Raw genomic sequence first — 288,358 nt, forward strand, 5'->3', positions numbered from 1 at the left:
AGGTAGCAGCTTTGATGACTTTTCATGTGCTGATCCACAATCTCACTATATTCAAAACTGTCAAAGATTCAAAAAATATTTTCAAAAGATGTGCAGAAATCCTTCAAATAAAGCTGTCACATAGGTTGTCTGCATAGAAAACAACCTCTGTACAGGGACTTCACGGGAAACAAGCAAATGTATTTCTGATCAGACATATTCACCATAAAATCGTATCTATTTTTAGATGTTTTGATTTCTGTGCAGCCTGTTGATAACCTACAATAAACACAAAGCCCTGGCGTACGTGGTGTTATCACCGCGTGGAGGTGAAGGCTGATGACTGACAGAGGAAAGGGACTCAAATACTCGACTCAAGGCAAAAAAAATCAGCTTCAAATATCAAAGTCTTCACTGAGGCACATTCAGTGCACAGGAGATCAGGCAAACAGGGAAACCATGTCAGAAAGAGAGAGAAGGGGTCCAAAAAAAAAAACGAGACAAAGTCAAAAGCACTGATGAGCTTTCACACAGGGCTCACAGCGGCTGGAACGTTGTCACAGGGAAGAAAGACGAACTGGCACAGGAGAGGAGGAGAGGAGCACACGGGGTAAACACACCAGGAGCGGGGAGATAATGGCACAGGTGCAACACATTAGGACGGAGGAGACGGTTCACAGCGATGGGAATCACACGAGGAGTCTGAAACTGGAGGGGACGTGCCACCAAAATGAAACTGGAAACTAGGAGTGAGAGAAATACAGAGGGTCGCTGGACAAGACAAATTCAATTAGAAAACAAAATGAGGGCCAAGAATTGGACACATCAACCGTCATATTACCCACATTACCCATAACCCCCAGAATTAAGAGATTTTCATAGTCAAAAAAGAAAATTTCAGCGGTTGACCAATCAGGATGTGTTAAATTCTCAGGCCAAGTATTGTCTTTTTATTGGAAACCCAAAACAGTATATGTCAACGTATAAACATTTTTTCTACATCATTGAGCCACGTTACCAATGACAGCTTTTTATCCAAGGTCGAGGTCGTCCTGCTTGTCCACACACGAGTTTGCACTTTTGCTTGGTCGAAGACTTCAAACCTTTTTCTTTGATAGCTCTGTTGTCTGTCTGTTAAGTGCACTGAACACTCCATTATGTTTTCTACTGTTGCCTGAATAGCTCATTCCTCCTCCAAGGCCAAACAGTCCTCTAATGAAACAACATTTAAATTCCTTGAACCGTGGTTTTTCTTAAGATCTGCACCAAATCTCACACACTTAAAAGTATCAGTCCCCAAAAAATGCCAGATTTATTTTATTCATCAAGATAAATTAATTATTCCACTAAATCCAACCCCTGATCCAGAGCCACATCAGAATTGAATGGGTTCTTTCTTCGTTCATACCCCACCCCTCCACAAAATGTCACGGAAATTGGTTTTGTAGTTTCTACGTTACCCTGCAAACAAACAAGCAAACAAATGCAGAGGAAAACATAACCTCCACGGCTGAGAGAATGTGCGTCTATGCTTATTGAAATATTGAGCTCAGTCGTGTAGATCTGCTCATCCCTACAAAATTAGGTGAGGTTCATGGTAAAGACAGAGGAAAGTAACATAAATGGTTAGAGTAGAGATGGAAATTGATAAGAGGATACTTGTGTCTTCATCATTTCGGTTTATCGGTCAGATTCTTTATTGATTCCCTTAATAATCCCTGATAAATTTTCAGTGTGAGGGGAAAAGTGCGTCGACCTTCCACAGGTTTTAACCATATATTCAAATCTGACTGTAAACTGTACAGAATTACCATTTAACATTCAAGTACCATTTAAATAATTTAATATTTTCAATAGAATAATTATGTTAGTCAATTTTAAAATTAACACAAATAAAATAATTGTAGAAAATACAAAATGAAACAGAAGTGAGCTCTGCCTGTGGTTAATCCGCACGTAAGTCTACTGGTGATTACTGCAGCTTTATTATTCATTTTGTCGGCTACATCAGGCCAATTTAAATGGCTTCCCCAGATTTCCATTTATAAATTCTCAAATATAAAAATAATATTTATAGTTCAGGTGAATACATGAGTTATTATTAGGTACTTAGAGATGTAATCCAATCAATATTTAAGAAATACTCAATTCAAACTAACTGCCTTCCATCTTGCATTAGTCCAGAGTCGGAACTAACCTGAGAGACTAGATCATCTTGTTTTAAAATAATGTGCTCTGGTAGCCGCAAAGGTTTCTGTTGGAAAGCATGTTTCATTCATGAACTGCAATTTATAAACCCTGTGTCCAATCGTCTTTTATCAAATCTAATCACCTACATTTTTGTAACAAAGGCACAAACAGCCTTGAAATGGGCTGACAAGCAAACAAGAAAGACCAAGAGACACACTGCTCAGCGAGGTTAATGAGACCGGGAGGGTGATGCACATTAACTTTACATTAGTGGTACCTGTTGACACCAAAGATGGAGAGATGATAAGACCAGTTGACTTTTAGCTCTCACCACAATTCACCGCATTGTGTTTCTGTCCGTATGATAATTCTACTTCATCCTCTCATCAAAGTTGTACACACAGACATGATGGGGAGGTGTGACTCTAGCAAATGTCCTAAGCCCTATGCAACTTGATTAGTGAGCATGTAGGGCTTCCCGGCTCTAAAAAGCATGCTGGCATCATTCTATAAGTCCGGCGGCACATGACAGAGGTGGTTTGGACAATTTGGATCAAGTTCTCAAGTGGAACCAGTTCTTGAACCCCATCCCCAGCCTTTATGAGGCAACATAAAACATGTCTAGAGGCCGTTGTGGAGTCACAGACCAGATCCAAGCAATCCAGCCGCCCAGTTATCATCCTACCTAAAGAAATAAACAGAAATCAAAATGCTTCTTGCTACAGCACGTTTGATTGTCTTGGCAAGAGCCACAATCACTATCAGCTGCTTCAGTCTCATAAACCCCAGGGAGGTATATATTTGCTTTCTCACTGTTTGCTGCTCTCTGGTCACTACATGTCCGGTCTGGAGGAGTCAGGAAACAAGGGCAAATGAGCCCCTCAGCTGATGACTCTCAAGGGGAGAGGACATCATGGCCAGATGAGACCCTCTCCCAGCGGAGAACATTCATTTTCTGGGCCCTCACGGAAATTTGTGCCCTCCAGTGTAACTTGACAGTTACTCCACACAGGCAGGAGCACAGTCAGATTATTATCTTGTCTTTTTTTGTCAGCCTGATGGTTTGTATGTTAATGGGAGACTCGAAGGGGCAGAGCTTTGAGGCCACGAGGATTTTGAGCACAGAGCATGCCCTAAGTGTGTTGGGAATCCTCCTCGCAAATCACACCGGCTTTGTGCTGGAGCTCGGCAGACCGGTGTCCCGTAGATTTTTTGTTATAATATAATATCCACGGGTACTGAGACTCACGGTGGAGTAGAGGAATGGTCTGGAGGAAGGACTCACTTCATATGCGTAGAGGTCAAAAGGAACAACACAAAAGGTATAGGGCTCAAACAGTGTGTTACTTTGTTATCTTCGTGACTCAGCAGCTCCCCACATCCAGTCCTGTCTCCAACTTGAAGTCATGCATTTACCATTTTCTGCAGAGTTCAATGACTGGAGCGAGGCACAAACACTGATAGGGTGAGAAATAATACTTCTACAAATATGATACCTTTTTATGCCGCTGGGAGTTTTTTATGCTATAATGGGTATCTGGTGACTTTGGGTGGTTTCCAAGAGCCACAGTTTGAAGGAAGCAGCGATACTCAGTTATGTAGTGGTTTCTCAGGTTAAGCAGATATTTAGTAACATGGCCAACAGAAAGGCAAGGAGATGCCTATTTACACCTACATACATAAAAAATGTCGTAGAATTGTAATATAAAAGAATATAGTGCAATAATTCCTCAGTTTTTATCTCTGTTTATGGTCTGCACCAACTCCTGAGGTAAATATTTGTCTCATTAGCTGCTAAATTCTCCACTGTGTTCATTACCTGGTGGCTAATGGTGTCTGTCTGCTGTTTAGTGTTGGGCAGGTGGTGTAGCCTACAGGTGAATGAGAGAGAATCCCAGCAGTAACACTGGGAGCCATCAAACCAAAACATTGAGTAAAAACATGCTCCAATGCTCTGCAGAGCCGAACCTATTTTTCAATCCCACTTAATACATAGTCATCTAAGGCATTGCTATACGCATATAATGAGCAGCTTTAAAGGTTCAGTGTGTAGAATTTAGTGAGGCCTAGTGGTGAAGTTTCATGTTGCAGCTCACCTCACCTCACCCTTCCCTTCCAAATGTTAAAAGAAAGAGGTGTTTAGTTTCTCCAGTTTGGACTTAAGTAAAAAAAACATGGCGGCCTCCGTAGAGGTTTAAATATAAAGGGCCCATTGTATGGTAAAGACAACAACAATTCATTAAATTTAGTGAAAATAAAATTATTTTATGTTCAATTTCTGCCAATTGATCCCTTTTACCTAAATCGTACATACTGAACCCTGAAGCAAAAGTAGAAATAACAATGTTAAAGGTCGTGCTTTCAAAATCGTACGTAAAAGTATGAAATTCTTATCGATTTAATGCATTTCAAGTGTAAGTTACTTACTCAACAGAATGGCCCCTCTCAGTGTTGTATTCTAAGAATCTGAATCTGATTCATCATAGCATGTGGTATGTATGGGCAAACAAAGAATTTGACTCCCTGTGGATCACAGTGTGGTTCCAAAAAGAAATGAACAGAGAGATATAAATACAGGAGATGCATAGCTGAAACAAGAATGGCACGCTAAACAGAATGACATTAGAAGACGGCTGCATACAACTGAACAAATAAACCTAAAGAAAGCCTGGTGCAGAACTGAAGCAGCAATCTGTGTTGCGACCTTAAATATTGGATCATTGTTGCTACTGCTAATGCAGAAATGTGTATGAGAAGCACTTTAATCTGATATGTAATTCTGTCAAAACTAATTTGAGCTTCTTCATATACTGTTCAGTAAATTAATGCAAATCGTTCAACCTGACCCAATGTACATCAACATTCAATTCAGTGCAAAGTGTTGTAATTTTTTTTTACGTCATCAGTAATGTTAGCATTAACAGTGTGTCCTGACCAATTCAATAGAAACAATGCAAGCTCATCATCAAAAATATCCAGGTCCTGTAGTTTTAGCGCTTGATCATTCGTCAGTCTCAGCTGTCAATCATGATGTGTCATTTTCCAGCATTAGATAAGAAGTGAACTAAGACTCAATGGGAAATTAAACACATTGATATGCATCAGCGTCACCAAAGAAACAACCCCAAATGACAGATACCATCGTTGAGAAAAATGTATTTGACTTATACTAAGTAGTTTGGTTCATGTCCCATCCATTAACATGATTGGATGTATGACCTGTCCTGTATCCAGCCACCAGGGGTTGATCAATACTTTGGCTTCACTTTTTTGGGGGGGGTTGTCATGTCGTCCTTCTTTGTATACAGTCTAAAATGTAAATACTCCAGGAGAATGAAAACACAACAGTTGCTAGGTTTAAGTGAATGTACATTGAAGAAAACATAATAATGATTATCATTTTCAATTTCTGCCAAAATTCATTATTTTAATTTATAAGCTGTTACATTATTAGAGATAAAACAACTGTAAATTAAATAAAGCAGGTGATGCAGCTCACTTTCTACCGCAGCATGCAGTGGATCATATACTGTGTGTGTCAGTGAAGTAAGGATTCATGCATTAGCCTTTGACATGACATTAAGTTGACTTCGTGAAACTCAGCCTGAACGTGTGAGCTGAATCTGACCAGTGTGCGGTGACAGTGGAGACAGTGCTGGTCCTGTGCTCTCGCCCTCGCTCCTGCCACAGACTGGAGGGGGAGAGTGAGTCCTGTTGCTAGGATACGGAGCATGGCTCTTTCAAGGGAGCAAGAAGAAAACAGTGAAGCGAATGATTCTCCCCACAAACAAACCTGGCTATTCGGGCATTGCCAATATGTCACTGATCAATAACACCAGCCGCCTGAGAGCGTGTGTCATCGGTGCTGCTGCTGCCGACGGCATTACATGGTTCATATTGGGCAAGAGGAGCAAATGGTCCATAGAAATCAAGGAATTCATTTATAATTCAAAAGGCATCAGTGATGTTGACACATCGGTCCTATCAGGGGCTCCATCATTATTTCTCCATTTTGTATTCTTTCACTGAATGCATTAAAAAAGCGTTAAAGCCTTGTCTCGGTGCATCAGGCGACACCTCTCCGTGCTGCAGCCAGGTGGTTGAAGTTCACAGCACTTTGTTAAAGTGACTTTTTCTTGCCATCAATCAACAGCACAACTGACCCTAACACCCCACGCCGTAATTGCCTTCAGGATTAAAATGGATTGGAGGCTCCGCTGAAATCCTGCATGCATTTTCCATTAGCAGAAAGCGGGAAGTTTGCAGATGCCGGCTGAAAAGCAGGGACGCAAGAAAAAAATCTGGGATTAGCTTTTCCTTCTTTTCATCTCTATGAATATTCAAAATACTTGTCAGGGAGTATAAATAAAGCACATGCTCGTGTGAGCTGTTTACCGTGGAGAGGTTATTCTCTAATATTATTGCTAAGGTTAAAAAAAAGTCTATCAAACCCCCTGCTGGATTTTCACACGAGTTCGATATTTTATTTTTGGCCTCTGCTAAGCGATATGATCACTATAGGCTTAGCGTTGTCTAGGGTAAGAAATGGATGTAATTATATCAAACATTAGATTACGTAGCCTAATATTCGATTACAGCTGGGTCCCCACCATGAATACAGAGAAGGTCAAATGACTCACTACACCGCCTGTAACATGATTATAGTTGAGTCAATGGAGGATAAGCATCCATGAAAGAAAAATTACGTTATCAAATGGATGTCATGGAGGCTGCGAGTTGTTGTTCTCTGTGTACGCAGCAAAAGCCAATTTAGAGGATGCACTGTAAAAACAAGCAGAATCAAAAGACAGCCGCTCATTTGCATATTTATGTTACAAAGAACCATACGAATATTGTTTCGCACATTAATTGGGGCTGAGCTTTCACGGCCATAAATAGAAACGCACAAATTACAGGCAGTAACTAAATATGTTCCACCCTTATATTAATGAATGTTTACTCCCTCATACCGTCAAGTGCATGGTTTTTATTTACCCCCCGCCTCTCTTCCTCTCTCTCTTTGTCTCTCTCGCTTTGTCTATCTCTCTTTCACACACACACACACACACACACACACACACACACACACACACACACACACACACACACACACACACACACAAACACACACACACACACACACACACATACACACACACACACACAATGTACAGCAAACCCTCGTGCAGCACTAGGGAGGCGATGTAACATGCTCCCATTAGGAGACAATGATGTGCTGAGCTGTGTTCTCCTCCAGTAAATGCTGCTGTTATCCTTGTGTGTGTGTGTGTGTGTGTGTGTGTGTGTGTGTGTGTGTGTGTTCAGCTTCTCGCAGATGTCCTCCATCTATGGTTTACTGTGTGCATGGAGCTGCACTTGAAGACAGCAGGAACACCTCTCTCTCTCTTTCTCTCTTCCCCCTCTGTCCATCCGTTCCTCTCATCCATCTTCTCACTTTGACTATCACCATCTCTTTGATTTGTCCATCCCCCGCTTTTCTCGACGTCTCCATCAGCCGCACACAATCTGTAGATGTATGGGACCAGAAGGCGCTGCATGTTTTACTGAGACAACAGAAAAGTGTGAGCTTCCCAGCCGATTCAGCCATGTTTTCATGCCCTTCTCTGCAATTCTACTAAGTCTGCATTCATTTCAAGATCAGATTCATTGGTTTTATTATGTTACACACACACACACACAAGGAATTTGGACATACAGACAAATCATTAACAGATAATACACAAGATATACTGATACAGACTCTATAAACGACAACAAATACATTTACACAACAGCAGTGTGCATAATGTATGGGGGATTAAATTGTGATGTATTTGTTCAAAACAGAATTTATAGATGTGAAGCAGGTCTGAAGAAGCTGTGTTTGTCTGATATTGGTCAGCTGGAGTTCAGAACATGGAAACTGCTCCTGGTTCTGGTGGTTTTGTTCGACACAGCTCTGAGGCAGCTCCTCGATGGGGGGGAATTGAAAAAGCTTGATATCCTGGTTTTTGAAGAGTACTAATGTCCTAGAGGTTTTTTTTTTCTGTCGTCTCTACTGATGCAGTCATTTCCTTTCCTGTTTTCTTGCTCCTTTTAAAGTGACCAAGATGGAAGAGCAAAAAACTGATTTGATGAAAACTGTCTCAGCAGCTCCAGGAGCCGACCAGAGCAACATCAACATCCTGTCCATATGCTAACTTGTCGCCCTCTTGGATGATTCATGTCCATAGTTAAAAGTTCAGGAGTTTAGTAGATGTGTCCTTCAAGGTGCATTCATTGGAATTCAGGGGAGAACAGCAATGGGGATTGGACACAACCTTGGGGGAACCAGTGCTGTAAACTAGAGGTGGTCTCACTTGCCGGTGGTTGTGGTTAATCCAGATCGATTCCAGACTGATAAGATCCAATCAGAAAGCTAACGTGGGCGACTGTGTCATTGTTCCAAACTAAAACTTTGTCAGCAACATCTCCAAAAGTTTCTGGTCTTAAACTCATCAGGAATCCGAAGCTTAAAACAACCAAATTATGCTTTTTTGGAACTTGAATAGCACTCGATAGAACACATTTTCCACCTCGGCCTAACAGTTCCCTTATATTCAATCCAGCAGCACCAAATAAGACACAGTCCCCTGAACATGCTGGATTCTCTTCCACAGTCCTTGAGTAATTGGTGAAAATAACCCCAAAATCCTGGATCTGCTGCATTGTTCGGATCCACCTCAAATTGAGTGTGTTCTTTCTTAGCCAGTACACCATCCTTCCAGCAAGTTTCATGGATTTCTATTTGGTAATTTTTGCATAATCCTGCCGACAAACAAACTAACAAGCGTACAGGGTGAAAACACAACCTCCATGGTGGAGGTAACTAAAGGGAATTAGAGTGGTTGTCTCGCAGGCGTCTCCTCACTGACGCTGGCTGAAAACCTGTTTTCAGCTTGTCAGAGCAGCTTCTTTTAGCCACTGTGATCTCCTTCGTCAGTCACATGCACAGAGCTCTACCTCCACTCCTGCAGGTCTCCTCCTCAGCCTGACAAAGTTGTCTTAGTGTGGCAGTGAACCATGGCTTGTTATTGTTGTATTCGCAGAAGGTCTGCGTCGGCACACGTGCTCAGGTCCTTCAGATTGTCAGTAAACCGAATTGATGTTTCCTTATTTCACACAGAGAGTGTAGCAGACTATCATACCTTCAAACATGGATATCTGGATTTCAGTGCTTTATCAGTACAGTTTTGAATGTATCCTTTTATATTCTTCTTCATAAATAATGGTTATTTGTCGTTTTTTGCTTCACAGGAAAGTAAAGTGAAGAGAAGATGTTTAATGTTGTTGTTGTGTCCAGGCTTCCTCTCTGGGCCACTGAAGTCACATTTGTAAAAGCTGCTTGATAAATACTGCTGATGTAAAGTCTGTCTCCCAGGCTCCTGACATCTTGGTTTAGTGACCCGAGCTTACATCATCCCACAGTCATGTTCTGCTTGTTATCACGCAGCTCGGTCTGATTGCACAGTAGCATTGTAAAGCTGTTGCTCTTCCACGGTGGATGGGTAGATTAAGGTGAAAGGAGCGAACTGAAAGAAAGCAATTTGATCCCTCCATAGGTTAGCGTTGTGCATATTGCTCCCATGGGAAACAGTAACGGTGACGTGGTAACGCCTTCATTTCTTTGCTGGTCTGACGCTGAAGTGTGTGTGTGTGGCAGCTCGACAACAGGTGGCTGATGTAGGTGTTTCTAATCCATAAAGGGAGTGAACTAAATGATTTTGTATGACGTGCATAAGTCTTCTCCTCAACATCTGAATCAGAATCAGAAGTATTTTATTGCCAAGTACGTTTACACATACAAGGAATTTGCTCTGGTTATTGGTGCATACAATGAACATAGAAACATAAAAACGCAATAAATACAAAATACATAGGAGAGCAATAAAAAATAGGAAACCAGTATATATTTACTCACTTTTTATTTCTTATTTACTCACTTTTTACCAATATTTATACAAAGTAACATTTATTTTGACATAAACATTTCTGAATAAAAATATATATAAAAGATAAAAGATATAAAAAGTGAAGTAAAAAGTGAAATGCTGAATGCAAAACAGTGAACAGTGTCAGATTGCAATATGCAATGTAATGCAGTATAATATAATATGATATGATATAATGTGTTGGGGGGGAATAAAAGTCAGAGTCAGGTGGGGTCCCGGGCCTTGTTGATAAAGACATTTACATTTACCTTTACTTGACACTGACTGGTTTGTAGATGGCGTCTGATGTCAGGTTGTTGTCACTTTGCCTTTTTATTCTCTAACTTTTCTGAACCAATCCATGTTTTGTTTTTTATCTGGACTGAGACGACCTCTTTTTGTCAGCACCTTTCACTCCTCTGTTGTTTATTCTGTTGCCACTATTTTCATCAATGTATTACTACTAGCAGCTAAATTAATGTTCAATATCGCAGGCAAAGAATATATAAATATATATATTAGTTGTTCAGGGATAACTCAACAACAACACAATAGATTTCAATGAAATATGTTGCAAAATATTGATGAATCCTAACAATTCTGGTGATTGTTTGACTCTAGTCCCACCCATCAAATTTTACATTTACCAAACGTATCAGTGTTGAAATCCAAAAGATTTCCATCAGCTATATTGGAATCAGCTTTATTGTATCACAAGATTATGTATTTGGTTTAACTGGACAAATCTGCAGTGACTGATGAAGATTACGAAATGTACTCACTGCAACCGGTAGAAACACAAACACACTGAGGCTGAAAGTGCATCATTCACCTTGAGACCAGTAATTGTCTGGTCACTTTTAATGGAACGGCAGATGCTCAGCTTTTAGCTGTTGAGAGCACTTTAAAGACCTCTTGTCCATGAAGGTTAAATTGACCTTTAAATTCATTATTGAACTCAGAAACACAACATGGTTTGAAGTTCCACAGAAGAAAAACATTATACATTTCTTTCTACCATGTACCACTCAGTGAATTGGAACAGGTTTGGAAGTGAAAGTTCCCGATCTGCACGTTCCTCCATGTTTGTGTCTCAGCAAAATTCCCTCTCAGGCTCTTGCCAAAAGCATTTTGCCAAAGTAAAGCAAAGGGGGTTTTCTGTCACACTCTGTACAAATGACAACTGAAACAATGGCTGTGCTCGCACCTCCACCAGTCAATATATCATACACTGACACACAGGCCTACTGTACAGGACAATGCTCCTATTAGCGTGTGCCTAATGTGTCTAATCTATCACGGTAGACATTCAATCATTTCTTCTGCTGCTGTAGATAAAGCATCACCTCGGCCTATTGTTCTATTTTTCTTCCTCCACCAGCGACAGTGCATTTCTCCTACAGTCGTATTTGATGACATTGAAGTGATTGTGGCAGGAGCCTTTTTCGGATTTTCCTAGAAAGTAGAGATGCAGGCAGCCGGGCTGGCCGCAGCGGTTTAATTGGAATAATGTATGAAATGAGTCAGAGTCGCAGGCAGAGAGTGTTCACTCTCAGCTGTGCCAGTTTCGACAGAGATCAATGCATCTAACCTCAATTCAAGAAAACATTCTTTAATGGATTCCCCCGGGATCTGAGCAGAGCCTCTTCCCTTCTCCTCAATTATTTATTTATCTTTATCTTTTTTCCTTCCCTTTCTGACTGTGGCAGACACTTTTTAATTATCCACCTGAGGATAAGCAGACCGGTGGGAGAAGATGATTTCTTATCCTGTCACACCAAACAATGCTGGTTTTACAACGTTTCTTCCGCGCAGGACTTCTCTTTTGTTTTGTAACTATATTCACCTGATGACATGTTATAGTCCCACTTTGATCTTATGCTGCCTTTACCTTCACATCAGGTTTGTGCCGAGAGCAGCTCAGATTAGCTGACACGCCATTTCCCCAAGAGGAAAGGTTCAAGTAATTCAGTGTGTGAAATAAAGTGTTATGGGGATTCCCTGCTAAACTGAAACCAGATCTAATAAAAAATTCACTGTACTGTATTTTATTGTTTAAGTGTGTCCATTAGCACCAGGATGAAACACAGCAGCCCCGTGGTATGGTTACAGGGTTTTGGCCTTGGTGTGTGTGTTGTTTGATAAATGCAAAACGCTGGGTGGTGTTTTAAACGTGTGCTCATTAAATGTCAAATCTCTCACAGAAAGGCTTCAGGGAGTCAGGTCAGGTCAGATAAAGAGCAACACAGTCTCAATAGGAAAGCGGTGGTTTGAACGTGTTGAGTGTTTGACTCAGGAGACCAAGCTTTAACTCCTGTGTGAAACAACAGGTTGAAATTGACCTGACTCAGGCTACATCTGTATTACTACGTTTCTGGTTGAAAACCCATCAACTCTGCTTCGGATACTTCTGGCTTCCACACTTCTCCGGCCTTAGAGAAACTAAAAGTGAGAAGTTTGTTGATGAGTGACCGAGTACATGTTTTCAGGCTTGTTAGTATGGACAGCGATTCAGAGAATGTTTTAGTTTGAAAATCCAAACAAAAACGTAATAGATTGAATGTCGCCTTAATTGATTTGTTCACTTAAAGTCAAATGGCAGTTTCTGCACCAAAACTATCTGGTTTAGAAGTTGAGAAAAAGATTAAACCCTTCCCTGTGTTACTTCACACATCAGAAAGCCCGGATTCAAATTGCATCAGCAGACATTTTTTTTCCACAGTCAAAATTTGCGTCACCTCTCTTTAGAAAGGGAAAAAGCTGTTATCATAGGGCTGATGTTGGTTTAGGGTTTTTTATCACACACTGATCTTGAAGCTGTTTTGGTCTCTTGGTGTCTCCAGCTTTTTGAATGTGTAAGAAAAAAGAAAGAACAGAAATCCACAAGAATTGAGTGACAAAATATTTGCAGTTGTGACCCAGTGGGCTTTGCTTCTGGCTCACAGAGAAACAAACATGAGCCTGGAACTGTCTCATAGGTTACACATCTACTTTCTGTCCTCTCCCGGGTTTTTAATTATTCATTAGAGTGAATTATGTCCCAGTCGAGGGAAAAGATCTCAAACTCTGCCTGGATCTAACAAAGCTCCACTACGCTCACATTGCATCAGGGCTTTTTTTTTTTTCTGTGACCACCAACACATTTCCAGTGAAAAGCCACGAGAGGCTGCTGGATTCCAAATGTCTCCTGTGTGAATGTTTCATTACCAAAAACTTCACATTGATTTTAAAAGGGGAAAGCAATTACAGCACTTTTGACATTTGCAACAATAAGGTTCCTGTAGCTGCCACGGATCTAATGGAACTATTTAATAGTCTGACATTAAGTTCTTCACAGAAAAGCACACATTATGTTGTTGAGTCTCATTCGCCCCGGTTTGCAATATTAGATTGTAAAATATTATATAATATAATCTGAGCTGAATATTTATGATATATCTTTTTATATGAAAGTATCATTGGTGCAACACAACATAGCTCCTTTTAGGAAATAGTCACACAAGTGTGTAATTCAAAAAAATTGATTTCTTTGTTTCTTATCTTACAAATACAACACAACACTTGCACAATCACAAATGAAGAAACTCCTGTTTTTTCTCTACAGCTGCTCAGTGTTTCAATGAGAGCTGCACGCCTGTGGAAAATTTTCTCACAAATACTTGTTTCTCTTACAAATGTTTCCAGCACAAACACAAGTCAACAACTACAACAGCTGGAATCTACAAAACACGAAAGTTTTTTCATTCACAATTAACAAGGTGTGTGCCTTGTTGTGAAGTGTGGACTAACAGTGCCTTGATGAGCTTTGTTCAGAGATACAACAAGTTCTTTGTCTTTACGTTTTAGATGTTTTCACACCAACCTTGTTTGGACTGGACCTTCACAGTAACAGGTGAGTAAGGTTCCTCGGACAACGGTCCAGACCAACATCAGACGCCTTTCTACAAACCCATGTATGTGGTATAGTTAGATGAATCCCACGCAGGTGATGATGACAGGACGAACATACGGAAGCAATTATTCCACTTTTTGAATTGCTACATGAAACCAAAACTAGCCTCAACAAATGACAAAATACATTTATCTTGGTCCGGACTTTCATTTGTGAAAATGCCCTTAGGGGTTGTAGGTGCAGGTGCAGGTGCTCACCTGTTTTATAATAAAACCTTCATATTTCACTGGATGTTGGATGTTTTCTTTAATTTATTCATATGTTGACTGTTTTTTCTTCCTCATAAAAGCAGTTTTTTGCAGAAGTTCGAAAACTCTGTAAAAGCCGATCACAGAGCATGAATATTAAATACTTCATGATCAGACTAACATTGTGTTCTACATGCTTATACTTGGCACCTTTACCGTCATTATGTGGTTAATATATAAATATATAAATAAATCAGCACCTGAGCTGATGTTTCCTATGTATTCATGCACCAGTGTGCAGCCAGTGTGCGTCCTCACAGGACGGCTGTGAGGAACAGATGTGACAAAGCCTTTCCTCGCTGCCGCCGTATGCACAGATCTCTCGCTGTCACTCTGGTCCCACATCATCCGCTGGTCACAACATGCCACTGGGAGATGCGCTGATCAGAAGCCAGAGCTGTCATCATAACCTGAGACTCTCATTCCTGCTCCCTCCTCTCATTGCGCCTGCTGCAAAACAAGCCAACCCTCCGATCAGTCCCTCCTACTGCTCCGTCTCTCTAATATTATCGTATAATTCACACATTTCTTAAGTAGATTATATTTAAACCCTCTGCCTTATACGTTTAAGTCTGAATGAAACCAACCTGCAATGTATGTGTTCTGCATTAGCTCTAACTTAATATGTACCGCAATACCTATAATTCTATTCAGGTAGCATTTCTTCACTACAGTACTACCCCCCCCCCCTTTGGTACTAGACATAAATGACGGCTTTGTCCAAGAAAATTGAGGAGCTGAACTTTTTTACATCGACTGTTACACGTGGCTGACTCCATTGTGGCTCCATTGTGGTTTTGTGAATACCCTGATTGCACCAGTCTTTCCAGCAGAGCTACAGTATCTGCCCTAATACAGGACTTTCATCATAGAGTGACAGCACCTCAGCCTCACCTTCTCTTCTCCCTTCTCAAGCTTCACACTGTAAGCATGGTAGGGGGGGGAGAATGAACATGACATCATCGTTTGCCAGCAGAGAATAATAATCTAATTTGAGTCATTTATGGTAAAAAATATTAATCTCTGCCGAGATACATACATACATCCCATCACAGTACAGCCCTGTATCCTTATGAATTTTGTGCATTTTGGATGAATTCCCATTCTCTCAGTTCATGTCCAATGCCCACGTGCATGAAGTAATGTGCCCTTTATGTAGCAGGGGGGGGGGGGTGTTAGGGTGGATGAGCATGATGTTAGGGTGGATAAAACCATTCAAGTGTGTTAGTTGACCAACCTTAATCATATAAAGTTTATTAGTATTAATCACAGCACACTTGCATATGCAGATATGGTTGAGAAAAAGGATAGAAAAAAAATAATGAAGATTCATTTGAGAATAGATTTTCTATAATTAATTTTAGCCACACATTCCCATATGTTTCTATCTAGGTTCTTTGTTTTTATTTTTTTATTATGTTTACAATGTGTGTTACTTGTCTGTGCATGCACTTGCATTAGAAACATGTTTTATTTAATTGCTGCCCATCTTGACCAGGACTCCCTGGCAGAAGACTGGATCCCAATGGTGCATTTCTAGTTAAATAAAGATCATGTAGAACAAAAAGTATATCAGATAACTTACATTTCTGTTCAATATAATGTTGGGTTTTGCCAAATCGTCTTTATACATGTTTTATTATAATTTTTAAGTAATTAGAACTTGGATATATGTTATTTTACCATAAAAGATTAATTACGTGGTAACATTTTTGTGTGATGTATCGTCATCACACTTTCACACAGAATCACGACTGACCTCCAAGCTTACTGAAGCCAGTCATTTTTCAGTAGTTAAGATAAGGAGCGAATGAGACGTGTTACATTTTCAGACCTGAACTCTTTCTCTCTTTGTCTTTTACATATGAACAAAGCTGCGGGAGGTCGTCTGGGTCAGACACATTCACATCTATAAAGAAATATCCCTGACATTCAAGGTAGGTGGTGCAAATATGGTCTAGAAAAATTCAGGAAAAACTCAGGACTCTAGTGGATGTCGAAAAGCAGCTAAACTCTCACACTTCAGTCTAACCAGGAAAATCATAAGGACTGCAGAAAATCTTTATTTCAGTCTTTATTTTGAAAAATGTTACGTCAAACTGGCGACAGCTCTAACTGTGAAAATGAAGCTACTGGAACTACTAGAGGCATATTGAAGTAAACAAAAGCTTCAAGCATAAGACTCAATATGTGACAACACCTCGACTGAGCTTCTCTTTCTTCCTCTCACATCTAAAACCACACAACTCTTTTCTCAACTTTTGCACATTGATTTTCCTCTGTCGTTGTTCGTAGCGAGAGCGACTCCTGAGGCTGCGGTCATCTCCTGGACGACTGCAGCTTGTGCTCGTTTAACCAGAACGGCCACAATGCACTGACAGACAGACATGAAGCTCAGAACCTGTAATGGATGAATTCAAGCGATGCTGTCACATATGGTTTAGCATAGCTGATTGTCTCTGCTCCCGGTTAGCCCTCTTCACTTCAACACACATTCTGACACTTTACATCTGTTCCAGTCTTTGTCCAGTGCGGCTGTAACTTACCTGCGACACCACAACACCTGCTTACAAGCATAGTGCAGTGTGAACACATCCTTTAAACCAGTTTTCCAGCAGATGCACTGTGTCTGCGTTGATATAATAAACTGTGAACGAACGCACAATTCATCCTTTCAGCATTGTGTGCATTGATACACTTCTGTCAAACATCTATTGTACCACACAGCTCAATCATTAGGCTGCGTTGCCTTTGGTTTTCCCACTGATGTCTGCATCCGCAGCGCAAACCATTATGTATAACTCCTCCTGATTATTTACTGTGTGAGGCCACACAAAGACGCAGGAAGCTTAAGAAGCGCCGCGGGCCAGCAGATCACTTGTAGCCGCTGCTTCTGCTCTAATTGAAAAGCAATGAGCAGCGTGAGTGGTATACACCCAGGACTCTCAGGTACCTGCTGGAATAAGCAACTCACTTTGTTTCATATTAACAAGTTTAAATATGGTTTGCATTCTGCAAGCGAGCACGGGGAGGTGTTGTGAATATTTTCATAGCAGCGCAGGAGATAAGTGAGACGGACGATGCTACCGCGAGAGTCGGCCCTAAATTGAGATTGAGATGTTTATTGTAGAGCGAGAGAGGTGAATTCATGTGGGAGGTCGCGTTTGGTGACGCGCCCGACAAATGCCCCGGCATAAAAAAATCAAGTAAAAGCACAGATCTACGAGAGCGTGCTGACTTTTTTCCAGAAGCCTTGAGAGTGAAACATTCGGTTCGTTAGCAGACGTACTCGCTTTGATCCCTCCCACGGAAACATCTGGGAAACTCGTCTAGACGGTGACACAGGACGATGAGGCAGGATACCAGACGGTCTTTGCACTGTTATTGTTTTCAATCACACCTACAAACATTACCAGCCGTCCTCTGTGTTTAACACCGGCCGGAGCTAAACCAATTATTATGGCCCAGCTATGAATTATGCTGTGAGTCAGCAGCTCTGTGCCGGGTCAGCCGGTCCCGGGGTTAAAAAACTGAAGAGGAGAGCGAATGAAAAGAGAGTGTCGGGCTGCGATTAACTGCTTATTATGTTAAGGCGCTGTGGAGGGGCCGAGGTGAGGCCAAGAGGTCATTGTTGATTTTACACACCGGCCCTGAAATCATTAACAAGCCACTGACTCCACAGACTGAAACATAACAAACAGGAAACTAACACGGAGCATGAAAGGAGGAGAGAAACAGCAGCGGGACGGATGGTAACTGTCCGTTTAATTGTCCGGCTATCAGAGGATTCATTATGTCTTTATAAACCTCAAACACAGCTTCTAGTTCCACATGTTAATTCTTCCATTTACAGGAACCTTGTTAGTCTCTAAAGTAGTTTCCTATAAATGTTCCTATCAGAGTGAAATGATTAGTTAATATCTGGCATCTGAGACACAAACTTCTCAGTGTGAAGGAGACGTGATTCATTTCTTTCTTTCCTTTGGTTTCACACAGCAAGATCCTCAATGACAGAAACAGAAATGCTTTCGCCCACAATTCACTGCTTCTCCTTCATCATCCAACTGTTGCTAACCAGTCGTGTATTGTGCAGTAACTCAACGTTAACAAGAATATGTTGTGTAGTTATCAACAAGTTTTTTGAATTCTTATATAGTTAAATGTATTTGTTTATTTATTTATATTTATTACTTGGGTATTACAAGTATTCAACATCGATGCTCGTTTGAATAAAAACTGATCTCTGAGGGACAAAGACATTGTGGACAAATATTTTTAATTTATTTGGGAAACTAAACTATCTGATTATTCATCAGAAGCCATGTCACCATATATATCATTACCACCAATTTTTGTTTAAAACAAGAACATAATTTTAAATGTATTAATATTTCAAATTGATTAAAAAAACAATACTGTGCAACCAAAGAAGAGAACTACTAGTGCACAGATGTGTCAACCCTCAGAATTTCATTGTCACTGTTTAAATTGTCTGATTTCCAATCAGGTAAAATCCTCTAATCTGGACGTTTGATATCACACATCAGTGCAAATCAGGAACAGGCTTTGTGGGACATGAAGCCGCCTGCTATGCATTATAATTTACTCATATTATAATATATATGAGGAGTCTTTAGCAGAATCCAAGGAATGGATAAGTGAAGTTTTAAAGAGGTGCTGCCTGCAGCTGGAGAGTAGATATATAAACTATGTTAAAACTTTAGAATATATTTTCTTTTTTCAATAATTTTAGTTGTTTTTCTTGTTAAAATGTTTCTCATTTGAAAACTGAGCTGTCAGTTTGACAGCTGCTTAAACCAAGTGCACCATCCATCACTCATCTCTGCACCGTTTAATACTTTCATCCAGTAACTCTGTGTAAAGTCTACTCTTCTTTTTTTATTATCCTGCTCCTCGTCTATTCTACATTTTCTCTTGCTAGCTTTTTCTTCTATGTTGTCTTATTGTTTTTTTTCTTCTCTCTGTTATTATTTAAAATTACTTTTGCCTGTGGTCCTACTCTCAGAGTCGCATCCTAATAATTTCCCAAATGACCAATTAAGTTGAGTTTGAAATTAAGTCCCAAAAACAAACCATTACTTTATTGTTGATATGTAATCGAGATACCAATATAAAAATGCATTGCTCAATGAAAAATAATTAAACAAATGATGTCAGATGTTTGTTAGGTTAACAGTTACCTTTATTGAAATACACCTGAAAAACACAACACAAGTCATTTTCAGCATTTCTCTGACAGCAGATGAGTTTGAAGTAGAGCCGGCGGTAATGGAACAAGAAGCAGCCGACACGGGAGCTGTGTGAGATGAAGAGCTGCAGGCGACAGGCTGCACACGTCCGACAACTCAGTGAGGAAACCAACTCCTTCTACTGGGCCCGGCTGTTTGGGTGGTACAGCACGAAACAAGCTCATGTTTCCTCACAGAATGAAAAAGTTAAATAACAACCTCTCTTTTTTCTTTAAATGACAACAGTATATTTGTCTAATTCTACAGTTCTAGGATCTATAGTGTTGAGCTTTGTCCACTTTCACCACCAGGAACGTCAGGTGTCACCAAATCAAACAGGACTGAGATCTTTAGAGTTTTGATTGCCTGTGAACATAACACAAATCTTGTAAATATTTTTAAAAACGGCATTATGTGCTGATGGTGGGAAGTAGTAATAATAACTTTGTCTTTAAATAATCACGAGTTCAAAACGATGATTACCACCAGTCACAGCTCCGGAGGATCATTTCTCCCTTTCAAACGTTGCTGTGTGACTTAGTTTAAGTTTATTTCCCTTTTAATTGTTGTTAAATGTAACCGGCTGAGAGTAATTAAACTTGTAACTGAGCTTTTTCCTCATGAACTCCAATAAATGGTCATAATCTGCAGTTTCACTCATAATCATGAGTTGTTTAATCACTTTTCATTTTTCATTATATAACATCACATGACATATCACCTGACGAAGTACCTTTGTGTCGTTTTGGTCTCCTGACATTATACTGTACCTTTAATTTCACGCCGACCTAGCCCTGTGTGTGCGTGTGTGTGTGTGTCTGTGTGTGTGTGTGTGTGTGTGTGTGTGTGTGTGTGTGTGTGTGTGTGTGTGTGTGTGTGTATGTGGGTGTGTGTGTACACCAGGCATGACTAACAAAGTCGTTTTAATTTGATCACAGCGGCGGAACCACTCCTCACTCAGACACTTTGGCATTTTACACTTTGTCATTTTCCCCCGTGGGACTCCTCGGGGAGCATTTGTCAAGACAGCCAATTTATCAGATAATAAAATAATGATAATGGTAATTAGATTAATTCTCCTGATCATGACCCGTGCACTTTGAATGCCGATTATCGTGTAAACACAATCTCGGTGTGATTCTCCAGCCTGATAGCTGTGTGCCCCGAATCCGAGCGCGACACGTGGATCCCAAGGTCTAATGAAATAATAACTTCAGCTGCTCGAGCATAGTGGAGTTTTACTTTTCCTTTTCGTGCTGCTGCACCGCTGACAACAACCCTCCTGCCTGCTCCGAAACATTAGCCATCAATTATGTTGTAATTAAGAAATATCTCAGCTTTGGCACCTACGACCACATTACAAATTCTCCACAGCTGACTGAGTCCAGAGTATTGAAAAACAAACGCAAATAGGATTTCAATTTGTACAGGGGAAGTAGGCTAATTGAGTTGACCTTAAAATTGTCTTATGTTTAAAATTAAGGCCAGACTCTGAAGCAGTGACTGTTTTGTTAAATATGTAGCTTTACTTCACTTCAGCACTGACTCAATACACTCACAACATTTTTTTTTCCCTTTCCATGGCAAATAAACCACGAGTCGAACACAACTGACATAATATTTGTTCCTCTGTCAGTTTGTGTTTGTGCTTTTCCTAATGGCTGGAAAATATCAACCTGAACCATTTCTCTATGCAAATGCACATTTGTGCAACACAGATTTCAAGCGGAGTACGTGTTATAGAAGTCGACAGCAGGTTCTTGAATGTGTAGCCTGCTCTGGCTGCGGAGACATCACACCCTTATTGCCAGAGAGAGCTCTTCATCTGAGGCGAGCAGGTGCGTGCATGCATGGCCTCACACCGAGTTAAACCCTGGTTCGCATTAGCTCAGCTGTTTAGGCGTTTAATGCCACAGCCACACGTGCGGCACGCCATGAATCAACGGGAGGACTATTCGGTCGGTGTAAATCATTTATATGTCGTCAGGCTTTCAAGCGGACGCAGTCATTCATCCTCAGTTCAAGGAGACGCGGGGGGCTTAAGACACTTGTCAATGACGTGTTTGGAGAAGAGCTCATAACGGGTTGTCAAGCAGAGACGAGCGGCACCGAGACGCCGTTAAAACCAACATCCTCGTGCTTATCTGCGCCATAAAAGGTTACACACACAGATTTAATAGGTGGAAATTGTGCCAGCACTCTGTCCTCCGCCCTGCGGCCGCCATTTTAAATTATCACCTGTCATATCTGTGACATTTCAGCAAAGAGCCTTGATATGGTGATGCTGGAGATATGAACTTTGGGTAAAGGGGGGGGGTGTTCTGAGGGAGTTTTGCAGGCGCTCACATACGATAACAAGCGCCGTTATCAGTCCATCTTAAGACGATAGATCAAAACATGAAAACACTGGCAGTTTGTTGCCTAAGCAGAGATCAGACCGAGGATAGGTTCGTCTTTAATTCACCAGAGCTAATCTCCACCAGGTGAAAACAGCTCTCAGTGTTGATCGAGCAAGCACAACGGATACAGGGCCATATGTGCTGGTGGGAAGTTAATGCACAAGCAAATCCACGCAGATTTCGCATGAATGTAATTAACTGATTCCGTGTCTTTAAACACATGCGAGTGTCAAGAGAGAAGAGCTTCGCTTCACACGCCCAATAAGGAGAAACACCTGCTATGACTTGGAAATGTCAAGTTCTGAGACAAAGCCAGCGAGCAGATGTGTCGGATCATATAGAGTGTGGTGTCTGCACGGTGAGTCATTTCATATCACGGGTTGCTTCTCTAATCGCCTTGTTTTTCTGTCTCCTGAGGGAGAAGCGGACAACTTCTGAGAGGGAGACGACAGAGGGGGAGGACGCACTGTTCCCGCTTGTGGTTGTTCTGTCTCTGTAACGGCAGCATCAGCCCACCAGCTCCACACGTTTCCACAGGATCAAATGCTGCCTGCAAAATACCAGAGGCAGTGATCTGAGGGACAGATTCTGCCGTAACAGAGAGAGACACAACACACAGAAACAATACTGACCTCGATTTTTAAGACGACGACTAACAAAACACCAATTCATTTTTGACATTGCCCTGAAACTTTGGTTTATCTTTACATTGTCTTTGCAACAAGTCGACATTAAAAGCAATAATCAACATGTCACCACTTCTTTCAGGTGAAGATGAAGCTACAGCCAACAGGGCGGTTTAGTGACAATCAACACATTGATTGTCACTAGGGTTGCAAAGGGAAACTTTCCATGGTAAGTTAAGCTCGGGAATTTTGGGAATTAAAAAAAAACAAAAAACTATGCAAATTAAACGCTTAGCAATAAAAACATCATTCAAAACTCTATTTTAAAGATGTATGGAATGCAGCACACACTGCACGTTGAATTTCAACCCTCCACTGGGCATTCTTCCATCACATGCACAGATAACTCCCAGCATCCTTCACTCTACAGCAGGGCTATTGAGGCCTGCTGTAGTGTGCAGGACGAGTCAGGTAAGTATCGATGATATAACTGGGAAAAATATATTAGCATGCTGATTGAGGATTGTTCATCTGTTCATCTAGCCTATTTCCATTCATTTATCCATCAATTGTAAAATATGTTTACAGATGATTCCAATTGCTTGGCTAACTATTTATATATATATTTTTTACAAACTTTCTCTCTTTCTTCTTACTCTACAGAACAATGCCACGTGCACTATCTCATGTGTGGAGACATTTCACCCCATCCAAGGAAAGGCTGTGTACATTTGCAAATACTGTGCAAAGACCTATGTTAAGAATGACACAACGATGCAGAAGCGTATAGTCAAGTGCCCAAAGTTTCCTCAGGGCTCAAATCAGCCTATAACAAAACAAAATGTTTATATTTATGTCTGTATATGACAAGGTAAATACATTAGTATAAATTACCCACAACATTTCCAGTTAATTCCCGTATATTCTCGTTAATTCCCATGGAAAGTTTCCAACTTTATATTCCCAGAATTTTGCAACCCTAATTGTCATTAAGGGTAAAAATCAGTTTGAAGTTGTTTATCAACTATTTGTCCATTTGTCATTTATTTCATTGGTGTCTTGACGTCCATCATCACAGGCCGCCTCGGTTTGGATGAACCAGTTTTACTTCCTAGTGTCGACTCAGGTCAAATCTTCAGCAGAGCAGCAACATTATCACATTCCCTTCCAGTACTTTCACTCTCTGACCACTGCACCTTGACCTGGTTTGATGCCTTTTGTCTGGTGGTCAGGTAACGTGCCACATGCACACCACTAAGTGGTGCAGCTAAAGAGAGGCTTTAATAAAGTAACATGAGAATAAAACATCAATTCCATTGTTCTTTTGTTCTGTTGCAGAATAATAGCGTCTAAAAATTTAAACCAAAATTGACTTACAAGGGAGATTTAAAAAACAAATTTACCGTGAGCAGCACTGAGAAGAAAACAAATGTTTGTTTCTCAAACCTTTTTACATCTCCATTTTTTTCCCCTCGGCTTTGTTTTGCCACTTTGAGCTATTATTTCCCCTTTAATAGCACACCATTCATTTGGGTGCCATTTTCTTGTATAAAGTGGTGCCGAGTTAACAAAGGGAGAAAAAAAAGCCATTAAAATGGATGGTTTTCTCATCAACAGGAAGATACAAAGGCACAAGTTGTTCTCTGAAACCCTCTTAATCATCCAACAAACACCATTATCACTATTGTTTCCCTGTGAGACGAGCTCGGGCCACGCTTTAAATCACTAGTCAGTGTTTGCTGCTAAATTTCATGAATTTGTTTAAAGTAGGAAACTAAAAGATGAATCGAAACCAGAAAGTTTCATGATGTGGAACAGCTCAGTTTTCACCAGTGAAGAGATTTGCCTTTGTCCGCCTGAAATACAGTCCTCTGTTGTTTTCTTTTTCTTTCCCACTTTGCATTTATGAAAGCAGGAAGAAATAATGACAGGGAAACTTGTGTTATCTCAGCAGGGCATCGTGAAGCGAGTTCCCTCTTTGTCATGTTGGTTCCCAGACCACTGTGCTCAGTGGTTTCCATTTAGTCCATCTTCATTTAGGAATCTGAACGCCTGCTGAGGACATAGTAAAACTAAACCAGTGAGGGTGGTCTGTGTGGGTTTTCTCTGGGCACTTTGGCTCCATTCCACAATGCAAACACAAGTAGTTTATGACGGAGAGTCTGAGTCCGAATGGTTGTTTGTCTCAATATGTTGGCTTTACTCCATCGACTCCCCCCAACGTGGGATGTTAATGGATGACTGGAGTCAGTGGTGCAGGTTTTCACTATTATTTTAAGAGTGCATTATCATGATGGTAATATGTGTCAGTAGATACGTTGCCTTGGGAGAAAAGTGTTCGTTCTTACTACCTGACAAATCGGCCCACATATTAACAATCCACCAATGTGCATGCACATCTGGCTTCGAAAGGGAACTAGTACAGTGTGTGTTCTAAACCTGCCTGTGTGCAATGGGCTGTTTGCTCGACCTGTGGTGATGCTGGTTTTAGTTTTCTGTGGAGCTGCAGCAAGAAAAGGATCGACTGCAGGACTCAGTGTTCACGTGATCATTCAAAGTACAGTGACCTCGACGCAGAACCTTGACCTGGAGACTCAATAATCATTGCCGCTGCTACAGAGCGCTGGTCATCTGTTTATTCAAAGTTTATTGATATTGTTTTGCTTGTAATCATGACACTGCACTCCTCTGGGCTCTCAACAACACACATGCCAAGTGTGAGAGTGATAAGATGAACAGTTCTTGATATATGCGATCCATGTGCTCCACACACACACACACACACATACAGACAGACATTTCTGTAGTTGTTGAATAGATAGATGAGATCCAGTCTTATTGGTTTATTACATGTTTCACCCAAAAACACACCTAGGATTCGTACTATAGATTTGAAACCGTCTGTATTTGGCTCAGCATCTTTTGATTTCCCAGTGTTAAACCACCTGGTGTATTTGGAGACGCCCTTAATGCCACATGCGCTGTAGATCAAGCACACAGGCTGTTACAGTAAAGCCCTGCTTGTTTATGAGAGATTATACATCAAACCAAACAACTGCAGCAGCATCTCACTGGAGGCTGGTGGGAATTCTTTCCATTTTTCTAGACAAACTGTAGGTGGAGGAGAATATAGGTGCACAACAGACTTATAAGCTTATATATTCATCCCCTTTGAGATTATACAGAACCTCCTGCAGGGTCCTTTGTTCTCCAAATGATATTACACACGGGATGGGAACAGTGTGTGCACGTCGTGCCAGGATCCGTCCGCTGACATGCGACAGTGTGGACAGTATGTGAAGCTGCTCAGTGTAGTGCTGCCAGGAGCTGCTCAGGACCAACACAGGACCTGATTAGCGATGCCGCTGCGGGGAAGCTACAGCTGAGCAGAGCCGACGCACTGACAGCGAGGCGTTCAACACATCCCAGCAGCTGAGGCAAAAACAAGAGAGTTAAGAGAGAGACAGGTATAACAAGCAGAGCAGCCCGACCGCACTCGGGCGCAAGCAACAATCCTCTGACAGCTGTATTAGTGCTAATGACAGGCTGGGCTTCAGTGTGGTACCTGGACTACAGGACAGAGGAACTGGACAAATTTGAAAACATTTCACACACTTTACTTTAAGACTTTAACGCTAAATGGTCTGTGTCTGTATAAAGCTTCTCTAGTCTTGATCCCCACTTCAAGCGCTTTGCAGTAAACTCTTTCATTCACACACACACACACACGCACACACACACACACACACACACACACACACACACACACACACACACACGCACACACACACACACACACACACACACACACACACACACACACACACACACACACACACACACACACACACACACACACACACACACACATTGCACAGCCTTCAGGGGCAATTAGGAGTTCAGTATCTTGGCCAAAGGCACTTGCACAGGCATCACCTTTTATTAAGTGGAAACAACAGACTATTAAATAGTATTTACTATTCCAGTAGTTAAAAAGCAGCTTTATCGTTCATTTGGATTAGTTTTTCTGGTGATCTTAGAAATGTAAACACAATATCCACTGACTTTTAGATCGGTGTTTTGTCTCTACCACGTCCTGAGGAAATCAGAATCAGAATCAGAATCAGAATGTATTTATTGCCAAGTAGGTTTACACCTACCTGGAATAATATCTATATATAAAACAAAACAAAAATATATACAAGATATAAAAAGTTAAATAAAAAGTCAAATGCAAAATGCAAAACAGGACAGAAATGTAAATGTTCATGAACACTGTGCATGGCACTATTATGTGTGTTAATGTAACACAGAGATGAGGCGTGGGGGTCCCGGGCCTTGTTGATAAGGCCGACTGCAGCCGGGAAGAAGCTGGTCTTGTGGCGTGAGGTTTTGATCCTGATGGACCGCAGCCTCCTGCGGGAGGGAAGCACCTGGAAATGTGTATATCAATGTGAGCGACCTTTCAAACTATAATATTATTTAACACTGATTATAACCATTTTCAATCATAATTTTCTGCTGCTGCTTCCTATTGCAGAGATTCAACTAGCAACATATCTGTTTGTTGCAAAACAGTCACAGAAACATACGGTCACTGATGTGAGTGATGATCGTGACTGTGCATCAGTAACATGTCCACAAAACAAGTTTGTTTTCTGAAAGTGAATCAGTTTCAACATGTTTGTTCGGTTGTGCCCGACAAACACACACTTGCACAGTTGATCTGGTATTTCGGACCAAACAGCTGCTCAGCGGATGTGTTTAGTGCACCTGCTGAAAACAGCAATAAACATATTTTTTGCCAAATCCACCAGGGCCTAAATTTTGAGGATTATAACTTTATAACAATTTCGCATGTATAAATGAAAATAAAAATATCTAAAACTCCATCTGCTGATGAAGATAATAAATTATGAAAAGCTCCATAGCAGCTGCTTGACCTCGTGGTGAGAAAATGTAATAATCTGTTGTTTCTTGGGACGATCCATTGTGCTGTCAAATAAAGGATAAAAATGCCTGAACATTTTTTTTTTTTTAATGAAATGCGTTATCTCCACTGTAGATGATGCTATTTCCAATTATTTCCAATGTTCATTCTGGCTGCTGCACTTGTGACAAACATTTGATGCTAAAATAAAATGTGACTTTAATATTTTTTTAGAATCTTGATATCTCCTGGAAATAAATGTGATTAAACCTTAAATGTCACCAACCAAAGAAACGGTCTAAATGTAACTTTTGATAATTGAAATTCAGGCTCCAGTCCCCTGATGGATTCATAAAAGACTTTTGCACTTCAGTACGGAGTCTGCGTCATGTGGAGGATTGAAGCTGTTAAATGGGTCCCTACAATATGTGCAATTATAAGAAATGACACTTTATGGCCAGTTGAGTGAAAAGCATTGTGGTTGAAGGCGCAGGTTACAGAGCAGCCATATCTTTACTGTTCTCTCACAGTATGTTGTTAACAATGGAGAAAGAGCACAAAAGAAATCTAATGTCATTCGAAAGGATGTGGACTCACATGTTGCCGGTTCCAAAGCACTGCTGGTGTGTAATAACTGCACCAATTTACATTGCTCTTTATTACTTTGGGTTTTCTGCGGTGGTGCTCAGGCCCCACCGACAAGAGACATTGGCAAAAAATGAAAACATTTCTATGAATAAAACAATTTATTCCATAAACGATGAAATATGGTGCATCCGAGTTTGGAGCCATCAGAAGGAAGCTTCAGGGAGAAATTTTATGAGGAGGCATTATCAGGCTTGTCATCGCGGCCTGTCTAAAATAAATACCATTTGCATCTTTCTTCTATTTATCATCTGTTGCATTATGCCTGCTGTCCTCTCTCGCTGCTGATTAAATTTCCATTAGCCATGCTTACTAGTCGTGCTGGGGAGGGCGCTCCTGAAAAATGCTCTTTGAATGTGACGGCTCTGAGAGTCAAGGCCGGGTAATGACACAGTGGCGTGATTCCTTTTGGAGGGGGGGGAGGTATAAACCGTGTGACAGCGTGTCTTTTTCCAGTGCATTTCTGGCTCCTGTCTCTGAATCTGGCAGCGGGAGAAAGGAAATGCGAAGAAGGAGACTCCGGGAAATTGAAGAGGTGGAATTGAGGGGATGACGGACGTTTCAATCCAAATGAAGACATCTTTTTGCGTGCATGTAATAAGATGAGAACCACAGCAGGGGGGGGTTGCTCAACGAGGAAAAAACAACAACCTCTCATAGAGTGGGTTACTGTTAACGCTAAGCTCTGCAAACATTGACATTAAAATCACCTGATATATAATAATTCACAACATTTTCATTTAAATACCTGATTTTGATTTTTCTGAATCTTTATTTATTTCTCTCAGCCCAAATCATATACTCGTCAAAGTGTGCTTCATAATCTGCCCAGCACATGACTTCCAGCTAATGCTCAGGCTGACCAGAGGAGAACTGGGTTTTATGTCTTTGGCTCCATCAATGGTTTGTATCGGAATTAAAAAAGACAAGGAAGTAAAAAATAAATTTTACCTGCAGATGAAAGCATTTCTGCCAGAAACTCTAAATGACTACCAACAGGAAATCTAAAACTGGTCGGTCAGGCGGTCAGTGAGATGTGACGTAGAGAAAACATAAAACCAGGAACAATCTCAAGCTACAGAAGAGCATTTCCAGGGATCACACATGGTTTATGGAGGCATGAAGCTGCAGCTCTCTAACTAGCTGCAGTTCTCCTCGGTTTCCTTATTGGCGAGCTGGATTGATTAGAGCGAGGAGGATGGGCGGCCGCACCGCCTGCTGCCTCATTACTCTCAGTTTGCAGGTGTTCTGGATGCTTCGGTGCCCCGGCTGCCTTGGCACAGAGAAGACGGAGGACAGAGACCAGACCCACCTCGTTCATCTTGCTCGCTGTGATGGAGGTCATGCAGGAAAGCTCTCTTGCTCAGAATAAGTCGCTGGGAGTGACAGATGGAGTCGCAGAATGGGGTGGTGGGGGGGAATCGGCTCAGCCTCAAAGTGTTTCATTTGTTTTTCATCTCAGGAAGGTGGCTGCAGGCACACTTTTGATGACAGCACTCGCCCAGGCTTACTTTATGGTTATGTGAGGCGCCCCTGACTGTGTGTGTTTGAAAATTACCACGTCTTGATGAAACTGCGAATGCGAGCACTGATTGCGTGGCTCTCGGTGGGACGGAGCAGCGCAATACGTCTGCACCTCGCTGTGTTTACTTAGCTGGGGCGCCGCGACAGAGTAGCTGTGGTCCACACATAATGAGCATGAAAATAATGCACTCAAGTCATTTTATCAAGACATATTGCATCATAGAGGAATGTAACATATAGTCCTGAACACATACATGCGGCAGTGTTGGAATAAGAGTCGAAATTGCAGGAGGATGAGGATTTGACTATTTAAGGGAAAAAAATTTGCCTAAACTCTCATAGGACAATATGCTGGGAAACTTAATGGCTGCCTAGTATATGTTCACTACATTAAGAATACCTGCTCCACACAGAGCAGACACTTGACACCGGTAAGAAGGATTTGAATCCTGAGTCAGTGTTGGGTTCGGGTAAGGGAAACTCAACTCATTAGAATTACTGTCTTGTGGTTGTGTGCCTCCGGGCTAGCTGGTGCAATGACCTTTGACCTTTAAAAACTGAATTCTATTCAGTTCATCTTTGAGTCCAAGTGACAACTGGCCTGAATTTGAAGAAATTCCCTGAAGGCAGACTTGAGGTTTCATGATCAAGAGGCCAAAATCTTGTTTGTTAGGCAAACGTGTCCTTGAACTTTGACCTTTTTCCAACTAAATCTAAGCAGTTAATCAGTGAATATGAGTAAATATTTTGTGGCAAATTAGAAAGATTATCTCATGTTTTTCTTAAAATAGGTTAACAGGGTAAAAAAAAAAGGGTTTGTGACCTCTGACCATCAAAATGGAATCAGGTCCTTTCAAGTGAATAAATAAAATTTCTATGTTGATTTCTTCTTCTCGAGACTGAAAGTTTGTATTGCAAGACCACAGTGACATTTGACTAGGGTTGCAAAATTCCGGGAATATTCAAAGTTGGAAACTTGCCATGGGAATAAACGGGAATATACGGGAATTAACGGGAATAAACGGGAATATACGGGAATTAACGGCAATAAACTGGAAATGTTGTGGGTAATTTATACTAACTGTATTTACCTTGTCATATAAAGACATGAATATAAACATTTTGTTTTGTCATAGGCTGATTTGAGACCTGAGGAAACTTTGGGCACTTGACTATATGCTTCTGCATCTTTGTGTCATTCTTAACATAGGTCTTTGCACAGTATTTGCAAATGTACACAGCCTTTCCTTCTACATTGGATGGTGTGAAATGTCTCCACACATGAGAGAGTGCATGTGGCATTGTTCTGTAGAATAAGATGAGAAAAAAGTTTGTAAAAAAACACTAATGCAATGCCAGAGATATAAATAGTTAGCCAAACAATTGGAATCGTCTGTAAACATATTTTACAATTGATGGATAAATGAATGGAAATAGGCTAGATGAACAGATGAACAATCCTCAATCAGCATGCTAATATGTTTTCCCCAGTAATATCATCAAAACTTACCTGACTAGTCCTGCACACTACAGCAGGCCTCAATAGCCCTGCTGTAGAGTGAAGGATGCTGGGAGTTATCTGTGCATGTGATGGAAGAATGCACAGTGGAGGGTTGAAATTCAACGTGCAACGTGTGCTGCATTCCATCCATCTTTAAAATAGAGTTTTGAATGATGTTTTTATTGCTCAGCGTTTAATTTGCGTATTATTGTTTTTTTCAAAATTCCCAAAATTCCCGAGCTAAACTTCCCATGGAAAGTTTCCGGAAATTTACCGGAAACTTTCCGCCCCTTTGCAACCCTACCTTTGACCCTTGAGCACCAAATTCTTATCACTTCATCCTTGAGTCCAAGTGAAAGTTTGTCCCAAATGTGAAAGGATTCACTGGAGGAGTTTGAGACGCTGTGTTTGTTATAATGGGACAAACTTGCAGACGGAGTAATGTAAAATAAAACATAACGCTGTCGGCGGCGTGGAGACATAAAAACTCAATCAGAGTGTTCTCCACAGAAGAAGTAATAAAACATGCTAATATATACATTTTGCATAAAATGGATAAGATGATTTCTTGGGGTCTAGCAGGACAGATGTCCTTGTGTGAGAGATGACTGGAGACCATCTGTCTGTTTTCATTTGGGAGCTTTCCTTCATGTTTTCTTTAAAACCGCACAGAGAATACTTGTTTGTGTTTTCAAACCAGTAAATACGACGAACTTTTCACAGTTCTTTTTTTAACATGTTAACTTTGTTACCATGAGGACCATGAGCTGGTTCTCCTGCTGGCATGATGCAGCACGTCAGTGTTTGAAATGGTTTTGAAATTGTTTCAGCATTTGCCTTCAGAGTCACAGCACGTGAAGAAGAGTTTTGCAATGGCTGACATGTTCATTAGCGACGTCCTCTGATTGTGTGATGAGCCAAACTAATCAGGACAGCGTTATGTTTTAATCGTGACATATTTCTGTGGCTGATTAGTTTAGTATATATGTGTCATTTCTCAGAGAAAGGGTTGTTGAAGTCCCTATTTGAATGCCATCAGCAGCCCATTTGAAACAGATAAACACAACACAGATTTGTTCTCTCTCATCTGAGACCAAGTGGTCGTCCAGCTTGTCTCCCTCGTCTCACTTGTCCTAATTGCCGCGTTAGAGTCGGGATCCAGCTGAGACACAGGTTCCATTATTGTCATTTCACAAATATTTTGCAAATTCTTTCTTCCCCAACTTCAACCGCTGTCACTTACTGTTCTATCTCTGAGCCGAGGAGTTCTGGATCATAACCTCTATCTCCTCACATTTGCATATTCTTTCATTCTGCCTCAGCTGTGTCGTCAGGTGAGAGGATGGACCATCGGGAAAAAAGAGAAAAGAGTGTTTCCGGCGATTGCAAGGACACCACAACGCACCGATGTGACCAGACCTGTTGTTTACGTCTGTTGAAGTTATGCAGCTTATCGTCGAGCAGTGCATTATCCAGAGAATCTTTGCGGGCTCTAATTACTGGAACCCTTACAGAGTGTTGCAGAGTTCATCAGTGTCTGTAACACTCGACACAGGGCTGCCAAGAGAAGGAACGAGGAGGTGGGCGGGGGGGGCAATTAGAGTGTGGAGCAGCTTCCACTCAACTCGGTCCCACAGGGATTCTGTCCTCACATTTTGGTTCCAGTCAATAATTCAGCCACTGGATTTAACCATTTTTCATCTTATCAAACTCCCCATTACCAGTGCGACTGGCTTTAAGAGAGGCTGGGGGAAAAGGGCTGTCAGTTAAGAGTGGTCCGTAACTACAGCAAAAAATATATATCACTGCATGAATTTTGTTTTTTATGTCATGCATTAAACATTTCGATTATTGTATTTGCATGAAAGGGTATTCAATGCTCTTAAAAAGGTCTTAAGGCCACATTATGTGCAGTAAATATTTCACCTTGAAATGGCATCTTTAAACTCATTCTGATGATACACAGACTTGTATTAGAGAGAACTGTGCTGCTATCGTTGTGCTATTTAATTTCAGAGAGTGGGCACGATCTCCTCTGTGGACTGAACGATCGAAACCGCCAGAAAAAGGCCCAGCAAGTTCAAGAGTAATGTCAAAATGTACATCAGCTAAAAGAAGAACAAGCGTTTAGCTTAGATATTCAGTGAAGAAAATTTAAAAGTTGAACCATTTGTTTCCGGCTTCGGCCCTTCTGGTTTCCAGGGATCATAAGGACATATCCTCTGGTCAAGCAACTGATATAAACTGGGATTTCTGTGCATGAGAACAGATCAATTTCTCTGAGCTGGAGCGAAACAGAATGAATCAGCACGTGTGGCTGCAGAGGCCAATGCTGCTCGTTAAAAGTTAAACTGAGTTGTTTTAAATATGATTTGGAAAAGTGTGAAAATACTCTGAGTAACTTTGGGCTAACTGCTAACATTCTCGTTGACTTCCTGATGTTCAACTTTAAGTCGATCTTGAATCCGGTTCCCTTGTGACTCTGCTAATTTATATGTAGCGATGCTAACAAGCATCACTCAGGGGAAGGAAATGTCGGTCATCCATTTCCGTCCAGACTGAAATACTTCAACAACTATTGGATAGTGTGTTGCAAACTCCTTTTCAGACATTCATGGTTCCCAGAGGACGAATCCTATTAACTTTACTATTGATCCTCAGCCTTCTCCTCTTGTGAGAACAGGAGAACTCTGTGCTTTTGAATAAAATGTCTCAACAACTACTTTTTTTGAACTTTCCGACCCATGGTAATTTCTCATGAGGAGAGAAAGTTTATCCAATATTGACCCGATCGCTCGAAAACTCTTTCCTTCTTCATTTGACCTATGGATTGTTTTGTTGAGCGTCTCTATTTAATGTGCTGTATTTCTGTATTTTAATGTGAGACTGAAATTATCAACAGAATGTGAAGAGATGGCTGTTGCTGCCTCAAATCCAAGACGTTTATGTTTTGTGTTGCGGCAATCTCCTGAAGTTAGCATGCTTACCAGTTAGCCCAGGGCCATCCTATCATGTAATACCACTGTGGTACCTGAAGAGGTGACAGAGAGTCAGGTTTGTGACCAGTCTGCACTGAGTCCAACCTGAGAGGATGAAAAAGCTCTTGGTGAGTAAAAGAATGAAGATTGATGCTGAAGTAACATCGTTTCCTCTGGATTCGAACAGTTGATAATGTGAACACTGACTTTGTAGCGAGTGCATATATTTACATTTAGCACCTTTAAAGTTCGGAGAAGTTAATGAAGAAGAAAACAATGTTGACTGTTCTAAAGAAACAGGAATAAAAGCTGTCTCCTGGTTGTGTGGAGCTTAATGTTCTAATTCACTTCAGTTAAAGTTAAACAAAGGTTGTTTTAGAAATCTGGACTAACAACAATTCATTTATTTTATGTTGATGACAGACGAACATAGAACAATAATATAAAATAATACACATTTAACTTATGACTAAAGCTCATGCACAATAACATGTGAATGTAAGGGACTCGTGCAAAGAACATAACTCCGCCATAATAACACATTATAATTGAAAATCTGTTGACATAAAAGCCTGTGTTAAAAAGTGGCAAATGGAATGTGTTGTGTGTGTGTGATGTTCTCTTGCTGTGACTTATGAACCCCTCACAGAAAATCACAATGTATCTGCTCATTAAATTGACGACTTGGATATTTTCAGTCTGTAACATGTGATGAATGAATCATTTATGGTCCAGTGCGGCTGCAGAGTGAAGTAAAGTGTGTTTCTCTGTGGAACAATCGTCACAGTGTTCAGAGCACAGAGCTTCCTTTGTTAGGATCGAATCAGATGAACACAAACATTCTATAACTACGTCTTCAAACCACTGAAGATAAAATTACATCTGACGCATTGCACCGGACGTATATAAGTGCTGTACACAGTGTAAGCATCAAATAATTGAATCTTAAGTTTATATATATGCCATTTTGTAGAGATATCAATGCCACTTAAAGCCATATATATCATTAAAGTGATCCATCTATAGTTATTATTATTATTCCTATAGAGTCTATAAATATACAGCTATATCCCTGTGGGATCCAACTTTTACTGTCCAGACTTCTCAGCACATTATTTCTCAATATGAAGATTTGAATATCAAATTAAAACAAACCAGATAAAAAGAGAAATTAAATTTCATACGTGAAACTTCAATATCGTCCTTTCAGTTTTTATGTCTATTAAATTTTTTGCAAAAAGAAAACAAAAAGGCCAGAGAAAACCTAATGCATTTACAGAAACAAACAGAAGAAATGATGCACCTCTGCTCCAGGTAAACACGTACGGTACATTGCGATGAACTGATGCTGCAAGTGACTGATTCGCGGTGTCATCCCTTGTTTATAGAACAATGTGGAATCTGCCTTTTGAGGCCTGACAACAGAGGAAATGGAAAAACATTTACAGTCGGTGAAACGCTGACATTTTTCTCGATTGCAACGTGTTCAATCTTTCATGAAAACTCACAATTGCTTGAGAGCCTCACGTGAAAACTCCTTTGCAGTTTGTGATTCAGTTAGTGGCGTCGTGGAGAGAGCCGGCTCCGATAGCTTGCTCTAAAACCCGGGTATTATCTCAGGCGCTGCATCATTGACTGGCAACTTATTTTCCAGTTCAGTGGAAATAATGAGAGACAGGTTGACAAATACTTGATGCAACCTGTTCTTTTTTTTAAGTAGCATGTCGTCCTCTCGACATTGGCAGCTGCCACATTATCAGATTTCAGAAAAAATGGAGAGACACACACACTAGTCAGAGAGTACTCACTGTTTTGTACCAATTCAAATGTTTTAGAGAAAAGGAAAGAGGCTGTTTTTAAAAAGACTCACTATTTTTTTTTTTTTTCTTATTCCATTTCGATCTGAATCAAACTCGCCCAGAGACTGGTTCTACACAGAGAGGAGTGTTTTCTCTCTTTGACAGGAGGGATTGCTTTAGCCTGCTGTGCAACAAACATATCTGCAAGACTGAATGCTAACACTCAAGAAACTGAGTTTTGTTTGATACTGACAACTCAGTATGCTGCTCAGGGGAGAGGGCCGGCGACTCAGGAGCGAGGCAGCAGCTACAGAGAGAAGAACGACACCATCTCCCAGTTCAGAACTGTCAAAGGCCCGGGAAGGGTTTCATTAACTGCAGGGTCCGAGGGAATCCCGCTCTCACATGTCCTCCAGTCTCTTCTCTGTTCAGGCAGGAGCCAGACGCCTTCGGGAGGAGACACCACATGAGTCGTCTCCATAGCCCACAGTATACGATGCAGGGTCACGTTGGTTTGCTGAAAGAAACACTGCAATCATACGCTGATGATAATATATTCCACATCTTCAAAATAATGAATTTCTGTGTCATGTTCACCTTTTATAATTTCCACTGTAAATGCCACTTGCATTATGTTTCCTCACCTCGCTACACTGGCACCTCAGTCTGGGCTCTGCAGCGTCTGACGTCCAGAGTCACAAAACATTTACAGCAACGTAATTCCTGCTATTTGCTCAAAATCGTGTTTTTCTTTTCTTACTTCTGTACCGCGGCAGGAAAATTGTAGCCGGTGCCAGATAGAGTGTCTCAGCCACAGAAAAATTTTGATGAACGTTTATTCCAGATACATGGCTGTATTTTATGCCGTTCATGGGTTACATGTGTCAGAATAGCTGTGAAGCTAAATTGTTTCATGACCCTCACACATGTGTAATTATGTGATATCAATGTGTTTGTTTCTGGGCTGATTCATTAAATATTTTACTGTTTTAAATATCCAATATAAGCTGCTTTCAACAGCTTTAGTTTGAGTTGGGAAATATCCTCGAAATATCCGCTTTTATAGATGAAATACTTTGATCGTAGAAAAACATCCAACCTTGTGCTTAAAGCTTTCAAATAGAGCAGTGCACTCTGAGACTTTGGGCTGAGAGAGTGAGTGAGACAGTGCTTTGAAACGGCCATTTAAAAAATCCAGGGTGGGGATTGTGAGGCTGCAGTAATTCACAGTAGAGCTACGCACCATGAATATTCAGAATCTTCTTATCTGAAATTTAAAAGTCGAGAGGGATTTTTTTTTTTTCTGCTTCGGTGTCAGCAGGAAGTGCGAGGTGAGGCAGTGATCTCTGCAGGTGCTGTGTGGCCTCCTTCCAGCTTGTACATCAACATTAGCTTTTATGAGGTCGGTCACACACACGCGCACGCACGCACACACACACACACACACACACACACACACACACACACACACACACACACACACACACACACACACACACACACAGCCGTCAATGTTTTAGTCAAGATTGTATTGAGGCCAAAGGATACTCAAAAGCCCCATGCTGCTGGGGTAAAGTGTATAATCTACCCCCGATGCATCATGGGACGGAAAGAGCAGTGGTTTGTAAGTATCTCCAGATCAAGTGAAGTGAGCGACACACTCCAGTCAATGATGACGATGCAGAGCAAACGGTGATTAATCCTATGTCCTGTGGCATCTGGCCATCTGTGCTGCGGGGGATTTACAGTGTTTGAGGGCAGAGGGGAGGGGATCAAATATTCATGATACGGCACAATTAAGACGACTCAATAACTCAAGCTAGACTGTACAAACACACCAGTATGTCGGTCACGTCCCACAACCTGCAGGAGAATCCCAGCAGTGTTTAGACGGGAGGTGAATGAGCACGGTGGTTCTTCTTAAGGAAGGCTGCGCACCTGCTGACTCAGACATGAGAGACATATGTGAGAAGTGATACTGCAAATTATTTTAGACGTGAAGGTTTTGATGATTACAGTTTAAATTGAGGTTTTAACTGAACCTTGATACATATTTTTATCAGGTCTATTTTAACTTCTAAGAACTAAATAATTAGTATTTTGGCTTCAGATCAAATGATCAGTTGAGAATTCAAACATTTTACCGGATGTTGCCTTTTAGATTGATTATTAATATGAAATACCTCTGGATTTCTACTTAGACTTGACGACTGCATGTGTTGTTAAACGCAGAATAATAATACAAAACCGGATTTAAAACGTTGCTCAAATGTTAATTATTGGAACAAATTGTAAAATCTGGAAAAAGACAGAAACCTTACTGAGCACAACAGACTTCCATATCCCTGTTGTTCTTATTATTGATGTCATTACTACAATATATATATATATATATATATTCTTAGCATCACTATAATTGGTGTCATCATAACATCCGATCTGACTGAGGTTAAATACATTTTACACATCAGCTCTCTCTCCTCTCTTTTCTCTGATCTAACGGTGGAGACAGGATATGGACGCCCACGCTGAGCTGTTGGGCTAATTCTCTACAACACTAAAAGGTCATGAGTTTAATACAAATACTTATAAATATAAAGGCGGCTGTGGCTGAGGGGTAGAGTGGTCGTCCTCCAACCTGAAGGTCGGCGGTTTCGATCCCCAGTCTGAACCATCTGCATGCTTGCCGAAGTGTCCTTGGGCAAGATGCTGACCCTGAATGCCCCCCCCATAGAATAACAGAGTGCTGCGAATAGATGAGAATAGATTTGAGTGGTCATAAAAGACTAGAAAAGCGCTATATAAATACAAAACCATTTACCATTTACCATAGGAACTTACCATCCGTTAGCTTCTGTGACCTCGGCCATTTCTGATAGTGACGACGATCACGTCACACTTGGTGAATTTATATTCCTCTCATGAGAAAACAGTGAACACGACTCCATTTGAAGGCAGCAATCATCCTTCAGTCCTTCCTCAATGTTACCGATTGTGACTGACGTAGGCTAAAGTTAACATTTGTAATGCTAGCTTATGTTTCTATTAGCATTTTACTGTCGCTTTTTTATCACTCCCTAATGTTACAATTATGCTAAAACTGCCGTTATTACTACTATGGTAGCTGTTGTAACATTGGCTAACATAGCTATTGTAACCCTACGATATGGTTACTGACATAATCTTACTATTGTAACTATTAGCTAAGGTTCCAAAGATCCTGACTTATGTGATTAAAACATGAATGTGTGATCTAGCATATGTTATATAACATGCTGGATTTAGTTGATTGTAAACAGTATTAGTGTTTTAGCTTTTATACCGTAAATGTTACAAATGCACAGATAAGCTGCGGCTCAGGCCTGATGGACCAAAGATCCCTCGCTCAAGGAGATTAAGATTGTTTTTTGAGCTACAACTGATTCAGAATATTATTTACCGTCCTTTAGCTTCAGCTGATTGTAAATAGTAAACAGATACAGACGATATTGCAAAAATTCCTAACTGAAGATAAATCGATTCATGTAACAAAGGGAATGCTACGGTTCAAACGAATGACAGAAATTACAGCTCTTAATTTTGAAAGATTGTGTTGTGTGTGATAACAATATTAATGCTTTATGTCCTTAACGGTGTAACTGAGGGATTCTGCATGGTGCTGAATCTTGTTTTGAGAAGCCAGTTATCATAAGATGTTTGTTGACCAACAGATAATCTAAGTAGTAGAGATGATGTTTTCTTCTCCAACAAACCACCTTTGGCCGAAAGTACAGTCACCAGCTTTATGATACTTATATTACACTGTAGTTAACAGCAAACATTCTTGGTCAAGCTAACTCATGAAAAATAAAATCGTCAAGTCTAAAAATGAGAAACCTGTTGGGAGCATTTTAGTTCTTGAAGAGGACTTTGATGTCTCGGGGGCTCAAACCCTCCCGCAGTGATGATGACAAACCCCTTTGAAAGTTTATTAACTCAGATATGAGTTTATATTGTAACATGAAGACTTTTATTACAAATAACAGTGATTCGATAAAAGGGACTCGTTAAAACCATTATTCAAAATAATCAACATCCAATACATTTCATATGGAATACCAGCAGGGTCTTAACCGCTTAGACAAGCAACCAATATAACTCCAGACTGTCACCAATGTGCCACAATAATCATCATCACTCTGAATAGTAGTTTTAGTTAATCACCAAAGTTGTTCCAAATAAATCACAAACATGGCCTGGTGATCTGTAAGAGGTATGTAGTTTGAGACCAGAACCCCAAAGAAAGAAGCCTTTTGGAAAAAAAACTGGTTCCATTCAAAAGGAAATCTATGAACCTCTGTAAAATGGCCACCTCAAAAACACAGGTTAACTTTGACATGCAGCACAATCATACTCTCTGCACATCGTCAAACACGCGAGTGTGTGAAAACTATGACTACACACTGGCTCTAAAGATCAAAAGGTATCCTATTTTCTCCAAATATACACACATTGATTCTGTTCTATAATACTGTTATATTGTTCACACCCTCTCTCTTTCAAAAAGTAGGTAATTTGATTGCAAACATTGTTCTTTTTAATGTACTCCGACAAAAAAATCAACAGCAGTTATGGCATCTAAATGAACCCGACGACATTATAAACTATGCCATACTGAGCCTCATTCAAATAAATGTCACATATTCAGTTTTACATGTTTCAAATGTGTCTTTTATACATTGATTTCATAAAGGAAGAGAATAAATATATTTCTGACCCATTTTCATTATACCTTAACATTTAAACAAGATCATATGGTGCAGTATTTTTATAAGTTTTTAAAACAAGCGGATAACAATTTCAGTACAAACAATGAAAGAAAACAAAAATGTTTAGCAGACCTCAAAACAAAGCACCACAAAACATAAAAGTAATAACAGTGTTTGTGCTTTAAGTCTTTTCACTGCGATGGCTATTTCTCTATAGGTTTGCAGTTACATACTGTTAGTCCCTTGATCGGGGGGCAAAATATTACACAATCCAAACAAGACTTGCAAACGTGTTAACCTGTTGGACAAATACTGCATTTTTATTAGATGCAACTGGCTTATTAAAAATACCTGCGAGAGCCATAGGTTGAGAGATTAGTGTCAGTGGATATAATACCTAATTTGAATGGCAAATGAACATTCAATCATCAGGAGTGTATCAAACAAGCGAGTCGTATTTCATCGAGCGCATATGGAGGTGTCCTTCTGAATGAGGTTCATTTCATGTCTATGGTTCTATTAAGGCATTACAGTACAGTGTCTCTTCACACCGTGGATTGAAGATACTTGAAGATGACCACTGACGCTGTCGTCAGAAAGTAAACTCTCGCAATAACACTGTTTTTTCGATTAGATTTAACACGAGTGAACACATCGCCACAGTTTCTTCTATTAAACGACCTCATGGTTTAATTTATTCTGAGCTCCTGTGGACGCTCACTGGCTCTGGGACCACTCGTCTGTTGGCGTTGAAGTCATTTTGGAGCAGGTGTTAGCACCTTAGGCCATGTTAGTAGTGATGAGCATGGTCATGATCTTTATTTGCGTCCTGCTGCCCATAATTAACCAGGAAGGACTTGGATAGGCATCAGAGTGGGTTTCACTTTTGTGTAGATCATGTTTTTAATTACATATCTTACTTTACTTGGAATGCGGGCTTTGGCTCTCTGGAGTTGTTATTTGATGAATGGTAAAATGAAGGATATATATTCACCGTACCACAGATTGTAATATATTTAAGTAGTGAATTATCTGCAAAGTATGAGAGAGGAATAAAATACTGTGCGGCGGAATGCTACTTTCAGTTATCTAAGTATCATGCCAAAAGTTGAAGCCAAAAACCTAAAGCGACGCACAATGTGTAACTGTGGGTTTTCAGCTGGAGGACGACCAGTAGGCACACAGCGAACCGATGCCAACCGGACGTGGCTCGTTTCAGAGAATTACGTCTTTGAGAAAATAAAAAGGTTGAATTCGGTGAACTCAGGCTCTACTTTTTCTTCTCAACTGCAACGGTTAGTTCTGACAATCACGAATGTGGACTCACTGGAACATAAGTATGGAGAATATACTGCAGTATTTATATTTTCAAGAATAAATGTAAACATAGGGCAGCGATGTTCCTCCCTTTACACTGTACAAACTCGTGAAACCATGTTACCGTTCTTGGTCGAATGAGAAAAGCTGGTCCCACTTTAAAACAAAAGCCTACACTATATTAAAATATAAAGATACAATACAGGATACTTTGCTACTTGAACAGCTGCCTGATCGATCGTTAGGCAGGCATAGTAACTGAAGGACCCATTTCAGAATACAACAAAGCACACCTTCAACACTGTTCATCCATCTATTGAGTAATCATGACAATACAGGTCCTGACAAAGCGCTGCCTTTTTTCTTTTTTTTTTTCTGTATTTTTAAGCACACTCCATAATCAGAATTTTTATTGTGAGGAATCTAAATGTCTTTCCTTTATTCAACAACCCATAATACATTCAATACAACATTGGTATGGTAATTCTGCGAACTGGCACAATTGCTTCTTTTTAGCAATGTACAAAACACGGAAATGTCAAATTTTTGCGCCATCGCCTCCTAGAGAAAGAGGCATGAAAGTATCTCATGTGGGAGGTTTGGGGGATTTTTTTGATATGATTGGAGGTGGAGTGGGGGTTGGAGAGGGTGGGGTGGGGGGGGGGCATGGAGGGTGGGGGTGAGCACTGATTCACAAGGTGGTCGATCAATCAGAAAAGAAAATAAGAAACAGGAGAGAAAATGATAATAATAATAATAATAAAAAAAACATCATAGTATTTACATAACAGAAATGTCACCCCCCCAAAAAAATCCCCACACAAAGAAACTCTGATTATTTCCCCCTCACTGCTTTTCAAGAAACTGTACCAGATTGGATTCCAGCCATCAGCAATGTCAGAAAGGATTGATAAATGCTGTGGACAGTCATTGTGTCCGCGCTGGCCTAGTACACGCTGATGAAGGAGGAGAGCGCCAGCACCAGGTATCGGCAGGCCAGCAGGATGTGTGCACTTCCTGTCCCGTAGGGCGCGGTGTTGGGCGCTGTGGGCAGGAAACAAAAGAAGCTCTGATTAGTTGTGATTGCATTTTCACTGCGACACGTTTGCAAACCTGCATGAAGCTTCTGAGCCAGACGGTAAAAACTGCAATTACTGCACAACTGTGGCTGATTTGAGCCGCTCCCACAGCTGTAACACTCTTGACACTTGATACTTCACAACACTGTAATGTATAATCTAAACTGAGGCGGAAAAAGTACACAGTGCCTCACTTTAAATAAACGTAACAATACAATCATGTTAAGAGTCCCACATTTAAAATCCTACATGTACAAATATTAAATAAAATAAAAAGTTGATGTATCAATATATATAAATGCAAGTACGAGTCTGATGAAAGTGACACTTATATATGACATTTAAAAACTTTTAATACTGTTGCATCAATGCAAACGTAGCCTAAAAATGTATTGTTGCAGCCAGTTGAGGTAGATCATTATAACTACTCAATATACAGTGAGGTTCTTGAGGTCAGTAGCTCCCAACCTACAGTTCTGTCCCCATGAAATGAGTCAGAAGATAAATCACGAGACCGAATTTTGGAAAATATTATAATTTAGACTTAGATGAAGAATAAATACATTTGATTGAGATTAACACATTAAAACAATGTAGAAACAATGTATTTGCTTTCTTTAAAAGGTGCTGGGAGATTTTTATTCAAGCTATGATAACAAAAGGCTTGTTAGTTAGTTATAGCGAGAAGGCACACAAGTGGTGCCAACTCCTCTACAAGAAAACTAATAAGATAGATTTATTTTGAAATAAACTTTTCCTATAATGTGGCAGGTCTGCTACATAAACCTGCATTCTCCTTTTTTTCGAGATGATCTCTATTCTTTGTAGTTTTAGTGATATATTCACCTCTTGGGGCTGAAATAATAATTATAGCAACCAAGAGCAAAGTTTAAAGAGGAATTGTTCGATAGTTAAAACTGCTGACAACTCAAAGTCAGGGCTTTATTGAAAAGGGTCATGAGTCAAGAAGGTCATGAACCACCAGTTTAATCTTTATAATGAAGTGTCTTTTATGAGCTTATCATAATGTTCTTTTAATGTAGAATTTTAAAGACTACTGACACAGGTTTTGGCTTCAGTTTCTCCATCAGATCTTTTCTCAGAATTGATTTGAAAAGTGTAAAATGCAGACTTGAGTGACGGGCGCTCTCACTCTCCTGTTAGTGTTGGCGCACGTTCATGCAGAACCATTTACCATTTAATTATTTTTCCATTATTATTCTTTTTGTTCCATAGATTTGCAACATTGTGTAATTTGAACCGTATCTCCACTGGGACTCTAATTCTAATCAGGTTGAGGACTAGGAAACACCTGAGTGGGTGTGCAGGACGTTTATTGTGAAAAATAACCACGGTAAGAAACTACAACTGCGCATAAAGCAGAATAAAATGTACAATTATTTATAATTTTATGAAATAGAAATAATATTGACTTTTACTCCATCTTATCTTTTTCTACTTTGATATCAAAAATACTCAGATACACGAGGGGCTTTGGTCACATGGTTTATGGAGGGTGGCTGTGTTCTGTGCTGCTTGTGTTTCTCTGACCAGCCACAGCCACAGCAATATAAGCAAGGCTCTCTGGAGATCAGCGTTGGGCGAGGGGGGGGCAGCCTTTCGGCGGGGGGTCACTTTCACTCCTCAAAACGGACCCTCTTTTTAGCTTGTAGCTCAATAAAGCAAAGCAAACATGCTCTCCATCAACACACACACACATACCTTTGTACAGGTCACATGCATGCCTACACACACACACACACACACGCAGCACAGCAAGCAAACAGGCTCTGCTCCACCAGGGGAAATCATGTGGTGCACAGCCCATATCAGCAGGGTGCCTCTATTTACACGGCCATGTAATTAGTTCACAATGTAACTCCTCTGATGTGGACCTCACGTTGCAGAAACATGCCGAGCAAAGCAACAATATAGCTGCACAGCCGTTCTGCACTCACACAAACATCGTGAACATTCTTCGTGTATATTTCAGGTTGGAAACGATTTGCAGATTTTAGAGAGGAGGATCCGATCTGTGCCATCGTTATTGTGGGCCGTGTATTTATTCAATAAGAGCCCTTCGCTGGTTATCATTAGAGGGGCACGTGGCTGTCGCTGTGTTAAAATAAATACAATGATGCACAGACTGATCCTTTTTTCCTTTTTTTTGCCAGCATGATAGCTTGTTGGGGACAATTTTCACAGGAGATGCCCGAGAGAGAGCGGAAAAAACAGACATCTCCCATTATCACCTGACACAACACAGCTTTCACCTGATATTTCCAGGCATTATTTGTCAGGATTGAAGTTGTTTACCTATTAGAGTGAAAACTATAGCTCTGCCGACGGAATAAAAAGCAAGGGGGGAAAAAAGGAAAGGTGGGGAATAGAGGAGCACAAATGGGTGCAAATTTTGATGATGTGTGTGTTAGATGCCTGGTTGGCCTGTGTGAACTGCAGCCCCCTCCCCTTATTTCTCCTTGCCTTTCTATCTTTGTCTCCCCTTTCTGCCTCATTCTCTCTCTCTTTGTGTCCCCCGCTCTCTCTCTCTCGCTCTCTCTCTCTCTTCTCCAATCCAAAGTACAGGATAATGACACAGTTTTCCTGGGCTGTGAGAGCCGAGCCGAGAATTGTAACCATGGAAACAGCTCCTGTCCTGCTCCGCCGGCCCCACTGTTGCCGAAGCCTGAGTGAGCTGCATTGTGCTAACCACGCTAGCAAAATCATTTGGGGTTTGTGTGCGTATGTGTGTGTGTGTTTGTGTGATGTGGTGGCAGATGGGGAATAGGCAGATGTTTCTATTTCCAAATCTTCAGTTTCTCATCTGGTCATTGTTATTGTAGATTCTGGGTCAGTAAATGCTGTAATAATCATATAAATATCTTGCACACAACTGCATTCCATTCAGCAGTTAAGTGAGATCCCAAGGTAATCTCTGGATCTCTGATATGAATAACCTGAATACCTCAGTACTGCAGGAGAGGGCAGCAGGATTCTGAAAAAAATGAGAATCTGGAACTGCTTCGAAATTGGATCACGATTCTCTTTCATATTTACTTTTTCAATATATATGTTTATTGAATTCAATGACCTGAAAAAGGAAACATGACGAAATAATGATTGTGTCTGATCTGGTATTGAAAACACAAACGTTTCTCAGCATTTCTCTCACCCACTGTTTTCTGCAACTCTGCCTCACTTTGGGTATCGCTGGGCTGCCATTGGTTGAGGGAGAAAGTAGGAGGGCTTGTTCTGATGTAGCAGAATCTTTAACAATTAGAAATTAGATTTGCAAATTGGTAGGAGTCGAGATCATAATTTAAATACAACTAGTGCAGTGCTTTAGCCTGGGTGCCAGACAAACTTAGCCCCGCCCACAACATTTTCGGTCGGGAAGTTCGGTCTGGAGTCGGCTCCGTTGGGGAGAAATTATCTCCGAACAGAAGCTGTTTGGACCAAACAAATTGTCAGGGCGGGCTTTATACGATGATGGACAGATGATCAACAGTTACGTAATAAACTACGTCATCAAAGAGCACTTGGGTTGACTTTGTTTTCAACAAACATGCCTGCCGCTGGAGAGCTGAGATGTGTAGATGCTGTTGCCATTGAGTCTGTTTTAGGAGACATCGACAGCGCATTAATTTTGAAAGAGGAACAGAGAAACTCGATCAAGGCATTTGTGGATCGAAAAGATGTTTTTGCCGTCCTTCCTACGGGATTCATATGTCACATACTACGTTGCTCTCATTGGTTGTAGGTCTATCCAATTGAGCGAAGAGGCATTTTTTTTCCATGTTTAGTTGAAACACGCCCCATAATCACAGCCCAATGGAGCGGTGTCAGACTCATATTCTGACTAGAATTATGAGTATGACAACGTCAGGCTAGCAGTGCGTAATGTTGGAGCTAAACTTAAGGAAGGGAAGTGTGAAGACAAGTTTGGGAGCAGTCAGTGTTACTGGGTTCCTGCCTCCCAGAATCTGGACTCGTTTAATATCTCCCCTCGCAACAGCAGAAAACAGGGGTCTCCATTGTTTTGACTGCGTGGGTTGTAACTTTGCCATTTTAATTAACTCCCCAAACAGGAACAGCCCGCAACACCATTATTCTGCTTATTAACATGAAGGGAGTAGAATGGGGAAAGAGACAGAGACGGAGAGAACGCCAGCACAAAAAGAAAGATACAGGGGAGAAGAGGGGCTAATCAAAGGAAAAGAGATGGGGGAAAAAAGACAGTGATTGAAAGGGGAGCGAGTGTGAGGCTGCAGCAGCCGTGGACAGGAGAGAGAGGAAGAGGTGGTGGTGGTGGGGGTTGGGGGGTGGGGGGGTTAACTGAGCTCTTCCTCTTTGGGGTTTGAATTTAATTGCGATGCACATCAGCGGCGAGCTACAATGAAGTAACGGAAACCCAGACAATATATCATAGACAAACCAACAGTGTCAAGACGCGGAAACGGTGGGAAGACAAGCAGCGCTTCAAAGGGAGACGAGCAGAGGAGATAAGTGGAGATGAAAGCGATACACTTCAATTACTGTTTTACAACTGGATTGAAATGAAAAAAAGTGAAAACCTCCCCAGCACTCGTCGGAGTTATATGAAAATAACAATCCGTGCTTTTCTCTCCTGATTCTGGATTGGAGCCATCAGCTTTAAATAGTGTGCTGGGAGTACGAGCCAATCTCTCCCTTTCACTCCTGCTTCCTCCCTCCTCCTTTATCCCTCCCAAATCTCCATCGACAGCACTTTTGTCATCCACATATCATATGCACAACAAATGCTAAGGCCCTGAACCTCAGTCACTGTTGACACAGATAATGAATCATTCTGAAATATGCAGCAGAGGCACTCGATGCAGGGTTTCTGTTGAGCAGACTCCAGAGTATTTTGCATTGCTCTGTAATTCACTGGAAAATCATCATTCATCAAGGAATGGCATGAGTTTCTCTCCTCGTCGTCTTTCATCGATTTAAGCATCGCACACATTGAGGTTTGTGAAAACATCTATTCAGAAGTGCTGCTCGCTTGCCTTCTGTTTCGTACATGTTCTGAAATACACATGTGAAAATGCCAGAGGAGTAGAAAAATAAAAAAAGTCTTATAGTTATTACATCTCCTATTCATTCATTTGTCGTTTATTGGATGATTCATTCCCCAAAATGGTCGTTTCCTCCGCGCAGGTTGTCACAAGTGGAGCAGAGACGGCAACTAGCCAGGCAGCATCCAAATCCTCCTGAGGACACGGCTTCAGAGATGGGCTCCTCTGAGCACCGAGGTGGGGGGAGGGGTTCAGTGTCCTTGACCATCAATCAGTGGCCTCTGGTCCTCGCCCCACCAGCTCCCCCGAGAGAGTCCACATGAGACACTCCAGAGCCAAACTGATCCCGCACACACCACGCTGTAAGTCGAGCTAAATCCCCTCTACATGCAAGGTTCACAGAAGCCACCGGGGGTGTCTTTAACACAGTGAAGCGAAAACGAAATGCAGGGTTTGCTGTTGTTCGGTAAAGAGTATAAATGGAATATCATTCGACGCTCATAACATCTGATGAGCGGTCGCTGAGCCTTCGCAGAAAGAGCTGTGCTTCATCATCTGCTAAAGTGCTTACATACTGGGAGTGGGCAAGCACTTTGTGGAAGGTAATCGAGACATTTTCCATGCTTTACCTCTCTTCAGTCCACTGACAATGAAATACATCCGTCCCCTCCAACATTCATCTTGCACCCTCTTGCCTGTGGCGGCCACGCCATATTGAGTTGGTGCACAATTGACTCGTCATCCCATCTGCTCATTCATCCATTTCTCTCTTCATCTCTCCTGCTCTTGTACAAGTGAAATGTTCATCACGACCAGATATGATGTTCAAAAGCTCATCACCTTTTGTTTCCCGCTGTGATCATCACACATCGCTGCTCCTCTGAGCCCACGTTCACGTGAACCTTCGAGCTCATTAGCTCCACCAATCATTTGCATTAGTGCTACTAATGAAAAGGCTCCATTAATAGGATGGCCTTCAGAGATCGTTTACCCTCCTCCGCCTCCCAGTACTGCCGTATCCTCGCTCCTTTTCCACTTCACTCATTCCCTCCCTCTCTCCACATCCTGGTACCTGCCGGTTATCAACACCCAGCAGAATGCTCTTTAGGGCTGCAGCCCGGGCCCTAATAGTGCCTCTCAGCATCAGTATCTGACTGGAGACTGAATGAGCGAGGGAGATGGGCTACCTGATAGCTTACTGAGTGAGCTGGGGGCTCTTGATTTCAGGCAGGCTTTTGCCTTCAGCTTGACTTAATCAACGCCTCGGTGGGGTATCTGGCCACATAAGAGAGCCCTCAGCACAGTGTGAGCAGGAAATAAGGAATCCAGACGGACGAGACATTTCCGGCATTTTTCATTGAGATACATATCCTCTTCATTATGGATCGACTTCCCTCCCTGAGAGCCTAACTTTTTCTCTCACTCTTAAATAGAAAGTATATGTGTACGCCTTTTATTATAGACCTGAAAAGTCAAGTTATGGGTCTGGCATTTAAAGGAATCCAAAATTCAGAGTGACCTACAGGAATGTTTATTGAACCTCTCAATTCAAGGGCGTGCTTTACACAGGAAGGCAGTGAGCATGGAAATGATGTAGTCTATATGCAAGCATGATGGATAAATCTCCATTCCCCCCAAAAAGTTTTATGAATTTTGCCTTGTAGGATTATTTTCCCCCAAAATTCCAGAGGGTAAATCCACATCAGCATGTTCTGGGACCCCAAAAATATTTGGATTGATACTTTAAGCCGGTATTTTTAATCACAGGCCTAATTACTCCATGACTTTGGCTGCTCCTGTTCAATCTGTTTAATGATAGAGGCTTAATAAAAATGCACAGGGACACAAACCAATGGCGTCAGCATGTTGCAAGTTCATGCAGCCTCCCTTTCCCTTTCTCTCCCTCTCGCTTCCTTTCACTGCGTCTATAATAATCTCCTTTTCATATTTGGGTCCCTCACACCCACATATTTGGGTCTCTGGCTTTAATAATCAGCCGCCTCCCCCCTTGTCTCCCCCTCACTTTTTAATGCTTATCAGCGTGTTATTTCTGTGCAAGTCCTCCTCCAGGCCCAGAATTCACTGAGTCAGCCACTGGTTAGCTCCGCGCCCTGTGATGACAGTGACAATTCGGCCAGTTATGAGGAATGTCGCACGACAAAATGACGCCTCTTGCATCTGCTGGAGCTGCTCCATCAATACAACCAGATAACATCGGATCTTCTACCAAGAGGCAACCTTCTCTTACTGCCCTCTACATTCCTCCCTCATTCTTTGCCTGGAGCATCCTAAAATAGCAATATCCCACTGTTATGTATTTGGGATTATGATAAGACAGCTCTCTCTTTTATCAATTTCCATTATAGTGCAGATAACAGAGCAGGGCTGAATGTTGAGGGTTAAGTGCATTTTCTTCTTGATGGATATAAGATAACTTTATCACTGCAGACTGCCTGGTTATCACAGTTCACCTGGGGCTTGTCGAACCTGACTGGAATTTGCTTGCACCTCGCATCCCTGAACAAGCAAGCAGAGTGCCGTCAGAATTTGCTCAGATGGTCATACTGTATGCAGACCGATCCATATTTTCCGTTCATATTTACCTACCCTGAGCTGTTAATTGATTTCTCTCAGATCAATTCAGGGGTTTACAGAAATTGTTGGACCAAAAAGGGCCAAATCGATTGCCAAGTGATTAGCATGTGCAGTGGATTATTTCGAGCCGGGGTGCAGTAAAGACTCAAGACTGCATGGAGGAGAGGCCCAATTCAATTGAGGCACACGTCATATGTTTACGTTAATTATTGCTAGCTTAAAGTCTGCTTTAGATAGTGTACGCCCATAGGCTGTGAGTGTCACACATGAAATATTTCTTTATTATGCCAAGACAGAACCCGAGGCAGTGAATGCTCTCTAGTCTCTACTCCCCACCTTGTTGCCGACTGCCTGCGGGAGGTTCAGATAAAAGCTATAGTTTCCTGAAGTCAGCACCATTGATTCAGAAGGGTATTTTATACAGCACTTTGAGGCAGTGCAGACACACAATGCCAAACTCAGTCTGGTCTTTGTGCGAGTGTGTGTGGGAATGTGGGACTGTGCGAATACCTACCTTTCTAATTCACACACTTGGGATTCTGTTAGGCGGCTTTAACAGTTCAAGGTCTCAGAGCTGGATATACACATGCACACCCTCCCAACATCTCCCACCATATTGTCTATTCTAGCTTCGTTGACAATGAAACAAACAAGGTAGTAAGCTGATGCTACTTATAAAACCCTCCTGACACATGTAGAAATGAAAGGATTCCCTTCTGTAATAAAATTGCCTTGCCTTGCCCTGCCTTTTATACTGAAACTTGAAAACTAATTGTGTAATGAACTCTTTCTTAATCATCTGTTGTCTTTGAGATTGGCAACACTAGAATTCTAAAAATAAAATCACATGCAGATAATCTGGGGAGTGTCTTTAAGGATGAAATATATTTGATGTGTGTTACATTAATACTTTTTGTATGATGAGTCTGTGGGTTTGCTGCAGACAGGAAGCTCAGAACATGAAGAATACAGCTTACGTACGTTCTGAGGTACAGATGAGCAGGCCTTCTGTTAACAGTCTACATTCAACACAGATAGTTACAATTTATAGTGTGTATGATAAGGAAGAGGTTCTGTATGTTAACATTGTTCGATAACATGAAAAGCAATAATTTCTTTTATTTCTCTTTTTCTTGTTCTTCTTATTCTTAACTTGAATCAGATAACAGTTGCGATACCACAATGTAAAACTCTGTCTTCATATAGAGCGGCTTGGGCTGCAGTTTTCTGTCCGTACCCATTCAAGCTTGGGAGAAATTGAATCAAGCCCGACAGCTTGACTGTTCTTTGTGTCCGAGCCCGACTCGAACCCACTGCTGTTAAACTAAGCTGCAGTGGCTTTGTGTTACCCTGTCACTGACACACATGGTTATTGCTAATCTACCCCATTTACAGAGTTTTTGGACCAAACCCATCCCACTCTTATATTGGGTTGGGAATTCACACTCTATATTAGAAGTTTAAGTCCTGAATTAAAAATATTTCTAAATTAAAAGTAGGCAACTTCAGAAACAATATCTTAAAAGTCTCAACAGAGTCTTATGCAGCGTATATATTATTGGAATAAAATTGATTATCAATGATGTATAAACATGTGTTTTGGAGTGGATCTGATTTCAACCAGGCTTCTTACTGTTGCAGTCATTTATTTTACAACAATATATTTTGTAGAATAAATGATCATATGGTTTGTATTTAAACAAAGTTCCATAATATCAATAATGACTATACAAAACACAGCGCAGCTCTTTGGTTAACATTATTCTCAATGTGGCTAATTTTAGCTGAATTGGTCTGGCTGCTTTTGAAATGCTACAGAAAATCAAAATAGTTTACAAGTAGACGTGTCAGGTCAGTTTGATGCACTGAAAAAAACCCAGAAAAAAAACAAACCTGTCAAATAAAAACAGTGGGTGCATTTCAAAGTTAAGTGTGACGAACACCCAATTTGCTGCGAGCGCCTTCCAGGCTTTCTACGACTGTTAGGAAGTGCTGAGCTGTTTGCTCTCTATGCAAGGATAATAACTGTGGAACACTCCTGGATGTGTAGGTTGTATGAATAAAAGACAAACAATAACACCTCACGCCGAAACATGTCAGATCCTAAAAAAAGCCCTTAACTCATTTCTGCTCCTCCACATACACCCCCCCTTTAGTCCAAATCCACTTCAGCCTCTCCTCCGCAGGTTTATCCTCTCTGCAACACTGAAACTATCACTGTGCAACTCATGGTTGCATAAATACCAGGACACACACATGGTGACACATGCTTTTCCCCTTTTGATGTTTGACTGTGCTCGGTGACTGCAGCTATACCAGTCTGTGAGAACTGCTGTCTCTGCTTATGTGTTCTTGTTTTTTTGACATGAGGTCAAACTTGATTGGACTGGAATAGCTGAAGGGAATCAGTCTGCATTTACCGACAAATTTGGGCCGGAGGATTGACCCTTGAGCAGCAAATATGGTTAAAACACACACAAACAGCAACTGCCTGTCCACATTTACATACTGTTTCATCGTGATGTTGACTCACTGCTCCTGTGACAGACAATGCGCGTACCGAAAATGTCACTTTAATTATATTGCATTGATACCATTAAAGACATTATGGCGGAATGTAAAGGGTCACACAGCAGCCGTATAAAAGACAAACTGCCATCTGTCTAGAAAATAATGATAAGGAGTTGCTCCAGAAATTTCATAAAGGCTGTTTTATTGGTTAATAAGACCTAGACTCCAAAGACTGAGCTCCTCTATCAATATTTATTTGCCCTATATAATGTGTGAGGACAAGAATGAAACCAGACTAACCAATATTTACTTTCTCACGATTTCCAAGGAAGAATGTTATTCTATCCAGGCAACAAACAAACAGAGAGCTACTAAAATATACCTTCTGAATCCAAAGCACACATGTGGTGTTGAAACAACAACACATTCAACCTCAGTAAGAACTTTTAATTGCAGAACTCTTGAGCCCACAATGAGTTTCATTTGTGTCGTGTAACAAATTACCATCAATTCTAAGCAGTCTCTCTGATTCATGACAACTGTCTAGCTTCAGTCCAACAGCGCTCGGCTACATGTACACAGTAATTGAATAATTTTTCACCCTGAAAACAGAATTAGTCAATCTGGAGATGTGTGGAGCACCACACAGAGCGTCATCAGAGGTTTGTGGATCTCAGTTCTCTGTTGATCTGAATAAAACATCCAGACATCAAAGACGCCAGTGATATTCTATATTATCGTTATTGATAAAACCATGAAAAGACCAAAGCAATTTTGTGTAAGTCTTACCCTAAATACTTTCTAATTTCCACAGCCCTAAATCCATTCATTCACACTGAAAAAACAAACAAATAAATAAATGTAGTGATCCTTTATTGTATTTTACTATAGATATATATGTATTTATATATATTATGTTTTTATTTCACTCCATTCAAAATTATGGTATACAACCAAATAAAAGAGTAATATATCAGTAACTGTAAAACCATAGTAATCTGTGGCTTTCTAATGAAGCTTTATATTTCTTTACTTTTCTGACTGTTTTTCAGCTCTGACTGCTGCTGTACTAATGACATGTATTCCAGATCACTGACGACCCGCCCTGCTGCTGCAGAGCCAAGCAGATGATTTCTTTATTCAGAGTATGTGAATACTAAATGTGTTCTGTGTCCACATTGCACCAAATTATGAACCAACTGCCCTTCCTTTGGGTCCCCAGCAATACACCCACCAAGTTTATATCTACTAAGTTCATAGGATGAACAGTCACTCACATTGTTGCAGATAGATGAATTCACTTTTACACACAATGCTTTGCTGTAAAACATTGCTGCACAATGGACAAAACACAGTAGAAACCAATAAAGGAAGGATCAGAGTTTGATAAACTTGAAAATATGCACAGATCAACCCCAATACCACTGCTTAAGGCCAATTTATGCTTGAGCGTATTTTGTAAAACGGATAGATAAGACCGCCCTATCCGTCGTGAAACGCCCTCTCCGAGCGCTTCGGACAGCTTTTCGTAAACCTCTGATTTTTCTAACTTCTCCGTGTTGTGTCGTAGACCCGACGGACAGCTCTTGGCTGTGATTGGTCCGCGAACGACATCATTTCCATATGACGTCATTTCCGTACGACGTCATTTCTGTTCGATGTCATTTCCGGACCTCTAACTTCCTGATTCATAATAAACACAGCTATGATTCTACGATTAACGTGACGTGTGTGTTAAGCCAGCGGAGTTGTCTGGCTGACGGTGGCTCGTTCGAGCACTGACGACATGTGTGCACGGTCACAGACGGTTAGAACGAGCTTTCAAAACGGCGCTAGCATGCTAGGCTAGCGGGCTAGCCACCATGCTATCTGCGGTGGTAACAGTGCATAACCCCGCCGTCACGACTTTAATTCCACTTCTATCATGACACTGTTTCTATAATACCGCTAGGTTAGAAGCAAACACTGGGTAGTAGTTAGTGTCAGACTCGGGAGTCCCTGCTGACTGTGTGTGGAAGCTGGGGGAAGCTAGCTGGGAGGCTCCGGCTAGCTTCAAGCTTCAAGCTGTGGAATCAGCAACACAGTTCGGAAAAAAGACCGGGGAACCGCTGCGCTAAGAAACGATAACATCAGCATCTTGACCCGCTGGGTGACACTTTATTTAGTTCTGTTAGTTGCCATGGTTCAGTGTGTGGGAGGCAGGCTGACAGAGAAATATAAACACAAGTGGACTTCTTCTTCCGATAATTGGGGTAGGCTTCTCTGAGCTCGTCTTCCGTTGCGCCACCTATGGGTTTGGCGGTGAATTGTATTCGACGTACGTAGTCGGACAAGTAAAAATCAAAAAGACTCTTCGTCTCCCGCTGAGCCCTCTCCGAGAAACGGATACGTACAAGTATATAAGAGCCTTTAGGCTCCTCATCTCCTCTCCACCATGTTTCAGACCACCTTAACGTTCAGTGTGATTTGGAGCAAAGAGGAGCCTGAGCAGACATCTCAAAATCCACATCAATCTGCCAAATATCAACACACAAAGCAAAAGACACCCTAGCGGCAGACATGCCATGAAAATGAACAGTCGCGGAAGAAGGGAATACCCAGTGATTCTGATCTGAACTAGGACGGCTCGCTGTTCTGGTGAGAGACACACAGGGCTCTTTCCACTCAGTTCTGCTGTTTAATGTTGAGATGCAGATCTGTGGCTGAGGGACCCACCGGGAGCCACCCACCATCACTCGGATCTCCACATGCTAGATGGCATTAGGAATAACAAATGTAGAGCAAAGGGGTCTAATCCCCTCTTTTCAAACGTGCTCAGACAAAAGCGCCTGGGATTCTTCGGTGCTAATTAACAGTGTCGATGGTGACAGAACTCTGGCTTGTGAGTAGCTCAGCACATTGATTGTTTCAAACACATTACAGTAATTCAGCAGGAGGGGGGGGGGGCACATAAAGGGCCATTTATCACTTCCGAGGCCAATGCAGCCTTGGTGTATTGAGTCCCGAGATTATTTTGCCAAAGGCGTCTCTCAGAGTGTTCACTGACCTTTCTCCATCATTAGAGAATGTAAATAGGGTGGATCCTTGTCAAAAACCTTGAACAACTCATCAGCTGCCCGGCCAGGGGAATAGTAAAGGGTTAATGGTTTCTGTTTGGTGCCTTCGAGGTTTTACCCTTAAGCGTTTGCATTTCAATTCATCCGCTGCATGAGAGGAACTGAGGAGGGAGGCAAAGAACTGAGATAGCAGAGAGCGGTGCAGGATGCATAAAAGTGTTTTTGTGTGTGAAGGGGGTTTGTTTCTCTCTCACTCTCTATGCAAGTGTGTGTGTGTGTGTACATGACAAAGTGTATCATTAACTGTCAGCAACAACCCCCCAGCCAAATACCACTAATGCACCCATCCATACACACACACCACCACCACCCCCAAATGGGAGCGTACTCAGCACGTAAGTGCTTATACAATATGCAGATTTGCATGTGTCTGTGTGCGAGTCTCTTTTGCACTCTTTATCAGCCTCTAGAGAAGTGTATCACACATGGTGACACCACTCCACCTTACACTGAGAGCCTGTAGTATTCAGAGAGCCGGCCACTCTTTAGCGCTCTTCAGGATGCCAAACAGCTCAGAAATTGAGTCGATAGAACTAACCTTATTTAATGGCAAGACATCCAAGCAATTTCCCCAAAGAGAATGCCATTTCTGAATGTCATGACCTTTTCTAAATGCGTTTAAAAACCTCCAAGGTCTTCAAGGTGTGGTTTGTCAATAAAAAGATTTGGAAGACTCGCAGTAAACAGAGAGAAAGGCGGTGCATATGCTCAGCTACCAGAGGGGGGTTTATTGCAGATACTCTCGTCTGTTTTTGGGCGGATTGTGAGTGTTTTCCTGAGGCTTGTGACAGTGATTGAATTTGTGTGTGTCTGAGTGTGTGTGTGCACAGCTTTAGTAGTATGCATACGAGAGAAATTAAAAGAGAGGAATGCTTAAAGGGTGCCTACATATCAGTGTGTGTTTGTGTATAGACAAGAGTGTGCGCCATTTAGTGGGCGGGGGGCAGCACTGACTGACCTATGGTAGGGTGGGGGTTGTTTTGAACAGCAGCTCCCTCTGTCCATGCCTCTCTGAGATAATTGTCTGCCAGAGTAAAACAACACTGTGCTGCAGCACTGCCCCAACAAGCAGAGTTCACCCTGAGAGGGCGAAGGGGCGACACCGAAGACATCAAACTTGACAAAGGAAGCAAAGATGGAATTAAAGAAAAAGATGAGGGGAAGGAGTCTGGGGTGTGATTTGAGGTGATGGCGGACCAAACTCTTTGCTGTGAAATAAGGACAACACACAAGGATTCACATGATCGATAACACAATGTTTTTGAAGGTGAAACAAGTGGAGGAAGTCAACAGGATTTGTTTAGAAATCTCTCTCTGTGGACGATTGGAAGATTGGAAAACCCTGAATAGCAGTAGTGAGCCCTCCCTACTGCATTTCCTCCAGTATGATCTTGCATACAAAGTGGAGATCAAATGCAGTCAGACTGGTGTTGTTCCTCTCTAGGCTGCTGTGATTAGGAGGTGGAAATCTGTTTCAGCCGAAGCAAAGGGTGAAATGCAAATCAGCGGGTGATACACACATCTTTGATGACTGACAGTTATTTTTAAAGCAGGTAGTGCATGTAGGAGTTAAAGTTTAATTGACGTAGCAAAGAACAGAGCAACTGAAGTCAGGTGAGCCTCAAACAAACCTGTGACACCCACAAGCATTGGTAATGTAAAGTGAACTCTGCTCCAATACATGTGAATAGATCGTCAAGCTGACTCAACTCTTTAAGATACAATCCATTATTAAATGTATGCATATGTATCGCTCTCTATAAAGATAATAAATAATCCCAACTGCATTTGGTTTTATGATTACGATGATTGTTATGATTATGATTTTATAGGTCCCTGTTTTTTATTCATAAGAAGTATACGACACTACTTCTAAAGCAGTTAAACGACATGTGTTTATTAATATACAGTGTTTGACAACAATTACAGCATAGTCCATAATAACATTTTATATGTTATTACAAGTGGTTAACTATAATGTGATCCATCATAGGTTTATACAGCATTGAGTATGTGTTTGCTCCGAGCACAAACAACCTAAATACATTAATAAACCCTGACATCTTCTACAGCTACATTATAGTGAGCAGTACACTATTTATTAGATATCTATGCACTGCTTTTCAATGCTAAACAGAGGGCATTAATTTAGAGTTGGTGCTGTATGGTTTAACGGTGAAATCTAATCTAATATTAAGACCAGATGGCCAGTATGGGTACGGTAATCTATCAATGTATCTTAAAATTAATTTCTAAAGGGTAAAAAAATGTATAAATAGCGGTGTCTGGCTAAAAATCCAGATATCAAATAATGTCAAATGTTTAAATAAAACATTTTCAATTCCAGACATATCATAAGGAACGTGATCACAGTTTAAACAGTAGAACAAAATGTCTATCCTATCCATTCAAATGTTCTCTCATCTAAATGTCCTGTTACCCACATTTCATTTATAGCCCAAAAAAAGTATCATTTTTAAAGATATTATTAATTTACTGTATATGTGAATACTATGGATCTTCACTGTACAACCGGAAAATAGCTCAAACTAATTTCTGAAGTGTAACTAATGTGGTTGCAAAGTTAAGAAAGGAAGAAAATGAGTCAGCAACAGACTAAGACAATAAAACAGCAGCTTGAATGAATCTCCATATCATTACGTCTGCAGGTTTGATTTATACAAGGGAAACCGATCCTAGAATAGATCCTGGAACGTGATGCACATTTGGGAGGGAAGGGTTTAGATGCTTTTGGGGCCAGTGGGAACAGTATCTTTACTCCTCAGGCGTCTTCCACTGCCAGTGTCAGTCAGGGTTTGTTGAGAATGGGCAAACTAATTACTGTGTAATTCCCAACACTTATCATGGAGGGACATATAGGCACCCCTTCCCTCTGAGATTCAAATTCATGGGGAGAAGACATGCCATGGGTGGGTAGAATTCCTGAGGTTTACGCATTATCAGTACAGTTGGCAACATTGACTCAATCCCCACTGGCACTATCACATGAAAGACCAGTAATCTGCTGGCAGCCAGCCGTCATATATGAATTTATATGAAACCTCACAACAAACTTCCCGCTATGAAACTCAAGTGACGAGTGCGGGATTGAGTTGAAAATGTGAGTTTGCCTGAAATAGCATGAAATAAATGCTGTGTGTCAAAGTATAATAATGTGGTGTAAATTTCATTGGTGAAAACCATGATGAAAAAATTTCAATGAAAAACTTAAAACAAGACAAATGAAATGAAAAGCAACAAACCTTTTAACTAACAAATAAATCTTCAAGATTAATTTGAACTAACTGCTGTTCTCATTCAAAATCTTGTTCAATGACCTCAGTCCATCTGCAGAATACCACACTGGACTTGCTGATTGGTCAAACAATACAGGGATTTGCACAATGACATGAAGAAACCAGCCAGCGAGGAAAATGTAGCCAGCTCGGAGGGTCCAGGGACGTTATCCGAGAGAAAAAGGTTGGCCGATGAAAGCCTAAATTTGGCACCTCTGGCACAATCTAATGCCACAGTTCCATAATATATACTGATCTTAATTATTGTGTTTTACAATGAGTCTGCCTACCTGATTGTGAAACAGCCTAGTTAAATTTTATAAAGGAGCATCTTGCTCATCACAATTTAGCCCACAAAGTTTGTAAATAGCTATTAATATTTAAAACCTGTTCCTGACTTATCGGAGCTTTTGTAATTAAGAACCATTAGACCTTATTAATTATGTTTCTTTATCTAACTATTGACACCTTCGCGGTAACAAGACATAATATATTGTTTTAACAGCCTGACATTTTTCATCTTTAAGAAACCTGTCAGAGTCTGTTGATTTCCACTACACAGGAGCCATCTTTCCTCTCACTTTTCATCTGAAGCAATATTCTCAACAACTATTGACCATAGGCAACTATGACTACACTTACTTTGGTCACACATAGAAGGAAAATGTAAACCATGGTTAAAATGTATGTTATGAAAACATAAACGTTAATGCAGTGAAGTTACATTACATCCTATTTTAGATACTGTCAATTGAATGTGAGGCTGAGGTGTATCCTAATTTTCAAAATAAGACAGAGGCCTGATGACTTCTAGTGGTTTAGTGTGTTTGCAATGTGTATTGGGAGGAAGCCCTGCTGTTAAAAGCACATGTCTATAAAGTTAATTTGATTCATTCATTAAGCTCATTAATGTTTGTGTGGTGTATAAAGAATGCAGCACAGTCACTGGACGTTTTGATCATTACTGTGTTGTCAAGTTGCTGCCACCAGTGTTTTCTGAAGGAGCCTTACTAATGAGAAAGTCTACTGTAAGTGCAACCAATGGAATAATGTGTTTTGTCACCACTTTTTTTTTTTTTTGCAAAGATTTGTAAACACTGTAGGTGAGGGGGCGTGGCCATCAGCTCTTCAACACTAGGAGCTGCTGCAGTGGATAAGGAGCAGTTCTTCCACCAAGACCCTGTTGGATCATAGTTCACCTCGAGCTTCAACATCTCTGTGTTGTTTGAAGATTCCCTATCTCGTCTGTACACCTGAATATTAAACTGTTATTTCCTCCCTCTTTATCAGCACCTTCCCCGAAACCGAATCTGGTGACTCTGACAACTTGACTGATTTGAAACACTCACCTATTGAACTCTGAGATAATTTACCCTGCGGATTCCTTCAGTGTCACAACCCTCTCTGCCTGCTTTGCCTACACTCCTGTGTTCTGCCATTAGAGCCGAATACTCACAGACTCTGTGCCCTCTATGCTCACACCTTTATTCTTATAGACCGTGAGTAGACAGAATTGATCCTGACAGAGTGGCACATTGCACGTCGTCATGCTCGCACCGTTCTGAAGCAGAGGCATAACTATTCTATTCAAATCCTAAATGTATAAAATCAAGTACCTGGCTGGACTTAACTGAGTAGTCAGCTCTTTGGCCGGCAGCTTGCACTTATTGAAAACTCTGCAGTAAAGCTTTCAAGGACTAAATTAATCTTAAGCAGTTTGGACAAACTACAAAAACATGCAGACCAGCATTCTGAGTATGAATCATTAGTCTGTCATTTATTTCTGTTATGCTTCTACGTTTTGAGGCGGGTAGGATTGTTGAGTTGCAGCCAATGTTCTTTGCTATCACAAAGCAGAGAACTGAAATATATCTTTGAGCTAAGCTCGGGCCAACTTGTGAACAGCTCCGGTAGAGGATCAACTATAAGAAAAAAATATCAACTGTATTTACTAAGGAGAGAAAATATGTATGTCAACCATCTCAGCCTGGTTTAAACAAGTAATCAACACCTATGCTGCAAAATGAGCAGAACACATAGCCATGACAACTGCACACATTAAATATCACAATAGCTGTAACTGAACTAAAACAGCTTTAGTTATTTTTTTATAAAACAACAATAAGCCAACAATAAATTAATGACAGCCACGTTTTGGTAAAAGAAACTCAAACTGTTATGCTGCTAATTTGGATACAGCAGGACTACGCATCTTGAGTCTGCAGCTGTGTGGATATGCAGAGTCCATCTGATGTCTCAATTTAAGCTCAGCTCCTTGTCAGTCATGAGCTGCATACAAAAGCTGAGTGCGATGCCAAGCAGAGGTTACTTGCATCTGAGCGAGGCCCAAAGAGGACACTCGCTGTATTTCCAAGGGCAATGGTCGGTCCAAAGCCCTCCCTCCATTACTACTACTAAGTGTTCTCTCTTTTACCTCAAAATTACACCCATTTAACTCTGCTGAGGAGTGCTCTCACCAGAGATGAGAGAGAGAGAGAGGGAGGACCTAAAGCACTGAACAGTGTGAACTCACTGCAATCTACAAATTGGCCAAAAAGCCATCTTTTCTGATTTACCGCGGCCTCTACTGTAAGTGTGTGGCTAACTTCAATCATCCTCCTTAATGCACTAACCATTAGAGTCTGTCCTGAAAGAAAATATACCCTGGTGTCTCAATTATAGACCAAGACTGAATCTCTACAGCAGCCTTTCCTGGCCATAAAAGGAAATGACTATCCATTTTCTGCTCCAGCTCTCACACAGCAGCAGCACCGCGCTGTCTGCTGTTGGGACCACCAAAACTCATCTTTCCAACCGAATTGTCTTATTAATCAACCTGACTGCTGTGGCAAGAGCGGCCAATTAAAGTTGGGATAAGATTTGAATTGACAAAAAAAAACATTTTCCCTATCCCTTTAACAAAGACTTCCCTTTCTCGGTTCTTTCTTCTAATTTGCAGAACTTCTGATTCAAGCATAAGGGAGCAGGTTTTGAAAAACAGTTGTAAGTACAACATCAAAAACGGGGAAGGATGTCGGAGACCTGAAGGATCTACAATACATAATGTGCTTTGATCGTCTTGGTGCAGCGGCAGATGTGTGAGATTTGGTGATCTGCAAACTCTGAATATTTGGGCCTGAGAAAAAAGGCGGAAGTGACAGCGACAGGGATAAAAGCGCTGCCTGCAACAAAAGCAAAAATAAGAGGTGTGAATAAACACAAAAAAGAAAGAAGATTCTTTGCCACAATTTTAAGAACTGAGAAAGCTTTGAGAGGTCTCAGTTTTAATACCCACTGCCAATATTATCCTCCCAAATACCGAGAAACATCCATGAAAGAGGAAAAGAGAAAAAAAGTCGGTGAAGAGACTTTCTTGTTCTTCTGAGGGCAGTTATTACGGTTTTGTGGCGCATTGCTGTGTTTCTTCTGTGCGCGCGTGGGACTGACAGCACGGCCAGGTTTGAATTTAATGGCTCGCGCACCTGAGGCGGTGCGAACAGAGCGAGAGATAATCAGAGGTAGAGAGGAGAACGGTGCATGTGGGAACGAGGGAGGCAGAGACAGAGAGACTCGGTTAGAGAGATGTGGAGTCAGGAGAATAATCTGCTGATAGGTGGAAGGGGACATTTATATCAAAGACTGACAAACAGGTGAAAGGCAGCCCCGAAAATGAGGAGAAAAAATGTGAAGGCCCATGGAATATGGACAATAATCTGTTTATGTAGCTGAGTTTGGAGGGAGGAGAGGTGAGAAGCCCTTATTGAAAGTTCAAAATGTCTGAGAACATGAGAGGCAGACACTAGAGAAATGTCAGGATATATTGAATTACTGCTGTACAACCCCAAGTGCATGATTCTAATGTAAATATGACATGACGTTTTTTAATAATCCGCACACACCTTAAAATCTTTGATTCCTGCAATTTCTTCATGGTTCCTCTTTAGTTAATTTGGTTTAATGAGTAAGTCCATTTGTGCCTTTGTTTACCCCTAGTGATCAGTTTGGGTACTGCACTAAACACAGAGCTAAAACAGGAAGTCAGCTGGTTAATTGCCAACTATGCTATGTGGAGTAGCACACTCCAGAAGACATCACCTGTAAGTACATCTAATGGTTTATAGTGGAGTCTTCATTATTTATTATTCTAATAGTAATCTGTTACCGTGGCTTTATTATTGTGACTAGGTCGTACAGATCTTTCTACAGAGATAATAGAAAAACATGGAGCTTGGGTTAGCACTGCCGTGACTCCAGTGTCTCCCTGAGTGGGAATAGATGCAGGATGACTGTACATTGTGCATACCAAGATCAGGATTTTAGTGGATATGTTCTCAAGTATGTTTGACGTTAAGCCACTACAACTCTTAGTCAAGGTTAGGTAAAGATGGTAACCAGAAATACAAAGGAAAATAGTAATTGCTGGTCTCTGCATGAATTCTGATCTCCAGCATCCTATACAAATTTACCAACCTGACCTCCACATCCGTGCAATCTGCTTAGCAACATACAGGGCACACAATTTCCTGCACTAGCACTGAACATTGCCATTAGCTGTAAAGTGGGAGGTATAAATTCCACCATCTTGTTATTCGTTTGCAGCAACATCTGCACAATCAATATTTCTGTGTTTTCCTTTGCTTCTAAGAAGCTTTTTTTTTCTTTCTAAACAAAGAACACGTAAGTGTTTCATTATTAATTAAGCAAGCAAATAAGGGAAAAAAAGAGACATTACTTTGAGTCACTTTGAGAGCACTCTTCCCAGCACAATAAAACACAAAATCAAATTCATTGTAGGTAACTCCCGCATTTAACTAATCAGTATTAGCGCTCAAAATGTGTTTTAGGGCACTGTAATAAAACCCCCGGCAGACAGAGCACAAGAGAACCAAACACGTAATGACTAATATGACACAAACAACTGCGTACCAATCAGCCAAATAGCAAAAATAACACTTCCCTTGATTAATACTCATTAAAAGGAATTGCAGAGAGAAAAAACAGAAGATGGGACAGTAATCACATTGCATGCTTTTATAATATCAAAGTAATGGCTTTCATTTCCTGAAAATATATGCAGTTACGCTATAGTAATGAAAATGTTGTTAGAAGGCGTGGAATCTGTTGATCAATTAAATGAACTGTGGAAACACTGGCACACTTGGATATTTCAGACGATCGTGCCGTAATGCTCAAGAGCCTAATAAAATGAGAAAATTAGAGGCCCTACTGAATGCTGAATATAATGTGCATTGTATAATGTGGGCATTCATAAATGAAGCCACTTGAGGCTTTTGTTCTTCGTTTTACATTTTCAAGATATATGTTCATGTTTTAAATATATATAAATATAACAGTCATCAAGGGAGGGAACGCATGTTTGATTTCCTAAACACCATTTATGTGTCTTTAAACCTGTTTACTGTAAAAAATTTTCACAGGGGAAGCTCACAGGCCCCAAGTTCCACAAAACCGTCTATTTATGTTGTCCAGGGATCTAGGGGTCAAGTAAGATAGATGACAGGCCATCTGCTTATCAGGACCTTGCAGAGATGATTGGGTGAGTTAACACTCAGTAAAAATGAAGGTCAGCATATCACCTCAAAACAAGCCTTATGGGACGGGAGCGGCGGTGAGGGTGCAAAAGGGGTTCACGCAGCTCTTGATCTTGCCACCGGATAACTGATAAGGCTGGTGGGAAGTGCACTGCCAAAAAGGATTATCTGTGGGTAGCTCAGTGTGTCTGACACCAAGCGTGGTGGGTGAAAGAAAGGCAGGGCTGTTTACTGTAGAGGCTCCTCGAGCACTTTAACACCCTAGTTTCAACGAGACCAGTCCTCGAGGACTTACAGCACAAGACAACGCAGACAAGAACCAAACGCAAGAGAATCAGCGGGAGGAAGGTATTCCAACCTACTGAATTTTTCATAAGTGCAGTGTATTTATACTGCCATTACCTGTGGGTGACTCACAAACTGTATTCAGTAGTTAGACTGGTGGCGATATAGTAATTGCCACCTGATGCAGTTGAGCTTCAGCACTTCTGTCTCTTGGCTACAGAGGTGTAGAAGAACAGTGTTTGTAAGCACTGTTAACTCTTGGTATTTTTTAACTGTGGTTTGGTGAACACAACTTCTCACAGTTTTTATACAAACCTTTTTACATCAGACCTACTGCAAAAAACACACACAGCTTTTTGGTATGTTTTCAGTTCATTGCAGGTGCAGGAACTGGTTGATTTTTAGGATCTTGAGCTTTGCAGGGGAAGAGAGATGTCAAAGTTTGCGCTCTGTGTGAACTTAGAGCCAGGGGGTGGAAATATCTCCTTTTAAAATCTGGTACCTGGCCTTGACACGTCTTTGTCAGATTTTCTTGTCTGCTAAGATACAATGTCTGAAAAGACAACAGATCGTCTGTGAACGACAAGAACTACAGATACATTTTTCTCAAATCAGTGATGTGTGGACTGATTGACGGAGATCAGGGGGATTGATTGTGTCAGCGGTTAAACAAAGGACAGGCAGATCTATCCAGCTCATTCAACAACATCAAAATAATCCAATATCTATTTTCAAGTATCAGTGTTCTCCTGTACAATGTAATAAATAATCCTGGAATAAATTAAGGACAGACCGTTGCAGCAATAATGCATCATTGTGTCCTAGAGCAGAGGCTACCCACAATATTCTTGTAGGTCTGTTAATTTAGCATGGCCCAGTATTTAGGTTGTCATTACAATCAGTATCGGCCCATATGGACGCTGGCATATGTTGTTTCAAAAAATGTTGGAAGGACTAAGGCTTATTTATGCTAACTTTACCTATGAAATGAGATATGTCAGTTTCCAACAGTATCACCATTACTTCCATTAGTTGGTATGTATGTTAATTGATACATCAACTGATACATAGACGAGAGCACAGCACAGAGTCGAGAATTCATGACGACAACAAACATGGCTGTGTGGGCATTGAATACACTGGGACACATATTTCGTGCCACATTTCCCTCCACGACCTGAAGTGGTACTGCTCCATTTGGTCTGTTTTGTCCACAGCTGAGAGCTGTGATAAACCATGTACAAATACAGACAAAATGAGCGCAGGGTATGGACAGAGGGCTCCGACTGTTTCCATATATCTAACACTGAGAATTAATGAGCCTTTAGTGCTGCAGGCCCACAAAGCAGGATCACTATCCACTGTTTGTATTTTCTGGACAAAAGTGTCATATCTTCATGCTTAGCTGTACTTTGTTCAACATGTAAAATAATTGTCAGTGAGTTACTGAATATGAGAGGCAGTTTTTCCATTTCGCCAGCTCTGATGTTGTGGCATTCATGTTGAAACACAACTAGAAATAGAGGTTTTTGTTTCATGTGACACCACATTGACAACAGCCCTGCAGACAAAGTAAAGAAGCTGTTTCAAACCATAAATGGTGAATCTCGTGGACATGCTGCCTTCATAACAAGCTACAATCTGATAAATTGAAACTGAGAGGTTATGCCTCATATACAGAGGACTTTTACTCTTTTACTCTTCTTACCCCTATTTACTCCCACTGAGACCCAACATGAGAAAAAAACATGGTAACAAATCCAAAAGATTTTAAACTTTAATGAATTCAGCTAAAATGCATTATGCATAAGGGCTAAAGTTAGAAAATGTAGCAACATTATTTTGAAAAACAGCTGCAGATTTAATCAACAAAGTAACGCCTTACATGGTTTCAAAGCCAGGCTAAATGTGCGTATGAGCCTTTCCCCGTAGTAGTTAGTCTAATATTTATAAAGTGATGGCCAAGAGAGAATATTAATCTAGAACTTAAGAGGAAATTGCCAAGTTGTGTATTTATTGAGAAGATCTTGCACAGTGTAATAACAGCAACATGTGCCTTAGGGTTCAACTGGTCCCAACATCAGATAACAGAATAGAGAATTGAAAGAGGAAAAACATGACCTTACCTTTTTTTAAATCATGTTCCAAAAATGATCCCAATTTAATACTTAATTCGGCCAGCTCTGCTTTGATTAAGGCTTTATATGCTTACTAAAATAATTTGATTAACACTGCTCCATGAGCCTTGGGGAGCTGAGTGGATGACTTTTTAATTCTGGAGGACTTTGAACGAATTCTTAATAAGGTAGATCATCTCTTTGATGTTGTTATCTGGACCTTGAATAAAGAAAGGTATCTGACCTATGCGAATGATTCATAAAATGGTCCTCATTAAGCTGGTGAGACTTTCAATTCTAAACATCTATATAAAATAATGATTTAACTGTTTTGTAGAATGCATACAGAAAATGTGGAGCATTATTCTGGATTAAAAGTTAACAATTCTTAAAGGTCGCCCCTTTGTGAATCCCCTCAATACAGAGCAGGGCTGTGTTTTATGGCCTACTCCACGGTATTAACAAGAAACATAAACCTTCATGGGCTCATTAATCTCTCCTTCCTCTCTCCTACTGGGTCAAGGGGAGGGTCAAGTAAATGCTTCACATGACAAGCCTCCAAGATACATGACAGGTTTAAGAGTAACGTCCTCTGTAATTAGTTCAGATTATAAGATATATCAGTGAAATAAGAATCATACAGTATGAAAAATGAGGGCTAAGCATTGGATTAACAGGGTGAGAGGGAAACAGGATGTGGATCATCTTCACTTAGCTCCACTCAGGCTGTCTGAATTGTGTTTGTTTGGGATTTAACATGGCACATGGGAATCAAACACAGTCACACATTATGTTTAATGCAAGAGATATTCCTTGAACCAGTAGCACTGTATTCTGTGACAATAAATTTGAGTCTGTACAGTGTAAGGAACATTGTTTTTCTGTCAAGTGATTTGCAGAAATAAACAGAAGTGAAAAACGGTGGGAGCATATGCTTATCACAGATCTGCATTTCATCGGGATGACAGGGTGGCACTGAGCCACCTGCTTCAAAGTATTGGAGCAGTGCTTTATGTTTAGGTAAATACATACAAATCCATAAGTCAAACATAAGAAAACAAGCTGAAGAGCTTCACTGTCAATAAAAAGTAGAATTTTACAGTTTTCCACAGAGAAGCTTTCACGTGTGGTTGATCTCAGAGACTCCTACAAACATGAATATTTACTAGGAGTAGATATTATTGATCTACAGGGCGAAATGCAAGTGTCACAATAAAATAGTAATGGAAAAATATAATGAATAAATTAAATCCTACTAACATCATCTTAAAATATTAGCTTTATATTTTTGGAAACATAAATTCAATTTCCTGCTGACTCACAGCAGCTGAGAACATCAATACCACACAACTCTCACAACTGCACTGTTGGTATGGAGCTACAGCCAGAATGAGATTAGCTTAGCTTAGCATGAAGGTTGGAAACAGCAGGCTTAAGCCTGGTATTTACTCATGCATGGAATCACTGCAGAAAAGTCTTAACCTGCGAGCATTGACACTTTTGCACTGTTGACTCCGTGTTGCTCTCTAATTTCATTGCCAATGCCAGTGGGTGGTAGGGTCATGTTGGAGTTGGAACTAATACATGTTGAAAAAGAAGTATCTTTACTCCACTGCAGGAAAGAGTGAGATGAGTACAGCCATTGAACAGAATGAGACCGGAGGAGGATGGGACCACTCAACGTTGTCATGGTCTACGTGTAGTTACACTCTTCAGGAGCAGCTGCACGACAAGCTAAGGCGTGGGGTTCGTACCTATGCTGTGACTAGGCCACACCTTTAGCGTCAATTCAATGCGGCAATATAAATTTGCCTGTAGACTTTGGTCACAGTTGCGTCTTAGAGAGTCAGGCGCAAGCGTTAGCCTGAAGAGCGCTGGCTTGCTCTTTGCTGGGATGAATTGGTGCTGAATGCACTCTCCATCTGCCACAGTTCGTCAAAGGATGAGTGGGAGGGGTTATACAGGACACTGTTCATCATGTCAGCCGCCTCCTCTTTGGTGCTGCCCCCCTCACCCTGGTTGATAAACAGAGTCTTTAGTTCGTGGTAAGTGACCACTTTACAGAAATTACTTACTATAATACATTAGTTCTGCAGAGTACTCAGGATAACTCTTAATTTGTATAGGCTATGAATTCTAAGTTTAGATTTATCTAAAGAGCCTCATTACAATTCAGATGCACAAATCATGTACTGATTATCCAAGAAATCGATACTGTACTGTCTTCACTGTGTGTACAATAAAGCCAGTTGTGGTCTACTTTGACTCGGTTAGGTCCCAAATAGGCTAAGATACTTTCTGTTTAAAAAACATTAAGTATGTTTTATTAAGTATTAATTTAATTGCAATATTGCACTTATCTTATTCAGTTTAATTAACATACACTTTTTGTTTAACTGCTGTTTTCCAGGTGGTTTTTCTTACTGTTGTACCACCTGTCAAGCATCCACTGATCTCATTCTTTCAGGATAATTCCAGAGACCACAAGCTTGCTCAGAATACCAGTCTTGCTGGGCTGTAATTCAGTTGCAAGTTGCAGTTGAAAACAACAGCAGTTGTTGTCTTTGAAATATAAGAGTATAGAAGCTCTGAATAGAAACAATCTAATATCCAACATGCAAGTAGGATCCAATTAACCTGCTCATCAACATCTTGGCCCATCTGACTTTTTATTAGAGTAGTACTGGCACAGCAATTTTAGAAATAAAAGCACAATGACTGATGTTGGTTATTAACTTTGTTTTCTCTCTGTAATTTGATTTCTTTTGTCATTTTCTCTGGATCAATGGACTGAAACATGCACTGCAAGTGCTGTGGGTGAGCAATTTTTCTATTTCAGATCTCTTGAATTGCTTACCTAACAGACTAGAATTTCATTCCTTATTTTGGGAGTTCATCTTCCCGAACTCATTCACTGGGGAAATAAAAGCAGATAATAACCTGTTCAAATTAATTATTAAACTTGATTAAACAATGGTTGGCACAAACAGTCATTTTGCAGGGATCTAAAATAATTCCCTTCGCCAAGCCACTTAGGGGGAGCATCAAAAAATTAACTTCAAATACAACTTGGAACCGAACAAGAACACTGGGTCTGTGAGTTGGTTTATCTACACGATTGAAACCACTGGTGTTCCTTTGGACCATGAAATTGTAATTTGTTCTGCAAGCATTACATCAAATCACAGTTCAGGGCCATGCCAGGACTGTTCATTGCCGCTTAGCTTATTTTAACTTGTTATCTGATAATTATATTTGGCTCAGATAGACAGGTAGAGAATACACATAGAACAACACGTGCTAATCCAGGGCTGTGCCAGGTGGAACCCGATGGCGTCGAGCCACAGATTATGATGAAAAAATCACCCTCAGCAGATCCAACAAGCAATATGAATCCTTACATGTGATTATGATTTGCACTGTTAGTGCAGATGCATTTGAGCATGTTTGAATATTTCATCATGTTTTCATCCCGGTGTCTATTGTGTATGTCTGTGGCAGTGAAAGCTTTTTAATGCCAGTGCTTGTCTGCATGTTTCTGTGCGCATGAACAGTATTAAGCAAAAATAATGTAACCAGCATAATAGATTACATTCTTCGACTTGCATAAAACCATTAGAGAGGAAGAAAAGACGACCAAGCAGAGGGGATTACTCTGGGCTGAAATGTGGAAGCGGCAGAATACAGCGAGGGGGGAAACAAGGGCGACATTGACAGTGTAGCACCGACAACAGCACTAGCGAGAGATCAGGTTAAAGAGTCTGGCAGAGCTCCAACTGATTGTTCTAGGAAGAGGAAAGAACAGAGAGAGAAAGGAGAGAGAGGGATATAGGAAGATTAAGACACTGGAAGAGAAAAAGAGAGGGAGGCAGAAGGGAAATGATAAAACTACAAAGGCAGCAGAGATTCCATCTCACAAACAACAAACCAAGGGCCTTTGCCACCAACAGCTTCCTGCCTTTGATGTATACTGCATTTATCTAGCACTGAGGAGTAGGAAAGTGGTGGTGTTGGTGGTGAGGAAGGCAAGAAGAGAAGAAGAAGAAGAAAAGAAGAAGAAGCCATCAGCATTATGAGAAGCATCAGACCCAGAGGCATACTGTATGGAACAGCCACTTTTGATGACTACTATTCTTTGCTCCACGTGGAGGAGGCGGCGGCAGAAGTGGGGTTTAATGAAGGGGGGGTGGGGGGGGGGCAGGGTGTTGCGATGATACTTGTCTGCAATAACTATGTGTAGCCAGGATATAGAAACCAAAAAGGAAATGCAAATAAAAGAAAAACGGACATACAATGAAGCCCTACGCCCAGAGGTCATTCCAGCCAGCCAATTGAAATAAATCAAGATGGAGGAGGGGACTTCGGCTCAGGTTAGTATGAGGCAGCGGACCTCTTTGCTGATTTGGTGTACAGCATGGTGACATATACTGACCTGGGCTTGAGACAGCACTAGTGGCGGTGGGTTCAATAATTGCTACAGGGAAGGAGAGGAGGGGGAAGAGGGAGGGGGAGGGAAAGAGGACATTCATGTATTATTAACAGAATGGAGACGTAAAAAATAAAAAATAAAAAATGCATGCAAGGACAAAAGGACAGGGAATGGAGGCAAATCCTCTCTATGCATTAAGGGCGGGTGTTTTCTGTGGCAAGATGCGAGCTCTGAATGCTCATAAACTACACGTCCCACTTGCCTCAGATTTGCATGGGTTACTTCTCAGACTAAAATGGAGGGGAACCTGGGAACAGGGGCTGGTCCAGAGCCCTGAAGGGGCTTTGTGATCTGATAACAACTTTCATCATAGTTGTGGTATGCTAAACAACTTGCAGTGTCTCACTTTGATGGTGGAAGATCACATCCCGCTCGTATAGCACCCATAATTTCATCTACACCTTCCGGGAAGTCCTTAAATCACATCAGTTTAATTTTATTTCCCCTCTCCACAGTCTTTTACACATTGCATCCTCCTTTCAGTTTTCATGAACCATAGGCTGAATAAAGCTAAAACAGCCCAGATACTGAAGCCACCATCTTGCGTGTTATATGTAATTTGGAACCAGAGACTAGAACCTGCAACCCCTGAGCTATAAAAACCTTTTTTTGGTTACTCCAAAATGTAATCTATAACATCAAGAAACTGATGAGGTGATGTCTTTTTTTGTCCCATATTGTGGCAAAAGAAGTTCTACTTTTGATGAGGTTATTGATTCCAAGTACCAAACACTTCTGACTCACAGCTGAAACCATATACTGCAGTGCGACATTAATTATTTAATGCTAGTTTGGAATGAAGTTATTCCTGTAATGTAAACATTCGACCTGATTTAAATAAAAAATAACAGAGCTTTCTGTTTGGTAAACAAGCACTAAGTTTTAGATGAGCTGTTAGCAGCCTTGTGCAGTGACTCAGCGGAGCAGCGGAGTGTGTGTGCCGTTTCCTTTCCCTCAAGTTCCGGGAGTATCATACAGAAGCTACGCAATTCTTTTAATCATCCGCTTATAGTAATGAATTTGGTTCGGGACAAACAGGATCACAATAAGTGGTTTCCACTGTACTAGAATTCTGTTGGAAGGTGGAGGCGGCACGAAATTTGACGGAGGCGGTTGCTTCGCGATTCTCTATACAGGAAGAACCCTGCACAAGAGCTCTACTCATAGCGATGCAGTGCTCGGGTTCATAGGGTGGTTTTGAGCTTTGTGATTTTGACACAAAAATACAGGAACTTATACTTGCAGCTCAAAAAATCTATTTATGCTCCCCACAAAGGTATAAACCACCTTCTCCAGAAGGCTTCATGGCGGTGTAGTAGCTAATCTCTCACAAGGGAAACCATGGCAGCCATGATTACACCTCGCACGTAACCGCACACAAAAATAATACGACTTTATGTTGTTGCAGTGAGCTGCTGTATCTAGGCCACGCGGTAGCGCAGGGGCCTACTTTTCTCTCCGTTTTAATCCATTTACATGGGAACTCAATATGGCCATTTGAATTGTGGTACAAATGGGGCTGTGCCATCGTCGACACCAGGCTCTCAGTCTGTGATCTCTGTGTCGCTTCTCTGAAGTGTGATCTGCGTAAATGACTGTGTTGCTGTTACGCCATCAACAACAAAACATTTGCTTTCAATTGATTTCATCATCATTCAATTTGAAAGGGGGAATTGTGTGGGAATCAGTATTCATACGTGGAGTGATATGGCTTTTCCATTTGTATATTGGTGGAGAAATGGTCGAATTAATCTTTTCTTCCACGATGTTTCCACTTTAGGTACTCCTGAGGGAGTCGATACGTGAAGACATTTTCTTTTTAGTTCTTTCTTCAAACAGCCGGCTTGGTGCTATCTGATTAATACTTGAGCATGAATTCACCAGTGAATCATTTCATGAGCTCTCAGACACTCCTCCATTACTGTGGAACATATCTTTTGACATGCAATCTCTCCCTCACAGCTCCAATCTGACTTGGACTCCTTTTCTCCTTCAGTAGAGCAATGCATCGTTTCACGTGCTGTATATGGCAGTCGACCTATAGCACAGTCTGCTCACTTGCGAGATAAAATACATTAGTTTTCACAGCTATTTCATTTCATGGAATGATATTCTCTTTGTTCACTGTAGACAGGATATTGTAAGAGATTTATGAGACATGGAATCACCGTTCATGTTGGGCCTGGCTCAGGGTTTTGCTCATCACAAGCTTAATTTTAAGTTAATACTTAGGTTGCTCACATCATATACCGTTTATGGACTCTTGTCAGCCTTTACACAAAAATGAGGTATGTTTAAAGCTACATTTCACAATAACATAGACGAGATAGCAAAGCAAAATAATAATCAAACTAATAAAACATGTAGCCCAGTAAAAAACTTAGTAAGCATCCATTAAAGTAGTAGTTTTGGAGGATAAATAATCCACTGCTCCATTTGAGAAAATTATCCAGTTATTACCATGCAGCAACACATTGTTTGTTTGAACTGTTCAGCTATTCTTAAACATTTATCCCTGCAGGATAATAAAATGGTGGACGTTAAAGGAATACGTAAAAGGGTCTACTCTGTATTTCTGTAGCTGAGCCGGGCATGTGTTCATGTTAGTCTTGTAGTGCATGCAAGTCCCTCTCTGTGAATCCATTACCCCCTATCACATTTATAAGCCCCTATGGCTCCACTTGTGATTTGCAGAGATAAAAACATCATAACCCAGTGGACACGTGCATCTTTGCCCCCTTCATCTGCACACCGCAGTTCTGCTGATCCAGAAACACAGCGGCTGCACCTTATCTTTACACAGTCTGTGGGCCACACACCACACGGCATGGCTGCGCTAACAATGCTAGTCACGCTAACTAGTTGCATCCCTGCTGACTGGAACGCCTCACACAGAGGCTCAGACACTGACAGGAGCACCAACCTGCGGATAAGACATGATGGATCCATACCACCGGTCTGCGTGGCCCATAGCTAAAACAGTTTTTTGTTGTTTCTCTTGTTTTGTACAAAGAGAAACTTAATTCAGTTGTGCTTCTGCTTGTGTGTTTAGGGGTCACTTTCACAGGACGCAAGCAAAACCTTGTTGAGAAAATGTAGGGAGTGGGAGGCTTGGTTATCTGGTCTTAGTCCAAGATGCTAGTGCTAATGTGACATCGATATGCAGTGAATATCGTATATATAACCTTTAAAGACTGTGAGTCATCTAATTGGTTAGTCAGCCAATGTCATTTTTAATGCTGCCCAGAGAGTGTATCATCCTGTGGGCGTCCACCGGGCTCAGTCATCCAGGGACAAATGGCCCTAGCAGTGCATCTGGCCTCCTATCGGTGTCGATGAAGGTGGGTGGGTGGGTGTGGGTGGGTAAAATGTCCATGGCCCGCTGGGCTACGGGATGAACAGTGCTACAGCACAAAACATTTCCTCATCGCAGTGTGACTGGAAAATGTTAATGTCTTCTCTGATTGCCTAAATATGGAAATGCAGGCTTTCAAATGATAGGTAAATAGGGCAACACTGTAAGGGTGCTTTTGGGGATAATGAAGGACACTGCAAACTCACTGTTCACTTTATCCAGCTTATTTTGACATGCAAGTATTTTAAGATTACATACAAAATACTGCCAGCACACAATATGTCTTATGAGACACGCAGACAAATAAATAGAAGTTATATAAATTATAAATTAAACACAAAGATGAATTCATCTCCCTAGAATGTGATACACTGCCTCCCCATCCCCAAATGGATTCAACACCATTCCCCTGCATTTTGAGCTGTTATCATGCACCTACATTTCAGGTTGCACCTTTTATCTCCCATTTTCCTGCAACCCTGCTCCACGAGTCAGGTACAATCACACGGTGTGGAGACAAACAACATCATCAACAACAGTGGCAGATGAGGAGACATGTCGAAATGACACCTACACATGAGGTGATTGATAAGCGTGACAAACAAACACGACGTTCATTAACCAACTAGCCAGCAGTGTCTCTCCTGCCTGGGGGAGGCTGAGCACTGACGGAAAGAGAGAAACTCTTTTTCTCCCCCATCAGTCTCTTCTGATTACTGCTCAGAGGGGGGAGGAAGAGAGGGGGGGGCAGGAAATGAAGTCAGGGATATAGCTGGAGAAAATCTCCTCCAGGGCTAAGCCGAGGTGGGCCGGGGGATAAGAGCTTGACCAATTAAGCTGGAGGACTCCTCAGAAAATAGGAGTGAGCAGCCTCAGTCTTTTCATTGGAGTTCACTTTAATCCAGCACATGAAATTGGAAGTTGAAATAGGGATTGCCCGTGATTGTTACTACCTCGCTAAAATCATAAGTTGTGTGTGTGCGAGTCTGGTGTGCATGTAGTGTATATGTGGACGTGCAACAAGAAACTGTGGGAGATATAACCTGCGGTGAATGCTTAGGTACATTTAAAAATTATTCTTATGTCAATTCTTATTTTCCTCCTGTATTTTCTTGTTTATCAGGAACACTGCAGAAACTTCTTTTAAAGCGTAACTGTTTGATCTTCTTAATATTATTCATTGGGTGACATGAGTCTACAGATGACCCCAGTTTGTGCCTTATGAAATAACATTACATGCAACGTTTCAGAGCTAAAAATAAAATAAGCAGTAATTAAAAACAATCGAAAGCAAATTACATATGCTGTTGCTTTCTTTGTAAACAACAGGTAAAGCATTAACACTTTATTGTGAGTGTGATTATAAAATAGCAAAATGTTTGGATTGCATATGAATAAATCTGATAATAATTCATTTATTTTCAGTTATAAATCGCTTAGAATTATTTTTCTTATCCTGATGGTTTGAAGAATCAAATCAGAGGATTCTGAAAATGCCTTCAGAACAACAGTAATATAACCTTGACGTGTGTTACACTCAAGTGGTAACAAATGGGTGAAACATTCTGTAGTTGTCTCACGAGTAATACCCAATATGTGTCTGAATGAGAGGTAAAGCAGGTTGCTCCTTCCTGCAGCTATACATCCAGCTCTGCTCCCAGTAGACCACATGCACATTAGACTGTATGACTCACTCAGGGTTTCAACTAATTCAACTGTGCAATAATAACAGTTAAATCAATATGACATATGTGCAATACTGTTACAGTTTAACTTTACAAAGGTTTTCATTTATTATTGTATATTGCGTTTATACTACGAGTGTATTTCAATATCTTCTCTTCTCTTATCTTGTGTTTACATGGTGAACATAGAAATATAAGACAAATGTTAACATTATCATCAACTAAATATTATTGGCAGATGATAAAACAGAATGTAACACTGATATTTGTGTTGTGTCTCTGCTTAGCAACAATAGGCTATATTCGTTAATGACTAGATTGTCAAACATTATCACTACACTTAGTCACATTGTCTTAAATATAAATATGTTACTTCACCTGTCTCCAAGCGTTTGGGCTGGGAAAACAGCAAGTTTTCTTTTATTTCAATTTGACGTTCAATTCCTTATTCCTTTTTTTGGTGTCAGATTTGCGAGTTGTTATATGTTATCACAGATACTAATTTTTTACTATAGTCATCTGTTTTCACAAGCAAATCCAGCTGATGTGCTCATGTTGAGTCTTCTACAGTAATTACCCTACAAACATTTGCTAAGCCAGCACTAATGGTTTATTAACTAAACTATATTATACATGACGACAAACATGCTGACTGCATCATCTGTCCACAAAAGCTATTTGGATAGTTCTAATTTATGGTTATGAATATACATTGTGCAGGTCAAATAAAGTCCAGGTGAATGAACAAATACTCAGCACCTGCTGTAGTTGACAACTTCTGTTTTTGTATGAATCTGGCATCTTTCTTAGTTTAAATACAAATGAGTGAATCTAGTCTCACACAGCAGGCTTTCTATTCCAGTCCGACAACTTTCATTTGGACAATTTCTAATACAAACTGACGATAACAAAACAAAAAATCCAACATTAACGCTATAATTTTCTCAGAAAGCCGATACCTCATTAATGGAGACTGCTTTTCTATTGTACACACTTTGTGGTTCGATTTGATCCTGAGAGTGGAGGAAAATACAATTGAAGTTACTGAGATGCAGAAATTAATCACAGCATGAACTGCACCTGTACAAGCGCTGTTCACTTGTATTCAATTAAAGACAAATTTTCCATCTGTAAACATAGAAACAAAACTAATTCTCCAAAGTTATTTCCAAGCTATCATCCAAGCCTGTTATCTTGTACAAATCATTACACCTTCGTAACTTAACAATTGCTCAGAAGCACAGACAATTATGCCAAGTGCTTTTCCATCGTATTATTCGTTCATTCGCTGATGACACTGGGTATTGTGTTATTCAAAATGCGATCAGGTATAAAAAGCTCTATGCACACACAAGCACACACAGAGTACTCCAACAAGTGGTGGCAAAGAGGTTGAACGCTTTCTCTCTGCTCTGACGAACCCAGCTTGTGTTTTACCACAGCTTTTAACACGTTGCTTAAAGTGGTACTTATCTTAACAAGATCACAATTCCTGACTGGTGGTTTACCAGCACAAAAACCCACATGGTCTATCCTAGCTGACAGTTATGAATTCCAACCACCCAAGATAGTGAGGACATGGACATTCAGCTCATCCCAGGTAGCCATGAAGTGGTCAGAATCCACCACATCAATGTACATGAGGCCATAATACAATTAGTTATTCCCCGCAATTGACTCTCTTGATGATTTATTTTCTCTCCTCAGGAACAGAAGGTTAGATCAACTTAATACTTTCATCAAAGTTGGAGCTACACTTTGACAACCACTTCAACACAAGGGAGGCGGGTGTAGGGTTAAGTCTTCCCCGCCTCTGCAAAAACTAATCGGATCATCATGAATCACAAGATTAACCTAGTTTGTATACAAGTATAAAAAAGCATGCATTATCCAAATTTGATAAAGAAGCGAAGAAAACTAGAAGACGAGAAATGTCTGTACACCAGTTGATGCTCCCATGCAGACACCTTTTGGCACTGGACCTTCTTTGGACCTAGATGATCTTTGACACCAGCAAGGCAGGTTTAGGGTTAAATACGATTACTTTTTTCAAGATGTAAGGGAGACACTTCAAAAAGTAATCTCATCTACACAAATCACAAACACTTCTATTTTACATCCCATATGGGTAATGTTTTGAGCAAAGACCTTTCTTCAGACCAAGATGAAGACAGGCCTGTGCCCAAAATGCTACCTACCCGAATGGTAAATCTTCTAGTTTGGATCCAAAACAGACAATTTCCCCAGAAGGTGACAAGTTTGCATCCCTGTGACTTTCCCTGAGAGAACGCTGTCAAGAGCGTGATCATGGCCAACCTTTCACTGGACTAATTTAAAGTGACTCTCTTACTTTAAAGACAAAAAGGATTTACACAGCTCAAGGATGAGGACCTTTCAACTTCTGAATCGTGACAACAGACTCATGAAGGTGAGCCCTGAATGCTTAGTATTTTGGTTTATAGTTAATCTCCAGTGGCTGCATTACACAGATTTTTCAATGGCAATGACCGTTACTTGACCTAATCAATTCATTTGCATCTACTGAACCTTTTACTGTAATGGAAACAACGAAGGGAAACTACTGTATCTACACATACATACTCAATTTCTTCCCCGCAAACCACCCTCATTCTGTTGCCACTTATAATTCACCTCAATGAATGATGTTCTATCAAATATGCATGCCCCGCTCCCCCCCCACCCACCTTGCTCATCAATAGCTATCGACTGATTCTAAAATAGCAATCCAAAGTCACCCGTGGTGAAATCTAATCTCTGGGTTTTGTTATTTGCGTCAGCGCACCCGTGAGAGTGCGCGCTGCAGCGATCGCTTGCCATTTCTCATTAGGAGCGACAGCAGAATTGGCCTTCCCTCCATTAGTGGAGATCATGAGAGAGAAAGGGAAGGAAAAAGAAAGGCTGTGTCTGCAAGAGGAAGAGAATGACAGAGAGAGAGAAAAAGAAGAGAGACAAGGGTGGGAGTCAGCAAGAGAGGACGAAAGAGCGAGGGAGCAAGAGAGTGAGATAAGAGAATCAGATAAACAAAGCCATGATAGCAAGACAGACAAAGAGATAAAGAGAGGGAAGAGAGAGACGTTGGAGGTGGCAGCACAGGAAGCTGCCTCCTCTGTCTATTCTGAGGGTTTCTTTGCCGCTCTGCCTTTGAGGCCTCGCTTGTGTCACATTAAGATCATCCATTTGAGGATCTGAGACAAGGCTTTGATGTTCTTTGTGCATACACAAACAGGAGAGTGGAGTGCTCCTTTGACAATTGCCAACTCTACAGAAATATCTTTTTGTATTCCGAGTCTCTGGCCTGCTAGGGACAATGTTATCATCAGAGGGTGCAGCGCATACCGGTGAATAATTTAATTCACCTGTTCATATTTCATCACTGAATACATTAAACTGATTTTTTTCCATTCATACTCACTCTAAAACATTGAGGGAAATCTGCTCCCTAGCCCCTCGCTGTCGTTGCTTTTGTTGCTGCTTGGCAGGTACAGCGGGCAGACAAAATAACAGTGTAGAAACATGAAATACCTTCCACAAAGTAAAGTACAAGACTGTGAATAAGTGGAGAGCTCCTGAAGTTTGAGAATGTATGTAGACGTCTTTGAGTCTTAAAGATGTCTGTATTCAGAGAGAAGAGCGACTGTGGACTGGAACTTGTTTAAAAGGATTTCCGCAGGATTTCCTTTTTTGAAATATAAGAAAATTAAAGAGGTGACCCTTTCTGTGCATCATCCGTCACTGATGCCGATGATTTTTTTACAAAGCATGTCAGGATCTTTACATTTTTTACATGAATATCATGCCAGTTAAATGGCAAAGACTGGAAAAATAATCCCTCTGCTACACATAATTTCTGAGCCTTTTGTAAGCAGTAAATATTTCTTAATGTCTGATTATGCTGTGGAGAATTCATTTAAAAATTACATTTAAGATTAATCTCCATGGCCCTCAGAGGATAAGCGCTCGAGCTAATGAATGACTGAATGAATTTAAAATTATTTGCTCTTTATTTGTATACATTGCTTTGGGCTTCCAGTCCGTTAAGACACAGTGTTGATGATTATAATCACACTCTTCTTTATCACCGAAATATATGTAAGTTTGCTTCCAGAAATATATTAAATAACTCTGCAGTATTTCACTGATGCACCAGCAGCTTGGCCTCTAATTATTTGGCTCTTCTCACATTCAGATAAACACCTTATGGCGCTTTCGAATCCATGAAAGGGCTGGCTCTCAGACCTCTGTAAATTCTGAATCCTACTCCTACTTGATTTCCGACGTAACATTAATGACCTGTGTGGATGCCTTTGTAATTGCAAAGCTCTCACCTCAAAGCAACATTTATTTTTCAGTTGGTGTGTTTTCTTTTCCAGTACACATGCACTGGTGGATTCTGAAAGCAGACATAAACCAACACACCCACACACACATACATACAGACTTAGCAACTACTTTAGACAGCCAACATTCACAACACTGATGACTAGGAAATGGGAAACCACTTCTGCTGATGATATGTGGACACTCAGCTGCAGCACTGGGTTTAACTTTAAAACTTCTAAGGGCATAAACCTTTCAGCCCTCTGACTCTTCACAACTCCAGACAGTCATAAGCAGGTAGAAAGGCAACTTACGAATGAGAGGCACACTGGCGTTAGCCGTCCCTAGCTTGTTGGTGGCGACACATGTGTAGTTCCCGTAACGATCCTCTGTCATGTTGGTCACTGTGAGGACTGATCTGGAGCTGGGGCTCTTGATGTCGATGCCTTGACCTTTGATAATCCTGAAAAACAGAACCCAATCAATACAAATGAAGCTTGTGTTTCACACACATGGACACACACAGTTTCAGGGGGAGACAGCGTTGAAAGAGAGTACAAATGTTAGTCCTCTTTAAGTGCTTCCTCAGAATGTACAGTGCTTCATCGCCCTCTTCAACAAATCTGTTTATCCCGTGGTCCTTCACTTGGTCCTTGGAGAGTTGCTCTGGGGGGAAACCGCTGGGTGCCACTTGACATCTTGCTTATTATTTTGATGCAGGTGCATGAGGATTACTATGAATCCTATTCCAGTTGGGACTGGCATCTTAGCATCGTAGAATTAACAAATGTTCAATTGTTCACTTTGATATCCGTGATGATCTTTAACAGCCTGTAGTGATTCAAAATCACTCTGTAACGGAAAACACCACAAATCCTGATTGTGGGATTATTGTGGATATAAATTTGATTTGTGTTGCAACAGTTTCACATTATAAATCATAACAACCTCCAAACAGGGAAGCATGTTTCTCTCCTAGCTCTACTTTGGCCCATGACCTCCAGCCTGGCTCAAGTTGCTGTGGCTCGAGTTGTGACCTTATGTCCAGCAAATATCTGCAAATCTGTTGTTCCCTCAGCGACAACAACTTCAAATGTTAGCTGAGCATTCTCTGATAATATTGGTGGGTTTCTCGCGTCTTCACCATGAAACTAGTCACTCTGTCAGAGTGAAAGAGGCATCCCAACACACACAAACACACACACACACAAACACACATCAACACTCACCAACACTCACCAACTTCCATTCAAGAATGGGAACAGTGAAAAACCAAGGGAGAGATTTGCTTGTCAAATCTGCGAAAGAACCTCCAATAGACACAAACTGGCAGCAGCCATGATGGAATAACTGCATCAATACGTAGCCAAAATGAGAGGTGGCCCTCACTTCACATGCACATCCAATTGGTAATAAAACAGTTACAGCCAGTGCTAATGTTGTACAGAAATTACACATGTTCTGTGCTAGTCCGCGACAACGATTAAATTAAGAAATCACCATTTAGCCATGTAAGAAGTCACAGAAAGAACAAGTCCTTGAATTAAGTAAAGAAGAAACATGCCAACTTGCCTTCTTAGCAATTTGAATAAATTGAATCCACCCCATAATTACAATTAGCACAGTGTGAGTTGATGATTGAAATTGTGCTCACCAGGAGTGAGTAAATGATGGGTAATGGGGGTAATTTGGTTTTTAAATTCAAGAACTGACACTTGAATCACAGCTGATTGATGTATGTGCCGTGAATGATTTAAGCCAGTTGCCAGCAAAGATTTTATTAAGATGCAAGGTGAGGACAAGGCCCAAATTACGTTTGTTGGGACATTTCTGTGAACTCTCCCCAGAGACTGGTCGAGTAGAAGAACAAACAAAAGCCCTGTCTGAGAAAACATTTTTCAACCAAAACACCTTTTCTAGCACTTGCTTGTTCACAATTATGCCACCATAATGGCTTAAAGTCAGCATGAAAGAGGAAAGTTTAGACTTCAACTTGAAACACATTGAGTCCATAGACTTTCTTGTGGAGTTTGGTTGAAACTGTATTTCGCTTTTCAAGAACTATTTAGTTAAGTGAATAGCACTTATTAGCTTGTCTGTTGTTTTAAGATATATCCACCAACAGTATCCATTCCTATTCACATTAATGGACCAAACCCCAATTCTCACTGGAAGTGGCTGAGTTGTGTTCAGATTTGATAGTGACTGGCAGAGAAGACCTATCTGATGTGATGATGTCTACTGAACATCTGACTAGCGGGTTAACATACAGCTTTAAGGCATGGTAACACATTCATGAATCAGGCAATTGATAATCTGCCAAGGTGGATTACGTATCTTCACTTGCAGAATGTGGGCAGTTCAGGATGTGACGTAGTGTGGTCTGTCCATAATTTGAGATTTAGTTTACAAAAAAATGACTACTGTGTTTTGTTTAGGCATCATAGATGTTAAAATGTAGAAAGGTAGAAAATCACACTGGTTATTAAATAGGTAAAAAAGAGCAAGAAAGTACCTGCTATCAATGTCATAAGTTAGGTACAAACATGTTTTCAATATGGCTGTAAAATACAAAATATTCGAAGCAAACTTTAAACAATACTTAATATCTGGCACTTGTTTCAAGATGCCTGGAATAAAGCCAATGGCTGCTGGCAAGATGAGGGATCTGTGACACAAAAAAGAGGCATCCAGTGGATCTGGGTGATGCTGCTGATATCGAAATAGCTCATACAATAAAGCTGGGCTCACCTTTTCTCACCCTTGTACCACTCAAATGTTGGAGAAGGCACAGCAGCCGCCTCGCACCTGAGCAGAGCTGTGCGTCCCAGACCAACTCCATGGCTTTTCATCTCATGGATAGATGGGGCAACTGGAGAAAAAACAGTGAAACAAAATGTGTCAGCAGAGAAAGTGTAAAGATAAATCTGTTATCACAGGCATAAAGGCAATCTTAAGGGAAAAGGTTTAAGTGCCAGTCGGACACAGAGCAATGGAGGAATGAGAGCTGTTGAACTTGAAAGTGACAGCCACAGACTTTGTGGTCAGTGCACACATTACATAGTGTAAACTCAAAACTCAGAATCTACAGAGGTGCAGTTGGGGAGGGGAGAGGGCAGCCATCCCCACCGTTAGGAAAAGGAAATGAATTGCACCGCATGGTGATAAATGGCTTAATGGAAGTTCAAAGACTCAATGGCGGAGGCAGGTTCTGTGAATGCAGAATGAGGATCCTTTCATGTGCTGAAATGTGCTGTAAATCTCTTTGCCAGTGTCATGAAGCCAGCTTTACATACGGACAGACTCTTAAGCAGCCAAGTCCCTTTGTACTTCAAATATTTACCCTGCTTATAGTAACAAAGCCATGAAAGAAACAAAATTAATAAATTGAAGTTGTATAGAATTGCAACAATTGGAAGAACCAGCCAGACAAAAGGATTTTAAAACACTTGTACCTTTCCCTTAGTTAAAAAATGACAATACAAATGTTTCACTTGTTACATGGGTAATTACTGGCCATTATCAGAGAAATACTGAATTCATAACATGTGGAGGGTAAGTGATTGAGGACAAGGAGTGTTGGCTCTAAGCAGCACTGCTCCTCACAGAACTAGTGGATAATACCCACTGGTATTATCATGACTGTTTCCCCTGATTCTCCATTAATCAACGCTGGAGAACGAATCATTATAAGGTGTAGGGTTCAATCTGGCAGTGGGTATTGTGTAAACTCGGCTTGACTCCGAAAAGCTTGACAAATGATAAACAGCCAATCTGAGTAAACAATCACATTCACGGCCAGCTGACATACAATACAAGCAAAATTACTTTGTGTCGGTCGCATAGATTCTGATTAAAAGCATGGTACATTATAATACATGGGAAAAAGCTGGCACTCGATAGGGTCATCTCTGAATGAAACAGTAAATTGCCCAGGCATGTCTGAAAGTAAGATGCGTTTTGTGGACTATTTATATTACTGCCTTCAAGTACGACTTGTCAGTCAGGACTCAGGTCTGTATCCAATGGAATGGCCTGCAAACCTTTACTTACGGTTGCATTTTGAAATGTTGAAAAGATTGACCATGGTGAAGACTGCTGCAGCTTCCCTGGAATGAACAACCCAGAGATACTACCTGGTGTCCAACTCCAAAAACTGCAAACCAGAATCTGAAGGTGCAGTTCCCACAAAACAGGCTAGCTCTGGCGTTATTCCATTTGTGTTACAGTAAGGAAAGGATTCATTATAGAACATATATGTGCTTCTGTGAGACAGGGATCTTGCAAACATCTGAGCCTTGGTTCAATGGAGAGAATCTAGAATAGATTAGTCTCTCATCCAACTTGTATGACTCCGTGTAGATTGATGAGGTGGGATGCAACAGATCTGTGTGAGGTGGAAAAGATACATGTGAGCATTGCATGTGCTGTATGATCATGTGTGAGAGGCACAGAGAAGTGACAGTGTGCTCTGTGATGATGGATGCCCTTTCCCCAACCTTCTTCTGCATCATAATGAGCACATTCATATGACGAGAGTAAGTTGATTTCCAGTCCTTGCATATGTGTGCCAATTATGCAGTAATTCCCTCTTCCGTGCCTGAGGTGAATAATCCGAAGGACTTGATACCGTGAATCAAGTGCTACGTTATGCTACAGCTTCTCCTGTTCATTTATAAGCGAATGAAAAGTTGAATGCCATGCTGCGGGGTATTGTTAGACCTTGACTGGGCGTGCTTGCTGTGCCTGCGTGCATTTGTACGTACAACCTGTGTGTGTGACTAACCTTGGATGGATGCAATATCTAAAGAACACTTTTCTTCAGAGTTCAGATCTCCATCTTTTTTAATCACCCACAAGCCTGACAGGTCGCAAAAAACATCCTACAACCCAGCCGGGAAACCACAGGAGAGCCATAACTTACAGAAAAGAACAGGAGGGCTTGTAATAAATCTGAGTGTTAAGTATTCGACAATGTACAACAGAAATACTTAAAAAAGAAGCGGGAACAAGTAGATAAAACTGCACAGCACATAAATATAAATCAACAAAAACAAGTATGACAAAATCAATGCATTACACTGCATGACAGAGGCTCACTGAATCCTCATAATCCTCCAATGGTGTCATTGTGCAGTGCCATTGATTATCTGAAGCCTCTGAAAGCGCCAGGGTGACCTGGCTGTCAAGCTGTACAGTTACTAGGACAGTGGACACGCTGGCCCAGGCAGGGGTGTCAATACTTGAAACCTCACACACAAAGTCAATGTTGTTTATGGGTCTATCAAGAATACAAACCCACTGGCAAAATATCCGCCTATTTGCTTTAAGAGGGAGCCTTTCTGATGTGTTCCTTTTTATAAAGAACTAAATGGATAAGCTATTTGCCAAAAGGAACACTGTGTTTTCTTCATTAGACTCAAAGTCGGAACTTGGATGGCTGCCCTTTCAGATGGTTGGTTAAAAAAAACAACTAAGTAATAGCGGAAATCTCGCTGGTCAACATAAAGTATGAGCACCACAGGCTATCCCTCCTGGGGGTTTAAATATACAATACAAACTATGATCCAGTGTCAATCCGGACACAGTGTATAATCCATCACTGTCTATTTAATCAAGGGTACTGCTCTTAAAGGTTTACCACACTAAGGTTTCTTTTGAGAAAACCTCAAAAGTAGTCAAATTGTCCTTTTGATCACTCAAGTCATACCACAGTTGCAATGTGCTGGGATAAAGAAAATTATCCTCCACAGATTCATTTGTGGTCAAAAATGATCAAATGTTATATGCATATCAATAATATGAAGTCTTTTCAATATGGGACTTGGCAAGGGGCTCTGTTAAGACAGATCACAGTCATAAAATCCAGCCCAATCCAATAATTCCAATTTCAACTTGCTGGCATGTCCTTAATCGTCATATATTGTGCAATGCACCATCAAGATTTGGAGAGTAATGCAAAGAACTGCACTAAAAATCATGAAGGCCCAATAATCCAGGTAATTTAGTGTCTGGAGACCGCTGTTGTGGTGCTGTAAATCATGCCTGGAGTCGTGGTGACTCCACCAGATGGGGGTGAGGGGTTGGGTCCAGGAATAGCACAGGCAAGGTGGAGAAATGGGCGCTGTAAGGCCCTGCCGGGTTGACAAATGGCCTGTTGTTGGTCGATCACAAGCCGACTTCCTTTACATTTACATTCTGTAAAGGGTGTCGTCAAAATAAAGACGCTGTTTCCAATTGTTTGAATCTACAAAGCACATGAATACAAGCATGTTTAAGATGAATGAAATGTTTTTCCTCACTAATATGAATAGGCAGAGTTTATTGGGAAAGCACCACACCTTAATGTACAGGGCTTCACCGAGTTGTCTGCCTTAAGTTTTCCTCATGTGACTATTAATGATTAATTGGTGTACTTCAAGATTGAATATGATTTATTTAGCTACAAACTATTGTTTGCCAAGAGAACCCACAGAACGCAAGGCTTTTTAATTAAAAGATCAATTAATAACTCTACCTCTTCAGCCAGATTTGAAAATGAGTTTTCATTGCAATTACGAAATGGACTCATCAGTGCATGACTTATCAGCTTACACACAGAGACATTGTTCCCCACTGCCATCTGTGGGCTTCGTTGTCCTGTTTTTTGTCAGTCAGGAATGGTTCTGCTGCCAAGATTTATTAATTCATTAAGATTTCTATTCAGAACAGCTAGAGAACATTGTGTTCCTTCTTTTCACACAATGCAAAGCGTATAAATAACCAGCTTAGCGTACAAAACGTGTGTGGGTCGTCAGCGGTAGGGATTCAATCTCCTTGTCTAAATTAAACACTTAATGGTTCAAGGTACCCAAATTCCTACCTATACACCGAATACAGAATGTTAGGGAGTTCTTATGAGGACCACTCTACAATCAACATATATATATAAATACCCTAATGCATTAAGAAAGTTCAGTTGGATGGCTCCACTTTGGCAACAATACTACATGATTTTGATTAGTCACAAGCAAACGGAAGAAGTCGCAGTGTCAAACTGTCCTGAAGTGGTTCTATCAAGAACATTTATTCTGCAGAAGATCAAGATTCCACTCATTTATTCAAGCCCCACATGCAGCTAGGAATCCAAATAGCAATCAAGACGAGAGCTTTGCAGGGATGTAGAGAGATGGATTTACATCCAAACAGCTCGAGGGTACTGGCTTTAACTCTACTTAGGACTAGATCAGAATCCAATTCTAGGAAGCCTTCTCCTTTGAATTGTAAGCCACAGTATTTCAATGGACACAGCAAACTGTCGACAAATGCTCAGCTGAGACCTTGAGTCTGATCTTCAAAAGACAACAACAGTCGAATGATCATTCGTTTTACCTATGATCCATCTGCCTTATCAAACCACTGCAGAGAGGCAGGGCTGCGCGCCAGAACACACACACACGCATACATTTATTTTCTGGAAACCTAGTGTAACCTAAACTACAACTTGCTAAACCTTAACGTAAATCTTAGAATTAAATGATTTGCATTATGTGGACATAAGTTCTCACACCGAGACAGTGTAAAGACCACAAAGACCACAGGACACACACACACACACACACACACACACACACACACACACACACACACACACACACACACACACACACACACACACAGAGCATGTATTTTATCAAATGTAAATGCTGTGAACACCACTGCAAATGTCACAGTGAATAATTGTTCTACATGAATAAAAAATGACACCGTGCAAACATGCCAACACTCCACTAACTTGTTTACTTTGGTGTCTTTACTTGACATTGTAATTTTGGTCGGTCATGAAGATGTGTCTCCTGACCACAAGTAAACAACTTTTACCTCTAATTTATCCAAGATGGTCATGACTCCCCCGAACAACTCTGTCAGGGGAGTCAGAGGAGCATGTTGTGGGTGTATCTACCAGGGCAGGGCCTGAATTCCAAACAGGCCCCGATGGCTGGGGCCTTACAGGGGAAGGCAGGTCAGAGCAAACAAAAGACAAGGTGATGTAAAGAATTCAAAGTATCCCAAGTACGTCACCGCATTTCAATTACGCTCAGGGAATCTAGAACTGGCTGTAATTGCTCACAGCAGTTCTAAGGTTGATGCTCATAATTAATTAAAAAATGATCACAGTTTTGCTAGCCAATTACTGTAAGCAGCAAAGAAAGAGCGAGGTGCTCTTTTTTGGAAGAGCACAGCCATGGTGAGTGTGTGAGCAGAATTCACAGCTGCAGGGCACTGGAGGAGGAAGGAGGCGTACAAATGGCTGGCAAAGTCAGAGGCACAGAGGGCACAGCTTCACTCTGCGAAACAAGTGAAACCTTGGCTTGAAAGAAAACAAGTGGTGTTGAAGAGAGAGATAGTTCAAACCAGAGCCAAACATCTAGATAGGAAGGGACGGGATCACACAGAAGAAAAGAAGAAAAGTTACATGGGCTGTGTCAGAGGAACCCAATTATACCTCCACATGTGTCCAGCTGGGGCAGGGCTTGCAGGAGGATCTAGGAGTCTGAGTATTCTGCTCTATAACTTTCTCAGCAGCGTGACACTCACCCATAACCAGTATCTTGCATCAACATAATTCAAAGCGAGAAAATAAAAAACAAATAAAGACAGGGCCTTCCTACTCCACATCCATAATTCAGACAACTGTGCTACTAAGAAAACATCAACTGATTTGTCTTTGTGGGGAAATTTATTTCCTGAAAATTGACTTGTGTCTGCTTTGTGATCATCACATGGACGGAGAGAGACGATGGGAACATCTGGCGCGCTATCAAGACCACATCAGTTAAAGCAAATGAAGCAGCGAGGAGCAAATCACAACGCAGCAGAGCAAGAGAGTTCGTCTTGTGTTCTTTCCACGTGTGACTAAAGTTTGTGCAAACTGTCAGATCCCATCTTTCAATATAGCCGTGTTCAGACTCTGCAGCGTCACTCACTCAAGAGCAAGTGGGAGCCGACAGCTACCTCCGGAGGGGGAGAGATTTCCGAACAGCAAGGGTAAGGTCAGAATTCTTTAATTCCTCAGCTTGAAAAAAAGTCATTCATGTGTATGTATTTAGTATTGGAAGCTTTTATTCTGAAAGAAGGCGGATTCGTGAAATAATCAATCACTGGCTTTTGATCTCAGGTGGAGGTTTTCAAAGGTGGTTCCCTTCTCATTCTTCCCTCCAGCTCAGCCACCTAGATGTGATATTCACGCCTTTGAGTCACACTGTGCGGTGAGAGATTCAGCCAATAGCTGCAGCCCCCCGCAGGGAAGATGAATATGTAAATTTTAAAAGTAGGTCAGAGATCAAATTTCATCAGGTAGAAAAAAGAAATCACTGAAATTTCCCTTCACCGAGTGGGGCTTTTGAGCCGATCTGAGGCGAGCGTGACCTCCTGCGCGACTGCCATCATTCAGGTCCGGCTGATGAAAGCATCCAGTCACCATTCATTCATCAGCAGACGTGTGGAAACAAGAGGCACAGGCCAATCATTTAATTAGTGCTGTGTGATTAAGGCGGTCTTTTGAGCCTTAGAGGCATTCAAGCAGAGGTTAAATGTACCGGACTTAACACTTGGAAAACACTGCACGGTGACAATGCCTCCTCATATCATAGAAAGCCAAATGGCAGGCTTAGTGTTATGGAAGGCCTTGTGTTATTAAAACTCCAAACATGCTAGAGCTTAATTTTGTTTTCATTACTCTGGTTTGCTTATTTTAATTAGTGCCCTTAATCTGCAATTAGCCCAGAGGTCAACTATACTCTCTGCTTATAAAGGAATTGTTATGAAAGCAGAGAGAAATTGTTTGGACATGTAGTTAATTAGACTGTTAACCCATCAAACGTCAGTGTCACTCACTGAATGCCGCCTCATTAGAACGATAGGAGAGAAACAGTGCAGACATGACTGATTGGTGTTTGTGACTTAATTGAATTGAACTGCTATTAAAGAGAAGGATACTCAACGAACCAAGACAAAGCACAAGATGATGGCCTCTTAAATAATTAAACAAGGAAATTCATTGAATCCTGTTTGTTAAAAAAAAAGACTCACAGAATAGAAAGGTAGTGTCATTATGTGATATCGATAAAAAGGTTAATTTAAAGGTAGCGTCATTATGTTACTTTAATATGTCAAAAAATAACTAGACCTAAGTTACATATGTAGTTTATTTGTGAACATTTAACCTGGAACCTGTATAACGTGAATACAACTTTTTTTTTAATCTCAGCTGTGAACATTATTTGCACCTGAGGCAAATCCGGTAGATTTTCATTATTTTCATCTTTCAATGTCAACAAACTAGGTCTAATGTTATTGTTTGGATCGATCTAATGTAATTATACATTTGAAAGTATCCGTGGGAAAGCTCTTGTAAGACTGACCCCTGCAGAATTTGCAAACAAGCCTTTGAAAAGTTGAGATGGTGATTTTATAAACCAAGATAAACAGCTGCACAAGCATTCTTCCACAAATTTTAATAAATTACTCTTCTTTCTTCTTACTATGCAGGTATCCTTTCTTGTTTGAGTTTCAATGTCAGCTAACGTCTTTATCTTAATTCAGAATTTGGCACACCGAAAAAACTCATCAATACCCCCCACGCTCCGAGGCGTCTGGCGGATGAGGCCTGATGTGTGACAGTAGGGCATGAATGATGCAGGAGATTGGGATGTGTGGTGCAAATGCTTCTTTTTTCCCCTCGCCGGGCAAGTGCCAGGGTGGTGAGGAGGCAGTGAAGAGTGGCCACCAGCTGGCTCCAGTTTTGCCTGCTGTGGCCATATCAGTCGCTCCAGTGGACAACTGTAACTCATTTATTCAACCCCCTTATCTTTGCAAATGAGCATGTGTCACCAGTCACTGTGGTGGGGTATGAGAGGGCAACTTGCATGAAACAGATACATATATGGCTTTGGAGCTGATACACTGATTTGGGTTGCACTGGTTTAAATATATAATTTTTACAGGATTTAACAGTTTTTATTATCAGTATTAATGGCCATTAAAAGAATGGAAACGAAAGGATTTTTCTTTTTTAGCTGAAGATGTTAGTTTGCGTGTTAGCAGCTTTGGTGGAAGTACACACATGCTTTACTTCAGTAAAATTACTAATACCACAGTACAATTACTAATACCAAGCTGTAAAAGTTACTCCGTTACAAGTAAAAATCCTGTACTGAATATTTTTTTGCAAATGTAAGAAGAAGAGTAAAGTGACTTGTTTATATACAGTATATACTCTAATAAATGTTTTAAAAAATGTGTTGGTTGATGTGAAGCTCTTTTAAAATATTCTGTATCCAACTGTAAATAATAATTTCTATCATGTTTTAATCTGTAGATTACTTTGTGCATTAATTAATGTATCGATTGTTTACTTTGTGAACACAACATAAAGACTCAATTGTGTCTGCATATGCCGGTCCTGCGGATATATCACCACCTTCTTGATTGATTGGATTCAATGACATATTCCACAGTTAGACATTGGAACTGTGGTGAAAGATCATTTTTACTCTCTGTTTTGCCATGAATCATTTCGGCACGTGGGGGAAACCGTGGCCTGGGCGTTACACTGAATATTTAAAGCTCCATTTCATGAGGTAGTGACTCTTTTTAAGCAACCACATTGCTGCTATTTGAAGGTGTTGAAAACAAAAGATTACTTAAAGTTTGTAACATATGTTGTTTATCCAAGTCCCATGGTTGCAGAGCACTTTGAATACTAAACAGATGCAACAAAATACAGGGCCTTTCATATGTGAGGTGCTGGTGAGGCCAGAGAAGTCCGACTCTGTGGAGTTCGCTCAAACAGGAAGTCAACAACTAATGGAGGAGATCTCAAAGTTTAGTGTTTACGCAGGCTGCCCCATCAACTCGGCTAAACTAATGACTGGAGGCCTGTGAGTCACACGTCCGCTGCAAGAGGTTTCCTGTCCACCGGTGCTCCCTAACAACACTGACTGACTAAACCAGGTAAAAACAAACTTACAAAAAAACAGCCTGCTACTTTAAGGTTGCCAAATATTTCTCCCAACTCCAAGGTGAATCATATTGAAACACATTAATTACTTAGAAATTGTGTCTTTCATCTTGCAGGTGGTGTTCCTTGAAATACATATTTTGGAGCTTTTGGCATGAACATCGAAAGACTTCTTTTGAATTATACACTTGGCATCCTCCTGCTTCTTTTGATAATAGTGTCCAACACATTGTTTATGTTTTCTGTATTATAATCCGTAGCCTTTCCTAGAAAAGGCTTGTGATATGCAGCAATTAGGCTGGCTGCAAAGCAGTACCTAAGTTTTTCAGTCCAGAAGGCAGTGTTTAAAGTCCGTACAGTTTATTCCTTTGTATTAAGAGATATTTCCATAGATCTGTAGTTAAAAATAAGGTCATGCTCTAACTGGAGGATTATGTAAAATATCATGATAAACACTTTTCGGAAACCAATTTAAAAATCATATATCGTGATTCTCTTCATATAAGACACAGATCAAAAATAATGTATAAGTAACTCTCGCTGCTTCAGATAAGTGTGGGCAGCAGGCAAATACCAGCTCAACACTTGACCAACTACGGCGTTCTCCCACTCGCTCCACATCGCTCCAGTGCTCAGGCTGCGGCGGTGACTTTTCCTGACAGCAAAGGAAAGACCTCCCGATCAATTAATTCAAACTAAACCCACCTAGTCCTGCTGTCTGGCTTCAAAATGTGGGCATCTGCCTGTGACATACCTTATCAATAATTGTGGGGATGTCCTTTTGTGTAAGACCCTGGCGGTTGTCAAAGCACTTTTCATCCTTGGACCTGTGTCTCAGCGGAGCTATAAATAACTGGCCTCTAAAACTTCACTCAGGCCTGGCTCATTAGAGGCAGACATTACACAGAAATAATGGCCACAAGACTGGGGTATTATAATGAAGCCAGAATGAGAGCTGCCTTAACACAGAGAGGTAGAAGTAAGCACACACATTAATGGACACAAAGTTATTTCAAAAGAAGAACTAAATTGTCAAAACTGTGTATGAAATAAAATATTCCATTTCTTAAAAAGTTGAATTGGAAAACTTACATGATTAGCTTTCAGGATATGACTCAGTAACTGGGCCAGAAGGAGCACCCCCCCCTCCCGTCTCTGTAGCCGAGTGCCTGATGAGCTTTGCCAAAAGTGAGATTTAGCACAGGGCATCTATGCACATCCTCCATGAATAACAGAAGGATTGCTTTTTAAAACGAGAGGGAACAGCAATCACTGTCCAGAGCCTGTTCCTGCTCATACATATGAGTGGTGATTTCCATGTGACCACGCCAGCTTAAGCCCAGTATCGCTCATTAATGCCCTGGCTCCTCATTACTGTCTCCTCAGACTTTTGAAAGACTCATTACCTGCATAATGGAATAGTGCTTGGAACAGTCAGACCTTTCCTTGGTGTGAATTAATCACCTATACGCACAGACAAAAAGGGAATTCTCACATTAAATATTAAGAAACTTCCACTTTTTCGAACTTCTAAGAGGAACACTTTCTTGAGGAGCACAGCCGAGGACACAGCCGTGGTATCATCGAAGGCTGCCCTTATGTCTTTCATGTGTCAGCGGGGCCACTGTGGGAAAAAAAAGAAAAGCAAGGAAGAAGACAGAGATATACTTACAGTTGACTGTGACTTTTACTGTTTTGGTGTCAGGAGAGGCGATGTCATTTAGAGCGCTGCATTCGTAGTCTCCAGCCTGGTCCCTTGTGATGCTAGTGATGTTAAGATATTCGCCACTGTCATACTTCTTGGCTGGAAATAGAAAAATGGAGACAGAGTACTTACACTGTGTCGACAAAGAATACAAACACAGCACACATACACATTTACACACACTCAGTATATATATACCATTGTTTTATTTTTTTCCCTGAGTGGAGAGCCCTCACTTGTTGTAAATAGCTTTCAAATTTAAGTCTGATTCGAATATAAAATGCGATTAGGTATTAAACTGAACCCCCGATAACCCCCCGAAACAATCCACTCAGACTGATATGATGGCAGTTAACACAATGGGGGTGTATTTCCAGTCATCCGCTCATCATTTGCTCAACACCACACCTCGCTCTCAGAGCTGCTTCCTGGAAGACAGACACATTTGAAGGCTCAATGCACATGTCAGTGCTTTACAGTTAGCTGGTGGTGCCAAAAACGCAGGAGCAGCACAGCAACATGACTGGCATATTGGCAAGGGTGGAGAACCACCTCAAAAGTTGGAGGGAGCACAAACCCACACAAACTGTGTCCACTCAAATGGAGAAAAACGTTTGAAACACTCAGTTAGTGGTAACAGATGAGCATTCACGCTTAATTTATGCCATGGGTTTATTTTAGAAACTGGATAAAATAAATGGGAAGAACCAATAGTAAAATATAATATAAGGTCCAGCATAATTCAGCCAGAATAATCAGGAATATGTATAATACGAAGGGCAACTGATTGCAAGTGGAATATATCGCCTTATATCTGATTAATGTAAATGTGCTGGTTCCAGGTTGTGTCAGCAATTGACAAAAACAAAAAAAAAGACACAATTTCAATTCAGTCATTTATAAAATACTCCCTGGTCCTACCACCTCAGTAAGGCACTGAATTGGTTCCCTTTTAACGATACAAGTGCTTGATCTAATGTGAATGGTGCAAGTGCATTTGGGGCAAGTCCAAATCCACTTTAGTTAGTTTAACAGTAGAACAATGTTATCCTTGAGGGATGCTATTAGAATGGATCTGCCAGGTAGTAAGCGGGAACGCCTGGCTGCAGAGGAAACGTTCTACTTTGCACACAAGCAAACCATCTGTCTGTAAGTAACAAGGAGTGTGCATCACCTATGAAGTCGCAAATCACCATCTTGATAACGTCCCCTTGATAAAACGCTGATTCTGTACCACAGTTTTGTTTGTCTTAAGAACAAATGGCTTCCACTGCCTCCTCTTAGAAACACACCAACAATGCATCTGACCGCACATTTTTTTAAGACCAACACGTTCAGATGAACAGCTGTGGATGCTAGATGGGAAAATAACGACTGCGTCAGTCTGACATGTCACCTGGCACCGCTTCGCATCAGTTGTCAGATTATGTAAGAATAACAAGCCTTTTTCATGTAGATTAAAGGAAACATGATTAATCAATATTGAAAAAATATCAGTTAAAGCATCTTTTTTACATATTTACAGAGAATAAAGCCCTGAGTGGCATTTGGTTATGTACCTGAGTAAAGTAACGACCTACAAGGCATCTGTATTTATCATTGACAAGTTGATACGGTTTTGTAACAAATGGTTATAGGATCTCAGCAGGCAGCAGCGTGTACTTAAACAACGGCACACTCTCCCTCTGCCAGACTCGAATTATTTCCAGCCCAGCGGTGCTCAGCGGGGAATCTATTTATATACAACTTTTCAGGGTGGTAATGGCGGTTTGGGATAGAAGATATGTGGATAGATTTTGAAGAGACGGGGAACAAACAGAGTGAACAATCAAGCAAAGCTGAACTCAACATACTGTTCAGAAAACCATAGAGATCCGACACTGACGAAGCAATATATCACATCACAGGAGCCGGAATAAAAACAACCAATGCTTCAGGAGTGGAAATGCTGCCGCTCTGCGCTGCCAGTCTCCTCTGAAAGTGAACTGGATTCTTATATAATGTCACTTTCTTATTCTGCCACATGGCACCTTTGTATCTGGTAACTACGATGTTATAAAAACTTGAAACTCAAGGCTCTGTGGATAATGAGCTTTCCTTTCTCTTCTCACTCTGTTGTGGTGGCAACAATGGAGTCCAAGAGTCTTGGCAAAGATATTAGTGGCTTCACAAACAACAGCATAGAAAAATAACATGTTTGAAAAAGAAAATGACGGATCCATAAACAAGCACTGGATCCGTCTCAAAAGCAGACAATTTAAAATGCCAAGAGTGCACAGAGATGGAGACATAAGACAAAGGGGTCTAGTTCTGCGCAAGACACATGGGGTCTTGTTCTGCGCAAGACACATGGCCGGGGATTGAACCAGTGAAAAAGCTGTTTTATTTGGTGCACAGTTTATTTTTAAACTTGATACCACTGGTGTTAAAGAGGATGTGCAGTACAGAGTATATCAGCTGTGATCACATGGTGTAGTGCAAGTTAGATGCCAAAAATAATAAGCTATATAAGCAGTTTTGATCTAAAAAAGAAAGTACAACACATTTAATTTGAATGCAACTTAAACAGTGGTAATTGGCGTTGATATTACTTTAATCCAAGAGGTGTAAGTTATGACAGATGCAGAGAGATCACATCGGCTTTCTGAATAAGTCTGTCTCCTGCTCAAAAAAGCTTCCAAACCAGTACCTCTTCTTCTTTCAAAATACATTACATCTTCCTTAAAAATGTTAAAATGGAGTTTGCTTAAATTAGTTTTTTGAAGATGGCAGAGAAATTGTTTTTCATACCAGCCTCCTGTTTGTCTCAACAAAGACAGCTATACTGCAGCGAGAGATAAAACCGTTCAGAAATAGAGTAATCTCATTGGACCTCATTCACCTACTGTTCTTAAGAAGAAAATTCTTCTTAAAACCCACTTATGAGATTCTGACATTAACCAATGTTTACTTATCTGGGATTTGTTCTTATGTAAAAATGCAATGTACTGAAATTGTTTCAATTCTACAGTTGTATAATACAATTTAAATTATTATAATATTGTATGCTTTATTTTCCTTAAAAAAGACACACAAGTTTAACTGCACATTTTAATTTTGTTGTAAACCATAGAGGAGAACACACACACAATATTTGGTCTATACTATAAAAGAGAACACTTTTTGAACAAGTTGAAGAGGAGAATATTCAGTGGCAAATGTAGTCACCCATCTGTAGGTTTTACACACTGGTGTTTATATATGAAATGTTTCACATGTTCCACTGTTTTACTTATGCAGCTTCTAGTTAAAACGTTACGTCCACAGGTAGCTTATTAATTCTGAAAACCAAGTTTATTTCTGTTCTGAGACGAGAGTTGGCTCAGGAGACGCAGTTGCACCACAGCGGGACCTGAACCGGAATATCATTGAAAACATTTTGTGTGAAGCTAGCCCAGCATGTCCGGTCCAGATAGGTCCTGTCAGGCTCAGGCCGAGTATCCACAGATGCTCAGCTGAGGATTAAACTGCAGTGCTGAGTTTCCAAGGATGCGCTGCTCCAGCTCAGTTAACTCTGTGCACCTTCCTTTTCTGTGTTTGAAAATGTATTTTTCAAATGAGAGATCAAACAATTGTATTATATAAGTTATTCACCTTCTCCAGATAAAGCTTTCCCTGAATGGGTAACCGTATCCCATGTACTGTTTTTTGTGGTATTTGATATCCACTTCTGACTACAAATTATAGAACTTTTTTTTACGGTTTGAATCCGGGGCTGCGCCGTCTTTAAATATCAATCAATCAATTCTGTCTTCTTAAATGCTATTTTCAGTTACTGTGAGTTCTGTGTGTGCACAAGGCTCTGCAGTCTCATGCCCTTATATGGTGAGTATGAATATGCCTCTTTTCACAATTTTTTCTATCTGCTTAAAAAGGACAATCAAGTCTGCAGGACATATCAAAATAATATGTTACTATTTTGTTTGTTTATTGTATTACACATGTTGTGATTGTGAACAAGCTCTACATCAGGGTAAAACTGTAAGTTACTATATGTGCCATGGTGACATAGATGTTTTACAAAAAAGGCTCTAGGAGATTTGGACTCTCTTCGTCGCAGACTTTGTCAATTACTAGAATATTTCATGCACGAAAAAGGTACAAAACATAATCTGGACACTTTTAAATGAAGTAGTTATATTAACCGGTTTATTAGGCCTAATTTAAGCATCAGGTGCTGCTATTTCTTTTGACTGTAAGGTTACTGATAATGACTAAATAAGGGATGTTTTGTTTGCAGTTGGTCAAACTGTACCCCCCTCATGACAGATTCAGTTTTGACACATTAGATGATAACTGTGTAATAACTGTGCTTTCCCCTTTTAAACACAGAATCCTAACTTCACATAAGAACCCTTGCAATGTACCTGACTGTGTGTTTCTTATTGCATAACTGCTTCACAGAAAAGAACAGGATGTTTACAAATGTGTCCATCGTGTCCATTGTACATGAAAGAGCTAAAATCAGTTATATTGATTTTAATGAATGTCGACAACACAGTTTTTACGGAGTTTTAAACCATTAGTGATTGAACTACTGTGCTTGTTTATGGCAGACGCTGATCAACGCTAGAAATCACCGCCCATACACATCAAGGCTATGTCTGCTCTTTTTGCCTTCTCTTGTGAAGTACTTTTTATGTCTGTGCTTGAAAAGTGCTTTACAAACACATTTTGTTCATTTATAGATTTCTAAAGGGAAAGAAACCCCTGCAGACCATCACAGCACTGGCCGTGGTGCCCTGTGTTGACAGGGTTGACCTTTGCACTGCCTTTAATGCACAGCTCCATTGTAATTCATTGTAATAGGGAATAATGATACCCAGTATGCGGATATCCACTGTGTGCACTTAAGTCTTTTACTAGGGCAAGGAAATCAAAAGCACTGAACCATGAGGCCAAGTATGCTTGATGATTCCAATTCCATTCACCAAATGGCAGGATCAGAAGCTGTGGTTTCCACAGAAAGGCACGGTGACCTTTTCACCTCTTGGGAGATGACCGGTCCCTTACTTGCCACTGGGGGAGTAAAAACTGCTGACAACGGGAAAAAACCTCAGAGAGAGCCACATGAGAGGTATCCCTCTCCCAGGATGGACAGAAGTGCAATATATGCTGCATGTAGCTGCATAAATAAGAACATGTCTTATAGAAATGGAGGGAGCAGTAATGAAAATTGAAATGAAAGAGTTATTGCAGGTCAAGGTAGAATATGTGAGCAGGCATAGTGTATATCAAGCAGTCTTGTTGTAATCGTAGTCCATGATCAGCGATCACTATCCACCTCCACGATCCACTATTAGGGTCCACGGTCAGCTGCCTCCATGATCCACTATCACGATCTCTGATTCACAATGCATCGCCATGGTCAAAGATCCACCATCACAATCCACGGGGTGGTTGTGTAAGAATCACAGGATGAGAATGGAGGCTTTCCACATTACTTCTCTGCCTCTATTTTTGTACTCAGTTGGACCTTGGGGTGATGTCTCCACCTGCTCAGATGACCCCTATTGGGAAATGTAAGAGCAAAGGATAATTTTCTTGGCTTAAGTCTGCGGTGCGCACGCAGAACTCTTTTCAAGTGGAAAGTAGCTCATCAGATTTTGAGCTCTGTTTGATACAGTCCAATTATCTAAATCAGTTAATGCATAATTAACTGGATTAAAGCACTCTTTATTATTTTGTGTATTAAGATTGATAGAGCATTCATCTTTTATACGGGCTATAAAAACATACAATACACAAGGTTTCTTACTTTCATCTATACTTATTTTTAAGATGAATAACATCCTTTCCTTGTAGTTGAATGAACACTTGTTAGTATTAAATACTTGATGCTGATACTATTGATTTAATTTCTCACAGACACTGGGATCTATTGAGACTCACATCTGCACTAAATCTAGACCTTGTTTTATCAAGGCAGCTGGTCTGGTGCCCCCCCCCCGCCCCAAAGCTTTCATGATAAGATAGCAGGTACAAAATCAGTCACCTCTGCTTGGTTGACCACATTGACACAAAAAGCAACGGACTGATTTTTTGTTGCCTCTGGCTAAGTGGTGTGAAAATGAGGACCCTGCATTTGATTCGATAATGACTCCAAACTGTCATCGTGATCTCTTTATCACTGAACAATGAGGCACAGATAAAACAAGCAGCGAAGAACCAGGATAAGGGCACAAATGTGGATCATTCACAGCAGGAATGATGTCTCATGTCAGTGAAGGGCTATTCACCATCTTGTTCCATGTTCTACAATTAAGTGTAATCCAGTTAAAAGACTAGTACAATGAAGCTGCCTCTGTCTTAATAGTGGGAAACAGCAGTTAGTAAGACATACAACAAGTTAAGATACACCTTCCTTTTTTCACGTTTCCCCAAAGCAGATATAAGACAGCTTCTTTATTTAATGCCTCCAGTAAGTCCGGCCAATAAGCCTGCATGTTCCATCAGAATAAGAACTGGAATTTCTAAAAAGATCACAGCCAACGTTATCTGAATATTTTTCCACTGCTGTTAAATGTTCACATGTCTCCTATGGAAAGAAAAGCCCCGGTTTCTTGCAAATTTCCAATAAATCTAAATGTAAGTTACAATTGTGACAAACCTGTGTGAGTATTAATGACTCCCACATTCAACAGTACCCTATAGTGATATCCACAGGTGGCATGGAGGCTTCTAATTAAACTGATGGAGCAAAATGTTGTACTCTGCAGGAGCACACAAATGTACACGTAAATTGTAGACCGCTGTGCTCATGATAAAAATCAACTTTCGAATGGTATTTCTCTGATACGCAAAAATCAAGCCACATAGAGTTGTCAAAATGCAATAGGATGAGGTTGAAACGTCCTTCAGAAGACGAGAAATGTCTGTACACCAACTTTAGGTAACCCTGACCGCACACACCCTTCGTCAGACTGGGCTCGAATCACAACTTACCTGGGAGACCTTTCTCGTCTCAGGGTTTCCGTCACTTCTATCCAGCACCTAGTGTTAATCAAGTTTGGATGTGTGTGTTTTTGTATTCAGTTTTTTCCCCTGACTGCTGCTGGCCTCATCAACAAGGCCTGGGACCCTATCACTGGACTGCACTGAGGTCCCTGCCTGGGACTGTGACACTTTGACACTTCCTGTGGCAAATAACGGACTAACTGTACTTTGCACCATCCAGGCTCTAGTGTTTCCCCACAACGTATTGCACAATCCCTACCAAGGTGCTAATAGTATAATCTATATATTACATTTTGTTTCTTATTTTTATATTTGTACTTGCACAAATACACCACAGCAAATTCCTTGTATGTGTAAACCTGTTTGGCAATAAAACCTGATTCTGATTTCCAGATAAAACATTGAATATATCATTTTTGCAAAGCCATGATGATGACACCAACACATTGTGCTCCTACGTTCCACATCCCTGTTTCTGACAATCGTCTTTTGTTTGTTTTTGAGGCAGTGCAGAAGCATCTTCCTGCCCCCTGAAGGTTGTAACTTTACTAATAACCACAAAATCAACACATTTGTTAATGGAACATGACTGAACCTGTTTAAACAGTAATTGTCCCTCTGAACTGCTGCAAATAACTAATAATAACACATTTCTTCAAGGATGATGGAAGAGACAATCTGTGCAGTCAGTTTAAGGTGGTTAATTATTAACCATTGCAATGTGTGACTGTTTAGCAGAACATTATGAGCCAAAATATACTTCTGCAACAAACATGTCTTGCATCGATGTCGAGTTCAAGTCAGTGAAGCAGAGCGCATTATACAACGAGGGCCTGACCTCCCGCTGAGCCATTTTGATTTTGAATGGAGGGAAAATTGCTGATATGCCTTACTCTCAAATTTTTGTGTCTGTGCTGCCAAATCAATTTTCACACAGACGCCAAATTCTGCTGCTAAGCTGAAATGGAGACGCCAAAGATGGTCCCAATTGGACAAAGCGATGATTAGATAAACTGTGTGAGGATGCGATGCAAAAAATTTAGCAAAACCAAGAACTGCAGCCAAATACATAGAAAATACCACAGCGTTGAGGCAAAGGGGCCACAGGGGAAACAAAGTTTACTGGCCAGTGAAAAGTTCAGAGTTTAGGCTAAATGTCGGCTTAAATTTGGATCAATATGGTGGCAGAGGGAATATTGTTTTGACCCCCGAATGTGTTTCTAGAAATGTGTATTTTATTGATTCCTTCCTGCCATTTTAGAGGAAGTTTAGTTGGTGACTAGGCCAGCACTGTAATACAAATACTGACTCACAACGGATTTCATTTGTGATTTTATTCTTATCAGCAGGGATAATACTGTTTTGTTCATATATTCTTCTAAATGCACTAAATGTGGGAGGGGTTTCAAAGCAGTCTCCAATTTTAACAAATAGCTACAACCCCTCTGAGACTAATGGGGGAATTTCCATTAAAAAAATTAAATTAGTCTGCAGTCTTTCTTGATAAATGAAAGACAATATATTTTGTTCATGCAGGATCTAGTTGCATCATCCCGCCCAGACGGCAAATGGTATTCCTATCGATTGCAGCCGGAAGGGGGCTTTGCAAAGGTCAGAGAGGCCATTAAACAAGAATTGCATCCTTGATTTATACTTTGAAGAACATTATATATCGAGTGCTAAACCTTGACATTACAGTCAACAGAAACTGACATCGCACTAGGTATCCTGAATATGAACAATAAAGGGATGGGTGTCTTTGGGGAGAGAATAACCTGAGCATTGTTGTAAGCAATGTGAAAACACCGGGGGACCTCACACAAGTGCGTGCTGAGATATATTTATGAAAGTGACGGAGGATCATCTCACCTGAGGGAGATGTCACTCCAAGCAAATTAAAGAAATCATAGCAAGGTTAATTTCACATTCAGTGCCAACGCCGGCTAAGTGCCGTCGCAGTACGCAATTTCCCACATTGTGTAGGGGAGCAGTGAGTACACTTCCTCCAGGGCTGCAACACACAGATAGGGCAGGCATCGCAGAAGAATCCATTATATCATAGAGAAGCATTTTCTACATCAATTTATTCTTTTAACTCTTGAAAATGGAGAACAACCCACGCGGCCACATTGTGCGCCGCTGCCTCCTGGCCCCAACTCAAGGTGTGGGCCAGAGCTAGGGGTAGAATCACACTGTGTGCAGGGATGATCTCAAAAATAGGGTGTTAGTCTGCCTTGATACATAACACCTGCTCTGCTCCCGCAATGTCAATCTGAGGCAGCGAAAAAATCCAGTGAGTGGAACTGGGCCAAAGGAGCCTGAAGTCATTGTCTGATGCATGTACTGCCACCTCTGTGACGCACGGTATTACCTCACTGTTACTTTCTGTTCTGAAAATCAGGAGGGAGCAGGGTTAATAGATTTATGTTACTGTGATTTAAAAAAATTGCTGCAGCAGAGTAATTAGCTAAGCTTGGCTAAGGGAAATGTGTGATCAGCACCTTTTGATTTGTTTTGGGAATCAGGATTGATGCATAAAGCCATTTGTTGTTTCCAGTGAAAAACCATAAGCCAATATTTGTGAGAGATGTATTTTCCAAAGAAGTTGAAGATGAGGACCGAGGTTGATGAGATTCACATTACGCAGGTAGTGGGAGAGGAATTTCTCCATCCCAGAGGATTTAAGTTAAAATAAAATGAAATACTTCTTCACTTTTTACCATTCAATGAGAGCATACTGTGTTCACCAACTGAACAAAGAGTTGACTCTATACCACAGCTCAGCTCAGTTGTGATAAATGTTTAATTAACTGACTTGGCCACCAGAGTGTGGGGAATTGAATCAATCTGCCGAGCTTGGCCAATGCATGAATGCTTGAATACATGAAAGACACTGCAGTAAGTATGCGAATATAGGAACAGACAAAAATAGAGTCTTTAACCATTTTTCATTTACTTTGTGTGTTCAGAATGATTGGCTTTGACACGATTTGATGAAATGAAATGTGAATGGAAGAAAAACACACATGGGTAAATCTCATAGCTACAAGGTGTGAAGAAAGCGGCGAGAACAAAAATCGGACTTCAATGTTGTACTTTTAAAAGCATGCAGGACCAACTTCAGCCAGAATAACACTGTATAAATAAAAAGCTAGTTGCAATCCTTGGATATTTTAGGTCCAAGTTCATTATTTGACTTTTGAAGAACCTCCTTGAGAACAAGGATGAATGTTAAAGTGTTTTATAAAGTCGCCGCCTGGAGAGAAATCGTCTACGGCTGCCAATTGCCATTACATTTGTGTAATGTGGCAGTAACTCAATATCACATTTGAGTTAAAAAAGGTCCACTATCCATCATGCTACAGACACTCCAATAAAGCATGTGCCCATCGAGCACCTCTTTAGTAAGCAATTCTCAACTCAATAGCTGAATGGGGCCGTGTTCGACACGACTCCTGCGGTTGATATCTAAAATTTGAAATCTGAAATGAGCCAAACTCCTTATCTTTCAGCTCCCATCGTGTGTAAAGCGTACTTGTGTGTCGGGTTTACAGAAAACTGGGAGAAAAGGAACCCCGGCACCGAATGAGAGATTCCAGCTGAAGAGAATGCCAATAAACTTGCTTAGCATCTCTTAAAGAGCTTCCAAAATGCAGTGCGACATGGCACAAACAACTCAAGGTTTGTACCAGTGACATAAAGTCGGGCTTGAATTATTCATTGCACTGCTCACATAGGAACTGACTGAGCTACTGTATTCATGCAGTAGCTGTTTTCACTTTAAGACCATGCAAGTTCTGTTGGATCCAGCTTTGAAAAAGCTCCAGTACAATGTACATATTGTAGTGAGATGTTGCTGGAGAGGATGCTGCTGCCTGTTTCCTCGGGGTGTGTTTTAGGGAAGATATGCACTCAAATGAAAAGGCAAAAAGAAAACTTACAGTGTGTCGTTGATAAATGTACAGTGGCTGCTTGTAAAGAGAGAGAAGAATGTGTCCCAGCTGAGTCCCATCACCGGAAACAATCAAATATCTGCTCTCGGATTCTAGTCAGCCTTTTCAAAGGTCACACTTCTATCGCATGGATTCAAATCTCAACGGAAAAAAGCTTATCAAAGCAATTTTGCCTAGCCATTCAGCCATCCAGCCGTCCAGTCAACCAAACCAAACTGGAACACACTATGTTAAAGGATATTTCACCCCCCCTCCCCTCCTCTCTCTCTATCTGTGACCTACAAAAGAGTGGTGAGGAAAGAGTCCTATGTGGGCAGTAACGTCAAAGGCAGACGTGTCACCAGAGCTATCTTAATCCTTAGGAGTAAAGTCACTAGGCATGTCAAGAGTTGAGTTAATAACGACAGAGTGGGTTCTGGGAGTGTAACCATCCCACTCCGTCTAATGGCTTTCTTCGATTCAATTCAGCTTTTATTTAAACTAGTTAATTCTGAACATTTTTATTGACATCAAAAGCCTGGCTGAGAAGCTGCAGGGTCAGAATGATTGCACTACAATGTTTCCCATTAGTTGTTTTCAACTGGTGACTCAGCTGCAGGACTGGAACAGTCGGGGGTAAAATCCTGGCTCAAGGGCACATTGACAGTGGTTGATAAGGGGAAGGAGAGCATGAAACATTCACTTTGCATATACAGATCTCACCAGCTGATAAGGGGAGTATGGTTTTATTGTCTTAAGAGCTGATATTGTGCAGCTATCCCCCCCAAAACTTTTGAAAACTTTATGGCTAACCAGATTTTTTTTTATAGAACTAAACAAAACAAAATATTCTTTAAACCCATTAAGCCACAGACATACTTTGGCCCTATTCCTTCTCTTAGTAGCCTGTCAACAAAGAGGATCCGTCTGTTACAAGCATTTGCTTCACTTTACATAGCTCTCTAATTGGAGAATATGCATTGACTTTACATGCATACACGCTAAGCCAAATTATAGCCTCGATAAACAGCTTATGGCCACACTTCACTGGATGCACAAATTGTATTATTAGCTGGCAGTTTGCTGGTTGGCAGGATGGAGAGAGGAGGAAAAATGCAAACACAAAACATTCAGAGTGGGAATAGGAACTTGACAGTCATTCAGGGCAATTTATCATTCTGTCAAACTTCACTTGACTGCCGCAGCAGAACTATCTACAGTGTGAAAAAAACCCACCCCCAAAATGGCTGAGTGTTGACAAGAGTAAGGCAAGTAAATGAAAGTTGCCATGTAGCCAGCTTTGTCACTTCACAGCCATTTCACCTGCTTGGCCTCCTGTCAATGAAAGTGATTACGCCAACCAAATACAGAAAGACGAAATCCCACTGCCTGAAGAGTTTAACAGATCATGATTAATTTCTGTTTAAGAACTGGGGTTCACGGTTTAATTAATTTAAGATTCTGTACAATTTTAAAAGTATATTATCATGCAAAATGAAAGATGCAACTTAATTAACCTATTTGTCTGATAAATTGCCTACAAATTGCCATATCCTTTTAATAAATCATTAACAAAGTCACTGATACTTGTATATTGAGCAGTGGCCAATGGCCAGCAGAGCTCACTAGAGTGATATTTAAGAAAATACATGCAAGTTAAGGGGAAAAAAGGGAAAAATTCTCCACAGCACCTAGCAGCATCTCCTAGCAGCATCTCAAATAAAATTGAGACAAACAGATACACACCAGCACATTTTCCAATTTCACAAGAAGCAATAAAAATAATGTTTGATAGTTTCCTTTGGAGATTTAATTTGTGCTCAACTTGCAAAATTGCATTTCTTAATGGCAGTTATGTATTTTCAAATTGCACAAATTGTCAGTTCCAGTTTATGTCTATTTCTTCACACATTTTTTGAAGAAACATTTACTGACTGCCAAGTAAAAACCAAACTAATCTTGGTTGAAATAACAATCTCCAGGCATTTTAGTTGGCAGGAAACACAGGCAAAACAAATCACTACACACAGATAATATATTTGTCTACAACAACAGTTCTTTTTAAAAGTTACCTAAAAAGATCATCGTTATAATGATTTGAATGACCTGTTGGTGTTTTTAGACCCTGTAATTTGCTATTGGTTGTTAATGGTAATCCAGGTACTACACCTCATAAAATTTGCCATAATTTGGGTCATTTATTAATAGAATTCACTTTTGGGGTTAGGTTTTTCTTTTCTTCTTTTCTTTTATTGGTCAAATCGGTCTGACTGGCTGTATTTCTACCTGAGATAAATACTTCCATGTGCTGTGATTGCATGTTCATGTATGACTGTTCTGCATATCCAACACATTTAATGGAATTCCGTCAATAGGTAATTAGCCTATTACAACCTTTCGGTTGTACCCCGTCCTTTGGACAAATCACCACACACTACAAAAGCCAACTCAAAAGATCCCAATTTCAAATGGCTTCTTTTCTGATGTACTGGGAGACAGTCTGTGATTACATTTAGTCCCGGGCCCTTTCATTTGACCAGCATATCATTTCTTCCCTGGCACACTTCAAAGTGTGGACACTTCAAAGTAGAATGAGTGACTGCCATTTGGACTCTGCGGATGGCCCTTTTGATCATCTTCTGAAAACTCCCCCAATGCAATCAGGGCAAGCTCGCCAGAGAGGAGGATTTGACAGCCATAAGATAAATGCAGTCACCCTCACAGCTATCAGATAAGCACAGCAGGCTCTAATCCATTAATATGAAAATGAGGGAGGACTAGAAGTGGCTGGGTGGGTGTTGTGCAGCAACAGTTAAATGCTTTGGAATGACTTTTCAAAGGAAGGAATCAGGAATTAAAGCACCTAATGGTGTATGTGTGCCCAAACTAACCAAACAGCTAAATAAATCATAATGATAACAGTCAAGGTATTCTTCGATAATCAAATTAATTAACTACAAACTGCCAAAGCAAATTGAAGAGCTCCCTGTAGGGATGATAGCCACAATTTTTGTTCTATAACTGGTCAATACTCGTCAACACATCTGATTTAGTGGCAGACAGATGACAGGCTTTTTAATGTGGGATTGAGCAGCCTATGTATAAACCTGAACTGTGGGTTACGTATATTAATGTGCTCGATAGATTTAGAAAGTAGCTGTTTATTAAAAACTAACAATATGATACAGCCACATTTCATGCAATTACTTCATTGTAAACCTTGCTCCAGTTATACCTTAAGGCTCTGGCTAAGGTTTACTGGAAGGACATGTGATATACAGGCGAGTAAACAGGTTTTTCCCTTATCTCACCACTGTATCTCTGCTTCTATTTTTGCAGCGGAGGAGAGACTGGTGGTCGTATTCATAACTGATAATACAGAGAAAAAATAAATCAGCTTCTGCTACAGCCTTTAAATACATGGAGGTAAACAGCCATGCCACTGCAAGACCCCACTGGCAATTTACTCAGGTCTTACCCCCTCCATATTCCTCTATGTTCACTTGAATACATTATTACGCCAACCCCCCACAGCCCTGGATATATCCAACCACATCCATCTCTCGCTGCCTCCCTTCCCCCCGTCCATCCCTTCATCTCCAACATAACTAACAGTACACTCTCCTTCTCATTCTAATACCTATTGATCCCCTCCGTGGCTCCTCACTTCCTCTCTCAATTCATCCATCCATCCATCCGTCTGTCAGTCTATTTATTCATCCACCCATTCATTAGCATAAGTATAAGGAAGGTGAAGTGAACTCACCTAATGGGGTTATATGTCTCCAGGAAAGGGTTGGTTCAGGTTTCCCACTGGCTGTGCAGATGAGCGACACGTTGCTGCCCTCGTTTACCGTGATGTCGGACGAAATGTCGTATATTTTGGGAGGAACTAGAAGGGAAGAGAAAAATAATACAGAAACAGGATTAACATATTTGCAACATCCTGTTCTTTTATCGGTATCATCTGTATGTAATATTACATAAGTGGAAAGGAAGGTAAAATGGATGTCTGACAATGAGAAAACATATTGAACCAGCACGTTAGTAAAAATATTCATACTTAGGTTGCTGTGTGTATAACCAGAAAAGGGATTATTTTTAACAGTCCGACAGTAAAATACTGGTTAGGCTAACAAGCCAACTAGTGAACAAACTTACCAGCACTCCCTGCTCCAACCCTGTGTCGAATACGTGTTTCATTCATACCAATTCATCACATGGAAAATATATTTAACAACAGATATGTCCAATAATATGAGGAAAAATTAAATCAATTCAACAAAACCAGAGCGATATATATTCCTGACACTATGGCTAATGTGGCTTCCTGGTAGATATTACTAAGTTAGTCATCCGCATACAAGTGAAGCATTTATCAGGCACATAACTTCTTCAACAACTCTCGACACAAACAACTTCATCGTGTCCAAGGCTCTACAAATAAAATCACCCATGCAGAAAATCTCATCAGAATTGAAGGACATTTCACTCAAAAGAGTTGCTCTTAAATCTCCATTAAATGAGCAATAAAACATGAAATGAACTTCATCTTCTATCTCCCCGAAATCGCATTGCAAACAAAGCGAGTTCTCCTCAGGGAGACCTGCAGTAAACTTGTCTGTCGCTACAACTTATCGTGATATATACAAACGTTATTGTGCACACGCAGATCTTTGGCATTTGGTTCAATTGAGCTTTACACTACAGTGGTTTTTCATTGCCCAATATGCTTCTCATTTAGGTTTGTACCACATATCCACAAATCACCCTTCCTCGCACATAAAGAACAATTTGCACTGAGCTTAATGAATACTACACTGTAATCTGTTTTCGCTCAAGTAAAGATTTCACTTAACGAACAGAGGGGTGTCTTTGCAAGATGCCCCAATTAAAGATTGTTCAAGTGAGCTACTCTATAATGAAATGTGCAACACATCACCTGATAATGAAAGCCCTGAATACCAAAATCATAAAGTAAAACACGATACACACAAGACCATACAGTTCTTAATAAAACCCTAATATTGAAGGTAAAATCTATCACGAGCAGTGATCACGCTGTTGACCACAGCTATGTTTAATACTTCCCGACAGACCTTGGTACTGTGAGTCAGTCTCGCCCACAAACGCCTCAATTGACCCAGTTATTCAACAAACATTGATTTATAAGAACAAAACCAGACCTTTACAAATCACTCAACAAGAACTGAGATGTGGGCTGTGACTCATAGGGATGGAGCCCGGCAACACTTCAGGTGGATTGGAAGCTGGGTCTCGCAAATACAAAGCAATTCCTTTATTTTTGCAAAAGAAAAGTAAAGTTATTTTTTCGATGAGGGCATTTCATCAACAGTCCCTGCTGGACATCACTTACAATCATAATTTGCAAGTTTCTGGCCACTTAAATCCTCTTGGAGCTTTGATGTTAAAAGCTGCGGTACTTAGGCTGCTGAAAACCCACAGACACACAAGCAGCCACCCACAAAGGCAGTTAAACACATTTAAATAAGTGCACGTCCAGTCATATAAGCGCACACGGACACACGGACACACACACACACACATACACTTAAACACAGGATACACACACAGGCTTATGAGACACTATATTAATCGGTAAGATTTGAATCTCTGAGGGAGCTATTCTGCAGTGGACTGTGTTATACAGTAATGGCTTCTCAGTCGTCGGGGGCTTCCAACTTTTCCCCCTTTGATCCCTCCTGATGCCGGGTGAAAAAACGAACAAAAGAAAAGTTGATTCAACAATTTCCAGAGTTCCACTTTGGATCCACTCAAACACTTTCTGGAGTCACGTGGCCTCTTTTGTCTTTGAGCTCTGTCCAGTTCAGCTGCAGCCACTCTCACTTGCTTTGACCAACAACACAGATGATGTATGGTGAAGGGTCAGCATAAATACTGAAAACATCTACCATATGTTTAGCACTGATTAATTACCTCCGGTTTGTTTGTCTGTTACTTAACAGCAATAAATAAAAACTGCAAAACAGATTACCACAGAACTTAGTGGACGGATGTTGAATCGGCAAGGGCCAGTTCACACTTAAAATGAACTACTTCACGTTCATAGCTCATTTTTTATTGGGATGATTTAGGTGAGAGACTTACGATCATGTGTTCAGTTAATAATCGATGGTGTCGGATCATGTCTGCCTGTCATTCCGGTCACGTTGAACACTGAGTCCTGCTGTGAGCCTCACGTCTCGTGTTGTACTGAGCACAACACGTTGACAAGTTATTTTTCATTCTGTTTAAATGCAGCCTCTTAAACTCTGGAGCGAATCAATCAAACACTAAGTTACCTCATGCTGTACAGTTACAAATAGGGTTAGAAACCTGTAAATACCACCAATGTGAAGCCTATTATATTATTGGGCCTGGGTGGAGGTATGCACTCTAATATCGTATAACATATAATCACTGTTATGTATTAAGTGAATTCTCTGGCTCTAATTTTATAGTAAGAGCAAACAGCCTATAGGCAAATACAGGGTAATGCAACATTGAAAGCATCCACACTCACATAACTGGAACCCTCAAACAATTCAAGTAAAAAACGTCTATGATTCAGTTATGGCACCGTTCCAGTATATAGTCACCCGGCGTTACACTGGCCCAGTATGATGGCAGGGAGTGGCCCGAAAAGCCTCTCAGCACTGGAACTTTCTGTTTTCCGGGGGCATAGCCATTCTTTCCGATAAACAGATCTGGATCTAAATGAGATGAAAGTGGTGGACCCTCACTGGCAGAGGACCGGGGGTGATGTTGAATCTAGGTTATTGCTTGTCAGACTCTGTGTTTACTTGCTGTAGGACCCCACTGTTGACACATCTCCTCGGTGTCTGATAGCAAAAAATTGAAAATGTTGGGGTTGTCTGCTGATCCTATCTCTCCTTGGCAGGGACTGAGAGGTTTTCAAAGGTTCACATGAAGAGTCTTCAGTTTTTTTCAGCACAAGGCTACTGTGACTCAGTTACTTCACTGCATAACACTGCTCCGTCTGAGAATAACTTGCGCGTCCGGCAAACAGAATCAAAGATCAATGCGTCCAATACAGTCAAACTTTTATCATCAGAGGAAATGGGATGTCTGTGAAGAACAGCAGTGTATTCACGAGACAATGACCCAGGCTTTTGTTATATGACTTTAAAAACTATATTCAATATGTGCATGACAACATTTTGCACTTATTAGAATCCAGTTTCATAAATATCCCGTAATCTAGACAGAGTATCTGGCCCCTTTCCTGCACTGTTCAGCTGCCATCTGCCTTGCTTTACTTTAACTTTGCCTCAAATAAATGCAGGTTGTCTCATATTCAAAGACCAGACCATGAGCTGTTAATTCATCACAACATATATTATTTTGGAATGGATTATTTAATTGGGGTTATTTGTTACTGTGTAGCCTGTTTTGCTCGGCTACTGAGAGTTGTTTTAGATCATCAGCAGGGTTTTTGAAGGCTGGTTTAACATCCTCGGCTGCCACAGAGGACAAAATTGTGAAAATGAGATCTTAGCGTCTTGCATGGCAGCCCGCTCTCATGCACACCCGAACTACAGGTGCTCAGAAAGGGCCGGTACAGAGACTGACAGGGCCGGCAAAAAAATAGAAAATGTAATGGTTCACTGATCCGCGGATGCAAGGGATTCACCATGATTTGTCCCGATCGAAGTCCCACCGGTGAGTCTGACTATGAGCAAGGTACGAAATGTGTTAAACAGCCAAGCATTACAGCAGATAATGAGCTCAATAATATAGTTGGAAAACCTTTCAAGAAAAATATATATGAGAGTGTACAAAGGTCCAAATCACTACAGTAACTGTTGAGTAGTATAAATACTGTCATGACAATGTTCCAGAATTGTGTGAAAATGCACAGCTTGAAAAAATATGATTCTGCCATCTGTTGCTCCCAATTAAAAAACTAAAATAAAATAAATAAAGCATCCTAAACAAGTTGAGGTGTTAGTAATGTTGCTAGGTTACAGTGCAGATACATTGCAAGCTGCTGAGGGGCCATAGGATGGACACTTGATATCGAGGCCAGAGGAGGATTCACATTGAGCAAACTCAAAGCCATTTGAAATATCAGAACATCGCATTACAAAAGATACAAAAGTTCAAGTGTTAAGTTTATATCTACTTATATATCTCTTGATGTTAAAACCTCTTACCATTAATTTCTGTGTGAATTATAATTGTTCACAGCATAAATATGTATTTAATGTGTATGTGTCAGTGATGGTGTGAAGAGCATTGGGTTATTTAGTGAACAAGGACACAATCTTCTGGCACAAACATAACTAAATGTATTAACACTATTTCACACAAATATGCAAACAAAATTGCATACCTAAATACAGCATTCAACCTTTAGTCACACTGGCTCTGCTGATATTTTTTTATTTCTTGAATGTTATATTTAACTGAATTAGAAAAAAAATCACCAGGTTTTATTAGCACTCAAATTCTACTACGCATGTTTGAGGCAGTATATTTGAGTGTCAGTAGCAGAATAAGCCTGTTGTCAGTCTTCAACTGCCCCAAGTGCCATTTAAAAATTTTTTTTTTTACTTTACTGGAATTGTAATTTGACGACATACTTTCAGACTGACACACAGAAAAACAATGTTACACAGACCCAAATATAAAGAGGCTATTTGTTCCACAGCTTGGTCAAAGAATCTCATGGTGTCTGGGTATTGATGTGTCCAATGAGATTCAGAAGAATTCCTCTTACTTCTTTACCCCGTTTTCAGACAGGAACAGAAGTCTGGACATTTTTCAGAAATGTTCCTGAGGGGATGTCGGGAAAATGTGAGCCCATGTGAGACTACAGCATAAAAACGTCTGGAAAATTCACAGGGCATGTTGATGACGTCTCTAACATGCGGCAGGCGTGAAAAGGAAGTGCCACTCAGAACTTGGAAAGACAAGTGAAAAGGGCAGACTCTAGTGTTGATGTGCTGTGAACAAAGACACACTGCTTTCCCTCTATGTGCCACGTCCTGCCTCCTACATAATCTACCTAGGCGTCACCTGTCACCTTCCCATTGTTGTGAATGTCTGACACAGAGAATCTCCTGCTGCGTTCTTCCAATGTGAAAAACAAAACACATTGCCCCAATTTTCTGGCGTTCATGTATGAAAACAGCTTATGTAAGGTTGAGTATTATGCTAAACAGAACCACCCGCACACACACTGCTTGTTGTTTTCTTTACGTGCTAATTCATTAAGGATGCCGTGATTGTCATGTTGGCCCATTCCTCTCTAATTTCCCATTCTCCAGCCCCGCGGGCGGTGCTGAGACTGAGCTGCCTCAGCTGATACGGGCGGCGTCATCTCCCTCCTGTCGGACACCTCGGGTGAATAACTAAGCCACTAATGACGCCACCTTGAATTACGGAAAAGCTTACAGCTGTGCTATGTAAATGCAAGGGGAGTTTCTACAGGAGCTGCGAGGAGGGAAGCACGCAATTCCATGAATTCTGACAGGCCTCTGCAGGATGACTTGTGCTACCAAATTGCAGAACCTTGTTACTGGCTAAACCTGCTTCTATCTAGTTTCCAATTAGAGTGCAGAGGGGTAGCCTGGGCCACTGGTAATGGACGCCAGCTTAGGGAGGTAGAGAAGTCAGGGAGAGCTGAGGGGGAAGGGAGGGAGGGAGAGAGAGAAAAAAAGAATCAACCCATCTCATCTTTTGTAATTCCAATCCTTCATTTGTCCATCATCAAAATCCTCCAGTCCAAACACAACACACTGTTGTGGTCTTGTTAAACCCCAGATGCGTACTGATCTGAGGAAAGATTGTCTTTAATCAACGACGTGTAGCAGTTGGAAATTGGATCAGGGCAGATTTGATGGAAACGGTGGATAAATCCTGAAGAGATCTTTGAATAACCACTTGCATTTCTAAAATCACTCCAAAGCGTTTCCAAACTGCAGGTTGTTAAGAGATGATATTGGTACAGATGGATTATAATATTCCTGTGAAATACACCTGTGTGTGTAGGGCCCGAAAATAATTTTAATGAGACAATGGCCACACAGCAATTCCAAAATGTGTTCTATCCCCTTTCCTCACTGCAGGCAGCAAAGAAGAACCAACTTCCAGTCAGTTAATTAGGTGTCAGACACGGAAGCAAAACCTAAACAGTGACAGGTTATGTTACTCAAAGGGATTACCTCCACTTGTGGTGTCATAAAGCAGGCAGAGGTAATTTGTAGTGCTTAGCTGTGGAAAAAAAGTTCATCCAAGTAGAGAAATGTGACATAATTGGAAACTCCTTTTCTTGGTTGTTACAAAAACACATATCTTTAGCGGCTGGAGAAATCTTGGCCGTCCAATTCGGCGATGTGAGTTTCCTTCAGTGAAGATGGGTGACTTTCTCTGTCACACAACCGTTTCATGGCCCTCAGGCTAAACAAGTTGACTTAATAGAGTCCTGTACAAAAATCTTCAAAAACACATGCAATAGAAGGGAAAAAGGATGACCTTTCGGATATAAAATGTGTTCCAGCGACGCCGACAGCGCTGTGTGTGTTGGTGTCTACGTGTGTGCTCACGAGTTTCACCTCCAATATCAACCGCTGCTCTCATATAACATTATTAAACATATCAATCCCAATCATTTCAAACAGAAGAACACACACAGCCATGCGCCAATAATAAAAAGCAATAAAAATGTTCAGAGAAAAAGATGTGTTTTCTTTTCCTTTCCATATATTTGAGCCCAGGAGCAATAGAGGAGATGGACTAAGTGCTGGAATGACACGGCCAAGACATAAAACCTCATCAGCCCTTATTGCTTGTCTGTTTTTGGCATCTCCTCATATTCTTGAAATCTCCTTGTGGCTAAGATGTTGGGTGGGTTTAAAAAATGAACTGAGATGTGAACAGTTGGAGCAGACGCCGACCTGCTAAAGACACAAATAGATTCCCAGCAAGTGCACATTAGCTGATGAACATTATTCCATAATGGTATCATTACATATGATGAATCCTGTGATTTAGCTTATTAATGCAGTGCAGGAACTCGCCTCGGGGTACAATGGTTGTGTGGGCACAGTACAGTATAATGTTTTTGAGATAAAATGTGCAGTAAAACAAGTGCAAATTGTTTCCTTTAACATGGGATTCCTCTGGAGTACCTCTTTTCTGTAGGTGTGACCTAGTTGTTATTTTGGCTGCGTGTCTCAATGAGCACCTACACCTCACTGTATCACTGTAAATGCACCTGGCATACACTTTAACTGTACAATCTATTCCCATTACTTCAGCTGTAACCCTGCAGCGACGCTCCTCTCTCAGTTCAGTTCAGTGGCCCAATTTCTTGCTTCAAGGCAGCATTCCTGTGTCTGATGGAAACAGAAATGACCCCAATACTGTGGTAACAATAATAATTTGCTGGCGAGGTGATGATAGCTTTGGACAAAAGAGAAAACATTGGACAATTTTGCCTAGAGCCTTTAAAATGTCCGGGCAATGTACAGTTTTTGCTGCAGTCACATTGGGAAATAGTTTTCATTGTGTCCAAGTGCTTGAGTATTTGCTGTAACATCTTATATTGTCAAGAAATACAGCATGAAAACCTGAAAGTATGTATGTTCAGACTTAATTTAGTGCAGTATGTCCACTGAATGAATCTGTAGAACTCATTTTCTATATATAATTACACTAGGTGAGTTCAGTAGACTGATAAACAATAAAAAATAATAAAATATTTCACTGGTAGAAATGCTGGAAACAACCTTTGCTTCTGGCAGAAATCAAATGGAAACGATGAGCACAGTTTTTGTTCAACTTGTAATTAGGCGCTGGTTTATGATGATATTCCTGTCATGACCTAATGGTGCAAAAATAACATGCTTTAGCAAATGTCACAACTGATACATATGATGAGTAACTGCCAATGAGGGTAACGACGCAGAAAGCGCGATTATGGAGAGCTTGTTACCAATTTCATGCACTTGTGGGGAATTTGTGAATTAAGGGAAATCAATTGATTAAAATGAACTTTTCGAAATACCTTGTGAGAGGCAATTAATCTTCAATGAGAGCGCAGCACTGGGCATGCAATTCAAAGATAAGCTATCACCCACTTATTGAAATAGTTTCTAATTTATTCATGCTAATCAGTGTCTTTCAGCCTCGGCATCTTGCTTATGATACAACACAATTCCTCAGCACGGGCCACTCTGCTTTCAGTCTCAAGGAGGATCGCCGCTTTTTCAATTAGCTGCGTTGCTACAGAGTCTCTTTGATAAGAGAGGCCTGGAGCATGGAGCTCATTTCAAATAGTTTATTGTCCAAATGAAACACTGAAACTGTCAGAGGGCAAGCTGCTTTCTAACAACGAAAATATCGGCCGGTGACCAGACGACGGTTGCTATGGGAGATCCTCAGTGCATCTCAGCTCATGTCAGGAAAGAGAGTGTCTCTCTCTCTTTCCCATTCCCTGTGTGTTTGTGTGTATGTTTGTGTGTTTGTGTGTGTGTGTATGTGTGTGTGTGTGTGTGTGTGTGTGTGTGTGTGTGTGTGTGTGTGTGTGTGTGTGTGTGTGTGTGAAATGGATGATCTGATGTGAGGACACAAAGCTCTGTCTCCATCTGTCGTTGGTCCTTGATGCAGTGTTAAAAGGTCAAAGTTCAAACTTTAGAGCCCGGATCGTGATTAATGGGGAGAGAGCATTTGGCAGCGAGCACACACTCACTACACACAGTCAAAGGACAGAAGCTCAGCGTGGATCTGCCCTATACTGAATGCTCACGCATTAGTTTGCAGTGATATTTATGTATGTGTGGGAGTTCAAACAGGCTCAAGTCTTTTAATGTCAGGTTCAAGTGTTATTAATCAAAATTCAAGGTCAAAACATAAAATCCCAAACTCCCTTGATGAATTTAATCATAGTCCAACTCAGTCGAAAAAAGCCTTTAGCAGAGTCAATCTCATACATTACATCTCTAAAATGATAATCCATATAAATATTAACCCGCCTCTGCATTTTCATAAATGCAATTTTATTGAAAATCCACAGTTGCTGTTGGGAAATCAAATCTGTGTGGAAATGTGGAAAGGCTTTTCGGGAACAGAAACTGTCAATGATCATACTTGTCAAATTGCCCTTGATAGTTACGATGAGTTTCTTTGAAAATATTCTGGAGGACGAATTATCATCTGAGCAATGTGAAATCCCCTCTTTGTTCGTCCACATGACTTTGGAATATTGACATTTATCTCTGATCCGGTCATCTGGTAGAAAAGCAGATGGATTTTCAGGGAGCGGCGATCTGTCTGGAAACAAAGACGTTTAACGTAACGAGGGTCTCAACACATTCAGGATTTTTTCTGCCACACTCTCTCTTCCTCCGTCTCTTTCTGTACAGATTTTTTTTCTCTCCCAGTGGTGAGTCATATAAGTCCATTTTAACTAGCTCTGGCTGACAAACAATTCAAGGTTCAAGTGCTGAAGAGGATTAATGATAACTCCCACAGTGTGTGTTTGCATGTGAAAGTGAATGTGTGTGGTATTTGCCTCTCTGTGCGCACACAAAAACCCTGGAGGTGTGCGCAAGCAGCAGGGGCTGTTGTCCATGTGTGACAGCTGCCACATTCATTCTGTGACGGTGGCCACTATTGACTGGTTTGCTTCACGATCCGCCCCGTGGGCTGCTGGGAGAGGTTTGGGACCAAACAACACGTTGGTGATGCGGGGCGACTCGTGGCCTCAGAGGGCTTCGGAAAGGCCAAAGTCATGAATATTCAATAAATTGCTCATTATTGAAAACCCTGAACTTGTACTTTGCAGAATACAGATGTCAATTGCTGCTGTTTTGTTTACACCAGAGTTGTTTAAATAACGACGCTCATGAAAAACACCAGTGACTCTGATTCTAGTTAATAAGACAGTCTTCCTACTCCAATTTGCCTTTTTAAGTTTTTGATAATACATCCCCTGGACGCCTCTTTAAGTCTGTTAATAATGATGACCGCTGGATTCCCTGGTACGGCTAAGAGTCCAGGAAGCAGACTCTTTAATTGAACTTTGGGCACCAGATGAATTTGCAGGGATCAGACAGGCGGGCGGCACCCCACTGCTTGTGGTCAGTCTGCATTCAGGGTGATGTATGCAACAGTGCTGTAGGGCCGGGGAGCGCAGCCTGTGATATTTATCTGCCCAATTAAGGCCAGTGTATCTCTGAGAAGTCTGGCAATGCCTCACCCCCCAGCAAATCTGTTTCACAGCCATCCCGCTGTTGATGAAGGTTGTATTGTATGATAAATATTGCCTAGAGAACCGGCCGTGCTTGGATCCACACAGAAGTGAGAGAGCCAATGTCTCTATTGTGATTTACACCTCTGACAACCAACTGTTTAACACCACCAAAAGCCATGGGCTAACACCAGTGGTTGATGAGTATTCAGAATTTAGATCGTTCACACACTCAGCTTGTCTGTCTCATCCTTCAGGAGCTTGCCAGAGTCGCCTACGTGTTCGGAATTCAACTGAAATCATTTTACAGAGTAAACACAGCTTATTCGGTTTTCTTTTACATCAGCCTTTTGAGAGAAAGCTGGTGTTCAGCTGACCTGAACGTTACCAAAAGTACCACAGAGACAATTTTATTAATATAGTTAAAAACTGTGAGAGGTTGTAGATGATTGATACTTACAGGTATAAATTAAGGGTGGACCTCATTTTGAATCTGTCATGACATTGAATCTAGATGACTATCACTTTTACTTTTAATAATCAACAATTATTTTCATTATTCATTAATAATCTCCTTGATGATCAATATCCATCACAGTTTCCTTTTGTGTCATAGACAGTCCTGGCAGTAATAACAAAGAAAAAACGTTCAGAAGCACTATGTTCAGATTTCCTGTAAAAAATAGATTTTTCTTGATTCAAGTACTGGTTGTAGACTAGATATTTCGGTTGAAGAAGGAAGAGCAAGCGCAGTGAATATTCCATTAGTCTGGCTTCAAACCTCTGGATTGTCGGACAAACCAGCTTTGATTTAATCAGTTCAAATACACCCACTGTTTGGCTCAATAACAGCAATTTTCCTGCTGGGAAAAACAACGACCTGGCCATTTGAAGCTTCGTAACTAGAGACAAGAACATGCTTGCTCCAGAGAAATAGTGATTTAAGACCCAGTTGTACACCAAAAAAAAAAAGTAGAAAGATAACACGGCTTGAATTGGCACGTTTCTGCAATCATCTGAAAACAGCTAACATGTGCAATATGTGACTGGAAAATGAAAGCGAAATCAAAACTGCAATTCAGTTTGATCAGGTTGATGTTCGTAATTATACAAATAACACAAATAACAGAGATTTACATTCTGCTGATCTCACCAAGACAGAAGGTGTACATGAAGGAAATGGGGAATTTGAAATAAAGGTGATCAGCTTCAAAAGCAAATTAATACAGGCAAAGGGGGGAATTGATGCAATACCTGGTTCTCTCTTCATATAAGGCTAATACAGAGAAAATACATATGTGTCAATATTAAGGTTTTACAGCATTAAGATTTATTTAGTTATCCAAATTGTTAGTAGAAAGCAGTGCATGCTGACACCTTAAGATGCATAAATATTAAAGACTGTTATTCACAGTCTTTAATAATAAATAATCACTATTATCTAGATTTTGATTTTCTGAGTGTGTCATTCTTGAACAACTTACGATGTTTCACTAAATAATGTGGCAACTTTGAGCAGCATCAGAGGTTAATTTGTTCAGTCCCTTATTCTAGAGCTTTTCACAAATACAGACGTGTAGAAAATATTTTGGAAAAGGATAATTAAAGTGGTATAGCATCCAAGAAAAATCTCATTGAGTAAGTCAACATTTTCTGCTTTGGAAGACACACATTACCATAATCTGAGGCTGGTTTTGATATACAATTGTAAACATGCATTTCAAAACACAAAGAATAGAAAACATGAAGTTTGTTATTCACTGCGAATGAAGTAGGTCCAGAATCATCAAGCTGAGAGAAATCAAGCTTTCCATGAGATTAGGAGAAAAACTTTTGACAATTTTGGGTGTGCTGGTTAAAGCAAGTGAGGCAGAATAAATGGGGAAAGTAAGAATATGAATTCAACCTTTATGTTGAGCTTTTCTTTCAACCAATGAAGAACATCTAGTGTCTAGATATAAAATGCCTAAGTTACTCTCCACCTATGTTGTAGCTATTCCCTCTCCAGAGAAGAGACGTGAGAGCTGATTGTCTGACCTTTGTCCTTACTCATTTTAATTAACCATAGCTAATATCAGCTATTTCTGTGATGAGGAGTCACATTACTGCACACACAACCACCTTCGCACACCGGTGTGTGCGTAAGAGGACTCACATATATTAGGCTGGATATGCATACATAATGGAGTGCAGAAAAAAATGTAAGATTCACAAACTCACAGCCACACACACGCAAACACATGCACACTCACTCACACGCACACACACACACACACACACACACACACACACACACACACACACACACACACACACACACACACACGTGACAATGATTAGTTGCTAACTAAATGTCAGGGGCCATAATGGCAAATCTGTTCCTTTAGACACACTCATATTCTCTCACACCCTCTTCCTTCAATATCAATGGATAATTTGTGTGAATTCATTGTTATTCCAACAGTAGCAGCTTCACTGGTGCAGTCACAGCTTCTTTACTTTACTAACTTCAGTTATATCACACAACAATTATAAAGCTTACTGTGCTATTTTTATCTCCCCTTATGAATATTCATATTTAGGCTGAAAACGAACAAATTAAACAATATTACAATAAAATTTCACTCAAAAAAGTATTTGGTTTCTTACTTCAGGATAGTTTAAGATAGTAATCTTGTACAATATGTACAGTGACTGCAATCACAAAGTGACACTGAGAGTTTATTTACATAAGAAAAAAACTGCAAGGTGTTTTCATTGCTTTAAACCAAGCCACAGATGGGATTGTGGATGCGAACCCTGCTCTCAGTGTGACATTCATGTGCTTTGTATGCCCACTGTGCACCCACACTACCTCCTGCTGCCGAAATGTAGTGCTTTCTATTTATTAAACATAATCCAGACATAAATTATGTTTCCTGCAAAACATATTGTTTCAGCTTAGTTGTGTATCAATCTAATTACTGGGAGACAAAAAATGATGAGATCCTTTTTCCGTTGAGCATTTCAGTCTTTAGTAACACTTCTATTCAATTACATTTTTGAGTGAAAAGGCTGTATTTTCTAATTACTTTCCAAACAAATCATTAAATCAGTTTACACTCCCAGATGCAGTGCTACTTATTAAACATATGCAACAGTATATATAGTGTTTAGAATAAGCTCCACGTCAACCAGCTATAACATTAGAATACTGCTAATGTGTTTGCAGCAATATTACAATAATATGTAATCATTCAACAATCTGAAAGGCGTACTTCTACATTTAGTACTTTAATTACACATGGCTGATAATACATTTACTTCAGTGATCTTGTGAATGTGGTACTTTTGCTGAGTGCTATTGCTGATGGTGTTTGAGTGAAAGAGTTTATTGCTTCTTCCAACGCTCCTTACATGTGAATCAAAATCAACCAGGATGGTCGGCCAGTCACTGCAAGAGCACTTAGAATGCATGAACTGCAGATGTGTTACATAAGAATAGAAGAAAGTGCTGCGTAAAACTCAGATAAAAAGCTACGTCTGTGTAAATAAATAAAGTCGTCTGTGAGCGTGTGGCCTCATATTGCTTAAATGTCTGCGCAGTAACAATGATTTCAATTGTTCATTTATATAACACTAATAGGCTATTATAGAAAACTGCCAGGCTAATAAGAGTACACATTTTCCTCGCAAGGTGATTTACTACAGCTACTGACAAAATGTCCTCAATGTAATAAAGTGAACCAGACATTTAACTGTTCAATCCACTTGATGCCGATTTACATGGGAAATTGTTTGACCAATATGTCCACACAGTGAAATCTATTTTTAACCCAATAAAGAGCTAAGTAGAGCAAGACTGCAATTATGCTTGAATGTTATACTATTGAAACAGCGAATCCTCCTGAGGAATCCACACCAGTAAACGAGAGTCATGGAGAAGGTGTTGATTGACTTGTTAAAGCGTATTTGATAGGACTGTATTTTCACACTGAAATATATTTTAAAGGCACCCGGCAATTAATGAGGGCGAGGGAATAACTGCATATTAAGAATAAACTGCATTTTGCTGGGCTTTTTGTTCCATACCCTGTAATTATACTCTATCTCTGTCCTGACATCAAAGAGAAGAGCGACAACCTAGAGGTTTAAACCTTCATTTCACTTTCAACACTCTTCCTCAGACTGACTCACTCACATGGGCGTGGGCGATGAGTTCTCACTGTGAATCCGCCGCTCAGATCCATATTAATGTCCGAAGCTGTTTCATCACATGCAGGATTATGCCTCATATTTTGGAAAACGTTCCCCCTGTGAAGTAGTGCATCGCTCTGTGGCATGTGGTGGTGCTTTGATGGAAGAAAGCAGGAAAACTGATTCAGACTACAATATATCAGTTAAATTTCCTCCTAATGAATTTTTGATTTCTACATCTTGGTATACAGTTTTTGGTTTTCAGTGATGATGGCTCGAAAACACATTAGCAAAGCGCATATGAGCAGATACTGGTGAAGGGAAGTTTGCCTCTTCCCCCCCCCCCCCTCATCTCTCTGACAAGATATTCTTAGATGAGAGGTGCTGTGCATATTTAATACATTATCACATCTACCATCTTAATTAACAGAGAGGGAGGAAAAGAGTGGCGACTGAGGGGGAGGGTAGTCATGTGATGTGGTAAAAAGGGCGGTTTGGTCCTGATACCAATCTCTCATTCCTCTGAATGCTACATCAGATAACGGACAGGGTAGACTGAAAATAGGTCAGCGCATGGACGGTGGGGATGAGGATGTGCAGACGGGGTCCAGCCGTACAGTGTAACCACAGCAGCTAATGGTCAGGGTTCAGGTTGTCACTGATGTCACTGGTATTCTGCTTTACTCCATAATCAGTGTTCAGCCACAGGGCAGAGCCAGTTCAGTTTAATCTTGTTAAGTCGAGTGTTTAAAGGACGGGTTTAACTGCTCAGCAGATACCTGTGCCAAATGTACCTGCAGGAAAACATGCACCCTTTTAGTAATTCAGCAAATCCAGATGACCCCGACGATTAGTACTTTTGGCAGAGATTATGTGAGAGACCCATTTGGGCACTGGTAGATTTTTGTGCTTGTGTGTTGTGATAAACACTTTTACTGGTGTGATGCTGCAGCAACACTTAGCTTTAGCCATTTCTCAAACATAACTTGAACTCCATTTTGTCAATACTGCAGAGAAAATACACAAGTTATTTTTCACCATCAGCATTTGGAACAAGAACAGAAAGCAAAAATAAAGGCTGTGCCCTTTACTTCATTTGACTTTTTAGCCGTAATACTGGTGCAATAGTGCCGTGTTTTAAATTCCACCATTTCTCTTACTTCTCATGGGCTCTGTTTAAAGGCAATGACGCAATGAGGATAGAGGCACATATGCAGAGGTCTAATTTGTTAAGGTGACACAAGGTCTCTGTGGAGACACAAGGTCTCTGTGGGAGGATAAATGTCACACAGATGATTTTGAGAGATGAGGGAGCAGTAACAGCCACATCTCACCCCCGTCTCACCACAGCATGTGATTCATGTGTGTTTCTATGAAAAACGCTATAAAATGGATGGGTATCTCAGATTGCCAGGTAAGAGTTTAATAAAAGAGATTGCTCATTAATGAGTTTTAGGAATTTATGTACAAAAGTTAAAGAAATAATGGCATTACCGAAAATACATCCAACCAGATTTTTGGAGAGCAGTGCCGATACTAATATTGGGAAGTAAAAATGTCCACTACCTATATATCGACCCATATAAAAAATGTGTGAATAATGGATGTTATCGAACCCTTACGACAAAATACTTTAATTGAGGCTTGATATTTTACAGTTTAACCATGACCTCAATTATTAATTAAATTATGAATAAAAATGAATAGAATCACATACATTGAAATAAAGAAAAAGAAAAATCTATAGTTACAATTTGAAGATAAATGCTTATTCTGTAAAATAAAAGATTTCATATCAGTGCATTTCGGCAAACACAAAAGCTGATACCACCATGTCTGTGAAAAGCTCACTTCGGCCAATTTTAAATGGATCTCTGATAAATTGTCAGGCTCCAGTAAAAAAGAAAAATACTTGTATTTCAGCTCTTGTATTTTTGGCATTCTTTTATTCTGCTCACACCCCAAAACTGTAATGACGTGACCAAATACAAGAAAATCACCCAGCATTGCAGGAAGAGACATGCATCTCAGATAAACATAATTGTTTGGTGGATAAGCCGGTCAAGGACCCTTCAATGCACCTGTAATGAGTTGAGACCGTTGCATATTTTCATACAAACACAGTAATACCCTCTTCCCCAGATTTTCCGTTACTCCTCATGGTGTACCCAGTCTTGCAAAGCAAAACTGCCAAAAAACCCAGTGCCATGAAATCCTTTTACTTCAACTGTAACATTCCTGTTGCAGCATTAATAAATGTTGTATGCTTGGACTGAAAAGCCCAGATTAAAGAGTTGTTTTTTTATGAGCAAGTCTTCCCTTCTCCTCTCTGCAGATGAAAAAACAGCATGCTCCCAGAAGCCTCAGCAACATGACAGAGCTGCTTCCCTGCTACATTTCATCTGTAAAGAAATCCCTGTTCTCCATGAGTGGGCTTAAGCATGTGTACACAACTACGGCACAGTGACAGGTAATGATTCATAACGCACAGAGTTTTAAAAAGCAAATCAACAAACGTACAAGATGGTGTAAAGTTATATGGATTCGCCATGGCAGCACACGAATGTTGCAGTCCAACATTAAAAGAAATGCAATGATAGCGTCTGGCAATTTAATGAAGCAAAATTTTGAACTACCTTGAATGCCCTGTGAGGAACATGACCGTGGGCATTCATCAGCCTGAGTGAGTCATCTGCTTTTCAACATGCTTCCTGCCTGCAGTTCACACTCGGATACACAGCTCTGGTTAAACGGCTGGAGACCCAATTGCCTGATGACTCAGCAGTAGCGGATTTAGATCACATATCAAATTTTACCAAGCAACTGATCCAAAAGTAAAAGTAACAAGTACAGGGCACATTTAAAAAAAACGTTTTCTCCGTCAGACGGTTTTTCAGTTTCGTCCAATCGGCATCTCAACTGAACAGATGCTGACCATGTCTCTGTCTGTTGACACTTCTTGTATCACTGTCCAGTTGTTCCTTGGTTTCATGGTTGTAAATGTGTTATGTAATTGAAGATACTAAATGAACTGCTATCTTCTATAACCTATATTTTACCCTATTATTGTCGTATGACATTTATGACAACAATAATGCCACTCAGACATTCTTAAATTCAAATCAAGCTGCACCACACACTCTCACATGTCAGTCCCCGAAATATGACTTAACAACAAAATGTAAAGGACCCTTTCTTGGTCCACGTCTCATCCCTCCACCAAGTTTTGTGGAAATCTGTTCTGGAGTGTTTGTGTTTCTCTGCTAACAAACAAAGCAACCAACAAGAAACTAAATGGACAGGGGTTAAAACATAACCTACTTGGCGGAGATAACTAACAGCATCTTCCATTTGATAACTGTAAAATAACAATTGGTAAGTGGGGGTCAAAATGTTGCCAAACCTCAGCCACTAGGTCACATCCATCAGGAATTCTGGGCAGTGCAAAGCGTATTATACGGATGACAGCTGGCACATTAGCCTTGGTTTGATTGTGGCCATATGGCCAGTGGTGAGGAGCTGCCATGACCCGATAAACCCCTGGTAAGATTCCCATTACAGAATGTTCTTCAGAAAGCCAACATCTACAAAACACGATAGTCCTGCAGTGACTATTAATGGCTGGCAAGCAGCTGACTATGGTTGATCACAGGTATATTTAGAGGCATTGTGCACCTGTGATATGTCGCTGAGGTAGAGGCAAAGTGACTGTTCAAGCCGGAGCAGGTCTGCCTGCTGTCAGAGTGACTGTCATGTGTAACTCAACTACTCCACAGTTAACTCACTTCCAGTACGCCAAGTGCAACAGGATAGAGTTCCAGTGTTTTAATGGACATACAAGTGAACATTTTGACAGTTGGAGCAAAGTGGATATGGCCGGTCCTGTTGAATGAGACATAGAAGGGTTTTTTTTGTTATATCACCTGGATTCACAGGTACATCTAAATTTCACCATTTAGGCTTTTCAGGATTTTATTTAACTCAATGGAATCAATCTGACTTCTTTCTCGCCTTATATCTAAACTCATGGTATCAGCCATTACAACACATTGATTCCGATATGAGAAATCTTTTTGATCAAATCTAAAATCTGTTTTACACTTACTCGCTGCAAAGAAGCTGAAATCCCAGTTGCAAAATGTTTCATGTAATATTTAATGCAAGTCCTTGTTCTTAACCGTATCCTTTTGCATTCGATGTTTGAAATTGACTTTCTGACAAAAAGTTAGGGAATGAGTGTTTTGTGGACTTCCCCCATACTATATCAGCAAGTGCTGATAGAGCATTGCATTTAGTGCATTGTGTTTATTATGTGTATCAACAGCAACAAATGTATCAACAATATCAGTCAGGTGATTTTCATTGTATGGTCAAGTCAATGCAGAGTGCAGAATTATGCATTTTTGTTTATAATTTACCTTAAAAAATGTTATGTTCTTAATTCAAATTATATATATACAAGCCTCGACTTCGACTAGGGTAATCATCATTTAGTAATCACAGACATTTTTCAAAAGTATCGTTTAAGATTTTTTTTTTTTACTCCCCAATCTCTCTATTGGCATCCGACCCCAGAAATCCATATTTGGTCAAGCTACTATAATTCAATGTCATAATCTGGCACACCTCCAAATACAGCACCTTATTATTCATTGACTCTCTCATAATGAAACAGGCTTGTTACACGTTGGGGCCATTTTCAAAGAGAGTGAAGTGAGTTACACTGTTATCAGCACTATAACAGACAACCACGTAAACAGACACAACCGTTTGAAAGGCACAGCAGCGCCATACACCCACTCACTCGTATAACTACGGAGCAGGAAGATTGATGTTGACATGTGATAGCCAGCAGCTTTGAAAATGTCAAATAACGAAATGAGCTGAGGGCGCACTGCTTTCTGGGTTATTGCTCATGTTGTGCTATTTGATAGTGTTTTCTTAACAGGTACAAACACACGAGACGGTTTGTTTTGACTATTGTGTTCATCCCAAGTGAAATCTGCACCCTCAAAGGATGACAGTTTACAAAAACACTGTCCACACTGTTTGTGAATTGTTGTGACTATTTTTTTTTTTTTTTTTTAAATAAGCTCTAGTGAAGTTGCACCAAGACAATTTATATGAGTAAAAAAAACTGCAGGTATACTTAGACAACAAAAACATTCATTTTTTTCTAAGCTCTCTCCATATGTCATTGTAAGCAACGCCAGCTGGAGAGCTGTTTTTACTTGCACATTTCATATATCACAGCTAACACCTCTACAGCTGAGTGCTTCTGACCCTTAGCTCTTCTATTAATACGACACTGTGTATATTCCAACATTATGTTCCATTGAAAATTAATCATAACCTTAGTTTGGCTTGAAAACAATTCATCTCTTTCCTGCTTCAGGCAACATCAGTGAGAACAGTGGACAATGAATGAAGGCAATTGTGTAATAAATACTGATATTAAAAGCAGAAGCTTAGTAACAGTCATTTCTATCGACAGCTTGTCTGATAACATTCACGTTAATAGTCCCGCCTGAACATATTCAGAGTGGACCATACACTCAACAGCCTATTTAAGAAATATAACATGGCATTTAGAAGATGGGTTTTGACTCAGACGGATTTCCTGTTTGGCTGCTGACCTACAGTCTGAGACATCAGCATACAAACAGCCAACACCTCAATTATGCTCAACGTTAGCTAAGGATACATATTGAGCCTTCTGGCCACTGTTTACAAAGTGACCACTTTTGCCTCTTTCTTGTGAGGTACATTATCACAACCTCTTCCTCTTCTGCTAAGTTTGTTGTAGTCAGAAACACTCGACTATACTCTGTCCTTCAGTACATATATTGTTTATAAACCATGCCAACATAAAGGCCACATCATAAATGTTGGCTGTGTCAATTACTTTGATTGAAATGGATGCATCTTTTTCATATGTAAAAGCAGCATAAATGAGCCTTGAGGATACTCCTGTCAATTAGCTCTGTGTGACCTTGTCAGATACTCAAAATGTGTCCTTAACTGGACCACGCCTCGAGAACCGTACTTTCATTACAGGTTATGGGCAGAAATTCAAAGTCTTAACACCGGTTAACTAGAGCAGTAGTAGCACTGTGCATATATCATGTCAATGAGACAAGAAATTCAGCTTACAGTTCTGAGCATCACATCTTATTTTGTAAACTGCTTTGACCAAACCCAGGGAGGCTTGATTAAAGCTGCATAGTCTGCCTGCAGTCTTGCAAACCAGCAGTCGTCTGCTTTATGTTTCATAGCCTGCAGGCACAAAAAAGTACCCTACGATGTCACTTAACCTCCAGTGAAGGCGTTTCTTTGCTGAAGAGACTTTACCTTATTTTTTCACAAGGTAAAATGTCTCAAGCTTTTGTTGTTATTCACAATAAAGGAGAGCGCAGACTTTTCTACAGCACAGATGGTGCCAGAAACACCTGTGACCATGAGGTACACGGGCCACACAAGAATACTGTCGCATTTGTTATGGACATTTTGTTGCGCTAAATGATCCTTGTAATGACTAACAAACAAGATGTTATAAATAAAAGCAGGGGAGGGCAAAAGACACGCAAAAATATGCAGTAATTATTCTTTTAATATTCAACCGATGAATCATATGCAGGCACAAGTGGAAGCCATAAAACGCTAATGGAAAGGGAGTAAGTCCTGACTGTTAATATTTTATACTTGAACATAAGGACTAACACGTGCATGTACGGAAGAGCAAGGATTAGCAACACTCACCTTTTACAATGAGGTTGAGGAGCTTTGGCCGTGGGTTGCGCTCACTCTGAATAGAGCATGTGTACTGGCCGTCGTCAGTTACATCCACTCTCTGTATTTGAAGGCTGTACTCATGTTTGTCGCCCACACTGGACACGATGGACACTCGTGGGTCCACAGACCACTTGTCATTCCCTGCAAATATGATGCTTGAGCGGTTCAGCCAGGCTCCTTTAGAGATTCCATCCAACAGGTAGCACCTAGAATGGCAGGAGAGACCTTGGTTAGATATGGAGAAAGGCTGTATATAATACTTCATGTGGAGTCTAAAAATGTTTGTATCTGGATCTAAGGCAACTGTGATGTGGCTATCAGGTGTATGTGTGTCTCCTTTGGGTTGTATTACAAAGTTTAAGAACGTACAGTGGAGTTAGTGGAGTTTCAAGTTAAATATGCTCTGAAAAAACATTGGATACATCAAACCAAATTTGCAAATAGAAAAACACAGCATAGGTACCTCCAGACTTAATGAAAAAACATGGTAAAACAGTTTTTATTTTCTTTGTACCTCACATTTACCCATTTGTATCTACAAAAAGCTTTTCCATGTGATCACGAACGGTCAATAAATTGTGTATGATGAGGCTATGGTCCCCAGTTGTTCGGCTCATCATTCCAGCAGTGTTCGGATTAAAAAAATCATGTCATATTCTGTGACAAATACTGTAATAATGAGCAGGAAAAGAGGCAATCAAGTTGGCTCTGAAACTGTGGCCGACATGCCATGCAGACAGCCAGCACCAGAAGTAGAGCCACCGAGGAAATCAGTTTGGCACTAACCACAAAGCTCTTTACCCTCAATGCCAAGAAAGTGTCTGTCAGGAAAGCTGGTTGAGGACAATGGACCAGTCCAGGCCGGTCTCCCTGGGAGAATGTACTGCCATTGAGGAATTATGACAAATAAGTGGCAAACACTGTCTTGGTGCTTTGGAAAGTCCACATAGAGCTGTCAGTTAGTTAGCTCATTGATGACCTGAGCCACAGCATTCCTGGTTACTTGTCTTTATTTCTAAACATTGGTAAATCTAGAGTATTAAAGGGCAGATTTAGCTCCCGGTATTTTGAAACTGCACGACTATAAGCTACAGTATGTAAAACACTGGCTTGGAAAAATAAGTACATTTTGAATACATTTTTCTGCCTTTGAGTTTGAGCTTTAAAATGTTACAGCTACCTGCCTTCACAGGCCTTCAGCGACTAATGATTTAGCACTTCTGTGGAAACGCTGAGTGGGCCAGTTTGAGGCCTTAACATTAATGCAACCAAGTGCCCCACACAATCACTGATGTGAACAACTTGTCCACAACTTGCTGAATTTGTTTTCATTATAGCCTTGCAAAGCAATGTAACCATACACACATGTTTAGCATTGCAGTTGCTATTGATTTCTCTGTTTTGTCACCAAAACTGGTCCTTTCAGGATCAAACATTTGACCCACGTAGGATTAAAAGAGTCTGTTAAATTTATCCTTCAGATTACATTGAGTCTGAATACACAGCACTTACAATGTACTTCAGTTGTGATAGGGTTCCAGAAAGTCTCAAACAAACATGTAGCATCTCTGCAGTCTGTTGATTATTAGTTTATTCAACTGCTCATACTGCTGTTATCTGTGAAGAAGGAAGCTACAAACTTTTAGAAGCAACCTTCCAAGGGTAAATATGGGCTGAAGTAGCACTTTAGCAAAGCACCAGAAGTATGGCTGTAAGGACACTTTGGCCTGCCTGGATCTTTACTCAGACTCTTGACATTTTCCTTCATCTTGATCTTGAACCGGTGCATGATGTTCTTTCACTGTTTTTGCAGTTTGCTTATCACCGCTGAGTGTCTTTGCAATCTCGCTCCTGAGATGATTATTGTTATCTCACTGTCTTTGTAATCTCACACCATGGAGCCATACAGATGCCTTTATTTATAAACCTCCTCACAGAGCCATGTGTCACAACAGGCCGACTTTACATTGGCACACTCTCTCAGGTGTTGTTTGCTTTCTTTGCTGCTCTCGAATAAGAAGTGCATGGGTACTGATCATCACAAGTCTGGCGAGTGTCTGAAATGGGTTTATGCAGCTGTGAGACCAAGTCACTGAAAGTTAATATTATACAATTTAATGGAGAGCAGACTCAGTATTGTATAGTAAACAGTATTGAGATGAAATTGAAGTGATTGTTAGTTGCCTAAATCTTCCTGAGAGTACATCCACAATAGATTTAACTAATCTCTTGATACACTTTGGTGTCAAGTCTGGTTTCGAGTTTTCAAACTGATCCAAGCACTCCATCTATGAGTCAGGTAAACCAAAATCTCTTTTATAATAAATTCTTAAGCTGATTGTCTTTACCAGGCAGAGGTGTGTATTAAATTAAAACAAAAGCAAAGTGGAGTTGCCTGCCAGATCATACTGTCTGCTGCCACATTTCTATTGTTCGTTCCCACACTCATAACAGCACTAAACATCTAGAATGGCCTTTGCTTTAATCAGGTCCCTTCTCTCCAGTATCCCACCAGGATAAAAACTGTTCATACAAAGCTCAGGTAATTGCTCCACACTCTTAGAGACCTTAAACAGGTTCTAATTGATACTTTTATTTATCCCTGCTTCTGACAAGTGGCTGTGAGGTACCAGATTCATTACAAGCTTTTTTTTGTTTTAAGATTTTGGCTCACAAATAACAAGAGTTCATTCAAACCCCAGTGATTACGCACAATTTTCAAAAAAAGGAAGTGATAAGCTGGTGTTTCGAGCACCTCACATGAATGGAGAATGATGACAAACCATTAATTGCAGTGTGGCAGCTGGTAAGAAAAGCAGATTGCAATCCATTTAGTCAAACCCATTCAAGCTCTTTGATCAGATGCCATAATTAACACTGGGCATCATTCTGACCCAGATTAGCTTTATCACTGCTTTCTGGGTTCCGCAACTGCAAATATTCTTCCTGGCACCAACTCAACACATCTTCTCTGATCTAATTATTTCAGTGTCTCACAGTCGAGCAGGTCACAACATTCAGCCCTTTGTTCTCTACATTTGGCAGGGAAAAAAATGTATATACTTAGAGATATGTTGTTATGTTACAGTTATATAACAACCGCACATGATGTTTAAACCTTAAGCCGTTCAGACCCCATGTAAGCTGACTTCTATCTGTTGTTTGTCCTAACTCTATAAAAAAGAAACAGGTCAACGTCATGCATCACAACCTACATATTTTCTCCAAAGCAAACAGCAGATCAGATGTCCTCTTTTTGGTCCGTTTTTATAAAAAGCTATTTGTTGAATAAGACCCTCCCTTTTTCATCTCTACATTTAAACAAATGATTATTAATTACATATAACCTTGAGGTGTAAACAGCCGAAAACTGATTAATAGTTAAGTCTTTAAAATATCAATTAAAAAGTTCATCAAATTACACTTGACTATCAAGTGGCATCACTGTAATCAATTGTGTTTTGTTCTGTTAAAACTCTCAAATATTTAATTTACTGTAATAATAGATTTTAAAATATTGAGTAAGGAAATCAGTGAAACATTTGCTAATTTGTTTTGTCTTGATCAAAGACTCAATTAATCTACTAATGCCATTATTTCTGTTGAAATTGCTTACAAACAAATATATATATATATACGTACTATTTATAACTAAAATTGCAAAGGCGGGATCTTTCTCAGTTCAACCTATTCCAGGATTTCGATTCCGTGCAAGTGACAAAGCTAATGAGCAAGTTATTCGAGTTACTGGGCTGCAGTGAGTGCTCAAAGTAGCTAACAATGACGGTAAGGGATGCCTTCCGTTTCTACAGTCCTCTGAAGGATGTGGCATCGAAATTGCCAAAGAGAAAGAATACCACAAGGTGCCTCTTATTGTTGTAACAAGAAAGGTAAAAGAGAAATCTGATTTCAATCACATCTTGTCTCAAACGTATGATCACTTTGGACCATTCAAAATGACAAACACTCAACAACACAAATCTATCAAAACTGTCAAGTATGCATCACTACAGACAGTTTGAATGACACTTAATCACTGAAGTGCAAATGAAACTTTGAACAATGAGGAGACCACCTGGCATATTTCACTCATCAGTCCGTGTTAAACTGAAGCCAGTCACAATATCAGTGGTGCACTGCATCACTGTAGTGGAACATCTGCTTTTAAAGACAATGCTTTTGTGTTTCTGCTAATAGCGGCAGCCACTTAACCCGCTTGAATAAAAGAAGTGTTTTCAAGAGCATAATGAGAGCGTGTGATACAGCCATAAAAATGCATGAGCAGAACCCTTAAATTATGAAGTCAGGGACAGTTTAATTCCATTTTATCCGCTTCACATGTGAAAGAGAGAGATGCCGTGAGGACTGTACCTGCAGTGTATGTATTACAACCTTTACAACTCACGGTCTTCAACAGAGCTCAGCTGTGAACGAATCTTTAAATGAGAAAATGCATTTCACACTAACAGACTGGATGTTGATGCACAGACATGGTGTGAGGGTTCTTTCTGCTGTGAAGTCAAATAGTTCACAATCAAGACTGCAAACGTTATGCTTACGTTACTTCTTAATTGTGAGGAGTTGCTGCTTTTAAGTTTTTATTTATAACCAAACTGAATATATACTCTATTTAGGATTCTTAACAAATGGTAAATTATGTACATTTTCTATTCATATAATAACAACATGCACATTATTAATATTTATAATTTGAGGATACAGTTTTCCACACATGCCCAATCAATCCATTATATTTTCTCTTTGTAGTGGAGTCTTTTTCTGTGAGCGTAGGTGTGGGTTTATTGCTGCAGGTTGGGTATTTCAGGGGTGTGGTGCTGAGTTGTTGCAGCGATTGAGGGAGAATGAGGACACACTGTTGTGATGTGCAACCAAGGTACAGAGCACAAGGCTCTTAATCCCTAAAATAATCCTGTCAACTGTGGCCAGTGGGACACATCTGAAGCCTGCTAACTATAATCCACACAGACCCAATGCTGAAACCAACACCTAACAACACAGACACAGAACGGTATAAAAACCCTCTCAAAGCCATTAGAAAATTCTAAATCTCTCTTCAAGTGAGGAGACTTTGAGGTTTATCTACTGTGATTTTTTTCATTGCAGTATTTTATCGGAATTGACAGTGAGATGGAGTCTTCGAGTGAGGAAGCAGCAAAGATTGTCAGACCTCTGACTCCAAATAAAATCAATGCCAACCATCTCTTGTTACCACAGTACTTACGACAACAAACCCTGTACAGCATCACCTTGTCCCCTCCAGCTTTGGGTCCCCTTAAGGTGCACTTTCCCTCCACCCTGCCTGTGCAAACAAATGTTACTGGGCACACACGGCTCTGGTTGAATGGTTTTGACTTGTTTCACATGCGGGAAGCAGCGGAGTCAGAGCAGTCCAACATATGTAACTAGGACCAAGTTATGGCTCATGTGTGAGCAGTGGACCGGCTATGTTTGCTCTTTAGATTCTCTTTTCTGTCCCTCACATATGCACAATTTCAAAAGCTGCTTATTTGACGTCATCACTAATCTTCTCACTGGAACAAATGCATGACATTGACTGAGTGAATTCAACTTCAACCAAATAAAATTGAATGCAACTAAGAAGTTAGTGGTTGAATGAAGGTTAAGTGCTAAAATTCTGAGTCGAGAGAGTAGCAATTACTGAAGTATAATGGGCGAGGTCTTACTACTTCCGACAATTCCTCCTGATAAACATGTGAACGTGCTGTTGGTGTTACTCTCACATCAAGAGTCGACTACACACCCAGATACTGTTAAATGTCACATCCAGAAAAAGGTAGGAGAAGCATGATCACACACATTTAAGCAGTCTACTGAGCCATTATCTCTTAAACAAATAGGGTATTGACTGGGAAGCTATTTCCTAAGGCATACTCTACAGTTCTTCAATATGACTGTCAGATAGCACTTAACTGAACACAACAATGGAGCAGAAATTTAGCCCCATTGAGTAAAAATCACTTTGTTAAGAAAGCTACAGTCCATGGTGGACTCTCACACCTAAACGCCACACTTCCTTAAAGGAATTAAAACAAACCAATTCTTCTGTTGGAGGATTTGTTTATTTTGCTTCTTTTTTTTAAATTTTCCATTACAACTTAACTCAGCCTTTATTGTTCATTCTGAGAACATTTGTTAGATATATTTTTACGGCTTCTCTATTATGAAACATAAACTACTATAAGCACCTGCCAGGATGAGAGACTAAGCGCTGCTTTTTAACAATCAAAGTGCATGGCCATTAGTTCATGAAGGAGACGTATTTTAGGGATGTCCAAAGCCACTTTTGCAAGTTTTGTGCAACAGGCGCATGGTTCAAAGGGGTTGTACTTATTTATCTTAATTAATAATTTGTGTAGTTTGGCTGTAGCATGCAACTAACCAATCAGAGTTCCATCGCCAACTAAACCGGGTGTGCTTACAAGCTCCTTGATGGATTTTTTATTGAAAAGGTGGATTTGTATTAAGAAAGGACACCTCTCTGCATGAAAAAAAATGATCTCTCCATGCATGAAGTGAACGTGCACAAACAGACCATCTGTGTGTGTAACAAGCTGAGAGTACAGGCATAATACACATGGCTCTGCAGGCACCTACAAGTAATCTTAATAAAACAGTGAAACATTGAGTATCTGACTTTCCACCAGGCTTTTTGTACTAGTTTTATGTTGTTTCAGACAGATTTTATATTATAACTAAGCTGGATGAAGTAGTCAAGAGCAGCGGGTGAAGCTCATGATTGGTTTCTTTCTAGCAGCAATTTGATTAATGAGCCAGAACGGCACGTACCCAACATACTAACTAAATGCCAGGGCATGGTGAATTCACAGCTAATTACCCAAACAACTAGTGCATTACGTGGCATGGGATCAGAAGCAAGAAAGTAAATACAGCAAAAGGGCACCTAATTCATCCTAGCTAGTAGTACAAATTAAACCTTGGCCCATTCTCCAGCTAGTTGCTATGACTACTTCTATGTAAGCTGCTGAAGTTAACTTACTCTGACGCAGTCCAACTGTCCGAAGGAAAATGCTTAACTCAAACTTACATAGTACACAAGGTAGATGGGTGGGATCAAGGTGAAATCACACTCCCACCACAAACCAACAACTTAGTTCATTCTAGAACACTAGAGTTAATTTAGGGCTGGACTGATACCAGTTTTGTTTATTCCTATTCCAAAAATCGCGCCAAGATGGAAAAAGAAATAGTCCCAACTGAACCACTTCTACATTAAGGTAGTTCAAAAAAGATCCAAACTAAAGACAGGAGCACCCCCCCAAACAGATTTATTGGTCAAGAGTTCTCATTTCAACTTCCAGCAGCATTGATTCAGAGTGATAAACACTCAGGAGATGAATGGGTCTGTATTTCTTTCATGAAACTGAAGCAAGCTGCAGGCCAAAGACACATTTCAAGTCACGTCAGCTCTTTTAGTTTTCTCCTGGTGAAAAGCAGGCACAGTTTGCCTTCGTGAGCAGCACAATACACTTCATCAAACGTTTAAAAAGTAATCTGACCCACAGTAATTCTGCTTCCAGGTGAGGGTGAGCAAGGCGATGTGATCCATTATATGTACTCAATATCCAAGCAGATGAGCAAGGAATGAGTATTGATGGCCTTCAACAATGTTCTATAAGATCATCCATCTTTCAGTGATGTTAGACTTCTCTTTTGCAGAGGCTGACAATCCTTAAATGCAGAGGAGAGCTGTTGAAATAAAAAAATACCCATGCTCTAACTGTACTTTAACCTTGTGTTTTTTCAAAGCTTTGCAATTATACTGGGCAGAATTCTCAAAAACCGTGTTATTACTCATACAAAAGTTATTCCTTTCAACGATCACTTATCACCCAGTAGAAGTGGAAGGCGGTGTGTTTACCTGCCAAGACCCAGGTCTTTGTCTGTATTTTCTCTTGTTCTGCTAGGGTCAGGTAGGGGTTAAAATGCAGCGCTCTGAATGTGTGTTACAAGGTCACGGGCACGGAGGGACTGTTTGTGTTAAAGTAACTAAAGAAGTTCCTCATTAAAACCATAATTGATTGGTTAGAATCCCATTTGTCCCATTAGTTGAGGTAGAACTTTTGGGCAGTGATTATGTAGTCTGCAGCCATTAGAGGGTTGTGTTCTACAAAAAGTCACTGAACAGCTTAAAATGTACCAGATTACATCAATGTCTCCCTCTCCGTCTTCCTCTCCCTCTCCCTGTCCCTGTCCCTCTCCGTCTTCCTCTCCCTGTACCTGTGCCTGTCCCTCTCCCTCTCCCTCTCCCTCTCCCTCTCCCAACGCTAGCAAACGACAAATCCTGCCTGGTTATGCCTTTAAAGACTCCAGACAGAGAGCTTGAGAATTTGGTCAGTATATCACTAATATGATCGAAGGCTACAGACAAACTAAATAAAATGCACTGCTTTGTCCATTAAGGTACCTGCTAGGTGATTGTAATTGCTTGTGGATGCAGATATCACCGACAATGAATCTCCCAAATCAAATTACCCTGTCCTTCAAAACCGATAACTCAACACCGCACACTGCCTCCTCCCTGTGGCTCCAGCACAAAGAGGGACTGACAATTTTGCAACTACTTTGCAAGTAAGTTGTTAAAAAAAAAATGGGCACTTTGGCGTCATCCTTGAAACGTTGCTGCTGTTCACATAAACAATGAGAGGCATTTACAGCTGCACGTTTTTGCAATGTCTAATAAATGCACCAATTGTGAGCTTCTAATGAATGACTGGCATTTGACATTCACTGTGAATACATGTCTGTGTAATTCCTCTCCTATGGAAAGCAGGGAGCTGGGATTACATGCAAGATGGGAAGGAGAGGAGAATACAAATATGGGAAATAATGGCATTTCTGCTGTGTATTAAAGACCCAGACATTAAACTGATGCAAACAGTGGCTGATGGACAAACCCCCACAAGTACAGAGTTCAGGGTGCTGTAACAATGCCTGGGCCTTGGGAACCTTTTAATTATGCTTCAGTTCATTTTATGTGTTATAATGTGTGGTAAAAAAACAGTATACAAGAAAACCAATTACTCCATCATGGATGGGGCCATTCATCGAGGCTTCTTCTGAAATCGGAAGCATTTTTTTTTACAGTTATTTGTTAGATGATCTTTGTGTAGAAAATTATCATAAATAACAAATAGATACAATTTTGGTAACATTTTAATGATATATAATTTTTCTATTTTCTGCTTTTATGTATGGTCATGTAAAACACCATAATGCAAGAATGTCTATAGTGTAATCCTGACAAATATTAACATTTAGCCACTGCATCCGCTCTGTTTTTGTGATTGTTTGTTGCAGTTTTCATGTATTTCTTGCAGTTTTTCTGCACTGGTTCTGGTGACATTTGCTAGCATGGAACGCATCTTTTAGCATCTGCTTTCCCGAATCTAGCCACCCGTTCTGCGGTAGCCTATTTGCTCTGCGTACTTGTGTTACCGTTTCGGAGCTGGCAGTGACTGTGCTGAACAGCCTAGCAGGGACATCTGCCTCCCACAGCCATCTGTGTCCAGGTCATCCTAATCCCCCGTTCTCTCCCTCAACCTTTCCCTCTCGCTCCTGTTTCTCAGTCGTCACTCTCTAGCTTGCACATTTATCACTTAGAAGACACACATGGGAACATATAGTAACGGTGTACAGACCCATTATTGTCCTCAATTCATGATGACAGCTGAAGACATTTCCATCAATTACAGATGACAACTGTAGCTTTTGGCATAAAAAGTGGGTCAACATGCAGCTGCTTTTAAGGGTATTATGATTTATTAAGGTGACAACGAGATGACTACTACGACAAGTAACAGCGGAGACTTCAAAGAAAAAATAAGAGAAAAAACTAAAAATCTCCAGTTTCTCCCACAGAATTTGATTCTATCTGAGATTTGATGAATGTTTCGAAGATTCAGGAATTCTCAAATAAAGCAATGGCAAAAAACATAAAATTAAAGTGTTTTTTTTTATTAAGAAAAGTTTAAAAAGAAAAACTGTGGTGGGACAAATTAGACGATGGTGGGCTGCCACAATCTAGGTAATTAATGGGAAACACTGATCTCTAATGTCTCATTGTTTTTTCTAGACGGAACGATACTTATTCCGGTGCCCTCTTCTACCTTGTTTGTTTGTGCTTTGAAGTGTGTGTGTGAGGTGATTCCTTTTATCCTTGTGTGCGTCTGGTTTGGCTATTCTGCTTCCGAACAGTTTACCCATACCACCGCCAAAGTGACAGGTCAGGCTTGGCAGTGTGCCTGGGAGACAAAGGGAAGTGGAGTCAGAGGGATAGGTCAAAACTGAATGTGGGGTAGAGTCCCTCACCGCCTGCCGGCCTGGGATCATGAGGGTTTACAGATGAGTTTACTGTGCTCGATATCAGAGCTTAAACGCCAAGTTAAATCTGACCAACTTTAAACAATCATGTTCATATAATGTCTAGAGCCTGAGGACTCTTTAGGTGTCGAGGGAAAACTTTTGTTTAATTTACATGTCAATACAATTAATTATCTCACCGTTTTCACTCAAAAATGTTCAATAAACATATTATTTAATTCTCAACAGTTAATAAGGGTATCTCTATACAAGCAAACTCTATGTATGGATCATTTGTACAAGCACATCTTCCTCACTTACACTATTTTCCCTTATCTGCTTCTCACTCCACAAAAGTAATCAAAAGCTGAATTGTTCAACCTTGTCCTGAAAGCATCTTTCTTACAGTCAAGGCAGGACAGCTGGAACAAATTATGGATTGATCTATTTTATCCCTTCATCCACAGGTGTCTGTAAGTAATTCCACTGACATGCTGTCTGGAAATCTTTACATTTTTTACACTAATCCAAAAAGCTCAAATCAACACACAGTTTTCACCTGATCTCCAATTTGAAGATGTGCATAGACCGCAGAATAATTTTTGGATAACAGTGACGTCAAATATAGCCAGACATTTCTTTTAAATTCCTGCTAAATTAAAAAATAAGTGACAATGCCAATATGATGTACTGTCAGTGCTGCCCCCTTCTGTGGCTACACTTCACAGTTGGTGAAAGTTGTTTGATGAATCTGGCACCAAATGGAGGGAAAGACCTATCAGAGTAAAGTTGATGTGACTACTGAATAGTGTGTCAATGTACATCATAGTGGATCATGGTGGGTGAGCAGTTTTCCAGAAATCACTACGTCCACTGGTGAAGCCATCAAGCCAGCTCTGGCATCTTAACAAGTCTTTTTAAAACACACACAAACGCCAACATTTGTCGTCATTTGAATGCCAAATAAGATAATACTGGCAAAAAAATCTATTTATACTGTTCATATGACTTCAGGAAAGGAAGGAAATATTTAACAGTCTGAAAACTTCCAGTTAAATCCGAGTTTTTGGAAAAAAATTCTATATTAGATGCTTTGATGCTATGTTTCGTCAGAACAATTACAAAACAATCTGCCTTAGCTTCTAAAATGCTTTTGATTACAACACTGAGGTTTTAAATTCATATATGTATCAGTTATTTGCTACACAACCTGTTTACATAACTCACAATAACTAAATGTTGATGATAAAACATGCGTGTGCTTATCAGTTCTTATGTTAGGTGGTGTTATTCTCATCTTCAATTTATGCACATGACATGGAAAATGCCATGCTTCCGAGTGTCTGTCATAAACAATGACAGTAACAAGGGGGTGTTGGTTATTGCTTTCCTGCAGGGCTTTATCCTCCCTCTTTTGATGTGTTCTGTCCATGGCACAAATGGACAATCCTTCATTGTCACAGGACATTGGAACCCCTGCACAGTCCGATAGGTGAAACCCCATTCATCATTCTGACAAAGGGAAATAAGCAATTGCCACAGCACTTAACTGGTTTCAGACATCTGCAAATATTGGAATAAATACATCGAGTAGAGGAGAGGCCCCTTTGGGCATAGTCACATTCTGCATGGCCTATTTGTGCTTACGTCCTTACTTTAGGGACAGTCCCTTTTCTATCTGCCTCGCAGTGTTTCACACATGCAGTACACGCACCATTCCCCCCTCTGAATTTAGAGATTGGGAGAAAGAACTGGGTTGAACAGCAAGAACAGTTTCAACATCCACCTTTTACCAGAAAATAGCAGGAAATGTTCATCCAGAATCCCTACTAATATCACAACTGTGTAGAATAGAGAAGGTGTTTGAGGGAATGCCCGAAGCCTGTAGCGAAAGTCTGCTAATTATCATAACAGAATTCAGCAGATTTCTTAAAGCCAGGCCAGGGTACTGCATTGTGTTGAACTTTTCAATATATTATTCAAAAGAAGTGTTGTGAATCCTGAAATGTGTCAAGAAAGTGGCAATCATATTTTTCTTTGTGTGTACATATGCATGCATGGAAGCCTGTGTATGGGAGGAGGCGACAGAAGGCTGGATGAATACGGAAATTCAATGAATGCTCCTCTGCTTAAAATGCAGAGCCTGTGTGTTGGCAGGGACCAAAAAGTCCTTAGTTAATCTAATCGCCAGTTCATTTGGCAAGGATTACACTCAGCTTAAGGTCCGTCCCCCGAACAGGCCCTCTGATTCATAACAGTGATTTGAGTAAGTCATTTTATTATTAGAGCAAATACTCTATCCACTCTGAGATTGCTATAATCACTGTGAGGTATCCATAAGAAGTCATCAGTAAGAGTAAAATACGATGATAGCAATTAAAGATATCAATATACCTCCAGAGTGTGTGTGTGTGTGTGTGTGTGTGTGTGTGTGTGTGTGTGTGTGTGTGTGTGTGTGTGTGTGTGTGTGTGTGTGTGTGTGTGTGTGTGTGGACACGGTGAAAGGAGTAAGTCAGAAAAGAGTCAGCAAACCAAGGGTCGAAACATTACTTCCTGATGACAGCCAACAGGGGGCACAACATGGGTTGGAGAGGCACTTATTTACCTCTCTCTACCTCGACTCCGAGCCTGCTGCACTTAACTCAGAGGAGTAGTGGTCAGCAGGGTGAAAAACAATCCAATTCCTCCAGGAGTGTCAACACTGGTATACAGTTTAAGGGAGGCAGCTAAACAATCCAAAGCTCTAGCCGGTACGTGCCAGGGAGCTGGACCAAACAATTTGAGATAAATGATGAATAGAGTTACAGAATTACACTTTTTAAGTTCCTCTCTTTTTCTCCAGGTTTACTTTAAATTAACTTTGAAAAGCAGAGGTGGGTAACTGTGCTCCATGTACACCAAGAATCTGAAACTTTCCATCAAAATCCAACAATTGTTCAGATTTGTTCCTCCTCTTCATCAATTATACCAGTGGGGCCTCAAGTGGGGTGGTGGTGGGGCTGAAGCAACTGGCAGAAATACTTACGCAGCAGTGGGGCAAGCAAGGAGAATGATTGGAATTTCTCTCTGCTTAAACAGACCACCTGACAAGGTGCGTGTGTATTAAACATGATTGTGGCGAGTGAGGTATGTCAAATGATGTATGTCACATGACTGGAACAGAGCAGCTCGAGTTGACTGCCTGAGCAAGCTCCCAGGCGTCGCTCTCCATTTAGGTTATTTTTCTTGATTTGACAAGACGACACAAATACAATTTGAGTTGCCTTTTCTGTCTCAGGGAGGCTATTCACCATTTTCTAACATATAACAACCCTGGTGGAAGAATGTTGACAGTATAGTAGTAGTGCTGTGGCGGTATGGATTATTTTGCGACGCGGTGATAACGCACCATATTACCTCGGTTTGGTGTTTTCGCAGAAGCGATAATTAACAGATTATTAACATGAGTGATCATTAATGGATTGTCCCGTGGCTGCAGTTTACAACACTAGCACAAGCAACACAGCCTTCTATAGTTTTATAGCAGCATAATACATTACACCGCTTTCCATGCATACACTTAATCAAATTAACCAATTATCCAAAATCTGACTAAACATCCTGGTTTGTTCTGAATCCTTACACACAAACCAAATGAAGCTGCAGGTTAATGCAATAACAGTCAAAAAGGATGTGTTGGTTTATTTTAAATTATCCACTAAATCTTTCTGCATCCATTGTAAAGAAAAGTTCACTTTAAAAATAAGGTAAGGGCTTTAAGTCTGGTGTTCGAGAGACAGTGATAGTGGCAATTGCTTGACAGGAAGTTTCATCAGTCTTAATCGCATAATTGCATTTTGCATGAGGGCATGTCCATTACCCAAAACCTCCATTGTCGTTTTTGTAATAGTTGCCTGTTATGAAATGGCCTTGTTAAGCATAATTAGTTGGAGCTAAATGAGGGTACTGTTGTGCTGAACACGAAATTGTTCTTATTGTCTGGAAACGTTCTGGGAACCAGTACAACTGTCTGGACTGAGAAAAAAAACATAATTGGCAATGAGTAAGAAACCAAATTAAAGAATAAGTTTTGCATTATTGACAATAATCTTCCAACTTATAACACAAAAAAGCAACAGAGCAGCACACATATCAAAATTTGTGTTAATTCAATAACCTTCCAGAGTCCTAATCAGTTGTTATTCTTCCCCTTAATCCCCTTAATGACAAAACCAATCAAAAATCCTGGAGAAATGTCTCCTCTTGCTCTCCATATCCAATCAACTGCAATATGTAACTGAAATATGTTCAGGGGCAATGGCCCAGCTCCAAAAGCAGAACCAGATTTGCAGAAAAACATATTAATCACCACAATGTTGTTATTTAAAGCCTATTAAATGACGGATTTGAGCCTGATTATTCTCGCAAGTTTGCCAGTAGTACTGGGAAATAGCAAGAGAATGCATGTCTAAGCGAACAGGTTCATTAATTCCATGTAAATTGCTGCAGCATCCGGGACTTTGGCATCTTGGAAACCAGAATAATAATGGTAGAAAGAGAAACACCCAGCAGAGAATCCATCTCATCCCTTGCTTGGGTATTATTATGCCTCACCAGCTCTGGCTGCTCATTACTGACAAAGCACACATTCAAATGAGCCAATGGCAAATGAACATGCACACAAACACACACCACTTGCACTCTGCATGGTTTGAAGGGATGGACTGATGATTGTGCAAAAGACATAACAAACTCACCTCATCAAACACTGACAGTGTAACACTAAACTGATTTTGTGATTCAGGCTTATTGCTGTTCATCATGCATATGACTGGGATCACAGCACTGAAGTGGGTTTTATACACCAAATCTAGCCCTCCCAAGTTTACAGATTAATTTCAGCTGAGGGTAAAATGGCTGATAAGAAGTAAAGTAAGCTAAGCTCCTAAATTGGATGGTTATAGAAGTGCGGGAATCTAAATAAGACGTATGGGCTGCAGCCTGTAATCTGTGTGATTTTTCCTTATCAGTTTATGAAACATGCAATTAGTTGAAGATGGCCGCAAGGTTTACTGAATAACTCCATTAAAGGGAAGCGTGTTAAATTGGAAAGTGCCTGAGGGCAAATGTAATGGGTTTTTCCATTGACATGTTTTCTATTTTATGGGAGAGCATGCTTTGCTGTTCTTAATTCGAGCCTTGGACACCTTGAGATGGATGGGAGGCATTTATTCCATAATTTATAAATATAATTCTCACAACATAAATGCTAAATCATGATCCAACTACTGTGCATGATTCATTCTACTATAAATATCAGGGAGAGAGTGTGTCTTCATAGCCTGAAGGCCATCCAGCTAGTGTCCTTCATTGGAGAAAATATTTAGCAGTAGTTCTTGCAAGCACTCGCCCTGTACATTTGGAGGCAAATCATATCAACAGCGTGAAAATCGGGGCTTAATGGAATCTATTTTTAAACACAGCTTAGCATAGCATGGCTGAGCAGTGCTCTCTTTCCTTTTTTGCTTCCATCATCCGGGGGTTTGATTACGTTGTGAATGAGCCAAGTACTTAACAGCACAGATGTCTTTCCGGTGACAGTGTCTAGAGGTGCAAAGACCATGGACACTGTTGGTACGGAGCAGGACATATATGATAACAGATCTGTATGATGTCTGGCCAACACACAGTGTTTTTATTCTTCATTTCTCATTTTTACAAAGCAGCTCATCCCACACCAATATGTACTTTCCAAAAATAGCCTGCTCATCTTTAAAACATCCACGTATTGATTGCAGAATCGTAGGTTTCTGACCCAGCTCACTAAGCACACACAATAAACACTTTACGGCAGAACTACAGCATATAATATGCACTGTGAGGTTGAGTTCATTTAAACTTTTAAATTACATTTTTAAGAACAATCAGGCAACATCACTGGTAGCAAATATTTTCGTAGAATGTGATTAATTGGAGCTGCAGTTACAGTGAGTTGTGGTAAACATAAACCAATCGGCCAGTGTTTCTCAATTACAGCTTTGTAGTTAACTAAACATTCACTGTGTTTTAATGAGAGCTCAATATGGTACAGCCTGTCAGCTTGCAGCCAATTTTCTCCAGTGGCCAACCATGGTAGTACACATACAAATCTAAACATTTCTCTCAAAAGAGTCGCTGTTAAATCAAATACAAATATGTTCAATCATCACTCCTTTTTTTATCCATCCATCCATCCATTATCCACAATGTATATCCTTTAAAGGCTGTGATGTGGGGGGCTGGAGCCAATCCCAGCTGACATAGGCCGAGAGGTGGGGTAGACCCCGGCAGCGTTTCACAGGCCGACATACAGAAACAAAAATTCACACTGACATTCACATCTATAATCAATTTAGAGTCTCTAAACTCAACCTGAATGTCTTCAGAAAAGGAAGTACCTTGAGAAAACACACAGACATGCTTCTCCACACAGAAAGACCCCGAACAGAGTCTCAAACTGTGAAGCTGTGAAGCAGCAGTGCTGCCCCCTGCTTGTTGTACATTTTTTAAATATTATTATAAAACTTTCCATGAGAGATGCATCTTTTACACTTGTGATATATCCCACAGTAAGTATCCCAGAAATGAGAAAGATAACCCTAAGGCAAACCAGTAAGCAATAAAACATTATTGGCTCATAATACTGCACCATGTGTATCAATACAGTTTAGAGTTAGCATAGGTTATAGCCAGGATGCCTGATGAGGTGAGAGCATGGCGGAAATTATCTTAAGATCTGTATTTCATATAAACATGTATTTTTCTTGCAATGTAAATTCAAGCCAGTGATGAAACACTCCAACTCATTAAGATTGCTGTGGGCACATCTGCCCTGGTTGGGCCATCACTTGTAGGGGAGCCTGACAGTGAAAACAATAGAAAGTGCTGAATTATGGGCAGTAATCCTACTGGCCCATGAGATTGAAAGTAGCTGTTGCAGCTCCTCCAGAAAGCAATCAACCAAAATTGCAATCAGCAGGTTATCTGAGAATATTCTAATTTAGCAGAATTGTGCAAAAAAAAAAATACACATGAGCCTGGTCTGTGAGAAGCCCACAGCGGCATTAAAAAAGCAGAGTAAGGCAGAAAAAAGATAGAAAATAATTTTATCCTCTCACACACGGTTGATAACTGCTAATATGTTTGTGTTTGTTGAATCAAAAATAAATCACAGACAGATTTGATCATATAAAAACTGTCCAAGTTTAGAGGGAAAAAAGCATAATTTTCTATTTTTCCAGACTTTGGTCTCACAACTAACTGATCTGATTTTTCACTTCAAGCTATGGTATATGCTAATTTCCGGTGAAGGCTATTTTAGTAATAGAGCCAATCTGTTATCAGCTCCCTGTGGACTAATAACAGGGAATAAATTCTACTCACAATCAAGCTGTAACCAATCCAATCGTTTGACTGGCACACGCCTTTCTTTTGAAACTGCACCTGGACAAACAGGGCTGCATTTATTCTGAATAATGAAACCACAGATACTTCTTCGGGATGTTCATCACTTATCGATTAACTGACCATACAAATTTCAACCGATTATTACTATTGGTTAATCTATTACAATAATTCTGCACCATAAATTGAGGTATTCTCTTCTAACAGACAGCGCACAAGACTGACCCCACAGTGAGGATGTCACGAGAAACGATACTTCGGTACCAAGTCCATGCCAAAATTCTATAAACGTCAAAGTAGTCTTTTTTTTTTTAAGTACCAGATGTACCAAACAATACAGACTCGCCAGTTTTACAGTTAGAAAAACATTTGAAATGTACACCCTTAAATCCTATATGGTATAAATGTTAAAGTCATTTTCCCCCTCCTGAGGACAGATTTTCCTCATTCGGTGGCTTCCTCATGTGCGTATTTCAAGTCTGTGCTCATTCTGTTTCTGACATTTGATATGATGGATGTTCTATAAAATATAGGGTGTGTTTCAGTAAGCTCACCATGTGGCCACTCTTTATAAGCCTAGTAACCATTGACCTTGACAGCAACATAGGACAGCCCCCATCCCGAAGACGGGAATCTGATAACCATGTCATCCATCACAATGGCACTGAACCAAACACACAGGTCAGAAACCTTAAGTTGGTAGTGAATCTTCACCTATAGACAGTGTGTATAGTGGACTCAAAAATACACACACACACACACACACACACACACACACACACACACACACAAAGAGACACCGACACATATAAGCTCAAATTCGGGTTGAGCCGACAGTATGGTCTTTTAGCCCTTAAAGGATACAGCAGAATGTTCATTTTTGTCAGCGATTAATGATGTATGGAGCTCCACAGTGTTGTGGGAGATAGGGCTGTCAGTCAACTCCTTCCCCCTTCCTCTCTTTCTCACACACACACACACACACATACAAGTGCTGGTACACGCACACACAAACAGGCAATTACACATCCACACACACACACACTTACGCACAAACACACTATCATCATACAGGTGCACAGACACACACGAGCTGAACACGGTTTTGGCCCCATCTCAGCTTGCTCTCTCTATCTCGCTCTCTTACTTTTTACTTCTCCTTCTCCTTGGGCTTTGCTGAGATAGTCTGCAGCGTCAACGTATTACCTCCTGACAGGAAAGACCTCAATTCCCCACCAGTACACACTAACAAGGGAGCAAGAATCCTCCTTACAGCGTGTAGGTCAGCCCTTCCTTTCATGACTGACGCTTTAAAGAAGTGGTTATTACGAATAGATCCAAGCTCGGCTCCCCTACTGATGCTTTTTGTCTAAAACAGCACGAGTCTCCCACCTGAGTGTGGCAGTTTATCGAGAACATGTGCCGCTATGAAGTTATGCTCTCTGAACAAAGTCACAGAAGCTGAACTCTGACATCACGAGCATAAAAAAAAACCTGGCTCCGTCTCTGTGACATCATGGTGTCATAGAAATGTATTTTCCAGACACGAGCGACATCTCCACTGGTGCCATATCATTTTATACCCCTGCCAGTGAGAGTGGTAGAGTCATCACAGATGTCATGTGGACATTAACATCAAGATAATGTTGTCGAGGGTCATTTGTGAGTGATGAAATATTGCTCCAGTGGAGGGACAAAAACTTAATTACACAATTCAGCTAATGTTGATGACAGTTTTATTAAGGGTGGATGTCAGACAGTTGGACACTAGGCCACAGGCCACGGACGTGCCTGCAAACCTGGACTTGATATTCTAGTCCACAAGGACCCATTTGAGCTTGCAGATATTTTGAAAGGTTGAATTAAACCATAACTGCAGACACATTATCCTCCGACTTAATTTTCTCTATCACTGCTGCTGCCTCTCTGCTCTATGTGAGGGCAGTTTTTGTTATTTCCTGTTGTATATTACTGTCACCTCCCTAGGGAGAGATTTCCTCAAAGCATTTTGCACATGGACATTTTCTGCTACAGCGTGGAGGGCATAAAATGAACATCATCATGCCAGGACTATAACCATTATATTAATTTGAAAGTATGGAGCTTTTAGAAGTTGCACACATGATAAAAAGCCTCAAACATAGTATTCAGAGGAAGATTTTCTACGCTTTCATCTGCTGGTACTGACACTGTCAAGACAGCGACAAAGCAGTGAGAAGACTCCCTAAATGAGAGGCATTTCATATGATGATGAAGTGTCATTATCATTATACCCTCCTTACAGAGCTAAGTACCCATTTTTGGAAACATTACAAGTCTCTGAGCGAGTGTCACACAATGTGTCAGTGTTAAAGCAGAGGAAGAATTGTTGGTTTATATCCAGATGACACAAGAGGGAAGGGATGCAGCGTAAACATTTGACAGGTTGAATGTAAAATAATTGCCGGCACACGATTGCAGTGTTTGGTGACGGCGGCGACCAGACATACAAAGCACAATTTGTGACATTTCATTGTCTCTCATAAAATTCCTTTTCAAGTCCAGTTGCACAGGTCATTTTTTCTAAATAAGTTTATTTTATTTTTTCATGTTGAGTATGTTTATGTAGAGTTAATCTTGTTAAGAGAGCAAAACTGTCAATAATTTCTGACTTCCCCAGCAGTGCGATTGTAAAAAAAAAAAGAACTGCACTTGGTCACATATGGGACCAAGCAATTCTATAGTCTTTCTATTCAAGTCCTGAGAATAGACTGTGTATTTAGAAGAAGAAGATGAGTAACATGACAACTCCCAAAAAGGAAGCCAAATGTCTTGATTGCCCGCTGGTGTCTGGGGGCAGTGCAGGTCATAAACCCAGATCCCTCCATGTTAGTTGTTTGGACACGATCCAAACTGAAACATATTGGTGGTGATGAAACATCATGATTGACAGCTGAGACTAGTGCATCCACACACGGCATATATTAGCTTCATTTCTGTAAGGAAGGAAATGGAGATGGTCCACCAAATGTTCTGAAGTCAAGTCCCAAAACCTAATGTTGAGCTCACAGCAAATATACCATTTAAACAATATAATAATTTCAATGTATTTCTAATAATTTTAAGGGTTGGACATTTGGTTGGCTGTATGCGTCACTTTTGGACCGGGGTTATTGTGATACTATTTCTCACTATTTTGGGGTTTTTAAAAATCAAACAATCAACTGATAATGGAGAAAAAAATCCCCAGATCAATCCAAAGAGAAGTTACAGTCCTATATATGTGTGTGTGTGTCTGTGTGTGTACACAGATACAAATATAATTTTTTTAGGAGCAACAGTTACAGTGGGTTACTGCTGGCCAACCATCAATAACATAGCAAGCTAACATTAGACATTTCTGATTTTTTATTGATTTTAGGAGAAAAGATTATAACTACCAACTGCCTAACCAGCCATGTATCAATCACTGGGGGGGGCCCGGCCTCAGGCTCAGCCACAAAACACATCAACTTGATTGCATACACGGCAATCCGATGAAAATTATTCATTTTCTATGAAGGGAGAAACGTGAACGCTGCATTACACTGTTGTTGCTGCTACAGCTTCAGCAGATTGCAGTGCGAGGCTATATCATTTATCAGCCACTTTTTCATCATGTTTCAGGTGAACATCAAAGCACGAGACAAAACTACATTCATATTTAATGAACCTCTGGGAAATATTACAATAAAATCTGATAAAAACGGATCAGAAGAGAAATAAATCAGCTTTTCTGGTCGCCCAGGCTTCAGCCGTCTGTTTCAGCGTGCTCTGTTGACATTCCTGGAAACGGCGAGCCACTGTCACTCTCTCTGCTCTCCTTCTTTCCCCTTCTGCCAAATAGGGAAAAGGGTTGGAACAAGCCTGGAGCTGGAGTGATGATTGATGACACGCCTCCTCTGGTGCACACTTGCCTCCTGACACACTCTCACACTGCTACACTTTTCAGCACTAATTGGGCAACCCTGAAAACTCCCCCTTTCTGTGTATGTGGGGTCCCGATGTTAGCAAACCACCCACTAAGAAAAGCTATACTGTTCTGATTAAGCACAGCCCACAAGCCCCCCAGCATGTCAGCAGTGCACCATGGTCCTGTTTACTGTGTAGTGCACATTGCACAATTTCCAGGCACTGAGGTGAGCACCAATAGCCCTTTTATTGACTTAGATTTAGAACCTTTGACTACCCCTTTGGAACACTGGAATTATTTATATCCAACTGTAAAATATGGCATCTATGCACAAACAGAATTCATTATGACAGTGACTCCAAACAACGACATAGCAATGCAGTCCAGACAACAGCCACTCGATATTCCCCGGGACTGTGTTGCAGGCCAAGGTGCCATGGGGGGGGCTCACAGTGTTTGTTTCCCCTGACTCCATTGGGGGTGACTTACATAACGCATGCTATGTGTGTAATGCATTTATGAAGATGGATATTAACTGACACAATTTAGATTAAAAGCCTCGCTCAAGGACACATCAGCTGTATCCTCATCGCCTGCATTTGAACTGACAACCTCGGGATCATTAATCCATTTAGGGCCCAGAGGGGTTAGAGCGGCGTAAACAGAAGGCTGGTGTCCTTTAGAACAGTTTACTCAACAGAACGCCACGCTCAGATCATGAATTTATCCGCAATGTTCAGGCAATTACTAAGCTTGCAAACCATATGGTTAGAAGGACACCTAATAGCAGTCTGCTGAATGTTCGCGGGGTTACAATGAAGGATAAAGGTTCAGCTTACGAGGCTGAGGAATTGTTGCTGTGCAGTGACGCATGACTGATCTATGCAATTGGTGAGAGCAAAGAGTATTGTGTAAAAAAAACCCTGCTGAATATACACCGTGTGCCTTTAAATCTGATTAGTATATCGAGACAAGTCGGAAGAACGATTACTGCCATTTTCTCCCTCCGACTATTATCTCTGACGTAAAAAATCCTGCAAACTTTCTTTTCTTTCTTAAATCCTATTTCTCTTTTCTTTTTTTCTCTTCTCATTATTACACTTATTTTATCTTCTGCTTTTAACTGTATACGTAATTGGTCATGTTTAAGTGTCTCTCGGCACCTAAACAGTATAATTAGGGCCTGTCGCTTCCTCAGTGGCAAATTAAACCATGAGAGGCTTCAGTGTGCCACGTCCAAGAGAAAATCATATTAAGTTAAATGAAAGAGGAGGTGGATATGATTTGGACAGCAGTATTTGAATTTATTCCCTTGCCGGCTCTCATGCGAGGCTTAAGAAGCTCCTTCTGAGGACGAACTCAGAACTTTAGGTAGCCGCCGTGCCTTGGACTGGCCAGCTAGCTGATTAGCTGTTCCTGAAACTATTTATGTAAGCTTACACCGTAAATTATTCTTATTCCAATTTTTTTAATCTCTACAAAGGAATGCCTGTATGAATTATTCATGAAGCTGTATACAGTATTTCCCCTATTATAAACTGTGAGATAAAAATATATCTGTGGAATAATTTAGTCGGCCAAGCAGCCGCTGAGCTGACACACAAGAAGTGCACACTAGGGCTGATCGCAGAAAATAAAAATCACTTTGGAGAAAGAGGTAAGTATGAAGTGCTCTGAAGATTTATTCACAGAAACTGTTTCCTCACTGTCAGATATACTATGTAATGTCTCCTTCAACGACGTCAATCAATACCAACACAGTGAAATGTACTATAGCTTTATATTTAGATATAGCTATGTCAAAAGCACCCACCTGTATATAGTGTAGGGACTGCCATTTCATTGCTCACACATATACCCCTGAAAGACTGATGACGAATGTGTGAGTCACTCAAGTGTGTTTTAAAAGGTGGCCCAATACTTGTGGTATTTTTAGAAAAGCTTTCACTTTATTTGTCCATTTCCATGGTAGCTGGAAAACAGAATGTGACACAGCATGTAAATAAATGGATCTTGTAGCCAGAAAACCCAATTCTGTCAATGTCAAGTGTCAGGGCTTATGGGGAAATTAAACCTCTTGGATTGCAGGAGACTTGTTGAAAGTTACTTTGCTCCAAACTTGTCAGTCCTTACATTGGCAAGAAAGTGGTATATATGTATCTGACAGTTTTCTTCGCAGTTGTCTTTGCAAATTTCCATTATATAAGCAGTTCTCCTCTCCTGGAGTCCTTTCTTCTAGTGATTTTCTTTGATATGGGTCTAACCACAATGCAGAGATTGCTCCTGTGTTTAATATCATGACCACGTATCAGTCTGTCATCGTCCTCTCACATCTCAACTTTGGTCTTTCTTAGACTATAATACAAGTAATTTCTTAGAAATGTTGTTATGTTAGAAAAGTGTAATTTGAAGAAATCTGTCAACACAATATTTCTGAGTGGAAACTCAATCCTTTTCTCTACAAGCACAAATTCATATTTCTAACTCTTTCTACATTTTTTATTTATTTTAGTCCACATCTGAGTTTTGAATAATATATCTGGAAAAATGTCCTGCTGCGTGTCGCGGTTGTCTGCTGTTCACACAGGCAGTGGCCAAATGAAAACCAAGCCAATCCGTGGTGCAACCACAGCCAGTGTGGCCCAGGTCCACTGATCAAAGGGGACTAGCTGTGGAGCTAGCACACCTGCAGCTGGTGAGTTCAAGGACGTCAGGAGGACAGGAAGTTGTGTACAGACAACACTGCAATCAAACACAATACTGACGACTATTTAATGAAACACGTGTAATTAATTTAAAGTATGTTAAAAAAAAACTGTTCAAACCCTGTTTTGCTTTAGTAAATGGGCAAACTGTAAACACCGGCAGACTTCAGCACATGAAGGCAGCTCCAGAAGCGTTTGAAAAGAGACTCAAAGCGGGACTCAACTCTTTGAAAAGTTATTTATAGTCCATCTTTGAGTTTCTTTAAATTATTTTAAAATCACAAAGATATGCTCTTCATCAGAAAAATTATTCCAACTTTAACAGTTCAGCATATTTCCAATGCAGACCTCTTCAGAGAACTATGAGGGTAATGTTTAAAAAATAGTTCAGTAATTGTAATCAAGGTAATTATCGTGATATTGACTTGAAGTCATATCGCCCAGCCCTGCAAGGAGGTTATACAGTATCTTGTTGAACAACAGGGCAAGAATTGTTAACTTAGGGTCACCCTTCACTGCTATTTAAATACTTTGACACAAGGCCTTAGCTAATTGAAAAGAAAGAAAAATATATGCTCTGAGTTTTTTACTACATTTTGCTGTTATTTTATAGCTGTGGTGGCTTCTCTGTTCACTGTGCTTTGACTGAACCGGAAAGAGTAATAGGGTCAGTAAGACCAGGGATTTATTGGCTTTTACCTATGATGAGGTGGAAGTGTTCCACAAAGTAAGGTTTAATAACAGTCGACACAAATGAGGCCCAATCAGGAAGCAAATGTCGGTTTTGGCGTTATCATTTCCAAAAGTCTACATTTTAAGAGGGTACTAAACCAGAAATCTGGAGTTTCAAAATTATAACTTTACAAAGGCTCCGGTGTAGATTGGATGCAAGAAGTCGCCTGAGATGACCCTAAGACCCACCCACCCCCTTCTCTCTCTCTTTCTCTAACAGTAGAGTACCTGCAGGCTGTAAATCCCAGCTACAGCAGAGGGAGGAGAACAGGAGGGACTGATACTGACTCATGTCTTTATTCGTCATTCTTTCAAAACGTCACTCAGGATTTTGAAATCAGCAATTTTTATAATTATCTTTTTATATTTATAATATAACACAATCTAAGATGGCCATTATTTCAAGCTCCCAAACTACAACATTTCCCCTGGAACCAAGAGAACCTCACTGAACAAATAGGGAAATCTGTGTTCACATTTCAAATATGTTACAATACCACAGTGGACTGTGAGAAGCACTCAGGTCACATAATTGATCAAATCTGAGTGGGGATAGATGATAAGAAAATACTTTTGTGCCATGTGTAAAATGTCTGCCTCATCTGAGTGTTGAGTCACTTAACATCACTTAATCAGGGTGACAATCTCCTTGGATAGTTTTCTAATCAATAACCAAGTTCCACCTTCATTCATGTCTCATCCAATCACAACCTCACTGTCATTTCAGTAGCGCCCATCCTGTCGCGGAGTGTCCTCAGATCACATGATTCCTCTCATAAAGACCTTGAGCTCTGCTCCTCCTCATCACCATCAGTGTCGAGGCCCCAAGGAGTTTTCTACATATTACTTTTTTTTTTTCCTGTTCACAATGAATTAAGAAATTAATATGACTTAAATTTTTTATTTTGTCATATTTCTTCTAGTCTATCCTGATTGGAATAATATTGTTTTGGGAATCCCTGCAGTCCTAATTATCTCATATTTGATTCTTAAGTTCTTGCTCATTTAACTTGTGACAGCACACATATTCAAATATGAATAACCACATAAGTGTCAATATCACCTTGTCTCTGATGATTGCATTTATGTGTAAGACACCACTCTTTTAATGTACTGACATAAAGAGAAACCTTGGTTGTGCTTTGCTGTAAACACTTGTGATTATAGAGCTTCTTTCTCATAACGATATGCACTACACTACCTGAAAATATTTCCTCATCACAGAAATGCATATATAATTTCCTTCTCCCGCAGTCTTACAATCTAATCAACCACTGCTGCTTCCTCAAGGTGAATCATATTGTACCCAGGAAAGTAATACCCAGCAAATACTGTCGGGTGGAAATCAGAAAAATCATTGGCATCCTCAGAGAACGTAAACTTCATCATCTCTGAATGGCCACATTGGTCTGTCACAGAGGATATGGCTGTTTTGCAGGTGGTTGTTTTACATGTCAACACATTTGATGAGAAAATCAGAAAACAAGCCAAAATTCATAGTGAAAGCAGTAATTTCCAGGAGTGCCACTGTTTCAAGAACCACCCTCACCCCCACATTTTTGTATTGTGGAACACTAGCATCAGCATAAACACTACATAATAAAGCATCTGGCTCAGGTATCCCCTTAAGTGAGCAGTACATGCCACTGAAGTCATTCAGCTCAGCACCTGCTCCCACATGTAGCTCTGCCTGTGATGGCAGATACGGAAAAAAAACACAGAAAACTAACCTCACAAAAACTGCATTGCAGACTTTTTTCTCTTTTGAACTTGTAGAATGGCCCTGAGGTGGCCATGAAAACAAAGATGACAGGTTATCCTCTCCAGGCTTTGAAAAGATTACCCATTAGCAATGGCAGTAGCAAAAGGAGGGTGAATATTCTGACATGAAAGCAACATCCACAATGCACAGAGAGGATGGCAGCAGGGGCATTGTGTTGGAATCAAAGACGGTGCCCGGATGGAGGTTTACGGCAGAAAGCAATGGCCCACACACTTCCACTTAAAACAGCTGAGGTTTTACGAGATTGTAGAAAGTACTGTAGGCGCTGGAAACTGATTGCATGTCTCAGGGATGTGCTACTGTGGAATCCTGACTGTGTCGAACAATACAGTACAGACTGCGTGTTTATTAAATCCCACAATCAGCATGCACATTTGAACATGACAGAGGTAGGGTAGCTTCATACAATGTATTATCTAGACACATATTTTGTATAGTTCCCAGGGCTGGATGCTAATTAGCTTGGAGCTGTAATCCCCCCTTTCAAAATGCTCACTGTGTATTAGGAGGAGAACAGAACAAACACGACTACAGAGAACCTATCTGAGGTACTGTAAAGCTGGCATTATGGATGCTCATAATCAAAGCTTTAACCATTAAGGACAATCTGAATTTTGACCAATTCATATTGTGAAACAGTTAATTAACTGTATTAAAGAATGGTAATGGTATTGATATTTCAAAATACATGGCCATTGCTATGCGTGCCAATCCAAAAACTTAATTATATCAATTTCTCTTGAAACATATAGCATAACTATGGTTTCTCCCTAGTATTTTCATAGTGCCAGCCATCTTGTTTCCACACAAAGCCAGGGCATCCATTGTCAAGCAGTTGGTAACTTCTGTATGTGTATGTAGACAAGCTAAGATGTTAGCATGTCTACATAATGCGATTAAAGTTGAAAAACACATGTCTCAATTTATTGCAAATTTTAAGTATATTAAGGTATTTAGAAAATAGAAAATAGTATTTACATTCAGTGTTTTATTCAGATGATTATTATTATTATTATTGTGTCATGTATCGACTAAAAATAAAACAGGTGAGGTCGACTGAATGTGACCAAAAAAGTTGATTAAATGAGCACTAGGTGTAGAAAAAGTTGTGTTTGTATATGTGTGTCTCTTTTATGACGGTGATGCGTGATGAGGTTGTCTAAAATATTCCTGTCGCTGTCTCAAATGGAAAAAATTATAATTTGATGAATGACACGGATAGGGGCTGCAGTTTGTTCTTTTCATTATCCAGTGCCTGGTTTGTTTCAATGCCTTTGCTTAAGTGTGTGAGTTGACAGCTGCATATGACACAGAACAGAATATCCAGTAGCTAACAAACGGACAAAATACAAACAGAATGGCCACAACTACATTTGCCTTTGACTGCTTACCTTTACATGCAATTAAAGGTGAAGTAAGCCATTCTGAAGAAAGACGGTTGATATTTTAACTCAATGAAAAAAACAAATACACCCCTACACTCAGTGGACCTCTAGAAGCTTCATCTGCAAATTCCTGATGGATTCCTAACCCAATAAAATATAAAATACAATAACACAAATACAGTAGAATGGTTCAATTTAGAGCATCTTATCAAAGTCAAAGGATGTGCTGCTACCTACTTCCCATGGAGCACTCCACAGTATGAGTGTTGTTAGATCTCAGTGCTGCCTTTTGTCACAATAGACCACCATATTGTTTCCGAGTGCCTAGAGCACTGGGTTGAATCTCAGGCACGGCACTCAAATGGTTTGTGTCCTTTAAAGAAAGTTTATTTTTCTGTTTTTAAGACATGTTTCCCCAAAGCCATACAGTGAAAAAAGTGTCCTATCGGTGTAATGCTGACGACAAACAGTTGTACATCACTGTAAGACCTGGCACACCTGCTTCGCCAGATTGCCTGTTCTGCTGCCTAAATGGCATCAAGGACTGAATGGCTGGTTGTAAATGTGGTGGTGAGAGAGAGAGTCGATGAGTATGACAATGGGTAAAGACTGCTGCACTTTAAGATGTAGCAACAGCACAAAACACAAAGTTCCACATATTTGACATTATTATGAAAGGATCCTTCTGAAATTGGTGTGGGACGAGGTTGTTAATGAGGAATAGTATCTTTAATATAAGTCAAATACATGCTTATGCTGGAACAAAATGCAGCTAAATGGCTGCTAACTAAATCAGAAAAAGTCTGCCCATGTTATTCAGCTATCACTCACACCAGAGACGAACTGGCCATCGGGACTACTGGAATAAATCTTGTTGGGCTTTAGAGTGGCCCCATCCATTCACCCTATCAGATGCCATAAATGCCATTTCAGGAGCTCCCTTCCATTCAAATGCCTTAATGTCACCACTGGTCTCATCTGCAGTGAAATTAATTCCATCAAATACACACAATCTGGTGGCAATGGAAGGGTAAACTACTCGCTGATCTTCCCATTCAATCCTTAAATTAACACTATCTATTAGCTGGTGCCAGATTGACCATCTCTCCCTATGATTGCCCCATTTTCCCTCATCTCCCATCTTCCCCTCTTCTTTCTTTTGACCTGTGCACAAGCTTGAACGCTCCCTGTTGCTTCAATAGTCTTGTATGTTGCAGTCCAAGCCACTTTGTTTATTTCACATTCATAGAGCCTGGGCTCTGTAGGAACAAAGAACGGACTGATGGGGGACTGTGAGGAGATTCAATGAATTTCACAAAAACTGTCCTGGATTAGAATCGCTTACACGACCTTTAAGGAACAGAGAGTTGCCGAGAGAAAGGGCGAAATAGGTGGCAACGAGATAAAACTGAAAGAGAGAGTCAGACGGAGGAAGAGATCGGTGGAGAAATCAAACTCCCATTATGAAAAGCAAGTCTCAGTCTAAAATAAGAATCCTATTGAGTGGCAGTCTCACAGATCATTTGATGAATATGCTGTTTAACATGGGCACAGATTGAGTCACTGTCCCTGCCCTGGTGTGGTCAGGACAAAGTGTGACAGCCTATTAATGTCAACATTTTTCTTCTACGATTAGATTAAACCATCAATCTTTTGTGTGTTCTGTTGTGGCAAAAATTACAATAATATTACCTGATAAACTAACAACACAATCCTTTCAAAGCGGCTAAACATGGTCCTGAATAAACATTAGTGCTAAACATACTATACAACAATGGAGGTCGCAGGCATTTTCAATATCACTGTTCTAACCTTTGTGACTGATTATAGTGTGCTGTGTTCCCATAATAAGTCAAGTGCTTAGGGGACTGTTTTAAATTCCACTTGAGCAACACCGGATTTTGTTCCGTTTAATTGGATTATTCTACAGTAACAAACCATTTGTGCCATCTGTGCAAAAAAAGCAAAGAGTTAATACACTGTCATGAAACTACAACTAATCAGTAGGTCTCAAATAGGGGCATTTTTCATGGCTGCCTTTCATCAACCACAAAATTGAATATAAAGGCATTCAGTGAAATAAGCTCCAGTTTTTTATCCACACTGCAACCCCATGCACTATGGACATTTACAGTGCATAAAATATGAATTAATTAGTCTCATAAATAAGCTTTTATTCATCTCTGTGCAGCATGACACTTCTCTCACCTTAACTCCTGACCACACTCGAAAAAAAGCATGGCAATATTCTCAGTGATATTGATTTGCTTCACTGCTTCTTTCTCCATTGACTAATAATTACCAATGCAGACTCTCCAATTACTCGGCTACAACTAACATTTACAGCAGTCGGAAATCCACACACTCATTATGCAGATGACAGAGAGAGTAACAGAGAAAACAAAAAAACCCTGCTCAGAGCGACTCCAATTAAAATTTTTTAGCTATGCCAACACAGAACCAAAAGACTTATGACAATGCATACATCCTTTGGCCGATGGAGTTTCTAATCAATTGTGAAGAACCTGCCATCGTGAATACATGAGTGAGTCACATAATAAAATAGATATTACAGTTAATCATTTGCACATTTGGAGAATTCCCCTGATTGATTTCTCAGTCTATCTGGCACAGTGGGGAAATACATTTAATGTCTAATGAGATGCTGCAATCAGAGGACTTATGCATCTGGTAAAGTCATGGACAGGATCTCAAATTTGAAGATGATGTGAGGTCATATATCACATTCAACAATATGTGTACAGTAATGTAGGTCTACTGGTTTTACTGTTTCTAACTCAGAAAAGATGGTTCCCTGGAAGGAAATCCGTCCACTAGAAAGCTCTCCATGTGTAAACCAAAGATAAGACACTTGGATTTCATTCAAGTAACAAAGAGCCATCTAGTGAGCTGAAATCCCTATAGATTGTTTTAATTCACCAAAGGGCATCGCTAAGATAACCATGTGTCAACACTTGTGATTTGTTATTCCCTCAGGGTCAACTAATGTTTACCTGTGGCCCCCCGAACCTCAGCTCATGCTCACACATAAAGATCTTTTATTGAAGATAATGTAATCAACCGCTCGACCCTGAGAGGCTATCTCACAGAAGATCATTCAATCCCCCACTTATGCAACTAAGCCCCACAGGGACAAATCTTAAAACATTCAAAAATGATTAATATTATATCAGTGTCAATTGATCAATCAATCAATCAAACCATTGGCGGCATGACAGCTGCAGCTTCTCACTTGGACTCAGCAGGGCTGAATTCAGAGATTTATGACTTTACTTACCGGGTAGGGAGATATAAAGTACATGCAGGAAATTTCATGTTTCCCAGAAGCTTTCTAAAGGTTGGGGTGATTTCCATGCTCAGCATACCAAGCAAAGCGTACCACCCCTGTGACTGCACTCGTTCTTTCAAAGCTTTACCAACGCTCAGGCTCCAAACTCTGATGTCAGCAGGTTTTGTCTATAACCTGCTGACATGAGAAGCATACCAAGACAGTTTTTTTTTTTACTTAGCTTAACTAAGGAGGCACGTACGAGAATACGACATGTTATCAGAGAAGACTAATTATCATGAAACACAAGGAGATGCTAACTGATTGATTAAGAGGTTTAATTGAAGGGGCTCTGAGGATTCATTTCATCTCTCTGTGATGAAAGACAGCAAATGTTGACGAATGATTTGGAACAGAAAAGGCTGTACACTGTTTAACAAAAGAGCCTGTAAAAACAAATCGCTCACAGGAATATTTGTCAGAGAGATGAGCTTCATCTTGTTCATAAAAAGACGATATATACTCTATAGATTATATACTATTCTATAACAAAGCAGACTATGCTATACCATAGAAACAGGTTTATTTTGGCTCCAGCTTGTAGAAAATGTATGTGTCAACGATCTGCTTTATCAGTACTCAGTAAAAACGTCCAATTTCAGTATTCACACCTGTGTAACAAATACACTTGTAAATAGGGGACAAATCAAAGCTTTTCGTTCAATTTAAATCGTAAACTGTTTCCAAGCCCAGCAGTCAGTGATGTGAAAAAGAGAAAAGACTCCCAGTAGACATGTTCCTGAAAAATTCAGTTTCAAGTAACTTCACTTTAAAATTGCCCGAAAGATAACCTGTTATTGCCTCTCCAGTCACTGTCTGTCAAGTTTAATTTTGAGGCTTATAGCTTTCTCACAAAACAAAAAACACTCCTCTGTGATTTTGCCGTGGAATTATTGCAATTATGTGGATGCTCACGACTCAGAATGGGAAAAAGCTCAATTTTCCACACCAAATCATTTTCCATATCCCTTATAATTGTAGTTATTAGAGAGATGCTTTAAAAGCTAGCATAGCATCTATTTCCCTCGAAGGATTTACCTTGAAAAAAAGCATTTCCATTTAGGGCTTTAATTTATCAGGACTCTAAATCACTTTAGTGGTAATTGAAATGTATTAGAAATAGAAATGCAGGGTTTTTAGAGAGTACAATGGATTGACTTACCTGGCAAATGATGGCCATGAAGGTAATCCATTTTGAAATGATTTTCAGTGTGCAAATCTGGCTTGCATGCAGGTTGTTATTTACAAGTTTGGATCTCTGTAAACCTGCTATGATTGCAGTTTAACACATGCATCTTACTCGTGAACCAAGCCTGAACTGTGACAATGCTACAATGACACTTGGATTTGTCTTATGAGTAATATCATTCTGCATTTAGTGGATATGTTTAAACTCGACACAACAAACCAAAAGACCAACATATATCACATATTTTCTCATTGCTGGCTGATGAATAAGTCTGACTTTCAAAAGATTGTTTATTAGAACAAGCCTTGATATTAAAATTGCCGACACCGTTCTTCGGATGACACTTCCTTTCATAAATATCTTTGCAGCTTTGTAAGTATTCATCTAAAAGACCTGAGGCTGCTTTCAGCAACACACTGGATGACTATTTAAAACAAGCCACGATGGTCTTTGAGTTTCAATTGAATGCTGTGGAGGAGGATAACTAGAGGTTTAATGGCAGCGGCTACACAGAAAGGCTTTCTAGCCCTTGCTCTGGCATGTCAACTTGTCCAACGTCCATCTGTACTAAAGCTCATCTATTAAGAATGGATGCCAGAGTAATGAATCTGATGAATACTTTAGTATAGCCGGCTTCCCTTGGGCAACAAGAGATAGGCCTTGATATGAGCAATATGCCTGCTTTCTACTGTTAGAAAGGAAAGGTCGGATTATTTGGACGTAGGACCGTATAATTTTCTCAGCACAAGTAATTTCTCTACATGCATATCCAGCGGAGAGCCCCTCTCTCCGCAACAACAACCCCACTTCATCGAATGACAGTGTCTATTCACTAACCAAAAATTAGGTCAGTCAGTTGACGTGCCCAACACCTGATCCTGCGATGTGGAGCGACTGTGAAAGACAACAATGTTGTGCTGACAGCAAAACGGATCACATTAAACATGTGATGTGACAAACAGGCAGGAGGATTTGGGCGTTTAATTAGCGGTGACAGACTCAGGTGTGCCCACATACATGTCTAAAGAGGTAAACCAGGTTTTCCCATGAATAACGGATGTATTCAGAGCCCAGCTTATCTGCTACATCACCAATCAAGCTGCTGGAGAGATGAAGCAAGCTTGCTTATACTTTTTAAACAGAAGTGGCTGTGGCCTAATTAAAAAAAGTGCTGAAATGCAAAAAGTGGAAAGGGTGCTTATCAGCTATGTTTATAGTCTGTGTTAAGGAGGCAGTCAACAATTCCTCCTTTAACTTGTGTCCCGTGGAGTTTGAACAGCTACTTAATATTCCTCGATTCTGTCTTAGCAGCATCTGTGCTAGGGCGGGGGCACCAGGCCATTTAAACTAGATGTTGTCTCTGGCACAAGTGCTTATAGTAAATGTCAGGACCTTTCAGAGCCATAATAATGACACAGTTGAGGAAAATGATACATGGTGGCGTTTCTGTCCTGGATGAGGCTGGAAAACTCAGCTCCAGTACAATCATGTACAGCCAGAAGAGATTTTCATCAACTGGTCTGTTGACGTGAGGCAATGATTTTAGATTTATACGAATACCAGACTTTCAAACTAGTGACAGGTCAATTTTGCACCATTACAGAGACTAAGGCCTTTGGTGCAGACCTTATTTTGTCGCTGAGGCCCAACTGTCAAACTGAATTACAAAAATAACCTTGGATCGCTGCCTAGCACTTGCTGTGTACTGCCCATCCCCGTATTTATTTGCATTGTTTCTATTTTCTCCCGAGGTAGAATGTAAAATCTCAAGTGCGCCTTTAGTCTAGTTTTCATCATATTGTACATGTTTCATCGGTATAATAGGAACACAGCCTTTCATGTACTGAGCCCAGAGCATCTATATAAAAAGGTAAAACTAACTTTTAAAATAGTACTGCAAATTGTAATCGTGGTTCAGATTTCAGTCTCCTCGGATTAAATTTACAGTGAATAGCTCTTTGCTGTTTATTACAGCTGCTTATCCATGTGGAAGAGGCTGCCACTGTTACCATGTGTTTCCAGACAGCATGGGGAACTGTCTTTTCATCCTGCTGTTCCCTTTAAATGCATAGCCAGATGAGTCATTTACAGGGTAGAGTCAAGGTGTATTCATCTGAATCCAAATGATATGAAACCTGTGTAACAGGGCGGGGAAGAAAAGGGATGTGCAACTCCTCTGAACAATGTGCTCCCTATGGAAGCTCACAGATTTGCAGCTATGTAAAAAGAGGCAGCATATGTGCACAACTTGAATGTAACCATGTAAGAGGCTTTGAAGAGGCAGGACGAATCATTTCAAATACAAGGGCATTTTGTTAGAGGCGGAATTGGCTTTGCTTTTAAGTAACCAAACGAGATTAAAAGGTTGATGATACACGTGCAGCGTGAGGAGCAGAAATCGTTTAATAGATGTGGACCAACTGCCTGACATGAATCAGAGCAGCAGTAATGCAGCACGGAGAACTGAAGAGGGAAATGAACATATGACAGCGGACGTGCCTCTCGGGAGCTACTCCATAATCCACAGGCAGTGACTAATTGCATGCTTCTGGGTTTTGTCAGTTTTTCACAATGGTCACATTTTTTAGCCAGCAATCATCTCCGGGGCACGGCAAAATTGTCTTCTAATAGTCCGGGGTCACGACCAAAGAGAATCTCAACAAACAGCCAGTGTTTTCTGCACCGAGTCCCTCTGAGTTGGCTCTCAAGGCAGATGAAAAAAAACAAAAGAGGAAAAAAAGAGAGCCACGGTTGATTGTGGTCCGAGAAGATGACTCTGCCAAGACAGGCAAGGCCTTTGTCATTACTTGGGCGATGCCAGTGTTTTGCAATTAGATGCACACAGAGGAACAAGTGGAGCTGTTTTACAGGCTTAAAATCTGTATCAGGTCAGCAGGTGCAAGCGCACTGATAACATCACATTGGCAGCATTCACATGAGTGAAGAAATACCCAGTCAATTCTGAATAAACCATTAATTAGCTGTGAGAGAGAGGCACTGAAAGCTTCTTCAGAGTGTTTACCCTAACCATTTCCTAGATTTTCTACACAGCATTTACGGAGGCAATGACCCGCCTGTGGAGTGTGTTGCCTTATTCAGGGGGTGGGAGGCATCGTGTTTATTGAGCTGATTCATAGTAGAGGGATAATCTCTGGCCCAATAAACCATCAGGATTCAGGCAAAGCTTCTGCCGCTGATCACAGCCAGCCCAGATTGACACCAGGGAATTAGACGCCCCCACTAAAGAGACAGTCGGAGTTGGAAGTCTATTTGATGGGACGGCCCTTGGGCATAGAGGGAACATGTTAAAAATAGTGAGTCCCCCTCAGCTGTTGCCAAGGTAATTCTGCTATGAGCACCGACGTATCGTCATAATGAGACGCCTCCGTGCCGCCACAGACGATGATGACCTTACGTCACAGACACAACTCCCGTCTTTAACGATCAAGCAGGAGGCGACAGCGACTAAAAGGCCACACTGAGTGGGACTTTAGACAGTTGGCTGCTCTGTATTCAGGTCCACGTCCAGAACCTCTCAGAGTCAACATCCACAGAATTCATATTGAAATTGGGTGAGCCTGCCCCGCTCGGCCTGTCCTCACAGCCATCACAGCGGATATTTGATATGGGAGAGAACAAGATATTATCAGAGTCCGTCTGAAGAGTTTGCTTCTTTTTGTGTGTGTACTTTGTGTACACACACAAAAAGAGTTTCAGTGTTTTCACGAAACACTGGGATGGATCACGCTGATTAATGTCGCTGTCTAAAAGATAACTTGAAGTGTGCAGTCAATCATATTTTTTGAAAAGTACAATGTTGTCTAAGCGTCAGGGGAACGTTTTGGTGATAAATGTTATTTTTGCATTTCTAAGCTCTGTAGTGTATGAGTCCAAACCACGCCTGTGACACTTAATGTACCTGAGCAGCTGGCATCGTTTGATGGAGGGAGGATGGGGTGAGGATGGAGGAAGGATGGAGGGAGAGGGAGGAGGGAGGAGGAGGAGGAGGAGGTGGAGGAGGATGGAGGGAGGAGGAGGAGGAGGATGGGGGAGACACTGCCATAACTCGGCTGCTGATGTACAGCGACCACACACTCTCCAGCTTCGTTTTTGAAACTGCGACATCACAGTGTGCATCCGAACTGAGCCCCCACACACACACAGACACACAGAGACACACACACACACACACACACACACACACACACACAGTAGAAACCAGCAGGATGCCACACATCCACACGAACATATGTGGTCCCTGTTTAGCACTTGTGTGACGGACATATTGTGATGAAATTACATAAGCGCTGGTGTGTGTATGTGTGTATGGGGGGGGGGGGGGTGAAGTCTGTCCCAGTTAGAGCAGCTTCGGAAACCCAGTCCAGGCACTGGTGAGTCCCTGCTGGCGGACGAGCACGATGGGAAAGCGTCTCGGAAAACTTTGCCGCTAGCATCCGAGCTAAGGTGCACTTGTCCCCGGAGCAGCATCCCGCTCGGCGGCCGTTCCACCGAGCGGCTCCTCTCCCAGCCCCCCTCCGCTAGCTCCCTCCCTCCCGTCCTCCTCCTGTCAGGCGACACAAACAAGTACTGGGTGGGGGGGGTGGAGGGAAACGACCCATTGTGTGTTCCCCGCGGGCTCCGAGTGACAAACCCCGCAAAGTACTTCACACAAAACCGCGTTAGCCAAGAGAGCGGTGCTCGGGTTCAGCTCCCGCGGAGGAGCGAGTGAGGGAGAGCGGGAGAAAGTTGTGTTGCGTGGTAGCTCGTCCGGTGTGTGTGTGTGTGTGTGTGTCTCTCTCTGTGTGTTGTTTGTGTTGTTGTTGTTGTACCTGAGCAGAGCCGTGTCCCCTTGCCTGCTGACCACATTCTCCACCGAGGAGTAGTCCACAGTTTGTCCGGCGGGCAGGCAGGAGGGCAGGAAGCAGCCCAGGCTGAGGAGCATCGCGGCGAGCCACTGGCCGGACACACACGCGTCCTGCACCGCAGACATTATGTCCATCGCTGCCCTGGAAGGGGGGGGGGGGTTGTTGTCACTCTTCCCAAGTAAGAAAAAAACTAAACAAACCCCGAGTGGAGGATGAGGAGCAGGTGGAGGAGGCGAAGGAAGGGGGGGTCGCTTTTAGAAAAGAAAAAAAAACAAAACCCTCGACGAGAACCGGCGCTTGTTATTCCCTCACTTGTGCTCCTCTGCAGCCGGTGGAAGAGCTCGATCCTCCGCGCAGGTTCCCTGGTTCAGATCGGTGTGGATGCTGCGGAGCCGCCACCACTCTCTCTCTCTCCAGTGGCTCGCTCACCATCGAGTGAGGAGGAGACCTAGAAGCAGACAACCCCCCGGCTCTGATCCTGTTGCCATGCGGCCGTTTCCCGGGCAACCCCTCTCCCAGTGGCTTCGTGATGGAGAGGCAACACCGACCGGGAGGTATCGATACGACCCGGGAGCAATTAAAGATATCGATCGGAGAACCACCCCCACTATTTGTTCGCCCCCCCCCCTTTAAGGAAATGAGCTCTGCGGTGACGGTGACGCAGGAGTGGAATGCTCAGGGAAACTCTGGGAAAGATTTCAGTTCTCTTGACAAAAACAAAAGAGAGAAATCACAGGCAGCTCGTCAGCAAATGAGAACCAGTTATTAACCATAAACATGTGTTCGTCTGCTCCACAAAATGCAATCAAGATGTCGTTTCCAGTTCCTTTTTATTATTCACTATTAAGGGGAACTGCAGAACGCATGTGGGACCTTTCTCTCTCTCCCTCTCTCACACACACACACACACACACAAACACACAGACCCACACAGACACTGGGGAGTTTTAAAGTTTGTTCTGGAGCAGTAGCCCCCCCACCCCCCCTATATTATGCCGCTTTAAGCCTTTTGACTTAGCCCACATAAATCTCCACAGACTGTACAGCCGTAGCCATGGAAAAGACACACATTTCACTGAGGTGACATGTTGGCATGGTGCCTTTGAATCATTGCAGTTGACACATGGCTTTTCATCACTATAACAAAAATATCCTTGTGGACTTTAAACCAACAGTAGACCAAGCAGTCGGGCTTTGTGAGTGTTGCAGAAAATGTGCTATAGAGTGCATAAGATTTTGGTAAAGATTTCCAGTAGGACGACTTGAAAATATTAAAGTAACAGATGTTAAGCCATGGTGTGAGTAATCCCTATTGTTATGATTCATCCATGCAGCCATTATTGTTCTATTGTTTTCATTGGTGTTATTGCCTTAGCCATGGAGGTTATGTTTTTGCACATGTCCAGTTGGTTGATTTGTTTGTCTGTCAGCAGGATTATGCAAAAACTACTTAACAGATTTCCACAAACTAGGTAAAAGGATGGGACATGGGCCAAGAGGGAACCTATTAAATTGTCATAAACTGATATGACTTCACTTGCCAGTGGCTTTTCCGAGGTTAAATTAACAAATCAAATAGACGTGAAGAGAGATTTAGCTAAATATGAGGGTTGCAACTCGTTTTAATTACCTTTGCCAAAGAGGTTATGTTTTAATAATAACTAATAATAATCACTTTATCTGGATAGCACTTATCTAAACTGAGGTTACAAAGTGCTTCAAACAAAAGTCCAGGGCAAAATGAAGAATCCATTCTAATAAAAGATATTCTGTTCGATCCAATTTAAGAGCCAAAGCATGACATGATACAGTGTTTGATGATACTGCTTTCAACCCTGTGCGGGTGATTGGTTGGTTGGTTTGTCAGAAAGATTACACAAAAACTACCACAAAAAGGATTTCCATGAAAGTTTGTGAAAGAATGGGACATGGGCCAGGAAAGAGCTCATTCAATGTTGGCATGGATCAGGTAAATGAAAGGGATCCAGGAATTTTGTTATCGCTTTCTTTTTGACATTTTCATAGACTTCCTTGGAAAACCAAGCATTGATAATGTGCTATTTTGTGTGGATCTAAATACAAATCTGGATTTAAAGGACCAGTGTGTAAGATTTAGGTGAAAGGGATCTATTGACTCAAATTGAATATAAAGTAATCCTAGTGATTTTTTCACTAGTGTGTAACCCCCAATTTGTTGTTTTCTTTAACCTAGAATGAGCCCTTTTATTTATGGTAGCCCAGACTGGACAAACAAAACCCCCTTCGAGTTTTTATGACAACTGGTCGTCCCAGGTTCTCATTCATGTTTGGAAGGGGAGGGTGAGGTGAGGGGTATTCAGCTGCAATAGGCAACTTCACCACTAGATGTCACTTAATATACACACTGAACCTTTAAATTTAGTTTTATTTGTGGGATGCACTTTCCAGTAATAACGTTTTAAATTACGTTTTTTAACATTTCCCACCCTTGGCAGAGGTGTGTGCTGGACAGAGTACCATTCTAGTTGCTGATGTTATTTTTCCAGTTTGCGGTTGGTATCCTATATATAAACTTTCCTATTCTTTTCCTCCTAATCTAATATAACACTTGCTTTTGCTGAACTGTTATACTTTCCTTTATTAAATTCCCCAAGGGGATCAATACTGTTTGATGATATTTTATCTTAAAATCTTATCTCACAGACCACAGAGCCAAGATCGTAGACAGTGATATTATCAAGATGCACCGTCTTGAGCTGCTCGAAATTAAATGGAGTGAGTGACTATGAACTTCTGAAGGGATTGTTTCGGTTTCACACTGAAACAGGCTTCATTCTCTTTCCTTGCCATTTGTTACAAACCAGGAGAGAAAGAACCTTGCTCTTCCATAAAGTCATTCTGGGTTTTGCAAGTGTGTCCCTTTTTTTCATCTATGGTTATTATCTTACCTGAGGAGATAAATTGTTTATCGCAGTGAGAGAGAGGGAGCTGGGGCACATCTCTGTTTGCAGGCCCTGGCTGTGACAGAGAGCCAGGAAACTGGTTTCCAGAGGTTACAAGGGACATTTCACCGTGTTGGAAATGAGTCAACAGTCAATGTTCCATGACAAGCAGCATTAAAGAGGGGGAGTGAAAAGTTCATCTTGTCATAAACACAAGTCTAATTTGCATAACTGAAGCTCCCTCTACTGTTAATAGCTGTGTTAAGGCCATCAATACAAATTCTTACTCTATGTCGGACGTGTCTCGGACGTGGCTGAGACACTCACATATTTAGCTTCCAAATCGTTTCAGTCACAACGTCGATTTTTTATTTTCTCTGAGCCCTTCAAATCACCTCAGAAAATGTACCTTCCCATGCATGAAAGCTATAATTACAATGACTCAATTTAGCGTTAGTGCACTGTGCAGAGGGGGGAAGAAGACTGGCAGCCTCTAATATTCAACTCATAATAACCTCAGGAATTAAAAACGCGATGAAAGAAATCAGGCATCGGCCGATCACCATGTCTGAACTGTTTTGAGTAATGGATACCTTGGATGTTGCTTCGTAGCTTTCATAACCAGCTGTTGTTCTGAGACCGGGGCGAAATCAATGCAAGCAATTTATTTTATCGGAGAGAGAATAAAGTGACATGAAAAAATGGACATTTTTTTCTCAGGACAACGCGTTTCCCCTGATAGTTTGAACACAGTATTATCAGCATCTTCACAAGTGAACCATAAACCCACGAAGAATGGACTCATTTGTGTCTGTGCGAGAGGTTAGGAAGTCCATCAGCAGAGTTTAAATTATGGGTTTTGTCTTAATTGTATGCAACAATGTGGCAAAAAGCACTGAAGCTTATGCTGCCTTATGAGCCTGAACCAAAAAGCTTCAACAAAGAACCTTTATTGCTTTTACCCATGTTGTCTGTTGTATATTTGCCTTAACGCACCAAACCGACCTTTGTTACGATCCCAAATTAACGTGAGTAATGCAGCATGCTGAAGAGCATGGCTTTCTGAAGTAGTAAAGTGAACCTTCATTTTTCTGTAATAGTGATTTGGTTGTCTATTATGATAATGGATGACATCCAGCAGCGAAGTGTGCCAATCGATCTCATCCGACTTCGAAATATGAATGCTGAGCAATTCTGTTATATGCATCCCTGCAGCCTGGGTTTATGGGACATGAGAAAGATCCATGTAAAGATAACTGATCTCGCTTTCTAAGGATCCATGTTTGAATCCCCAAATTCCTCGACAGAGGCTGCATGTAAATCAGTTTAACAACTATGATTCTTGATGTGGAACAACCTCTCAGTCATCATTTTGTCTTATTTTTTTCACATAAAAAACTGACATAACTGGCTTGTGTAATTTTTAAACAAGATGATGTAATACATTAATATACGGCATGTAGTCTCAGTTAATTCACAAACCAAATGAATTATTCATTCGCATTTAATTTTAATTCCTCTGGTTTAAGACATAATCAGCATGTTTTGGAAGCAAGCTTCTGTATTTCTTGACCTAAACTAAACATACATACAACATCGCTTCACGGATGTCAAACAGAGGGCATGAAACCCTTCCACAGCCTCTGATCATCAACTACTGATGGTCCTGACCTTAGACTGTAAATAAAGATGGAAGACATGGCTCCACCTTCTCCATTAAGCTGAAATACCAGGATACAAATGCCGGCATCTTGTGTACTTGGAGCCAGAGTTTGTGTAGTAGCAGTCAGAGGCTGGAGCCGCATCAATGAGGTTCCATCCACAAAATACGCTTGACCAATCTGGATTCTGTTTAAGTTGTCAATCATGCAATCAGCAAACAGTGGCGATCAGAACGCTTTCCTTTTGCTTTCTGGGAGACGTCATATTGTCTAATTTTGCAGTCTATGGTCTTGAACTTGCACTGCAGTGCGTCTCCTCCTGCACTGATGCCTCTGAAAAAAGATGCAGAAGGCTCCAGTGGGGCCACAATAATTAATACAGTATAAGTGTGTCAAAGTGTGTATTCCCCTGCAACACGAAGATGGTTTGAAGAACAGAATAGTGATACATTTCTCTTTGAAAGCGTGTGATGTTAACAGAAGAGCAGAGATTCATAGTTCAAAGTAGACTGGATGTGTGGACCTGAAAATTCCAAAAACTGCACCAGTTTTGACATTCAGCATTTAAAAAAAGTCTGACCCGAATCTCTAGGAAATACAAAACAAGGAAAACGGCTGCTCATACTTTTGCCCAGAATTTTCACTTTACAAATTCCATTATGGTATAGTTCAACAGCTGCCACTTGAATGTGCACAGAGTAATGCATTACATTTCTCAAACTGTTCCTTACTGTCAAAGTCCAAATGGACATTTATAACTCAGCGGTAGCGAACAAAACACACTTTGAGAAAACTATGGAATTTGATATTTATAGCCCTGAAGCGGTGAATTATTTTGAGCAGTTCCTTTTCTTTGCCTTTGCTGCACTTCACATGTGGGATAAGAAACTACAGCACTCATGAGTCATAACTGATTTTTACTTTCAGACTGCACCTACCACATATCATACATGGTGAATAGTTCAGAAAAATCTCCTGAGTCATTAAAATATAGCGAGAAACAGATCTTGTAGCCCCATGAGTGGCGTTTACACTGAACTTTCTGCAGGCTGTGCAGCACAGCCAGACAAGTTTAAAAGAGTGAAAAGTTCATCTTGTCACAGAATATGTTTAGAGTCGGCAACAATGAAACATGACTGACATCTTTATAGGACAGAGTGTAGTTTCTTGTTAATTCGCATCACTTAAATGTGGAGCAGCTGTCTAGAACAGTTGAATGCCCGGTTGGCAGGGTGCAGATTGGTCTGGCGTGTACCAAGTATGCTTTAGGCTACATAATAATGAGACTCAGGGAACCAACAATGGATGAAGCCACACATGAAACCTTCCGTACGCTAAACTGATAATTTACTGATCACAAACAGTCAGATGTATAATTTCTAAGATTTAAAATCCAGCAACTTGTAGTCACTCATTTTGAATAAACAAGAGTTACTTTCTGACATACAACAAATCTGAGTGTGAGTTTATTCGTGGTCATGGCAGCTGGAAACAAGGTTGATGAAAGTGGACTTGGGGTTCAGTAAACCCTAGGTAATCATCCACGATAGATGAATAAACGAAAGCTCCTGCAGAGCTGCAGGACGCTGCACAATCGAGTGGTAATCCAATGAGGGTTCCTCACTGCAAGCAACCCCTTTAACATTACTTATATTGATTAGATACATTGCTGTTATGAAAAATATTGACTGATATAATGGGGCATATTACTCTAACATGATGACTGGGAGGCCTTGATAAGTCTTTTATAAAATAACTTTATTATATGAATAAATGTATGTTTACAAGAATCAAATTTTCAATATAATTTTTGTCAGATTTACTCTTTGATAGACAGGTTTTTTTTGTTGTATGTATTCCATCTACCTGACTTCATTTATTGTAATGAATGAGTTCTTTATTTGTATCTCATTCTGTGGGAAATAAAGTAACGCTGTCTTCCGACTCCCTAGGTTTTCTTCTTTATGCTCCAACAGCAGCCACGGGCAAAGCAGCAGCTCCTGTTTGTTTTCTTTGATTGTGAGAGCTAGAATGGCAAAGCCCCCCTCTCTGTATCTACCGAAACATTTTGATGCACCATGTAAATGCTGCATGTCGGTGATAAACTAGTTTGAACTGCTGCTTCTTTGAAGAAACCTTTTTCAAGACATAATAAAATCATTTGCATTGTTTCTTGAGTGAAAGACTTTATAACAATGTGTACTCTTAAACTGATCTGATCTGAAACTAGTGGTTTTTCAACAACTCAAACAGATCTAGGGAAAGATTTGGCAAAACAACAGTATGGGTATGCTTTCCTCCCTTTCTGTTGGTTGCCTGGTCAGCAGGATTACACAAAAAATAAGAAGATTTCCACAAAACATGGTGGAAGGACGGGACATTGGCAATGACTTAAACTACATTAATTAGGGAACTGATATCCATGAGAGGGTGCAATCTGGTGTGGATAAAAAAAACTAAAATCTGTTACTACCACCAATACACAGTTGATGTAGGGAATCAACCATCTATAAAGATGTCTTCAAGAGCTTTATGTCTAAATTAACAAGACACTATATGAGCTATATCTCCTTTTTACTTTAGCCTGCTCTTAGATTCCTGCCCCAGCTATCTACCTATCACTCCTACAGTATGCTTTCCACTTAGAGGCCACCAGAGACCTGTATGTGTTGCCACAAATCTTTGTTAGCTTAAGGAAGGTTGATTCAAAATCATAAATTACTAAAAGCGACTTTGAAGTGGCTACAGTGTTGTGTACCTGGCCCGCTGGGCGGTGAAAAAAAACAACAACAAAACTGTCAGGTATCTAAAAAGCTGCTTCAAGCCGAATAACTGGAGGGAAGAGATACCAGCACAGAAAGAAGCTTCAACTGAGCAATCACCTAGAAAGTGCTCTTCAGAGAGTGCTGCTGTGTTAGTTGCCGAGCTACAATATCACTCGGTTGACGTGGAGGAGAGCTCTTGCTGGGTGTCACCACATGAAACAAGTCAGACCTTGACTATCAGCACCCAATGGTACAACGTACATGGGCCACAAAAAAGCAGGGGCTCCAGCTCAAACCTAATTTAATTCCAGGCATTATCCTTGTAATGGCTTTTTTGGATGTATTTTTCCTTAAAAGCGCAGCTGAGAAAGATTCAGCTTATGTGCAGTGGCGATCTGTGGCAGGGGATGTATATTGAAGCTTTTTTTGAAACCTCACAGATTTTAATCTCGCTTTTTCATTATCACCTCTATTTTGAGTACATCCCTGACCTTGTCTGTGGCCAAAACAGCAGCATAACATCACAATCATTTCATTGTTGCTGTCGGCTGCAGCAGAGCTCCCTTTGACGAGAGCGTGCTGAGCCTGGAGGGAGTATTAATATTGCAACTCTTAGCTCCACCAGCAGTGGATTCTTTTTATGGAAAAAGTTTGAATCAAAACAGTTTCCCTCTCTTCATTGCTACCTGGATCGCTCTACTTTACTCTTTTTTTAAGCTTATCTCAAACTCCTCTGTGCACTTGGTGAAGAATATGATTAAGTCTATGAGATCACTTGAGGAAATAACCACTATACTTTTACTGAGGATGAAATTGCTGTCGTTGTAACAAGTGGATGGGAGTCTTCCTCCTGAGAGAGTAAATTTATTTTGTAAGAAATTTGTAGCTGAAGAAAGAGAAAACATTTTGAGGAGTTTTGTTCAGAGTTTCTTTGGGTTTTTTATGCCCAAGCGCCGGCTGACAGACAGTCGTATTATGTTTTCATGTTGTGCATCTGTCTTGTTCTTGTAGACACAATCTTCTAAGAACGTCAACAAGGAATTTATTTAATGGTACAAATTTACACTTGTACTCACAGATGAACGGATTAGAACTTGGTGGTTGAAGATCAACTGTCATGGCCACATTCACCTCATGTTCTTGTGAACACGATATCTCTAGAACGCTTTGAGGGAAATTGTTCGAATTTGATACAAACGTTCAAAGATGAACTGATCACATTTTAGAAGTCAAAGGTCGAACATGAACATGATATATCAGGAACCACCCCACAGGGAATTTCGTTACATTTGGCACAAACATTCATTTGGACTGCAGGATGATGTGATTTGAGTTTGGAAGTCAAGGCTTAAGGACATTATCTTGACAATGCCTTGAGAGAAATCTGAAACAAATGTTCACTTAGACTGACGGGTCAACTGATTCAATTTGAATGGTGAAAGGTAAAAGGTCAAGGTCATGGTTGGCAGAGGCATATGGCGGCAGTGTGATATTTTCATAATAAGATACATGCATAGTAAAATAAATGTCGACATCATGAAATTATTACAGAGACTCACTAAAATAAACTTGTGTGCAAATCACAGCAGATAAGTAAATGCCATAAATCAAAAGCAGTGCCATTCTGTTATCTTCTTTTCTTCAAAAAAAACAGGTTGTAAATGAATGTATTTTTCTTATAACATCTTGTGCAATAAAATCGTTTTAAATGCCACCAACCAATTTAATTAGTTGGAAATAATTTTTAGCACCTGGATAGATGTGACCTTTTAAGGTATTCCAAACAAACACCAAGGTCATTAAAGATAATCACTTAATACTGAGCCCCATTTTTTAAGGAGGTACTGGTTTAAGGTGGATCACAGGCGAAAACAAACTCTAAATAATATTTTAACATAGAGTATTACAATGGAAGGAACCAAATCTATACTTTCAAAACCATCAGAATACATTAATGGCAATAATGTCAATGGCCTTCTGTGATTGTTTCAGTGAAAAATGACAATGATAAGAGGAGCTAAGGTTAAGTACAGCGTGTGCAATGAGTGAAAAGAGAAAGAGTAAATGTTATTACCAAAGGGATATTTCTCTCATTCAATACCAGACCACAAAAGATATCTCCTGCTTAATAGAGCTCTGGGTGAAACTGGTTATGTGGCATGGCATTCATATTTTTTAAAACAGATGTCATTTTATTTTGAATTGAAAAGATGACCAAAACCATAATTTAGCTTGAACTCCATCTAATAGTTAATGATTGTGTCATACAAATGTTCACTTATTCAAAAGAAGGTGCCCCTTGACTGGTTTCACTATTCATACAGCCTTTTGGCTTCAATCTAAAAAAAGACAAAAACGCATTGGTTAGAGGGACAGAGCATTGACAGGCTGTTCTTTTTGCTACAAAAGCATGACTCCCCCACCACAGAAGACAGGAAGTAAAATTTACATCTCAGTGAGAGTTCAGTTTTCGAGCTGTGCAGCACCTCTGCAGACAGCTGTCACAGAAAACTGGGATCTTTATAGCAGAGTTTAATCTGTCTGACCTTCTGGCACAGAGGAATAGATTACCTTCCACACCTCCAGAGCCTCCGCTCTAACTACCTGCATTGCCTTATGCATACCAAAAAGGACATCTGACTGGCTCCTCATTAGAAGCTACATGTACATCATTAGAGGTAGTTTGTATGTAATCAATATGAGAAGCAATACGGCCCATCTCTGTTCTTCAAAAAACAAGTCCATTTGATTATTGGATGAGCTTGTGTGTATCTCAACAATTGCTAATCATGTCTAAATAAGAACTTCCCTGTGTTTATGTGGAAAGCAGCTGTGTCTACACATGGTGCAAAGTTGTTTAGTGCGTGGGTTCATCTGCTTTTTTTGTTGTTGCATATTTCATCAATGAAATAGAAGACAGAGTTTTCCTCTCAAAAATTAAGAGGACATTTATGAATAAAATGTACACTTACAGGCGCAAAATAATATTTAGGTGAATTATCACAAACAGCTTCTGCAAACAGATGTGAATAAACAAACGAATATGCCATTTTATGTGGGAGGTAAAAAAGCTGATATAATTGAAGGAAAATATATAAATCACCTCATGCACCCAAAATGACAAAGGACAATGAGTTTCTTTTTTCATTAACAAATGAATGAATGTTTTGCGGAATAAAGAAATAATAGATGCTGTAGATGAATAGCTCAGCAAACAACACGTAATGCCTAAATGCTCTTTCTTTTCTTTCTTGCCAAGTCAACCTCACAAATTCAACCTCAGGATAACACAGGATGTGTCGTATTTTACCTTGAATCGACTAGATTGGAAGATTCAGCAAGAAATAATGAGAAGTAATATGCCAAAGCCTTGCCGGAGATGAAAAGCCTGAGGGTATCATGAATGCTCTAAAAAGTGCAGAGCACCCTCCAGATTGGATGAGCCTTATATTCATGGCAAGCATATAAAATCCAATTTATCTGACTGCTCCTTGTCCCCATGTGTACTATATTGGAAGGATGACCCTGACTTGAACAAAGACAAACAAAGCTACAGTATATTGTTCACCTCTTGCATCTAAATACAAAGGGGAATAAAACAAGCCATTACAGTTTTATTCCTCCTATACCGCAAATCGTGTCTTTTTACCTCTGTGTTTACCCTTTAGTTGAGGCTGTTATTATTCCTCAAGCTATTTTACTTCGAAACTGCTTGGGACATAGAACAGAAAAACCACTACACAACTAACTTTCGCGCACTGGAGAGATGGAAGCGATTTTGTTAGCAGCTCTGCTCCGTAGCCACAAATGCAGTTTTCACGTTGTCTGACTCGGGCGAAAGCTTGAGTTCCTCCTTCATTTCCCCACGGCTCACAACCCCCGCAACCCTCGGTGGGATGGTGGGGATAGAGGTGAACATGTCAGTGTGAAATTAAATGCTCTCTACCTCCTCGGGGAGGTCCCTGCTCTATGTGGCCCACCACTCAAGGATAAATAACATTGCAATGTACGCGGATTTGTCAGGCTACTTAGGCAAAAACATGTACATTTGACTGTGAAGTAAAATCACATCAGTGCACTGAGAAAAGATGGGTAAAACCCAGTTCAAGAGTAGTTTGCTAATCGTTTCCATCTGCTTTTGTGTGTGATTGCACACTAGATTAGATTGCTAATCCTCGAACCACTGATCGTAGATGAGGCCCTAATCCTTGAAGAACCTGAGTGAGTGAGGCATCCTGTGTGAACATATTTGCAGGCTACAAAGCTTAGTGTGCTGCAAAAACTGAATATCAAATGTCACCAGAGGAGACAGTGAGATTTAATAGAGTTGCGACAGAAATCATTGCTCCCGGGTAAAAAAAAACCCTAACAGCTTTATTTTTAATCAGATATACCAAAGGTCTCCGCCTTATTCCTGACATATTCAAGTTCCCAGCCTCAAGATATTTTGTACTCACTGCGACAAAGATGCTTTGAAAACAGGCCTGTCATATGTAACAGGACACTTTTTAGCTGTATTAAGCTAGCTGTTTAGGCTAACGTTGGGTTTGTGAGTTTGTAGAAAAATTGTCTGGAGTGTAGATTTGCTCAAATCCAAGAAAGAGCAGCTAACGTTACTCAAAACATTCATCTGGTTGTTGCATATATTTCCCACGTGCTTCCCTTTAGCACCTAAGCATTGCACTGACAGCTAGCATGGCATTGTTTGGTTGTTGATTGCTGTTATTAATGCTATCGTGCAAGCACCAAGTGTCAGGTACAGAAGCAACACATACGCGTGCCCGCTCGTAACTCCAGTTTAGTCCGTTGAAAACTACTGCCACCAGCTGACATAACAAAGGAAGAGCTTGACTTGAGACGAACAACTTGAGCAAGAAATCAAGACGGAGAGATGGATTACGTGCTAGGAAGCCGGTTTCTAGGTTTGTAGCACGTTCTGTACTGATCTCACACCCGGCTTCTCTGGAATCTGTTGAAGATTTCTCATGAAGTTTACACAGAGGCTTAATTGCAGTGCAAGAGTCTGTTTATTCAAACAGATACTACAGCTTTTATACCCTTTGACTAACAAAATTGGTGCTGGTGCTGGTGCTGACGTGTGCACGTGAATGTTCCATTTCCAGTAACTTCTCACTAAAAGTGTATGTGAGGGCCTCTCTTGTCGTCGAGCCAATTGTGTGTCTGTTAACACGTGTTTTGGCCAGATAAGCCTGGATGTTCCCATCCTGTAGCCAAGTTCTGCTCTGTTTGGTCTCAAAAGAGCCAGCATCTCAAAACAAGTCGGGTAGCACAGTGTATTTAGAGGTCTCGCTATCCCCCATAAACTGATGGAGAATTCACAAGTTAACAGACTTTTATCAATTTAAAATGCTTTGAAGTTGTGTTATCAAGAAGTCCTCAGGAGAAGATATCAAACATCTCATTTTAGAACACACATTAACTCCACACTTCTTTGTAGCCTAGGAACAGTCAAGAGCTTCAATTTTCTTCCCGCACTGGAAAGTTAGTTTCTCAGTTTGACAACACACATTATTGCTAAAATGAGGAGCCTCCTTATCTGAATGCACGCTGCTCCTTGATACCATTATTTCAAGTCTTCCTCTCCTTAATGTCAGCCTTTTTTGTTGCCTAAGGCAATTATATCTTTAATTGAACCTGTTCAGTGTTTAATTGCACACCGTTTCCCCATCATATAACATTATTCGTAATTTAATAGATATTTTTGAACTCTTTCAGGAACATAAAGGCACCCTCAAAACTACCTGTCCACCAGCCGGAAACTGTCGCAAGAACATAATCAAACTTTTCAGATGGACAAAAAATTAAATAATAAAAAAAAACTGTTTTATGGAAGTATCTGTTGTTGCCAGTTTAATGAGGACAAATTGTAAGGTTAATACTTTTCTTTTCCGTTAAATGGAACCAGGACTGTCTGCGAGAAAAAGCACTTACAATAACGTTTAAAGGTAAGACAAGTTTTAGCCCTAATTGAAGCAGTAGAATCTAAAAATCCAGTCACTCTCGCCAAACGACTGCTCCATTCAGTCATTTATTGTAAAGTTAATGAAGAAATATCACATTGAAAAATGGGGTCCGTCAATAGAGAAAACGGGATTGTAACTATTGAATTTTCCACTCGTTCCAGCTCACAGATAGTTCAGAGGTCATCTGAGTTACAGAGCAGCACCTCTGGAGCTGGGAGAGATTCAGCAGCATTTACTACACCAAACTACTGCTCCAAGGCTAGTGTCATTAACTACTGAAATCATGACTTTAAATATCACGCTGACCTTTGTCAAGTATCCCATCTCTTTTTTCCTCCTTCCTCTGCCACTTTCCGCTGCATCCCTCCTATAAATGATGTAAACACCATCTTTCATTTCAAAATGTCCTCTGTAGCTGGAATGGAAGATGGATTAATGCGTTGGCTTTTATTACGATTAATGAAAAGAGAGCAAACAAGCGGGCCTTGTGATAGCACAGGTAAATCATTTTATTTTCATCCCTACAGAAATGTTAAAGGGTTTGAATCTCGAGAGACCTCATTGTAAAACTAATTATCGATTCTCAGAGCTACTATTATCAAATGATTTAGAGACATGTATTGTAAATATTTCTTTTTTTTCAAAGCAACAAAACCAATTACAATTGATGGATATTTTAAATAAAACTAAGGCTGTGTTAACACAACATAACCATAATTTCAAGCAACTCAACCAAGTCCAGTTGACCTGTTTTACCACTTGAATATAACATGACTCAAAACTGACAAAAAAAACTCTACATGTCGACTCTCCTACTGAAGTATGGGCTGACAGAAGATTTAGTCCTAATCTGAACTAAACCTGCATTTACAACACAATAAAAATTGAAGTGGTGCTTGTTTCCGGAGGAGCTGCAGTAAATTCTACTCCAGAAAACAAAGTCACAACATGCAATGAATATCTTACAGGAAACAAACACAGATGTGCAGTTGTTTGCTTTACAAGCGGCTTGGTGGATGCATTTTGTACATGAGCAGTGGATCGACCTCTCCATATTCTGAGCATGCAAATTCAAAACCGGCTGAGATCTGGGCTTCTTTGTCTTCTCTTGTCTTTGTATTTTTTTAAAGATGAATTGTAAATGTGAGGGAGGAGGAGTGGGTTAGACCTCCTCATACGGCCCCTTTTCAAATTTACCCTCTGATGACAAAATTTACATCACACTGTCCTCAGCAGACTCCACCTGGTTCACCGGGGTCTCCACTGACGCCTTGGTGTGTTTACGTTCGAAGCTAAGCCCCGCCCTCAGTCAGAAGAGGAGAGGGAGAAGCTGCCGTGACCATGAACGGAGCAAATCCTTGTAGAGAACTCGTCGCTTTTCATTTGGTTGAGGCTCCATTAAAAAAACACAGTTAATGAATGAATGATTCAAGCGAAACAGAGAGTGGTGGCTTTATTTTAAGAAAAATAAATTGAATGTGAAAATATCAATAAATACATTAAAATAAAATTAAAATAATACATATTGAAAAATAGTACGGCAGAACTACAATTCACAGTTTCATAAACAGTGTCTTCTTCTGGTCAACCTATAAGATGTTGCATTTTGATCCAAGCTGAAAATATATAAACTGCATATAATCTATATGTTTTTTCTCTATATCTCTACAAGTCAACTATGCATGGGTGCCTTAATGAATTATTCAAAGACGGCATCATCAAGATGGAGTTATGATTCAGTGTGATTGTTTCTAAAGGAAAAGCTTCCTCTGGGCCATGTTTGTCAGAGTGAGGTAAGCGCGTGGACCCAGAATGCAAAGTTCAGGTAACAAAAACAAAAAGTGTAATTTAGGTAAGGTAAGTGTACATGTCGTCCAAGAAAAGTTCCCCAAACAGAAAATACCGGAAATTATAAACACTGTGAAACAAGATGACACTGGAAACAAGACAGAGAACTGACAAAGGGAAGCACCAATGGAAGCACAGAGACTTCCATACACAAGGACGCAGATCTGACTGAACACAAGGGAAACACATCAGGAACAGTCACTGCGGTTACATGTGTCCGATTTAAACCCGATATCTGGCGTTGTCGGGTTGCAATCGAAGATCCATGTCATGTAACTCCACAAATCTAGATTTCTTGTGTCCGACTGAAGTCGGATAACCACCCCCAGATAAGTAGATCGGATTTGGCTGTATATCGGACAACGCGCGCATGTAACTCTGGAAGCTAGACAACAACTGGAGATGACATCTTTGCGCATGCTTGAGATCCTGCCCCCCCCTCCCCCCTCCCTCCCTCCCTGGCCGTGACCCGGAAGTCGACAGTTAGATAAAATGTCGCTGCCCGGTGCCGGCCGGCACAAACAAACAAACAAACCATTCTAATCAAATGCGGCGTTCGCATTCGCAGTACTCCTAGAGTAAACATGCACAACATCATGTAGAGGGACGTAGCTTCACCTTGCTCTCCGTTCGTCATCTTTCTCGCATGCTGAGTTGAAGGCTGTTGTTGTTAGTGGTGACGAGGTCAAGCGGAAATGGCTGTATCACCACTAGCTGTAAGAAAACAGCGCCACCTATCGTATCGGGGTATGAAATGCTTTCGGACAAGAGTCGGATTTCTCAGTGCCATGTACCCTGAGATAGAGCAGTTAACCCCCCATGGATAGAGAAACCGGGCTTCAGCCGAAATCGGGTTTATGCCATCATGTAAACGTAGTGACAGGGGCGGGAAACAGGACAAAGACAGGAAGTTAAGCTACAGACACACAAGGAGCATCATTTCAAGATAAAACAGGAAGCAGAGAGCTGAGGGGGAAACCACTGAACACAAACTTTTAACACAGGTAAAAGTCCATAAATCATGGAGTCCATAACATAGAACCAAAACAATATTTCAGTCTTCGGGGTCAGGGCAGAATCATGACTGTTTGGGCCTTGCAATTTTGTGAATTCAATTTTCTACTGTTTCTAATGTATAACATTCTCTAAAATACACTTGAAATATATTGTATTTTGATCCCAACAGTGTGAAACCAGAGGTTGACATTGCAGCATGCCACTTATATCAGCTGTAAGGATATTAATTATTAAATGATGAAGAACTATTTGCACCTTATCTTAAAATATTCATAACTTGAAAGTCCTCATTTGTCTTTTCTATTCAGCAGATAGCTAAGAATAAACATAATATACCAGAGGATAAGATTCCACTGTATATGCTTGTACAAAAAGCCCATTTGTACATAAAGGCTGCAGCTCTGACATCAAATGATCTCCACTCATCAGAGCTACTTATTGTTTAGTCTCTGCAAAAAGCAATTTGAAACAAACATGCATCTAATAAATAACTGCATAGTGGACTGAGCTGAGGCTTTATCCCAATAATATGAAGGCAATTTGTAGTAGGGCGATTCAAGACAACATGAGGCCACAGAAAATCAATAAAAAGGCAGAGCACCATGATGGAGCTCCTCAAATCGCCCACATTACACCACTGTCTCTCCTGACTCTGTGAGACCCTGACACATGATATGAAAAGCTCCATCTGTATCCTGCACGGATACATTGTAATACATTGAGTGTCCTTTCACCTTTCCCAAAGAAGTGTGGCCCGTACAAGATGAATGTCGTATGCTTGTAACATACTTATTTTAGGTCTCCCTGAAAATGACAAATTGCAGGTTTTCTCTGTGTGTATGAGTGTGTGTGTGTGTGTGTGTGTGTGTGTGTGTGTGTGTGTGTGTATGTGTGTATATCCATGGTTTCATCTGGGTTATGTATCCAGGGCAGCTCTGACCGATGTTCTCGTGTAAACCTGGAAGGAGGTGCAATTTGTCCCCCCTGTATGATCCACACAATTGCTATTTTTCTACTGGCAGTAGTGGGAACTTGCCATGTTGAGACAGATATGGAACCAGAACAGGTTTATATACGCACATAGAGGTTCCTCTCTTAAACCTGTTACAAAGCGGTGGACCCAAATGTCCAGTTTCAGAGAAATGCAGTTGTCGTTTTCTGTTCCAACACCCGGGGGCACCCAGGGAGAAGAAGTTAAATAGAAAATAGCACCCATGGGTGTGTTGACCTTAAAATGAGGCGTGGTCGGGTGTATTGTTGGTGTTTTGCTATTTTGAGGCAGCAGAGATTGATTGACCAACAAAAACCTGCTCTGGAGTCATTGGTGCAGTATTCCATGGTTATTTTAAGAGTGGAACATGAAGATATAATATGTTTCTACACAGGCAGGTGCACAAAATGTGTATACTCTGTTTGTTACATACACAGCTGCATCCTTCCATTCCAGTTTCCCCCTCAGGGAGCTTCGGTGGAATCCATGCTATCGCTGTAGATGGTGTGCACCTTGTTCCCCTTGCAGATGCCCCTCGTCTGTCTAGACATTTTCTCTCTTTCTACCTGACATAATAACATTCTACCACAGTCAAAGTTCACCTTACTTTTAAAGGGAATTGTGAATAGTTCATTTCATTTTATTCCCAAAACATGATCTGATGATTGACTCAAACATCACTCAGTAGTGAACATTCCTCCGCCAAGGCCCAACCGGCTCGTTATGAAACCACATTTGCACATCATACTTTATTGTCAATTCTGCCTTATGTACAGGACACAGACGGGACTGAAAAGCTGTTTTTCTCTGATCCTCTGATGTTAAAGAAAGTGAAAAAAGTCCCGGATCTTTCCCTTATCCTGAAGTTTGGATGTAATTCCTGCCATAGTCTTTGCAAAATCCTGCAAAATGACAAACAAACGTGTGAAAACATAACCTCCTTCGTGGAGGTAGTTAAGAAATGAAATACAAAACTTTTCAATCACGTGCCTGGTGCTGCAACTTTTGTTCTTCTATACTAGCAAAAGTGGATTTGGACATGCTGTTACTGTATTAGCTGCATGTGATTAGGCCATGTAATTAGATTGCCAAAACTAAGACTATATGTCTATTTATATATAAACACTCATTATGTAATGTGACACATGTCAACTATGTTCTCTAAATTATCACTAAAAAGTCTGTCACACAGTTTTGAAGGCATCTTTTATAAGACTTTTTCATTAAATTAATGGACAGATTTAATAAAATCAATAACATTTAAATGTCAAGTCGAATCAAGATAATTTTATTTATGTCGTTGAAAAACACGAATGTACCTCAAGGGGCCTGTTTTCAATAAACTGTACGACAAACAACAGACTTCATGACTGGAATGAGACCATATTCAAACATATTTCAACTCAGCATTCATACAATGATGGGTAAAAAGTAGGGATGACCGATAATATCGGTCGGCCGATGATATCGGCCGATATTAGCCTATTTTTTTAATATCTGTTCATATCGTTATCGGATTTTCCACCGATAATGAAAACCGATTATAATGCCTGGGTTGTGCTGCCGCTGCTGCTTGTTGGGTCCTGACATTTACCGGCGCGCAATTGATGACATCAACAAACCGCACCAGGAACCAAAACAACAACAGAAGAGTGTGGTTAGTGTGGCTAACAGGTTGCCCGCTAGTTGCTTCACAAAATGTCTGCGGTCTGGAATGTTTTTAACGTTTCACCTGCGGATAGCAGATTTGCGGTTTGTAAAGATTGTGAGGCGCATGTCATGCGAGGGGGGAGCAAGGCTTCGTCATTCAACACTTCGAATTTAATCTGTCACATTAAGAAGAACCACCCCGAGGCACACGAAGCGTTTTTGCAGCAAAGTAAGGCAAAACAACAACGAGGGAGGAAAGGACTCCCTGCAGAAAACAACGCAACTGTCGCTCAAACAGTCAGCTTCCCTGCTCTTGCCCGTGTAGCACGCAAGTACCTCACTGCACCCTGCACCAGTGTAGACAGCGAACGGCTGTTCAGTGCTGTCTCGCATGTCATCGACGAGAAGAGGAATCGTATACATTGCGACAATGCTGAGATGCTTATTTTCATTCAGAAAAATCTCCCTCTTAAACAGTAGTACGAGGATGAGAATTAGAGCACTTTAAGTCGTTGCACTCTAATTTATGTTTGCTTCTTTCAACTGAAGCTGTTTTTAGTTTTGTGCCTTTTTTATTTGCACATTTTTTGTTATTCATTATGAAAGAGAGGGCAGAAAGAAACGGTTTATATTTGTAATGATTGTTTTAGCCAAGTTATGGACAGTTACATATGGCCCATCAATCTTTCAGCATCATTTTCTGGACAAAAGGAGAACTTTGTTTACTACTCTGGAAGGTTTGAACTGAACTGTGTGCCTTTCTTGTTTTTATTGCACACCACATTAATATTACAGGTTGTGTTTTTGCTCATGTTTAGCAGGGCTGATTGAGCCCAGTTTATATTTTAAATTGACAAATACTGTATTAGTCCAAGTAATGGGCTAAGGACTGAGTCTGTCTCTAGGCTATATCTTTGCACTTTTATTTCCTTTGTGTGCACTTTACCTCATTCCAAAAGTGTTGTTTGTTGTACCTCATAGAAATTTGTTTTCAGTAGGCTGTCCTACACTACACATGTTTACTTTAAATGCTGTATGAAGTTGTACAGGACAACAATGTTGTTGTTTTGTTTTTTTACAATTTGTGAAGAAATCAGATTTGTCCTAGTTGTAATGGGCATTGTCAGGATGATCTCAGGAAAAGTATGATGATCCAATCTGTTGACAAAATGTTAATAAATATGGAACTTTTCCATAAGTTGAAGTAGTTTCCTTATTTTTTTATATACAATGTATGGCAGAAAATAATGTGATGGGACCTAAAATTAGTCTGGGGGAAAAAACGCCTGCATATGTATATCGGTATACCATATCGGTTGAAATCGGTATCGGAAATTAAGAATTTGGAGAATATCGGCTATCGGATATCGGAAAAAAGTCAATATCGGACATCCCTAGTAAAAAGACAATTATATCAGAGCTGTGTGACATTTGCAAGCAACAATTTTATTAATAATATAATAAAAAAAACAATACAATAACAGGAAGTGCATTTTCAGATTGCCTCCTCCTTTTTCGCCACATCCTCAAATCTCCAGTAGTACAACTATGTGTGTTGTGTGTCACCTGATGAGGTGTGCTCATATGGCAGTGTGCGCCACCCCCTCGCCCCCCCTGAGCAGTGTTATCCACGCATGCAGCTACAGCCACGGGAGGAGAAGATGGAGTACGGCTCCTCCCTCTCTGTCTCAGGGTGACAAGGCTTCTCCTCCACACCTTCACATTCGTCTAATGAGGTGATAAAGTGAATGAATGAGGCATGAAAGGAGACATGCTGCTGGGGCCAGTGTGTTCCCAAGATGCCACTCCCCAACCAGCAACCTTTTGCTTCCCTGCATTTTGCTGTGGAGGACAGTGGGAGAAAAAGCTCACAGGGGAATGAGGCAATTTGTGCAATGTGTCTGCAATGCATTTATCAGTCCTCGGCGGCATGCATAGAGCCTAGATGTGATAGGGGCTTGTTACGAGTGGGCTGCAGAACAGGAGTGAGGATCATTATGGAGTAAAGATCGGTGAAATCATTACAGCAGTCCAATGCTTCCCACATTGTGGTAGTTAAGCCAGTTTCTTTAAATCATTATAAAAGACCATGCTCGTGCTTTACAGCCCTGTGAAAGAAAAAGTAGATCTCAGCCAACTTAACTCAGCATTTTCTCATACAATAAAGAAAATCAAATCCTCCTTTCTTTGATGCCAAGAAACAAAAGCGTTTCTATCACGTGGACTGTTCAGTCATGTCAATGTTTAAGAGTTGGCCAATTCTTTGTCATGCAGAGGAAGACACTCAAAGCCTTTATTTTCCAGAGGAGCGTGTGCAATCATTCTGAGAGATACCAGTGGAGTATATGCCAAGACGATTTATTAGGTGGAATTTAATTCAGACGAGTTATTTAAGGAAACACGCTGAGCCAAAATGACTTTTAACAAAAGCCAAAACACAAAGGAGAAGGAAACTGTATGTTTCAAAAGTTTGGATATTTTTCTTTTCCTGGTTTGCGGTACAACACTGTAGGTAATTGTTAACTTTCCAACAGCTTATGTTGCTGAGACAAAGGGAATTTCAAAGTGAGTGCATTTGTAATGTTGTCACATCCAGGATATTAAAAAAATGGCTTCATTTTTTTTAATTAGCAGCGTTGGATTCTAACAAGCTCAGCAAGTCTTTTGAAGAAGAGGAATTGTGATGTGGTCTGATGATGAGTTGTTAAAGCATAAAAAAATCAAATGGAGCCCCATCAGCCATCTCCAAAAACCAGGAGGTATTAATCACTAATAGAGTCACCTTCGTCATGCTGTCATATGGGATCCAAATATTAGCATAATTCCCAGCACATCTGTTGGTTCCATTGGGAATGTGAATGGTGAAACTGTATCTCGTGGCTGGAGGGTGAGTGCAGGTCTGCGTTTTTGGACAGCTCCTGCAGATTAGTGTGCTTTCTGGAAATAATGACTTTCTGCTAACAATCTAATCTGTCAGCCCAAACACGGGGGGGAAAGCTCTGTGTTTCACATCCCACTGAACAGATTGGTGGATTGTCTGTAGTCAAGACAGACAGTAGATCATATCCTTCTGTTGCCACCAGGGAGCTACAGTGGGGCTCAGGCGCATTAACCAAATCCTCATATTAACGCAAACTAACTGGGAATCGTCAGGCACAAGAAGATCTCAAACACAAGAATCCGTTTTTTGGATTGTTCCCCCTCCGAGTTGCAAATATAAGGCTCTGACAAAAGACGCCTACAGTGTGTGCACAGTGTCTGCTTAAGTGGCAGCCGCTGAACCTCAACTTGGAGATAACGCTCTACCCAGGGAGGAGAAGCGTAAGTCCTTACCCCAGGAGGCAGGCCTGGGAGTGCGGGACGACAGGAGAAGCTCAATTGGTATTCCTGCTTGAGTTGCATCCCAGAAGGCCGGCCCTTATAAATAATATGATAATACTGTGTTTCCAGCGCTGCTAAGATTAGCTGTACGGCAGAGAGGGTACAAAGCACAGCGCTGTGAGACTGACCCGAGGTGAGTGGCAGGGATCGGCAGCCACGGGGGGCATCCCGGGGGCGATTAGGTCCACCGCCAGCCCGGAAGCTGCTGAGATGTGGTGTGTTGACAAGTGCAATCAAACTGTGTCTGGCTTGACAAGTGCGAGATTGGGACTGTAAAACATGTGACAGGATGCCCATGTTTATGCAGAGAGCACAGAGCTGCCGGTAGAGATCATTTACCCGGGGGTCTGGGATCTGTCTGGGAAGCGCTTATAGGCGCCGTGTTTCAGCGAGAGGAGATCTTAAAGCTTATCCTGTCTTGACCCAATCTTTGGGAAGAAACCCTGCTCCTGCCAGACGAGGTTTAAAAGCGGAAACATTGAATTTAACACCGCCACGGGCTGCGGAGATGGGAAAATACAGGTTCAGTTGCTTTTTGCAGCTGCAGCATAAAGAGGTGACTGCACCCTGAAATTAACAGACACAGGCTTTTGAGGAGAGTGCAAGTGCTCAGCCCACTGCTTCTGCCGAGCACCGTGCACAGCAGCACATCCTGACATCCCGAATTTGTTTATGCAGGAGGGATTTCTCCTGCATCTTGTCTCTCTGGGTTCACTGTGAGGATGACACGGATGTTAATAGTGTATGTACAGGTATTATCCCAGCAAACGTTTCCTATCTCTCCTTCTTTCCGTCCTTTCCTCTTCCCCCTCTCCCCCTCACACCTTCCTATTGTCTCTTCACATGTCACATTCTGTGTTTGTGATATTTTTAGCTCAAGTGTTTGCGTTTGCTGTCAGTATATAGAGGATTTTTTTTTTTTATCACAGCGCATCACCCGAGCACACTATAGCGGAACCACTTAGATGAAAGCAATATTTGCCAACTGAGATGGAAAATGCAAACTGTAATTTAATACAGTGCAAAGTGTCCCTCAGTGTAATGGTTTTGTACTTCATTGCGATGAATAAGCTATATGTGGGGACATCTCTTCACTTACAGGGGGCTGCATAATATTTTACCTTATTCTGCTTGAGGGAAAGAGCTGTGATATGAATGTTTGCAGTGCACTCCAATGGGCATTCATATATCCCCCCCCCCCCCAAACAACAGGCCAAACACATTTTTATGATAGCAGAGACAGTATTATCTGTATCACTCCACCATCACTGGATCTATTTTCAGCCCTTTGAGGCACATTCCAGACAACATTACATAGCTGAGAGGAAACATCGCCACATTCATATTTCTATATCATTTGTATTTGTTTATCTTTACTGTACAAAAAGGGCATTTACAAAATCCTTCCAGACAAACAAGCTGCCTCATGAGATGCTTTACCACCTTTTCACTGCAGCGAGTCACCGATTAGACTTACATGACATTTAAACAATTCTGACATTTATTTTTTCTATTACTAAACAATGTCTTTCCAAGTAGGATGATATTAATCATATAAATGCAGGTTATTGTCATCACATAATCAGACAGACTGTGACTCAGGAGGGTCGTCCACTAACCAGAAGGTTGGGGGTTCAATCCCTGGCTCTTTCATCCTGAATTCCAAAGTGTCCTTGTGCAAAGGTGAACCCCAGATTGTCCCTGACAGCTCAGCCAACAGTGTGTGAATGGTGTGTGATAGAAAAAGTGCTGCATATAGAGACGTTGCATGAATGTGTGTGTGAGTTGGTGAATGACACTTGTACTGCAAGGCGCTTGGAGCGGGGGATGAGACTAGAATACTACTACGCCATAGGAGTTTTGCCAACTGAAACATCAGTTTCCTCATGAGACCTTTACATTTTCACTGGTAATCAGTCGTGAACAGTGAGGTGTAAATGAAGCTCAGTGAAAAAAGTCCCATGTACAGTTCCCCGCTGGCTCCACCACGTCATTCTCTATTTTCGTCCTATCACCACCTGACACGCATTGAGCCACTCCCCTTTAGGCTGTCAAAGTTTAAAATATTTTCTCTCCTTTCTTTAATTCAGCTGTCAGTTTAGCACCATGATCAATGAGTGACCCCCCCAACCCCACCCTCCACCCCTGCAACACTTAAAATCTGGTCACAAGGTCATCTCCCTTCAAATGTCCAACCAGAAGCCCTTGATGAGATCCCCCCCAACTGTGTGCTCCAGTTTCCTGTCCAACACCAGTGACTAGTCTCCGGGGGGAAAGTCTCCTTCATGTTTAAAGCTCATAATTCATATGACTGCTTCTATGATGTTCGACTTCCTGCTGAGGTCTAAACACCAAAGTCTGTTCCTGTGTACACAGTAAATTTAATTTCATTTGAATTTACTCATTCTCATTTGCTTCTCTATAAGACTCCCCTGATTGACATTATTATTTCAAAGGGAAGCGCAACAAAGCCCTGTTTACGCTGCCGAAACTTTAAAACTTATAAGGCTACAACATTTTATTTATAGTCTGACCCTCCACCGCCTGCATCGTAATGTCCCTCTCTCCCTCTGCACTGTATTTAAATGACTAACTGTGGCCCGGTTCCAAACATGTCTCCTTCAAGTAATTCTTTCGTGGTGGGAAAATGTATTCCTCTCACTTTTCATTCACAGAGCTCGTATTTGCATTTAAAGACATTGTGCTCAATTTAGAAGAAAATTCAGGAGAGCAGCCTCATAATCCAGTTAGTCATCCATCTCTCTACCTACAGCCACACTTTCATACACTTTATTGTTGCCTGTTTTGAATAATGGGAATGCATAAACAGAAGAAATCAGTGCATACTATAATATCATTCATATGATTAATATATCTTAATAGGAAAGTCTGCATTCTAACCAGGCAGGTGTTTTTATCAAGAAAAGATGGAGGACTTGAGAAAAATTATGTGTAAATTAAAATGGCAAGGCCAGACAACTCCTAAATATGTCTGTTTTCTAATAAGGTCCATACATTTTACCGGGAGAAATTTATGATAATGTTAAGGGAGGCAATGGAAAATTCCTGGATTCGCCATTTAAACTGGATCTGCACCAACATTTTATGGATTCTTCTCTGGCCCCATCCCGGGTAAAAACATTACCTCCTTGGCACTAAACAATAATGTAGAGATCTCTCAGTCCTGGGTGGCTTCACAGCAAGACGTATCTTGGTTTGAATCCCTGTTTGGTCTGTGGTCATTTGTGTGGAAGTTTGTATGTCGGGGTTCCGCCCACAGTCCAAAGACATGCAGATTGAGGTGATGACTCTAAATAGATTGTAGGTATGCATGTGAGAGTGGATTGTTGTTTGTTGGCCCTGTGAAAAGCTGTGGACATGTCCAGGTTGTAGCCCACTTCCTGCTCCAATGTCAGCTGGGATTGTCTCCAGCCCCCCCAGTGACGCTTCCAGGATAATGTTTAAGACTGAGATCAAGCTGTTTGCTTCGCCTTTAAATCTCTGGAGATCCGGCTTTACAGAGGATATAATCTTACAATAAAGCTTTTGCTTCCTTTGACATGAATATAATCATTCTCCCTTGGTTTTACTGGTAAATCCTGTGTTATTAGCTGACTGTTACATTGTGCTTAGAAATCCAGCATGTTAAAAGAGGCTCAATGTTATAATTAGCTCTATATGACACTTCTACATTATCTTTTCAATTGATTTACTATGTAGACAAAACTATCAATGAAATCATTTTTGTCAGGTCAACAGATAAATATCAGCAAATCAGAAGTTGGTCCCTAGTTGTGGCATTACATACTGTTGTGTTACAGTAAAACAATCTGTTTCCTGCAAGACCAACGACCTCCGGTGTCTTTTTCTGTGATACGATGCCCCGGTGATCTAAAAGCTCTTGTCGTCACAGGGAGCGTAGCCGGCGCTGCAGCCTCAGTGTGTCAGAGTTGATTTCTGCCTGAGGTGAGGGCAACACTCAAACTGCTCAATTGACAAAGTCTGCCCGGAGGCTCCATTTTGAGACTTCCCCAAAAGTGGGGGGGGATTTATCTCACAGTGAGGAGGTGATGGAGAATTTTACCTTTGCAGTTGGTAAAACACCATGAAATTCACACCCGAGTTAATATCGATTCGATGCAAAAGTAATTATTTTAGGACCCTTGGAGTCGGTGACAAAGAAACTGTTATCTCGGTTGTCTCACCCACACAGGTTTGTGTTTCTCACTGTGCATATGTAGCTGTTAAAAATACAGAGATGGAGATGTTTACCATCCGACAGCGGAAAAGGGACCATCATAAGTAGCATATCTGCAGGGGTTTATTATTGTTGTGATTCAGAGCAGTCTTTCTTTCAAAAGTTACATCATAAAAAACCACCTGAAAATAAATCATCTTTGAGAAATATGTATTTGACGGTTTGCTTCGATTTTTGTAAACATGTCCCATCCCATAACACTCAGGAGGCGGGATTTATCACCTGGACTGCAGCTCATATCTTCCATCTTCCACATATAGAGTTAGATTAACCCTGTATCCTGGTAATTCTATTCATATACTAACATTTTGCCACAGCACTTTGTTATTAAGTAAATTATAAGACACTACAAACATGGCTGTAGCAAGAAAGGATTTTAAGAAATGCAATGCCACCTACCAGGGATTTTAATCAAGATAATGATTCAGGTTTTTTTTCAAATATCTGTTTTTAGTGAAAGGGATACACAGGATAATACTGTCTTATTTGTTTTTACATGTTGCATATTCCCACAATAATTTCTATTCAGTCAAATTTATACGCAATGAAGCCTTGGGCCACAGAAAGTGGGAGGACTGGCAGCCGGTTGAGTCACAGGTTACATAATGTCCCTTTGACTGTTGTACTGTAAAATGTAATCATTTACAAAGTAGTCATTGGGTCCCTTTGAGAATTTCATGTGGCTACAGAGCATGACGAGGCAGTGATGTGCTGAATCCTTACAGCATTGGTCACATTGCCAGGTGCTCTTCTCTCAATTCAGGTCAGTGGCAATGTGGGACGATGCAGGGGCATCGGTGCGAGAACACTTGAATGTCCATCAGTGTGCTTTACTCACTGGAGAAACATGTTGAAAACCCCATAGAACCAGGGGGGGGGGGGGAACGAGGTGTGTTATTGTAGGGGAAAAGCCTGCTGTGTGAATAACAGGCCTCAGTGAGGTAGGAGGACATTACATTGCCAAGCTGACATTCGCTATCTGCTACAGAGCTTACTGCAAGAGATATGGCAAACCTGTCGCGCTTTCACAGGCCGCAGCGAACGCACACACATCGGTGGGCTTCAAAGCTCTTGTCAAGCCACTTTAACCCTCACCTTTGTTTTGTTCCCAGAGTTTCCTTGCATCCTGTGTCAAGCCAGGTATTTCTAATATGCCCCTGTGGGCTAGAGGAGCCGCAGTGTCCTGGCCATGAACCGAAGGTGTGACATGGCAGATGGAAGGAGCAGTGGGAGTCTAGGTGAATCTTTCAGTCCAACGGTGCGTCCTCTGGGCTGCGAGCGGGAAGCGACCGTGGTAATTAATCCATTTTCGCCACTTTTTTATCCTCCAAACATTAAGCCTCATGGGAAGAGAGTTCAGTGAAGGACATAAGTACACCAGATTTAATTTTATCCTAATTTCCCTGCTCACCTGTGGTGTTGGGGGAAGGTTGCTGTGTACAGGCTGGAAGGTAATGCATGGGAACAGCAGAGCCATGTTGAATGGAGGTCATGGGAGAAACAATCCCGTGGAATAAAGTGTGATAGATTTTATTGAGATGTTCTTTGACATTTAGAGACTTTTCAATACAGAAGTGGTTTGTTTCCCTCTTACAACCTTCCTTGGCTTCAAACTTTTTTAACATCCAAGGTGTACTTGAACTAGAAGACTAAAAACATTTGAACCCAACGGTAAAACGAGTACAGTCCTTCAGTTCCCCAGCAGGTGCTGTGCCCACCCCGACATTATTGAGGGAACAATCAGCCGACAAACAAAACACCAATACAAAGGAGAAAATCTTGCGTCTTATTGTGACGACATGTTCGCACTGAACAGCCCCTTCCTCTTTTATTTTGTATTTCACTCTGTTCATGGACTCCAGTCTCACATACTCCCATCGTTCAGTTTCCCCGCCACTGCACCCACCACACCTTCACCTCATCACCATCACTCACCCAGTGTACACCTGCTCACACACAACCATCTAGCCACATTGTCTCTGTGCTTCACGTCGAGCTGTTCACCATTCAGCCCTTGCGTCGCCCTCCTGTGTAAGACTCATTGCCTGTTTGTGTTTCTGAGAGTGCCTCTGACCTGTAAGTTTTGCTGCCTTGTTCTTGTTTTTTTTGACTTTTTGCTTGTTTGTTTGTTTTGGGATCTTGGACTGTGGACTCCCTGTAACCTCTGCTTCGCTGACTGCCTTCCCCTCTATGACCTCGGCCTGCATTAAAACTGAGACTGTTGGACCTTACAGAACTTTGAAGTGAATACAAACAAGCCTTGTAGAGCATCATAAACCATCAGCATTAACACAAACACAGCATCCGTAGCACAATGGGGGTAAACCTAGCATGTTAAAGAAGTTCACAATGGTATGACAAAACTACCGTGACAGATGTGATTGTAGGTTTGCAGCTGAGCCAACAAGGAAGGTAACTTTGTCTGATATTTAAATTATGCATCCATCCATAAAATCAACATTCCTTGCAAACTTGTGTTTTAGGTCTTTGTGGCTATAAAGCTCTTTGTACTTTGTACAAACAACAGGATGATTCAAAATTCCTCATGGTTTTGTGACGGAAGGGTTTGATCCTACACCTTCCCTTGGTAATCCTTAAATTAGCCCCATCTCTAAGCATGTTCCAGACTTTCAGTCTCTTTCCCCAATCTACCCTCCTCATTTTTTTTCTTTGTCCACCACGCGAGTGTTGCTGACTGGCTGTAATGTTGTGTAGCTCAGTTCAAGCCATTTTTCTCTACCATTTACAGGGAAAGAATTGTGTGGGATAACAGGATGTCTTTCAACACACACACAGAGAACGGACAGCTCGCAGAGCGGAGGAAGATATTCTCTGAATTTGCTAAAAATTGCATTTGATTAGTATCAACGCACTCCACCTTTAGTTATGATGCAATTGAAATGTGCAAATCATGTTTGCCCACAGTTAGACTACATCCTCCCCAATTTCTGTACCCACGAGCAAGTTCTGCATACCATCACAGAGACACCCAGAAATTGGTCGCAATAATCACATTTTCTCCACCTCCTGGCAATTTTCCCTTATGATATCTGTTCACATCTTCGAGGTTGCACAGAAATTTCCATGTTGCATCATAATGAAAACACCAGATCAAAGGAAGGAACACTTTAAAATCTGTCTCCATAGATTAGCAGTGTAACCGCAACTATTAATTCCCAGAGAACAAAGGGGTGGTGTGCCGTACAAGCATGTACAAGACACAGAATTAGCTGGTGGAGGGCCAGGTGCAGCAGCAGCACTTACAAAATAATGAAATGTGATTCAGCACTTGGCCTTGATCAGCGTTATCATCCCTTGGAGGGAAGTGACCTCTGGTTAACAGCAGCCAACAGTGCAAAGGTTAAGGCCATAAACATGAGAATGCCCAAGGGTTTGGCTTTGAACATTTTTCTCAGCGGACGACTTGATGGGATTTCTCTTTTGGCCCAAGATTAACATTTCTATTGCCTCATGAAGATGTTTGCCTGAATATGAAAATTCTTTTTTTTCTATCAAGGATGCACCTTTTCATCAGGAGGAAAGCTCTCGTGAAAAACACATTTTACAATTGCATTTCTACTGAAGTACCTTTTAGGCTGATGAATATATTGGATTAAACATTAGACTAGCATTAGAAAGTAGATGTTGAAATGTAGATAGACAAATAGCTAGATAAAGCCTTATTATACTGTATGAATTGCCATGAATATTAACTGACTTATAAAGGTATGATGAATTCAGTGAGTGTGTATACATTTTTCTTTAAACTGTTTTAATCTACTTATTTATGAGCCATATATTTATTCATTTTTACTTTTTACAGTCATAATATAACGGTTTTTTTTTAAATACTTATATATATTTTTTTAATTCACCCCATTTAGTCAACAAAGTTAGCTTTGAGCATAACAAAAATAATCAGCACGATAAAATAATTGATTGAATCCATTTTCAACAGTGGTTTAAAAACTCCTCCACCGTTCATTGCATCAGTATAAAATCACCTGGTCCACAGGCTTCTTGCTGAGTCTTCCACAAACAAATATATTATACTCTAAAATGAAAATGTTTGAACATGAGCTGTGTTGGATAGTATATTTAAGAAGCTTTAAAGGAAAATCAACTTAATCTCTAAAAATTCCTGAAGATCTTTCAACGGTTAACTGCAAATCAAAGACTTAAGATTCCTACTCCACGCAAACAAGTATGAACTGAAACAAAGGATCTTAATGGGCAATAAAAGCTGCTTAGAACGTCTAAAAAGCATCAACATCATTAGCACGACTCAACAACTTATCAGTTTATTGTCAGAAATGAACACTGACGCATTGTAATATAGTATAACACTAAAAATTGTGAAAAAATAATCAAGCACAAAGCCTTTGAGCTCCTGTAGTGACAGAAAGGAATCTTTGAACCAAAAACATCAAACTGAGACTGTCATCGTTTACAAACCGTAGCTTCTGTGCCAAGTAATATCTGTTGGAGAACAGTGTGATCAACTGTGTTAAACGCCCTGGAAGGATCTATAAATAGAAAGTAATAATTACCTCTGGATTCAGTGAATGTCAGTCTGCTGGTCTCCTCACAGCCTTTGTATTATCCAGCAGTGATGATAAATGATGTGTTATATATAACAGAGAAGAAACGTCATATGTTACAACAACATGTTTGGGTTGTACTGTATTTAGCAATATTTTTGATATGATGTATCAAATAGTAAAAGGGAAGTCGGACACCTCCACCAAGGCTAACGCTTAATCTCTAATGTTAAAGAAATCAAATCAAATCCTTAATCCGCCCGTTTCTCCAGATTATCGTACCGTACTCCTCCTAAAGGATTTTTGGATTATTGTTTTTTTTTTCTGTACTTGTAGTTTCACATTTGTGAACTCCAGGCCAGGTAATTCTCACACGAATCGTCTGAGAGCCATTTATAATCAGTTATGAAGGACAAACCAGGAAACTACAATGGAACACCAAGGCTCTAAATAGGAAAACTCTCAAAGATGGGTATAATAAGGTTGCAATATTCCAAAAATAAAGTGGTAATATTACTGGAATAAACTTGTGATTTTAGGCTACGTATCACAGTGGGAATTGTAGAAAAACAGCCTGTTGCCTGCGTTTAAATGTGGAATGTTGAGCATCTCATCAGGTTAAACGTTAGTATAGGTTTCACAAATAATGAAATGGATATTCAAAGGGTTTTGGTCGTTGATCAAGAGACAATGACATTGGTTTCGGATTTTGGATCCAGAACTCACAGGAGCAGAGGTTTCGTTTGCTGCTTATTTGCTTAATTACTTTATTTCCATATTCCTTCTTTATTGTTGTACTATTATGTCTTCCTTCTCAATTCGGAATTTATCTCCTAATATTACAAAATAACACTCACAGTCTCAGAACTGTTTTTTTCATCAATATGGCCTTAATAGCTCTGTTCAGAATTTCGTGTCAATCAGTTGAATTTTTGAGATTTTTCAGTCCTGATAGAAAAGGTGAAGCGACCCACTGACTGACAGAATGACGTCGTCATCGACCCACTGTGCCAGAACGACTAAACACTTTAAATTAGTGCATCTCTATGCGAACACTAAATCAAAGTGGCGGTTAGTGGGGTGTGGGGATTTGTTGGGCTCACCTCACATTACTGCAGGTGTGTTTTCATCCGAGCACGGCAAAACAATATCCTGAAGAATCTGTAAACACCATAGATCGATCTGTATGGCACCTTAAATGCCTTAAATCATGATCACAGTAGCACAAGCGGTAAAGGCTTGAAACTAAACACACAATAGATGCAGTTGATTGAAATGTTTGGATCAGTATAGTGGATTAGAAGGTAAACATTCAATTATTCAGTTAAGGCTTGCATACACACATTACTTGTAAGATCTTACCGGATTCATCGCTTGCATATTATGTTTGCCTGGAGGCAATATAAAAGAAGACAAGCAGAGACGGAACTCCACCAAGTCTATTAGAACGAAGCCCATTAATCCTGAACATGAACGCACAACATAATTGAAGCCGTTTATTGACTTTTATGTTGACTCACTTTTTCTTGTGTGTTGTTTATGCAGAATGCAGAAGGTTTTAAGGAAATGCAGTCACTGAGCCTTTTCTTAAAAAGGTTCAGTGTGTGCTAGTCCAATTACTGAGGTTTGTTTTGGGGGAATAACACAACTCTGCTGTTGTGTACCAGGAAGTGACTCCGGTCTAATCCAACAAAATGTCTTTGTTTGTCTGTTTACATATTTGGCAAAGCGCTGAAATGCTCTTTGACACCAGCGACAGAGAAATGTTTCAGTGTAACTGTCGCCGGCCTCTGTCTGTGGATCTGTGGACACTCTTGCATAAACGTGGTTTGGTTTAACTGACAAGTACAAGACTGACATGTTAGCAGTTCTGTCAGGCCGTGTTTTCATCAAAATGCTAAAAATGACACATAGCAAATATGCAAATTTTGTGTAATTTACCACAACTGGTCTTAATTTAATTTAGCGCGTTAGCATGCTGAATTTAGCTATTTAGCACAGAATTTTGTTAGCTGAAGCTGATGGGACTGCTTTAAGTTTTGGAGGCATACAGCAAAGTTCTGAACAGGTGCACCTGTTGAGAGCTATTATGAGAGCATGAGAGCTACACAACTAGAATGTCACTCAGTAGAGCAAACACTTCCACAATGGTCCAACACTCCCCTTAAATCCAATCAAACACATAAAAGCTTTTTCATACAGACCCATGCATTATTCCTTTAGAGATTTGTGAGAACAAATACCCATCTCACGAGTCGTGAAGATAAGCAAAGTGACAGAATTCCTGAATCTGCCTCTTGGTCCAGATCTGTGCCTAAATTGAATGGGTTCTTTCTCGTCCCGTCCTTCCAAGGTCATGTTAAACTGCTCAGAAGTTTTTTTTTCTTAATCCTGCTGACAAACCAACCAACCAACAAATGGACAAGGGTGAAAACATAACCTTCTGGGCAGAGGTAATTAATCCTGTGGCAACCCAAATGTCTGAAGCAAATTTAAAAGCAATCCAACCAAACACATTTAAATCACAAATGTCAACCTCATTGCAGCCAGAGGAAAAGGTCAGAGGGTCACTGAAGTCATTAAGATTTATCCGCTGGTCACCATGAATGACCGCACAACATTTCATGGCAATACATGCAATAGTTGCTTCATGGTGGATCAAACCGGTTTTCTGTCTGACAGAAGAAGAAACATTGCGAAGAAGCATAACATGGACTCTGTAATCAGTCTGCTTCACTTAGAGCAGACATGACAGCCGCCCTGAATCTAATGCCAAGCAGGCTGCAGATTATCTTTCAGGGTTTTTTTAAAAGTGTTTTTTCGGTAGTTGCAAAACTAAAATTCTCCCATCTACTTCACACGGTGACGCAATCATTTATTATGCTACTTCTCATTAAGAGTGTGTGAAATGAAGTTGACTGTTAGAGCACATTTGTGGCTTTATCATACACAAGATGGCGTCTGGCTTGTCACAGTTTGTAAATGGCCATGACAGTGCATCATGCCTGCTCTAGCGATTTGCATTTGAAATATTTATCAAAACTATTAAGGTGATAAAGGTGATGCACAACCTGCAGCCAGTCAATATTAGCCACCAACGGAGTAACAAAGTGCATGCACTCAGAGGGGGTGTTGTCCATCAATGTAGCTTACCTCTGACAAAGAACATAAATATAACAGTTAATCACCTCCTTGGTTGTTTGCTTTCTGTCTGTTTGCAGGATTACAGAACGATAATCCGGAAAACCGGGCGGATTTACAGTTTGATTTGCTTTCTTCAACACGGGGAGATTGGGTGTTCGCCCGAGACCCCTTCTATTATTTGTAAAGTGACAGCAGCAATATTAGCTCTTAGCATTTTTTAGATCCTCAAATGCAGCTCTATGGATGGGATGAGAGCAGCAGAGTCCATCAACAAGGACAACTTTCCATTTCCTTTTATATGCAATTGATTCAAGACTGAGTATGAAGAAAAAGCAGTTTGGTCTCAGAACCTCTACACACCTCTGAGGCCGATCTGTAAAACACATGCCTGAGTGTGTTCTCTGTTTGCTTTCAAAACTAGAAATACCATCTTTCACTCATATGCCTCTACTAAACAGTCAGATTGCAGGAGATATGGTGACATCACTCATCTTTCAGTGAGTTGTTGTGTTGAATAAAGGCCAGAAAAGTGTTTTTGCAGAACATTAGATCCCAGTGAATTTGAACTTTGAGCTTTTTATACATAATGCCATAATTGAAGGTGTTTATAGCTTTTTCTCTTTCATGAGAATTAGGAGAAATCAAAATTCAAATCAACTTAAAATATTAACCTCGAGCTCAGAGTCGATTCATTTAAATAAGAATAATGATTGAAACATGGGGAGATAACCTGGTTCCATCCAGAGCTCAAAAGCCTTTTGAATACAAACCTTTATGAAAGTCATCATTCATAATTTTACTTTCAGAAAATGTGTATTTTGTAGATTCAACATTGTATATATCTGTTAAATCTGAACATAAAAAGGTTTTATAAAAAGCTCAATGTTCCAACAATTTTTTCTGTCGAGTGCCTCAGTTGGTTCATTTCTTTATTGTGTGACTCCTCCTTACGACATAACTCATTATGTTAAGATTAACAAACAACAGTGAGGTGATGGAAAAGCTTAGGAGGCACATTCGGTGGCTATTTTTTAACAGATTAGTCAGAAGCTTGCGAGCTGTTTTCCTCTGCACTCCATCTTTATGCAAAGCTAAAATAAATCCCTCCTGACTCGAGTTTTATCTCTAAGCTGATCTATCTGTAATTTCTCCACAGAAGACACTTGCTTGCGACGGGCTCACCATTAGCGTTGTGAGAAATTCTTAATTGCCTCTTGTTATGTTCTGGCAGAACGAACCGCGGCGTCGGTGTGTTACACTGTGTAAATTTTGGTCTTTGCAGGGATCAGAGCTGTGAGCCTCCAGTCAGGCAGCTAATCTCTAACCACACTGTCGGCCTGCCACCTGCTCACCTCACTATATGTTTATGTTTGCAAACTATAATATAACCCGCCTGCTAGAATCATTACGGCCGCTCCAGCATATGGGCACAATTTTGAGTCTGTCAACTGGACTCATCAGGCCTAATAATGTGCTTATGTTATTCCTAACAATGTATCTGTGTATCTGTGTGTGTGTGTGTGTGTGTGTGTGTGATTGTGATTGTGATTGTGATTGTAAACCATAAAACCACACAAGCACACGCTCACTCTCTCCATTGCCTTAAACCTTGATAAACCGTGAGGTTGCCATGGCGACAGCTCTTCACAGGCGGGAGGATCAGTGGCCTTCTTTTTTGCGATAGACACAGATCCTATAAGACAGGCAGCACATGAAGAATTACTGGTTTCTTGGTGGCGAATTCGCCGCGGCTCCGACACGGTGCAATCTCTGGTCGCCGAATTATCAAGGATCTCCGGGCACTGTCGTTGTGTTCAGGAAGAGAAAGAGTTGCACACTTTGTCAATTCCCTCAAGAACCTGAGCATCTGGACTGTGGGCTCCTCTCTCTTTCCCTTGAACCCCAGATGTTCTTCTCCTTTCTCTCAGGCTCGCTGTGGGCTCATTCCAGATGTTCTCGATCTGGATCTTTGTCACGACTTCCTCCATATCTATTTCTCCCCTCTCCTTTTTTCCCCCTGCTTCTAAATGTGTGAGTGATGCGCTTGGTTCTGCCACTTGCATGTTATGTGTGGTTTCTCCTCTGTCTTCATTCTGGAGAGGAGGTCACAAGGGGGGGGTCATATCATTTGACGGCACCTGGAAGTTGATGGATGTTCTCCCAGATCATATTCCTGATTGTCCACACTGTTAATCTACTTTGTGGCTCGGTTCTCTATGGACCACTGTGTCAGGGTAGCAGATGTTTCCACATTGCTTTCTCTATTTCTATATAAAGTTTATGGCAATCTAACATCTATACATTTTAAAAATGTTTAACTGGAGTGTACAATGAAAATTTAGATTTACAATTGAAAAAGATGCTCTGTGTAAAAGGAACATAAACATATATCAGATTGGGAAATTGTATCCATGGTTGGTAAAGTGACATTTATATTTAAATCCCCTTGTTACATGGGACTGGTTTTGTTGTGTGTATCAGGAATTCTGGGTCAAACGGGTGGAACAGGAGAATAGCACTGATCTGTACAGGAATACATAACATTTTCAAGTGGCAAAAATAGAAGAGGAGGCTCCACAAATAGAGACTCCTTACGTCACTACTCAGACCAACAGTGCCCCCTCCTGGTCGTTGGAATGCCTTTGTCAACACCTTGCTGGGTACAATCAGAGTCTTTAACTGTTCCTGTGAACATTTTATTACATGTAAAAATGTCCATTGTGTGAGTCTGTTAAAACTGTGACTACACCGTTAAAAGGTCCTAAACTATTATACTGATGCCAGGGAGAGTGATGGATATTTAAAGCTGTGATGTGTTTTGCCCGCTCGGCCGTCAGACAGAATTACAGTGTTGGGGATCAAAAGATTATGCATAGTCTAGCGAGTGAATGTTTATCCAATCAGCTCTGAATGTGAAAAAAGCAGCTCCTGTTGCTCTGATGAGGACATGTCACACATCGTGGCACCATAAACAAGACAAGGAGCGTTTGGAGAAGGTCTTTAACTCACCGATACGACAGGAGCAATGACTCCAGTGTGTGATGAGCACAGGGAGTAGCAGGGGCCGTCGCTCAGTCTCCTCCGAGTCAGACCAAAGACAATGAAAACTAATAACAGAAAAAATAACTTATGGAAGTAAACTGTGTCTTTATTTCCTCCATGACTCAATTACATTCACTAATATTTCAATTTCCTTGAAGGCAAAAATCCGACAAAGTCTTAGAGCTGCTACTATCTGTCGCATTTCCTTGTGTTATTTGGTTATTGCTGCTACATCCTGAGCCTGCAGTTAATATAGATCTGAGCTCAGAGGATTTTCTGAGAGTGAAAAGACAATAGAAGATATTGAAAACAGACTGTTATCAATATTTGACCAGCTACATAATTCAACCAAACACTGCGTATTGACAGAAGGACAAAAATATATTCATTATATGATGTAGGATAGGGAATTAAACCGAGAAGATGTCAAATATGTGTCTAATCAAAAAGTGATGATTGAACCAACTTTACCCTTTTTCATAATTAGGAGATCAAAGGTCTGTAGGCTAATTATGATTCTCGTAATAATTAAATAAAATGGTGATGTTCATTATATTTCAGCTTATTTAGCCTTTTTGAGCATCAACTGATTTTGGTAGAAGAGGAAATAATTATACATGTACACAGATTATTCTGAGTTGAAAACTCCCGAGCAAATATTTGTGCCGTTTTCATTTGCTTGCTTGGACCAAGGGAACAAAAATATGGATTCACATTTCTGTTCCCTTGGTTTTAAGCAAGTCCAGTATTCATTCATCTTTCTGATCTTAGTGTCTGCGGACAAACATTATCTCATTAGCTCTGTAGCTGCTAATTGCTTCACTGTGTTCACCAGCCAGTCTGTAACATGGTGTGTGTGCTGATCCGCTCGGTACAGCAGGTTTTTAGAGCTTGTTTTAAAAGTGGGAACCAGGTGCCTGCTGCAGGATGATGAAAGGGAACCAGGACAGTGAAGCTGCAGGGGGTTCCGAGTTCTGCAGGTTTAAACCTTCAACCAGGGGGTGAAGATGCAGTCAGGAGGTCAACATTTGAGCAGAGAAAGGTCATGCATGTGTGTGTGTTCATGTGAGAACGATAAATGCCACAGATTCAAATCCCTTCACTCGTATGCATTAAGATGGAATCCGCTGCAGAGTTAATTCAGGTCCTCCAAACACAGAGCTCTGCTGTCAATCATCCTGGCACATCAGCTGCCCGCCTCACCAGCGCCCCCTCAGGACGGACACCCTTCACAGATCATTATTGTTTTGCTCACTGTTGGTTTATTCCGGTTGGTTGCGAGGAGCCTCGCTGCAGCTGTGGCCAGCGGCAGGGTTTATGGATTTGGGATTTGCTCGCTGGGCAGCTGAGAGTAATCCCAAAAATATTACAGAAGCAAAAGCTGCCTCAGTAAAACTGCTTTTGAATGTGGTACTTTCAGATAGGATTCAGAGGACGTCCACACGCCGACAGTTTAACCCCTGGATCATGTTCACTTTGTGGACCGTTACGGTGGATTTATTTGGGTCCTTAACATATATTAAATATATATATAATATAGTATGTTATATGTATATTATATATACATATAACATACTACAAAGAATATGGAATATATAGAATGATTGCAAATAATCGTTACTAGATCATTTTAACAATGGAAGTGTATATATAGATATAGAATATGATCTGAAATTGTCAGACAGGAGTCTATTGTAAATACACTAGTTTATAATCTATCTAAACTCGAGGAAAGAGATGATCCAAAAAGAAGTGAAGGGTCTGTCCTGTGGTCTTCATCAAACGTTTGGAGAAGACAATGGGCTGATTGATGATGATGAGTCTCTCACCTGCAAGTTGGTTATTATGGTGAATTACTGAATTAATAATTGTTAGTTATTGTTGCTTGCTGGTGATGAATTTAGATATATATGTAAAAAAAGAAGGTGATACACCTATAATGGAATGTTTTTAATTAATATGCAATATCTATGAATAATATCAATTTATTTATTCAGCTTTATTTCCTTTTTGCATGTTGCTTTTTAAAGAGTTGTAATATTGAGCTTTGCATGGATAAAGCAAGGTGACTTAGACTTTGTGTAAATCTTAATATAAGTGTCCCAGATTACAAGGGGACCTGTCCCAGATTATCACATTCAGGCAGAACTTTCTTTTTTGGCACAAAGATCCCACAAAGCTTTGTCATGTCTCCTCAGAGTGTGATATCTCCATTTCTTTCTTTTGGTGTGGTTAAAAAAAAACCTCAGGATTACAGAAAGGTATAATATGTTGATCGAACGTTTAAACAGATATTGGAATAAGTCACAGAAGTCAGATTACTTGTCTGTGTTTGTTGTTGTGAGCTCGACGTTTTCAAGAAGCAAACTGATGATGTTTTGTGTGTAGCCTCTCGGGGTGTTGAACTCTCTTTGAACCACAGGAGGTGCAGAAGTTTTTCCCCAAAAACAGCAACTAGCGAGGCTGTGCTATGGATGATTATAAATAATAGTAAACTTCCTGAACTTGAAATAACCCTGTGAAGGAGCGGCTCCATCAGTGACTGGAGGTCAGACACACACACACACACACACACACACACACGCTCACACACACACACACACACACACACACACACACACACACACACACACACACACACACACACACACACACACACACACACACAGGCTATAAAAGTCGCTACCATCCCTCTTTCCGTCACCGTTTCAGTAGCCCAGGCTGAACACTTTCTATTTTTATCCTCACATACATGCAAACTTTTTATCAACCTTACATTTGTTGGTGCGGATTTTCAACCTCATCATTGGGTTGTATAGTAAGTACATAATAATTGAATTCATTAAATAGTTGTGTGTTGTGCTTTTATGCTGATGTGAGCTGCATAATTATGTTTCTTGTTTGTGGGATTTCTCTTTTTTGCCACAAATAACCTGTTTTGACTGAAGGAAAATGTTTTTGAAAATATAACTAGTCCCACAGGCTGATTCGAGCTGGTGATGAAAACTAATTATATTTTTTTGTAATTATGTTGTGAAGCCGAGTGGGAGGAGCTACTGGTTAGGGGCTACCTTAGCTCTGTGAGTGTTTTTTTTTTTTTTCTAAGAAGATATTTGAGTTATTGTTGAATTCTCTTACATGGACAATGTTTTGTTTTATTATCTTGTATTAAGGTTTTCTATTTTTTCACAGACGCAACAGGAACTTGTATAATGACAATTCTCCTCAAATAATGAAAGAAACACATGTCAGCGTAATAAAGGAAGAGAACATGATCCAAAACCTTGTAGAAAAACACTTCTTATCTTCTTGTTGAATCACCACATTTGTCTAGACGTGTATTATCAGATGGTTCCATCAAATCCAGTAGGACATGGACTGAAATATATCAGTTTGGGTTGGTTCCCCCCTTAATCGGCATGTCAGTGCAAATATTACAAATGAACCAATCCACCAATGTTCTGCTCTGCTTGTCCTGCTCGTGGATGTGGGAACTTAGGTCTATTTTCCAGCATGGAATAAAAAATACAGCTTTCAAAACGTTGCAGTTGTTTCAACATCTTAGGGGACTGTACAGCTCTATCACAATGTGGTCTCATACTGCAGCAATAGGAGCATTTAATCCAATTGATTTGTCATTAAATATTAAATCTTGCTTCGGCCATGTTATCTCTATAACCTTTGCACTTTGTCTGGCACATTTGACACTATGGTTTTAGGGCAGGTGCAATATGCAGCTCACTCTTATTCTGCATTATTATTCTGGACCTTACACAATATATATACTTGTGTACTGTTTTTTATTGTTCTGCATCTGCTGTAGAACTTTGGCCCAAGAAAAATGTCCCCATCGGGACAATGAAATATATTTGATTCGATTTGATTTGAAATCTCGAGAGCTACAAACACAAAGGGCGTCAGTGTTATGATTGAATATTCTACTTGTACTGGACCGGTTTATTCTTCCAGTGAGAGTCCGATTCTGCTCAGACTCAATAGAAACTCGGCCCTTGTGCATCGGACGAGGATGCAGCTCTTACAACCTGCAGCATGGGCATTTCCCCTGCAGCAGCTGACCCCAGTTCAGATTGTACAAAAAACAGGCTTCAACCTCTTCTGATGCTCTGATTCATAGCAGTAACAAAGTATGATGTCAATATATCCTGATAGTACTGACTGGTAGCAGATACAAGTAATGTTTTATAATGTGCAGGCTTGTCCACTCGGTAATGTCACTGATATAACCGCCCTCACCCACCCACTTTTCTGACTGCATATAAGATGTGTTCCTTAAATAAGGAGGAGGTGTTTAACAGATTGTGAATTTTGGTGACAACACAATCTGATTAATGTCTTAGTTTTAGTACAAATATTCATGTATCCCCTAAAAATAGACTTTTGATGGTTTTCATGATGTTCTTTCTGATAGTATTCTGTGATTTGTACAATCTCTTACTACCTTAATAAGCACGCATTATAATATTAGCAGTCAGTGCATGTTTTATATATGTTTTCATTATTTAAAATGTGTATTATTAGGATACAGCAAAATGTGTCCATGTCTGTGTTCTGCAGTCCACAGAGTTGCAGGAGCACTTTGACCGTGCCAAGCCATATGTTGATTCATCCTCCCAATGTCAATAGCCAGTGTGCAGCCATTTCTGTGAACTGAACAAACACCGGTGCCAGGCTTTTAGCACTGTGCCAGGCATATTTGAATGTCTGGTAAATACTGTCCTCTAGTGCTCACGCTCTAACACATCCAAACACACACCCACACCCAAACACACACACACACACACACACACATGCATTTCAAAGGATATTGCCCCCGGGTAGTAATGACACAAATGTTTTAAAGAGATTACATTTTATGGTATATTGTCTCATCTGCTAAAACACTATAGGCTTTAGCAACATTTTGAAAATTAAACATATTCATCAGATTGGATGTTAATGGAAGTCTCAGTGTACAAACTCTGCCCCTCAGTTATTTGCTGTGTAGACTCTTTGTCCATTGACTGATTCCCTGCCCTCAACATGCAGTAATTGGACAGAAACGTCTCTAACCATGATTATATTATCAGCTATACTCTCAGACGGCTCTTATAGTTGTGCCTAATGAGGCTCGTCACAATCACGGAGCGAGCAGCAGAGGAGGGGATGGCTGAACCCCCCCCCCCCCCCCCCAAATGGCCTGATCAGTCATTCACTAATGCTTCCCAACCAGCTGATGTTACCTGGTGAAGTCGTGTCAACACAAGGTCGGCGTGTCCTGATGCCCAAGACAACAGGAGTTGATTGTGTATCCTGACGTTGGCAACGCCACATTTGCAATCTTCCCGTCAAGCGGCACTTGAAAGCCCACAGGATATTAGAGATGTAAATGGAACATAATGGTGCCATTATAATTGCGCTCAGCCTTTGATGGCATCGTCTTTCCTCTGCAATTCTCCACCATCTGGCTGAATCAGCGTTGGCACCAGAGCCAGGGGTAGTTAGGACAACCAGTCTTTAGTTAGGAGGAAATCATTATCTCTGGCGGCTGACATCCCATTTGTTATGACTCAAAATTGTGATTTGGCCCCAACCCAGTTGTGGCGTTTTTTAATTAATGTTCACCAGATCATGCTTTTTTTTTTGCCAATCGTAAAGAAAAACCTCCATTTCGAGATCCTTTAAAAAGCTGCATGAAATTCCACGATATTAAATATTCTAGCCCAGCGAGCACTGACATGTTTTCCTGAGTCTAAAGGGCACGGAGCTCTGTGTGTGTGTGGCAGCGGCACCGATGGTGGCACCGTGTGTGGATATCTGCAAACAGTCCTGTTGCATCAGTTGACCAAACAAACAGAGCAGGTCACACAGACCTTGTAAACATCCATCTCTTTCTGCAGGAAACCCTCCAGTCGTTCAATTTACTGACACATTGAATATTCTGACAATCAAAGAGAGTTTTTAAGAGTTTAACAGGACCTGGTGACAAAGATGATTTGCCAATTTTATCAACGGAATTGCATATCATGTAAATTGCATCTTTTTATTTCTAACAGACAAAGTTTGCAACAGACCAGTTTCTCATGAGTGTTTTTTATCATTTTTCTTTATCATTAACTGGCTTTAATACTCTTAAAAATATGATTACATGCAGAATGTGTTATAATGGTTGAAGTAAAAGGAAGACTTGCTGTTCTGTATTTTAATCACGTGACACCCAGATTTAGCACAATAGCCAGTGTTATGAATCAAGTGTGATGAAGACATAATATTTTGGAACATGAGCAGGAATTCACACGGTATTTCTTCAAAAGAAGGTTCTTCAAATATTAACGGTCTTTCTAATGAATAAATCAAAAGCGTTACAGGTTATTTCCAAACGGGCGACATCTGAGGCATCGCTGATACATCTTTTATGATCCTCACTTTTATCACGCAGGTGAGATTTGGGATGCAGTGTTATCACTGTGAAAAGAGGCATCTGGCTCCCATCTGGGCTTTGTTGTCTTTCTGCAACACAAAACATGTTTTATGAAAGAAGCAAAAATGGCTTTGTTGGTTCTGCGCTTGTTTTCTGCTTTGCATGGACGTCTGTCCAAAGAATCCACCGCCGCACACACAGGCTCACACACAACCACACAAACTGCACAGGTTAAAAAAAAGACAGAGATTAGTATTAAAATAGAATTAAACTCAGTAGAAGTGGAGAACGCAGCTCACATGTTCTTAAAAATGTCCGAATCCATCTATTGTTGTGTTTGTGGTGTCTAGCTGAAACCCCGGAGAACTGGCAGGTGACATTGGAACTGGGATGGAGTTGCGGGACACTGTAAACTGATGACAGAACAGCAGAAAGGGACACGTGTAAATACAGTAGTCAAGATTAGCTGTGTGCAATGCAATGATTCGTGTGTGTGGTGAACATTTCCCGCAGCACCTGTGGGAATCTAATCTTCACATCGACGCTGTCTCCTGAGGCAGCAACGACTGATGCAGAGACCTCCTGAACGGCATTACTCTCGTGTTGCTGGTTGAAGCCGAGAAGCAGAGCCACGCCGGGGATGTAGCTTCCAATTCTGGAAAAAAAAGAAGGTAAAATGCTTGTTTCACGCACATTCCAGTAGATGTTGTATTGAACACAAAACAAGAGAAGGAATCTTTCAGTCCCTTCTTCAGTTAAGCCTTCAATCCTCCAGACATTTTTATTCTCTCATTTTAATCACTTGACACAAACTGATCCCCCCCCCAGTGAAGCTCACCGTCTGCCCAGCTCGGCCATGGTCTCTGGGATCTTGGTCCAGTGTACTTTGGCCATGAGCATAGGCATGGAACCAGGCAGATGTGCAGTTGCAGCTCTCATTGACATTTCATAGGACTGACATTCAGCTCCCCATCGGACGTGTGCCTAGAGCAAACACAAAGGATCAATCATGATGGGAAACTCAACAAACACCCGTCCCAACATCGAACTCGAAAGGAGCGGCCAGTGTGACATTTCCTTTCCACTCGAGTTACACAAGTGTTTGTCAGTTACACACAGTCAAATGTTTTGAGAGTGGATGGTTTAAGTTTGTTTTGAAATTTGCTCCATGTAACTATAGAAATAGAAAATACAGGGACACTGCAATGGAAAGTCCTTGTATTTAAGGCGTGTGTTCCCTAGTTGGACGGTTCAGCTTCTCTAAGTGGGTTTTAATTGTTTCTGGACAACGATGGAGTTCTTTGGTGCGGAGGAATTAAAAATAAGCTTTGGTTCCACGGCAGATAATGGTTACAAGAAGAAGAATAAAATGTTGAAGATAAGACAAAGTATTTGTAAAGAGAGTATGATTCTTTCTATCTGAGTAACTGAGTGTGTTGTATATCTACCTTGGCCTCAGCATGGGCACTCACAGTGGTGTCCATGCACATCTTCCAGTTGGTGTCTTCTCCAGCCTGGGACACTATCAGCTGGGTGTTCTTCACGTTTGCCTCGGGGGTGTAGTACACGGCTGCGTCGTAACCCTGAGGCTTCTCGTTGCCACTCAAGGCGAAAGCTTTGACGTTGAACACGGCTTCAGGTGTCGAGTCCCCAACCTGAGGGAATCAAATGGAAGGCGACATATAGACTGTGATTGGATGGTTTGCATTGTGTCCAGTGTGAGTCTTTATTATCTTATGTCATGTGTTGATTGGTAATCATACCCGTTGTTATTGTGGGTAAATTCTAACTAGTCGCTCTGAGACCTGAGGAAATAATCAATATGTGCTGTATATGTCAGATAAAACACTTTTTTTATGCAGCGTCGGCCTGCACAGAAATCTCTGCATGGTTCTAAACATGTTTCACTTCTTTCAACATGTGTCCCTCTCATGTGCGGCATGTTTCACATACTTCCGGGACGCTGTCAGGCTCGCTCTGATTAGATCCTCTGGCGCTTGAGGCTGGATGAGAGGACAGACGCATATGCTGAGTGGCCGTCTGTAAACACAATGCAGGATGAGGATAAAACGTCGGAGCAGGTGCAGAGATAATTACGTTGCGAGGGGGAAGCCAAATACCTTGGAAAGGCTCCTCAGACTCTCCAGCAGTTGCTGTGTGCTCATTTGAAGCGTGCGCGGGCCGCTGTTCACCTCAAAGTGGATTTTGTCAACGGCTTTGATTGCTTGAGCTAAAAATAAGAAAACAGGCTTTGTTAGCAAAGACAAGTTAACAAATAAAATGTATATACAATACGTTGTACAACTACAATGACAACAAAATTACCGCAGGGACATACTAACAATGCAAGGATGATATATATACTTAAATTGGTAAAAATAGAAACTACACGTGTTTTCATCTGCCGGCATAGTATTTCATGTAGGACATTTTCACACTCACGTACATTGGTGTTCAGGTGTTAAACTGACTTAAAACTTTCAATCAGACAAGTCAGTGAAACACTTGCTTGGTGGTCTGCTGAATTAATCTCTCATATTCTGTTACAGCTTGCTCAGGTTAGACCTCACTACTAAACACATCCTCACTATTTCTAAATCTAAAGTTTAGATTTGCAGCGACTGCAGCAGCCATGTTTGCAAATTAGAAAATTGAAACGAAATTTCAACCTGGACCAGTCACTGAGGATTGGGTCTCATGTGAGTTTAGCTGCATTGTGTGGTGGACTGTATAGAACTGGATGTGATTACCTGGGCTGACTTTGAGTGCCATGCGTGTGTAACCCAAGAAATAGTACAGTGGGTACTCCTCGTGATAATACTCTCTCCTTAGCTCAGACTCCACACAGAGGCCGGCTCCATAAATGTTACTCTCAGCGCACAGCTTGGTTTGTGGATGCCAGGAGTTGGATTTCATCATCTGTGAGATAAGAAAAGATAAACAACACAAAAATATGAATCTGTTTCCGGTTTAATGAATCTTGTTTGGTTGACCTCTGACCGGTGTTGACTGTACCTGATCGGACTCCGGCGTCACCACTGAGGGCCCTGTGTGGGTCACTTCCTCATTGGCGTCAATGGCTTTGGGAATCATTGGGGTCATTTTAGCCTTATCTAGCTCTTCTATGTTCCTGGAGACTGCGTACACATTGGAGCTATCGGTTGGAAAAAGGAAATAATGACTCTTATACTGGTTATCGGCTGCATTGTGGATAGCATGCATACACATTATAAGACCCGATTTTGCTTGTAGGTGTCAGAATTTGATCCAGAATTTATACTTGTCTCAACATCTGTTCAGTCCGTCAGTAAACAGGTGAGGTTCCCGGCTGCCAGGCTCCTACTCCCAGTGTAGTGAGCCACAAACCACTCAATCACGTTTTCAGTTCACAGAATTACAAGTGAAGCTGGTGTTTGTTGTGCTGGATTGATAATGTTAGTCTCTGGTTGAGGTGCCATTACTAAAAGAAGTTCAATGCTAAAAAAAACACTTTTCTAATACCAAGCTTTTTATATTGTGTGATTCCCAACTGCTTTAGAAATATTACAATGGACTCTCATAGGCTTCTTGTAAAAAAGAAAAGACAAACTGAGGCGGTTTTGTATTTGTTTGTATTGCTCCATCAAGAGCTGTATGGCACGCTATGAATCGATTCAGTGTGATTTCAATTGTGATTTTATTTTTAGCTGAATCCACCTTTAAAACCTACCTGACTGATACTATTTCAATATCTTTTTTGCACGCAGGAAGGTCGAGTTCAAACTTCCTCTCTCTGACGTTGATCTTGGCGGAGAACTTCCATGGAATTGCGATTGGCATTTTAGACTTCAACTCGGAGCCACACTGGAACAGTTCTGTGTTAATCCCATAGAAAACCCAAAAATCTTTTGTGTAGCTAAAAAAAGAAGAAGTGAATGCAGTAGATGTAATTATACAGCAAAAATACAAACTTTGGCAATGATGAGGTTTTGCAAATGACATAAAACAACATGATCGTATAATTGCTAAACATGCTGTAGGTGTATTCTCTCTAAATTAAAAGACGACTTAGTTTTTTTTACCCAATAAAACCATCGGTCTCCAGTGAAATTTCAGAATTCAAGAGTTGTCCAAGATGTTCAGTCATTGGTGGATTTACTGCAGCTTTAGCTACACAAAACAGAAGAACACAGATCAAATAAAACAAACAGTTTACGACATTACGAAAATACTGATTCGATCAGTTAAGGTGCTCATATGCTGTAGGTAGATTTGTCTCCTCACCATTCACTGTGATGCCATTGACTGACTCATAATATTTGCTAATCTCCAGCGGGAGACCCAGGGTCGTTGCTTGGTAGTAGCGAACCTCGAAGATCAAGAAAGGCTTGGTCTTGTGCCATGAGATTCCTTTCTGTAGATTCTCAACCACTTCCCACAGAGGGCTTCCTTTCCCTGCAGCAGGACTGACAGCCTGCAAGTAAGATCACAAAACAGGGGGGGGTCATGTGGAGGCTTTGTAGACCATTTAACATAGCGATACTGTTTTTGACTGCGCTGGCTTCGACATTAATAGATCGAATTAATCTCTCACCTTGATGATATTCTGAAGGACCCCTTTGCTCATGTCGGCAAAGAACCACTCTTGTCCAGAGGCGCGGGCGAAGGCCGAGATAACTGGTTTATCGTTGGGCATAACCTCCCAGTTTTGAAGCTGAGATGACATAAAAATGATGGTCACACAAACACATCACCAGATGCCTTGTATTGTCACTGTGATAATTTTTTGCATTTAAATTAGAATGAACTTCTCACCAAGTTTACAATGGACCGGAAGTCGGTGAAATCTGCATCCCCGTTAAATCCAGGGTTTATAGTGCTGAACAAATCCTTAATTCCATCAGCACGGATTCCAACCTGCAGAGGAGAAAAGACAAGAACATAATTACTGATCATGAACAACAATCATCAACAACTACCATTTACAACTTGGGGCAAATTGGAGTCTCCAATTAACCTCACATCAATCTGCATGTCTTTAGATTGTGTCTGTGGTGGATATGTTTTGCTTCCTCACGGCGATACTTGGCCTGAGTTTTGAATGGGTGATGCATGCAAACAGGTCTGTGCCAGGACAAGGTGGTGATGGGTCAACCCCAGCAGATCTTGCAGCTGATTGGCCTGCAGCTGCATATAAGTATTTTAAGTATTTTGATGAAAACATTGATAAGTCAATAGTTGTTGAGCTACTTGAGCTACTCAAGGAGAACACGTGAAAGAGGCCCAATGCCAAACAGGGATTCAAACCGGAGAACCTTGTTGCTGCAAGCTGACAGTGCTAACCACTCTCTCCTCCCTCCACCATGCCGCCCCTGACAAGGTAAGTTACTTCAGGGTCAGAGGTTGTGTTTTACACTGTGTGTCGCACTGTACCTCCAGGAGCTGCAGAATTCTTCCAATGAAAAAGAATTTCCCTTTCATCATGATTTCAGTGGGGAAGATGTTTGTTGCACTTCTGAGCATGAAGACTTCTGCCGCTGTGCCAATGAGGAAGTCGTCTGCATAGAGAGAATAGGAAACTCCTGTATAAACTGTTTTCAGGGATACCTCAAGATCCAGGACTCTCCCTTGGAACGTACCATTGAACCAATCCAAGCGCATGGCTTTGCTGTAGTGATAGCTGACACGGCCATATTTCCGGGCAAGGATTTTCACAGCCAAGCTGCAGGCAGTCGAGCTATTGCAGAGGAAATAAGATTCAGTATCAAACAACGATATATGGTTCATTTTTGAAAATCTTCAAACTTACAGATATTGGTTTTCTGGAGTTCGGGATCTGGCGAAACTCTTCAGGTAAGAAAATGCAAAACTGACAACATGGAGGTCTTTTTCCATCTGGAGATGGGTCGTCAGTGTGGACACCAGAGCCATGGGCGGCTTGGTGTCAAACAGGATCATGAAGGCCAGCATGCGGATCTCAACGGGAAGGTTCTTTTCCACAAACAGAGTCATGGTGATCTCCTGGACCTGAAAACACAAGAGAACGCTGACTCATCAAACCCCCCCGCAGCTGAAGTCATCTCTGCTCTGTTCCTGCACAAACGTTGTAACTCTCAGTGAACTTACAAGGCAAATTATAATGATTATGGACAGATGATGTTTTCCCTTCACAATGATAATGATTATGCATGAATCAGACGCATTATTAAATATCAGTTGAATGTGATGAATGTAGAATGAATGTAGAGGTAAAACAGTCTTTCGGTAGATGCTGTTCTTACTCTCTGAGGGTCTCTGGCGGCTATGAGTCTCATCGACTGCACGGCCGCGCTCAGCACTCGGGGGGGCACAGTCACGGGGGTGGCGGCCACTCCGGGGAGGAAGTGCATGATGGTTTTAATGCTGCCTGGATGACCTGCGTTTCCCAGAGCTTTCAGGGCGAGGACCATGTCTGCCTCACTGCCGTTCTTCAGACCCTGCATGGCCATGTCCAACAGAGGCTGAAACCGATGTGGAACAATAATCAAGTACCTGTTATCAGCAAACTCCATTAACACATTGTAATTGGTCGACGCTACCTACTGAGTCAAATTACATCCTTTAACTAATTATGACTTGAAGTGTTTCTGATGGAATGGCCTATTTCAAGTATGTTATTATTCTGATTACCTGAACAGCAGCTACTGGGCAGGGTGTATAATATGCACAGTGCTTATACACCAGAGATCCATAGCCGAGCACCACAGTGTTCCACAGATGGGTGTTGGATTTACAAAAAGGAATGTTCAGGAACATCTGCAGTAAAGAGTCAGAGACATTTTTGACGTCACCCATCCAGGTGGAATATCCAGAAGAAAGTGTGCATGATGTCGATCTTCACATTTACAACTTCCCTGTTACTCACTTTAGCCATCTCCACCAGCTCAGGAATGGGATTGAGGTGGTTCATAGACAGCATTACGGTTTGCAGGGCTTCACTTGGTGACACATCTCCGGCGTGAAACCTCATCTCCAGGAACTTTAGGATTCTGGCATCGCCGACCTCAACGACCATGTCCAAAAACCAACGTCTAATGATAGTGAGAGAGGGAGGTGAGGGGAATTGGATTCATCAGACAGCACTTATCAGCCTTCAAATGAAACCAAAGAGAGGAAACAATGGATAAGGTAAAGGTGTGGAAGACAAGGTCAGGTGTCTCTTTTAATTGCTCTTCCACGATATGAAATACAAGCTGTCTGGATGTTAATGGGCAGAGAGCGCAGTCTTTCACTCATCACCTCTCTGTCATCGGGCCTCTCAAGATAATAAATCATTCATCAGCGGTAATGTACCAGACTAAATGCTTCCTGAACTAAGTGGGAGGATACTCTTCAATTACCTAATCAGATGGAGTGGATCAGAACGAGATTTTAGAGATGGCCTGGGACCATTTTGCACGTCGTCTTATGATGCTATAATGAAAAGCTTGGTTAAAGGTTATCTGTGGAGGAGGTTCAGCTCTTAAGTGCAAAGATACTCTCAAAAATGTTATTCAAAACTTAATTAGTTTAATTTAAATCGACTTTCTGCAACTTAACTAAAGTAAAAGTTAGTGAAAGGTCACATGCCTGGGGCAACTATTGACACAGTCACGGACTTGTTTCTCCATAGTTGTGAGGACATTCATTGGCATAATGCATTTCCTAGTCCCCTACCCTAACCATAACCATCACAACTAAATGCCTAACCCTAACCCTAACCTAACCTTAACTCTAAAACCAAGTCTTAACCCTAAAACAAGACTTTAGATTTTTGAGGATCAGCCAGAATGTCCCCTTTACATTGGTATTGAACCAGAACAGTCCCTCATAACTACATGCAAACACACACTCACACACACACACACACACACACACACACACACACACACACACACACACACACACACACACACACACACACACACACACACACACACACACACACACACACACACACACACACATACACTATCCCAACTGCCACACTAAAACTAACTTTAGATTTCATGAGCTTCAGCTCTACTGTGTGTTTAGTGCCAATTTAACAAATGTTACAAAGCTAAGACACTACAGAGCGAAGGAGGTCATGGGTACCAGTAGTGGATTAGGTATGGGTGACATGGCAGCTGCCCAGCGAGGCCTCTTGCCGGGGGCGGCACCAAAAAACAAGCAAAAAAACAAGCGGTTTCTATCGCTCATCGTTCCGTCAATGACATAATGTCAATGTGTGGGTCAATTAACCTTGTTGACGTGCACGCCCGGTTCTACTTTGTGAGCGAGACAGGCTCATCCCTGCTGAGGAGATCTCAAAGTCAGCAGTAGGAGATGGGGCGGGGGGGCGGGGAACACTGACCTCAAGTCTCTGCACTGAAAGGCAGGGGGGGGTGGGGAGCAGGGGAATCTAGCTCACTAAAGGACGAGAAGAAAGGTCGGGATAATGATCGGTGTTGTGCACTTTAGTTTTTAGTGTTTCTTGTGTGAAGTGCAATGGTGAAGCAATGAGGTTCTCTTCATAGAGTAACTTGTGTCTGTGTGATGTAGGATTTTTGCAATTTACTTTTATTTCTGTTAACATTAATTCATCATAATTTGATTTTTTTTAATTTTTATTTATCCATTAAAATATTTTAAGTCTTTGTAATCATAGTTTTGTTTTTGTGATTGCTGTGATTAAATATATATCCAACAACACTAAAGGGGGATTGGCCTAGAGCAGCAAACTGTTTCAGCTGCAAACGTAAACAAACAAGCTGCTGTGAGCAACATGGCGTAGTGCAGACTTACACATCAAGCAAGTTGATTGGTTGGTTCATTTCCTGTTGGGGTAACTATGCAAACGTATCCCGGGCATGTCTACATGCAGCCCGGAGAGGCACAATTCCATATATATATATATATATATATATATATATATATATATATATATATATATATATATATATATATATATAATATATGGAATTGGCCAGATTCAATATTTTTTATATTTTTTATCTGTAGCTGAATTAAATGTTATTATCTTTATTCCTCTAGAACGAACGATTGCGATACTCACCTATGTTCCTCATTTCCTGCTAATTGCTTCCACATCTCCTCCAGCCCTTCGTAGGGAATCACTCGCAGCAGCTGATAGACCTTGATGGTGTCTTCAGTTGTCGTGCTGTCAACATGATATTTGTTCGCCTCAGCCAGATGCTTGATCAACTCCAACGCCTGCAAAGAACATGAGCAGGTTTTTCCATTCCCAGAATTAATTAGCGTATATATGTCACTCACTTGGTCCTTAACACACAAAAGTGTTGAATTTCTTTAAATGAAATCAACATATAAGAGAGAATAAAGCGGTTTTGCTTCAGGTTTCAAAAAGGACATTTTCCCTGGTTATTTCTGTATTCATTTAAATTTGAAGTTCTATTTGAGTGCATGCTTCAAAAATAGATTTGATAAATGTAAATATTCCACGTGCTACCACAGCGTGTGTGAATATTACCTTTGGAACCGGGGTGTCCAGGTTCTGCATCATTATGGGGACGTAAGCTTGGGAATTGACAAACTTGAAAACCAGGTTTCCTTTGCTCTCCACTGCCCCGAACATGACGGCTCTTTCAGTGTCGATCGCATTGAGCAGCACTATTTCCTTCCTGCAGGAGAGGAGAGGTTATTCAAAGCATTTGTATCACAGACTCTGTGTGGATGAGCTATCGTAATGTGCACATATTTCTCTTTGTCTTACGTTGCTTGCATCTTGAAACTGCCGCCCTTCACATTGAAGGGACTGAAGAACTGCCGCTCCAGGCCGTGAGCCCTGGTAATGAGACCTCCCTCTGCTGTGGGTTTGACCGTGTACACATATCTCACTGTGGAAGCGACAGAGTCCCCTCTCTGGTGCAGGAGACACAGACACACAAACACCTCTGACTTTGCTGTGTTTTAATTGATGTGTTGTGGGATTGGATGAATCTGCGGTGAGGCTAACGGACCTGTTTGGAGACCTGGTCCAGCACGGCGGTCGCCATCCCCCTGTACATGGCAGCTTTCTCCTTGCAGTTATCCACATCCACCACCTGAGTGATGTTCAGGTCCTTGGTCTCCGTGTTCTCTTCAGTCACGTAGTTGCTCTGGCACTTGCCATGGATGCCAACCTACAAACACAATGAGATCTTCTTACATCTCTAAATATAGTTGTATTGATGTTGTGTAGAATGACTGAAGATGCTGCAGAAAAGAGCAGTGAATGTCTGTTTTGGTTTGATAATTCTTCTGATACCTTTAAATTCCGCTCGCCGTCGTCATTTAGCTTATTCAAAAATGTTTTCTTTCATCTTAAAAGAAACTGTCTTTGTATATTTTGAGTAGTAATGTCACTGTTCCATGATTTCTTGTATTTCTTTCAGTCCTTTTTATCACAGATTGATCTTGTTTCTCTTTCTTGTGATTGTATCTAAGACTGAGGTTGTATTTTTTCTGGCCTAACTTTGTTCTCTTTGTCTCGATCCTGTGTCACATTTGTAAATGTTTGGGACCCTCCAAAAACAAGATGATAAATCTCAAGGGGTTTTTCCCATGATAGTGCATTTCTATACATCAAAGTAAAGGTATCTTAATTGTTAACAGAGCATCTCTCAGTGACTCCAGGAAGTGCTCATATTTCGGCCCAGTTCATTTTTCTGTCAGCGACTGACCTCTTCCAGTTCATAGATCTTCTGTGTGGTTTTGACAGTGACTTGGAAGAAGCCCAGGATGCCCCTCACGATGTTGACGACAGTGTCAGACACCTCAGCAGAGGCCCGGATGTCACCAACATGTCCGCCGGTGTAGTCAAACATGAAGGGTTTGGCGAGCTGGGCGGCGATACGCTGGCTGAGCTTCGGGGAGGGGGTGAAGCTGTTTTTTCCCGGGAAGCCGTTGAACTCCTCGAAGAGTAAATTTGAGACCTTTGTTCCAGAGACGGAAAGGAGAAGATTTTAGCCTGTCGCGAGTGATTGTGCAGAATCAACATGAAAGTTCAGGTTTATAGGTGAAACACAGGTGAAATGTTTAATCCAGCGGGAGAGAACAGTGGATTTTAACATTAAAGCTTGTTTTACTGTGATTATATAATGTTTCAGAGAGACATTTTGGTTGCAGCATCTGTTGATAAAAGACAAAAAGGTGATGGTGGATGTAATGAATGCATCAGTGCATTCATTACAGTGCATTAACAGCTCTTTTGTGATAATAAATAATTTCTTATCTAACCACTGTAGCGAGGAATCTCACTTTTTTATGTATAAATATTCTGTAATGAAATCAAAAGCCTGCACAACCTCTTAACAGGTTTAAACAACATATTATCCCTAACTTTTCTCCCTCTTACCTTGAGGACGAAGGTTTGTGCAGACACACCAGCGATCTTGACCTTGCAGGTTATCCTCACTCCAGACTCGGCCTGGTTCGGCATCCCCAGTCCAAAATTCACAACTCCCACATAGCTGTATTCGTAGGTCTTCTGAGGATTCAGGTTGAGCTCTGCAATATGTTTTATACAATGAAATATAATCTCACATGTTCTTTATGGAAAACAAATACTTTAAAGATGAAGACATAAAGGACTCACCATAGCGGACGGTTTGGCCGGCTGCAAGATGTTGAACATAGTGTCAGTGTTTGTGAATATAAGAGCACGGAATACATGTTTCTCATTCTTTCATTCAAGTAACTAATTCCCAGCATGTTCAAAGCCCAACACAAAACTAATTTTAACAGTAAACCTTAAACAACTTATTCGACTGAATTATATACAACAGAAACAAGTCAGCAACTCAGCTAGCTTTAATAACCCGAACCTTGAATCCATAAATAGTCCCAAGTCAACTCTCAATGTCCTTACTTTGGTCATTCCTGCCTAAATTAGCAACTGGTAATTCAGGATTCATCACCAACGAAAACATCTATATAATACAATTGTAAATATGTGTTCTCTTGTTGGAACAGTGGAAAATATGACAGCTCTATGCATCAGAAATTAACAGTTAAATCAAGGATTGTTTGCAAAATATCTGAAACTCCATTTAAGTACATTTTGTAAAGCATGGACTGAGCCGTGACTGTTGTAAAATAATATGAATCAAGCTGTTGCATATAAAAATAATATGGATGAAAGCGTGAGAACTTACTGGCTAGGGCCACAAGGCAGCAGAGGAGGAGCCGCCACATGGTGGAAACTGAAGAGTGGAGAGCAAACATTTCACATTTGTCCTTTATATTAACAACAGGGCTTGTTTTCACTGGGCAGCGACCGATTCCAGATAAACACACATGGTTTGAACTGGAGCCACATCGACCGCTGACATTGTCAGAGTGACACACAGATAAGTGCCTCACTCTAAAAGTTTACCAGGGACAGAACATGAGCACCTGTTTGAAGACTTTCGTCAAACATTCACTCTTATGGATTCTGCTAAAAATAACATCAGCTTTAATAAATATCTATGTTTCTCACATAACGTGGCTCGTTTTTAAGGCATCAGAAGAATTCAAAGCGAAGAATTTCACTTTCAGTCGCCCAGAAAATGAAGTAAACAAGTTGTTCACAGCTGAATGGAGAAGCCCCGGTGGGACCCGCATCTATTCCCTCAGTGCATCTCAGCCACATTGCACCAGGACGATGTTTGCTGCTTTTACTTCTTGAATATGAGCACAACCACAGGTCTATTATACACTGAGCTTTCCTCCTGGGCACAACAAAGTCAGACAGTGTGGACAATCGCTGCTCTTCGTGCCTATTCTTAAAATAAACGTGCCTCGGCCTCCACTAACAGGCCTGTTTGAACGGGTGCAGATTGCGGGTGATGACATCAAGCAGCAATCAGCCTGTGTCTGTTCTCTCTGTCGGTTTATTATGTTCAGGCTGCACAAGAGTGTGATCGTTCTCAAGGATTCACTGAGCCGTCAAACCTCTTTCATCCTCAGGCCTCAATTCACCTGACCATCTGCCTCTTTAGCTTGTCGTGCCGGTGTTGGCCACTAGAGGGCTCTAGCATCACGTCTCTGGACTAAACTTGATTAAACAAACTTGGATTGCTCCGAATATTCCAGGACAAAGTGGAGACGCTCTCAGTTAAACATATTAAAATAACAATTTATGCTGTCTATCAAAAACTCATATGCAATATAGGTGTTTGCTTTACTTAAAACTGTAAAAGATGAAAGCATAAACTGCCAAAAAATTATTTTCTATTTTGGATGTTAAAATAAACAAAGCACTCAGTAGAGCACATACGAGCACCAAGGTCCAACATCTCCCTTTAAATTCAATCAACCTGCACCAAATTTCATAAACTTAAATAAATATTTCCTTTAACACACCCAATCAGTTACAAAGTTGTTGAAAACTTCCCATCACAGAATATTTAAGAATTGTGGAAAATAAATAATAATCCTGGACTGGCGCCCTGTTCCGGATATGCACCTAAATGTAACAAGTTCTTCTTTGATCCAAACCACATATTTTCACCAAGTTTCATGGTGAACAGTTAAGTAGTTTTTGTTTAAACTGAAAAACATAGAAACCAAACAAACAACAAACAAACAAACAGACAGACAGACGGACAGGGGTGATAACCTATAAGAAACAGATTTTCAGCCGTGTCACCTTCATCGGCCAAAACTACCAGAGTCAATTCTAAAGTTCTGTTTACTTTTCAAAGTATGATGATGATGAAACTTCTTCTTTCTTTCTTTAACTCAAAACCCATTAGGCCTCCAGAGCTGTTTACATACTTGTTAGGCTTAAGTCAGTTCTAGTTGTAAATAAAGAAATGACAAACAAATCAATACAAACACAAAGTTATTCTCCAAACTAAATGTGTGTTAGTTAATCAAAGCATGTCCAATCAAAGATTCTGGAATAAACTGAGGTTATTTGATTGGGTTATTATAAAAAAAATCTTTGTTTTCGGGAACTAGTTTATCTTGGTTTAGTTAAATGGGATTAAAACAATTATTTAAAGACACTAGTTTGTTACAGTTGTTGTTGTCTGACTGTTGTTTGTTTCATGGGGTGTGGTTTGTCGAGGTGAAAGCTAAAATTTGCAGTGAAACTGAATTTCCCTGGATTTTAATAACTCATACATGCAAGTAAATGACGGTAAGAGCTTCACGAATTCAATTATCTGATTAATTCAAGTGAGGCCTCACAGTGCCTAGCAGGTCTTCATTAAATCCAGTAGATGGCGCTGTTGCCATACAGACTGACTTCCATGTATGAGAAACTGGAGACAGTCTTCTCAACGTTTCATGTTTAATTCACTGTACACTTAGGTGTTCATAGAGGCAAGGTGAAATAATGCATTAAACAAAACCATTGATTCTGCACATAAAAGAAGAGACAGGTTTGTGCGCCACATTCATTTTAATAATTTACAAATCAATTTCAAACACAAGAAAGAAACAAAGACAACAGATACTGCAGGTTATTGTTACGTGTTCTGATAGCTGAAAGGTTTTAAATTAACAAAAAAATATAACAAAAAGTAGTAAGGATGCAGAGGAACGTATTTTGTGGAGTATTAGATACAGTTGCATGTTTTTATTGTACAAAACTCTCCTGAATATAACATGTTGCAGGATTTCTGGGAAACTAAATGCTTTGAAATTCACAAGTGCTACGTGTTCTCATTCATTTGACATCCGAACTAAACTACTCCTCCCTCTGCCTTTTTACAGAAAACGAAAGTATGAGTCACATGACACTGCAAAGCTTTAATATCGACTCTTATTGTAAAAGTGCAGATGTTCAGGCTTTGGTGGAAATTCATTCATCTCAGGCATTCATAGCAACATGGCACGTTTTTGAAAAGCCTGTAGTACTCCTCCTGAATCTGCAACCACACATAAAAGAAGGAGAATTAATAATATAATATAATATCATTTGATAAAATTTCATATCATATCATATCATATCATAAATTATCATATGATATAAAATGTATGTATGTTTAGATTTTAGATTCATATATATTTAAAAAATGAATAATCTTTTTAAATAGGCTAAAATTAGCTTGAAACCTCATTAAAAGGCTCTTCATATTTTAATGTATGGGGATATATTTAAATAATGTATGGAATAAGCTTGATTGCATGCAATATAATATAATTTAATAAATCATAATATAATGTAATGTAATAGTATATGATATGATTTGATACAATATATGACTGTTCTATTAAGAAACTCCTGTTGAGAGACTCTTTAGCAAGGAATTCAAATCTGACCATCTTGATGATTTTCCACCTGCACTCCCACAATGATTGTTGAATAAATAAACGAATCAATACGAATGGAAGTGGGAGCATCCTGTGTCCTACCTTTCTGGACAGCACGCAGAGGAAGATGAAGATGAACATGCCCTGGAAGGCATTGGTGAAGGTGAACAGATAGGCAGTGAGGGTGGTCTCGTAGAGGATGTGCAGCACTCCGAAGGTCCAGGTGGCTCCCAGCACGAACAGCAGGGCCAAGGCACCACGGGCACAGGACCTGAGGGATGACCAAACCCACTTCAGACACAAGAGTCCTCAATAATCCCTCAAATGAGGAATTAACCGTTTTATTTCCAATGTTCCTTTGACGCACTCAACACAGGGACAGATTATTCTACCTGATGTTCTGATAGTGGCTGATTTCAGGCTTTTTCACAGCGGTGTGCCGCCACACTTTGAAGATGATTACGACAAACGCCAAGAGATTAACCTTCAGAGGAAATCAACAAAAAACCAACATGAGCATATGATGAATATTTATCTCTTTGAAACAATCCCTGTTTGATTGTTTCAATTACAACAGTCCCTTTTGGTTAAGAAAAAATCTGATCCCACCAGTATGATCAAACACGCAGGTCCAATGAAACTCCAGATGAAATGGTTTTCTGTGCTCAGCCAACACCTGTGATACAAATAAACAAAGACAGTCATGTATTTTAACGTTTTATTCACTGAACGTGCCTTAATAATCCTTTATAATCTAAATTATGACAATGTTGTATGTTCTTAAGAACCTTCTTCTCTACAAAAACAATTGGTAGGAAACGCGATCTCTTCTCACAAACACACAATCAGCACATCTTTGGCAAAACCTCAATCTTTTAATATTGATATTCTTGCATTAGTAAACACCAGGATCATATTTATTTATAGCTTTCCATTCAGAGTCTCCATGGTACCTCACACTTCTTTTTTTAATTCTCTTAATAACTTTCTTGCTTCCAGGCAGTCGAAGCGACTTCAACTTCCTCTGAATCCCTGCAGGCCAAATTTAATCTGTGTCCCCTTGTCTTTATAATTAATGTAATTTGTTTATCTGTCCTTCCTGAAAAAATGCTGAATGAGTTTGAAGAAGAAAAAAAAGAAGAAGGTCTTAACATAAGCCCTTTGTCTCCCCCACCTCTCTGTACTTACACTTTATCGGTGCCATAATACTTGGAGCCCAAGGTGGCAGAGATGGCCACCACCACTGCCGGGCTCCCGTAGCCAAAGACGTAAAAGTTACGGTGCAGGAAGCCTTTGTTGTAGATGACGCCAACAACTATCAAGTAGAGATGGATGCCCTCGATGCACATCCAGGCAAAGGCCGCGAGGAAGAAGTAGTGCAGTAACCCCGCGATGACGGAGCAGAAGAGCTGCCGAGGAGCAGAGAACAGGAAGTTAGACACAGATTTGATCATTTGATGACGATCACGGTCAGTTTGGTTCATGAACTGACATTTAGATTCTCTTTGTTTACCCTGATTAAAGACATGACTTTACTTTCATTATTATCATGTCAAAAAAGCTTTTAAATGAACTGAAATGATTTGCAAAAAAATGTTCAAAAAGTTAACTTTATTGTAATATAAATAAAATAAATGTGCAGGTTTTCAAATCAAATGTGACGTCATGATACGGGGTCACACAGAAACATGTACACACGCAAACAGGAAGTCGTCTTTGTCTCACTGGGTTCAAGTGCATCCATGAACTCACCTTGTGCGTGTTCATGTTGATCCCGATGAGGAAGATGAACTCGGCCATGAAGAGGCTGCAGCACAGGTTCTTGTGGATGGTGGTTCGGGTGCTCTGGATCTCGCTGAAGAACCAGAAGGTGAAGATGCACATGGACAGACAGATGAGCGAGATGATCATCCCCAGCTGGGTGATCCGGGTCAGGATGGTGTAATGGGCCACCAGCTGAGAAGCAAATGAAAAGGGAGGTGTTTCATTCGCAGCTCGTGTCATGTTAAAGTTCTCATCTCTTGTGTTTTCCATCTTATAGAACTTGAGTGAGTTGGCCTGCAGACAGAGTGGGTAAAGATCCTGACCCTGTATCAGCCACTCATAGTTATTATTGCATAAAAATGTCAGGGAAACGTTTTTATTTTTACTTATTTTACTATGTTAAATATTTAATTCCTCATGGTTGCATGGTTTTGTGTCAGGTTGTATTCTGTAAAATACCATCTCAAAACAAATCAATGAGATTATCCTGAGCAGAAAATAATATTCTTTCTTTTTATAGGTGATAAAATGTATCTATTATATAAAACAAAAACAAATACAATAATATATCATAATATATAATATAACACAATTAAATTTAAAAACAAATATGATCAATCATCAATCATAGTCCCACATCTTTAAAATGATGAATCTAAATAAAGGGGAATAAAGAAAACAAGAACATTCACTATACTCTATATGATTATAACAATAAAACAAATACCACATCATAAACTATTTTCAGATATGTTGAATTTTTTTTAGACAAACTGAAAGTTCAATGTTTGAGACTGATTGAGGAGACGATTTGCCTTAGTTGAGGACAAGTTGACAACTTGGAGAACAGAACGGTGGTTATGATGTGAATGTTCTAAAGATAAAAAAAAGAAAGTAACCTATCAGGGTGACTCACGTTGGCTCGTCCCGACGACATGAGGATGGCGAAGTGTGTGAGGTGGTTGCAGGAGCAGCTGGTGGCGTTGCTGTCCACGTGGACGGTCTTGCAGCCGCGAGTCGCCCAGCGGCCCTGCAGGCTGTCGGGCTCGTACTCCCAGAAGGCGCAGCTCGTCACATCAGCTTTAGTGTCTATGGGCTTCAGGGGATCGAGAGGAACAAAGGTGCTGTTAACTGTGGACCTTTTTTATTAGTTATTGCACTGCGCTGCTTGGGCGGTGCCACGTCACCAGGGGTTCAGGAGCAGGTTTTGCAGGCCTCATCAAAGTCCTGGTGAAACTTAATTGTTGTTCATCCAAAGTTTTTTGAAAAGCGCATCAGAAAAACTCAAATAAAATGTTTAATTCGGTGTTGGTTCTGTAGCTGTTGGTTTCAAGGGTTTTCAGGTGTTTGACATTAACTTTTCCGTTTTCTAATTGATCGAACAACTTAATAACTTTATGAGCTACTGATACAAAATGTTTTGTAAATACATTGGATCAAAGGCAGTCGTGCACAGCGACACCAGAGTGACAACCGATGTAATCCTCATCGTCTTTCAGTTTTTTATCTCTAAAATTCACATTTACAAGATTTCTTCTGTGACAATAATCCACGAAACAACTACTGTTGGAGAAATAATTAACAAATATTTCAAATGAAATATAATCTCCTGTTTCTTAACCTCGAAGTCTTTAGATAAATCAGTACATTTTTCCCCTTGAGGTATATTTAAAAAAAAGCAAAAAACGACAAGACAGGAAAAAAGATTTGGACAAGTAAGCAACCCAGTGCATTATGGGAAAATAGCATTGAAAATGATTGCTTGTTGCCCTTTAAGGTGAATTTCAAGGGAATTCTCATAGCTCAACATAAATCAACACCTTTATCGTTCAAACCTCAAGGGCCCAACAGAAATAATGATTTTGCTTCCTTCGGCATTTAAATGAAAATACCAGTACATTAAATTTCAGGGTAATTTCCCTCATCACTCGCGTTTCACCATCATTTATTCACCTTTCCCTCGTCTGCTCCCTTTAACTGACGGGCCACTGCAGGAATACATGGAGCCAAATCTTAAGATTTCATGAAACCTTTACAAAAAAAAAAATAACTCCTCCTTCCCATGTGAGTCTGGGTAAATTCGTGTTAATGGAAGCAAATTAATGCCAGACTCACTTTGGGATTGATTCTTCACAATAAAGGAGAATGCAGTAATGGCTCCAGTGTGACAATAACACACATGTATATGTTAAGACACTTGTGATTATAACTGAACCTAGATTTCAAATTTAAGTGAAGAATAATGTCTTAAAGATTGAGCTGGGATCTATGAACCAAAAGGGAAAAAATTCTATGAAATAAAACGAGGAGGAAATATTTATATATAAACTGTTTGAAAATAGTACTTTTAATAAACCCAGAGATAAGGAGCCAAAGTGAGATCGTGGACTTTTTTCAACAAATTTCTCTGGATACACCAAAGTAAAAGGAAAGACAGATCTCCGTCCGCTCCAACAGTCACATTGTTCACGATGGAAAACAAACAATGACACTGAGTCGCGGCCTGAAGGAGGACGTAAAGAGCACAGCGGAGAAAACCGGCCTCAGCACTCTGTGGACTTTTACCTCATTGTGCCTCAGAGTGAAGGTGACATGGTCAAGTTGGTAAACGTCAGCAGGTTTAATGGCGGCCGCCACGACCCGGGAGTTGACAGTGATTTCCCCTGATCCCGCGTAGCGCGAGTAGTCGGTGACACCCGGGTCGCTGCTCGGCTTCAGGATGTCGCCGACGCTGTCATATCTCAGGAACACCACCGACACGCTTCCTGTTGAGATGCAACAGCAACAGAAAAAGTTTCTAGACGAAAGGGAGTCACCCTCATTGTCAAATATGATTCATAACCACGTTGGATGTGTTTTGGAGCAGATCAGAGAGACGTTTGGATAACGTACACCCAGTGTGTAACAGATGTACTAATATATACTGACTGTAACTAAAAAGCTCCATAAAAAACATTTTCAATCATAACTTTCTGTGAGATTTTGTCATGTTTTCGCATTAGAAGTTGTTCCAAGCTTGATCTGATGTCTCTGCTGATGTTCTGTGTTAGTGAAGCCATTAGTTCAGCAGCTTTTAAGACGGCTGACATATGGCAACGCAAAGCAAAACAGTTACTCCCTCCACAGCGAAGCAGCCAGATGGAAAGGACTGGGAAAATGCATTTATCATTCTACTGGTTTTGTTGTTGTTGTGAAACTAGTTCTCTCACCGTTCCTGTCCTCCTCCGGCCTCGGTCTCGGAGTCAGGTCCATGTGATCTCCTCCCATGGAAGCAGACACTTTGGCTTTTATGTGACGAGCATCGAAAGTAAACAGTTTCAATTCTGCAGTTCAGGATAAAATAAATCGAGAAGAAATTAAAAGTTTGGAGATAAAGGTCAGGACGATTTATTACAATTTGAGAACTGGCGAGAGCTTTCTTTGAATATTTGTTGTCTCACCCATTTCGGTAGCTTTGATTTCCAGCTCAGTTGGAGTTTTGTAGCTGTTGGCCAATGTCAGGACACTTTGTTCCACAGTGTGCAGCAGCTTGGTGATGGTGCGTTCCCTACGATCTTCCTTGATTCTGCTCCAGGCCACGAGTTCATCCTTCTCCACCAGGTTGTTCACTGCTTCGACCAATTTCTGTTGAAAATAAGTTGTATCAGTGCAACGTGCAATGTTTATAATAGAAACTGATTTCATCTGAGTCTGAAATCACTCTACTCAGGATATAGTGCACTAAAAAGGGAGTTTGCCATTTTGTAGAGGTGCCAGAATATTTAGTGAAGTTTTTTTTAAACTATATTGTGGACTCATTGTTTCCCAAAGTACTGTACAACCGATGGTCACTAATTAATTTACCGTCATGCATTCAATTGTGGTGGAGAGACGAGAGGAGAGAGAGCAGCAGGAACAGACTGACCCGTCGTACAAATGTTAATAAGAGCAGAGCAAAGCATCACAGCAAACTGCGGCAAACAAGTTTATTTCTACATTTAAAGATGCTCCTTTAACATGCTTTTAACCTTAAAGAATTAAAACTAAGTGTAAAATACATATATTGTGGGATTTTCCACAGGTTGACCTTCTTGTTGTTGTACGTCATAGTCCTGCAACAATTACTTAGTCACCCACACAGGGAAAACGCGGTGAGTAGTGTCTGAAAGAGATATTTTATCTTTTGCCAATGAGCTCACTTCCTCTATATCAAAGTCCCTGCATGTAGGGGTTGGTGAGTGAGTGGGTGATTTCAAACGCAGCCATAATATAAACTTGTACTGCAATATGTTTCCCCTCTGTGGTTAAAACCGTGTGTTTGCACAGGCTGGCCTCGTTGGACTTTTTCATTCATTACTGCACAGAATGTGGATCTGAAAGACCTGAGATAAAACATATTTACTTTGCAGAGTTAATTGATTTTAAAGCGTCAGACGTGTTTTTGTGAACACAGTAACTGAGCAGTTAATGTGTCAGATATGTCGTCTTTCCTAAAATAACAGCTTATGAGTGCGAGGTAGATTCCAGCGGAGAGGTTTGGTGAAACATGATAAGCTAATGGTGCTAATGCTGCCAAAAACCTAAAGATATTATACACTGGCAGAAAAAAAACAATGACTTGCAGCTTGTGTAGAAAAACCACTGAAGTCTTTCACAGAACTGGAACGTGGTTGATACAATTATTGTTTTTTTTCCTAAACCAGTTCAAAGCATAGCTGCGTTTCAGGCAGAGCTCCAGATGCTGAATGAAAAACACCAATGGAAAACAAGGTTTACTGAGAGAGTTGAGTTGATGACTGATGGTTTGACACTGGAATCCTTCTCTCCTGCAGCCAGCGTTGATGCAGAGCGACTCAAGGCCTCCACATAAGCAATGACTTCCACTGAGGTGAGTTCACCGGACGTCTGCTCGGCAATTTCCCTCAGTAAACTCTGGGGCTCCGTGAGGTTGCTCATCTACGACACAAACAAACAAACATTTGTGTTAGAGTATAAGATTGTTTTCAGTGTTTTCATACTTCATCTAGTTATTATTTATATTTAGAATTATATATTATGGTACTATGAAACAGCTAAGTTAGGGTTTTGTTGGAAGGATGAAGGAGGTCGGACATTCAGACCAATTCAACACATGTCGACTACTGCCACCCACAGGAAAGAAAAGTTCTAGCAATTCCAGTAATTTCCTGCAGGTGGCTTGTGTACCAAACGTTCTAAAGCTATTACTTTCTTTGCCTCTAGATGGATCTGATCAATTTGTCTGTCCCACATTTTGCTCCGCAGTTACTTTTCTTGCCTGTAGGTGGCAAACTGTACTGCGATGCCTTATTTTAAATCAGATACTTTAGTCAGTACACACATGTGTGTCTTTCGCAAAAAGATGCAGAAAAACTAGTCCACGCCTTTGTTACATCGAGACTGGACTACTGTAATTCACTATTATCAGGCTCCAGCAGCAAGTCGTTAAAGACTCTGCAGCTGGTCCAAAATGCCGCAGCACGTGTCCTGACGAGAACTAAGAAAAGAGAGCACATTTCTCCAGTATTAGCATCGCTACACTGGCTTCCTGTAAAATCAAGAATAGAATTTAAAATTCTCCTCCTCACCTTCAAGGCCCTTAATGATATGGCACCTCTTTACCTTAAAGAGATGTTAGTTCCATATCAACCTACTAGAGCACTCCGATCCCAGAACTCAGGTTTACTTGTTGTCCCTAAAGTCTCTAAAAGTAGAGTAGGAGCCAGAGCTTTTAGCCATCAAGCCCCACTCCTGTGGAATAATCTCTCACTTTCAGTTAGGGAAGCAGACACGCTCTGTTCGTTTAAAAGTAGACTCAAAACCTTCCTTTTTGATAAAGCTTATAGTTAGAGGTAATAAGTGCGATGTTCCAAAATTGATTAAATGGCAAAAACCCCTGATGATGCTAAGACGCACAGGGAATTTATGACACAAGACACACGGAGCTTCTCTTTCCTGCTTCTCCTTCCTTTTCTCCATTTTTATCACATCAAGATAATTCTTATCTCATCAGTACATGTTACTAACTTGACCCCTTTCCCGGAGTTTCTGTGCCTTAGCGCCCGCGGATGCAGGGCCACAGCTGTGGCCACACCATGGATTATGATTGTGCATCGCGCGTCAGAGGTCGCAATGGTGGATCCAGTTCGGTGGATTCTGTATCGTGCCAGCTGATCGTCGTTGTAATGGAGGATCCTTTGTCGCGTTGGCATCGGATGATGAGGGACCACGACAGAGGCGGCAGCTGATAATGGATTCTAACTGGCGGTGGTGGACAATGACTGTGGATTATAGTGGATCCCATCCTGATGCTGGATCGTGGTCTTGCTGGCTGCTGGCCAGAGACCGTGATTGCAGCGGGACTGCCTGACACATAGTATTGAAAAATGTTTACCCTCATCGATGCTGCTAAAAATCCTGATGATGTTTTCTTACACCTGACATCTATTGCACTTCTGTCCGTCCTGAGAGAGGGATCCCTCACCTGTGGCTCTCTCTGAGGTTTCTACATATTTTTACCTGTGAAAAGGGTTTTTAGTAGTTTTTCCTTACTCTTGCTGAGGGTTAAGGACAGAGGATGTCACACAATGTTAAAGCCCTATGAGACGAATTGTTATTTGTGAATGTGGGCTATACAAATAAACTTCATTGATTGAAACTTGACATGTAGTACATTGTACACAGGATACTGATGAAATGGTATTGTTGTCCCACATCAAACAAGGACATGATCATCGCAGCATGTGACCATGTTTTTGGCTTGACAAAATATTTACTCTCTCATGTGTATGCTGCTTGTCATACAGCATTAAAATAACACCACCATTGCTGAAACTACAGTTACTCATACGTCCTCCTTTCTTGGCCACATTTCTATAAATTTAGAAATAGGTTGTTGGTCCCTTCATTTCCACTAAACTGCATAATGCTGCTCAGTGTGAACACATTTCTGCACTGAAAAATCAAGCTCGTGTGTAGAAGAAGTAAGAGAACTGAGACGCATCACTAGTTACTTTATTATGTATTTTAGGCCTTTTTCATCTCAGTCTACTTTAGAGTCATAATATGTATTCCCATCATTATTGGAAGAGCGGTACTTACATATTCAAGTGTTTTATTAATCGTCTGCATGAGGCACCTGACGTTGTCATGGCAGTGTTTTTGGGGATGCTCTGAAAAACAAAAATTACCAAAAGCATCACTCGGTTACTGAGTTGAATTTCCCTGTGAATTCACCGAGAACATTTCAGTTATGTGGACTTTCACAGAACAGCACGTGCATAATAACACATCTTTGTCACGAGTGTTTCCTAAAATGTCAGAAAATCTAAGATTGCAACGTTTACTCCAAAAAACATTGGTTGTGTGCGGTAGACACGTGTATGTTATTGGATCTACATATTATTGCGTGTGTGATATGTGTGTGTCGCTGTGCACCGACCTTTACATCTTACACCTCTCTCCGGACGGACGTGCTCAATGTCCTCAGTTGGGACGTAGTCGCGCTGACAGGTGCAGGAGAAAGATCCATTGGTGTTGTGGCAGTTGGAGTTTGGGCCACAGACCTGTCCCGTCAAACACTCATCAATGTCTAGAAGAAAGAGTTCACATCCAATTAAAAACAGTAAGATTCAAATTATAAGTCCCAACACTCTGTTAAATAAATATAGATTATACAGGGGTGGATCCAGGGGTGGGGGCTGGAGGGCACCAGCCCCAGCTGAAACCTGATTGGTCCCTGTTAGGTCAGTAGTATTTTTAAAAAATAATAGTTTTTACCTTATAATAAAATAATTGTCTTTGTTTAATAAAGAATACAGAGATATATTTCAAGATCTATAGAGGTCAAGAGGATAGGATTCAGTGGTCAGGGAACTTCTTTCATCTAGCCATGAAAAAAAAGTTTAGAATCTATCTATCTAAGAGTGAATAAAGAATTATTTAAATGTGCATTTTACTGAATCAGAACTTGTGCATAATTAAATTTTTCATCTGGTAACTTCAATTCTTAAAGTGAAGAAACTTCTCCACTTACAGAGATCTGTCTTTAAAGTTTCTTCTGCGAGTTGACGTGTTTTTCATGCAAATAATAATTAGAATCTGACATAAGAAATCCCATTTAATATACTGTATAATTGATTTTGGGAGAGACAATAGAATCCCTACATGCTACACATCTGAATATCCATACATCTGCATCTAAAATCAGCAATAAGCTTCTCCACTAGGAACGGTACATTATACTGCTATCAGCTTTGTGTTGTTCTTGTGGTGCAAATGAAGCAGAAGATCTCAGACGGGTTCTCAGAATAGCAGATGGGAAGCAAGTGAAAGGTCGAGGGAAGGAAAATCACCCCTGTGTGTTTATCCTCCTCAGTAGAGTGAAAGGGAAAACACTACACACGCACACACACACACACAGTCCTGACACCCTCACTACCATACAGTTACTACTTTCACACACACTCATGCATGTGATATACATTTGAGGCCCTCGGTCAGTACAGTGAATGGACCTGATCGTGATGTGATCTTTACAAACACTGAGAGGGAATCAGACATTACCACGGCACTTGGTGCCATCGTTGGGCTGGAACTTGTCCGGACCCGTTGATGTGTATCCAGAGACACATGTGCAGTAGTAGCTGCCGTTTGTGTTGGTGCAGGTCCCCCTGTCCCCGCAGATGTTCGTCACGTTCTGGCACTCGTTGTCATCTGGGGCAAGGAGACGAGGACAGAAAAATAACTTCTGTTACAGACAAGAAAAGTTTTGTGCATGTGGAAGTTTGACCAATTGTTTTTTTATCTTGCTGGGATTAACTGAAGAAGTGGATTACAGACTGAGGAGGAGGTGCTCAAACATAGATAAATAGAAAATTAGTATATAACATTTCTCTGAAGCTTCTGAGTCAAGCAGGTCATTGTATCTTTGGAAGTTGAATGAGTTTACATTGGCCACTGGACTTGCTTGTGTTACTCAAACCGAAAGCAAAAGGAGCACATTAACTTTTCTATTTGAGAAAAGGTAGTAAATAAAAAAATCCCCCCATTGTTATTGATTACTTTTGAAAATATAAAAAACAATGTCCTGAAAGTACCTGCAAATAAATCTACAAAGTAAAGTACAGACAAATTAAAAATATACTTTGGAAATGAAGTAATTCAGTAAATGTACTTTGTTACATCCCACCACTGCCGACTGCTATCTTGAAAACAGTTCCTGAACATGAACCATGCAGCGTCATGTATTTGTTGGACCATTCCAGTTAGACGTGAACATGTTTATTCTCAGCTGTGGACATTTCTATTATTTAAATTTCTAACTCCTGAGCAGTTGTTGGATTACAAGTGTCTCAAACGACTTAAAATTCCAGCCCAGGTTCACATGGCAGCAGATACGGAGCAGCCTGGTCCACTCATCATTGCGAAGCGCTGCTCCGGCTTTATCTTTTTCAAACACACCTTTTGTCTCAGCTCTCCCAGTTTACTGGAAATGACCTGCTATGACTTTCCACTGTTGTTTTCACTAGTCCAGCTGTGACGGACGCTCCTCTCTTCCTCTCGTCTGTACCTTCTGTACAAAAGCTGCCTTGGAGGGGAAATCCTCCACTCGGATGACAGGAGGTGATTTTATTCAAAGAGGAAATACCTCCGTGACACACGGGACCCTTCAGCCATCATGGCTGAGCAAACACTTCACACCACGTAGTTTAGGATGCACTTTGAAGCCTTGCTTTCCTAAAGTGAACTGTACACACTGTGTGTCTGGCCTTTGTTACTTTGTTCTTTAAAAATGTTAAATAGACTGTATGGATCCGCTCTTTATCTATGAATAACATTTACATAATTCAATAAACATACTTGAATAAATAAGTGATTTTACACAAACAAAGTAAAGAAGCTTGACCCATTTTTATTATTTAAGTCACAATCTGTGAAATCCATTTAACATTTTCCTAACTTTATTTTGGAATTCGCTCCTCCAGAGGAACTCCATTAACCCTGAACTTCATTGTGCGATTTTTGTTTTAAAATCCTTCTGTGCCGTGTTTATATTACTCGCATTCTGATCTACTTTTGGCTTGTGAAATATGTAAGCTCCGCTGTGATTGTGATCAGACTTCAGTTCAGGAAACAAAATGGGTTCCAGGAATTCTAAAAGGCCCAGAACCATAACTGGAGTAACAATGCAGACTGAGAGGCCATTAAAATGAATTAATGAAGCTGCATCATTGAGATATATTTGTGTCTGTGTCCCAAAAACATTTTGGTAGAGACGAAGCTAGTCAAACTACGAATATGGATCTTTGTTTCACTTATTCACGCACTTGGAAATTGTCCAAATCATTTTAAAGATCACCCACAAGAATTAAAATCCAGTTTCCTCGCATGTAACAATCATTTTGTTGATTTTCTTTTGAATAAGAAATGTTATCTATGTTAGAGTATCTGTTTATCTCTTTAGAAAAAAAAATCAGATTTATATTAATTAAGCTGCTCTAGTTATTAACATGCCTCCTCAAAAGATTAAACAAATTTAATATTTTAAGTGGCCTCCATCTTTGTAATTTTCCTCTACTCAGTCAACAACTGCTTCTACCCTAACCTACATGTGTACAAATGCTGCTCTAATGCTCTACTGCTCATGATGATCAGTCACAAACAAAAACACTTCCACAACAGCAGCTACACAAACACACACACACACACAACTGTCGGCGCTCCTGCATGGATGTAAATACTTGAAGTGGATTTTGTGTGTCTGCAGTCACCGTTGCAAAAGGAGGTTCCGTCTCCGGTGTATCCTTGGACACAGAAGCAGGCCTCCCTTGATCCGTTTAGTTTCTTGCATTGTGCAAGTCGGTGACAAGAAACACAAATGTCAGAGGGACTGCATGGGTCCATCAGACTGGAGAGCCATGCTGCGTAGGGAGCAGTGAAAGTGTGTAAGTTCAGCACAAACCATGACATTTATATTCCAGACCTTTTTGTGATGCAACTGCTGCTTTTTTTCCCCCAACTGTCGTATAAAAATGTTCACTTATTCCACATATATATCTCTGACTGTGTTTACCTGCTACGCACACAACACACAGAAGCAGTGTTGAGTGACATTAACAAATGAACCACTGTACATTCAAGTTTAGAACACCCTTGTCTCAATCCAAAATATATGGTACATGGAAACATCATAAAATATAACAATTATACGCTTAAAGAAATATAAGGTTCAAATCTAAAGCCAAACTAGATAAAAAAGAAGACGAGATAAATACAAACACGCGTAGCTGTGTCTGTGTGAGACACCTGCCCATGATGTAGAAGAGATAAGCTCACGTACCTGTCAAGAGTACAAGTTTCATTGGTGACCTGAGCAAAGACTCCATACTCGCGCTCGGTCTGATTTTACTTTTAGCCCGGAGGCTGGTGGGCCGGCTGCTGACGTACTCCACTTCCTTGCATCAGTTTTCCTGTTTCCCTAAACCTGGCCCTTCCTGTCCTGCTCTTTAATCTGCTCTCACAAACATGCAGCCTGGTCCCTTCACCAGCCGCTCTGACCCAACACACTTTCCTCAATTGGCTCTACACTTCATATAAGAAGAGTGTAAGCAGCTTTATTTTGTGTGTGTTGATACTGTGACTTATATGATGCTATTTTGAGGCCTCCGTGCCATTGTTCTAGCTCGAACACGAACAGTGGGCTGAGTAAAGCAGGCCAAAACAACACACACTAGCTACAACTGAAGGACGACCCCCTCCCTTCCGCAGAGGACCGTACACAAATCCACACACACATTCCAATGGTCTGTGTGTATTTGTGTGTGTGTGTGTGTGTGTGTGTGTGTGTGTGTGTGTGTGTGTGTGTGTGTGTGTGTGTATGTGTGTGTGTGTGTGTGTGTGTGTGTCTTCCCCTGACCATCTCAGTGTTCTTCAGACAAAGGTTTATACAGCTGTAATTCTTCCAGACTGAAACTGTGGATACACTTTCAGTTTATATACAGAACCGTGTGATGCAGATTCTTTTGTGGAGTGTTTGATGCATGTCGGGTCACTCACCGGGTTCTTGTACCATAAACAACTAAATTCTTGCCTTATCTAGCTACATCGATTGTCTATGAATCACACGTTTGTTTGAAATAAAAGAAAACAAAGTGGAAAGAAATATTTATGTATGCAGATGTAGTCTTAACTAAACTTGCTGGAGGGACTTCATATTCAATCTGGCCTGGGAACGTATCGGGAACTCCCAGGAGGAGCGTAGAGGCATGGCTGGGGAGAGAGACGTGGGTGGATAGCAGAGCACGACGGGCTTTGACAGGTCGGGCTGGGTTCGGATATGAAATGATATGTGTGTGGTGAGGGTTTGGTGACGTTGGCCAGGCTATCTATTTGATTTTTCCACTGCACGTGTCTGTTATCGGGAAAAACATCGAACTCAGGTTGGGTTTCTAGCACAAAACAGAATCCCTGTTGGGTTCGGGTTGAGCTGGGACAGAAAGTTGCAGCCTTAGTAGGGAACACTTTGCTAGGCCTGCTGCCACTGTGACCCAACCTTAGAGAAGAGCAAGAAAATGGATGGATGGATGGATGGATGGATGGGTGGATGAAAGGACAGCTGGATCACTGGCACCCTAACCCTTACATAAAGGCTCCATTATCTGCTCTTTTCCTTTGGTCTTGCACATGTGCCATTTTTAATGTTGGTGAATTATGGTGCAGTTTGCCATTGTTCACATTTCAAAGCACATTGTATTTCTATCAGCGCGGACTAAGGAATAGCTGTGTTGTATAAACATGCCTGTATGAACAGAATGCTCAGGGTGCCTTTTGAAGATAAGCAATAAAACAACACGTCTTATTTTTGGCACGTCGACTTCTCGCATTGGACTAATGACCCCCCCATTCTGTGTGCGGGAAATGAGCAGGGTTGGGTGTTATGATTTTTGTTGGCGTGCTACTGACCCACACAAAACAATACTGAGAGAAACACCTAAAGTTAGAGTTTTTTACTCAAAGCCACTGCAACCGGCAGCGGCAGCAGGGAAACAGATGAATTCAAATGTGACAAAAAAGACAAAAGTGGAATGAAGAGAAGTAGCCATTCAGGTGCGGCTGAGATCTTTTCAAATTACCTTCTCCTTCTTGGCACACAAACACATTCATTGATGAATAGTTCCACTTGGAAGATAAGTTCTTTGTTGAATGTATTGCAATCTGTGGAGGCGGTTTGAATTGCTTAGGCAGGGCGTTCAGTTTATCGCTGGAGAAAGGCAGCTGCTTTGAATGACACCATTAGAACTGCTCTGCATTACTGTCCTGGGAAAGTGCTCGGTGAAAAATAAAAGCCCACATCTGAATGTCTCGCTCTGACACACTCGCCTAACGGTGAGGAAGGAAGCCATGTTGTCTCGAACAAACCTGGTCTGATTGCACCCTTCCTCCTCCGCCTTTTTGTCTCAGGAAATCTCTCATTTAGGGAGAGATTCGTAAAGCTCTCGCAGGAGCTTGCTTGCTCCACAATGACATTATACGAAAAAAAGACACCTAGGAGAAAAGCTCTCTGCGACTGTGTGGAGGCAGTCTTGTGTAAATGTTTCCTCTTTTCCTTCCCTCGCTCATGGATATGGAAATTTTGACTCGGCACTAGAGTTGTGCGTGTGTGTGTGTGTGTGTGGAGGCAAATGAAGAGTGTTGTTTGTGCCATTCAGGTGATATTGAGATTTGCAGCGCCGGCGACACCAGAGAATCTATGTGACACTTCTCACACATATCAGTTCTGATGTTGGGCCTAATGTTCAGCCATGACGGGAGGACTGAGCGCTGGGGCACAGATGGCAGTAACTGTCTCATAAACTTGGAGCTCTTGAATATTTCAGTGCACAAAGCAAAAGTGTGCTTTCTGCTCTGGCTCAGAGAAGCCAGCTGCTCTGTGTGTGTGGAGATCAACCCTGCAACATTTACTTAGTATAGGTGGTGCTTCTGCTTTTTACAAAACACACTTCGCTTCGTTTAAAGGGAAGAAATGAAAAAAAAACTCCTGTCAGGTGCTACAAGAGTAAAAGGCGGTCAACTTCAATTTTGATCATTTTACCTCGTCAGCATTTGGTCAGCGGAAGATAAGAGGATCAAGAATATCCTCTTATGAAGTCAACAAATGATTTCTTATTGGGCTGACCCATACTGACCGGACACAATCCATTCGTGTCAGCGTAGGTGTTTCAAACTTCACTTTTAGATACTGTAAACTCTGTATTAAACACATGTTACCTCAGATCAGGGGGGTAAACTATGTGACTGGTAAGAAGGGATGTTCCCTCTTCACACAGAACACACAACCTGGCCAGGTTGCCATCAAGTTTCCACTGATAGGAAATTAAAGACATTCCTTATTTTGTTTCATTTTATATCATACACTAGTAAAGAGAAGTAGTAAATAAATCCCAATTTTAGCCATTTCACTGATTATGGGACATGCATTTAGAATGTCTCACTGTTTTTAAAGCTCCCAAATGTTTACCTCCATTGTTTTCTTACCAATATCCTTTTACTCTGGTCACTTGAGTCTCAACAGCTTCTTTCAGTCCAACCTCATACCTTAAAACTAAAAGGGACCAGACTTTCTCTGTTCCCCTGAAGCTGTAGACATCCCACTGTTAATAACTTTCAACCCAATTGTATTTTTTATCTTGATTTTACTAAGGTCAGGTCTGAGTTTGTCTTATACTTGTGTCTGTGTTAATCATTCATTTATTTTATGTTTTGAATCTTATTTTTAATGTTTTTACTACATTTTAATCCATTTAATTTCTGCGCCAACCTTCTGGTGAGAGGACGACCTGTTCTACATCCTGAGACAGAGACATAATAGTAGTTCATCAAAGTTTGATGTTAAGTTTAGTTAAGCTTGTTCACTGCTGTAGATATGAAAGCAGAAACAATGTACAGTACAGTTGTTGCTGACAGGTTTTAATAACACATTTGAAACCATGTGCTGTAAATGTAAAAAATAATCAGGTGGGTCGCTACATCAAAGTTCCTGTGTATGATAATGGATTTTATGTAAAGTGCCTTGAGATGTTTATTATGATTTGGCGCTGTACAAAGTAGATTGAGTTGGATTGAATTGAAATGAGGTCAGTTGTCTTGGTCTAAGGTTTGAAGACGTGGTTTTCTGTCAAACTGAACCGACTTAATGTAAAAAATAGAAAGCTGCTTTTTGTCGGCCTTAAAACTTCAGAAAGAAATATGAAAAAAATTAAAAAGAAAGAGGCTCAATATTGCATCCTGACTTATATTAGTTTGACAAGGTCACATGCAAATCAATTTAGGGTAAATCACATTTGTTGGCTTTTCAACTAAACCAAAAAGTCATGCAAAGGCTATTCCTCTCAATTCCTTTATGTTTATCTTTTAGCTTTGCACTCCTCTGTGTTGTTTATTGCTTTATTTATATCTTATGCACATCAAATATTCAGCTACCGCAAATCTTTTGGAGAAGAATTGGATCTTGTGTTAATCAATCCAGGAAAGTATCATGTCAATTCTGCAGAATCTTTGGGGCTCTGCATAACAGTTAAGCGTAATTGGGGGTCAACTCTCTGATGTAAAAGCCACAAGGAAATTTGTCCACCCCGAACAATTGCAATCATGTAATTCTCATGGGTGAGGGGCGAGTAAAGTGAATGCCCCCCCTCTTAATTAGGAGTGGAAGAATAATCAATGCATCGCTATTTTCCCTTTAGGTTCAACATGTTTGTACATGACCTCTTGATGGGATTACAGGAGGCTCGATAGGCAGCTACTTACCTTCCTGACAGGTCTAATGCTGTGGGAGGAGTTTACAATCTAATGAGGTAACAAGGGTATTGACCGAAGGTGATGAATATCATTTTAATCGGCGTGAGCCGTTTTGCATTAAATTAACCAGACCTGGTGAAGAGCTCGTAGCACACCACTCTTTGTTCTCGCTGCTGCTTCACTCTATTACAGATAACCTGCAATTTCACTTATTTTACCGATTGTCCTTATCGTTGTGGATGAACATTAAATTGTAATTGATGTTGTTTTTATTTTATACTCAGACCGATCTAGAGTTACATACTCAGCATGAGTCAGTGGACCCCACTGAAGGTGTTCAGGAAATAGCACATATATAAAACTTGAATGTCAACATGAGGCGATATAGCTCAGGCTTTGGATGTTGCATTTACAAAAGAAGAATAGTAAAGTGGTGGTGTAGCAATTCATGTGCATACTGCATAACCATACTGAGAATCATATTTATTGAAAAGTAAGTATAGTGACTATAAATTGGGATAAGGACACTCTAATAATCCTGAAAGTACAATCATTTCTTGTTCATGTATCATGCCTAATAAATGACAGCAGCTATTAATATGAGTCATGAAAGTAGTTAAAATTCTATGTGTATTCTAATTATGTACAAATATTTTAGGTAGTTATTTATTGGCTTCCAAACACTTGAATAATCTTTGACTTTCATTTTCATTTTTTCTACGACGGGACTCATGTGGACCTCAGGACCATCTCTATCTCCAGTCTGTACAATTGAGAAGAATAAATCCTTTATGTTGGCGAAGACCATAATACTGCTAAAAGTATGAGCTCATGTAATGTGATCATAGATATTTAAATAATTTTTATTGTTACTATTATATTATGTATCTGGTCATGGATCTATCATGTTCCTAAAAGCAGTCACACTTCACAAAGAGCAGAAGAGAAATAAATCTTGTTAAAATAGTTGCATTTTGAGCTTATTGGCTGATACTAAAATAGGCTTCACTCCTTATACAGCTGTAAATTAATATACATATATATACTGTATATGAACGAGTCTTTGTTCCTTTTCAACTCTAAATCTGGACTTAAATTTGAAAAAGGAGACATTTTTTAAAAGATCGGGTGCAATTTACAAATGAATTTCCTTCACGCTCGACTGCCTCATGAAAGTTGTCCTGACTCAGATTGAACACAGTCCAATGATCCTATCCATATTCCAGACTTCTGTATGACACTCTGTTTTCCATTTTCTCACATAGAGAAGTCCACAGATTTCCATGTTCTCAGGTGCAACAAGTGTTACTGATTGGGCCTTTTCTTGGCGCCACCAGCCTCTTGTTAGTTCCACGACTGGAATAAAACGACTCGTGCTCTTTCAAGGATAAAGAAGATTCCTGCCGATGTGACCAAGCTTTACACTGAAACGTGTTTTACAAATGTACAAAATAAAATGATCAGTGTTGCTTTTTATTCTAAGTTTCACAACTGTGTTCCAATATAAATAAATGCTAAATAACCATGGAAATAAATGTAATCTGTATCACTTGTATTATGAAGGGGATTTCTCTAGGTAGATCCCATCTAATCCGTCTGGAATGTAATTTACATTCTCTTTTAATGGCACCTTTTTGTGTATATCTATATAAATAAGTGAGGCTGCTACTGACCTTTACTTTTATTTTTTAATCCACTGTATATTTTTGATATGATATTAAAGATTTACTGACGTCATTGGCTTTTCATTTTCAAGTAACTATATTTCAAAATGTAGACTTTTGGTAAAATTCTACTCATTCAGGCTATTTTATATGTAATCATTCTTTATAAACATGTGATACATATATAAGTGAAGCTGCCAATCAAACAACATTGTCCTATTATAGCTTTACACTGATATTCAAATTAAATACGTTTTGTTTGATTTTATGTCCATCTTAAAGGCACAGTTATTTATAATGAATATGTGAGTGCATACATGTGAGAAACCCTGTGTACAAACACAGGGTTTCTCATGTATGACCTCATGCATCGGCCATTTACGCTCCCAAAATGACTCCATGTTATGATGTTAAAAAAGTGCATTGATAAGTCCTGGCATGATGTTTTCTAACCTTTGCTGTGATTGATTTATGCTAAGCTAAAGGTGAAGCCATTAGTTTCTGGTTGGAGATCCCTCTGTGAGGCCGAGTCTGAATTTATAAAATTTCAAGCAGCCCTGATAATTTAGTTTGGAGTGCCCTTTTATAGGTTAGGTCACCTGCAGCGCGGCCTCCAAATTGAATAAAGAACAGTAATAGAAAACAGGATGTCAGGTGGGCTCCCTGCTTATAAAATCATTAACAACAGTGTGTCTTTTCTCATAAAGGTGCCCATTTATTCTGAGGGAGGAAATGTTATGAAAGTGTAGCGAGCAACTCAATTTATTTTTCATCAGGAATTAACTCGGGAGAATCACTGAGAGGGTTAATAGCTGCTTTTGTGCATCGGCATTGTGGACTAATAGCTTGGAGAGAAGCCTCTTTAAAAGGCTGCTGTACGTTTTTCTTAATAATCCCTCACTGTGAGAGTCAGATCCGCTGTTATATTTTATGTATAATTCGTCAAACGTTCACAAATCAACACTTCCTCTTGATTCTGCGTCTCAATTTAACTGAGATTTTCTATATTCTGTGTGGACATGTCGGTCTTCTTTGTAAAGACGGGGGCTGAGCCACGGAGACAGACGACACCCGCACGGCGCTCTCATGCTGGTGGCTTTGTTTGGGTCATATCAGAGTCACGCAGCTGCTGGGTCAAATCCTCTCCGTCCTTTAACAGACTTCCACAGAACTTCTCTCAGCATGACTCAGGCCGCGTACAGCAGGAGGTAGAAAACCCTGCCTAATCCCCTCAGCGCTTTTACAAATATCTATATTTCCTCACTGAGGAGATCTGCAGATTACCACTGCAGCCCGTGTATCTGTGGACAATGAGTTATTATTGTGCCCACATGGTGGTTTTTCATAGGCCCACCAATCTGATTCATGGCCTAAGCAGCTTTTCTGCCATGGATCTGGGTAATACAGGATGTGTAACGGCTACGGAAAAAACTCACACACAACGGCTGTTGTTTTTGATTTATAGTTCTTTTTAAAAATTTAGAATTCTGTGACGTCCTTTATAAATGAAACATTCCAACAACAAGTTTCTCTTGCAGTATTGTAGGTTTGTGTTTATTTGGCGGTAGTGTTTTGGCAAGGTTAGGACAAAGTCGTTGTGAGCTGCAGGTTGACAGTGAGGGAGAGCTGCAGTGTGTTCCTGCTTTGAACCGCTTCTGACCCTCAGGCGAGACATTTGGTTTGTATGGAGGGAGATTTCTTGCTTCCTGGCATTGCTGCATTGTTCTTACACACCTTGGCAGTGTTTAATGAAAGCTCCATTTTACAAATACTGTATTTTTGTGGCTTATAATGACATTCTACGGCAAAACAATTAATTAGTCTTAATTTACACAGATATATTGGTGAAAAGTTAATATAAGTCTGGTTGCATTCGCTCCAAAACGATGGCCTCTTCCTGACATGTTTTACTCTTTTCTCACAGAAGACAGAAGAATTGTCAGATTTGATCAATCGTGGAAACATTTGTGAGTTTCAGTCTTTATTGAAAACTTACATTTAAAAGTTTTCACCTAGCTCAGAGATACAATGATACTGTCTCATCTTTACGTACAGAATCACATCGTCCAAGGGGAAGGGCTTTTACGTTATGCTTGGCTGTATTTACCCTGCTTCCTGCATTCATAATTCAAAAATAATAAATACACAAATCAGCATAAAATTTGAGAAATATTTTATATGCTGTCATCTGCATACATCCTCACATTGAGTGTATTTCCCTGGTGTTTATGCATGTGTTCGTTAGTGTATTCTATAGTGTAAGATATGATTGTAATATGAGTTTGAACAGGCGGTATATACATATGGGTTATTCATGCAGGTTGTGTTTTAATTAGCTCCTCTCCGGCGTGTTTCATTAGGGGCCGTTGTGTTTGAAGTGTTTCTTTACCAGCAGAGGATGCTCATGGCGTTACAGCCAAGTGTGAAGAAGAGAAGCCTCTCTGCCTTTTCCCCTGGAAGTTCACCCAGAGGCACCAGAGGTTGTGTTGATAAATTCCCAGAGTTCCACCCAACTTGTTTCCAGCCTCGTCCTCGGTGAGAGGCAGAGAACTGAGGATGTATTTGCTCTTGTTGACGTTTCGCTAGAGCTCCTAAGAGTTGTTCAAAACATTCTGCTACATTGGTTTCTAAAAATTGTATTATTTTCTAACATGACATATAAAAATACAGAATGTGAGCCGTCAGTGTTGCCTCTTGCAGTCTCCATGTTTCCTCACCACTTCACAGCGGTGAGTAAGGATTAAATAAATCGCAGCAGCAAGGGCCGGGACATTACCGGTGGTATTTTAACAGCTGAAATCTGAAATGGAAATGAGAGGCAATGGTAACATTTTTTAAATCACCATTATTACATAGAGACCTTTCATTTCACACAGTTTGGGTCCTTTGGTTAAAGCAGGAGTGGTGAAGGTTACACAGCCTCTCATTTTTCTCTCAGTCTGAAAGGGGGACCTGTCTTTGCTTTGACCTCTCGGAGGAGAGCTCTGTATGCTATGCTTCACCATTTCTGTTTCTCCAGTTTTTCAGCTGTGTCAGTGTGTCTGACTGTCCAGGAACAGGCGTCCGGTCTGCCCTGCTGACACAGAAGAGGGCTTTTACAGGATCCTGTGATTTCTTGGGGGGAATCACAAACTGAAGTGTCCACTCCGGCCGCTGAAAAGCCGCTGACAGCTGTCATTAATGTGATTTCATTTCTGCTGAGAGGAAAAAACTTGACACCTAACCACAGATTTCAGTCTTACTTTCCAAGGATTAGTCATTTTTAGTATTATATATTTTTGGGTATGACAACACATCGCACTGCCTCCATAAAACACCTAAACATATGAGCAAAGTTTATTTTTTCAACTTATATTTAAGTATTAGCATTTATTGATATTATAACAATAATAATAATGAATATAATTGAATATTCAACTATTTGCAAGCCTCCAGAGAAACACATTTTACCCATACACAATCTATCTATCTATCTATCTATCTATCTATCTATCTATCTATCTATCTATCTATCTATCTATCTATCTATCTATCTATCTATCTATCTATCTATCTATCTATCTATCTATCTATCTATCTATCTATCTATCTATCTATCTATCTATCTATCTATCTATCTATGTATCTATCTATCTATCTATCTATCTATCTATCTATCTATCTATCTATCTATCTATCTATCTATCTATCTATCTATCTATCTATCTATCTATCTATCTATCTATCTATCTATCTATCTATCTATCTATCTATCTATCTATCTATCTATCTATCTATCTATCTATCTATCTATCTATCTATCTATCTATCTATCTATCTATCTATCTATCTATGAATATGTTTAAACTCGACTGTGGGTTGTATAGAACAGTTTTTTATATTTAAATTTGAGAATTTGTTTTCAACTTTCTTTCTGATATTTTATTGTGCAAGTGATGAAAAAAGAAAACAATTGTCATGATTAATCATGAATGATAACAATCAATGGTTGCAGCCCTATTAAACTAAAAGTGCACAGGTTTCATTATCACATCACCATCTTAATTGCAATACTGAGATCACAGTGAACATGTTTCTCTTTCTGCTGGCATCCTAAACCTTTACCCATCTCCAACTCTCTGTGCACAGTTTCCTCCTCGGTGCACGTCTGTGAGAGGGCTGCTCGCTGACACTTACTTGGACAGGTCTCCTCTCTCAGTGGAAGGTGTCCGTGCACGTGTGACGCGATCATCTCCATCAGATCAAAGGCCGCTGCGCATTAGTCATGCACCGCTGAGAGGTGAAAGGCGTTCAGCTGAAGTCGGGCAGCAAAGCTACTCCATATTCTGAACTAATGACTTCTTTTTGATTGAGCGCTCCCAGTCAAACGCAGAGGCTCAGCTCTGTGGTCGTTTGCTTTGTTCCCTGTTAAAGGCCACAACATGAGACAAGAGCCCCTGGGAGAAAGAAAACATTCAACGTGTTGTGTCTTCTTTGCCATAGAGAGCCATCTTCTCTGAGTGTAATGTCGATACATTAGAGTCAGACCTTATTTTGTGAGCGTGCTTAGAAAATGTTATTACCATGTTTTCCTGCAAAGCTGGAGGAGACGTGTTCTGTAGTATATATATATAACAGAAAGTAGACTGGCGCTCAGTAGAGCACATACCTCTGTTCAATTCATTCAAACTGCAGAAAATGTCACACACTCATAGATATCAATTTCCCAAATGGGCCAGATTTTTTAAGTCAAAATCCATGAATTATTTTCTGGGGAACTGTAAGAATGTTAACAATGTTAAAGAAAGTAAAAAAGAAAAATCCTATGTCTGAGATTCAATCGCTTCCTCTCTGACCCACATTGGATCCTTCCACCAATTTTCTTGGAAATCAGATGGTTTTTTTTTCGTAATACAATGTAATGAATTGAAGTATACGTGTGTTTAGATTTGTCTTTGTTTGCCCTTTGAGGTTTTCATTTCCTGTTTTATTTTGGAACTGCATCTTTATTGCTTTACTTCATGTCTACTTCCTGTTTCCTGCTCTTGTCTACACCTGTCCTCATGTGTTTCACCTGCTTCTTCTGTGTGTTTAGTCTCTATGTTTCCCTTTGTCTCAGGTCGTCGGCGTATGTTAGTTGTTTTGAGCTCCCACTGTTTCAGTTTCACTCTCTATCTCTACTTAACTCTTTTGTGGAGTTTTGGATTTGCACTTTGTTTACCTGCCTTCCTGTGACTGTAAGACTGTAGGTCCATCAACTGACAAACGCTGATGAAACCATAACCTCCTTGGGGGAGGTAGCCATCTTGATAAAGTCGTGTCTGTACATGTCTTGTCAGATCATATTTGAAGGCTGTGTTTAGAAAAAACACCTTCAACATTATCACAATATTATATATATATATATAGAATTGTTTAGGAGGAGAAGAAATTTGTTATATATATTATCGGCAAAATTATGTAATCCTTACAGAAATAGGTTTTCCATAAAGAGTTGATTTTACCGACTTCAGACGAGATGAGTAGTGAAACAAATACACAACTCCAAGACCACAAATCGTCCCCCAGACTGCGACGATCCTAAAAAAATATTGTTTTATAGAAACAACTCAGTGGTGAGCCCGGGGCTACTCTTCTGCTTCTCTCTTCTCTGAGGCCTAAGGCAACAACCTTGGTTCTGTACATTTGAACGGTGTTCAACATCAGCTGGGAGATAACTGCATCCTCTGCCTTAATTTATTCATTATCTGCATCATTACAATTTATTCCTCCTCATCTTATGGCTAATGCTGATGTCAGATTTTGACTCATGCTTTCCACGAGTAAAGAGCGCAGTGGTCATGCTTATCGTTGTGTGCATATCAGCAGTTTGAGCTGATAGTGAAGCGGCGTTAAAGGACGCGAGCCACTTTAAACAAATGTTGCTAATGGCCGGCGGAAGCAGATTTTAAGCAACTTGCTCGCTAAGGTCTATTTTCACTCAAAGGTCACCCAGGATAAGTGGAGAGGAGGAGGTACACCTCGTCACTTTTTGAAGGACTAAGTGTTCCGCTCTGAAATACACCGCTGGGAGACTCAAATGACTCCAAAGCCTATATCAGCGTGCACTTGTGGTCGGCGTTATTTATTTATTAATTTGAGGCCTGTCTACTGACACATCTGAGTGGTCTAATTGCTGCGAATTGACACCGGTTACTGTCCATAATGGGACCTTGGGAGTCTTTCCTAACCGCAGTTCATTCAGCTGCCCCTCACTGCAACTTAACTGCTCTTAAAATGTCTGATTGCAACATGGGAGCTGTGGGGCGAGACAGGATTATCAGTCTTTGTTGTGTGACTGTGTCTATTATCCTGACCTCTATTCACAGTGGGCCCTCAGGAGTTCCAGCCACACAGCAAACTACCCGGGCCCCCGACCAACAACAAGTGAACCAGAGATCTCCCCCCTGTCCCCAATGCACCAGACACTCACGGCTCCAACGCCGGGCCAAGCTCTCCACTGCAGGTACGTCTATCACATCCCTATTAATTTAATAAAGATAAATTGGAGGCACTTCCTGATAATGTTATTGCAGCGGACGCGATTGATAGTTTGTGTGGACTGGTGATATTGTCGCCAAGCTGGGTGATGACTGTTACATTCAGAAGTTCATTACTATTGAAGAGCTGCTCGCTGGGTCTTTACCAGGGAAATACAAGGTAGTCTGGACCTTTAGGCTCCTCTCACTGTACTGTTGTGTTGTTAAATGTGACGGGTGGAGACGTGTGCACTCTGCTGACGTGAGCGTGCATGTGATTTCGGCAGAGGGATGGGCACTTTGACATCAGAATATTTCTTGCAGGAAAAAACTAGCATATGTGCCATTAATTTTGTATCAAGCGTTTATGTTCTGATATTTATTTTATGTCATGTTTTGCAAACAGATTGATTGAGACAACGGAAGCGGATTGTATTGACTTAGGTTTGACAGTTGAATCTTTGCTTTGCCGATGTTGGTTGATTGATTTTCAGCAAAATGGCCTCAAATTTCTATAGTTGTTTTAGCTTTTTAATGTTTTACATATAATGGAAGAATTTGTACATAATTTCCTTTCAAAGGACCCATTTAAGGATTTAATTCATTGTTTGCATTTTGGTTTTGAACAAATTAAACTATAGAATTGTAGTTGGGTCTTTCGTTTATTGATATATTTTACAAATTTAATTTGACATCTAAGGAAAAGGTTTAACACTTATTAAAAAAAACATGATATTCATAGATCCCTCAACTTGAGGGGAAATTAATCCATTAAAATGGTGCTTCAGGAAATGCAAATTCATCTCTTTTAATTACTTAAAATGACTATTTTGAGTGGTTGTAATATTTAAAATGTTCGTAATATTTAATCTAGTTACTTTCCTGGCTGAAAATTAGGTTGCTCTTCAGAAAAAGGCCCAGAGTGCCTTGTCTTTGTGCCCCTGACTGACAGTAAAGAACAGTGATGGAAAATGCCAGAGGACCCAAAGGGGAACCTCCCTGCTGCTGCTCCCACAAGCTTTTTGGATAGAGCACTAAAAGGATGCAGCACACGATGAGCTATGGAAGCCAGTTCCGTAAATACATAGCCAACTGATTAATTCATTATGTTTATTTTCATGGTGGATATCAGTAATCCACACATATATATATATATATTTATAATGTGTATGTGTGTGTGAGTGTGGAATCATATAGCTGTGAAGGCATGAAAGGTTTTTAGGGCTTGTGTGCCATATTTTCAGAATAAAATTTGACCTAAAACCAGAATAAGCACGTGATAAATAAGGGATTGAGAAACGATGCAGGCTCCAATGGAGAGGAGAGGGTGTTGAAGTTAACATCATTATTTATTAGACCTTTATAAAACCAAGTATGATGTTGCTTTGGGTTTTTCCCTGTTTCCCTATTCTTTTAGAGAAACCTGTGCAAGCACATTTTCCACCATCTGTCTTGATGTTTCAACCACAGCAACTGTGAATTCAACTTTTTTTTTTTTTTAGTGTTCCCTGATTCACCGCAAATTGCTAAATGGTTTGAAACTCACTCTGACAACACCATTAGAGAGTTGTACAGAGATATCCAGAGAGGGCCATTAGAGGTGTTTTGTACTTTGTGCTTTTTTATTTTTTTTACTATATTGAAATAGGGTCATCCTATGAATGTGCTCTGTCTGAGAAAAGTGGAGAAAGACTCATGAACCATTTTAAACCAGAATACTAATTACAGAAACCACCAATTTTAGAAACCCAAGCGAAAGAAAAAACATATATTTCAAATTTAAAGGACAAAAACGGACCGGGGCATCTGGAGGGCAGGTTTTTCTATCCCTTACGGTGTAATTAAACATTTACTGAATAGAGTGGCAATGCTTTGGCACCGGGCGGTTACAGGAAATAACCTCTTAGACCCATGTAGCGAGTGGATTGTTTTCTTTGAAGTTATCTCTGAACTCGTCCCTCTGTAAAACCGAGCCGGTCCACGGACTGCAGAGCTTCACTTATCCTCACTCAGCCCACTACATCAGATGGGAATGATTGCAGCCTTGAAATCAATGAAACCACAAACCTTCCTGATAATATTCCCTCTTGGGGCACAGAGGAGGATACAGTCAGTCTTTATCCATCCAGAGTAGAGTGAGTCGACTTGTACTGGAGATAAATATAGGCTTCGTTTGGGAACTGTACCTAATGATTAGATTCCTAAATCTGCCTTTACCAAACCTGATACAAAGTATTTATTTATTGGAATAATTTATAATCCAGTACTAGTTAGTAAGTAGGTATCTAAGTTCCTTTTCTTTTGTACTGAGAGAGAACACTTGTACATGATGCTGCTTATGTATCTTTGGACTTGTGAGATCAATTCCCCTGGAGAAACATCCACAGATCCCCAAATGGACCCATTTGACAATATGAAAGTCTCTCAAGCCCTCCGATCAATCATCCCTTCGCACTGCATGATTCCCCAAACAATAAAACAACAATATCAGATAACTATATATAGTCTTTTTCTCTGCTGGGATTTATCCTTGTGGGGCGGGCGCCGGCTCCTTGTCTGAAGTCACTGAGCAGTAAGAGGGATTTGGTCGACGGAGCACAGCGCGCCCAGAGATGTGTCTGCATTTGAGGTCGCTGGTGGATGGCGAAGTTATCTAAAGCCCCAGTTTGCGTTGATTTCCCCCGCCGTCCCACAGTGAGTGTCAGAGATTAGTGGTGCATCCATCCGCCGTGACCTCTAGGAGCTAAAGAGCTACTGCGTTACCGTTGTGTGACGTGTCAAACAATGCGAGGGCAAGACTGTCGTTTCGATGCCACGCTACGCCACCCGACGGCCCTTTTGTTAGACGCCTCAAAATGGTGGCCTTGCATGTAATTTCAGCAAGCAGGCATGATCATGGTAACCTTCCCCCCATCCCGAGCAGTACTGGAATATTGTTCTGAGGAGGCATGTGCTACATTGGAAACACAAAGAGCAGGAACGTCCTGAGGTTATGTGGAGATGTTTAGAAGCATCTGCAGCTGGTAGATCACTATATCTGATATTATTGATATTAATATTTAGACAGGAAGACTGCATTTTGTTCTGGTTTTATCTTTATATATCTCAATTTTGTGTCAACAATTCCCTGAAGAATGTTTTATCGTCTCTACGTTAGAAGTGAAAGTCTTTACGGCAAATAAAAAGACAAATAACATAAACATTTTGTCAGCGTGTTAAAAAGAAGGACAAGCAAACGTCCAATCGGCGACACGCCTTGTTGATAGAAGCGACTATCTTTGCTGTTAGGAATTCATTTTGATGCATTTCTTCTTATTTACCGTTTTGTTTTATGATTTGTTCTTTTGTTTTGTGGTTTGCCGTTGTGTTTTGCACCTCAGGGCCTCTGTACACTACACAGCTTTATCATAATTTTTCCAAGTCTTGCGTGAAAGATTGCAAAAATCAATCCACGCTTAACACTTACTTTCCATTGCTTAGTTCTCTGAGACTGTTTAGCAAATCTAAATGTCAATAGGAATGAACAGGGCTAATGTGTAAAAATAATTCATTACGGTCTTGCATTTTTCTGTTGAATTGGTGATTTTTAAAGGTCCATGTCCTGCTGATTAATTGACGGACCTTCATGCATGATTAGTCAACTGGTTTTGAGTATTCACACCAGAGGTTCCAGTATCTCTCTCATTTTGACTGACAAGCCAGGGGTGGAAATAGACAAACCTAATAGAAGTGGTGTCAAAATGTCAAACGGACCGTCTCTGAGAGCATCAACAGAACGTCTGTATCGAATCTCTCTGAGGCCTCAGTATTCCCAGGCCCAAATCACACAACTCGGTACAAACGGAAAAACTGCCATAAAAACCTCAAGTCAGATATTTGACATTCCCATTTCTCAGGCTGTCAGGCCTTCTCCTGGCTCTGGCATTGTGTGATGTATAAATCGTTCCCCTAAGGAAGTGGAGTTACTCAAAACACCACGGAGCCCATCCACCATGTTAGACGTGAAAGCGTCAGGCTATACCAAAAGGCATATTTTACAATATCTTACGAGAGGATCTGCCGAGACGTATCGAGGTGGGTATTGGCGTGGTTGAAGCATAATCGCAGGAAAGCGAATCAGTCTTTCTCGATACCAGCAGTGGTAGTAAAACCCTCGAAAGAGACACACTTTTAGTGATAAATATAAAATCACTGTTGCACAAATAAAAGTAGAGCAGTAGAACTTCACCTATTTTCCGGATACATCCTCTTAATGCCAGTCGTCGAATCCTTTTGTCTACTGTGCATGAATGACTGTAAAAGTGCAGCGTCTGCGTTTTCAGACACTTCACTGACACTCCCTGTATTGTTTGTAATATAACATGAATAATGTATATAATAATATGTAGTATTGAGGCTTCGGTCAGTACACATGCCCAAAGTAAAACTAATAAGCCAAGCTCAGCAGGGACATACAGAGACGACTGAAGGGGCAACAGCTTCAATAAAATAACCAGGAAATCCCCTCACAGAGGTTTTTCCCCATTTTAAACAACAGTGTACATTAGCACACACATGGATGCTCTTATTTTCCGTATGCATCTGATTAGCTGTTCTTTCTCTTTATCTAGATCTTGATCTGAATAATCAAACAAACATCTCTCTTCTAAAATGTCTTTATCTGCTTTGGTAAAGAAAGAGAAAGAAAAAAAACATCACCTCAGGTCAAGTCATGCAATGAGTTGCAGCTTCTTTTCAGAATAAATAAATAAAGTAATCTGTTGTATTTATCTTTAAAGAACAATGTTTTTCTTAGAGGAGATTTTCATGTTTATGGAAATGATTGCACAGATTTATATTCTGTATTTAAAATGGTAATGTGAAAGTCATGACTCTGGATGATCTTTTAAAGGTGAATGTGAGGTTACAACATTTTTTGTGTGAACTGAATGTAGAGTTTAAGATGCTTCGTCACAATAAGGCCGGATGAAATGCAATTAGTCTTAAATACAAATTCAATCAGTAACACACACGGAAACAAAACGTTCTCCAACTTAAAGTTACATTAACACAATTGTCAACTTTTATTTGAAGGATTTGAAAATTCTTGTGTTACCATAAGTTTGTATTTATGAGTTCCAACTGTTTTCTTTTTTCACTTTGTGTAAAACGTGGCCCTTCAGGTCATCATTTCTATTTAATGAATGTAATTATACTATACTTTATCTCTTATATTTTATAACCTAACATTTCCAGACTTAAACAACAATTTACTCTTAACTAGTCCTGTGCTTTTCTTTGGTTGAAACCTTGTTTGGAACAGTCGCTTGCCGTACCTACATAGACTCAGAGTAACGTCAAATAGGAGTTGCTTTTCATTGCACCCACGCTTCTCACTGGCTGAACGGCTCGGTGTGTGATGGGTCAGGTTGATTGTGAAGGTGTCAGCAGGTCTACAAAGCCAATACGCACCGCTGCAGTGACCATATAATTCAAGTTGTCAGCCCTTCCCCGTGTTGCAACGTAGAGAAGAAGCTGTCCATCACGTCCTGCAGGTTGCCTTCCTAATGGCCCCTTTTCAAGTGATACCGGCCGCTCCAGCACTTGCATTCCAGTTTCATGCATGGCACTTTCATTACATTACCATTTGAAGAACACATGGAGGGCTGTTTAAGTAGTGTTTAAAAAGGAGCCCATTCGTATTACTCTTAACTGGCTGGAACAGGCGGTCAGGACCCGAGTCATAGCACCAATGATATGGTCTCGGCTCAATATGGCCGGCAACAAAATGCCTGGCAGTCAGGAGTTAATGATGAGTATTGGGAGGAACCCCATTATCTGCTTAGTGTTCATCTCTGAGAGCGCTGCCACATTATGTGCTACCTGGGCCAGAGGCAGGATCTGTGTTCATACCCAGATAGGACCCTCGCTGCGTGTTCTGCCAAGATAGCAAACCACAAAAGTAGCCATGACCAAAATGCTGATAATGGAATCGGTGACATTTGATGTGTTAGTTTAATCCCTCAACTTTGAGACTCACTCACTTTATTTTTATCAATTTTATTTTGTGGATTTGCTTCACCTCGGCTGAGAGGGGGATGGATTTGTGGCTGAAAGAGGACTTTGGGTTGATTTATATGTTTTTCACGTGACATACGTCCTGTTTCAACTTGAACAGAGACTGAAATTTATATTTTGGCCCTTTTATTTACAATTTATGACCAACTGCGAAGAAATAAACGATTTCTTGTGTGTACATTTTGACCTTTGACCCAATTTTCAGGTTCTTGAATTTATATGGTGCCTTCCAAGAAACCCAACGGACGCTTAACATGTGTGACTATAGGGCCACAAGTCAAAAGAAAGAGATGTTTAAAATTCATCCTAAAAAATGTAGATGTCATGTTTTAAGAGTAATGCAGAGTCATAAGCGCAACATACACACACTTCACATAATATACCTCCACAAAATACTACATTAAATTCACCAACTGAGCATTACTCATCTTCTACCCTCAAGAGCTCGAAGAAATATTCAGATTCATGGAAATAAATTAAAGCTAAATAAAATCTAGAATATTTCAAAAAGATTTGTGATTTCAGAAATGTCTATTTTGACTAATGAAGTGTCCCCACATGGTGAGCTGACCCCAAGGTCGAGTTAGTAACCAAGGAGAGCTAAATAAACAGTATCATCCATAACGGCTCTCAGTGGAGCGCGTCTACCACCACAGAGTCCAAACGGTTCCTTTACATTAATCAAGCTGCACCAAATTCCTCACACACATAGATTTCATGAGTTATTTCCTGGGGGGGGAAAGTGAGAAAAATATATGTTTTTAAACTCACAAAATGAAGAAATAATTTTTATTTAAAAATCTGAATTTACCACTTTTATCAAGTTCCATGCCAAAATTGAATGGGTTCTTTCTTGGCCCATGTACTTCCACCAAGTTTTGTGTTAATCTGTTCTGTAGCGTTTGTAAGAAATAAACAAACAAACAAACACCCAGGCAGGGCTCTATTGTCGGAGATATTCGGCTGTTGCAGAGTTGCGCTCTTTTCCATGAAGATGAAGTATTCAAAGCTCCTGGTTTCTCATAAGCATTGATAACTTTGTTGTGGGTCACGACTTAGCGGCTTGTGTCCTATAAGCTCGACATGAAGCAGACACATTGAAGCTTATATCCGAATCATTGTAAAACAACTCCATAAAAAAATGTATCGCGAAAAACATTACAACCAAATCCTTTACTAATGAGAAACGCAGCCACAACAAGGAAATGGAAGATGCTGAATTTGAAAAATCAATCAATACCATGTATGCGAGAGCCCAGTTATCAGAGGCTGCTATTGTACACACTGTATGGGCTTATTGGAGCTGCATGAGATTACTATGCAAGACAGTGAGCTCTCTTCCTTGAATCGACTTCAGAGCAGACTGTTTTCAGATGCCTCTCCAAGTTCTACTACATGCCATGATTAATTCAGCCGTAATATATGTAAATGTATGTTAATCTGTGTCACTGATATGCTAATTAATACCTAACTCCCACAATCCAACTTGTCCGCGGCAGTGGCAACACATTACCCGTGGAAGGAGGCGCCATGTTGAAATTCTGGGGAAAGATCGTCCGCACAAATTGTGTGAATATAGTGAAGCATGTGTTGCTTTGAGTTGCTTGTGGCGAACATGATGAGAGGCTTTTTGTCTGGGAGTCTTCCTACATAATAATACAAACAACATCAAGCCTGTAGTTATACAAGTTATTCTAATGAGAAATGAGCTGGTGTCACATTCATGTTCTTTTTCTTTGTGCCTTTTCTGAAAATTCTCATATAGTGAGCAAAATGGTGGATTTTGCTTATCTTTCTTAAAATTCTGATAAAATGAAACAGAGATTTGTTTTGGACAAATGTAGAAGTGCACATTGAACAAAATAAATCCAAACAGAGAATGCATTTATCTTAAATCTGAGCTGCCCTGATCTCAGTGGCTTTTCTCATGCACTACATCCCCCGGCATCAGATGATCTCTGTATTAACAGTAGATGGCACCAAGTCATCGTGATGTAAAGGCTCAGATTAAACTCAACTCTTATTTTGAGTCCAGTTGCTCCATGAATAATTGGGTTGAGGAGGGAAGGAGAAAAAAAAGAAATATCTCACCCGCCATATCAATGTGATGGAATAATCTAACTACATTTTTTTAAATTTTACATTTAGAAGTAAAGTGCAAAGACAAAAACAAAAGAGTATTCTGTAATCAGATCAGTTACACACAGAGTTTGGCACCGAGCGTGCCGATGATGTGTCTGACGTTTATTGGAGCTGAAAGGTCATCGATTGTGTTGCTGCGTTTTGTCGAGTGTGAGACGTTCACTAGAGGGGCCGCAGAAGTGGTCGCAGACTACACCCGAATACAATCGCTGTTAAACATGTTGCCGCACCATCTGGAAGAAATGTCAGGGACACGGCGGAGATCTGTGTTCGCTGCAGATAACGCTCTTTGAACCTTGACCCTGGGGCTTTAGGTCAGAGTTTCTCCCGTGTGATGATATCTGGTTGACATTCGTTGAATACAGTGATTATTTGTTATCAGTTACCTCAGAGTTCACGGTCGAGCTGTGTGGACGAGGACACGTGCACCTATGTACAAATGACATTGGAGTTAATAATGTTCAAGACACAAGTGAATATTTTATGATTCTATTCCAATTGTATTTATCTTGGTTTGTGGCAATCAAGTCATCGGAAAAACAGCGATTAATTATTCACATTTTGCTCATCAAAATGTATCATGAATGGTCAAATGACAAGAATCCGGGTTAAAAAAAAACGAAAAAAAGTTGTCAAACATTTGGGGTTTTCATAATTAGATTTTTGAAGACGAGGTGAAAACCAGAGAATTAATGAGGACAGGATACAAGATGTCTGATGGGGTTGAATCTGGGTGAAATGAACGAGGAGGAACAATAGTCGAGGTGAAGAGACGAATCTCTGTGTACAGTAGTTTACTTTCTGGCATATTTACCTTCCCCCAGGAGCTTATTTTTTCCAACTGCTTTCGTCTGTTGATTAGCAGGATTTGTCAAAAAACTGGTGGGCAGATTACCACGAAACTTGGTGGAAGGATGTGGTATCGATCAGGGTGGAATCAATTCAATTTAGCTGTGAAACCAGATCAGGGGGTCGATCCTATTTTTCTACATTTTCACTTATTTCCAAGGAAACAGTTCATGGATCTTGAAGAGAATCAGACACATTTAGGAAACTAATAATTATGAGTTTGTGTAAATTCGTGCAGCTTGATTAAATTTAGTATGTAAGTACAAGTATTTAATTATTACATTGTGATGACAATAACTTTTTATGTGTGCTCGTACTCTTTAAATTAGTTCTTGAATCACAGTTATGCTGCCTCTACAAAAATCATACTCTTTTATTTACAATTAACATCTGAACTGATTGCACATGACATGTTAGACAGCACCAGTGTTGGAAGGGCCGACATATTTCAGTGTTTCCTTTCACCATAAAGCGTATTTTTTTTATTATCAAAACCTTTGCTTCCAAATGACGTTTGAATTACATTTTCTATATTTTGATTTATACCCTAATGCACATTTGTGAAATGCAATTAGTCCCTTACTGTTTCACTGCTCCTCCTCGACTTTATTTAATTCTTTTTTCATGCTAACTATTAATGATCAGGAAAACACTGCTTCCACTCGCACTCATAAACACAGTCTGGCCGTTTGCTTAGTCAATGTTGTCAAAGATAATGACATGTTGAAAATAAATGAGCCCACTCATAATCATGCCTAATCTGCCATTGCAGCCCTTCTTGTGACAGACATTAATCACGTCCGAATCCAGTGGGATATTTTATTCTCAATGCCTCCGGATAGGTAAGTGAATGTCGACACTTCAGCCAGATTCGAGTTGCACCAACCGTAATACAATGGCCACTAATTGCTAATTATGAAATTCTCTGATGGGCAGAAGCACAGTGGGTTCATCCCATTATTGTTTATTCCTCATTATGCTGAGCTTTGTGCTAATGATTCTATTTTATTCACAGCACATTCGCAAGAGTTTACCTAGTGTCACGTGCAGCACACAGGCTAGGCTGGATACAGTCGCTGCACATGGGTCAAGACTGCACAAAAACAAAGCTTTAAAAGGACAATTTTCAACTGTGTTTCATGGCCTTAATTGAATCTAAACGATTGTTTGCTTAGAGGGCCATAAAGTCCTTCAAGCAAATGTCTCCTGAATGGAGCCATAACAACAAGTGAAGTCTTTAAAACAGTCAAGGAAACATAACAACAAATCTCTAAACAGCTCAACTGTAAAAACTAATTGTGATTGTCGGTGGAAAACTCGTCCACAAAGCAATTCAACTTCGAATCAAGACGAGATCAGAGCAGGCACGGAAGGTAATTTTACAGCTTAGTTGTGTTCCTGTAATTCCCAAATGGTCACCCTCAGGATATACTAAACACGCACTGCAAGCCGGGCCCATAATGACTCTAATAGTTTCTGTACTGGTGAAAATACTGCTCAACAACCAGCACTGATCATACTATCAGAGATCTGAACTGACAGTCACCACATATCAATGATTTCATATTCAGACTCGCAGTAGGTCCCTGCCAGGTGTGGTTTCTAGGAGGCTCGTGTGCGTGCGGCTCTTCTGACGACACACGGCATCGTTACTAATGACTCCTACAGCCAATTTCCATCAGACCATGCGCAGGTTGCCTTTTACACATTATTGATTCATATAAACGTCATTAACTCAATTTAGATATAGAGAGGCAGCCAATAACATTCATGTGGGAATGATAATCTCCCAGTTACAGTTAGAGTTGTTGTTCCTTATTTGATTAAATCACTTGTGTACAGGAACTGATGTTGGTAAAACACCTGAAAACAACCGTGTCGTACCCTTGAGTGTATACACAGGGAATACGATGCATATTCAAAAGTGATTCTTCATAAAAGCAGCAATTTCATTACTTTAAACCTCCAATGTGCCTCAAATGTACTTTGTCACAACATTGTGCTGCACATTTGCAGTTCTGATGATCTGATTTCTTTGCGAGCTACAGCTCATTTATGAAAGTAGGACACCTCTGTGCAGGCTGCCGTTCTGCTCGGCAGTGTTATTGTATTGTACAAGAGGCGTGACGTGGAAAGAATAGCAATCTGGTCAAGGAGGTATTTTGCTCGATGATGTACTGAAACTTCTTGTTTTTGGACATGCTTTCTGGGGCATCTAAGTTTCATGAGAATTTCTTCAGGTCAGCTTGTGTCTTCTCTTCTTAATGTGTTGATAAAGTGGGAGGGGGAAAGGTCGGAAGACAAGCAGAACAACTTGTGCAAGACATGTTTACTGACACTAAACTGATTGAGCTTTTTTAGATGAAAACATAACTTGTGTGTTATAATTTGAGCAGATTGAGAAAAATGGATGTTCAGGTCCAGAAGAGGTTGAGGTGAGTCGGAATTGTGGAGGAAGATGATTGTTTCCTGATCAATCGACCAATCAATTCATTCCCATAGTTTGAAATCATACACCCTGCTTTACGTCAGATCACATCATGAAGCTTGCCGTTATAGATTTTCGCCACATTCCTTTGAAAACTGGATTTATTCCCAGTTTCGTTGTATGACCAATGGGAATGTCCCAATCAATTGACTTTCACATGACCTATTCATTGCATTCAAATGACTGGGGAGTGAGGCCACTTTAAATATTAGAGAGCTGATGTTTCTTTCACCCCTGGCTATTGCCGAGGTCTTCGGTAGCCGTGGCTCTTTGTTGTCAAGGAAACATCTTCACTCTCCGTGGTCATGGTCGGGTCAGGAGGCGCATGCAGCACAACCACTCAAGTCTCCTCATTATAATCACAGAAGTGATTATTTGCATATGTAGCAAAGATTATGGGAATAAGAGCATTCTCATTATCCAGATACAGCACATTTCATAGTTACGAGCAGCCCTCTAAGTACTAATAAGGATTTTTATTACTTCACTGAAAAATATCTATTCAAATGTTTGAAACTTGAGTCAAAGTTGCTAACATCCATTTTAAATGGCATTTACAACACCAGTATCCAATATCTGATCATTGACTTTTTTTCTCCGTCTATCTGCTCCAGGACAAAGAAACGAAATTGAACTGAACTGAATTGCACTTAACTTTTTCAGGTTTTCATCATCTGGGTGTTTTGGAGACGAGTCAGATTTTGCATCAAGGTTGCAGCGGCTCTTATATGATTGAATCTCTGCCACCAGCTACACCATTACTCTCCAGCATATCTCTGCTCTCGTGCACTTATTCATTCCTGACGTTCCAATTATCTTTGAATCAATCATTAAAATCTATTAACATTGCATGTGTTTTTATGGATTTTCTTATGCTGCACTTCTCGTCGTAATGCTGGAAGATTTTTCTCACTGAATAAAATTTTTACTGCTCATTATACTCTATTCTGTGTTTCACTAGATCATGTAACATCCAAATGGACTCATAAACCACACTCTCTCTCTCTCTTAATCCTGATTATAGCACTATCCGGCGTTTGATTATACAAGCTTAATTCAAATTTAACGTGTTTTTCTCTCTGCGGCCAACTCAGAAGAAATAAAGGTGATTGTGGCCCGTGCATTTTTCTGAGGCTTTGGATGTCTGAATGGGAGCCATGTGCTGAATTACCAATTGCATTGCATTGTGTATTTCCCTTTAGGAAACGAGTCAGCAGCATTTTTAAATACTTTTTAATGGTCTTATTCATGCAGTATTAAATATAAAGGCATTGCTAAACAGATCTAGCACCTGAGTCCCACATTGTTGAGGTGATCACAGGTCTCTGGTTACTGCATATTTTTTTAGCAGCTTGGTGGACAATACCCTGCTTTAAATAATGTACAGTCAAATGTTTTTAGAGTAACTTTGTTATTCTAAATTTAACTGAAATTTTGTTAGTTTAAGTCCAGGTCAAGATTTACCTTGAGCGGTGAGTGTTGTGAATCTATCTCGAAAGGTTGGGAAGAGTTTACCTAGGTTTGAAATGTGTTACAAAGCTTTGGTAAGGCAGATTGAATTTGGTTTGGTCAGAGTTAATGTTATTTGATGAAAATGTTTAATTTGTTGAGTTTAGGATTTGAAGCACTGGTCCAATTCAAGGTTAAGTTGCAGCTAATTGCCAGTTATGTAAGGAGTTAAGATAAATTATTAAAAGGTTGACTTTTGTATTCAGATGTAAGAGCTCTAACAAGCTGTAAATACAGGACTTAAGGTTAAAGATGGAGGTTAAGGTTGTGTAGGTTTAAGACCCAGATCCAATGGGTTTGGGTAAGGTGATTATATTTCTTATTGGTTAAGTATAGGGCTCAGGTTTTGATTGGGATTAAGGGCAACACATTTGTGGGAACTTTGGGACAAACTGTATGAACAGTATTTGATTTCCATTGTAGAGAGAACGGCAATTTTTTAATCAAATAAACATATAAATAAATACACATGCTCAATATCGTCACCAGTATCTCACTTTCAGTCACTTGTTTTAAACGAGACATTGATCCTTTTGTATGACCAAGACCTTTCTGTCCCTTTTCCTTATGAAGCTGTCACTCTTTGGGTTACTTTCCACAGAAACCCAACGGTAAGATTCATTACAGCCAGGAAGGAGATCCGTGCTGAGTAACTGGCTCACGGTGGCTTTTAAAGGCCTCCGACCTCCGCTACAACAGGAACCTGAAACTCTAAACCAGATCCATTAAGTGCATAACTTAGCAACGACAACACCTCCACTCAATGAACTTGATAGGATTATATTTGTCAGCAGAGGATCAGTGTCAGGGTTTGGCTCGGCTTGAATTTCCGGTATTATGTAAAATTTGGACTTTCTTTTTCTTCAAACTCTCTCACGGGCAGATTTAATATGTGGACTTTAAAATATGACCTTTAAAGGCAGAGCGTGTGTTCTTTTTTAATTTTTAGTCATATTTTCAGACAGGGTCATAAAACCAGATTTTCCATGAGACATTTACTGCTAAGTCAACAACACACACAAAGCAGATGGTTGGATGATTTGATTTGTTGATTAACTAGATTCTTTTACATGTTGACTTAAACATTATATTGTTTTCCTGCAGCGCCAAAATAGAACTATTTATAATAATTGCAGTAGAGAATTATTACACAAATGAGTTCTGAACAAACCAATATTAAACACATTAAACCCTCTTCCTGGTGTTCATTGACTTAAATTGGTTGATTTCTTGTAAAGAAATGCTTCGGGGGAGATTTCAGTACAAGTGGATTTTTTTTGTTGGTCTAGCGTCTTTTCCTCTGCTGCATGGCTTTGTTCTGAAAGCTGAACCCACGTTCTGCTGCCACACCAGGGACGGGGATTACCAGAGCCAGAGATGTGAAGTCGGGGAATATTTCTCCAAGGGAAGTGATCAGAAGTCAGCAAAACTCTCCCAAGGATGGATTTCCTGTTCCTGTGAGCACTCTCACTGGGAGGAAGTAGCACTTCTTCTGTACCAGCGGCGCTGCTACACCCCTGTGTGACCCGAAGTGGTTGTATGCGCACTAGAAAGCCTCCAGTCTGTAGCTCTTCAGAGAGCTTTCAGCATCTGCATAGTTAAAAGCATTGAGTAATGTGTTTAGGTCGGCAATGATGCCCACATGCTCCATGCTTAGTCACCTCTGTGATGCATTCTGTGTGCACAAAGCAAAATGTCTGCTGCAGCCTCTAGGAGTGGGATCTTTTAATGCTTCATTGCACTGGTGGAATAGGATATTTCTATTCATATTTTTACCAAAATAAAAGAAGCAACCACAGTGTGAAAATAATCTAGGGGGAAGATATAGTATATAGTTTTACTATTACATATAATATTTTCAGATTAATACCGGTATGTCTGTTGCATTAATGTGTGGGTCGTATTTTACTGGTGTAGATGTTTAAGGTTGAGCTGATTTAAAAAACATGATCCAATGCTGGCTGGTGAAATCTACAGCAGAGGATCATATGCAGTATGATGTGTATCTTCAACTGGTCCTTTAGGCAAGTGAGGGTCATGTTCAGGGCAGGTTGGACGTTCACTAACATTTTGAATGGTTAACACAAGCTATTTGGAACATGTTGTTCATGCAGGTCAGCACAACCAAGATGTCAGTCAGCATGTCTGAACACACAGCATCATGACATGAAGGTTTGGAGGTGCTGTCCGTCAGCTACCGATCAGTCTCCTTCAGTTACCTCCTCATGCAACTCCAAGAGCAAAGCAGCCCAAGGCTCTCAACTGCCCGCTCCAGCAGCAGCTAGTGTGTAGACAATAGTTGAGTTAGATTTCGGAGATTGTTGTGTATTTCAATTCAGATTTCATTTAGTCTTTACATTATTAAAGGGGTATTCTTGTAGTATATGAAATTGTTACTAACAGCAAGTATCTCTGGTAGAAAGTGTCGTTCTTTGGCCAAGTTACGAACAGTCACCCTGATGAGTTGTGTAACTCCAGCCTTTTGACCCACTCACTTTCCCGCTCAACGACCTGAGCCATAGCTACACCTTCGTCTGATAGCACAGTTTTTTTTTTTTTTTGCTGTGATGCATCCTGCAGTACCAGAGGGAATTACTTACTCGCCAGTGGACACGGCTTCTGGCTCCTCTCTCGGTGCTGTGTCAGGTTTGTGTTCAGCACTTTCTCAACTGTAATACAACCGTGACTCAGGGTGTTGGCTTTAACTATTTGCAACACAACCTTAAGTTGCTTTTAATGTCTCATTTACCGGCAACCTGCATGTTTTCTACATGAACGACCACTGCCACGTTTTGGTTGATGACCTTCTTTCCTGTGATGTGGCGGTGGCTTATTCTGTGATTAGCCATTGGCAATTTCTTCCCAATACTGGTAATCATGCAGTGTCAAACCAATGTGCTAATTGTAATTGCTTTTTCTTCAAAGCTCCCAGAACATTTGGCTAACTTATCTCCTCAGCCAATGGAAAAATTCCAACATTTGGCCGGCCAATCAATCATGTTACTTTATCACTCAAGCCGTTTTCTTTGTTTGTCTATCCGACGCGTGTTAGAAACCTCATCAACACACTCACTCGCTCGCTGTGAATCCTCCTGAGGATCTCCTGCCATTTTCTCACACGGGCTCATTTGGACATTGGCAGGAGAAACTTCGGAATATGTCTGGAGCCGCTCACTCTGACATTTTCACTACCGCAAACAGCCCCTGGAGTTTGGTGCATGTCGTAAAAAAGGCTTCAGTCATTTGCATTTCTAGGTCTGGCCTCGCTGTTGCAGACCATCTGCAAATTAAAGAGCGGTCTCTGCAGACAACAAAAAGCAAACTGTGGTTTTTCAGGGATACAGATACATTTAATGTATCCTGAAAATTTAATTAATTCAAATTTAGAAAAGTGAGAACAGTAGAAGTTCTTTTGGAAAATAATTCAATGCTTTTTCAGTCGTGTATTAGGAAGAAAAAAAGCTCAGTGCCAGTCAAGGAGATTGATATTCATGTTCACGGGGGGGTCAGCTTTCATATCAAAGATGCTGAGATGTGATTTTGATTATGACTGCTCCAGTGCCACCCTACTGAGATGATGTTGTCGGTTGCTGCCTCAGACATTTGAAATTGCTTTGACAACAAAACAAACCGACAAAGAGGCAGAGTGTCAGCCGATCAGACACACAACTAAAACCAACCTCTTAATTAGTTAACTTTCAATAGGAAGTTAACAAGTGCATGTTCTAAGTTTATAAAAGTTCTCATTTCACTGTAGAGCAATTGCAGTGTTTATGGGAATAATGAAAGGGCAGTGGGTATTCTTAGTTTCCCCCTTTGTATTGCAACAGAGACCTCTCTCAATGCGACCGTGAAGACACCCAATTAAAATCAGAAAATATGGCCTTTGAGCCGGAGGTTACTGCTCCCACTGGTTTATTTTCATGGACAAATGTCTGTCGATGGAAATAAATACACTTTACTGTGTTAAGCAAATCCAGTGGCCCTGTGTGTGTGACTCTAACTAACGGCAAGCCTCATTACAACTCCGTGCAGGATTTTCCACTCCAGTGTGTTCTGTGGTTGTACAGTTTGCTGTCTTAACTACTTGATGCTTTGATTAAAAAAAGGCCAGAGCACAATTACAGGTGGGGATGTGTCACTTTTGTGGCGCAGCAGAGATGAGCTGGCAAAGCTTTTTATACTGTCGAATAGTAAAGCTGTGTTCAATGGCCAGTGGGAATGAAAGTAAGAATCCGCAGCTACACGAGTGGTTTCCAGTGTGGTCGGTGATTGACTTTGTTGCAGAGATCTGTGGCATTACATGTAAATATGAGTGTATAATTAATCACCTCATATTAAATCCGTGGTGATGAAGTCATCTTGAGATTGATCACTCTGAACAGCGAGGACACTGTGGCCACTGTAAATCACCGGAGCTGTCACAAACATCTGTCATAATGGTTATGGTTAAGTCCAACGGGTGTTCCAGCAGCCAACTGACAGACAGTTGGTCTGTGAGCCCGTTTCACCTTGTATGCATTAGTTCAGCTTTGCCTCTATATGCCTGTAATTACTGCCCCCATCTGAATGAGCATAGCGTGCCAGTGTGAAGGAGTCCCAGTGGGGCCCAGCGTGGGTCCTTTCAGCCCTGTATATTCCAGTCCTGCCATTCCGTAAAAATGAAAAAAATGTATTACCGCCTTGCAGCTCTGGTAAATGTCATGCCATTCTCTCCTGTGTGGGAGGAATTGCAGCCACGGCGGTGGTCAAAGAACCCCAGCTACAAAAACCAACAGGAGGCCGGGCATTTTGAGAAATGGAAATAGATGAGCAAACAATACATCTTGTTTTTTTCTATTTTTCATGTTTTTCTGACGGAGAGAGAGAAAGATTACACTTCAATGCAGTACATGTAACACAATCTGCCATGTTTGTGCACTAGAGAGGCAGTGATAATGGTTCTACACGAGTCAAAGCTATATTTCTAAATATTCAACCCTGTCTTCTTTAAGTGGCTTATATTCTACAGATTTTTGAATTTGTAAATAAACTTACTGTAATAACCCTTTTCCCAGGTTATACGATGTTATCGTTCTACACAGAATAGTTGAACGGTGGGTGTATATTCAAGTTTAGGTTTCTACATCACTTATAGTTAACAGGTAACCATTAAGGTTCGGGGAAGATTGCTATTTTGGTTAAATATTAATAAGTAATCACATCCTGTCTTTTGCTTCATACTGGCATTGTTTTTTTTCCCCACTTTCTAGCCTTAACCCAGTGTTTTACCATCACCATGACAAATCAATCAGCATAGCATGGTCCATAAGACCTTTTTTTAACATGCAAAATCCTTTTCCCAATCCATAAAAAATGCAACCAGGGTAGGATTCCTTATCTCCCAGAACCACATTGGCTAAACAATAGGACCATCTTGATTATGAGACAGAAACTTTGTTTATTCTGAAGGGATAACTTTTACACTTTGAAGGGACAATTATACAAAGGTCCTGCTTGATGCCACTGCTCCGAGGAGAAAATCGTTCCCATTCTGGAATTCCTTCTAAAACATGAAATACTCCAGTAGAACATACATTTAGTAGCTTATCAGTCACATACTCCCCCACACAGGAGCACTGGCATGTGTGTACATCACTGACTCCCTATGTGTTGGAGGATTTATGAGGATGCCATTGGTGACTCTGTGATCGTGGCTCTGTGATGTTGTGATGAAACACCTTGCTGCAAACCAATTTTTCCCCACAGGGACAAATAAAGTATCTGTCTCCCTGTCGCCTGTTTGAATATGAAGTGGTCAGAATAATGCTCCCTTGTTGTTCGCATTTTTCAAACTTACTTCCTCTTTGAGCCCCTTGTCATCTGTAACACCCACAATTGCTGGAAATTTGTTTCTAAGTGAGCTTCTGTAGGGAAAACCATCTTTCAACCCGATTTGTTTTCCACAATTCTTCAGAAACTGGTTACACTTAGTCAACGGCACATTTTAAAGTCGAATCCAACTATAACTAACTCTTTGAATATAATTTGATCTATTCCACATGTTTCCATGGTGTTTTCGTGATTTTCAGTCGGGCTGTTCTCTCTCCTTTTCAACCGGCTGATGGATTGTTCAATATGCTCTCGTCCGACCATATTCTCATTCTTGTGTTCACAAGGAGAAAAGCACTACATCAATACATTTCTGAGGTTAATCAATTATTTTGGCAGCAGAAGAGACAGGCTTCCTGTAAGAGCTGTGGGCTGTTTTGAAAAACAAGCCCCGACCCCGTTCTTTGCAATTTTGGACTGACCCAACCTAATGGAGACTGCTAGGTCTATAACTTGATTAATGTTTACTAAAACTTTGAGGTGGTCAGTCTATGCTGCATCTCGTGACCAGAAAGTGTCAAGTTAGTGAACACCAGTTTACACAACACAGCAGCATGGATTCTCTTCTGAAATGGTGAGATAACTTTTGCTGTGTTTGGATGTTCTGTTAATTGTAATGTTTGCGCTAAAGGCTGATGATATGAGTGTGAACATAAGAATTGGCTTATTTCAATATGTTGGATTATAATTAATTAAGGCAAATTAAGATAATGGGCTACGGCTGATAACGTGCTATATTTTAATTTTTACAGGCAAAGAGGTATGTTGGTATTTGGATGGATGCTTGGTGGCTGAGTTGAATGTTGGATTGTACAACTTCAATCGGCCATATTGTTTGTTGTTTGTGAACAATATTAGAACAAAGGCTTGGGACACAGCTGTCCATTCATCAGTTTGTCACTGAACAGTGTGTGGCAAACAGGAGTTTTGCTCATTATCAAAGGTGCAGCACCAAGGGGCGGCTGAACTCTGTGGATGACGTGTGTGTTTACGTTATGCTACACTGAGCCTGAGGAATGACTTGGAACCGGACTGAATGAGCCGTTGTGGTTTATATACAAAGAGGGGGAGAAAAACACAGATTGCCAGAAGTAATTGCTGCTTTTGGTTGCTTATTTGTAATTTCCTGGTACACAAAATCCACATGTCGCGAAGCTCAAATGGTGCAAAGCAGCTCACACATACTTGTCCCTCCATTTTCAGGAGAAGTACCATATCAATATTGGTCAAACGACATTAAAATTTGAGCTCAAAGTTTATTTAAAATGTGTAGAAATGTTCCCTTTGGAAAACAAATCTGGGAGATCAAATGAATCCTCTTCATGTGCCGAGGCAATTAGGCCAGTGAGAAAGTTTTCTCCTGTGTGTGTGTTTTAACTCAGAAGTGCACATTTATCATATCACAGCGTGGCTTCCTGATTGAAGTGTCCCTCAGGTGATTCGTCTTTAAAGACATTAATCATGAACGCTTATTACACATGACCTGCTGATACCACGTTTCTCCATTTATCTCCGGGAGGAAGACTCCCCATGTGAGCGGTCAAAGACTTACACCTGGACCCTCTCATCCCCAGCACTCCCCCCACAAACTCCCCTACCCCTCACCCCAGACCTGCTCCTCCACCCCCAACCCCCATCCCAATCCTGCTCCTCCCCCATGAGGAGGAATAGCTGGGACATGCTGCAGGATAACACCATACAGACACTGTGTGGGTAAAACAGAAAGCATGTCACAAGCAATCAGACAGAGAATAACAGAACTATTTTATCTTGTTAAAAAGTCATATTAGAACAGTGACACTACATCTCCCCAGCAGTTTACCTGATACAGCTGCAGGGAAAGCAAACTGTTTCCTTTTTTAAAAGTGATTACACATCACAGGTGGCTGAGCTGGAGGAAACACGCCACCAACATTTCATGCACCTTCTTTATTGCTGTTTACCACATTTGATGTAATTTTATTCCAAGTAAATTGCTGCTGCCACTGCCTGCTGATTTTCCTGGAAATATTACTCAGCTCTGGGTGTTTACTCTGGTATCTCAATGCTTTCTGACTGTAAAGTTATTGTTGTGCGATAAAAGGTCGAACTAACAAACTTCAATAATGGTTGAAGTTATATAATTTATGTAGATTGCTACGATTATTCATTCCAATGCAATTCTGTGTCGGTGGGATCAATCTGTTGCTTGTTTCAAAAGTATGATTATAAATGTTATTTGTAGTTTGGACGTGTGAGCATTTTGATGTACTTATATGATAGAAATGCAGCACATGGTTTAAGAACTATATTAAGAACGCCAAGAGAATTGTAATCATTCTTTAAATCCACTGAATGGTCCCATGGGGTTGAAATCTCGTTTCATTTTATGTCTCAGGTTAATGTCCAACTTTTGCTGCAGGTCTGATCACTGAAGCATGATTGGACTGAAATAGTCATGTGACCAATGCAGTTAGAAGATGATAAAAATGGTGCAAGTTTGTAATAATTATAGAATATACAGATTGGCCAAACTTTAAATAGATCAATGGTAATTTTTTTATTTATACATGTTATAGTTTTACTTGTGAAAATAGAAAATAATCGAGTTGGTACATACGTACAACTCGATTGTAAACCGTAAACAATGAGTGCTTGTGTCATTGTTTCGATCTTGGTTTCTGAATCGTTACCCCCCCCCCCCCCCGGAAATCTCAAATATCAAGCAAATTGTCATAATAATTGAATACGATGATGCACCACTACAGGTTCTACCCTTGTAAAATTCATATTTTCAGATGTCAGATTTTATTTTCTGATTCGGAGAACCATCAGATAAGTTTATTCAGCCCTCATGGCCAGAATCACAGCAACTCATCACAATGTGATATAGTCAAATGACAGAAAGTGTAAATAATTAAATGTCACAGTAAAATCTGTGTTTCTTTCACACAACAATCTGTTTATTGCAGAGCTGTTTTTCCATTCACTTTTACCGAAATTCTATTTTGCTATTCTGTTTAAAAGTTATTTTGAGAAGACACTGGTGTAAAACCAGTGCTGGAGATCCCAGTGAAGCTTAAGGACACGGAGCTAACAGGCAAAGAGTGCGTGTGTGTTTCAGGAGCGTGTATACAGGGAGGGTGAAACTAAGGTTATGGAGGCTCTTTAATATTTTACAGGGGAACCCCTCCCCTCTCATAATTAGATAGATTTCATGTTAGCCATGCTGCTGTGCTCACGAGTGTGTTCTAAACACATCTGTCCTGCAGGCAAATGGAAAAAAAAGTCAAGAAACGGGAATGCGCCATTAACGGCCATATCCAAACACACACACACACACAAACTTTGTCATGTTGAGCAGTGATACATTTTTAACTGTGACTACAAAAGGTTCGGTTAAAAATTTAATGGCCTTGTGGCTGACTGCGGCGGTCACATGTCGAGACGGTTCAATCCCTGCTGCACACAGGCGGCCTGTGCTGTTGTGTCCACACGGGCTTTACAAACAGTGTTATTCCCTATCTACACTACAACGTAACACAATACAACAACAAATGCTATTAATAAACAGGTTTTTGTGTTTAGAGGATCGGTATCATCAACTGTCATCTTTCTGTCACAACTGAAACACAATCCGGCGGAAGAAAAGTCGCTTTCTCAATCAGTCACAGTGCACAGCAATGAAGACACTTTTACAAAACACACTCTCTACTGTTATTGCTGATGATTTTAAGCCAGCGTGCATGTATTACACAACTTTGTCTTATTTATTGTTTTTCTTATTCAGCGGTAAAAAAAACTGGGTCACAGAGTATGCTGCATTTTATTGACTCTCAGCAGAATCACTGGCTTCTTTAACTGATGCCTTCAATTCTGTTTAGTTTCTGCGCCCAACTTTAACATGACCCTCCGAATTAGTTCAATAATTCACTGATGATTTGCAAAATATAAACTTGAACATAACCGCGGGTTGTATTGGAAATCTGGACATTAGACGTAACTGCCTTATGCACCAGATCGGTGTTGAAGAACCCCTAAAGTTTTGAAGCAGATCATGATGCTGATCCAGGATTTTGTTTTTCAGCTTGATTGAATTTAAGGGGACTTTTGGGTGTTGAGTGTGTATAAAGTGTATTACCTCCCAATTGAAAACTTTGAGGTTAAAATGTTACCTCTTTGTTGCGCCACAGATAAATATGACTTTGCATCATTGTGTTTCGGCTTCTTTTTGTGGACAGATTTCCTGAACTGGTTGTTGTACTGGTTTTAAACTATAATGTAATTGCCTACCTGAGTTACATATATGCTAAATTGTTGTTGATCATTTTTGGTAACCAACTTAGGTTTTAGACTTACCTCCATATTGGTGCGTTCAAGGACACCTTAGCGTGTTGTTAAATCTCCTATCACTAGCTCCAGGATTTTTGACGGATTTGATTTTGTATCAACAACTATCTTTTCAAAGTTTAACCTGTTTTTAAGTGAGGATTTCACTTGTCTATCTGATTCTAAAAATAAAATGGATGTCTTTGGCCATGAGGGGATTAAATCATTATGAGCTTGGCTTTTCTTTAAATGAAATGTAGCCTTCTTCATGCAGCGCTGAAGTAATTAATCGCTACTTTTTCCAATATAATCTCCGATGCTATATTTAAACCCAGAGCAGTCTGTATGATGTTTCCCCTGTGGACAGCAGGACCATCTGTGTTGTCAGTTTTTTACAGATGACACCAGTGCTTCAGTTGCACAATGTTTCTAAACTTGGCCCGAGCTGGATGCGATTGCCGAGCTCGTCTGTTGTCTGTTTTCATCTCAAACACTCGGCTTCTTCTCCGAGGTGAGCACTCACGTGACCTCACATTAGATCAGATGTCTGTTTTCCAGATTGTGAGGCCTTGTAGCCAAAATGAATCGGTGTCCTTCGTGTTTAACTCATATAAAACATGTGTAGAAGCGTTTTTTTGCCTTGTAGCATTTAGCGGTGAGAGCACCATGCTGTGGTGGATCTTGCCTGATGGATTCCACACGGCAGCAGGCCCTGGAAGGGTTGCCAAGGTAAAGGGGAACATGGATTCTACAAAATACAGATAAATCCTGCGGGAGGAAAAAGTGCAGACCTCAATCCTGAGAACAGTGTGTGGCAGAACTTATAAATTTGCTGGTTTCCTACAGGTCTGGATTTCCAAAGCTGATACAGACCTCTTCACAAAGATTTCTGAATCGGCTGTGTGGGCGGCTGTGGCTTAGGGGGTAGAGCGGGTCCAGTAACCAAAATTTGGCAGTTCGATCCCCCATTCGTTGGCCAAAGAGAACATAGATGTACTGAATGAATGGGTGTGTGAATGGGTGAATGGCAAAACTCTACTGTTAAGCATTTTGAGTCATCTAGCCTAGAAAAGCTCTATATAAATACAGATGAATTACATTTGCCATTTAAAAACCTTGTTATTGCAGCCAAAGGTACTTTAAAGGACTGAATAATTGCATCCTTACTTCATCTTTTCATTTGTTTGTGTGTGTCTTTTAAACAGGTCCCAAAAAAGCCACATTATACTGTATTTAAAATCTCAAGGCCGGGTTGAGCACTTAATAACTAGCCTGTTATTCTGTGTACAAGTGCGCTTCATATAACACAATTGAGTTTTAATCTAAAATGCTGCTGGCCTGCCACAGCAGGGGCAAATTAACCCCCGCCAATTAGACTCAATACAGATGAGGCTCAGATATTTAAATCACCAAACAGTAATTTCTGTAATCTTATATTCATCATGCGCTCGCTGACACCAGGCCGCCGCCTCGGGGGCTGCGGTTGAAGTCTATGGAGGTCAATTGTAAATGGCAGGAAAGGTTTTAAAAATAAAAGTGCGAGTGAAATCCTGATGCAATATTTCATCTTGCAGAGGACAGATAAAGCCTAATGAAAAATGAATGCATCACTGTATACTGGGCTGCTCCGGCCGGCAGCTGCACGCCTCCACACTCAGTCCATCAGTATGCAAAGCACCGGACAAGAGGCCTCGGCATCACAAGTCTTCTGGGACTCCGGCGCAGGAGGGTTGAGGACATGCGAGTACCTTTCTCACATTATAACCAAACCGCTCCTTCTCTCGGAGCGCGGGGAAAAGTGGGAATTGCGTAGTGAGATGTCAGATCCGAAGATGGGCGGGCGAGATGTGCAATGTCACCGCGAGTGTATCAGGAGACTCTTTCTAATCAAAGGCCCCCGTCATCATGTCCACAAGCCTCTGCCTGTTCATTTGCAGGGGTCTGCATTGAGAGTTGTAAAGCTTCTGGCGTACTGAAAGCTCTCTCTCTCTCTCTCTCTCTCTCTCTCTCTCTCTCTCTCTCTCTCTCTCTCTCTCTCGCTCTCTCTCTCTCTCTCTCTCTCTCTCTCTCTCCGTAGCGCATCTTTGATTGACCCAATTAGGCCCAGTCCACGGGGTGATGCTTGCTGCTTATTAGTGTTTCACATTGGATTAATCATCGGATGCAGTACGTGAATGAGGTGCAGAGCAACCTGGCAGAGGGCTGACACAGGCCTCCTTTCAAATGCAAATGAAACCAGAGGATGGTAACCTGTGGTAACTTCGGCAGCTGCTTTGAAAATCTGTCAAAACGTGGCCCAGCAATTTTGTAGGTCACTGGTTTGGTGGAATATTTAGGAAACCCTGTAAAGAACATTAATGCTGTTGGCGTAACATTGGTTATATTAATAACTCTAAAGCCGGCAGGAAAACTAATCAAATTTTCTCCCCGGGGACAGTTTTAAGTATCTGTCAGTTTCTTTTTTTCCTTTTTTTTTGCACATGACGTGAAATTCACAGCATTTGGGACATTCTTTCAAATCGTAATGAAGAAATATTTTATGAGATGAGCCGCAGAGAGGTGCGATGTGAGGGGAAGTGAGCAGAGCAGAGCATTGTGCTACAGGAGCAGGTGAACTCCCCTGTGTGTGACGGATGGAGGGGAAAAGGTAATTTGTGAAGAAACCCGCCTGCCAACATGATGAAGAGTTCTCCTTTGTTGATTTTTCCCAAAAGTGTCTCCCAGTCAGGAGTCATGAGAGAGCAGAGCTTAGGGTGACAGTCGGGGAGCGCTGGTCCATTCCAAAGTGTTAAAATACAGAATATCATTATGTTTTGATAGTGGTTCTCTGTCATTTACCGAGGTGATCCCTCCTCTCCGCGTTACACTGTTGCCTTTGGGTTTACTGTATGACAGTATTTGTAAACAGATTAAACCTCCCTTTAGGAATAGGGTAGGCGTTCTGTAACCGAGGCAATAGTTCCATGTATGGAAGAGAGGACCCGAGCTGTTCATGCTGCTTGTTTGAAACGTGAAGGGAGAGTTACACCTGGAACCTGAGGGTTGTGAATATTGTGATGATCATTACATTTTTGCAACAACAAAGTGTGACTCGGAGCTTTGTTTTAAGAATCCAGATGTGTTTTGGCCCCTGCGTGTGCGTTTTATTGGATTTAATGAGGTTTTTACTGAGCTGAGGCATCAGTGTCATTGCCAGTGGCACTTTTCTATGTGTTCAACACAGAGGAAAAGAACAGAAATAGCTTTGATAGTCTGTTTAAAAAAAATATCTGTTGGTGTAGCAACCAACAAGCCTGGAGAAGTTCAGCTCAACATATTCTTCAGTGGCCACTTCAGTCTCAGGAGCATCTCACAGCAAAGTAGTGTTGATTTTTAAAGATATTCTTAGATTTAAATCGTACTTCTGAGATTTAAAAAAAGCCATTTGTTTGTCACTTATAGTCCATTTTTAATAAACTTAACTTTTTACAAATTGGAATCAGTTAAAAACAAACCAACAAATGAGCATTTAAGTCTACTTTCAGTTCAGACCAATAATAATATTTAAAAATCTTCTTACCCAGCTGATTTTAAGATTAAGTCTGAAAAGGTGCCACTACATTTGCAGATCCTCTGGGACTCTTTGCAGCAGGACTCTGGCAGAAAGGTGTTGATTGTATTTTGTGATGTTTCACGCCTGAGGGGTAGTGATGCTCTAGTTATATGGTAAAGGAACGGGTTAAACTATTTTTGGAACCTGTTTTCACACATAAAAAGATTCTAGCACGAAATGGCTACTTACAACTGTCATTATGTTCTCTGCATTTTAACAACCATAGATTTGGCAAATAGACATTTATCTGTTGAGATCATTACTGAGATTACATAGCGTGGTTAAGTTGTGTGTGTGCTTTGTTATTTATTTATTTCTGATGCACCAAAACAAGCCTGTTTTATGTAAAAAAAAAAAAAACAGCCAACAGAGCTGATTGACGTTCATTACGACTTAATCCTCATATTTACTCTAACACCACTGAATGTAGTTGTTGTTCTTATGTGGCTATAAATGAATGTTACACAGCTCGATAACAGCTTCATTTCTCCTAGTTGTGCGTTAAGGTGTCTGCTCAGGTTTGTGGTTTTTCACGACACCGGTTTCATCTCCTGACAAAACCAGCTATTTGCTCGCTGGCATTACACTTGAAGTGTATCCAAATGTGAACCTATTTTGCTGCCTTCATTTTCGCTTCCCTTCACTGTTCATTATACGATTCTCCAGTAGCCATAACATGTAAGTAAATTGCAGAAGGTCCAGTGTTGCACTGTTCCAAGGGCACTTGTTGTTGGGCAGACTCACCAGGAAGATGATTTGAGAGCCCAGGATGAGCAGCACAGCCATTCAGAAAGAGGCCATTTGGATTACATCTGTGCTTGAACAAACAGAATGTGAGATTATGGAATGCTGCATGTCGATATAGTCGCAGTTATTGTTCGGTGATTTGGGTTTTTTGTCACAAAAGAGTTGTTAACAAACAAATTTAGTCAGGTTTTCGTGAACATTAACGGTAAACGTACACTGCTGCAAAGCTACAGTGTATAAACCTGATCGTATAAACCTTTCATATTCTACATTGTGTGATCAGATATTTAATGCTAGATGATGTCCGTGTGTTTGCAGCACGTTTGATGTGCAAATGACAGTTTTCTTTATTATTTACAATGTGATGAAGTCATCGTTAGGCTCATTATTCAGGCCACTGCTACAGTAGATATCTCTAATCGGAATACTGTCTCCAGATACTTGTTTGTGTTTCTATTCCAGCTCTTGTATGTTGCACACACATTACGTCGAAGCCGTGTGATTGAAAAGTAAATGAAGTGACTGTGTGGAAGTGAAAATTACTTAAGTTTCCACGGTACTACATATGGTGATGGGTGTTTGTGCAGAATCACTTAAATATTTCACACACAGCTGAGAGTTGCAGACAGGTGTTGTTTTAACAAACTGCATGTGCCAGAAGCACATCCCTTAAGTGAGATGCAGTCAGTAAGGCATCAGGACTCCCATCTGTCAGCAGGAGATGGAGGCTGCATGGCTCACAGGAACTCACACAGGTAGACTCAGTGAAAATCAATAACAGGGCTTCCTATGCATGTGTAATGTGCTGTAAGACTCCCAAATCAAATTTAATTAGAAGTTGTAATGGCTTCATGACACACTACCTCTGAGCGAACAGTAGCCAAGTTGTATCTGCTTGTATACGTCTTAAATACCATGTGTGTGTTTGTATACAGTGGTGGCTTATACTATATTTCCCTCATTCCAGTGAAGGATGCCTCTTTCAGGTACATGTGAACTCAATCAGAGTTTGACAGAACAAGTATACCAGCAGCTAAATATCTGGGAAACACTTTAATAAATACATGCAAAAGGTCAAAACCCATTTTTGACAATCTTCTGTTAAAACAGGCTGCTTCGTGATGTAAATTGAACCATCAACACTTTATGTCAAGATCCTCGTGGATTAGATTAAGCAGAGTGATGGTCAAGCATGGTGAGGAATTCCTTATCAGGATACTGGTCCTCCCTGTGAAAGTGTCCAGAGCTGTTTATCCAAAAAAACGACTGTGTTTATACTTTTAGAAACTGGACCTGCAGGAAATCCAGTTGCATCTGAATTAGTTTCCGGGCCTTTTGGCAGAACGCACCAACTCTTTCTACGAGTCTTATTTACCTGCATGTACCTACATATATATTTAACCCTTGAGGAGGTTCTGTTTTCATTGTTTGTTTATTTATTAGAATGCAGGATTACACAAAAAGCACTTAACCAAGTTCTATGACATTTTTTGCTGGGTTGGGTTCGGGTTAGCTAACCCAAGAAACAAGGAAGAAGCCATTAAAGTGTTTAGCCTCTAGTGAAGCTTATATATTGTATCATTTCACCATGTTGCCTTTTTACCTTCTTTGACAATGTTGGTATGCGCTCTTTTGTTTCTTATGTTTTAAATTTAAAAGTATAATGATCCATTCAATGTTATTTCTTTAAAAACGACCTCCGGGTTCAACTTCTTTTTTTTTGTCATCAGACGCGTTCTTACTTCGTCTGTTGAATTTACGCTGCTGCATCAAACACAAAATTCCGCCTCTAACAGGTTTGTCCTCTCCGTGCGACTAGAGCAATATGCAACAAGGCCAAGTCCGTGGGGAAGTTGACCCGAGGCACATGTTATATATGATATATAAAAAACAGATAAATCTCATTCTACCGTAACAATAAATACTCACTATACAATTAATATAAGTTAAATATGATAATTATATCCTATTTTGCAAAGAGATCCTTAGAAATTTGACAAAATGCTCCTTTATATCTCCATTTAAATGTTGGCGTAGATTCAGATGAGGGAGCTGATCCAATAATTGTTTTACTTTTTTAACATTGGGACCTATTTTGGCTTTTTTTCACAAATTTCCCAGCTAAGTATTTCAATTTGATCAAACAAAATCTGGTAAGGTTCTGAAATCTATGAGTGAAAGTTGGTGCAGCCTGGTTGAGTTTAAGGCGACCGTTTGACGAGGTGCTCATCTGATCGGTCTTCAAGTTTTATATTACTGTTGGTTTCTAGCACCATGAAAAAATAAGATTTCATTAAAAAATTAATTTTCTCATCGTTAAGATTTTATGTTTATACTTTTTTTCTTTTCTCTATTGTTTTATTTGTCTAACTTTAATTTTTGTTTAGGCTGTTCAGTTTAAATGAGTTAAAATAACCCTTGTCTTTGCTTCTGCTGCATCAACGTAATAAAAACAAACTTTTAATGAATGCATTTTTGTATCATTATTTTAACTATGTGCTCCATATCTGTGTTGCTGCCTGTTTACTTAATATATCCCAGTGTGTTAAGAAGAGGAAGAAACCATGAAACCCTTAATGGTGTCTGTCAGAGGAGTGACGCCCTCTCACAGTTGTCACAAGTGCTCTGTCTTGTGTCTCCCCTCGGACTGCATTAGTGTCAGCGTGCGCTCTGCTCTCTCATTGTGTGTAATCATTGCTTTGTCTCTGGTGCCCTGACACACACCTCACTGCATGCAACTTCCGCAGCCCCCCCGGTCCCCCCACCACCAAATCTCTCGCCGTCCCCTGCGCCACTGAGCTGCACTCGCCTCGCACCTAAAGGGATTGCTGTCACGTTGAAAAGGCCAGGCTTGCTATGCCTGACAACTTGCGTATTTGTACGCCGCGATGCAAATGTTTCCCCACTGATATTGTTTTGTCACTTAATGGTGACCCCCGCTAGTGCGCCATTAAGAGCTCGGCGTTGCACGGTCTCTCAGAAACAAGGCATTTCTGCAAACTCGTCCCTATAGGACATTTTCAATGCATGTCCTTCTTGTTATCTGCGTTCCTTTGTGCGCCGCACAAACCCATTTTCTGCTTTATTCGTCCCCCGCTGCATGATGTTGCTGGGAACCCATGGGGGGGTGACAAGAGCCCTTCACCACTTTCTCACTGAAAACTTTATGCTTTTGTCTACGGCCTTATTTCTGTGTTAAAATGACACCTGGGAATAATCCCTGGGGTTTGGACATAAATGGAATTCAAATTAACAGGATTAAATGCTATAATCATAACAGGCATAATAACTATTACAACTTTAAGTATGTTTTGATCATGTCCCTCTTTTAATTTTCACTTTTTTTTTTTTAACACTCTGAATAAAGGAACCTGTTTTGGGACTGAAGCTGTAAATGGAGATATTAACAAAATGTAACACAAAGACAGTAATCTCTATTCAAAAAACTGTTTTAATGAAACTGTTTTTAACCCGTCATGTTGTGAATTTATAATCGATGTGACCTAAAAAAAAAGGCATAAACATATTACATTTGAATATACTTGCACTGAAGGTGAACAGCAATAAATCATGTGTTCTACTTTCCGAAGCCATGTGCAACGTATGAGCCATATGGAGCCGTACTCTGGCGCTGGCACATAAGGGATTGGCCTGTCTCCATGGCGCACATAGTTTACCCTGTTACCTGTCACCACCTCAGCTTTGAGAGACTCGGTGTCAGCCGTCACTGTCACGAGTCACATGGTTGTGAATAAATTCTGCCGGTGGTAACACTTTGAGACTTTCACTCGTCTTGGTGGTGTGCGGGCGAAGCTGTCAGGGAAACACTTTGACTTTCAGTTTCGGAAAACGATCATTGGCCAAGACTTTTTACAAAACTCTCCTCGTAACATTTATGCATCATTATTGTTATTTACCGTGTCAGCCACAACAAATGCATCACGGTATCGGCTTGTCTTTGAAAGTTAATAGCCGTTGTGGGGATTTCATATTGTTTTGCACCTTGCGCTGATATCCAGTTCGGCTCTTTCTGTCATCCTGGGAAAACATTCACTCAAAGGTCAGAAAGATTAATTGAATGTATTCCACTTTTCTACGTGAGTGCTCCACAACATCGAGAGGCCTTGTCTCCATTTTATGCCAAAGTTGAGGATATATTGGAGAGAAAAAAAAGGGAAAGAAAGAAAGTGCGCTGTCTGTTGAAACCTTGCTGCTTTCAAGGACGAGCCATACATATCACCTAAATACCCGTGGGGATATGTGCTTTTTTTTCTCCTTTGATAGTACATCGTTTCCAGTATATAGACTGAAGTGCATCCTGTTTCCCCCCCCGTTTTAATTAATCCTGAAGACTCCGATACCTGCATATGTGGATGCAGTTTCTAAATAGGTAGAGGGGAGCAGGGGAGCCATATGGTGTTGTCTGACATGAAGAAATTAGGCCACCAATGCTGTCTGTTCATTGTCATCAACCTGGCCACCTGCTTTGCTTCTGCAGCGGGTAAACTCAAGCAGACCACCCCCCCCCACACCCGCCCACCACCACCACCACCACTTCTGCCTCCCCTCGTCCAACTTGTTATATCTTCATAACACCAAGCTTTAACAGAACCTACTCAGGGGGGGGCGGCCGAGTCGAGCTCTGATACAAATTAGCCGAAGAGGCCGCCGGAGGTTGTCTGGCTTCACTCCAGTGGGTTCAGTGGTTTTGTTTAATATTAAAAGTAAACAGATAATGTTTGTTTGCGGCTGGAGCGTGATCTTGCAGATGGTCGGGTCGGCTCCCGTCGTATCCTCCTCCGTCGTGTCCTTGTCGAAGGGATTCTAGAGGATGGTGCCAAAGCCCACACAGTGAGAAGCCTTACTTTTAAAGCAGCGTCCAACCAACGCTTTTCTTTTTTAGCGCTTCTCATCGACCACAGCCAGTGTAAACAGGACAATCATCTCTTTCTTAGTGCTTTCCTCTGAGGCAGATATACATGCATGCATTTCATAAAACCCCCCCGAGCCGCTCCCATCGCTCTCCCAGGCCACCTTGCCGCTCTTTGTTTGCTCTATAATCAGGCACCTGAATCCACTGAGTTGCGATTCGCCATTGAGAAAAGGACACATGGTGGGTCTGAAGCTCCGGCTCTCAGTCAGCAGACAGTCACTTAGGTCGCATTACAAGCTGCCGGGTTCCACTCGGAGTAGACACATTTTAAAGCAGACCTCAATGCGGGGGGGAACGACCTCTGGGGACGGACCGCACACTGTTCCAGAGGCACTTAATTTTTTTTTGTGTCTGTATTAATTTTTCATCATTCTGCTCCAGTCTCGGTGATGTGCCATGGTTTCACTGATCTACAGTGGCGCAAAGTGTCACATCCATTTGGCAACGACTCACAGGCTACACCCAGCTGCTGTGTTTGTGGCTTCGCTACGATGACACAGATAGTTATTTATATTGTCCTCTGTCATATCAGCTCGGTCCGTGTCCTTGACTTTTGGTTACCATGAAAAAGTGCCAAAGCCCACACAACACCAGGCAGCTTCATGCTTAAAACTCCCTCCAAATAATTCCTAGCTGTTGGCAGCACACTATACTCAGGTCCAACGTGTGGTGACAAGTTTAAAAAAAATAAATGTAAAGTGGCTTTATTTACCAACGTCCAACAAATTGTCAAAACCAGGGAGATAACAAACCTCTCACAGATAGAATATGTAACAATTCTTCACATTAAAAGGTCAAAAAACAATTGGAACTATGTTATATATTTAGTTGACTTGTGTACTTACATGATCCATCAATGTCAAACCCAGAGAAATCCCCAAATTGAATCAAGGTAACGGGAAGTTTCATTTTTGTTGTGTTTTTACTCAACTATAACTTATTGGGGAAACGGCGTATGGCGGACAGACCCACGGCTAGCCAGTTCACCAGTCAGCTGTTTTTCCTTTCCAATGTTTTTCTAATGGTTTCTCGTAATGGCTCCGGATTCATCACCTCATCCGTGATATGGTTTTGCGCCTGAGTTACGTCAGGTCGATTTACATTGGCAATGGTGGTGAGGACAACAAATCCCATGATACCACGTATTTTGTTATTGTTTCGATTAAGAGACTGGAGTGACCAAAATTACACACTGTACATTTAAAGAATCCTGAATAAAATAATTATAAACACCAAAGACAAACAGATTGAGTTCACCACTGTTTTGAACTGATAGTGGCAGCAGGTACATGACAAACTTCCAATATATCAAAACAAAAACTTTATTAAAAATCGGATAATCCTCCTCTGGACTGAGCTGTAGGTTGCTGCTGTGAAACCTTGTGCATGACTAACTGAAGTCTAACTTGTGGTAGACAGGATTCCATACATGAAGAATTTACAGTATGTGCCAGTGAATACATTTAAATGCAGCTGTGACTCTCTTCACTTTCATTCAGCTAGCATAACTGGTCCTGTTATTTTTTGAATAACTTCCCAGGAATTGTCCAAAAGGATTTTGACAAAAATACCTGGGATTAAATTGCCTGATATTAAATGTATCCAGTGAAATGGCTTGAAAGCCTGAATATACATGATCCCTCTATTTATTTTTATTTTTTCAGAACACAACCGAGGCTAAACACAGTAAACATATTTGTGTTCTGAAATATATGTGCTGTATATTTTCTATCATCGGCTACAAAGCTCTGAAGGGTCACACAAAATAAAATAAGAAACCTTTGGTCTAGACAGAGAATGGTTCCTGGCACGTGCCTCAGAGAATCAGGTGGAAAGGGTTAAAAGTGCTCCCCGGCTGATTTGGTCCCATCAACTGTCAACAAGTCATCTAGGCCTTTGCTTGAACTTTGAAAGCGCTGGATTCCAGCCTCGCTCTGGTTTTGCAGGGAGGTTTTTACTCACTGCGGCCCCACGGAGCCTGAGGAGGGATTAAAGATTGATGAGAGCTCTCAGAATCAGTTTATTGCTCCAGAGATCCTCGCATATGTTATGAGTGGGAAGATTGTGTTGCTGTTTTGCCTCATAGAGGTTCATGAGGCAGGCACTGCACTGAAGTGTTTGACAATCAAGGTTAGATTGTTTTTTTTTCGCTCTCGCTTTTTTTCTTCTTCCCGCACGGCAGATAGCCTTTGGATTGCC

General features: G+C 40.6%; 3 protein-coding genes across 4 annotated transcripts; all 3 read right to left on the reverse strand.

The window, feature by feature from the left end:
- Positions 1-42,750: 42,750 nt before the first annotated feature.
- negr1 (neuronal growth regulator 1) lies at positions 42,751-169,210 on the reverse strand. Of its 2 annotated transcripts, XM_061077893.1 has the most exons (8): positions 169,041-169,210; positions 131,321-131,559; positions 109,913-110,038; positions 95,186-95,317; positions 84,264-84,384; positions 81,827-81,975; positions 72,078-72,119; positions 42,751-43,099 (listed from the first exon to the last, which is right to left on the reverse strand). In XM_061077893.1, the coding sequence occupies exons 1-8, from the start codon at positions 169,208-169,210 to the stop codon at positions 43,002-43,004; spliced, it is 1,077 nt and encodes a 358-aa protein (XP_060933876.1). In that variant the 3' UTR covers positions 42,751-43,001. The 2 variants fall into 2 exon arrangements, with proteins under 2 accessions (XP_060933876.1, XP_060933877.1); XM_061077894.1 differs by lacking the exon at positions 72,078-72,119.
- Positions 169,211-212,305: 43,095 nt separating this feature from the next.
- On the reverse strand, positions 212,306-224,934 carry vtg3 (vitellogenin 3, phosvitinless). Its single transcript, XM_061078854.1, has 28 exons — positions 224,853-224,934; positions 224,294-224,314; positions 224,054-224,205; positions 223,380-223,631; positions 222,678-222,839; positions 222,431-222,579; positions 222,188-222,338; positions 221,753-221,910; positions 219,581-219,746; positions 219,346-219,471; positions 218,958-219,176; positions 218,486-218,703; positions 218,316-218,413; positions 218,110-218,234; positions 217,492-217,593; positions 217,271-217,390; positions 216,961-217,150; positions 216,759-216,846; positions 216,407-216,592; positions 215,713-215,851; positions 215,448-215,616; positions 214,818-214,927; positions 214,651-214,737; positions 214,146-214,352; positions 213,536-213,681; positions 213,214-213,352; positions 212,997-213,110; positions 212,306-212,786 (listed from the first exon to the last, which is right to left on the reverse strand). The coding sequence occupies exons 1-27, from the start codon at positions 224,920-224,922 to the stop codon at positions 213,003-213,005; spliced, it is 3,858 nt and encodes a 1,285-aa protein (XP_060934837.1). The 5' UTR covers positions 224,923-224,934; the 3' UTR covers positions 212,306-212,786; positions 212,997-213,002.
- A 2,149-nt stretch (positions 224,935-227,083) lies between these two features.
- On the reverse strand, positions 227,084-241,127 carry adgrl4 (adhesion G protein-coupled receptor L4). Its single transcript, XM_061077856.1, has 16 exons — positions 241,046-241,127; positions 240,477-240,626; positions 238,270-238,419; positions 237,146-237,295; positions 236,806-236,876; positions 234,463-234,642; positions 233,148-233,331; positions 232,917-233,030; positions 232,273-232,472; positions 230,624-230,803; positions 229,696-229,899; positions 229,132-229,352; positions 228,553-228,619; positions 228,336-228,427; positions 228,046-228,214; positions 227,084-227,558 (listed from the first exon to the last, which is right to left on the reverse strand). Exons 1-16 carry the CDS (start codon positions 241,089-241,091, stop codon positions 227,496-227,498), a joined length of 2,241 nt encoding a protein of 746 aa, XP_060933839.1. The 5' UTR covers positions 241,092-241,127; the 3' UTR covers positions 227,084-227,495.
- Between the last annotated feature and the right edge of the window lie 47,231 nt (positions 241,128-288,358).

The sequence above is a fragment of the Limanda limanda genome, chromosome 9 (assembly GCF_963576545.1).
Source record: "Limanda limanda chromosome 9, fLimLim1.1, whole genome shotgun sequence".
In the NCBI taxonomy this organism is placed as follows: Eukaryota; Metazoa; Chordata; class Actinopteri; order Pleuronectiformes; family Pleuronectidae; genus Limanda; species Limanda limanda.

Bases quoted from the DNA above. Each gene is read 5' to 3' on its own strand.
- negr1 (XM_061077893.1), bottom strand. From the start codon at position 169,210: ATGGACATAATGTCTGCGGTGCAGGACGCGTGTGTGTCCGGCCAGTGG. The intron at 110,039-131,320 runs GTGAGTGTTGCT...CTTCCCTTCTAG, and splicing joins CCTCAACCTCATTGTAAAAG to TTCCTCCCAAAATATACGAC. The intron at 84,385-95,185 runs GTAAGTATATCT...TTTTTTCTCCAG, and splicing joins AGTAAAAGTCACAGTCAACT to TTGCCCCATCTATCCATGAG.
- vtg3 (XM_061078854.1), bottom strand. From the start codon at position 224,922: ATGTTTGCTCTCCACTCTTCAGTTTCCACCATGTGGCGGCTCCTCCTC. The intron at 222,840-223,379 runs GTCAGTCGCTGA...TTGTGTTTGTAG, and splicing joins AGATCTATGAACTGGAAGAG to GTTGGCATCCATGGCAAGTG. The intron at 214,353-214,650 runs GTATGTGAAACA...TGATTCCCTCAG, and splicing joins AGCCTGACAGCGTCCCGGAA to GTTGGGGACTCGACACCTGA.
- adgrl4 (XM_061077856.1), bottom strand. From the start codon at position 241,091: ATGGAGTCTTTGCTCAGGTCACCAATGAAACTTGTACTCTTGACAG. The intron at 237,296-238,269 runs GTAATGTCTGAT...TCTTTCTTCTAG, and splicing joins CGATGGCACCAAGTGCCGTG to ACATTGATGAGTGTTTGACG. The intron at 227,559-228,045 runs GTAGGACACAGG...GTGTGGTTGCAG, and splicing joins TCTGCGTGCTGTCCAGAAAG to ATTCAGGAGGAGTACTACAG.